This window comes from Dasypus novemcinctus, chromosome 12 (assembly GCF_030445035.2).
Source record: "Dasypus novemcinctus isolate mDasNov1 chromosome 12, mDasNov1.1.hap2, whole genome shotgun sequence".
Taxonomy (NCBI): Eukaryota; Metazoa; Chordata; class Mammalia; order Cingulata; family Dasypodidae; genus Dasypus; species Dasypus novemcinctus.
In genome coordinates, this window is record NC_080684.1 from 57,520,869 (window position 1) to 57,809,226 (window position 288,358).

Consider the following 288,358-nt stretch of genomic DNA (forward strand, 5'->3'; position numbering starts at 1 on the left):
ATGCAACATGTCATATCCCTTTCCTACTTTATTTTTCTTCTTAACAGTTAACACTATTTAATATAATATTATTATTTATCTTTTTATCATCTGTTTCTCCAAAATAATATAAGTTCCAAAACAGGAGTGTATTGCCTGTTTTGTTCACTGCTGTTCTAATTATCTAATGCTGCATAATAAATTTTCCCAAATCATAGTATCTTAAAACAACTATTTATTTTGTTCATGATGTTGGGGGTAATGATATTGGGAAGGCTTGGATGGGTGGTGACCGCTGGAGCAGGGGGTACTTACTTTCAGAATGGCTTCTACACTCACATGTCCAGCACCTCGATGCTCATTAGGCTCCCTCCCTCCCTATGATTTCTCCTCACTCAGGATCTCTCCATGTGGTTTGGCTTCTCATAGTATGGTGGTTTCAAGATAGTTGTATGTCTTACGTGGTAGCCAACTTCCGAAAGGAAGTATTTGACAAGTTAAGTGTTTCCCCAGTGTATTATTCAGATTTCTCCAGGGAAACAGAACCAACAAGATATATAGATATATAATATAAATACCATGAGATTTATTATAGGAATTGGCTCTTGCAACTGTGGAATTAGCACATCCAAATTCCATCGGGCAGGCCGCAAGCCTTGGATGCCAATAAAGGTTTTAATAAAATCCCAGGAGTATCTACCTGGCTGAAGTAGAGATAGAAATACTTCTTCCTGACTGCTTAAATCATCATTTCTCCCTTTCAGACCTTCAGTTGATTGGATGAGACTTCTTTCATTGCCAAAGAAAATCTCCTTTGTTGATAGCAGATGTAATCAATCATAGAGGCAATCTACTGACAATTTGAACCCATGAAATATCTTCACAGTAACAGTCAGTGAGAGATTGCTGGACTAAACAACTGGATGCCATAACCTTGCCAACTTGACATATGTCCTTAACTATCACACCCAGGTACTGCAACAGTGTCTCTTCTGCCATATCTTATTGGATAAAGTAGTCAGGAACTTGCTCAGATTCAACAGGATAAAAAAGAATAGGCACTCTCTTAATGAGAGAGTCCCAAGACCATATTATAGAGGTGTTTATGGATGAGATATATTGCTGCAGTATTTTTGGAAACACAATCTGTCAGAACTACTGTTACCTCTTGCCCTTAGAAGGGTAATTAACACATAGCAGAAACTCAAAATATTTTTTAAATGATTGAATGGATATATAGAATCTAGGGGGGAAACTAGTGATTAATTTTTTTTTAATTGAGATGCTCTTTTATTTGACCTACATAAAAATGAACCCTACTGAAATTAGGATTAATTCATTATCATCAGTCACTGAAATAACTTAAGTGATCTCTCTAGAGTCACTTTGTGTATCAACAGTAGTAATGATAAAATGGTGCAATTCCTAAACCAGGGTTCAATCCATTACATTCTCGACAAAAATTGACGAAGGCCTCCCCAGGGGATACTGATTGGTAGATCCTGAAGTTGGATTTGGGACATTTTCTTTTTCAGGAAAGCTACATGCTTTCAATAATCTGAGGCCAGGTTAAAATGAATAAGAAAGTCAAGCTGTATAGAATGGTTCTACCCATAGTGGTGTCCAAGCCGATATGAATTGAGTCTTTTTTTTAACATTGACACTGTTAATTGATCAAGCTGAGAATATAAATAACATATATCTGATGTTATCTTTAAAGTACATATTAACGTTATTCAAAATATTTGCAATGCATATGTGATTTTAAATATTGTTTGTCAAAATTTTAGAGCCTACATACTGACCAAGACAGATTATGAGAACTCTGAATTTTAGCCAACATTCAAGTTGCCTATCATATTATTATTTTAACAAGCCTTAAGTTATATTTAAGTTGTTATTTTGGAGATTCTACATGAATGCAATTTGATTTTTCCATAGAAATTTTGTTATTAGAGAAGTTGTAGGTTTACAGAAAAATCATACATAAAATACAGGATTCCCATGACAGACATTTTTATAATGATGCTATAGTCCATCATTTACAATAGGGTTCACTGTTTGTATTTTTTACTGTGTGTGATAAGAAAGGGTTGGCATATAATTGTTCTCAAAATCTTTTTCAAATGCTTAGAGCACACAGACACAGACATGTTTAACATTTGCCATTTTAAATACCTAGGATAGCAACCATCTTATCTAATAAAAAAAATGACTAAGGAGATAATGGAAAATTTTTGAGGAAAACTGGGAAAACAAGTTAATGAAAAGTCAAGAATAAGGTTATACTGATCCCATCAAATGCCATAAATCCTTGCTATTCTTAATTTCCATCCTAACTGGGATTTTTAAAAAAAGTTACAAATACAGAAACCAACCTGGACTTAACCTTATGCCTGAATTCTGGTCAATACCTGACTTTAGTCCCACATTATGCTTGTTAACAATTATAGGAGAGATTCTATCTCATCCTTGTGCTGTTTAATGAGTAAGTATCTAGGAGTCATTTTAAGTAATAAGTTTTCAGTTTCCCCCCAAACATAAATCTGGCCTAACAATTTATTTGCCACCTCAATATGCACTCACCAGCATGCCTCAGAGAGGAGTCTAGACCACTGGCAATGCTACAAAAAGGGCAAGAAGGGGGTGAGAATGTAGAAGAGGAAAGCCTCCTGAGCCTCTATGGCAGGAACCATTTTGACTGACGTATCTAGTAGTTCTGTCAAATTAAGTGCAGTGGGAGTGGATGTAGCTCAGGTGGTTGAGCGCCTGCTTCCCATGTGCCAGGTCACTGCTTTGATCTCTGGTACCTCCTTGAAAAAAAAGTGCAGTAATCTTTTTTTTATTTCCTGGAGTTTTGTTGTTGCTGTTTTTGTTAGTGAAGTTGTGGGTTTTGCGGTAACCATTTGTAGAACACTCAGTCTCCTCTCGCTTTTTGTATAGTTGCAGTTTTTGTTTATGCTTTCAGCAAATCCATATGGTCCAGAGAATGGATAGCTAATTGGATACTAATATTAGGTCCTGATCCCTTGGCAGCCAGACCATTACAAGTTAATGCAGCTGGTAAAATGGGTCTGGGAACATGTGAAATACCACCTTGAAACTCCCAGGAATCAACTGGGAAAACTTCCAGGTGAAATTACTATTTTTGAATAGGTGCCTGGCTAATAGCAACTGGAAATAAAATAAATGTGATCCATTTCTAATGACAGGTTGGAGGGGACTGCAAACAATCCACAACCATCCCCCCAAGCTCTTGCACCTACTGAATCTTATTTAAGCTCACCCATTTTCACTTTTGGCCCCATCTTGTCCCAAGCTACTTACTCATCCATCAGCACATCCTCTTTCTTATTTCCTTCTTTTTTATCTTCTTCTTGGTATTTTCATTAAGTAATTCCCATTTTATCCTTATAAATCCCTTTGCCTTATATTCTGTTTTGTCAGATATTTAGATTAATACGCTTTCTTTTGGTCATTTTTTGCATGGTGTATATTTCCTCATCACTCTCATGCAGTTTTAATCTAGGTATCCTTTGTCAACAGCATATTGTTAAGATTTTATTCTTTTTATCCAATCTGGTAAAACTTGTGTGGTGTGATTATCCTAATCATGTTTACTGTAACTGCTGATATATTCAGATTTAATTACAAACTTATTTTGCTTTTCTGTTTGTCACACTTCTTACATTCTTTTCCTATACCCTGTCTTCTGTTGGATAACTATTTTTATTTTTCCTTTTGTCTATGATGATTTCAAAGCTATATATCATATTTATATTTCATTAAAATTTTAAGATAAAGACCTAACTATAATTTTAACAAAATGTAATCATTTTTCTACCTTCACCCTAACCAATCACAAGGATTTAAATGCACATTAATCATCTTTAATAATCCTTTCCCACACCATATTACTGGTGTTAACTATTTTTAAATGCACAAAAGAAATAACTTTTTATTGTCAGCAGTTAATTTTTTTAATGTTTTGCTTGTTGTTTGCAAGTGTTTGGAGTAAAAACATGATCCATCTTGAGTGGAAACCACTTAAATCTATGAACATGCTCAGTTCGTTGTCCTAGAAGTGTTCTGATGCTGGCATTAGATTCTCAAAGGGAAACATTATCAAAAGGAGATTAAATAACCCACTCATCTTCAGCATAAAATCCAATTCCTTTTTGCATGGTCTGTAAGGCCATCCAGAACTTCTCCCCATCTCTATAGACTTCTGCCATCCCTAATGGGCTGTTCAAATGCCATCAAAACCCTAACTATGCACTTGATATGCATGTACATGTACACACATAAACACACACACAAACCACTGTGCGTCTGCTCGTACTGAACCCATCTAGAATGCCTTTCTCTTTCCCACTCCTCCCATTTTCATCCATAATATTCACTTGCTAACTCCTCCTCATCCCTTAGGAAGAATCTCTGACTTCAATTCCTAACAGACATTTTCCCCAGTCAGCTACCACTTTCACATTGCCAGTGGCTTCCACAGTTCCTTATGATTTATGATTACATAAGGATATGGCTATTTTCTACACTAGAGATTTTAGTTTCCTCACTGTTAAATCAAATAGTATGCAACGGGTTGGCTTAAACAATGGGACTTTATTGGCTTATGGTTTCAAGGCTAAGGGAAGTCTAAAATCAAGGCATCATTAAGGTAGTGCTTTCTCTCAGAAGACTGTGGTGTTCTAGGCCTGGCTGCCAGCCATCCTTGGTCATGGGCTTTTCTTTCTTATAGCAATACACATGGCAGCCTCTCCAGGCTTCTGAGTTCCATTGACTTCCAGCTTTTGGTTGCTCCCTGTGTCTTTCTCTTTGTTTTTCACTCATTTTATAAAAGACTCCAGTAATCCAAATTAAAGCCTAACATGACTCATTTGGCCATATGTTAACTGAAGAGGCAACCTGAAAACATCTTATTTATGATAGGTCAACACCCACAGGAAGAATTAAGTTTATGAATATGTTTTTCTGGTGTACATATCTCCAAACCACCATAGCAGACAAATAGTGACATGAGGGTAGTGACTGTTTCACTTGTGTTTCACTCTCAGTGCCTGGCACAGTGCCTGATGTATAGTAAGTACCCAATATAGATTTAAGGAAAGAATAAATAAGAAGAACCATGGGCTTGCATAAGGGTAGAAGCAATTAGGGCTAACTACTATCAATTAAGACTAGTTCCGATGTATAGCTTCAGATTCAGTCAACCATAAGGGACTGTTAATGAAGAAACTAAAATATTCAAGATTTTAACTGGAAAATAATGTTAAAATATAATCTGTATAAAGTAGAATGTTCCAGCTGTGTGTGTGCATATGTATATATACATACACACAACTATATATGTATGCATATTCTTTCGTTCAGTTTTTCTTCTCACTGGCTCCTGAGAAAGAAGTGCAATTCATAGGCTCGAATTTGAGGGTGGGAGAAGGAGCTTGCAGATGTAGCAGTTTGATATGGTTATGAATTCCAAAAATAGACATTGGATTATGTTTGTAAACTGGTCTGTACCTGGGCATGATTAAATTATGATTAGGGCTTTGATTGGGCCATATCAGTAGGGTGTGATAAAAAACATGACAAAGGGCAGAGTTGGGGCTGTTTGATGCTGCAAGTTTTTGATATTGAAGTGTTAAGCTGGAGCCCAAGGTAGTAAGCACACAGAGGAAAGAAAAGCAAGCCCCGGGAAGAGAGGAACCCAGGAAGCCTGAACCCTCACAGACATCAGCAGCCCTCTTGCGCCAACATGTGAAAATAGGCTTTGTTGAGGGAAGTAACTTAACGTTTTATGGCCTGGTATCTGTAAGCTACTACCCCAAATAAATAGCCTTTATGAGAGCCAATAGACTTCTGGTATTTAGCTAACTAAACACAGGGTAACACAGATAAACTGGAAAAAATCAATCTGACTCCACTTAGAAATAAGACCCTTTAAGAACAAGGAAAGAATGTGATGACTTATAAACACATACCATTTCAAAAACCAGAAAATTGATTCAGGAAAATACAGACAACAATAAAAATATAACATAAGAGAATATAAGGATGGATATATAGATCATACACCATTGAAAACTAATCTTCAAATTAGCTGTTTTTTTAAAATCTGAATGGAGCAAAATTGACATTATAATGTTAAAAGTTCCTGAGATTAAAAATAACAAAGACTAGAAACAGAAAAATTAGAAATATGTCTGGTGTCAAATTAACAAGTTGAAATCAATACTGTAATATGTCCTAAGAAAATGCTAACATTTCAAGGAAAAATATACAGATTTCTCTCCACTTCAGAAATGGGGGAAAGCAAACAGATTACTAACAAAGTATAAATTCAGAGGGATTCAGACTGCCAGAATGTGGAGTAACAGCCACAGAACTCTTAAAGTGAAAGTGTGTGATCCAAGACTGCTAGGGTATACTCAAGTTTTTCCTTTTAAGTGGTGGTTATGGCAGCATTCTGAGATATGCCAACTTCCAAAATTTTTTCCACTCATTTATCTTTTTCAGAGAAAGTAGAATATGGTGCCCAGAATACCAGTGGCTAAAGAATTATAGGAAAATCCTTTAAATAAAAGCTTAGGACTTCCAGGAAGATGGCAAACTAGAAAGACACAGGACTTTCTTCTCTCCCAGTAAAGTGTCTGGAGGACAGGCTGAAACAGCCTGAAAAAAAGGTCTTCTAGGTTTTGGAACACCTGGCGAAGGCTAACATTTCCCAGAAAAGAGAAGGACAAAAGAAAAAAATCACAAAGGCAAAACTGAGTTAAAACCAGCAGCTGCTGCTGCCAGCACCCTCCCCCAACTAAAGACACTTTACAATTCTCAGGCCTCTGGGCTGGCTGCAGACTGGATGGGCTCCAAGGATGTACCACTCCAAAAAAGGGAGAGAGAGGAACACAGGCTGACTCCATTTTTGACTCTCAAATTTGGTCTGCTGTGCCCCACCAGCCCACGTAGGCCGGGTGAGGCCAAACCATTTTTTGCCTTGGAAGTAAGCTTGGGACTGAGGAGATCCAGGACTAAAGATGTCCCGCCCTCCCAATCTCACTCTCTACTAGCCAGGACTGGTCTTTGAGAACACAGAATGGAGTGGAATTGTTTCCTACCTGGGAAAAGGGAGGGGGCTGCCAGTGAACGCTGGAGAACCGTCTCTGAGAAAGTTTGAATTACAAGACTTTTAGCCTCCAGGCAGGAAGCTCTATCACATTTATCCAGTCTGTGTTGCCGCAAACACTTTCCGACCAGGCATTGAATTGAAAGGGCAGCAAATCTCACCATCTGCTGGCAGACCAAGGACGTGCACTTTAAGTAAATAAGAGAAGCTTTTTCCGGCCTTTGCAGTCTCCCTTCCCAAGACCCAAGGAAGCAGTTCTGCAACCCGTTACGGGGTCCAGAGCCCAGTTTTGAGACACTAACAGGGACAATCCTAAAGAATCAGACTGAATCAAGAATAAAAAGTAGCAGTATCACACAGCCTCCTGCTACTAGAGCCCTACAAAAGAGAGAGAAATTGACCATCTGAGTAACTAACCATCCTAATCTGATGCCTAGACATCAGGAAACAATTAAAGCCATACTAAGAAAATGGAAGATGTGGCCCAAGAAAAGGAATATATCAAAGTCCCAGAAGAGATGCAGAATTTGAGAGAATTAATGAGATGATTAATTTCCAAAATCAATTAATGAGTTGGATAGGCTTATTGTCATTCTAGCAATGGAAGAGCTTTTATCATTGATGTGGAGGCAGGGAACACTGGAACTTCTGAGGGGAGGGAAAGGGAAAAATAGGCATAACATGGGGCATTTTTGGGACATTGGAATTGCCCTGCATGATGTTGCAATGAGATACAAGCCATTATATATTTTTGTCATAACTTACAAAATTGTGCAAGACAGTGTGTAAACTATATGTAAATTATATGTAAAATAATCCACAGTTAGTGGCAATGCTTCAATATGTGTTCATCAATTGTAACAAATGTACCACACTAATGAAGGATGTTGTTAATATAGGAAAGCGAAAGGAGAGATAGTGGGGCATAAAGGAATCCCCTATATTTTCTACATAACATTTATGCAATCTAAAGTTTATTTTAAATAAATAAATAGGACATTGAGCAAGCACAAAGAAGAATTTGAAATCCTGAATAGAAAAGTAACAGAGCTCATAGGAATGAAAGTCAATATAGGTGAGATCAAAAACACAGTAAAGGCATACAACAGCAGACTTGAAATTACAGAAGAAAGAATAAGTGATACTGATGACAGAACAGTTGGAATTGATGATGGAAAAGAACAGAAAGAGAAATGAATGGAAAAAACTGAGCAGGGACTTAGGGAGTTGAATGACAACATGAAGCACAACAACATACACATCATGGGAGTCCCAAAGGAGAAGAGAAGAGAAAAGGGCAGAGAGAGCATTTAAGGAAATAATAGCTGAAAATTTCCTGACTCTCATGAAAGAAATGAACTTACATGTTCAAGAAGTGCACCCACCCCAATCAGAATAAACCCAAATAAACCTCTCCAAGACACATATTACTTAGAACGTCAAATGTCAAAGATAAAGAGAAAATTCCAAGAGCAGCAAGGGAGAAGCAAACTATCACATACAAGGGACTGCCAGTAAGACTTAATGCAGATTTCTTATCAGAAACCATGGAGGGGAGAAGACAATGGTATGATACAATTAGGAAAATGAAAGAGAAAAACTGCCAGTCAAGAATTCTTTATCCAGCAAAAATTGTCCTTCAAATATGAAGGTGAGTATAAAATAGTCACAAACAGAAACTAAGAGAGTTCAGAAAAAAGAATCCACACTTGCAGGAAATATTAAAGGATATTTTAGAGCCTGAAAGAAAAAGACGGGAGAGAAAGGTCTGGAGGAAAGTATAGAAGAAAGAATAACAGACGGTATAACCAAAAGAGTGGAAAGACAAATATATGATATGACTTATGAAAACCAAAGAATAAAATGGTGGAAGTAAATTATGCATTTAAAGCCATATCATCGAATGTGAATGGATTAAACTCCCCAATCAAAAAATATAGACTGACAGAACAGATTAAGAAAACATGAACCATCCATATTCTGCTTAAAAGAGACACACCTTAGACCCAGGGATACAAACCAGCTTTTCAAAATGAAAGTTTGGAAAAAGATACTCCACACAAATAGTAACCAAAAAAGTGCAGGGGTAGCTATACTAATATCAGACAAAACAGACTTTAAATGCAAAAAAGTTAAGAGATACAGAAAGCCATTATATATTAATGAAAGGGACAATACACCAGTAAGATACAACAGTCATAAATATCTATGCACCTAACCAGGTGCCCCAAAATAAATGAGACAAACTCTGGCAAAACTGAAAGGAGAAAAAGATATCTTTACAATAATTTTGGAGACTTCAATACTCCACTCACATCATTTGATAGTACAGCTAGACAGAAGATCAACAAGGAAACAGAGAAATTGAGCAATAAATAAATGAGCTAGACCTAACAAACATATGTAGAATGTCCATCCAAACTCAGTGGGTTATATATTCTTCTCAAGTGCCCATGGATTTTTCTCCAGGGTAAACCACATGTTAGGGCACAACACAGCTCTCAATAAATATTAAAAGATTGAAATTATACAAAGCACCATCTCAGATCATATTGGGATGAAACTGGAAATCAGTAATGGACAGAAAGGAGATAAACTTGAAAATATGTGGCAACTAAACAAAACACTCCTAAATAATCAGTGGGTTAAAAAAGAAATTGCAAGTGAAATCAGTAAATGTATTGAGACAAATGAAAGCAAGAACACAGCTTATCAAAATTTATGGGAGATAGCAAATGCAGTATTGAGAAGAAAATTTATAACCCTAAACACCTATATTTAAAAAAGAGCTAAACTCAAAGATTTAACCAAACAACTCAAGAAACTAGAAAAATAAACAGCAAACCAATCCAAAATCAAGCAGAAGGAAAGAAATAATAAATATAAGAACAGAAGTAAATGAAATTAAGAAGAAAGATACAGCAGAGAAAACCAGGAAAACCAAAAGCTGGTTCTTTGGGAAGATCAATAAAACTGACAAACCGCTAGACAGACTAACAGAGAGAGAAGATAAAATAAATACAATCAGAAATGAAAGGGGAGAAGTTATGACTGATCCCACAGAAATAAAAAGGATCATAGGAGGATATTATGAGAATCTGTATGCCAACAAACTAGACAACCTAGATGAAATGGACAAATTAATGAACAAACAACTTACACTGACACTGCAAGAAATAGAAAAACTTAACAAATCAATCACAGTTGAAGAGATTAAATCAGTCATCAAAAATCTCCCAAAAAAGAAAAGCCCAGGACCATATGGCTTCACTAGTGAATTCTACCAAGCATTTCAAAAAGAATTAACAGCAATCCTGTTTAAATGCTTCCTAAAAATTGAAGAGGAGGGAAAATTACCCAACACATTTTATGAAGCCAACATCACCCTAATACCAAAGCCAGATAAATACACTACAAGAAAAGATAATTGCAAACCAATCTCTCTAATGAACATAGATGCAAAAATTCTCAACAAAATTCTTGCAAATCAAATCCAACAGCATATCAAAAGATTTATACATCATAACAAAGAGGGATTTAGTCCTGGTGTGCAAGGCTAGTTCAATATAAGAAAATCAATTAATGTAATACACATTAACAAATTGAAGGAAAAAACAACATGATCATCTCAATTGATGCAGAAAAGGCATTTGAAAAAATCCAAAATCCTTTCTTGATAAAAACACTTCAAAAGATAGGACTAGAAGGAAAATTCCTCAATATGATAAAAGGTATATACAAAAAAACCCACAGCCAGCATCATACTCAAAGGGGAGAGAATGAAAGCTTTCCTTTTAAGATAGCAACAAGACAAGGATGCCCATTGTCACCATTGTTATTCAACATTGTACTGGAAGTTCCAGCTAGAGCAATTAGACAAGAAAAAAAATTTAAAGGCATTCAAATAGGAAAAGTGGAAGGAAAGCTCTCACTATTTGCAGGTGACATGATCCTATATTTAGAAGATTCTGAAATGTCTTCCACAAAGCTACTTGAGCAAATAAATGAGTTCAGCAAAGTGGCAGGATACAATATCAGCATGCAAAAATCAGTAATGTTTCTGTACACTAGTACTGAACAATCTGAGGAGAAAATCAGGGGGGAAATTCCCTTTACAATAGGAACAAAAATATGTAAAATACCTAAGAATCAATTTAACCAAAGAAGCACAGGATTTGTATGCAGAAAACTACAAAATAATGCCAGAGAAAATCAGTGAACACCTAAACAAATGGAAAGACAGTCCATGTTCATAGATTGGCAGACTAAATATCATGACGATGTCACAATATTTACACAATCTGATTTAAAGATTCAATGCAATACCAATCAAACTTCCAACAGTCTTCTTTACAGAATTAGAAAAGGCAATTTCCAAATTCATTTGGAAGGGAAAATGTACCTGAATAGCCAGAAGCATTCTAAAAAAGAAGAGTGACGTGGGAGGAATTTTACTGCCTGACCTTGAAACATATTACAAAGCTAAAGTGGTCAAATCAGAATGGTACTGGCATAAGGATAGACACATCAATCAGTGGAATAGAATTGAGAGTACAGAAATAAACCTTCACCTCTATGGTCAACTGATTTTTGACAAATCTACCAAGTCCATGTTAAAGGGATAAAACAGTCTCTTGAACAAATGGTGCAGGGAGAACTGGATATCTATAACCAAAAGAATGAAAGAGGATCCCATCTCACTCCCTATACAAGAATCAACTCAAATGGATCAAAGAGCTATATATAAAAGCCAGGATCATAGAACTACTAGAAGAAAATATAGGGAAACATCTTAAAGATATTGTGGTAGATGGTGGTTTCTTGGACCTTACACCCAAAGCACACTCAGCAAAATAAAAAATAGATAAATGGGACTTCTTCAAGATTAGACACTTTTGCACCTCACAGGGCTTGGTCAAAAGGGTGAAAAGACAGCTGACTCAATGGGAGAAATATTTGGAAATCACATGTCCAGTAAGGATTTACTATCCATGACATACATATAAAGAAATGCTACAACTCAAAAATAAAAAACAAATGACCTAATTACAAAATGGGCAAAAGACTTGAATAGACATATTTCCAAAAAAGTATGAATGGTAAAAAAAAAAACAAAACATGAGGGAAGCAGCTGTGGCTCAATTGATTGGGCTCCTGTCTACCATATGGGAGGCCCTCGGTTCCCGTCCCAGGGTCTCCTTGTGAAGGCAGGCTCGCCCGCACCTGAGGAGAGCTGATGACCACACCCATGGAGAGCTGATGGCCCATGCCCACAGAGAGCTGGCACAGCAAGATGATGCAACAAAGGGAGACAAGCAGACACAGAAGAATGTGCAGCAAATGGACACAGAGAGCAGCAAGCAAGCAAGCTGCAAGGCGGGGAAACAAATAAATAAAACACATGAAAGACTGTTCAACATCACTAATGATTAGGGAAATTCAAATAAAAACTATGAGATATCATTTCACATGTATCAGAATGGTCACTATCAAAAAGACAGAACTACAAGTGTTGGAGAGGATGTGGGGAGATAGGAACACTTACTCACTGTTGGTGGGAATGAAGCCACTTTGGAGCACTGTTTGGAGTTCCTAAAGAAGTTGAATATAGATTTTCCATGTAATCCTACAATACCACTACTGGATGTATACCCAGAAGAACTGAGACCAGTGACATGAATAGACATATGCACACTAATGTTCACAGAAGCATTATTCACAATTGCTAAAAGTTGGAAACAACACAGATGTCCATCAACCAATGAATGGATAAACAAACTGTGGTGTATGAACCACAGTTGTATGAACATGCTGTATGAACACGATGGAATATTATGCAGCTATAAGAAGAAATGAAGTTGTAAAGCATATGACAACATGCATGAACCTGGAGGACATTATGTTTAGTGAAGCAAGGCAGACACAAAAAGACAAATACTGTATGATTGTATAACTATGAAATAAATATATTGTGTAACATATTGTATGAATCTACTTTTATAAAATATAAATATAAATCCATTTATAAGGGAAAAAAATATTTAGGAGGCTAACTACTCACCAAAGTGGAACACAAATAGTAACAAGGAGAAGATGAAAGAATAGTGATAATTAAGGGTAAAATGCAAGCAACAAGAAGGAAAAGTTGCTGTGGATTTCAAATAACTGAAATAATTCTTGGATCAAAAGTATTTTTGAAAAATGCCAGGTCTTCAAAAGGAAATCAAAAGAATGGGACAGGATAAAGACAGAAAAGATAAAAAGCATAAAATGTATATGACATTAAAAGGATCCAAAAACATTAAATTGTTTAGACAGACAAAATTTTATATATTAATGTCAGTCAACAAATATGTATTGTGGATTCATGTGCCAGAAACAAAGCCAGGAACAGCACTAGACAATGGGAATACATTGATAAATAAGAAAGAAAATGCCACCTAATGTGCCAAGGAAGATAATAATCGATATAAACAAATATTAGTGGCAAGTGATACATAAGAGGCACAGAACCTTATGGAAAGTATGAGGAGACCTAGTATTTCTGGCAGTACAGATGCTACCTGAAAGCATGTTTTAAATTGTTTACAAGAAATTTCAGAAACAGGATGTTAACTTCTCCCTGAGACTGAAATACAAAAAGAAAACACAACTATGACATGAATCAAAATCCTATGTTGCCTGTGCTTTCCAGATTTCATTCCCTTAGGTAACTCCTTTAAAACTTGCCACTAGCATCATCTTCCCTGTCTCTTCCCTCATTTTCATGACACACATACAAATACACTCAAACCCATATACACTTTCACCTAGTTTTATTTTTCTACTGTCCACACTGCCAATAACTTCCCACACATAGTATATTCGCTGACTATTGGTCATCTCCAGGACCAATAAAACTTTGTGAAGACAGTAAGCATGTTTTATTCTACTTTTTTACACCCCTAGAGTCTAGCATATTGCCTAGCTCATGGCAAACATTCATAAATGTTTGTTAAATCATTGGATGTTTGTATGAAAAAAGAAACGAGTGAGCACTCTTAAAGAAGAGATTCAGAATAACAGCCAAAGCCCTTACAATGACAACATGGCCTGATCACTAGCTCTCCACCTGCATTTTTGAGACAGTAGCATTTTTGCTACCTCACTTAGCCACACTGGCTGCTTCACTATTCCTCAAACACAACAGGCACACTCCTATTCTTAGGTCATGTGCACTGGCTAGTTGTTCATCATCCCCAGGTATCTATGGCTTACTCTCTCATATCTTTTATTTATTTATTTAAAGATTTATTTATTTATTTCTCTCCCCTCCCCCCACACCCCGGTTATCTGTTCTGTGTCTATTTGCTGCATCTTCTTTGTCCGCTTCTGTTGTCAGCGGCATGGGAATCTGTGTTTCTTTTCCTTGCATCATCTTGCTGTGTCTTTTCTCCATGTGTGCAGCACCATTCCTGGGCAGGCTGCACTTTCTTTGGCGCTGGGCGGCTCTCCTTTCGGGGCGCACTCCTTGCACGTGGGGCTTCCCTACGTGGGGACACCCCTGCGTGGCAGGGCACTCCTTGCGTGCATCAGCACTGCACATGGGCCAGCTCCACACGGGTCAAGGAGGCCCGGGGTTTGAACCGCAGACCTCCCATGTGGTAGACGGACGCCCTAACCACTGGGCCAAGTCCGCAGCCTCTCATATCTTTTACATCACCTTCTCAATAATGCCCAACTTGACAATTCTATTTATAGTTATACCCGTTTTCACTCCATATTCCTCTTATTCCACTCTATTTTTTTAACACATCACCATTTAACACACTATGTAACCCACTTATTTATTACGTTTATTATCTTTACCCCACTTTAGAATGTAAACTCCAAAAAGCTTACATTTCTTCACTGATGAACCTACAACAATACCTGGCACATAGTAGATATTCAATAAGGAAGCATAACAGAACCAAAAGAAAAAGAGTATTTTGAAAAAACCCTAGATATAGCAAACAATGATAATATTAAATGTAAATGGGGAAGCAGACTTGGCCCAGTGGTTGGGGCGTCCATCTACCACATGGGAGGTCCGCGGTTCAAACCCCGGGCCTCCTTGACCCATGTGGAGCTGGCCCATGCGCAGTGCTGATGAGCACAAGGAGTGCCATGCCACACAGGGGTGTCCCCTGCATAGGGGAGCCCCACGGGCAAGGAGTGCGTAAGGAGAGCCACCCAGCGCCAAAGAAAGTGCAGCCTGCCCAGGAATGGTGCCGCACACATGGAGAGCTGACACAACAAGATGACGCAACAAAAAGAAACCCAGATTCCCGTGCCGCTGACAACAACAGAAGCGGACAAAGAAGAACACGCAGCAAATAGACAGAGAGAAGGGACAACCAGGGCAGGGGGGTGGGAGGGAAGGGGAGATAAATAAAATAAATTAAAAAATCTTTTTTAAAAAATGTAAATGGTTCCATTACCTAGCAAAAAATATATAAAACTCATGCAGAATTTAAAAATTAAAATCTTAACTGCATGAATTTATTTTTTTTAAACTTAAGCCTGCATTTCAAATTCTTCTAAGACTTTTCAAGAATAACTTTCCCTCCACCGCTTATCAATTTTATAATACCTTCGGCATCCTATTTCTCTTCTCTTCTTAAAACAAATAGTGACTACTAAGATTTTTAAAAATGCACTAAACAATAATACTGCTAACATATCTCAAGGAAATATCTATGAAGGAAGATATTTATTAACAAACAATGCCTCTTACTTTTATGACAAGAACTTATCCCTGTGTCACCTAAGAGTCTTATGCAAAAAGGGAATGGTAGGAAGTTGGAAATGGATTTAAGGAATAAACAAGTTTGGAGATGAAACTCATTCAAATTTTGAATGGCCATGTTTATAGTAAAAAGAAAAAGAATGTATTTTCTCTGATGATAATTCATGTGTAATTAATAATAAAAATTTCATACCTCAGTAATAAATACTATTGAGTTGTGTGGAATGTGAGGGCAAGAAAGAAATAGCAGAAAGGGAGAGGTACTTAAAATCTTTTTGAGCACGTGTGATATTCCAGGAAATCTATGCTTTGTCTCATTTATCCCCTTACTTTTTAAGAGCAAGAACTTCTTGTTAAGAGAGATTTGGAGCTTATTACTGTGTCCTGTCAAGCATTACTTTCTGCATGATGATACACTTGGCCTCCCCTGAGTTTCCATGGTAGACACAGAAAATATTCCTAATAAAGTATTGGAAAACATACCTTAAAACAGCCTAACCACAAAACTTTCAATAAGAAATAAAATTTGATGATATGGTTTGAGATACTAAACTCAAGAATTTTAAGAACAAAAATTCTGAGGCTCATGATATACTCTTCCTATATTTACAAAAACATTTATATTCCTTTAATTCTCTGAATCAAATGCATTCTGCTGGGAACCCCCAGGCACGGGGCTGGCAGACAGGCCTGGGACTAGAAGGTGATCGAGGAACTCATATCAGATGCAAAATTGAAGGGAACAACAAAATTTCAGTGAGCAAGATAAATTTTATAGAGATGATAGAGAGAGAGAGAGAGAGAGAGAGAGAGAGAGAGAGAGAGAGAGAGAGAGAGAGAGAGAGAGAGATTTTTTAGGAGGTACCCAGGATTGAAACCAGGAATTTGTACATGGAAGCAGGTGCTCAACCACTGAGCTACATCCGCTCCTCCTTTTTTTATTTTAAGATACATTATATTTTAAAGTAATATTTTAAAAAGTAAAAATTAAAGCAAAAAAAATCCATGAAGAACAAAATATAACAATTTTGAAGGTAGACAAGATAAGTATTATTGATTTTTCCTTTTGCCTCAAGTTCCAATAGGCTAAGCATGGCATGCCTGCTGATCCTATCTTTATCTAAAAAAATGATACTTGTTCCTTGGTATCCTTTTGCATTTTTATTTCTTAAATTACTGCATTAAAATATTATGTATTGATTAGACTGCAAATCCATAGACTCAGAAACTAGAATACAGGTTACTAGGGGGTGGGGTGGGGAGAGGGAGTGGAGAGTCAGTACTTAAATGGTATAATTTTTGGTTTGGGGTGACAGAAAAGTTTTGTAATGGATGGTGGTGGTGGTGATATCACAACATTGTGAGTATAATTATCACCAGAATTGTATATATGAAAGTGGTTAAAATGAGAAATTTTAAGATGTTACTTGAATACAAGTTTTTAAAAGCCTTAGACCTAGACAACATAAATAGTGTACCTAATATAAACTCTGGACTACAATTAACAGTATAATAATAATAATATTGCTTTATCAATTGTAACTAAAGTACCACAAATGTAAAGCGTTAATAATAAGGAAAACTGTATTGGTGAGGGAGGGTATATGGAAATCCTATACTTTCTTCATGACATTTTTGCAAACTTCTCTAAATACATATATATTTGATTACTGAGTTTTGGTACTGCTTTAAGTTTTCATCCTGGGGCAGGTGCCTCACTCCCTTCAACTCTAGTCCCAACCCTGCTAGCTGGATCATCAGTCTCAGTCACTAGAGGCCTGGGCTTTCTCTACCAAAGATCACGCTAAAGGTCTGAGGGAATTTCACACAGTTCAAAACATTTGGTAGGGACCTCTGTTCTTCAATTCATACTGGTTGCTGTGATACACTATTGGCTTCACTATCAGCATAAAAACATTTTCAATTATTTGCTACCTCAAAATAAATAAAACCTTTTCTCAACCCTACATTCACCTCTAGTTACTGCTCCAGAGCTCTGCTTCCCTTCAAAATAAAACTCAACAAAAAAGATGCTAAACAATTGCTAAATCCATATTCTCATTTTTCATTCTCTCTTCAACCCACACCAATCTTGTTCCCACCACTTCATATTGCCAAATCTAATAGTCACTTTTTTTTTTTTTGCTTTCATCTCATTCAACATAGTAGTTCACATCTAATTCTTGATAGAGCTTGATTTCTTGACTTCTACAACAACACAATTCTTCTGACTTTTCTCTTCCCTAACTGGAAATCCCATTTCAATCTCTTTTGTAGGCCTCTCAGCTCTCACAGAGAGCTCTAGATTAGAGCTCTACATGTGACATATACCTCAGTCCTTGGCCTTCTTTTTTTGTCTGTTTACACTATGGCCCTAAGTGCCTCATAAAGCCCCAACACTTTAAATATACCACCTCTAAACTTGTGATTCCCTATCACCAACCCCTGACCTCTGCCCTGAGCTCTTGTTTTATAAATCTAATTACCTAGTGACATTTCTACATGGATGTTCAAAGAATTTTAAATCATGGCTATAACAAGTGTTTCATTGTTCCTCTCAAATCCCTTTCTCTCCTAGTCTTCTCATTCTTAATAAATGGCACCACCACCCATCTAGTTGCTCAGTCCAGTATGTCAGGCTTGCCTTACTCTCTTTCTCACCCTACACAGTCTAAGTATATGTAGTGCTAGCTCTACCTCCAAGATACATCACAAATCTAACCACTTCTTACCATCTCCAAAGCTAAAACCCTAGTCCAAGTATATGGGAGCAAGAGATTTCGTATATAGTTCATGGCTGTTATCTTTTGAATCTAGAATAGTAACCATGATGCTGCTTAATAGGTATGTTCTAAATAAATGATCAGATAGATTACTGGATGTATTAAATTAATTGTTCAAGTCCTCATGGTCCCTTCAAGATGGTACTTATTACACTTGGGAGTTTTCTCTGGGGCTATCAGCCTAGATGCTTAAGTTTCCCCATAGCCACAGCTCCCATGAGATATATCCTCTCTCCAGGATGTCATTGCTGGGGCAGTGCACAGGACTCCACTCCTCTCAGAACCAGTGAAAACTCTTTCCTTCTCTATTTCAGAGGAAGCTCTCAAGGCTGGCTTGTATCCTACTTAGACAAACTCCCACACACATGTATACCCACACAAACTCTCACACACCCAATAATTGGTAAGGTTCAGATTTTGAGTTGAATACTTGGCAATTTCAGCTTCCCCACCCTGAGACAACAAAAACCAAAGCTTGCCTGTCTTCTTGGAACACGATAGAGGGTTTTCCTGATTCTTTCCTGTATCTTAAGCAATAAGAACCAAACAAAAATTAATTTATGTACATAATTATCTGTACAAATTATCTTGCCATGTTTATTAGAGTCATCAGTGAAATTGCTGAAGAAATTGGGGAAATTTTTCAGGAAGAAAACTATGCAATACTTAATCTAAAATAGTAATAAATAAGCTCACTAATTACCAGAACTAAGGCAATATAATGAATACTGGCTGCACTGGTTAAATATATGTTTAACAAGCCTTTGGCATTATGATTCAATTTAGTTTATCATTAAGAAAGCATGGATTTTTGGATTCTGTACATCACACATTTCATCAAATCACTTTCCTCCTCATAACAGAGCTCATATAGACCTATAATGTCTAGTTTTATCTTTAATGTCTCAGAATTTTATAAACTGGGAGTTACATTAATTACATCCCCTGAATATCTGACAAGATTTTTAATACTCTTGCTTTTATTCAAATTTTAGTTAAGGATTTGTTCTAGTTACGAATGGCTTATAAAAAGTAACCCCAAAAATTAGCACCTTAATGCAACCATTTTATTTTCTTATTTTTTCTTCCCAAGTTAGGGAAGAGTTTGGCTGGATGTTTCTCTCTTGGAAACTCTCGTATGAAGGTAATGAGATATTGGCAGGGGCTGCAATCATCTGAAGGCACAGTAGGGCTGGATGTCCATGGTCGCTCACTCACAAGTTGGACAACTGATGCTAGCTAACAGCTAGCTCAGCTAACACTTCTGACCAGAGCACCTGCATGTGTCCTCTCTAGTTTGACAGTCCCAGGTAGTCTAACTTCTTACCTGGTGGCTTAAGTGTCCTAGTGAACAAGGCAGTTACACATTGCTTTTTCTGGCCTAATTTAGGAGTAACCCAGTATCACTTCAGCCACATTCTATTAATATTAGTTACAAACAAGTCAGAAAGTATCCAGAGTCAAGAAAAGGGATCATAAACCCCACCTCTCAGTGTGAGGTCAAGTCCATTATGTAAGAAGATAATGTGGTTTGAAAGACACTGCTGCAGCCATCTTTGGAAACCAAGTCTGTAACAGGATTCAAAATCATCAATGATATTAGTATGTGCATACCAGAGATATTGGGATTGTTATCTAGTCTACAGATATAAAATTAGTCTCCCATATGTATCATCTGCCAATTAATATTAATGAAAATACACTTCGTTACTAATCACTTTTGTAAACTGCCACTTGTTGCTTGCTTTGAAGGAAAAGTATTGATAACCTTAATGCAAGATTATTATTTTCTTTCATGTACTCTTATGGAGAAAGATGAGTGAAATAATAGGAAGTCTATTAGGTGTAGGAAGAAATGGTGATATGCAAATTATTCTTGTTTAAAAAAACATCTCTTTAAAAGAATGGCTCTTAAGACTGACATGTGGGGTAATCAGAAAAAAATAAGGGGAAGTAGATGTGGCTCAAGTATTTGGGCACCTGCCTACCACATGGGAGGTCCCAGGTGTGGTTCCTGGTGCCTCCTAAAGAGGAGTTGAGCAGACACAGAGAGTGCACAATGAGCACAAACAACAAGAGGGAGGGGGAGAGAAATAAATAAAATCAATCTTTAAAAAAAATTAGGAGCTTTTAATTTCTTTAAGTTTCAAGCAAGAAGAGGAAGGATATAAATGTATAACTGGGTAACACCTGTAGGCCAAGTAGTTTAAGTACTATATCTATAAATATCTACATTTACATCTATATCTATATGTAGATCTGTATCTGTATTTACATTTATTCCTCACATCAACCTACAGATGAAAAGGTAGAGACTAAGCAAGGTTAAATAGCTTCCCAAAGTCAGATAGCTAATTTGTGGGAAAGCTCAAGTTTGAAATCAGTATTCATTGGCTTTAAAGTCTTAGCTCTTTCCTTAACAGCATTTATATTAATATAAACACATACTTTTTCTTGGAGTGGTCACTTGAATATTTTCTCAAAATTATTTTTCCTTAAAAACACATATTTTCTTAAAAGTTCTTTAAGTGGCTCTTCAATTACTAGATAAGTGTGTAACTCTCATAAGTGGCACATAGTGATTTCCAAGAATTATGGTCATTTGTTCCATTTTGGCTTTCTCATCAGCTGAAAATACCAGGAAACTCAACATACAGTTGCAAAGGTAAGAATCTTTTCATTTATATCTAAACTCATTCAGCCACAACTCAGAAGTCCCATTCATATTTCCTTTCTACTTGGTAAAAGGAATACTTAAATACAACAGAGACCTTGATTGTTTTCTCCATACTTAAAATTTGTCACCAGATAGGCAATTTTTATGCAAATCCTTTCAAATATTTCACTGTGCTTGGGCATCCAAAAACTATACATATCAGTTTATATGGCTTATTAATGAGGGAAATTAGAAAACATGTGTCAGAAATACATTTTCATGTTTTATACAATCAAAGCTCCAAATCTTTTGCTGTCTCATTTTTTGTAAAGAACACTTTAGTTTCCATCTTAATAAATCTTTTTTTTTTTTAACAGATAGTGATTATTCCCTGGGGATGGCACAGGCAGTCCTTCCAAGCTCCACAGCACCTTGTTTATGTCCCTGTCATATCAACTATGAACTGGATGTTTGAATATTTAACTCAACTAGAGCAGGCACTTAGATTCTCTTTGCACTTGCTTGGCTTATGTTAGACAGACTCAGCCCATTCTATGTTTTGAAGCGCTTTCACTTTCTACTATATATGTGTGTCTTTGCTGGCAAATCTAGTAATAAATACAGTTTATCACAGTACATATTTCATTTCTGCAAGCACCATATGCTATTATATCGCAAATGTATACTTAAATAATTTAAATAATTTGTAGTATGCATAGCCTGTTGAACATAATTCTTTCCTGAGGTAATTATGAACAACTTAGACTCATGGAAATCAAAAGCAAGGAGTAAAATAAAATGTCTTAAAATTGTACCAAAATTATGAATTATTGTGATTCTTACTATGCAGAGAATCGTTGGTTCATTGAGCTCATATATTCATATTATTATAAAGCTTAAAAATATGTACATACAATTTATTAACTACACTGTACTTTAATTGTTCTATCATGCAAATGTATATTCTTTCCTAATTAAAAAAGAGTTAAAATAATCCTGTAATAGTTCTTCTTTTCCTAAGAAAATGGGAATTTTTCCTGAAAATTCTGTAAAACTTTAAAATAGAGATAGTAAGATAAATATATACAATTTAATAAATAATACGGTTAACTGGGAAGGTGATTCTATACCACAAACAAGTGACCAATTTCAAAGATACAGAGAACTATTAAATACACTTAACTATAAAATACAGTACAACATATAATTTCATATTTTTAAAGTTTTGAAAAGGCACTTTAGAATTTTGAAGACTATTAAGAATGGGATTTCAAAAATCAATTATTGGGAGCAGATGTGGCTCCAACAGTTGGGTGCCCACCTCCCACATGGGAGGTCCCAGGTTTGGTTCCTGGCACCTCCTAAAGAAGATGAGCAGATGCTGCAACCAGCAGGCACCACAGATGCTGCAACCAGCAGGGAGCGGAAGTGGATCAAGCAGCTGGGCACTTGCCTCCCACATGGCATTGGTTCCCGGTGCCTCCTAAAGAAGACGAGCAAACAGCAAGCAGACTGATGAGGGAGCCACTGGAGGGGGAATGGTGGGTGGTTAAAATAAATAAATAAAAATTTAAAAATACATAAAGATCAATTATTATGTGGTAGATATTTGAAAATGTCAATGCTCTTCTATTAAACTAAACACTAAATAATAACTTTACTGTACTAAAGTTAAAGAAGGCAGGCAGTGCAGGCAAAGTCAAAAACAATGATTTATTGAGAGTCACCAATTCTAATTTAACATAATACACTTAAAATGTTTTATAAATATGTACTTTCCAACAAAACATGAAAGCAACAAGGTAAAATGATAAGAAATTAACTACAAAAGACTTACATCTCATTAAGAGAGAAACTTCCTACAAATAACCACATTTGACTATGAGGGTGGAAGTTTATATTAAGAGTATGCTGTCATATTAACAGTGTTAAATTCCAGAAGTGTCCTTCACCACTCCCTTTTTTTACCATATGACAGCCTTTACATTTTCTGCTTATATTCACAGGAAAATGACAGACCAATATTGAAAAGAGATTTTGTTCATTAGAACTAAACAAAAATTTATTAATGACAGATACTACTTGTACATTGGGCATCCATAGTATTAGTCATTTTAACATGAGAACAATTTGGAGGGTTTATGATGACTGGTTGGAATAATTTTTTTAAGAAGAAAATGTGACTCAAAAATAGTTTTATAGACTTATTTCTGCTAAAACATCATCTACCATGTTGTTTTAAATTCAATAATCTAATTAGAAAAAAATACCAAGAAATAAAGAATTTAGCTAATGAAAATAGCAATAACAGCCCTGTACATATTTCCTTTCTGATTTTTTTAGTAATAAATTGTAGTACCTCTTAAGATTAAAAAGAACTACTTTGAATTTATTGGCTTCACGCGTATTAAAATTTAGACTAGTTCTCTTCTGATAACTTTGACAAAAGTCTAGATAGATAAACTGACATGCCTGAAATCATTTTCTCATTTTCAACCACGTCTTATTTTGCTTAGCCCTATTTTTTTCTAATTTATGTTATCTTAAGACATATATAATTTCAAATCATAAACTTGTAAACAATGTTATAAAGTTCTTTCTTCTCTCTGCACCCCCAGGGTATAGTGAGGAAGAAAGAAGAATTTAGAAAGAGACAATACAATACATTTAACAATTAAATAATATACATTCAGGAAAAATGTTTCAGTTGTTTAATATACTAAAAAAGATGTTTGGAATATATATTCATTTTATGGCACAAAATATCCATTAATATTCTTGTTAAGAACTACTGTTAGATTCATACATGCAAAAATGCACATATTAGAAATCTTTAATAATTCAGGAGAACATACTCCCTCATGTTTTGTATTGTTCCTAGCTAACTAATGATTCCAGATAGAGATTAAGGATTGCACTTAAAAAACAGAATAAAAGAAAGACTTGAACAATTGCTAGAATTATTACATTGTGCTGTATTGAATAAACAGCACATAATTTACAAGACAAGAATTGACAAGTCAGTTTTTAAATAAGCATTTTGGAAGTAAGCACCCATCAACCTAAACATTAATGTATAATCACACTGCAAGTATATTTTCCCTTGCATATCCTTTCATTCCTTTAACATTTTCAAATGTTTAATAGAACAACTTGAACTAGTTTAGTCCCATAGGCTTTCTTTCAGTGCTAAATTGCTCAAAACAGATACCATGAAATGTGTTAGCTTTAACAACAGAAGCTTATTAGCTTACAAACTTACAGTTTTTAGGCTGAGAAAAATGTCCATATCAAGGCATCATCAGGTGTCGCTTTCTTCCAAAAGACTGGCTGCTGGGGATCCTGGACTGTTCTGTCACATGACAAGGCACATGGAGGCATCTGCTGGTATCTCCCCTCTCTTCGGGGTTTTTTTTGTTTTCATCTTCTTGTTTCCATGGCTTTTTCTCTCTTTAAATTTCATTCTCTTATAAAGAACTCCAGTAAGAGGATTAAGACCCAGTCTAAGTCATATCTTAACTGAAGTAGCCTTATTGAAAAGTCCTACATACAATAGGTTTACATGCACAGGAATGGATTAGTTTTAAGAACATGATTTTCTGGGGTACGTACAGTTCTAAACCACCACACTCCAACCTCTAGACCCAAAAAGACATTGTTCTTCTCATATTCAAAAAACATTTATTCCATCACAATATCCCAAAAGCCTTATATCATTTCAGTTAGGATATTAAGTACAAAATCTCATCAAAATCAGATACATACATGGTCTGTTCTGGGGCACAATTCCCCTTCAGATGTAGACCTGTGAAATCCAGAGAACAAGTTATCTACTCCCAAGATACAATGGCAGGACAGTGATAGAATAAACATCCCCATTCCCGTAGAGACAAATTTTAAGGAAAACAGGAGCCATGAGTCCCAAGCAATTCCAAAACCCTGCAGGGCATACTCCATTAGATTTTAAGGTGTAAGTCGTCTATGGAAGGGTGGTTTGTTCTATGGGCATGTTGGAGTGGTAGCCCCACTTTTTCAAGTGTTTGCACAACAGCCAAAATCTCCCAAACACTGGGGTGAAGGCTCCAACATCTTCAAGCATTGGGGTGGCAGCCTGACTCTAGGCCCCATCCTCCTCAAACATAGGGATGATGGCCAGACTCTCTGCAATCCCCAGGCACCTGAGAAATTGTTGGAAACTGAGGCACAGTGGCCTCTCAAGGAGAGACATGCTGTCTCCATGCTCGTGCTGTCTCCATGACTACGCTTGCAACCTAAGGAATGCAGTGATTGGGAGTTCCCAGCAAATGGGCTGAAGCTGTTAAAGGCTGAAGGAAAAGATGAGCTCATAACTTTTGTAATGTATAGAACACTTAGACTTTGTACCTTGAGATAAGGTTTTTTTCTAAAATTCCTTAGACTATAGGTAATGCTGATAGTTAATACGAGTTGCTCCTTAATGTCACATAAGCTATGTTTCTACTAGGTCTGTGCTTATTGGCACGTAGGCTGTCGTGGTCCTGCTTGTAGACACGTACACTGTGGTATATAAAGAGTCCTTGTAATCAATAAAGTTGTCTGATGAGTCTCTGCTCGCAGATCCCCTGATCCCAGCTCTCTCGTTCTTTTTTTCTCTCTCGTTCTTTCTCCTTGTTTCCTTCCCCCTTTTCTCTTTCTTTCATTCCCGATACCCTTCGGGTCCATCGACTCCGACAAGAAACGTGGGGTTATAACACGTTTCCTGAAGAAAAGGTCGGAAGGCCTGCCCTCTCTAAGTACTGGGGCATACTTACCCTTTCCACACATATGGGTGAGTCTGCTTTCATGACCCAAGAAGATGTCTTCAGTCCAGACCTCAGTTTCAATGGTCCTGCCCTTGAAGTGACTTTGCTTTCCCTCTGTCCCTTTTCTGTCCCTTTTAGTTCAGACTGGCAGTGGTTGCTTTCATACAGGTCTCACCAAAAAACCTTGTCAGTTTTTCATGCAGTACACAGGGGTCCAAATTATCAGACAAAAAAAAAAAACTTTTCAAAATCCTTTCTGGATAACTACATTTCCAATCCTAACTTGCACTGACTGGATCCATGTTCAGTTAAACCCTCACACAGAACACTATTCTCTTAGGACTCACATTCCAGAAGCTCAGAAATTTCCAGACCATCAATTTCTGGTTTCTTTTTTCTCAGAAGTTCAGTTCTCAGCTTATCCCTTTCCTCTTGCATTTTACTATAAGTTGCAAGGTGGAACCAGGCAGCACTTTCACATTTAGCTTAGAAATCTCCTCAGCTAAATATCCAAACTCATCTCTTTCAAATTCTGCTTTCCATCCAACATCAGGAATCAATTTTGCCAAGCTCTCTGCCACTTTAAAACAACGGTCATCTTCCAGTTTTCATCAACACATTCATCATGTCTAAGACCTCATCAGAGTAACTTTAGCATCCATATTTCTACCAACAGTCTCTTCAAAGCAATCTAGGCCTTTCCATCAAGTATTTCAAAATTTTTTCCATCTCTACTCATTACTCAAGAAGTCTTTTTAACACATTTGGTGTTTGCAATAGCAGCACCCCACTCTTCTGGTACCAGTTTCAGTTTGCTAAACTGCTCAAAACATATACCATGAAATGTGTTGGCTTTAACAATGGGAATTTATTAGTTTACAAGCTTACAGTTTTTAGGCTAAGAAAAATGTCCAAACCAAGGCATCATCAGGCAATGCTTTCTTCCTGAAGACTGGTTGCTGGCAGGGCACATGGTGGCATCTGCTGGTCTTTCTCTTCTCTTCCAATTTCAATGCTTTCAACTTCTTGCTTCTGTTGCCTTTTCTCGCTTTGAATTTCATCCTTCTATAAAGTACTCCAGTACAAGGATTAAGACCCACCCTAGGTCATGCCTTAACTGAAGTAACTTTATTGAAAGGCCCTTTACAATAGTTTACACCCACAGGAATGGATTAGTTTTATGAACATGCATTCTGGAGTGCATACAGTTCCAAACCACCACAGGTTTTGGGGCAAATTTAAATTGGTCCAATAGAGAATGGTGGCAATTATATTTGGGGCAAGGGATAACAAAAGATCAATGTGAAAGACAGAAAACTTGGTTACTATATAGATGCTCCCATAAAATTTGACACAGATGTAACTTTCCAATTTAAAAATGACCTCTAAAATAGACTCAAGATAAGTAATAAATAAGAAAACATATATGTATAGACTTATAGATAGACCCTTACATACACATACATACACACACACAACCCTTTATCTCTCTTTCTGAATATTTCTCTTTCCATTCAGTCTTAAGAAGTAAAAAAGAATAAATAGAATCCCCAAAGAATATATTCCAGTATTGGAACACATTTTATATTCAATTTATCTCTCATATAAAATATTTAGTGCTGGTGACACATTTCTTAAAACTAAATCCCCCACGGAATCCGCAAGATATTAACAAAATCTTCATCATCTACTATCCCTATACTTAGGCCTTCATAGTAATCTTCAAATTCACAGTACGACACTTCATCAGACTTGCTGCAAGCGTCTTTTAATGTTTCTAGAAAAGATGACTTGATCTCCTCCTCTGTAGAATGACCTGTAAAAAAGTACTGGATAAGAAAGAGTCTCCTTAAAAGTTCAGTAAAATGACATAAGATGATAAAGGGATACTTAATCAGCTAACAAAATCTTTTCAACAAATTGAAATCTTATGCAAACTACCTCCAATTTACATAAAAATTTTCTTGTATGAACTAGCATTTAATGGTGAATGACTGTACTACATATTTAAGCTTCTGATAAGAGTTATCCTTAACGTGTAGGCAAATTATTAGTCACCACTGTATATATTCTTACATTGCTTAATGTTTTAGAAGACAAGGTTTCATTTCCATTAAAAATGAGGAAGGAAGAAAACAAGCCAGAAATTTTTCAGGCACTAGTTATCTTATGAATCAGTTACTTATATTGTCAGCTAAGAATTATGAGTGCAAATAGAAGAGTCTGATGCCTATGTACACCCTAGCTGAAAAACTTTCACGGGATTAACACTTCAATTTAATATCTGATGTTAAGTAGTCTATTTCCACTAGGCTCAATTAAATATGGTTAACTTATATCCTACAAGATGTTATTGAAAATCACATATGTAAAAAAATAATTCTTTAGCTTGTTACTTAACAAGAGAACATAAAATGTGATATATTTTTAATTTATTTGATTTTTTTAATTTAAAGAGAGGACAATAATCTATTTAATACGTAGCTTTGATTATATTATGGCCAGTAAATGGAGGGAGAGGTCTTAACTTAAACACCAATTCCTTGGGAATAACACAGGCTACTACAAAATGTGGGTCATCCACAAGAGAACTTATCTCATTAATTTGCCCCCCAATGCACAAATGGGGGGGAAGGCAGTTCTATTTCTCATGTGTACTACTCAACCCCAGGAACCTAGCATAGAAGATGAAAGAAAAAAAAAAAAAACACCCATCATTTTTTAAATAAGAATGAAGGAACTAAATATGAAAGGATGATATAGAAGATGGACAGAAAATATTCAAGAGAGAATAACCAAGGGCAAATAAGTGTCAGAATAATAATAATCTCCCAAAGAACAGTATCCCAATCTTTGTGACCCTCTAAAACCTTTAAAATCATGTGGCATTTTAAAATAGCAAGCTTAAATGAGCACACCACCCTAACTGGTTGTCAAATAGGATGGACAAAATTAGGGTAAGAGGTGGATATTTTTCTCCAATAGTCTTAAACAATAATGCATGTTTAAAGTGCTTTTCAAATTAAAAGAATTAAATCTGCCTTGGATATCAATTAGATTGAGGTATTTTAAAAACATATGAAAATAACAAAGAGAAGGATTTATTTTTAAAAAACACGTTGAATCAATGAGGATGGAGTAACTATGATATGCAGAGGTAGTAATATAAAAAATAAAATGAGTTTCTAATCAATGTGGTGGGCAAGGCCAAAAATTAATATATATAATCTATATAAAGACATACAATTCTTGACAGGAGAGATTTTTCCCTCTATTGACACCCATACTTTTAAAAAGATGAGTTTTAGCACTATTTTTCTAAAGACAATAATTTTTATTCATATTTATGTTTTCAAGAATCAAGAATTTTATACCTCCTTTTATTCACAACCCAGGAAATACCTTCCTTCCATCATCTATAACTAAAATTTCTTTTGTTCCCTAAACAAACATTGGATTTCTAATACAATTATACAGAAATACCTTTGGGAAATCCCATTTCTATAATCCTTGAAATATTTTTTCTGTAGGTTAAGCAGAGTAATATTATTTTCTACAGTTGAGATTAAATTATATGTTGTATAAGAGCCTAATTTGAAATTAATTGAATATTGTACACAATCTATAGCCCAGAGATGGGCATGTAAAAAGATTGTAATTTATAGTAATATATAACAAGAAAGGTTAAAAAACACATTAATAGGTTTTTCTCTTTTTAAGAAAGTCTAGCTTGTTAGCTAGTCTTTCTTAATGTAAATGCAAAGAATTCTTAAACTAATGAAGGCTTAACAACAACAACAAATCAAACAAAATCAACATCCACAATTCAATGGCTTAATAACCTGAAAACTACTTAAGATAATCAGGGGGGAGAAGACAATGAGAAAAAATACAAATTGCTGAAATCACCTAATTTTTAAATAATTAAACTCTTTTGTTCCTATATTTAGTATAACTAAAGGAAAAAAGACAAAAAATGTCATGGGCAAAAGGGAAAAAATAATACTAGAAATTTTCCTAGAGCAGCTATAGTTCATTTAAAGTCAGTGGTAGGCAAATTTAAGTATTTTGATCTGAAATAGAGATAATTAGAAATTGGAAAGCTAGTGACCATTAGCTTCAATCTTTGTAAAGAATTCTGGTTTTTTTACTTCACAATTAAAAGATTGTTTCATGGATTAAAATTGAAAGAACTCCAGAACATATTATTATGAAAAAAGCAGACTACATATCAATATGTATAGCACACCTTGCATGTCAGAAAAGAATCTTCCAAAAGTATTTGATATTTATAGGTAAGATATATATATTGAATATGTTCACTGAGAAATGACTGCTAGTATATATGTTAAACAATAGTAATAATTACTTCTACCAGGGAAACATAATGGAAAGAGGAGAGTTGGGTGGTCAAATACCTTCTTTATAATAACAATACATTTATAAATTAATTATATAAAAATAGTTAAACAAATATAGTACTAAACGAATCTCTAGGATTTCTTTGAGACATTTACTATATGCCTAAATTTTGATGCTTACATGTATGTTCATTATATCTACAGCTCCATACCTAAAAAAAGATTCTCCTGTATACTGTGCCTTAAATCCTTGACTATAGATAACTGTCTAAGCAGGTAAAGTAAAACTCAGAGAACTACAAATGTAATTATTTATTCTCTAAATCTAGTCTATTCTATTCTTTCTAATTCAAATCTCTCACAATCTCCTAAGCAGGAAATAAAAGTTCTATCTCAATAATAAACATAAAAGAAAAAAAATAAGCACACACAAGAGACCTTGGAATCTTTAAATGAGGGCAACTAGCCCTCCGATTGCTGGTTTAATAAAAGAATTGTTCATTTCCACACTTTAATTGTTTACTTCCACACTAAAAGTTAATATATTTTAAGGATATTACTTTTATTAACTAACATTTTAGAAATGTCATGCACACTGACTCACAATAATTACCTGAAATTACTTGTGGGTGCTTCTTTGCACAATAACATTTTCTTATGTCTATGATAGGCACACTGCCAGTTTTGTTGAAATCCAGTTTCATAAATGCCTAAAGAAAGAAATGGTTTTTTTTTCTATGAAAGCATTGGACATGAGAACCTAATTTTCTATTTTGTAGTAGGTTATATCTTAGCGTTACACAAGAACAGTTTAACAGTACTAAACATATATTGGAAGCATGAATATATGAAGAAAGATACTGGAGCAAGATATTAGCAAACCTTTACTCAAGTGTCAACTCTGCCACTTTCTAACATCCTGATCTTGAGAAAAAAACCTAAGCCCAATTCCCAAGCTTTCCTCTTCCATAAACTAAAAAATTAGGGTAAATGGCCTCTAAGTTAACTTCCAGCTTTCGGATTCATATGAAACCAATAACCAGCCAAGACAAAACTGCTAGGGGAACTATTTTGATAAAGAAGTAAACTTGCAAGTATTTCATCACTAAAATCAATGAGAAAGTGAAATACTTTTCAATGGTTACACCATTAGACCCAGCATGGGCATAAGTGCTTTCCCTTTACTCTGGATAGTTTTGTATGTGTAGGTGTTTGTATTTTACTACACCCAACATACATTATGTGTAAATAGTTTAAAATATCTTATATGGTAATTCATTAAGGCTTTGAAAAAATGAGTGTCACAATCTATTAAAAGTAACAATTAAAAAAATTATTTAACAAAGTTACCTTTCGAACAAATGACTTCCTAAATTCATTCATTTCACCAATAATGGCACGTGTAAATTCTCCATAATCAACCTTATCATTGTTATTGTCATTCAGAATTAGCCACAATGAATCAAAATCCTGGAAATAATCATAGATCACCATCACAACTTTAAGTTATATTGGACCACAACAAAAATTATCCTACTGGTATTTCACTACCTCTTTTGTAGGCCTCAAAAGGCAGCTCACTTAATAAGAAAGTTCTAAAAGGTCATATATAAAAATCTAATCAGGAAACAAATGTTGCTCAACCAATTGGGCTCCCATCTACCATATAGGAGGTCCAGGGTTCAATACCCAAGGTCTCCTGGTGAAGTCAAGCTGGCCCACATGGGAATGCTGCCCCGCAAACGAGTGCCTCTGTATTAGTCAGGGTTCTCTAGAGAAACAGAATCAACAAGAGATTATCTGTCAATAGTATGTGATTCTATAAGAGTCTCTCATGCAGCTGTGGGGATGTACTAGTCTAGGTTCTGCAGGCAGGCTGAAACCAGGGGCAGCAATGGAAGTCCAATGAAGGTTCTTGATGAGTTCTGGGAGATGCTGGCTGTCCAAAGATGAGCTGGGAAATTCTCTCTAAATGCTGGAATCAATTCTCCTTTTAAGGGATTCAACTGATTCGGTCAAGCATCACTCACTGCTGATGGCAATCTTCCTGACTGATGTAATTATAACCAGCTATCTATAATTTACCACTGCAGTAAAGTCAATGGTGACTAAAATCCATAAATGCCCTGGTATTACAGTTAGACCAGTGCTTGCTTGACCAAACAACTGGGCACAATTACCTGGCTGAGTTGACACAATAGCCTAACCATCTCAGCCACCCTGTGTGGGAATGCCGCTGCATGTGGGAAAACTGCTCTGCGTAGGAGTGCCAGCCGACACGGAGAGCTGGCACAGCAAGATGACACAATAAGAGGCACAGAGGCACAGAAAATAAGAAGACATAGCAGAACAGGGAGTTGAGGTGGCGCAAGAGAGTAATCGCCTCTCTCCCACTCCGGAAGGTCCCAGAGCTGCTAATGATGATACAAGCAGACACAGAAGAGCACACAGCAAATGGACACAGAGAGCAGACACTGGGGGACGCGGGGAGGTATAAATAAAATAAATCTTTAAAAAAAAAATCTAATCATGTCATAAAGGCACTATGTGCTATTTGAAAGAACTCTTTGTAAATAGTTCTTTAAAGTTTAGAACCATTAGGAGTGCCAGTAAGCCACAAATTTATCTTAAGTTCAAATCCTTTTCCATACAAAAAATATGCTTACCATTTATTCTGTATTGAACATTTATTTATTAGATCCGTGATAATTCAAGTTATTTCAGGTTCTGGAGTACCCCAAAGCCCCAAATATTTTGACTACTAATAGTATCTGTTAGCCTTTGTGCTTAAAAGTATAGAAACTCCAATATTCCATAATTTACACTGAAAAGTGTTAGTTTGCATATATCCAATATGCTGTCTGTTTACTTTACCATTTCCATTTACTTCTTTTGGCAAAATCCTGTTTAAATGAATATTCTATTCAAAATTACTTACAGCATGGAATTTTCTTAAAATCAGGAAATAAGTTCAATGCTTCATTCAATTTGTTAACTTCAAATGAGAATGTAAATAAAATACTTAGCAAGGTGCTTGGCAAATAATGGTTACTTAAAAAATATTCTCTCCCACTTCCTCCTATTTTTTCAAATAGTAAAACTAAATCTCAAGATGTGCTACCTCCTTCAAATTCTCAACAATCTATACATTTTTTTGGCTATTGTAAAACCCGTACATACCAATATAGATTTTAAGTGTCTGTGTAATTGAATTGAGCTTGAAATCTAAAATAATGAGAAATATGGATACAAGACAGATATGTTCACCCAACTCATGGAAGGAATGCTAGAATTAGAATATACTCTCTAAAGTTTATAAAAATTAAATAATTTAATATGTTATAACAAACCTATATAACTTAATTTTTCTAAGATATGGACAGAAAATGGTATCAGTTGAAAAATACTAAGGTAAATTCAATAATAACTATATATAAGTTAGCTTATTTAGAATGTATATCATTTTTTTAAATTTCAAATCAGGGAGAACAACTATGCCTTTCTACAAATATTCTTTGGTTACACCATTAGACCCAGCTTGGCAAATCATCTGCTCTTATTTAAGGGCTCTTTTTTGCTTACCATTGCATGGGGCATTTTCCAGTGATATTACAGGAATAAAAACAGAGACTATTAAAATACATGAGAGAAAGAAGCAGTTAACATATTTTTATAATATATGTTCTTCCTAGACTAGAAGTCTTATATAATTATTTTAGCTTTTATTTCTAAACCCAATCATAAAAACTTAGTCAATCAACCACTGCTGAAGAAAAAAGCACTTAGTGATTGAGCCAGATTACCTGGGTTCTAATTCTATCTTGGTTTCTATTTACCTGTGAGATTATGGGAAAAGACACAGGCTTTCTAATGTTCTACTGTTGTTTTTAACCCCTTAGGAAAAAAGGGTGATCCCTAGCGTATGTCACTAGATAGACAACAAGATTAAATATCACGGAAAACACTGAAGACAGGTAAGTCACAATAGTGATAGGCAGTATCATGCTGGCACAGAATTTTACAATTCGTAAGGCAAGTACCCATGTATTTTCACACTTGAGCTTCAAGCCAACTCTAACAATGGATGGTATTTCTGGCTTGTGCAGACAGACCCTAATCAATCAGAAAAGTTAAGATTCCTGGCCAAAATCACATGGTTCAAATAGTAAGTCTAGAGCTGGAAGTTGGATCTCATAATTTCAAGCTTCAGTGTTCCCTTCAAGAAAATACACTGCATATTGTGACAAGATCATTTGCAACAAAAGAGAAAAATGAAAGAGACTCCCTTATCAGAAATCCTTATTTCTAAAATAAAAGCCAAACTTCTTAGCAAAGCATGGAAGCCTTCAGTGTACTGGACCCAACTATCCTTCTAGGCTTATTTCTTTTCTGTTCTTCCCTCCCTCTCTCCCATCCTTCCTTCCTCCCTCCTTCCTTCCTTCTTTCTTTCCTTCTTTCCTTCCACCCATCCATCCACCCATTTCCATCCATTCAAATTAATCCATCAACTACACTTGCTGTGTGATACGTTCTGTTCTAGGATTGGAAATAGTACAGGAAACCAAAAGCTTAAGTTCTCTGCCCTTAATGGACTTACGATCTAGGATCAGGGAGAGCCTGGAAACACCTATAGAGAGTGGTGTGAAGAAAATAAAAACGGTATAGTAAATACCAGGGGAAAGAGGGATGTTCCTTTAGACTGCAATGTCAAGGCAGCTCTCTCAGTGGAGAAAGCTATGGCCTGAATGATGAGAAAACTCGGCCATAACAGAATCTAGTGGACGATTACTCATAGTGGAGGGAACCGTGAGTGTGAAAGTTCCACAGTGGGAAGTGAACCATTCATTCCGTTTCTGGAACAGGCCATACTCTCTCACCTCCAAGCCTTTACATGTCCTTCTCCTTCTCAGAGAATAGCCATTTTCTGGTCCATGCTCCTCCTCCTCCCTTGTCTGGTTAAGTCCTGCACATCCTTCAAAACTCAACTTGGATGTATCCTCCTCCAATAATCCTTCCATGATCTTCCTTCCTTCCCTTGCCCCCATTTCTGGAATTAGTTACTTATCAGGTGTCCCAAAAACATCCTCTATATAACATTATCATATTGTTTTATGATCATTCATATATTACTCTCCTTGGATAACTGGGACCTTCGAAGTACAGAGCGTGCGTTATCTCAGAGCTTATCACAATATCCCGTTAGTGAACTCATAATAAATGTTGAAATTTTTAAAATTAAAAGAACTTGTTAGTGGCTTATTATGTAAGTGGTTCATTATAACAATAATGAGAAAATGGGATAAAGAAAGAGGAGAAGACAGGGTAGACACTAAAATTTTAGTAGAAAAGTGAATAATGCCATGTAATAATATTCACTGTAGAAAATTATCTTTGGTACATACCTTTTCAGACACTTCTATGTGAAATATTTTTAGAGCTTGCTTAAAATCTGCCTTATCTAAAAGTCCATTTCCTTCCTCGTCCAATTGTTTAAAGTATTTTCCCAATCCAGTCAAAATACGAACACCTTTTTTATGTAGGTTTTCTTTTAGCACATCTGTTTAGCAAGAAGAGAAAAGGGAAATGAAATGTTCCTATGCACAAATGTATTAAACTGCTGTTGTCTCACTTGTATGAAAACTAGGATCAAGGTAACTAAAAGACAGAAGTGAATATTCTGCCAAATCATGTGAATGACTGACAAAATACTTTGGAAAATAGAATGCTTTTATTAAAGAAAATATACCAGAACTATAGCACCACCGTGTGGTGAAAGTATTGTATTTTAAACATCAGCAAAGAATTTGTTTCTCTTTATCACCATGAAAATAAACTACATGTTATAAATAAATCTCAGTTTTTATTTTCCAGGCTTCTTACTTACCTAACCAACCCCACATCTTTAATCCCTTTCCTCTCTATGTTTTTACTGACTAAATTACAAAACTGATGCCAGGCAAATTGCTCAAAAATTACCGATTTCAAATCTCTGAAATACTTAAAAACTGCAAAATTACAAATTCTCTATTAAATAGCATCAAGGCTTTGGAATCCTAACCTATACTCATACATTTAAAATAGCCCTTTAATAACTCATAAAGGTTACATTATTAGGGCCCTAACATTTTCTTTGTATCTCAGTGACTTCAGTTAACGCAGTTTGTACCATCTTTACTTCAGAAAATACAATGCTTCAATAAATCAGGCATTAGACAATACATTAGAGAAAAGAACAAATGTCACTGCCAAAGTTTGATCTATTATATTAACCATTATAAAATAAAGAATTATTTCCTAACAATGCAATCAAACATATTTGGGAATTCAAGTACCAGACAATTTTAAAATTCTTTCTAGCCTTTTCACTGTGCATCCTTTATCATCTTTACCTAATAAATTAGGATTGATTTTAAAAATTTAAAGTGTATGTTGAGTTCTATGATTACTTATTTAATTCCTTTCTCACTTCTAGATTATGAGATCCAAAAATGGCACAAAAATTGTCTATTTTGAGTCTAGTATATATAGTGGCTATAAGCGTGGACTCTAAAAACAGTCTGGGTTATATTTTCATTAGTCACACTAACTAATTTCATGACTTTTGGCAAGTTATGTAACTTCAGTCCTTAGTATCTTCCTCTGTGAACAGCAAATAATCACACAACCTTGTCTTAAGACATGTTAAGTAGTTGATTCTGGGTTTCCCACATAGTAAATGCACAACAAATATTAATCATCATGATAATAATCCTCATTACTGAACCCCCAGAGTTTAGCATAGTGTTTGGCACATAAGCTAAGTATAAAATTAGTAAACTGGTGTCATTAGCTAATGTGCATACTCAATGTGTTCAGGAATAATAACATCCTAGAAAGTAAGTAAAAAAATTCTCAGTGAAACATGACAAAACCTTGGAATAGTTTCACGTATTAGGGCTTCTAATGGGTATTCAAAGATTAGAAGGGGAATTACTTTCACCTGATTTACTGTTCTTGAACAGATTGAGTAGAAAAATTCAATTTAAAAAATATATATTATGTAATAAATACATATAATATTTAATCTACTCAATTATTAAGGCTGATTACTTCACAATGACAGTAACACTAAGTTTTATTCATATTATGACTGAGTCAAAATTTTATCCTAATATTGTAATGAAAGGCAATAGCTTTGTAAAAGGGGAGGAGGATTCAATATAAGCAGTATTGCTTCACACTCTGTGCTAACATCTTAACTTTGTTAAATGTTTTCATGTGCAAAGCCCACATATATTTCATTTATTTCCCAAAACAACCCTGGAAGCCAATAAACCAGGTAGTATTATCCTATTTTAGAGATGAAGGAGCAATATAAGGAATTTACTCAAAAGATCATATGCCTAATGATTGATAGAGCCAAACATGGATCTATTTCCCAGTCTATTGTTTTTTTCTTCTACCTTAGGCTATCACATATCTCTTTAGGATATCACCTAATGCATAAGACAAAATATCATAAAAATCACTTTTACATTTTATCCAGTTCATCTATAAAACGCACACTTTCTAGTGCTTTCTAAAATTCTTAGGTTCATAATTTGCATAATATTAGTTATTCAGTCAGACAGCATTGTTAAAGTAGAAAAACTTCTTTAAATTTTTAAGAATATATATTTTAATTTCTAAAAGATAAGAATATAGGAAAAATTAATCAAGTGTCACAAAATTTTAAAATATCTAGAAATTCTGCTTTACTTATTACAAAGAAAATGGTTGAAAAGTAAAACTACCTGAGATTGTAGTAATAATACATACCTTGAACAGCCTTGAAGATCAACTTATCATTGCACTCTTGACTGGTTACCTCATCCTCATGCTCCACTGAAGTAGTTCTACAATGGACATACATGTTCACAGTGATAAAAATATACTGTCTTACAATCTCTAGTGCTTAGACTCTAAACTTTTACCTGATTAGAAAACCTCAAAGTTTGGGAAAAGTGCTAAGAGATTAATCAGGTCCCACATTTGTCTGCTGTGTTACCCCCCAAAAGGATTAATTATGCTTTTAATTAATTTAGTTCTTAAATTAATTAAAATCCTAAAAACCATCTAAGAACTACCTTTAAATACTGTATTCATTTTTTGTAGGCATTCCAATGTTCTTTTAAAATACATAATAAAAACTAACTTACAGGGTTACTCTGCATGGCATGAAAGTGGAAAAATGTTATTTTTAAAAACCAAAAAAATTAAATTCATTTTTATTTATAGAGAAAATGACAAAGGAACAGAGGTTAAAGCAATGGGCTTCTAATGCACATACAGGATACCAATATTGTCATTTTCAATTATATTTAGGACCAAAAAAAACCCAAAACACTGTAAAAATAGGATATACTTTTACTGATTAAAAAAACTCAAATTAATTTAAAAGTATTTCTGATTTATAGTATTTTTTTATCATTATGCATAGCATCAATCAGTGAATACTTTTATCATTTGGGACCCAAGATTTTATTTTTAGGTTAAAAAGAGTATCACTCTAACAATGTGGGAAAATTTGTTTTAATATTGTATTGATACCCTACCTTGTAAAATTTCTTTATTCAATAACATATGATAAAAGTGTTATAGCAAAGACATAAAAATAAATTATCTTTAAATTAACATAAAATAGAATATTATTTAATCTTTAATTCATTGTAACCATTCTCATACAGAGTGTATATGAGTACAAGTTAGCATATAAAATAGACACATAAAGCTATGTGTCTAATAATCACAAGCCTTCACTAAAGTCAAAATGCTTTAGGCTAGATTCTCATTTTAAGATAAAATATAATGTTTTCACTTACTGTCAAAATGACAAATTCGTGTTGGACTTACTTAAGAGAATCCAAAGCTATCTGATCAATATTCGTGATTCGAAGTATAAATAATGTGTTTTCTTTTATGCTTTTTGGAAGGCTGGGATGATCAGAACTCAAAAATGTCAAGTTAGCACCCTAAAGAAATTGGCAGAGGATTACTTAAAGTTAGAAAGTATATAAGAAGTAAAATATGATTAACGTTATTTAAAATATTCAATTTTGATAATGTAACATATTTTATAATGATAAAAAAATATTTAAAGATTAATATTTAGAAACCACACAGGCTTTAGTTAATGCTGTAAGAAAGTAAAAGAACTAATTCCTCAATCAATTTCTCAATTAAAACAATCTGCAATTTAATGATCCATGTAAAAACTTAGAATGTGAAAAACTCAGATTACTTATGAAAATTAGAAGAACAATTTAACTCAAACACAATTATGACATTCCTAAATACAGAAATAGAGCTATTGATCCACAGGTTGATGAACTGTTATAGATTCTTCACACCCCTTCAACTGGTATTTTAAACCTAATTTTAACCTAATTAGAACATCAAGACTTCAATGAAAAAATTCCTATCAAAAACCCTTAATCCAAACTTGGAAAGAAGTTTCAATTGCTGAATTGCTCAACTAAATATGGCCAGACATGTCAGTAAGAACTTAAAAATTTTTTCAATTAAGATGGTAGTAAGCACTGAAAAGCGAAGGTTCCAGCTGAGTTCCAGATTTTCTGGGTGAGTTTAGGGGCAAGCAGAGCTTGTCTGTAGCTTCCACTTTTGAGCAGCTTCCTATTGCCATGGTGTGCTGCACAAATATTTTTGTTTTCTGCTAAAACAATTGGGAAAAAAGGTTGGAAGCACTGTATTGAAGATCTATTACCTTCTATTTTTAGTACTAGCAGCTTTCTAACAGTTTTTGAATTTTTGTATTTGTGAGAAGTCAAACTGCTGCCTTAATTAGCATCCAAAACTGAGATTATAAGTGAATCAAGGCAGAACCATTAAAGTAAATGCAAATAGTACATTTTATTTGGCCCAAAAGATTTGACACCTTGTATCTTAAAGTCTTTTTTGTTCCAAACAGAAACAGAGGTATATCATATATGTAAACATAAATTAATACCACTGAACAAATGAAAAATAAATTGATATGCAATTGAAAAACATATTTCTCCCCCAATAAAAGGTAGTTTTATATTTGTAATTATCATCAGATAATTACAAAGAAAAGGGTAAAATAGATTATCTCCACCAAGTATCTCTAGGATAAGAGGTTATTTTTAGGACATTTTAACATATCCATACATGATGGCTAATTTTACCTGACAATTTGATTAGGTTATGGTGTCTAGTTGTTTGGTCAAAATCTGGCCCAGTTGCTGCTATGGAGGTATTTCATTGAGATGAGATTAGCATTTATAATCAGTTGCGACAATCTGAAACTTTTTGTGGATCCCAGAAAAAAGTCATGTCCTGGGAATTAATCCATTCCTTTGGGTGTCAGTTGGGGGGGGCGGACCTTTGAGTGGATTGCTTCAATGAGGAATGACTCAGGGTGGGTCTTGATCCTCTTACTGGAGTCCTTTATAATCAGAGGAATAAACAAATAGACACACAGAGGAAAAGCAGCAGAGATGGAGAAACCTTGAGAGATTGAGAGAGAGGTCCCAGAGACAGGGGCTGGAATCTGCAGATCACAGAGGCATGTAAAGAGGCCCCCAAGAGGCTGAGAGGGATAAGGTCCAGAAGAGCCAGAAGAGAGTGGACAGACGAGTCATATGCGTGATCACCCACAGTGGAGCTCAAGGAGAACACAAGCCAGGAGTAGCAGCCTGGAATAGAGACCCAGACCAGAGAGCCACATACAAGGAGTCCAGGATCGCCTGCAGCCAACCTTCCATGAAACGGCATCTCTGATAATGCCTTGACTTAGACATTTTCACAGCTTCAGAACTGTAAGCTTTTAACCTAATAAATTCCTATTATAAAAGCCAATCCATTTCTGATATATTACTCCCAGCTAAATTAAATCCACTGTCTTTAAGTAAAGGAAATTGCCCTCAATAACATGGGAGCCTCAGCCAATACGTTGGAGGTCTTAAAAGGGAGAACTGAGGGTTTCAGGGATCAGAAGGCATTCTTCCTCAAGATTACACCCTCCACTCTTTCCAGTATTTCCAGTCTAAAGAATTTGGGCTCAACACTTTAATATCACTTTAATCAGAAATTTCAGCCTTGGACCTATCCTAAAGAATTCGGAGTTGACATCTGTTCCAACCCATCTCCTGAAGGGCATTGGTCGGTGAGGCTGCAAGACCAAAGAATACACTTGGCGCTGAATCAGACATGAGCTTTATTTGGACTTACAAACAGGAGAGGGTTTCCAAAGGCTGAAGTTGGGAGAATTAAGACAGCACTCCACAAAGAGGCGAGAAAATGAGGGCCAATATAATGGGTCTCATAACAAAGACATTTCATAACAGAGTTTCTGCTAGGGTCATATGAAGCACATAAATGGAATCTGGTGATGATACTATAGGAAGGAAGTGTATAGCCTGGAGAAAATTACAGTCTACTATATAATCTGTACATGGTTTCCCTGTGGGGAGGTCTGATACATTTTAACTTGTGTCCTGGGGCATGCAGGTGGCTACAGGCTGCTTGTGCTGCATCTAGACAATGGAAAGTAAGATTGAAAAGTTTCACAGTCTACTGTAAATAATTATTACGATGAGCATTTGAAGAAAGCCTTTAGATATCAATCATAGGTTTTTCAACTCCATTACTTATATCTGAATATATATATATATAATATCTATCCCTCTAGAGGTAGAGAGAATATGTAATATGTGTAGCTGAGATATACATAAAAGCATATGTGTGCATATCTATTTGAATATTTACATGTATAGCTATATGGACAAGAGTATATCTATGTGATTTGTGTAGTGCATCCAGAGGTATATGTGCATGCATATGAATGAATACATATGTGGATGCACTTTCATGCAGATATGTCTATGGGCACATGGCATGTTTATTTAAGCAGACACCAAAATGTCTTAGGGAGTGGAGTGTCTCTGTTTAAGAAAAAAACCTTAATATGGCTTTTGGAAATTAAAAGATAAGTTCCAGAGCAGTGTCTGAAAGTAAGAGAACAACAACAACAAAGGTGTATGTGAGGGTCAGGGGAGAAGAGCTGAATGTTCCTGCACTAAGAAATGGAAGATGTCTGTGGAGAGGCAAGAGGTGGAGGGGATCAAAAAATAGATAGGAAAACCTTTGCCATGGGAAATACCCAAGGAACGTACATTTTTAAGAATAGGAATGTCTAATAATTTCAAGTTGCTTATATTGGTGAAATATAAACCTCCTTCCATAATCCTTTCAAAATGTCTGTACATACACAAATCATTATATATGCACATGCACAGAGCTTCCCTCCTTCCCTCCCTCCCTCCATCTCTCCCTCCTTCCTTCCTTCCTCACTCCCTCCCTTCCTCCCTTGGAAATCAAAAAAGGAATAGAGTTCCATATGTGGTTTAAATTAATATAGAATGGAGATAGTGAGAATACACAATAAACTATACTAAATTATTGGAAGCAGTAGCTCAGACCTGGAGGTAACTTTAATCTTGGGGTAGAACTAAACATTTTTTTTACAAGTTGTGAAATGGGAATGAGAGCTGATATTCTCTACATCTCAAGAGGCATGCTTGTGTGAAACATTATGATGCATTTAATCTGAGATTAGGATGCAAAGCTTTTCCATACCCCTTCTCATCTAATTGGTCACCATGTCCTATTTATTGATTCTACCTACCAAAATTTTTTATTGTTTTAATTAGCTTCATAATCACAGTCAGTTGCTTAATCCAGGTTGACATAACCTCTCTCCTAGATTAACATAAGGCAGCACACTGTGGTACTTGTGCAACTAGTCTTGCACCCCTTCAATCCATTCCCTATGTTATAACCAGAGTGATTTTTCTAAATCACAAACCTGATCATACCACCTCTCCCTAGTCTATCCTCCCCCCTTATCCTTCAGTGACTTTCCAGTACATTTCAGATGGTAGGGAATGGGTCCTTAACATAAAGCTGCTCTTAATTAAGCCCCAGTTTACTTTCTTCACACTCCTCTCTTGCTAACCCCCATCCTGAACTCTATACTCCAACTGAATGAACTACTTTCAGTTCTCCAAATAAGTCACTTTCTTCCTTGTTTTTTTCCTTTGCACTTGCTGTCTCCTCAACATGTAAACAAATTTCCTACCCACAGCTATTTCCCTATCCCAGCCTATCTAACTCCTACTCATTTTCTAGGTCTTGTTTATTGGCACTTTTCCCACAAAACTGGATTTGTTGCTCCTCCTATATGGCTGCATAGTATATGTCCTTTCACAGAAAGTCACTTTGCCTCATAACTACCTATTTAAAAGCCTGAGTTTCCCATTAGAAGGTAAGCTCCACAAAGGTAGGGAAGGGGTCTAACTTATTCACTGTCACAACCCCAGTGCTTAGCCTATGAATATATATTTGGTGCATGAATGATTGCTGCAGATAATTGTAATATGCTACAGATAATTTTTTATCATGAGATAACACATCAATATAATGGTATAAGAGTTAAGAGAACTATATATAAACTGCAATAGACTCTGATTCATCTTTAAGAAATACCAGCAAGAAAAATGGAAGTAAGCAGCATTTGTCTGTGATCAACCCATTCTAGGGAATCCTTGTAAACCACCATTGCCAGGAGTTGCCCATGATGAGAAATGACAAGGAGAAAAGGTTATCAGAAACTTATATCACACATCCAGAGGCCAAGTGCCTCTGAATGGAGGAAACCATCCATCCTGAGAAGATAACCCTCTTTAGAGGGAGCAGGACTTCTGGTGCACTTAACGTAGCCTCTTATCCAATGGTACAGCCTTGTAGAGCCTTTAAAAGTATCAAGAGACAAGCTTTTCCAAGGACTACCTACATATCAGAATTGTGATGGGGGAGTCAGGATAAATGCTATGCTTAGATTCAAACCTTCTGGACCTAAGAAGCAAAACCTCTTGGGGATAGATCAACCATTAGCCATGCACTCAAGTGTCTCCACTCAGAATGGAGAAGAGGAAATAAATTGGAAACTAAAAACCCTGCTCCCCACAGGATCCTTCCAAAATCTAATATCTGATAGTAAAATATTAGTACATGTACACACACACACACTTAACTTACAATATAAAAATCGCCAAGTTGGTATTGGTTTCCTTTTCTTCGTCCACGCTGATGATGATAAACATTTTTTTGAATAAAAGGAAGCACATTTGTTCTAGAAGTTAAATGACAAAATAAGTAAAGTTATTCAGCTTCTCTCCAAAGTAATCATCTTGAGAGTTGTAACAATGTTTGACGGCATACCTATTTTTCCCAAATTGCCGATATTCATAAATAGTAAGTGACTGGTCGTGAGTAAAAAAGAACCCAATTAGCTCTCTACAAGCATCACGTCCATTTCTAGAGAAATAGAAAGATATCAAAGATACTTAAATAATAGAAACATTCCCAACTTAAATAAACCAAAACTGTACCTTGCAAAGTGGATTAGCATCACTCCCCTGAGTTTGTGCCAATGAGGAAGGATTATGGAAGCCACAGGAAAAAAATAGCAAGGCTCACTGAAGTATCAATGTATTAATAACTTAGATTTGGATGGGGAAAAAAATTTCTTATACTAATAATGAATATAAATATATTACAGTGTAGATATACCCATGCAACATAGACCTTTAAGATAAAGGGGAAAACTTTTTAAAAATGTTAAATTTGCAGCAAGCCACTGCAAGATATGCATTCATTGTCTCTTACTGTCATTGAAGTTTTAAAATTACTGACCAAATATGAAAATAAAAAAACATGTTTTCCTAGTAATAGGACACAAAGAACATCAAATATTGTTAAGTATTACTGGAAGTTTATAAGGTTGAAATAGGTTTAAGAATCACTTCCTTATCAATTTGCTGCCCTTATCAGTAATCTACTATTAATTTGAACCATTAAAATGAACTTAAATAGAGCAGCCTACATAAAGGATAACTTTAAATGATTTTGATTCTTCTAGTAGTCATGTATATCTCAATAAATTTCACTTCTAAGTTTCCTTTTTAAAGACATTTTAATTTCACTTTTTAATAACTTCTAATTAAAACTTTTTCTTAAAGATTCACCTTTCCTATAATTTTTATAACAGAAATTATCTATTAACTAAAATTATTCTCAATTTAAATTGTCATTTAACTGGGACAAATTTAACTAGTGTCATTATAATTATTTCTCTCTGAGAAGATAAAAAAATTTTATAATTATAGAATTTTAAAATTTCACAAAATCATAATTACCTTGATATGATTCTACCATCGAATTGTAATTTATGAGAAAGTACATTTTCAGTTAATGTAGAATGGGTTCTTATCCTGTTAAGAAATGTATTTGTCAATAATTTTTAATGTAATCATTTTTAAGCAATTTTTCTTCATTTGATTTAAAGGATAAAAGTACAAAAAAGTTATATTTATATTTTGTCTAAGAAATCAGTTACCTTTTGAAACAATGCACAAACTGGATAAAGGTGAAGATACAAACATTTGAGTTTTTTTCAGATTGCTATAGTAAAAGGCACAGAAGAAATAACCCTGAGATATAATATACAGTACATGGAAGATTTTTATGTTAGAATCTATAGTATTAAAGTGCTATAAAATAAATATTGAACAGCGATAATACTTTTGTGACTCACTCTGTTGCAGAGCTACCCGAAAGCCAAGTCTAAACCCCTTCCCTTTTCCCTCCTTTTCACCCTAGAACTTGCTTTCTCACCATCTCTTGCAACTAGTGGTGGCTAAGGTACACTGTTCTACCAATAAGCTTCTAGGAAAGATTTTTTTAATCCTGGTAAGAGAAAGGCATGGGAAGAGTTCCTGCCTGTGAATGTGGCAGGGATAGGATGCTGGGGAGCCCATGATCCATCATCGAGCAACCCTGAGGAAAGGCCAGTAAGATCTCAGGAAAGTCAGCGCAGAGCTGTGGCACCAGTGAGTCACTCAACCAAAACCAAAAACTGCCTACCTCCAGGCAACTAGTTATATAAGAAAAATAAATTCTAACTTGTTGAAGTCACTATCAGAGACATTTTCAGATATGTGTGGCTGCAAACATTCCTTACTGAAATAACAGAATAGTGAAAAAGAACGCTGGATGAGGTTCCAGCCTTGGCATAGACGGCAAACAGCTGGGAGACCTCATATACGTTATTTAATCTCTATGGCCTTCAGATAGCACCAAATGATCTCACAAAAGCTGGCAGCTCTAGAATTCTGTTTAACCATATGAGGCAAAACCCAAATATACTCACTTTGACAACCTACCACTAAAAATCATAGTAGGAGAACTGAAGATTCAATGGTGTACTTCTTCTCCTCTTTCCAACTAACTTTTTGATGTTCCTATAAAACCACAAGTAAAATGAAATTGCAAAAATGGTAATAGTAGGAAAGTGTGTGGGTCACTGGAATCTTGAAGCTCTATGTCACTGTATAATATAGGTCCCTAAGCAATTAGGAGACAGGGGAACCTGCTGAACAAATGCGCACATGTGAGCACAAAATGGAGTCTTCAAAGCATAGCTGTCCCAATTCAATGCAATCCACTGGTATTACTTTATTGTTTCATCCAAGCAATATTTTTTGAATGCCCACTATATGCCTGAAATGATTTTAAATGCTGAGAAAACAATGGCAACAATAATAGCTACCATTTATTGAGCAGTCCATAAAAGCAAGACATTATTTAAAGCACTTTATGTGCATTGGCTCATTTAATTTTGCAATACCTTTATGAAGTATGTACTATTATCCCCATTTTCTGAATAAATTTTACATAAATAACTTGCCCAAGGCTATACAGCTAGTAAGTAAGTGGCAGAACCAAGAAACACCATGCTCTTAACCATTACATTACATTGCTTCTCGGTGATGAACAGAACTCACAATAACAGTGATAATCTGAAGCTATAGCTTCAAGGAGCTTAGAGTCCTCTTGAAAATATAAAAGAGGCAAACAGTTTACATTTTAAAAATGACAGTGCCATGTTGGGTATTAGATGTCAACACTTCCCTGTACTCAAGTTCTTAATCAATACAGAAACAAGAATCAGAAGATGAAAACCAAAATATGAGCTTTAATATTGCTAAAGCTGCTGGAGAACATGGCTTAGGTGTATAGCAAAAATAATCTAAGTGCTTCACACTAGAATTATACAAACAAAGCCATTCATTCCCCTATAAAATGAATTGAGGGCCCCTATAAAAGCTTCATGCATAGAACAGAAAGGGTGCTGTTTCTACAGGCTGCTGTTTCTCATGAAAAAGGGAAAAGGAAGATCTGACCTACACATGCCAATTCCTACTTCCAACTTTATGAAGCAGAATTCTCTCCTCCTCCTCTGGGAAGAATGAATGAAGGGAATGAAATCAAATTGCTCTAATAATATTCCTACAGGATTTTTCATGGAAATAGAGCAGCTATATCTAAAATTTACATTGACGAGGAAAGGGTCTAGTATACTGAGACAATATTGAAAGCAAACAAGGTACAGGTATTTACTATATAGCAATACCAGTTAAGACTGGATAATCTTATTATGAGAATATATAACAGATAGAAGTGAACAAAGAGACTTGATGTATCACATAAGTGGCATTACAAGTTAGAGGAACAATGACTTTGTGGTAGGCAAAGATTTCTTAAAGAAGATAAAAAAGACACTAAGCATAGGGGGAAATCGGTTAAATTCATCTACATTAAAATTAGGAACTCCTATTCATCAAAAAGCACCATCAAGGGAGTGGATGTAGCTCAGTGTTTGAGGTCCTGCTTCCCATGTATGAGATCCTGGGTTCAGTTCCCTGGCACCTCCTAAAAAAAAAAAAAAAAAAAAAAAACCACACACACCATCAAGAGAATGAAAATGTGGCCACTGAGTGGGAAAAGATACATGTAACAAATATAGCTAACAAAGGACTCATATTCAGGGTATAAAAATAAGGTCCACAAATCAGTAAGAAAAACACAAATCAAAAGACTTGAATGGGTATTTCACAGAAGAGGTATCTAGATGGCCAATAAACTTATGGAAAAGTACCCAACTTTTTTAGTCACCAGTGAAATGCAAATTAAAATCTCAATGAAATGCCAATACATACTCAGAAGAAGAACTAAAAATGAAAAAAAAAATAGATAATACCAAGCTCTGGCAAAGATGGGGTGCAACTAAAACTCTCACACACTACTGGTGGGAATCTAAATTGATACAACTACTTTGGTAAACAACTTATCAGTATCTTTTAAAGATGAAAATATGCATACCAAATGACCTATCAATTCCACTTCTAAGCACATGCTCAGCTGAAATCAGTACATGGACTCATCAAAAGATATGCACAGGTATGTTCATGACATCACTACTTATAAGTAGCCAAATACTCATCAACATTGACCACAAATCATGGTATATTTATGCAATGAATATTGTACATCAATTAGAAAAAAAAGACAACTAAAAATAACAACATGTAATCTCAAAAACAATGTTGAACAAAGGAAGACAGACACAGAGAGTCCAAATTTTGTCATTTCATTTACAGTAAGTTCAAAATGAGGTTTTTGAAGATGGAAGAAGGGGCCACAAACCAAGGAATGCAGGTAGTCTCCAGAAACTGAAAAAGACAAGGAAACAGATTCTCCCACTGAAGCTTCCAGAAGGAACGCAGCCCTGCCAACATCTTAATTTCAGGCCTCTGATGGCCAGAACCGTAAGGAATAAATAAGCCAGTAAGTATGTGGTATTTATTACAGCAGCAATAGAAAACTAATACAAAATACCTTCAAATATTTAAAGGTAGGAAAACAAAGACTTTCAGAAAATAAGCATAATACCAAGAGATAAAAGCACTCAGAAAGTACTGTCTCACAATTACAATAATCTGAAATTTTTAAATGCTACTAAAGGAACTGGTAGAGTTTCTATCCCATCAACTGTCAATGAAGTAGTTGAGGAATTCAAGTGGAATAAACTAGAAAACTGTCAAAGTCCATTCCTATTCACACATTTTATAAGCTACAAACTAAAATGAAAAAATAATTATACATAGAATGAATTTTAACATGTTAGATCTAGTTATCCAATATATACTGTATACATATAAATTTGTCAATTAATGTATTATGCATTTTTTATATATTATTTCTTAAGGTTGTGGTCATTATTACTAAAAACCTTGAAGATAAAGAGAGTAATGTATTGTTCCAGTATCTTCAGGTGGCACAACTGAGATCTGAACCCTAAACTTCTACCTTCCTTTATATAGAAAAAGAAGCAAAAACAAAAGCTTTTCAATTAGTACATTTAAAAAATACATTTATAACATTCTTAGTGCATCCTCACTTTATATAATTAAAAATACCTTACTTTGTTTCATGTAGTGTTCTTTTCCTAACTCGTAAAGGTGCTATCTTCGGATCTGGAAGAATTTGAGCACTTTCTTGTTTCTCGGTGATTAAATTTTGTTCTGGATCACTAATTACAGCCCTATAATAGAAAATTCAAAGTTTGACAATTAAATGTGTATCATGTTATCATAACTTTGTGTGTTACCTCAGCATCCATCTCACTTCCACTAAGCTTCTTGTGGTAACACTGCCCTTTGGCCTAGTTTATGAACAGCTTTCCAGCCCTGGGGCATAAACTGTCCGAGAGTTTAATACCACCTACATGGCCACCACCCACACCACATATATTCCTTATCCAAAACCACAGAGCTGGTTCCAAATGATAAGCTAACCATCCCCACTGCCCTTGGACCTTAAGGCATTTGCTTTAAACTAACCAATCCTTGACTCCCATGGAAATCTGCTACACTCCATCCTTGAACCACAGTAACAGCACAAACCCATGGGTCTCGCTCATTCTTTTGTGTTGCACCTGACCTCCACCTGTACCCAAATTTAAAATCCAACTTAACCTTGGTTGGATTTTAAACAATGCAATAATGCATTGCTGTAGGATGCACATATTTACAAGTAGTTGGAAAATCTCATATACCAAGTATAAATTTATTACTGTCACATTTTAGGTCAGATCTTGTAGCAGTTTGATATTGTTTATGAATTCCAAAAATAGATACCGGATTATGGTTGCAAACTGGTTTGCTCCTCTGGGCATATTAGATTACATTGGATTCAGAGGTTTCACTTTTACTTGATTAAATAATGATTAAGGCCTTGACTGGGCCACATCAGTAGGACACAGAAATCACAGCACAGAGAAGGGAGGTTAGAGTTTTGAGCTGGAGCCCAGGAAGTAAACACACAGAAGAGAGCAGAGCAGCTGAGCCCAGAGAGAATCAAGCCCCAGGGACAGAGACAAAGTCTAGAGAGCCTGATAGTCTACAGCTCACCTTATGGAGAGAAAAGAGAAGCTAAGCCCAGAGAGGAATGAGCCTGGGAGAGAGATGAGATTTATCCCAGCCTTCAGCTGATATTGGAAGAAGCTGGGACCACTGAGCCAAGAGAGGAAGAGGGAACCTGAACCCTTGCAGACATCAGCAGCCATTTTGCTCTAACACACGGCAATAGATTTTGATGAGGGAAATAACTTACGCTTTATGGCCTGGTAACTGTAAGCTTCTACCCCAAATAAATACTCTTTATAAAAGCCAACAGATTTCTGCTATCTTGCATCAGCACCCCTTTGGCTGAGTAATACAGATATATTCTAGTCTCCAGAATTGAGATAATAAAGTCCTGTTGTTTTAAGCCATTCAGTCTTTAGTACTTTGTAATAGCAGCCTCAGCAAAACAAAACACCATGGTCAAACAAATCAGCACTCTGCAGATTTCTGATGATATAAGAAAAAACACAGAAAAAAGTAAATGAAAATATAAAGTAATAATAACTCCATGGAAAGGCAACGGGAGAACATAGAAGAGAATGCCAATCCTGGAAAAGAGTCATTCACTGAAGACATCTGAGAAGAAGTGACATTTGCAGTAATCTTGAAAGGTAAGTAGAAGTTAGCACGTGAAGAAGAGAGGAAGGGTATTCCAGGCAAAGGAATGTTATGGACAAGGGCACAGAAGTAGGACATATACTGCACACTTAAGAACTGTACACTCTGGTGGATGAGATAAGCTCTGGAACCAGACTACCTGGGTTCAAACCTTGCCTATGCCAATAATCAGCTGTGTGGCATACTGTAAATCACGTAACTCTAGGCCTGCTTCCTCATTTATGAAGGAGATAATAATGGGACTGCCCTCAAAAAATTATTGTGGAGATTAAATAAATTAGTTAATATATACATGTTGCTTAGAAGAGTTCCTATAATCTAATAAGTACCATCGAAGGGCTCAATATTTGAGCCTGTATCTCTCAATCTCTCTTTTACTACATTTTGTACTGAATATGAGTAAATCCAGAGGAAGCGCAGCCTATCAGAGGCACTGAAAGAAGCTCAAGAAAAGATAGTAAGAGTCTATACTAAGGTGACAGTAGAGGAAACAGATTCAAGAAATACCAGCAGGACTAGGAAATTAATTGGATTTTGAGGTCATCAGGTTGAAAGGTCCACCATAATGCCATAACGGGAAAGGAAACTCAATTAATAATATAAGGAATATGGGCACCATAGTGCATTTTTTGGCCTGTTGTTGCTGTTGTTGTTCTACAAGGAGTTGTAGGCTATCATCATATCCTCTCTTCCCTCCTCATCCAGCTTGATTCATAGAAATACAAACTGCCCACACATCTTTCAACAACCTTGCTCTCTGCCTTTTTTCCTACTTGCCTGAAAAAACCTCAAGTCTGAATGGATTTGTTGATTGTCTGAGTAAAAGAATACATGAATAGACAGTTTCAAAGGTGGTATCATGAGCCTTACAGTATGAAGGTGAAATAGCAATTGATAGCCAGAAGAATTTATTGAGTTACTTCAATTAATGGACTATTCAGGGAAAGTTTGGGGCATCTCTAATATGTCATAGCTCTTATTCACAGGAGTGTGAATTCATGAACCAAATTTTCTTTTTGAAATTGAACATTAATATATTTTTATTTCACTTTTAAAAAGCTGACATTTACCCCAAATTGAAATCTATTCTATTTTTATATTTTATCAGTTCTATTAAAATATAGTCATAGAGAATGTTAAGGTTGAAAAAAAAACTTAATGCTCATTTGGCAGAGGCAAAAAGCAAGACAAAAAGAAGGAAAATATGAAGGTTCAAAAAGTAATTAGTCTTTACTTCTAAAACACAAGTTATGAAAAAAAATAGATAAATGGGACCTCCTCAAAATTAAAAACTTTTGCACTTCAAAGGTGTTTGTCGAGAAAGTGAAAAGGCAGCCTATGCAATGGGAGAAAATATTTGGGAACCGCTTTTCCAAATAAGGACCTAATATCCAGCATATTTAAAGAAATCCTACATCTCGAAATTAAAAAGAAAAACCCATTTTAAAAATGGGCAAGAGATTTGAATAGACACTTTTCCAAAGAGGAAATACAAATGCTTAAAAAGCACATGAAAAGATGCTCAACATCACTAGCTATTAGAGAAATGCAAATCAAAACTACAATGACATATCATCTCACATCTTATTAGACTGGCAGCTACTTAAAATACAGAGAATTACAAGTGTTGGAAAGGATGTTTCTTGTCTGTATAGTTTTCTAAGGGTTATATGTAAGTATTGTTTACTCTGCTGGATTTTTAAATTCTTGACAGTCAGCACCACAGCTCTCCAACTGTGCCCCAAGTAAACCTGGGGTACCACAGTGACAGTTTTCATCTTGAAGGAAACACAGTGATACTTAATATCTGTTTAACACCATGAAAACTGCTAGATTAATGTAGTTTACAGTTTCAACAAGAGATTACCTTCCTTCAATAATATCCTATATTTACATAGATGAGTTTTCAGCAGTTGCCATGATTAAATTTTTTAAAATGCCAAATGAACATGGAAGTGGAACACAAAGTTAGGATGGCAAGATCCTAGATGATTCCAAGGCTAGAGAGAATGTATAGTGCCCAAAAGGTACATACATCTCTTTAATATGTAATTTTAGTTTTGTAGAATAAAATAAAAACATTTTTGTTTCACTTTATGTGTACTATATTTTTCAAATGGCCAGTAAGTTCTTAGAAAATAAATACTCTTTCAGTTGTTTACACCTAAATACTTAATAAACGGATGTTAGATATTTCTATTGGTCTAAGAGCCCCAAGAAAAAATTATTAAAACAATAATAACAAAAGTGAACAGAGAATATTTGGGAACTTCTGAGTACTCCATTTGACTCATCAAGGATATGAGAGTTGTGCATGAAAAAGAAACTTAATGAAAACCTTCTAAATGGATTTCTATTACCAGTCATTAACTCTCACCTAGATAGACAGTCTATCATCACTTGCTCTGTAACCATCTGTTTCTTCTTCTCTGCAGCCACAATTTCCTGAGAAAATAAAGAAAATTTCATCTTCCATAAAACAGAACAAGGAGCTGTAAAAACAAACATTTCCAATCTCCTTGAATATAGATTTCTATATTAATTATTAATAAATTTAAATTCTAATTATTTAACTTAAATTATATTTTATTTCCTGTAACATAATGCACTTATATTTTAGTACTCATCATGAGATTATTTCTACCAGCTGTCCTTTCCCTTTATGAAGTCAGAATAAAGGAGGAACAGACAATGATGTCCCATCCCTCAAGAGGTGCCTTGCAAAAGGTACTTTACTCCATCCCAAAAAGAATACCACCACTGGCGAGGTCAGTTTAATATTATTCACTAAAAGAGGCTGAAACAGAAATTTAATTACTCAGCCCTACATCAAAAATCTAAAAAAAAAAACAAAACCTTGTATTCTTAAAAGAAATTTAAAATTTTTATGTATATAACTCATTAATAATACCTGATCAAATTTTCTCAATTACTGGTTTAATTAAACTGACTTCATACTATTTTTGGCTTTTCCAACTCATCCTAATATATTTTTACCACTTTTTAGGTAGTCTCAAATGGAAAGATTTGTAAGCATTCAATTTCAGTCAGGCAACCATGCAACTATAGACACTGAAATGCGTCTTTTTGATAGCCAAGTAAAAATGGTTAAAAAATTTAGAAGTCAAAATAAAGCTTTTTCTCTTTTTAGAATGTAAATTATTGTCATGTGTATTAGTCACCTAAAGGGGTGCTGATGCAAAATACCAGAAATCTGTTGGCTTTTTACAAAGGGTATTTATTTGGGGTAGAAGCTTATAGTTACCAGGCCATAAGGCATGTTACTTCCCTCACCAAAGTCTTTTGCCACATGTTGGAGCAAGATGGCTGACATCTGCCAGGGTTCAGGCTTCCTGGGTTCCTCTTCTCCTGGGATTCATTTCCATTCAGACTCAGGTCCTCTTGTTTTCTTCACAAGGTCAGCTATAGACTATGAGGCTCTCCATGCTTTGCCTCTCTCCACAAGGCCAGCTGAGGACTATCAGGCAACGGGTTCTGTCTCTCTACCTGGGCTTCTGCCATGTCTAAGGAGCCATCTCTAATCCTCTGTGTTCTTCTCCTGTGTGTTCACTTCCCAGGGTCCAGCTCGAAACTCCAACATCAAAACTCCAACTCTGTCCTTTGCCATGTCTTTCATCTGTGAGTCCACCACCAAGGGGAGAGGATGCAACATCCTACTGATGTGGCCCAATCAAAGCCTTAATCATTATTTAATCAAGTAAAAGTAAAACCACTGAATCCAATACACTCTAATATACCCAGAGGAAAAGACAAGTTTACAAACATAATCCAGTATTTCTTTTTGGAATTCATTAATAATAGCAAACTGCTACATCATGCCTATTGATCATCAGTCCAACAAACAAAATCAAGAAGAATAATGTTGTTTAAGATAGAAGCTATGTAAAAGTGTTTCATTTAAAACTGTCACAAAGTATCTAATAAGAATGTCTGAGGGTACTAAAAGTAAATCTCTTAAGAAACCTGAAATATTTTGCATAATTATTTAATGTTTGCTTACAATCAAATTTAGTTTTTTGTATTGAAGAAATACCAAATGTAAAATTTAAATATCCAAATATGGTTCATTTCTAAAATTTATATTGTTTAGTATATAACTGCATCTTGTGTTGTTCTCTAAGCTCATGACACTACATAATGATTTTTTGGTTTAGTAATAAATTTAAAAGAGTAATTAAAAAGCTAGAAAAGGGAAACAGACTTGGCCCAGTGGTTAGGGCGTCTGTCTCCCACATGGGAGGTCCGCGGTTCAAACCCCAGGCCTCCTTGACCCGTGTGCAGCTGGCCCATGTGCAGTGCTGATGCGTGCAAAGTGCCGTGCCACACAGGGGTGTCCCCCGCGTAGAGGAGCCCCACGCGCAAGAAGTGCACCCTGTAAGGAGAGCTGCCCAGCGCGAAAGAAAGTGCAGCCTGCCTAAGAATAGCGCCATCCACATGGAGAGCTGACACAACAAGATGATGCAACAAAGAGAGACACAGATTCCCGTGCCGCTGACAACAACAGAACCGGACAAAGAAACAGGACACAGCAAATGGACAGAGAACAGACATCCGGGGTGGGGGGCGGGGGGGCAGGGAGGGAGAGAAATAAATAAATAAATAAATCTTTTTAAAAAAAAAAAAAAGCTAGAAAAATCAGTATAAAGCAAGCATATTTTATAGATATTTAAGGGTGATTTAGAGAGTGGGCAGTGACTAAAACCTGTTGAAATTATATACAGAAAGGATTCACTTATTTGAAGGCCAGACCTGGAATCAGCCACAGCCAGCACATAGATAGAAGCAAAGGAGATGAGGATAATGATTTTCATAGGACAATCCATATTATACCATGCAGAAAGCCCACACTGAATGCTGGAGATTATGGTGGCTTATACTTTGTAGGAAATGCTAGAACCACCTCTGGCACACTGATTTAGTAAACATCAAGCAGTTTAGAAGCAGAAGTCATACTGATGGAAAGGTTCTGATAACAATGAAAAAATGGCAAAAGAGCCTGACGTAAAAACCATAGATTCACTGCTTCCGTCATCCACTTAAGAAATTAAAAATTAAATAATTAAGCTTCAACCTACATTTTATAAAAAGATGATTTCAGATGCCTTGAAAGTTTATTTACATGAACATTTCCTTGAAAAATCCAAAGTAAGTACTACCTAAAAAAAAGTAAAACCTACTTGATGGTAAATTTAGGCATATTGCCATTAATCACGCAATTGTAAGAAAAAGAAGTCCACCCATGCTGATGGTTCTGGATTATACTAAGAACAATATTTAATGGGTCTTTTCTTTTTATGGCACCAGGGCCAGGGATTGAGCCCAGGACCTTATGTGTGGGAAGCCGGGCTCAACCACTGAGTCACATCAGCTCCCCTGAGTTAGCTTTTCATTTGTTTGCTTGTTGTTTGTGTTTGTTTTTAGGATGCACTGGTGACCAAACCCAGGTCCAGCTATGTGTGAGGTAGGCACTCAACCACCTGAGCCACATCTGTTATCCTCTGTTGGGTCTTAAGTATTAGTAACATCTACTTCAAGTACAATTGCAGGAATATATCCCCAAAAAGCTTTATTGGGATACTATTTCATTTTATAAAGTAATTAATTTATTTTTAAGATAATACTGGTAATACTTCTTACTCTATTAAGCATAAATACCTAAGAGTAATGGGCATAGGAAATAACCTGTGACTGGTTTTAGAAAAAGAAAAAGAACAAATGTAGCAACTGGAGACACCCATAGAAAATCAGTCTACCTCATTCAGAGATTGACTATCTATTTCTTCTATTTCAGAAGAGGTATGCTTGTAACCCAAAGAAAATATAATTTAATTTCCCCTTAATGACAATGATAATGCAAATATCCAAAACCATATTGTTCTACTATTATTTAGGTTATCAAATCAGAGTTTTCTCTACTTGTGGGTCTCCATATGCAGGTACATTAATCAGTTACAGGTGTGTCTGCAGAGCAATCACCCAGGAGTACCTAGGGTAGCTACTGGATTCCAACAACCCTTGACACCACAGATATTTTATAATTATCTCTTTGTACCAGAACTGGCTTAAGCAATAGTCATCAAACTTAATCTAAATGATTTTGTAAAAGATTTTTAAAAATTTAAAGTGCATATTGAAAGTTTAGAGTTTTACTTCTCTTTCTCCAAAAAAAAGACTATTTCTGGCCTTTTCAATAACTACCTGAATTTCTCCAGTTCCAGTAGCTTATTTCAGAAAATAATCAAGTTACTTTTTTTTGGAAGGTACCAAATAATCCCACTAATAGGAATAGCAACAAATTAACATTTTGAACAGTTTAAGCAAAATTTTTGCAGAACCCATTATGATTCTAAGTATTTCCACAGAACATATACTAAATGCAAGTCATTTATCAAAATGAAGATTCAAGTTGCAAATGAATCATTATACACCTCTACCCAAATTCAACTGTTGAGAATATTTACTTTAAAACTATAAAATCTCAAAAAGCAAATTATCCTAATGACTTATCAAATAAGTAAAAATGCTTAATTGTTGAGATCATGTATTCAATTATAACTCAAAAAGCAAATACCCTAAAATCAAATAACTAAGTAAAAATACTTATCAAATAACTAAGTAAAAATACTAAGGCTTACTGCTTCGAATTTTCTTGCACTTCGTTGTGAATGGTAAGGGTTGTCTGCATAACCTTGCTGTAGGAGGGCTTTCCTATCCAGAGTCGTAAGATCATCCACAATAGTTTCTTCACCTTGTGCACACTATTCATAAAATCAATAAATGAACCTTTATATACATACTTTAAAACTGTTATTTTAACAAAATAAGGCATTAAATAACCATTGTCCCTCAGTTTACTTATAGGTAAAATGAGGATTAGTAATAGTATCTACTTCACTAAAAAAGAATGAGATACTAATACATGTACAACACATGTAAAAGTATCTGACACACAGTGAGTATTCAATAAAAATAGCAACTATTGTAACTATTATTGTCCATGTGGATTCTTTGTAAAACTAAGATGTGCGGTCATGCCTACTCAATTATAAAAATAAATTTTACAATTATTATATCTAATAGCAAGGTATAGGAAGCAAAACATGCATCTATAATCTGCACTATTATTTTCAAATTCCATTGGAAGTTTTTAAAATCCCATACATTACCTTTTCATCTATCTTGTTTCTTAGAGACGGCTGACAGGTGACATTTGATTTTTTCTTCTCTGCATTTCTTTTACTATACTGATTATATCCCTCTTTCATTTCAGTCTTATATTGCTGATATTTTAGTTTATATTTGCCTGTTGGTGCTGGTAAATTTTCAGGTATTGTGTTTTGCTCCTACAGGTAAAAAGAGAAGTTATACTATCAACCAGAGAAAATAAAAGAATCAATATAGTTGTTAATTTTCCTTTTTTAACATTGACAGGTTTATTATTTCCCATAGCATTTACGCCTAAGAAATAAACCATTATAACCTATGCTCTAAGCAGGGGAATGTTTAAAACATTTATTTGGCACTATGGACCAATCCGAGCAGACAGAACTATACAGAATAAATACTGGTCTTAAATACAGAGTAAGACTGTGCCTTACTTACAGTAAGATCAGTACTGGTTCTAAAAGAATTTGGAAAACAAAAAACAAAAAAGCTTTACTCTCCTTATAGGGGTTTAGATACGCTTTCTTTTTCTACCTAAGAAGAACTCTGTTGTCAAGGCTTTCTTCCAGAATAGTTATAGGATTTGGAAATCACTAGTACTGAGGAATTGGAAATGATTAATACTAAGAAAAAGCATTGATTGCCATTTCTAGACAACTGAGATACCACCTTCTAATATAACTTGGTTTCCTGTCACACTTTCATGGGAGTAAAAGAGAAGAGAGCCAGGGATAAGAGAAACCTAAAAAGAGTACTAAGCAAACACAAAGGCCCAGAGAGGAACACACTCTAAAAGGAACATAGCAAAGCCAGTTCAATGCTAGAAAAGAGTTGAGAACATCTGATAAATCTAATTCTGAAAAGGATGAGGTAAAGCTTCATTGTGAAATCATTAGCAAGATACCATAAGCAAATTTATTAAAAATAAAGCCTGATGGGCGGCGGACTTGGCCCAGTGGTTAGGGTGTCCGTCTACCACATGGGAGGTCCGCGGTTCAAACCCCGGACCTCCTTGACCGGTGTGGAGCTGGCCCATGTGCAGGGCTGATGCGTGCAAGGAATGCCATGCCACAGGGGTGTCCCCCGCGTAGGGGAGCCCCATGCGCAAGGAGTGCCATGCCACAGGGGTGTCCCCTGCGTAGGGGAGCCCCATGCGCAAGGAATGCGCCCCGTAAGGAGAGCCACCCAGCGCGAAAGAAAGTGCAGCCTGCCCAGGAATGACGCCGCACATGGAGAGCTGACACAAAAAGATGAGGCAACAAAAAGAAACACAGATTCCTGAGCCGCTGACAACAGAAGCGGAAAAGAATATGCAGCAAACAGACACAGAGAACAGACAATCGGGGTGGGGGTGGGGTGAAGAGGAGAGAAATAAATAAATAAATCTTTAAAAAAAAATAATAAAGCCTGACGATAACATGAATAAAGTCGGCTATCAACAAATGACTAAGGCAAACAGAAAAGGCATTTAGGTTAGAATTTGCATTATAGTAGACAGGAGAGCAAGGACTGGAAAAATAATGTGAAATAAAACACTAGATTTTCTTTAAAGTATAAACATGTCCCAAGGAGATACCTTGGAATAAGCATGGTTACTTACTCCACAGTATTCTAGTAGTCTAAAGTATGAATCAATTCCAAGAGAACAATGTTACATGGTTAAACAAGCAAAATCAGATCTAATATTTTGCCATAATTGCAAAATTGCTGGATTCCATATTAGTATATGCTCATACTTTAACAATTGTGTAAGAAAATTTTAAAATGTCATTGCAATTGAGTTTACCATCTGTGAGATAAAAAAATGCAAAACAAAGTAAAATTATTTCATCAACATTATAGTTTCTGATTTTAATACATAAAATATTTAACTTGACAAAACATAGGGCTGAATATAATGAAATTTCTGGATTTAACACATTTCTAACAATGTACACTACAATTTTAAAAGTGGTAATAAACAAATAAATACTAACCAGTTCATTTAGCTGATTCTGTGTATACGGCATTTGAAATGGTGTGACCCGATCAGGAGAAGAAGATGAACTTGGTGGATTAAAATGAATATGAGCTGTACTAAGTGGAGCATAAGAAAAACCATCCTAAAAATAAAAATAAATGAGACTTATTATATTCTGTACATAATACTGTATTCAGATGTTTATTATGTTAAATAACAAGGAAAAATTACCTCATCATCAGAGTCAACAAGGCTTCCCAAATCAAGTCGTGGAACCCTGAAAGAAATACTCTATGAATCCCATAACTTTTAAAAATGAGACTTTAGTAATTACAAATCATATATGCCACATTTTATATAAAAAGATACACTGAAGCCAGTGGTGTAGCGAATCCAGCTCATACCTGCTTGTGAGAGGCTTTAATTCAATGTTCAGTAATTTTTCAAGCTGGTTGTTTAATAAGGCTATTTTTAATTAAATTATAAATTAATATATAATATGTATTATAAATTTAATAAATTACATTAAAAACAGAGGTGATAAGTACTCAAAACTCATCACTTCCTAATGATTTTACTGTATTTACTATTATCTGTGCTCTAGAGGTTATTTATTTATATCTATTGCACATGTAAAATAATATAATGATACATGTCTTCCTAATTCTATATTCAGTTATGTCACATAAGTATCTTGAAATCAGCCAAGATGGGAAGATTTACACAGGAATCAGCAAATGCTATGAATCAGAACTTAATTTATTATTTTGTTGATCAATAAGTCTTTAAAAAGTGGTAAAAGAGAAATATTAATAATGCAGATTAAACTTTAAAATGTATCATGTCTATAGTTGTTAAATTGAGCACAAAAAATAGAGGAAATAGTTTGCTGGCATTCAAAACTATTATTCAATTCAGCAAAGAAGTCACTCTTACATCACTCTAAGTAAATGAAAATAAGAACAAACATTCATGTTGGAACTGCATTGGTTCATGAAATGCACCCATGGCTTAGCTACATATATAATAGCTCAGTAAAAAAACAAAGAAAGCATGAGAATAAAGAGTTTTATATTACATTATACTAGTATTTGCAAATTATTTGCATCACATACTTTATATCAGCAAAATTTATAATATAGTTACAAATAAACCTAAGCTCATTTATAATAAATAAGTAAAATTTATATAAACTTTCAGACAACTAGTTGTTAAACATTTACCAGCACATCATTGATCGCAGCCAATGTTTCATACTCAGCATCTTATATCTAGCCCTTGTACTTAACTCTATTCTTTACGCTTAGATGAACATACAGATATCTATTATGTAGCACCACATGAAATTGCTTATATTTGATGTTTTTTCTTTCTTTAGGTTTTATTTTACAATTTTTAATCTACATAAACGTCAATTTCTTGTGGTTAATAGCCTAATAAGTTACTAAGATTTTTAATTTCTATTTTCTAAGAAGCCCTATAGTTTGAAATACTTGAAAATAATATAAAAAATATTGATTCCAAGTTTTAAAAGCCAAAAATAAGGTAAAATATAAAACATAAACTAATGTACTATAGTCCAAAAACAAAATCTTTTAATAAGATTGATAAAACTGCCATATTCCTCAAGATAAGATAAAGTATATATATTAGCATTAAATTCATTTTGACAATCTCAATCATAAAATACAAAATTTTAGTTTATTTCCTTAATAAATGCATTAAATTTTTCCAACTAAAGCAATATTTTAACTTTTTCAGTAAAACATTAGAATAAAATTAAAGAAAATGAAAAAAATAGGTATTACTCATAATCCTGCCATCCTATTACAAGAGCTATTTTAATTTTGGCATAGTGGTTTTCAGGATTACCATATGCATATAAATTTTCTGTGGTTCACAATTATAGCTACACATATAATTTTGCTTTGTTTTTTTTTTACTGGTCAGTACATCAGAAATAGTTGACTATTAAACAGTTCAAATGTGAAGAAATGTGACTTACACAGGTGGGCAAGGACTCTGGGTTGCCCATGATTCTGAAGTCCCTCCTTGCTTTAGTAAGAAAAAACAAAAAATGAGAGCTGCTATGCATATACCCTTTGTTTGTACTTCAAAAGATAAGCAATAAGTCAGTATGATAAAATAATTACAATTTTCCACAGTAAACTACATATAAGAAATATTTATTAACTCCCTCCCTACTATGCTTGAGATACAGAGGTGAAATGCTAAGCAAGATAAATAATCCCTTCCCTCAGCTCACTGCTAAGGAAGACACTCAATCAAACACATATACTACGAAAAAATAAGGTTAATGAAAGAGCAACTATTCAAAGCATGTGCACCCAGCCTACTTTAAGAGTTCAGGAAGCATTTTCAAAAGAAGCAACCTTCAAACTGAGCTCCGAAAGATAAACTGAAGTTAGCCAGATGAAAAGAGGAGGGAGAAAATTGTTTTAGGCAAAAGGAACAACTTGTGCTACACAGGTTAACAGCAGAATTAGCAGTTAGAAAGGGGTGAAATCCAGAGTGTGAAAAAGCAGAGCTCGAGCTTTTACAAGTTAAGGAGCTTGGACCTTGTCCTAAAGATCACAGAAAGGCATTGCAGTGTTTTAAGAGAGGAAATGACACAAAAACACATGTATGTGTTTGTAAATAGTCAATCTTATTACCAAAAAACTGTACAAAGACATGAAAATTACAGTGAGCTTTGCCACCATGGAATAAGAAATAGGTGTATGTCTTAGGAAAAGTTTAAGTTAATAGAAGAAGCAGGAAATACTTCACCCATCAGGACTTATACCTTACTTATGAAATGTCATCTAATTCATCATTATTTGTGTGGTATGGATAATAAGTACAGAAATTGCATAAGAGATTGAGTTTCATCACTCTAATTGAACATAAAAGCAAGAAAATAAAAATTCTGTTCAATATCAACTTTAATACAAGATTATTTTAAATGCAGTAATAAATAGTTAAGATATAGAAATGGTAAAAATCACAAAATGATCATTTAAATTGAAATATATATTAAATATCGCCTTAAAAAGCAACACACTTTCATCACACGTAAAAAGTTCTCTCAATTGTATCGGGGAAACATCACATCATCATCTAACTTTAGGATAAAACCCGAATAGAAAATCACTGTAGTTATAGCCATCATCATCATTATGTTTCAGAAAGTGTGTGAATAGTCCTACGGACAGTTTTCAGAAGTCAAAGGCATACCTGTTTTAGAACGGCAATTACTTCTTTTGTTTATTTCCAACAAAATTATGCTTGTCAATTGAAAATAAAGATAATTTATGGGGAGCAGATATACTACAAGGTCCTAGGTTCAACCCCAGTACCTTATTAAAAAAAAAAAAAAAAAGATAAATTATTGCTTATAAGTCCTGGGCCAAAGGTCAGCAAAATATGGCCCACAGTTCTGCTTTTGCAAATAAAGTTTTACTAGAATACAGCTATGCTCTATGCTCATTTGTTTATGAACTGTCTATAATTGTGTTTACACTACAATAGCAGAGTTGAGTGGTTACAACAGAGCCTGCATGACCCAAAATATTTGTTACCTGGCCCTTTACAAGAAAAGTTGGACATTTTTGTATCCTGTCTTCTTTACCTTTTATTATAAGCTATTTCTATGTTACTCTTTAAACCACCATTTTTATGTCTATATAATAATGCATCTTGAATAAGTACCATAATTACCTGATATTTTTACACTGCTACATATTTTCCAATATTTTTTCACTATTTAAAAAAAGCACATAAAGAATACCTTTATGAACTGTGCTTTTTTCTATACTTTAGATTATTTTCTTAGAATATATTGCCATGAGTGGAATTACTTGGATCAAATAATCTGAAAAATTTTGTAGCTCAATACATACTCACAATCACATTTCCAAATGTCTAATAATTTATATTGTTCCACCTCCAGTTCTACGTATTCTTAAGATTTCCCTTTTTCCTTCCAATTTAATAGAGGAATAAATATATATCATTATTTTAATTTGCATTCCTTTGATTATTATTTGGGCTGAACAGCTTTTATGGTTTTAGCTCATACATGTATTTATCAATTGTTGATGATCGTAATGCTGGTGACATTTGCAGTTTTAAGTACCATTTTTTAAAAAGTGTATTATTTCTAACTTTTAATTCTCTCTTAGAATGATCTGCAAATGAGAGCTGATAATTACTGAATTGACACTTCGCTGATACATTCTAAGAGACAATAATCTGCACATTTGGGATTTTCTTTTTTCCCTTAAGAAACAGCAATTCTAAGATAAGTGTAAACTTGTCTCCTAAATCCCACCAGTACCAGGACATTCCTAATAGAATAAATTATACAGAAAAAAAAAAAAGGTGGGTAATAATTTGGCAGAAAGTGAATAATATAGTAATCATTTGTTGAAGAACTTAACCTTTGAGCTTTTCCTAACAGGCCTGCAAAATATGATAATCCAATGATCAGTGGGAAAAGACATAATACTGCACTTGATGTTCTGGCTAACAAGAATGGCTTCTTAGATTCAAATCATCAAAGAAACTCAAATTTAACCCATAATATTGTGGCTCCTAAGAACCCCAAAGCACTACTTCATTCATACAGTGGAGATGGTTTAAGACAGGGTAAAGAGCACAGCATAGGTCTTAGAGTCAGAACTGGAGTCCAAAATCCAGGCTCGGCTATTTAAGGACATGACTTTGTCAAGTAGCTTAATCTCTAGAAGCCTCAGCTCTTCCATGTCTAAAAGCAGGCTGATAATAGTATCTACCTCTAAGGTTTGTTGTAAGAATTAACTGATAAAGTTATTAAAATATTTACCATGGTTCCTGATAAGCAACAAGCATTTGGGTTTTGGAATAATAAGAAAAACAAGAGGCTAAACCTAGCTTTTCTATATTTTTAAATTAAACTTGATATTTACCCAACACTGTCATGGGAACACGGACAAAGTAAGCTAAAATTGCATTTAATTAATCAATGAAATACACAACTGTAAAATCATGAAGGTTGAGAATAATAAAGATCCTAATAATAGAAATCCAGATTCTTGTCCATCCTAGCTAATGCAAAATATAATATTAGTTTGTCAAATATTTTAATTTTTTTAAAATATATTTTTAAAAGTTGGGTGATCTATGTTTCACACTTCTATATTTTTAAGCATGCAATCTGCTCTACCCTAGCTGCCTTCTCCACCTTTTTTGTCTACAAATATAAATATACTATATATTATCTATAATACTCCATAATACTATTATTAAAATGCATAATATCAAAATAATATATATTGTATGTATCTAGATAGCTGAACTTAACACTGTTCAAACTATAAATCTTACCTACAAGACTAGAAATTCCTTGAGAGGAGAGTCATCATCTCAGTTATTGTTGAGTCCTTAACACCTAGCATTGTGCTAAGCACATTATAGGTAAAAAATAAATCCAAAAGAATCCAGTCACTGAGATTCCATTTTTAAATAATCAAAATGTACATTTTAAAATGATTTGTTCATATTTCATGATTCTTCTGAATATAAACTATATCATGCATTACATAACAATAACCATTAAAATTACTTTAGAGTTTTTAATACCATAGAAAATGCTAATGCTGTTTGTTGTATGAAAAAGTAGGATTCAACATTATATATGTAGCTTATAATGGTGTGCCTGTTATGCCTAAGTCCATGGAAATGTTTATAACGTTTATCCTAATATTAGAGACACTGCTATTTTCTTACTACTATTTCTTAAAATATTTTCTGCCAACAAACACAGATGATTTTTAAAATAATAAGAGGAAAATAATAAGCTTAATTTTAAAAAAATAGAACCAAGTCAAGCAGTGGCCAATTTTTAAAACATTGTTTACACTGTAACCATATATACAATCTAATATTTCCCCTTTTCATCATATTCATATATATATATATATATATATATATATATATATATTTCAGTGCTGTTAATTATTTTCACAATGTTGTGTTACCATCACCATAATCCATTAGCAAAACATGTCTATCATTCCAGACAGGAACCCTGTATATTTTAAGCAGTGACCAATTTTTAAGTAATGATTATCTTCAGTTGTGGGGGTTCAATTCTTCAATCTTGGGAACATTAAAGCCTACAGATTTATGAGTATAAGCAGTCACAAAAACATAAGAAAAGGAGTCAGAAAATTATTTAATGTCATCCTACAAGAAGAAAATCATGTACCATACTTACGTGTAGTTGTTTCTTTCTTCGAGAGAAAGGCTGAGTTTTATTCCTAGGAGATGCAGCAACTCCTTTAATTTCTAAATCCATTCAAGTCCACTTATTTATCCCGCAGTATACTTTGAAAAACGTAATGAAAATATAAAATGATTATTCTTAATATTTAAAATAATTTATAAAAATTATATAATAGGGAAGCGGACTTGGCCCAGTGGTAAGGGCATCTGTCTACCACATGGGAGGTCTGCGGTTCAAATCCCGGGCCTCCCTGACCCATGTGGAGCTGGCCCATGCGCAGTGCTGATGTGCACAAGGAGTGCAGTGCCACGCAGGGGTGTCCCCTGCATAGGGGAGCCCCACAGGCAAGGACTGCGCCCCGTAAGGAGAGTCACCCAGCGCAAAAGAAAGTGCAGCCTGCCCAGGAATGCCGCCACCCACATGGAGAGCTGACACAAGATGAGGCAACAAAAAGAAACACAGATTCCTGAGCCGCTGACAACAACAGAAGCGGACAAAGAAGACGCAGCAAATAGACACAGAGAACAGACAACCAGGGCGGGGGTGAGGGGAAGGGGAGAGAAATAAATAAATAAATAAATCTTAAAAAAAAAAAATTATATAATAATCCTGCCTGGAAAGAGATCACATGGTTAACTGCTTTTTCTTCTTTTCCCAAAATCAACTTTTTTGTATGGCAATTATATTATGTCCTGTGTTAGGGTAAATAACAGCCCCTCAAAGACATTCATGACCTAATCCTCAGAACCTGTGAATGTTTCCTTACATGGTAAAAAGGACTTTGCAGAATGTGATCAAACTCAGGATCTTTACATGTAGAGATTATTCTGGATCATCTTGTGAGCCCAATGGAATCACCAAGCATCTCAGAAAAGGGAGCCAAAAGGATCAGAATGAGAGAGAGATGTAAAGAAGTGGATGTCAGAGAGGAAAGAAGATGCTACACAGCTGACTTTGACGATGAAGGAGGAGGGTATGAGCAGCCTCTAGAAGCTGAAAAAGTAAGGAACGGTTTCTCCCTGGGAGCCTCCAGAAGGAACCAATTCTGATGACACCTTGGTTTTAACACCATCAGGCTCCTTTTGAACTACTGGCATCCAGAATGGCAAAAGAATGAACTCGTGTTGCTTTAAGCACTAAGTTTGTGGTGATTTGTTATAGTAGCAATAAGAAATGAATGCATGCCCCTCTTCTCTACCACAATAAGATATATTTTTTTTACTCTTTTCCCAAATCTTTTTGATTTTGACAGTCAGATTGGTGAAATTAGTTTTTAGCAAATAATATTCTTTAATACAAAGAATAAAGGAGAGTAAAAAGTTAGATTGGTAATTATGTGACTACAGTTTAAAATGTTTGCAAGAGAATTTTGAAAATAATCAACTTATAAATACATATTAAACAGAAATCAGATGAACTACCTCTGCCACCAAAATGTTGCACATTTTAAGTTAAAATTCAACCTTAAATTACCAAGAATACATTTTTTGTCTAAAAATGTAGTCCTACTTTTTTCCTACTATTAGATGATTTCTTTTAATAATAAAAGTTTATTGGTTTGGTTTGTTTGTCTTATAAAGGAAGGATAGTATAATTTACTGCAGGATCAGAGTAAAAAAAATTTACATTAAAATTCTGATTTTTGCCAGTTTCCTACAATTTGAGCTTGGATAAGAATTTAATCTCTCTGAGCCAATGCTGCTAATGTGATAAATGAGTTTAATGCTCATACCTTTCTCAACCTATATCACCTGGAACATGGTAATGTTCAATTTTTGGTAACCATCATTATTATGATGAAAATGCACTTTTATTTCATGTCCAAAACCATCCCCTTACCTGGAATGTCCCAGTTCCTTACTAACCTATCTACATGGTTCCTTCACCTCATTCCATAGTCTTCTCTCCTAAAAAAAAAACAATGCCTTAAGCCTGGAATTCTATAAGAAAAAAGCCAGGAAGAGGGAGAACCAGCAAGATGGTGGCGGAGTAAGGAGCTCCTAGAGTCAGCTCCTGCTACAGAGCAGTTAGCAAACGCCCAGAGCTCTCTGGAGCTAGCTGAAGCACCTGTCTGGGGGCTCCGGGAGGCCAGAAGAGCATCATGCAACATACCTGAAGGAGTGGAAGGAGAAGATGCCCGTCTGCAGAGAAGACTCATAGGGAGAGTGCTCCACACCACAGAGGCCAGTGCTCATCCTCCACTGGAGGCACAAGCCACCTCAGGAGCTGTTCAGCAGCTGGAATCAAAAGCTCCACTTCCCCAAATGGGGGAGGAAGAGACGATTGGGCACCAATTTCAGCTATGATGAGGAAATTCACTGGGCTACAGTATCATCCGGAGAATAGCTAAGGTTTGAGCCTGTCCAGGTTAGAAAGAGGCTGGGAGCTGCCATCTTAACTCCGCACCTGGCATGAAGGGAAGCAGGGTGGACTGAGAATCCCAGTGCTGGTAGGGACCAGCTTCTTCCCATCCAGATCAGAATGCAGCTCTAGCCGAGGCCCCGGTGCCACCACCAGCAGGGAGGAAGCTTTGGGGACCTACGCCAGCCTCTCCAGGAAATTACCAGCCAAGCTGCGGAGGTCGGTGATTACCCTGCTCTGGCAGCACTAGGTGCCCCAGGAGCTGATCTGTGGCTGGAATTGAAAGCTCCGGTTTCCCAGAAACGAGGGGAGGAGGAGAGAGTTGACTGCCGATTTCAGCTACAGATTGGGAGAATTGGCTGGCTAAGAGATAACCCTGGGAACAGAGGGTTGTGAACCAGCCCAAGTCAGAAAGAGACCAGTAGCCAACATTCTGACTCTGCCCCCAGCCTGAGGGGCAGGCCGGCTGACTGAAACTCTCAGTGTCAGCAGGAACCAGTTTCTTTCATGCAGATCAGTCTGCAGCCCTAGCCTAGGCTTCAGCCCTGCCTCTGGCAGGGAGGAGGCTGAGGAGCCCTGCACCAGCCTATACAGATAACTGCAGAGAACTTTGGCTGGCATTGACTGAAAATCAGAACTCTACCAGGGCAACTGTGGTCATCTTAGACCCACACTGCATAGATTGCTGTCCACTCCTACAGCTCCAACCCTGCCCCAGGCAGGGGAAAAAGGGATGTGAGGCTTCATCTGTCTCTCTGGGCAACTACAGGCTGGGCCTGCATGTGGATTATTCCATATAGCTGTGACTTTGTCCCTACGTCTGGCAAAGGAGAAAGTTGGAAGAAGCTTCATTGGTCCCTGGTGCAATGAGGGCAGCTTGAGCCTCCACAGCTTAGAGCACCAACTACATACTTGGCTCCTACTGCATAATCAGCAAGGGAGAAACAATAGGAAGGCCCAAACTAGAGAGAAAAACTGCACCCAGAAAAAATACTCTAATAAGCCAGATATGAAGACACCAACAAAAAATTACAATCCACACCAAGAAACAGGAAGCTATGGCCTAGTTAAAGGAGCAAGGTAAGCCTGCAGATGACATAAAGGAGTTGAGACAACTGATAATAGATGTTCAAACAAATCTCCTTAATAAATTCAATGAGATGGCTAAAGAGATTAAGGATATTAAGAAGACACTGGATGAGCACAAAGAAGAATTTGAAAGCATACATAGAAAAATAGTAGATCTTATGGGAATGAAAGGTGCAATCAATGAAATTAAAAATATATTGGAATCATATAATAGCAGATTTGAGGAGGCAGAAGAAAGGATTGGTGAGCTTAAAGAAATGGCCTCTGAAAGTGAACATACAAAAGAAGAGATGAAGAAAAGAATGGAAAAAATTGAACAATGTCTCAGGGAACTAAATGACAGCAAAAGGCATGCAAACATACATGTCATGGGTGTCCCAAAAGGAGAAGAGAAGGGAAAAGGGGCAGAAGAATATTTAAAGAAATAATCGTAGAAAATTTCCCAACCCTATTGAAGGACATAGATATCCCTGTCCAAGAAGCACAACGTATTCCCATCCAAAAAAAATCCAAATAGACCAACTCCAAGACACATACTCATCAGAATGTCAAAGGCCAAAGACAAAGAGAGAATTTTGAGAGCAGCAAGAGAAAAGCAATGCATGACATATAAGGAATATCCAATAAGATTAAGTGCTGATTTCTCACCAGAAATCATGGAGGCAAGAAGACAGTGGTCTGATATATTTAAGACACTATAAGAGAAAAACTTCCAGCCAAGAATTTTATATCCAGCAAAAATGTCTTTCAAAAATGAGGGTGAAATAAGAATATTCACAGATAAACAGAAACTGAGAGAATTTCTAAGCAAGAGACAAGAATTTCAGGAAATACCAAAGGGTGTGCTAGAGCCTGTAAAGAAAAGACAGGAGAGAGGGCCTGGAAGAGAAGTGAGGATTATATCAATAAAAGTAACTAAAAGTGTCAAAAGAGTGGTGAAAATAAAATAGGACAGATAAAGTTCAAATAGGAATAAACTTAACTGATGATGTAAAGCACTTGTATTCAGAAAACTAAAACTCAATGTTAAAACAAATCAAAAAAGCCCTAAATAACTTGAAGAACATTCCATGCTCATGGTTTGGAAGACTAAATATCATTAAGATGTCAGTTCTACTCAAATTGATGTACGGATTTAATGCAATCCCAATAAAAATTCCACAAGCATTAAAGAAAAAACTGCAAACACAATTATTAAATTTATTTGGAAGGGTAAGGAGTCCTGAATAGCCAGAAACATCATAAAAAGGAAAAGTGGACCCTCATCTCCTGACTTTAAATTACAATACCTACCTATAGTGGTAAAAACAGCATGGTACTGGCATAAAGACAGACACAACAGACCAATGGAACCAAATCTATGGTTCAGAAACAGACCCTCACAGGTATGGTCAAGTCATTTTTGACTAGCCTGTCAAACTCACACAGCTCAGGCAGAACAACCCATTCAACAAATGGTGCTGAAAGAATTGGACATCCATAGGTGAAAGAAGGAAAGAGGACCCCTCTCTCACACCTTATTCAAAAATTAACTCAAAATGGATCAAAAAACTAAAAAAAAAAGAAGGAAGAACCATAAAACTTCTAGAAGAAATTTTTGGAAAATACCTTCAAGACCAGGTGGTAGGTGGTAGATTCTTAAAGGAGATAAGAGAAGGACTGAGTGGACTACTGATATTTAATGTATGTAGAAGTTTTAATTAGCTTTACTGTAAAATTGTGGAAATGTATAGAGTGGATGGTAACACACAGCGAGTAACAGCTAGTTTATAAATGGGGATGTGACTGAAAGTGATAGTCTAGTTATGTAAATGCCAATTGACAGAATGGTTGAGAATAATTCTAGGAACTGGATAGCACAGTAAAGCAAAAGGTGGGTAAGAATTGTGGTTGATGGTACAGATGCAAGAGTGTCCTTTGTGAGCTACAATACATGTATATCACTACTACAGGGTGTTGGGAATGTGGAGAAGCATGGGAAAAATATAGCTGAAGTGACCTATGGACTGTAGTTAGTAGTAATGTGATATTCCTGCATGTATGCAAAAGATGTACTATGTTGATACTGAGGCAGTATGGAAAAAGTGAGCCAAATGTATGCTATGAACATGGCAATAATCAGATGATATTATTTTATCTGTAGCAAATGACACATCACATGTGGTGTGTTGACGGAGGGGTGTTGTTTGGGAATTCTGCACATGTGCATGATTGTTTTATAAGTTTGCAACTTCTGTCATAAAAAATAATTTTAAAAAATAATAATAGGGTGGGTTGGGGGAAAAACAGACCAAATGTAAGAAAAGAACTATGATTAGTAGTAAGATTTTGACAGTGTTCTTTCATAGTTTGCAACAAACATCTCATGATAATACAAGGTGTTGGTGGAGGGTTGATGTATGAGACCCCTGTATGACGTTATGCATGTTTTTGCTTTGTAAGTTCACAACTTTTACTATACACTTAATTGTTTATGTATGTTCATATATAAATGATATAAAGATAATAATCGGATTGGTTTGGGGGAAAAATACTTTGTTTAGTAGTAATATTTTGACAATGCTCTTTAATCATTAGTTTAAAAAGTTTAAAAACAATGCAAGTTATTGGTGGTAGGGTGAGATGTCATATATGTTTGTTTGATGTTATATGTTTGTTTTTAAGTTCACAACTATTATACATGTATTGTTTATTTATGTTTATGTATGAGTAATATATTTCAATCAAAAAAAAAAAAAAAAAGAAAGAAACCTAAAAAAAAAAAGTCAGGAAGATTTACTGACCAGCAGACATCCTAAAAACATCACAAATTATCAGATTTGAAAAAGATTCCCATAGCACTAGCTTAAGGGTTTGGTTTCTTTTTTAAGTTATTTTTTGCAAAGAAGTGACTTTAAAATTATTGTTCGGTTGGGAAAAGTGGGTTGTTTGTTTTAAATCACATATCAAGAGTTATTATATTTGCCTTAATTATTATCTGCCAACAAAACCAAAGGATTCTGAGTAATTACCTAAGTGATTTTCTCCACACATCTATCTCAAAATTATTTATACCTTAGCCATTCAAATCACTAACAGTCACTTTAAATCACTATAGGTCACTTGCAATTAGTAAAAACAGCAAAGGTTAACCTGCTAAATATCGTGGTCCTCCTAGTCCCTGTACTTCCCCAGGCACTGCATTCATCAAACTTCATTCTTATTGGCTATTTTTCATCTAATTCACTGTCCACAAAGTCTGGTATCTCCTGCCTTCAATGCAGTACAGATGCTCAATAAATATCTATAAAGTCAATAAATAACTTAGTGCATTAAGTTATTCAAATTCCTCTACACATGTTTAACATAGATTAGTCTCACTTCTAAGTCTCACTTAGATTAGTCTCACTTCTCAAAACCTAAGGATGGGAAGCGGATTTGGCCCAACAGATGGGGCGTCTGCCTACCACATGGGAGGTCCAAGGTTCAAACCCCAGGCTTCCTTGACCCGTGTGGAGATGTCCCATGCGCAGTGCTGATGTGCACAAGGAGTGCCCTGTCACTCAGGGTGTCCCCCGCATAGGGGAGCCGCACACGCAATGAGTGTGCCCCATAAGGAGAGCCGCCCAGCGCGAAAAAAGTGCAGCCTGCCCAGGAATGGCGCTGCACACACGCAGAGCTGACACAACAAGATGACGCAACAGAAAGAAACAGATTCCGGCTGCCACTGACAAGAATACAAGCAGACACAGAGCACACAGCAAATGGACAGAGAGCAGAAAACTGGGGGGGGGGGGGGGGGGGAGGGGAGGGGAGGTAGGGGAGCGAAATAAATAAAAATTTTTTTAAAACCTAAGTATGACATGATCACAACAATGTTTACTCTTAAATTCTACCTTAAAATAACTAGAAAAGGCATGTAAAGTATTGAATGGTAGGTATTATTCTTCACCGATAGACTATAAGGTCCATGAGGACAAAGATCACATCAGTTTTGCTCACCACTATATATCTCAACACTTAGCACTGTTAAATAATGTGCATAGGCTCAAGGTGGAATGGTTCATGCTAAACACAATAAACCAAAACTTTAGTTACTGTCTTGTGGGCCCTCAGCTCTCCCCAAACCCAAAACCTAAGGCCAACCAAGCCATAGTCTGCTAGCTCCAATTGAGCTTGTGTGCCCCAGTCCCACTGGCTTGGCACTAGCCAAAAAAAAAAAAAAAAAAAGGACAATATCTTAATATAGCCAATGGAATAATTTATACTGCTAACTTCCTTCTTGGTTACATAAGCCTGTCTATATAAACCCTTGCCTTTCTATGACTTGACTCTTTGGAGTTCCCTTCTGTTTTCTGCATGGGAAGCAGCCCTATTCATGAATTGCTCAATAAAGCTATGAGATCCTACTTTTCACGTTGTTAAAAAGTTTTTCTTTGATCAGCGGAAAGCCTCAAAGATAGTAGAAGCATAATAAATAGGTGAATAAGTGAATTTGATCAATTCAGACATAAGTTAACTGAGAACAATGTCATACACAGATGGGTCATCCAGCTAAAGCAAGAGTTTTCCAAGAGCAATGCCCTCATATATGGAACACTTCAGGAATCTATAGAACTAGAGCAGTTAGACCAATGGCATATCTTTTCAAAGGCTCTTAACATCTGGACAAGACTTCAGAGTTAACAAAACACAACCTTCTTATTTTCAAAATTAGGACACCAAAATCCAAAAAAGTGAATTTTTCTTGGCAGTTATTGTAATGCCTGGATTCACAGGCAGGTTCAGAGATTTCAGGACAATACCTTTTAATTGATACTGGTAAAGAAGAAATTAGTTGAAGGGACTAGAGACCAGCAGGAACCTAAACTTGGTGGCACAAAAAACAGCATTCCAAACAGATGATCTGTGAGGCAGTCTCTGGCATGCATGCCAAGGGTTGTCCTTGTCCTAAATCATTAAATATTGAGTTAGGCTGTGCTGGGGGAAGGAGAGGTGGCAAGAGGAGCCAAGAGCACATATGAATATTCTGAATGGCATCAGTCTCCACCCAAACTGCTGCAAATCTTGAGATGGAACTTTTAGCAAATAACAAATATTAACTGACAGATCCAAGTCTTGCCATATTATCTATAGTGCAACTCAAAAATATTGAACTCGCCTTCCACTGCCCATATTTTTTAAGGATCAGTATTTCCAATTCCAATTAGCCTCACTTCTCTCTTGGTTAGTAATGGTTATTATGTCACTTATGCCAAATCAGAACGTAATGGAAGGGAGAGAATATCACAAATGGTTCAAACCCAGCCCAGAGATAAGGAGAAACACAATTTGGGATGTAAGCTCCCTGAAGGCAGAGATCAAGTCCACCTTGGAGCCCAGTCAATAATAGAATCAGGTTTCTGAGCTGATCCTAATTTTAAACAAAGCAGAGTAACCCTCTTTGCTCCCAGACCTCGCCCCCAAGAGTTGAGATGATACTTCAGGGCACCTGCAATATACCAGAATGAGTGCAGCCAAACTGACTTGACCTGAGGAGCTAAGACCAGCTGGCAGGCTAGAGAAGGTATGGAATAGGGCAAGGCCACCGTGAACCACCTCTGATGGGCGGGAAACCAGAGGGATATCCTGCTTGATCACTGTTTGAACATTTGGCACCGGGGTTTTTAGAGTTTGGGAAGAAGGTTGGAGCCCTAGGCCGGAGTTTGCAAGTTGCCTAGCAACAGACACCTCCACGCTGTGCCCTGCTTTTGCCCTCTCCCACCTCCAGCAAAAAGAAGTTCGTGGGCACAAGTCCCTCGCTCTTTCCACCCTCCACCCCAGAAACTTCGGCCTCCAATACCTCAGGCTGCCCCACCCGCATCACAAAAGATCCCCGGGATGCTGCCCCCGCAGAAGTACTCACAGAAAAGGAGAAAGTGGTGAAATCCTCCCGGTGGCAGCCTTAAGAGCTTTGTAGGAACCAGGTGCCGAGATGCCTCTAAATCCCGGCTGGGAACTGGAGCGGACTCATTCAGCGGCCCTTCTCCTGCTCAGGGAAAGTGCCAAAGTCCGGCCCGGATTGTGGCTCTCGTAGTGTAATTCTTTCGTTGAATTAAATTCTGTTTGACTTATCTACTGTGCGCTCAGCACTGTGATTGAATAGAAGGAAAAGAATTTAAGCATATTTGTAATATCTGCTCTCAAGGATCTTACAATTATTTTAAAAGACAAGATTGCTGCAATACGGTGCTTCACATTAAAAAAAATTATACACACACAAATGAAAATACTAAATCAGGGAACCTCCATTTTATTCTTTACTCTACCACAATTTTACACCTTTGTTGTGAACACAAACGCTTTAGGTGTCTGCACCTCATCTATAAAAGGAAAAGTCTGTATAGAGTTATTTTAAGGTTCCATGCCACTGTAATATGCAGTAACTTTCCTAAGTTACCTTTATTATTTTGCAGATCCCAAACACTTTGCATGTGAAGCTCAACTTTTACTTAAAATTTTTATTTGTTCATTCAATCATTCATGTATTCAACAAATATCCATTTAATACCCATTATGTGCCCATTTAACCAATGCTAGAAAAGTATATAAGCCTACTCAGTATTGCCTTTTAAATTATTGAATCAAAATACTTACTGTATCCTTCATATATACATATATATATATAAGATAAGGTTTCTTTTCTCAATAAGCTTATAACTGTATACAATATTATTATAAAATTAAAGAGGATGGTTCCTCCATTCAGGCATGGGGCCTATAGGTCCAGTACCTGTTCTAGGAGTTAAATACATAACTGGGAACAAAAGAAGGTTTCTGTTTCAGTGAAGCTTAAAATCTAGTAGTCATGTAAGAAATGAACAATGTAATGTCAGATAGTTGTAAGTGCAATAAAGAAAAATATAACAGATTAAAGGTATAGTCACTGACAGGTGGGGGATACAGAGTTATCAGGGAAGGCTTCTCTGAGGGAAACCCAATGAAAAGCAGTGCAGGCAAGTACAAAGGGCCTGAGGAGTGCATCTTTGTAAGGCTGCTGGATGCAACTGAAGCAGAGTGAGCTAGGGGAGGAGAGCAGGAAAGGCGCCAGAGAGTAGCTACAGATCAGACTATGTAGTACCTTGTTGGCTGTATCCAGGACTTTGGATTTTATATTAAATGTGCTAACAAGTCATTGGAAGGTTTGGATGAGAGGAGCAGCTTATGTTTCAAAAGGAATAATTGATCATTCTATGAAAAATAGACTGCAGTGAGGCAAGAATGGTTATGGAAACCAAGTAGGAGAATAGTACCTTGATTTAAGTAAGAGATGACGGTAACTGTGGTTAGGGTGTGAGCTGTTCACAGAATGGGAAGAAGTGTTTGGATTTGGGGTATATTTTTAAAGTAGAGCTAACAATTTGTAAACGATTGTGTTCAATATATGAGTGAAAGGGAAGAATAAAGTAATAGGCTGTGCTCATAACTTGTTTTGGGGGATTAAGAGGGATAAAATAGTGATATATGAACTCAAGTGTTTTAACGACAGGAGATTCCTTCTAATTGAAGAAGATCATAAAAGTAAGCAATAGTTGGTCAGAATCTTATTAATTTGTTCATCAAATATTGAACCCCATTTCAGAGGTGCTGGGAGTATAGTACAAAAATCTCTGCCTCACAGGGTTTACAGTCAAGTGAGGGGAAGAAATAATAACAACATATATAAGAAGTGATGGGTATAGGATGTTTTAAAATAAATTACCATCGTCAGGGAGGGCCTCCTTGAAAAGATGAAATTTGGGCAAACACTGAAGGTTACCAATGAGGCATCTATCTATCTGTAAGAATGGGTTCCAAGCAGGAAAAGAGAGAGAGAGAGAGAATATGAGAATGCTCGGAGACAAGAGCACCTTGACTTTTCCAAGGAACAGCAAGAGGGCCAGAGTGTTCGCAGGGGAAGAAAGGAAGGAGATTAAGTACTGAGACCAGACAAGGGCCACATTGTTTAGGGCCTTGAGGCTATTATAAAGACTTTAGGTTTTCCCTGAGTATAATGGATTGGCCTCCATGGATTGGAAGGGTTTTGTTTTGTCTTTGTGTGTTTTCTTCATTTGTTTGTTTTTCAAGGTACCAAGGCCCAGGAATGAACCCAGGACCTCGTATGTGGGAAGCCAGCACTCAACCACTGAACCACATCAGTTCCCCTGAGTTGATTTTTTCATTTATTTTTGTTTATTGTTTGTTTCTGTTGGAAGGGTTTTGTTTTGTCTTTGTGTGTTTTCTTCATTTGTTTGTTTTTCAAGGTACCAAGGCCCAGGAATGAACCCAGGACCTCGTATGTGGGAAGCCAGCACTCAACCACTGAACCACATCAGTTCCCCTGAGTTGATTTTTTCATTTATTTTTGTTTATTGTTTGTTTCTGTTTTAGGAGGCACCAAGAACCCTAACCAGGACCTCCTATTTGGGAAGGGGGCACTCAACTGCTTGAGTAGCATCTGCTCCCTAGAGTAGAAAGTTTTGAGCAGAGGAAAGACATGGATCTGATTTTTATTTAACAGGATCACTTTGGATGCTACATTGAATATTTGAATAAGAGGATAAATATATTGTATACAGAGGAAGTAGTATGAGGTCCTAGAAATACTCAGAAATACTCATTTTCTGTAATAGTCTTTTACATATTAATATCTTAATCAGTTTGGAATTTCTTTTTTGTGTAAGGAAAAGAGTTTAAATTTTAAAGTTTTTTCATAGGGATAAATAATTATATGAGGATATTTTTTGAAGAGTCCATGATTGCCTAACACATCAGAGATACACCTCTATTATATATCAGTTCTGGGATATATCTGTGGATACTTCTTAGGTCTCTATTCTCTTCAGTTTATCTATTTCTATATCCAATTTTGTTCCAATACCAAAGGCTTTATATCATATAGTTCATATTCTCTGACCAGAGATGGAATAAAATTTAATTAATAACAAAAGATGACTAAAATTCTCTTATGTAAAAATTTAGCAAAATGCTCATTAATAGATCCAAAAATAAGTCATAATGGAAATTATTAAATACATATAATTGAATAGTAATAAAAGCACTATATTATCAAACTTTGTGCATTGCAGCTAGAGTCTTGATTCAAGGAATATTAACAGCATTAAATACACTCTTTAGGAAACAAAATTTTTAAAATTCTTATTTCTTGGCTTCTGTTGGGTTGATTAAAACATGCTTCATTTGTTGTTTTCCTGCCACTTGTTTTTTGTATTTTTCTTTCTCTTAATAGTTATCTTTAAGTTTTTAGCATGCATACTTCACTTAAAGTCAAAAGACACTTAATACCTCTACCCTTCAGTACAAGTATCTTAAAATAGTTTAGCTATAATCATTAAGTTCTCTCATCTTTCACATTACTTTTGTCTGGTATTATAATAATTCCACCTTATATTTAAACTCCTTCAGCCTGGAACATTCTCCTTCCAGCATCCACATGGTTTACCTCTCATCCTCTTCAAGCACTTCCTCAAAAGTCACTTTCAAATGCACCCACTCTGACCACCCTATCTGAAATTGCAAACTGTTATCCCCCCTCCATACCCAACCCACTGTTTCCAAACTCCTTGCCCTGCTTTATTTTTCCCATAGATTTTATCATCTTTTATCACACTAAAGAATATATTTATTATGCTTACCATTTATTGTCTGTCTCTCTCCACTAAAATTCCACAAGTGCAGGGTTTAGGATAGGTTTGTTTTATTCATGGTTGTAATCCCAATCACTGAAAAGAGTGTCTGGTATTTGTTGAATGAGTGAGCAAATGAATGAATTTAGAAGGTTTTGAAGGGTTTTAAGCAAAGGAGTGACATTCTCTAACATTTAAAATAGTATCAATCTGACTGCTGTTTTGAGAAAAGACTATAGGAAGATAAGGATTGAGTACCCTAGAAAAAAAGCATGTTTTTAATCTGTTCCTGAGGGTGTGAACCCATTATAATTAGGACCTTTTGATGATGTTATTTTAGTTAAAGTGTGGCCCAACTGATAAGATGCGGGACTTAATCGTATTACTGGAGGCTTTATTAGAAAAAGCCACATGGAGGAGCAGAAGGTGGAAATCAGCTGAACCTATAAAGAGAAGTCCTCGCCATGTGCATTGCCTGTGGCAGAAAAGACAAGGACCAAGGATGCTGGCAGCCAGCCCAGAATGCCAGAGTCTTCTGGGGAAAAAAGCATCACCTTGAAGATGCCTAGATTTGGGCTTTCTCTAGCCTCAAAACTGAGCCAATAAATTCCTGTTGGTTAAGCCAATTTTGTAGTGCTTGCAATTGCAGCTGGGAAACTAAGACAGGAGGCTATTGTAACAGTCCACATAAGAAATAACTGGAATCAGGAGATGCCAGTTGGAAGAGTGAGCAGTGGTCAAATTGAGGAAATAAAAAGACAAAGACAACAGAATTTGCTAAGAGGTCTTCCAAGTTTGGGGCTTGAGCAACTAGAAGGATGGAGCAGTCGTTAATTGAAATAGGAAAGACTGTGGGGTATCGGAAACTCCATTTGGACTATGTATGTGATGCTAAAGTAGCATCTATAGCAAATTTCCACTGGCAGATAGTAGACTAGAAATATTTTCTCTATTGACCAGCAGAATTTCCATTAGGATGTCTCCATTTTCCCCATTTTATAGCCTGATTTTCTGCCTTATATTTTTAAAATGATGACTAGTCATAATCTGTATTAAATATTTAGTTAGGAAGAGTTTAACTGATTAAGTTTTTAATCATTGTCTAAATGGGGAACTCTAGTTTGTAAAATTCATGTTTTTTGATATTATAGTTATCTAAACAGAACGTGAATATTTAGCTCTTGTTAAGTGTTTAAAAACGAACACCACCAGGAAGCCAAGAGTGCCTACAACTGCAAGCAGGAGAATTGCATCCATCATCCATGTGGAATCTGAGTACCCTCTCCATATAGAGGTGGAGTGGACGTAACCATTCCAGGGTCCACAGGATGGAGGAATGAAGTATGGATTAGAGGGACTTACTGATATTCTATTCTGGAACTATCATGATTAGTAATGGAAGAAAATGTAGCACTGATGTGGAGAAAGTGGCCACGGCAGCTGCTGAGGGTAAGGAGAGGGAAGAAGAGTTGTGATGTGGGGGCATTTTCAGGACTTGGAGTTGTCCTGGGTGGTGCTGCAGGGACAGTTGCTGGACATTGTATGTCCTGCCATGGCCCACTGGGTGGACTGGAGGAAAGTATAAACTATAATGTAAATCATTATCTGTGTGGTGCAGCAGTGCTCAAAAATGTATTCACCAAATGCAATGAATGTCCCATGATTGTTGGTATGGGAGGAGTGTGGTGAGGGGTGGGGGGTAAATGGAGACCTCATATTTTTTTAATGTAACATTAAAAAAAATAAAGACAAAACAAAAAACAAAAAAAAAACAACACAAACACCAGCTGCTGAGATACATCACTAAGTCTAGACCAATGGTAACAGAGTGGAAATGATACATCCAACCTCTGAGTCACCTTAAAGCTATAGTCACTTGACCTTGATGCCTGCCCTTCGTGTGGGCTAGAATGAGAGCATGAAAATAAGATAGATTTTATTCTGCAGACAAGGATATAACCCTAGGGGATGACAGAGCAACAACAGAGAAAGCACTTGGTCTCTGGAGGAACTTACTGAATAGAACTGCTTCATACCTGCTTTGAACAATCCATTATTTTTGGACTGTTTCTTGACAGACTAATAAACTTTTATCCTACTGAGAAAAAAAAAAATTGACTAGTTTCACCAAAGAAAATTATCAATGGCAAGGTCAGTTGACTAGAACAGAACGTTCGGTAGATTTAAATACAGTTCATTTGTCAAGAGGAAACACTTGACTACTTTTTCATATGTCTCTACTTTTATTTTTCTATCAGTCTTTCAAATGAGAAAACAGAAACCAAGAGCTTATTTTTAAATGTTTGAAAAGAATGATTTTGGTTCACAGTGTGTATACAAATTGTCTGTTATTACTCTATTCCCAAGATCTGAGAAAAAGGGCAATGTGATGCTGTCATTTATTTAAAACAATTTTTTTAAACTATGTATGGAAGCTCAATCTATGCGATTAATACAGTAGTGCTTCGCACAAACCTGACTCATTATCAGCAACCAATATTGTCTTTTACATAACATTGATTGTCCTGCTTGCGAATTTCAATTTGAATTACAATCCAGGTGCATTTTGCAGGGATTACGGATTGGATACACAGGAACCACTTTAGATAGTTAAAAGCACTCCACCAGAGGGCGAGCCAAGGTGTTCTCCTGTGCCTGAGACTTTGTGGTGGGCGATTCCTGCTGCGTGTCCCGCCCCCCTGCAAAATCTGCCTGTGGGAGTGTCTTGGCATCCCCTCGCTCTGGAGCAGGCTCGAGCCTGCAGGCAGGAAGGTCGAGCCAGCGGAGAATGTGGACCCCAGGGGCGAAGACTCGAGCCTGGGCGGTTTACCGGTCCGCGCAGTTAAGGCATCCTTCGCTTCCCACCATGGCGCTGAGGAAGAAATTAAGTTGTTTATGGATCTTAGGTCTGTGTTTAGTAACCAGTAGATGTTCTCCTCAAGTCCCATCCATCTCAGACCAGAGCTTTATAGACGAGTGCGTCCAGACCCACAATGATCTCCGTAGCAAAGTCTCACCCACAGCCTCCGACATGAGATACATGGTGAGAAAGAACTGAGACTGGGCTCCTGTTTCTCTAGTTCATCCTCTGGTATCTGTTCTCTAAGTATGATGGACTCATTTGTATGAATTCAGTCCAGTTTAAGGAATATAGCTTTAAAAAAATCATACCTTTGCTGTCTCCTTCAGAAAAATGATGGGTAATGGATGAAAAAAAAGAAAAACACTTGAAGCAGTTCCTTGTCTAGATTTAGCTCTGTTTGGGGGTGGGGATAAGGTATAGGGGATGGTATTATATTTGCATATGTCTTGGTTTGCATCAATTAAGTTTACACCTACTTTTTACAACACCCCCCCCATCTTGGCTAACGTTTCCTATCTCATATAACCAATTGTTTTTATAAAAGAAATAGCACAGGGATGGAGACCTTTGTTCCACTACTTATTTTTACATCTTATTAAACCAAGGCTGAAACAACACATATATAGGATTAAAAATTCCAGAAGTATGTGAACAATGACATCAACATATGAACAGTATCAGATTAGTGTTTTCATGAAAAATGTGTGTAATTAAATTCCAAAAGCACTGAACTGTTTTTTTGTCTTTTGTAGACCTCCATCATTTTGTAGACAATAAGGCAAAAGAGCATTCTATTGAAGAATTAGCCTAACAAGCATAAAATTATTAATAATCTGTAAAATTTACATTTTTTAAAACTCTTAATTATAAATTGTTTTACTAGAAATTTCCCCTGCATTATAACTTTTTCTGGCATGTAAATATATCTTTAACATAAATGTTGATCACTTTAGCCTTTTTTTTTTCTTTTTTTAAAGATTTATTTATTTAATCCCCACCCCCCCACCCCCACCCCCCCCTTATCTGTTCTCTGTGTCTATTTGCTGCGCATTGTTTCTTTGTCCACTTCTGTTGTCGTCAGTCAGCGGCCCGGGAAATGTGGGCAGCGCCATTGCTGGGCAGGCTGCACTTTGTTTCCTGCTGGGGGGCTCTCCTTATGGGAGCACTCCTTGCGCATGGGGCTCCCCTACGCGGGGGGGGGACACCCCTGCGTGGCAGGGCACTCCTTGCGAATCAGCACTGCCCATGGGCCAGCTCCACACGGGTCAAGGAGGCCCGGGGTTTGAACCGCAGACCTCCCATGTGATAGACAGACGCCCTAACCACTGGGCCAAGTCCGTTTCCCGCTTTAGTCTTTCTTAAATGCTATACAGATATAGACATATTGTAATTCTTCTATGTATTCCAGCTTTCTTCCTTTCTATCCAACAGAAAATAAAATGGAAATAACTATGAAATCACAACTCAGGCACTAAGTTCAAAATAGCATTATTCTGCTGTTTGGGAAAAGGTTTTTTTAAGGGATAGGGTCTCAAATATGTTTTGAAAATACTCTATTAAACAAAATAAACTGATCTCATTAATGCAGAATTTTTAAAAAATACTTTAATATATACAATGTACTAATTTCCAACAGGTTAGAGCAATCAAGGGCATGGATTTGTTATGTGGTGACTTTGTAAACATATAAAAGTTTTACATAATTTTAAAAGCGTAAGAAAAAGGAAAAGTATCCCTTAAAAACAAATTTTTAAAAATAAGCCTGATAGTGTGTCAAGGTGGTATATGCTCCTTAAAAAATTATATGACTTTGAAATACAGTGTTTGAACTGTACACTTTTAATGCAATATACTCTGAAGTCAAAACTAACTAAAAATAAGTCTTAAAATGAATTCAGAAATGTTGATTTTAGTAGTGATGATGGTGATGTCCTTTGAATTTTATTTTATATAGAGTGATAAAGCAAAAAAGGTAATTAGGCCTATATTTAGGAATCAAGAATTTCAGCATAAAAGAAAAGTGAGAAAAGAATACAAAGAAATAAAAAATCTGCAATATGAAATTAAAGTTGAAGTATTAGTGTTGGGGTATATTAAGTCCCCCACAAAAGGCATGTTCAGGTATGAATTCATTTGTAAACTGTACCTTTGAAGATGTTATTAGTTAAGGTGTGCCCAAACTGAATGAGGATGAGCCTTAATCCATATGGCTTAAGTCCTTATAAGCAAAGAAAATTGGACACAGAAAGATAAACCACAGGGAGAAGCCAGAAATTGGAAGTCAATGGAACCCAGAGGAGAAAAGAGAAGATTCTATCACAAGCATTGCTGTATTATGAAAAAGCAAAGGACCAAGGATTGCCAGCAGCCAGCCCCAGAGTACCACAGTCTTTGGGAGAAAGCATCATGTTGCTGATGCCTCAATTTTGGACTTCTCTAGGCTCAAAGCCATGAACCAATTAATTCTTATGGTTTGAACCAACCCACAGTATGGTATTTGTTTTGTACTAAAATCATAGTTTTCTATAAACTAAGGATTTTTTTTTCTCTTAAATAGTATTATTTAAGAAACTATAGAGAACTATAGAAGCAATGATAACCCATTAGCAAGGAGGATTAATTTCACTCATGTTTTTTTCACAAAAAGAAATTAGATTCTTTGGAGAAATCAATGAATGCAGATCCTGGACAGAAAATCTGCAAGATGAATCTGAGATATTGTTGACATACCAGAAAGAAATGGACTACCTAAATGGGTTTAAATCACAAAGAAGACACTAAGTAGAATGTAGAAATTCACAAAGTGCTATTAACCCTGTGGTAACAATGAGAAAACACTTAAAAAACAAAAACTAAAAACTAAAAAGAAATCATCTTTTCTTTAAATTCATTGAATAAGTGAATGCAAAGTAATCTATATAAACTAGATTTCAGAGTGCACTGTTTCCATCACGGGGGAAGTTGTGGAGGTAGGAGGTATTGGAAAGCAGAAACACCAATTCTGTCATAGGCCAAGGAGTTTGTGAAGCTAAAGAAAAACAAGCCAACCTTCTATTGGTTGTGTGTGGGTAGCATGGAGGAAATACAAAAGCAGACTAATCCTCCTTGTTTGCCATTTTTCTTGGAAATTTTTCAGAGTTAAGTGCCAGTGTCAGGAAACTGGGATTAGGCCTGGAAAGCAGAGAGTGCCAGTGGCCACCATTTTGACTCCACCCCCAGGCTGAGTGAAAGCCAGACTGGCCAAAAATCACAGTGATGGTAGGAACCAGTTTCTTTCACCCAGATCAGCCTGTAGCCCTAGACTAGGCTTCCACCCTTCCTCTGGCAGGGAGGAGGCTGGTGGGCCCTGCACCAGCCTATCCAGGTAACTGCAGGTACCTTTGGCTGGCACAGCCTGAAAATCAGAAGTATACCAGGGCAACTATGGTTATCTTGGACCCGCACTGTATAGATTGCTGCCCACACCTGCAGTTCCATCTCCTCCCCAGGCAGGGGAAAAAGGGGTGTGAAGCTACATTAGTCTCTCTGGGCTGCTACAGTCTAGACCTGCATGACTTGGGTTTTTCCACACAGCTTTGACTCTGTTCCTTTGCCTGAAAAGGGTGAAAGTTGGGAAAAGCTTCATTAGTCCCTGGTGCAATGAGGACAGCTTGAGCCTCCACAGCTTATAGCAACAATTACATCCTTGGCTCCTACTGCACAGCCAACAAGGGAGAAAGGGCAGGAAGCCTTAAACTAAAGAGAAAAAACTGCACCCAGAATAAATATTCTAGTAATCCAGATGCCAAGACATAAACCAAAATTTACAATCTACACCAAGAAACAGGAAACTATGGCCCAGTTAAAGGAATATGGCCCAGTTAAAGGAATAAGATAAGCCTCCAGATGATAAAAAGGAGTTGAGAAAACTAATTATCGATGTTCAAACAAACCTCTTTAATAAATTCAATGAGACGGCTAAAGAGATTAAGGATATTAAGTAGACATTGGATGATCACAAAGAAGAATTTGAAAGCATACATAGAAAAATAGCGGATCTTATGGGAATGAAAGGTGCAATAGATTAAATTAAAAATACACTGGAGTCATATAATAGCAGATTTGAGGAAGCAGAAGAAAATATTGGTGAGCTCGAATTCATGGCCTCTGGATGTGAACACACAAAAGAATAGATGAAGAAAAGAATGGGAAAAATTGAACAAGTTCTTAGGAAACTAAATGACAGCAAAAGGCATACAAACATATGTGTCAGGGGTGTCCAAGAAGGAGAAGAGAAAGGAAAAGGGGCAGAAGGAATATTTGAAGAAATAATGGTAGAAAATTTTCCAACCCTATTGAAGGACATAGATATCCACGTCAAAAAATCACAACAAACTCCCATCCAAAAAAATCCAAATAGACCAACACTGAGACACATACTCATCAGAATGTCAAATGCCAAAGACAAAGAGAGAATTCTGAGAACAGCAAGAAAAAAGCAATGATACCATGTAAGGGATACCCAAAAAGAATTAGCGCTGATTTCTCACCAGAAACCATGGAGGCAAGAAGACAGTGGTCTCATATATTTAAGATATTATGAGAGAAAAACTTCCAGCCAAGAATCTTATATCTAGCAAAACTGTCCTTCAGAAATGAGGGTGAGATTAGAATATTCACAGATAAACAGAAACTGAGAGGATTTCTAAGCAAGAGACCAGATTTTCAGGAAATACTAAAGGATGTGCTAGAGCCTGAAAAGAAAAGACAAGAGAGAGGGGCCTGGAAGAGAGTCTACAAATGAAGATTATGTCAATAAAAGTAACTAAAAGTGTCAAAAGAGTGGTGGAAATAAAATATGATAGATAAAAGTCAAATAGTCAGGTATAAACTTAACCATCAATGTAAAGCACTTGTATTCAGAAAACTACAATTCAATGTTGGAAACATTGAACAATGTTCAAAAAGCTAAATAACTGGAAGAACATTACATGTTCAGGGATTGGAAGATTAAATATAATTAAGATGTCAATTCTACTCAAATTGATACACATATTCAATGCAATCATGATAAAAATTCCACCAGCATTAAAAAAATTGAAAACATAATCATCAAATTTATTTGGAAGGGTAAGGGGTCCTGAATAGCCAGAACCATCATAAAAAGGAAAAGTGAACCCTCATCTCCTGACTTTAAATCATATTACCTAGCTATAGTGGTAAAAACAGCATGGTACTGGCATAAAGACAGACACATAGACCAATGGAATCAAATTTATGGTTCAGAAGCAGACCCTCACAGGTATGGTCAAGTGATTTTTGACTAGCCTGTCAAACCCACACAGCTTGGTCAGAACAGTCCATTCAACAAATGGTGCTGAAAGAATTGGACATCCATAGTTGAAAGAAGGAAGGAGGACCCCTATCTCACACCTTATCAAAAAGTAACTCAAAATGGATCAAAAAACTAAAAAAAAAAAACAAACAAGAATCATAAAACTTGTAGAAGAAATTATTGGAAAATATCTTTAAGACCTGGTGGTAGGTGGTGGATTCTTAAAGGAGATAAGAGAAGGACTGAGTGGGCTACTATGTTTAATGTATGTAGAAATTTTAATTAGCTTTACTGTAAAAGTGTGGAAATACATAGAATGGATGGTAACACATAGTGAGTAACAGCTAGTTTATAAATGGGTATGTGGCTGAAAATGGTAGTCTAAGTATGTAAATGCCAATTGACAGAATGTTAGAGAATAATCTAGGAACTGAATAGCACAGTAAAGCAGGAAGTGGATGAGAATTGTGGTTGATGGTACAGATGCAAGAGTGTCCTTTGTGAGCTAGAGCAAATGTACATCACTACTGCAGGGTGTTGGGAATGTGGAGAAGCATGCAAAAAATACAGCTGGAGTGACATATGGACTGTGGTTAGTAGTAATAATATGATATTCTTCCATCTATGTGAAAGATGTACTGTGCTGGTAATGGGGCAGTATGGAAAATGTGAGCCAAATGTACACTATGGACATGGTAACAATCAGATGATATTATCTTATCTGTAGCAAATGTTCCACTACAGTGTGGTGTGTTGATGGAGGGGTGGTGTTTGAGAATTCTGCACATATGCATGATTTTTTATATGTTTACAACTTCTGTCATAATAAATATATTTAAAAAATAATAATAGGGTGGTTTGGGGGTAAAATATACCAAATGTAAGATAATGACTATGATTAGCAATAATATTTTGACAATATTCTTTCATAATTTGTAACAAATGTCTCATGACAATGCAAGGATTTGGTGGAGGGTTGATGTATGGGACCCCTGTATGATGTTATGCATGTTTGCTTTGTAAATTCACAACTTTTACTATACACTTAATTGTTCATGTATGTTCATATATAAATGATATAAAGATAATAATAATAGGGTTGGTTGGGGGGAAAATCCTTTGGTTAGTAGTATTTTGACAATGCGCTTTAATCGTTATTTAAAAAGGTTTAAAAACAATGCAAGTTATCGGTGGTAGGGTGAGTTATGAGAGTTCTGTATAATGTTATATATGTTTGTTTTGTAAGTTCACAACTATTATTATACACTTATTGTTTATGTATGTTTATATATGAAAGATATACTTCAATAAATTAATTTTTAAAAAAGCGGTAGGGGAGTGAATGTAGCTCAGTGGTTGAGCACCTGCTTTCCATGTATGAGGTCCTGGGTTCAATCCCTGGTACCTCCTTTTTAAAAAAGAGTGATAGGATGTTGTGGTGCCCTGAAAGGCCCCTCCCCCACCACTCATTGGCTCAGCATGGAGCTGGTTCATGCTCCCAGTTCAGAGATATGGTCCTGTTCTGGAGAGAGCAAAGAAACCCTTGTAGACATATTGGGAGCATGTATGTCTGGCCCAATCTGTCTGGTAGTGGCCTGAGGAACTAGCCCTGCATATAGATATCAGTTCACAGAGTGCTCCTACAGAATACTGTGAGAGAACAGACAAGTCTTACTAACCAGAACAAGGGATTGCTAGCTGTAGAACACAGAGTGCAGTGCCTGGGACTGTGAGGAAAGTTTCCTAGGGAAGAGGAAACATGCAGAACTATGTAAACAAGGGAATTCCTAGGGCCATATGTGCATGCCCAGGACAAAATGCAGGCACCAAAAGGATCAGGGAGGCTCCTTTGAGCTAGTCTCTCAACTCATTGTATGGAGAAACCCTGAAGACTCTTGCCTAGGTCGATCTGCAAAGACTAAGAAAGGTGTTTTTTTTTCCATAACACTAGCTGGATATAAACTTAAAGAGCATAAGCATCATAGTCTAAATTCCAGCAACAACACATCATTCAATTATGAGAATATCCAGGTTTCAACAAAAGACTACAAAACAAACAGGAAGTAATGGTCCAGGCAAAAGACAAAATTAAAGCATTAACCAGCAATGCAGAGGACTTGGAAAAACCAAAGACTTTTTTTAAAAATGGCCTTAAATATGCTCAAGGAGCTAAAAGGAAAACATGGACAAAGAACTAAAGGATATCAGGAAAAAATAGATGAAAATAAAGTAAATATCAATAGAGAGATGGAGATTACAAAAAGGAACCAAATAGAGCCAAAGACCACAGTAACAGAAATTATATATTCCCTAGAGGAATTCAACAGCTTGGAGCTGAAAGAATCAGTGCACTTGAAGATAAGACAATTGAAAACATCCTGTCTGAGGGGAAGGAACAAAGAATGAAGGAAAGTAAAGAGAGCCTGAGAAACCTGCGGGACACCATCAAGCATACCAATATACACATTGTGAGAATCCCAGAAGTAGATGAAAAAGGGACAGAGAGAATATTCAAAGAAATAATGGCTGAAAATTTACCAAATTTAATGAAAGACATGAATATTCATATCCAAGACATTCAGCCTACTCCAAACAGGATACACCACAAAATACCCAAACTGCAGCATATTATAATCAAACTGTCAAATGCCAGAGATAAAGAGAATTCTGCTGCAAGAGTGAATCAACATGTTAATGACAAGGAAGACTCAATAAGATTAAAAGTACTGAAAGCAAAAAACTGCCAGCCAAGAATTTTATCCTGACAAAACTGTCTTTCAAAAATGAGGGTGAGTTGAAGACATTCACAGATAAACAAAAGTTGAGGAAGTTCATCACCACTAAACTGGCCCTACAAGACATGCTTAAGAGAGCTCTGCAGGTTGAAAGAAAAGGACAATAGACAATATATTAAAGCCATATGAAGAAATACAGATCTCTGGTAAGGGTAATGACAGGGGTAATTATAAATGCCAGTACTCTTGTATTTTTTGGTTTGTAACTCCACTTTTTACTTCCTACAGAATCTAAAAGGCAAAGACATAGTTGTAATGATAAATTAGTGGGTAGTGACAAGAACTATATAAAGATGGGAGGAAAGAGGAATGTAAGAACATAGATTATATATACTATTGAAGTTAAGTTGGTATCAAAGCAAAGGAGATTTTTATAGATTTATAACATTAAATATAAGACCCAACTACAACTAAAATATCAGCTAATATGCAAGCTCATAGAGACAAATAAAAATACATATTGCCAGGGTCATGGGATAAGGGGAATGAGGTGCTAATATAAAATGGGTGTAGGGTTTCTCTATGGTAAGATAGGAAAGTTTAGTAAAGGTTGTGAAGATACTGCAACATAATAAATGTGATTGATCCGACTGAATGAAATGCTTGTGACTGGTTGAGATGGGAAAGTTTATGTTGTATTTATGTTCCCACAATTAAAAAACAAAGCAACTAAAGACAATACAATTAAATGCAATACATGATCCTGGGTGGAAACTAACAAGGGAGGAGAGAAGGCTCTAAGGGATATTATTGGGACATATGAAAAACAGACTATAGACTATAAGCTTTATATCAATACTAAATTTATTGAACTTGATAACTGTATTTAAGGTGCATCTGTAAGTGAATATCCTTGTTCCTGAATATGGCAGTATTAAGTGTACAAGGAATATGATGTAACCAGCCTACACTCAAGATTTCAGAAAATATATTGATAGATAAATAGATGGATTGGTAGGTTGATGGATACATAGATGAATGATACAGAAAATGTGGTAAATGTTAAAATTGATGGATCTGGTTATCTGGGGGGAAAGGGGAATATTGCAGTTCTATGTATGTAGTATGCTTTATCTTTGTAACTGTCCTGTAAGTGTGAAAGTATTTCAAAATAAGTTTAAAATTTAAAATTAAAAAAAAAAAACCTCAACCAGGATAAATACAAGAATGACCACATGTAGGCACATCAGGGTCAAACTGCTGGAGATTATAATATAAAATCCTAAAGGAGCCAGAGGAAGCAAAAATGATATACTTTATTGAGTAAAACATAAATATGAATGATGCTGAATTCTCATCAAACAAAATGGAAAAAAGGAGACAATGGAATGATAATTTTAAAGGGCTGAAGTGTTAAAACAAACAAACAAAAAAACAACAGTCATTAAAGGCATTTCTTTCTCAAATAATTAAAAACAGAGATTGCCAGATTGGAATAAAGCTTTTTGTAAGGCAATCACTTTAAATAGAAGGTCACAGACAGGATCAAGCCAAAAGAATGGAAAAATACATATCATATAAACCCTATATATAATTAAGGAGTTGTGGCTATATTAATAATATTTTTAAAAGTAGATTTTAAAACAAAAAGTGTATTTCAGAGATAAAAAAGTATCATTTAGATATGATAAAAGACACAATTCAATAAAAGACACAAAAATCCTTAATGTAAATATAATAACATTCTGAAAAATACAAAAATTGACTTAAGTAAAGGGAGAAATAGACAATCATAGATAATGATTTTAACCTCATAAGAGAACAAATAAGTTAAAATAATTAAGAATATGAAATGTCACTTCTCTCATTTCTGATGTTAAGAATTTGCATCTTTTCTCTTTTTTTCCTGACCAGTCTGGGTATAGGTTATTGTAGCAGTTTGGATTGTTTATGAATTCCAAAAATAGTTATTGGATTATGTTTGTAAACTGATCTCTCAGAGGTATCACTTTTAATTGATTTAACTATGATTAGGACTTAGATTGGGCAGGGCAGTAGGGCATTGCCCCACCAAGGGGCGGGGACTCACAGATAAAAACATGGCAAAGGACAGAGTGGGGAATTTTTGAGCTGGAGCCCAGGAAGTGAACACACAGGAAAAGAACACAGAGGGATAGAGACAGCTCCTTAGACATGGCAGAAGCCCCAGGGAAAGAGACAAAGCTGTTCACCTAATAGTCTACAGCTGACCATGTAGAAACAGCACAGCATCTGAGCTCAGAGAGAAATGGAGCCCTGAGAGGGGAAGAACACAAAAAGCCTGAACATTTGGCAAACTTTGGCAGCCATCTTGCCCCAACACAAGGCAATAGACTTTGGTGAGGGAGGTAACTTATGCTTTATGGCCTGATAACTATAAGCTTCTACCCCAAATAAATACCCTTTATAAAAGCCAACAGATTTCTGCTATTTTGTATCAGCACCTCTTTGGCTGATTAATATAGTTATCAATTTTATTAATCTTTTCAATGAATGAGTTTTTATTTCCATTGATTTTCTCTATTTTTTGTTAAATATTTCATTGATTACTGTCCTGTTTTCTTTAGGTTTAACCTGTTCTTCTTTTTCTTGGGTTTTGAGGTGGGAGCTAAAGTTATTGATTTGAGCCCTTCCTTCTCTCCTAATACAGGAATTGGTGCTATCAATTTTCCTCTAAGTACTCTTTGAGCAGCATACCACAAATTTTGTACTGGGTTTCATTTTCATTCAGGTCAAACTACTTTCTGATTTCCCTTTTGATATCTTATTTGACCCATATGTTATTTATCACCGTGTTATTTATTTTCCATATATTTAGAAATTATCCAGACACCTTTTTGTATTTGTTACTTAAATCCATGTTTGTCTGAGAGTATTCCTTGTATGACTTGAATTATTTTAAATGTATTGAGACATGTTATAGCCTAGAATATGGACCATCTTGATAAATGTTTCTTGTACATATGAAAAAATATATGTTCTGTTGTTTTAAGGTAGAATGTTCAATAAATGTGACATAGGTCAAATTGGGTGGTAGAGTTATTCAAGTCTTTTGTATCTGTGTTAGTTTCCTAGAATTACCATAAGAAATTACAACAACTTGGTGGCTTAAAACAATAGAACTTAATCCTTTCATAGTTTAGAGGCCAAAAGTCCAAAATCCAGGTGACAGCAGGGCTGAGTTCCCTCAGAAAGCTCTAGGGGGCAACCCATCCTGCCTCTTCCAACTTCTTTTGGCTTAATTCAGTATTTTTTTTATAATATCATTTTATATTTCTTTGTTGGTTTATTCACTATAATTCTTTGTTAAGGATTATAGTCTTCCTCTTCAACTTGTCAAAATATACCTTCAAGTGCTATTTCCAATTCATTGATGTAGATGCAAAAATCACCAACAAAATATTAGCAAGTTAAATCCAATAATATATAAAAATAATTATTCAGTTTTGAAAGTTCACAACTTTTGCTATACATTTATTACTTTTGTGTGTTCATGTATGGATGATATACTTTAATAAATTGTTTTCAAAATGAAAAAAGTGAATCAAATATATGGGCTATAATTAGAAATATTTTGACAGTGTTCTTTCAGCATTTGTAACAAATGTTTCACAACATTGCAAGGTGTTGGTGGTGGGGAGATGTATGTTAGCTTTTTATAATGATATACATGTTTGTTTTATATATCCACAAATTTTACTATATTCCTATTATGTATATTAATGCATGAATGATATACTTCAATAAAATTTTATTTTAAAAAATTATTCATCACAAACAGTTGAGGTTTAGGCTGGTACAATATTAGAAAAATCAATCAATGGAGTCAACCTTATATTAGCAAGTTAAAGAAGAAAACAGGAAGAGAATGTGGCTCAAGCAATTAAGCTCCTGCCTACCACATGGGAGGTCCCAGATTCAGTTCCAGTGCCTCCTAAAGAAAACCTGCAAGACAGCATGCCAATGCAATGGGCAGGCATGGTGAGCTAACACAGCAAGATGATGCAACAAGAGACATGAGGAAAAACATAATGAGAGACACGGCAAAGCAGGAAGCAGAGGAGGCTCAGGTGATAAAATGCCTCCCTCCCACATTGGAGGTTCCCAGTAACTCCTGAAGAGAAGACCAGCACACAATAAACAGACACAGCAAATGCAAACAATGAGGGGATGAGGGAAAATAAATAAAAATAGGTCTTAAAAAAAAAGAAAACACATATCATACTGATTGTTAGAGAAAAGGCATTTGACAAAGTTTGATGCCCATTCATGATAAAATAAAATAAAACTCTGAGCAGAGAAGGGAACATTATCAATTTGCTAAAGAACTTCTACAAAATACCTACAGGTAGCATAATAGTTAATGGCAAATGACTGAATCCTTTCTTCTAAGATGGGGAAGACTGTTTGAATATACACTTGAAGTGGTAGCCAGCACAATAAGGCCAGAAAGAAAGGAAAGGAAAGGCATACAGATTGTGAAGGAAGAAATACAACTGTCCCTATTGCAGATGACATGATAGTCTATGTAGAAAGTCCCAAGGAATATGTACAAAATTTCGTGGAACTAATACATGATTGCAGTAAATTCACAGGATACAAGGTCAACATGCAAAAATAGTAATTATTTTTTTCCCTTTTGCAGCCATCACCAAAGCAGCCAAAATGAAGTTCAATCCCTTTGTGGCTATTGATCAGAGCAAGGACCATGAAAGATATTTCAATGCATTTTCCCACACTCACTGGAAGGCTGTCTTCCCCTCTTTCCAAGGAGCTGAGATAGAAATACAATAGTCCATGACTATCCAAAAAGATGACAAAGTTCAAGTTGTGTTAGGACACTACGAGGTTCAGCTAATAGGCAAAGTAGTCCAGGTTTACATGAAGGAGTAAGTCATCTACACTGAACAGGTGCAACAGGAGAAAGTTAATGGCACAGCTGTACATGAGGGCATTGACCCCAGCAATTTGATTATCACCAAGCTAAAGCTGAACAAAGACTGCAAAGAGATCCTTGAACATAAAGCAAGATCTCACCAAGTAGGAAAGGAAAACAGCAGCTTAAAGGAAGAAACAATCGAGAAGATCAGGAATAAAAGAATCTTATTTACAACTTCCATTAAAAACTGCTAAAATGAAAAAAAACTAGTAGTGAGCACATAGAAAATAAATTAAAAACGCTATGTTATTTACTGTCACTAAAAAAGAAATTCTTAGATATAAAATGTAACAAAATATGTTCAGGAATTGTATGCTGAGAACTATAAAATACTGATGAAATATTCTTCAGTATTTTATCAGAATGGAGAAATGTGCTGTGTTCATGCATTAGAACACCAAGTAAAGATATCAGTTCTCTTCAATATTACCTATAGGTTTAATAAAATTACTATCAAAATTCCCACAAGGGTTTTTGTATATTAGACAAATTTGCTTTAACATTTATTTGAATGTGCAAATGAACTAGAATAGCTAAAGAATTTTGGAAAAGAATAAAATTTAGGAATCATTATCTAATTTTACAATTTATTTTATAGCTACAGTAATCAAGACAGTGCAGTATTGGTGAAGGGACTGACACATCGATCAGTGAAACAGTGAAAGGAACCAAGAAATAAACTCCCACAGATAAGCTCAAAGGATTATAACATTTATAACAGAGTTGCAAAATAGATGCAATGGAGAAAGGATCACCTACGTATGGTGCTAGGGCAATTTGACATCCTTAAGCAAAAAGATGAATTCCACCCTAAACCTTATAACTTATATGACAATTAAATCAAAATGAACCAAAGATTTAATTGTAAAATGTAAAACTATAAAACTTTTAGGAGAAAACAATGTAGAAAAATTTTCATGACCTAGGGGTAGATGAGGTATCCTACTAGGATAGGTTACTTTGATTAGACGTGACACCAAAAGCATGAGCCAAAAAAATGAAGTCAATAAATGGAACTTTACTTAATAAGGTCTGCAGATTGTACCAATGTAAATTTTTTATTTTTTAAAAAGTAAATTTTATTTCAACTTTTAAAATTAAAATAAAAATCTCTTGATTTTGGTATTGTACTTTAGTTGCATAAGACCTTATGGGTCTTATGGGTGAAGTTTATGCAACACCTCTATATACTATTTTTACAACTTCTTATGAATCTATAATGTTCAAAAAAAGATTAAAAATCATTTTGCCAATAATAGCTACATGAAGACATTGCCACTTTTGTAATAAATTAGGTGTTTCTGGACTCTTTATTCTGTTCCATTTAGTTATTCATCTAACCTTGAGCCAGTCCAGAAAGTCTTCATGTAGTTTTACAATGTCTCAATATCTGATAAAGTAAATCTTCTGGCTTTGTTTTACCTTTTAAAGATTATCTTAGCTATTTTTGGCCCTCTGCATTTCCATATTATCAATTACCACCAAAAATAAAGCTACTTGAATTTTGATTAGAAATGCGTTTAATATAAAGATCAAATATTCTTCACAATATTGAATCTTCCAGTTCATGAATCTTTTATATCCCTCCATTTATTTGTCTTTTACATTTTTCTTTCAATTTTGCTTTGTGTTTTCTATGTCAAGATCCATATAATCAGTTAGATTTATTGATGGGTCCTTGATATTTGTTTGTAGAGTGTATATGGAAATAAAACTGACTTTTTATAATGACCTTATATCTGGCAAATTTGATAAATTCACTTATTTCTCATTGTTTTATTTGTGGATTCATTTGGATTTTATATGTATTCAAGCATGTCATCACAATATTATACATTTTATAACTTTTGATTATATATATATATTTTTTTTTTAATTTATTTTTTATTTATTTCTCTCCCCTTTCCTGCCTCCCCCACAGTTGTCTGCTCTCTGTATCCATTCGCTGTGTGTTCTTCTGTGTCTGCTTGTATTCTTGTCAGCGGCACTGGGAATCTGTGTCTCATTTTGTTTCATCATCTTGCTGCATCAGCTCTGTGTGTGTGTGGCACCACTACTAGGCAGGCTGCACTTTTTTCCCACTGGGCGGCTGTCCTGACAGGGCACACCTCTGCATGGCAGGACACTCCTTATGTGCATCAGCACTGTGTGTGGACCAGCTCACCACACAGATCAGGAGGCCCTGAGTTTGAAACCTGGACCTCCCATGTGGTAGGCGGATGCTCCGTCCGTTGAGCCAAATCTGCTTCCCTGATTATATATTTAAATCTCACATACTTTGCTATACTATGTGACTTCAAGACAGTGATAAATAGAAATATGAGGGCAGCCATCTTGTTTCACTCCAGTCTAGGGGGAAAGCTTTTAATATTTTATCATTATATATTGATGATGATTATAGGGCATTTTTGTAGATACCTGAACAAATTAGGGAAATTCCATTGAATTATGAGATTGTTTTTTAATTTAAAATGAGCATTCATCCTTTAATTATATATTTGCATGACCTTCTGAATTACTAGACTCTGAACTCTGACTTATTTTTATCACAAACATATATTTGTTGAGTGCCTCTAATGGACCAGGACTTCTGTTAGGTACAGGAAATACAAAGGTGTATTCTTGTAGATTGGGACTAAATAAGTGTTTCTGAAACAGAACTAAAAAGAAATGAGTGTGGACATAATAAATAACAAAGAAAAGCTGTATATTATTAAAATAAGTTGAAACTAATTTAATATATTGAAATTATTAAAATAACTTTAAACTTTACATATATACAATTCAATTTAAAATATTTTTGTCTTTCAGACTTGGGATGAAGCTTTAGCAAAGACTGCTAAAGCATGGACAAAGAGCTGCAAATTCAAAAATAATCCCTGTTCAAGCAAACCAAATCTTTGCCATCCAAATTTTCACTATGTTGGAGAAAATATCTGGATTGGGGAAATAGGCACCTTTAAAGCAAGCATTCCCATTATTTCTTGGTATAATGAAAGTACATTTTATAATTTTAATAAAAATTCATGTTCCAGAGAGTGTAGCCATTATAAACAGGTAAATATTTGACATTTTATTTATAAGTTTTTATTTGTGCTCATTTTGATTGCAAGACAACTTTTATAGCATTAACTTTAATAGACAGGCAGCCTAAACTGATAGAAAACAATGGATTCATAGCCTTAGGACTCTTAAAAATTATGCAATGAATCAGTTAACATCTTTTATTTTGTTATTCGAATTCAAAATAAAGAGATGTCATTTCTTGGGTTATTTCCATCTCTAAGATGTTTTCCTTTGGTATATTTGACAGATAAAATGATATATGCCTAAAAACTCTTAAATTCAATCTGCAACAAATACATTTGATGTGGATATATCTAAAATTTGATAACCAAAATATTTCCATAAACATGAAAAATTTGTAATATGTGTTTAGATATCGCTATATTTTGGAGAGTAGATAATCAAATTTTTAGACTTTATACTTAAACTTCATTTCCAGAATATCATCTCTCAATTTTAAAATATGGTTTCTCTTATGTTTTTCACTCCAGATGGACCTAAGTTTCTTGTTGGTAGTTTATATAAGTGGTAATTGCTTATATAGCGACAACTTCCTATATCTCTCATCACCTCCAACAGAAACGATTCTAAAAAATACCTAATAAAATTATTTTTGCCTATACTGCTTTACTGTGGAAATTTCCACATTCCAGCAGACCAGGTTGCATCCAGACATAAGAAAAGGGTTTAAAGCCCTTGAAATTAAACCTCAAAATGATATAGGCTTCCTCATAAGGAACCAAGGATAGCAAGTTGAAATACTCTGAAAAGATGTTCTGTATACTATCTTTTCAAAAACTAGTACACTTTAAGCATTAAAAATTATTTTTGATTTATGAGAAAATTATTACCAGTGAGAAAAAACTAATTAGGCAACCTTCATGAGAGAATCATTATCAAAATAATTGTTTGAAACTAAATATTAGAAATTAGAAAAAGACTTTATAGACATTAAATATTTATGTACATTTATTTTTTGCTAGCATGAAAAATATGCCTGTTCCCATAATACTTTGCCTGCATGAGTTGTTTTGCAATTTTATTGTTTAAAAAATACATTTTCCTTATAGGTAGTTTGGGCCAAATCTTATAAAGTTGGTTGTGCAGTTACAATTTGTCCTACACTTGGGGGAGCAAATACTGGACTTTTTGCATGTGACTACGCACCACCGTAAGTTATTTTGTTATTACAAATATTTTAAATTTTTTAAATGTTTAAATGTTAACAATTATTTCCAAAATAGGATTTTATGCTAAAGAAACAGGTATATTTTTGATAAATGAAGACTACCTGTGCGATACTAATCATAAGGTCAGCCCTGTAATTGTTCCAGCTTACTGTCTTGAGGGAGTTTCAGTCCACAGCAGAGAGAGAAATGAGGTAGAAGTTGGCAGAGTCCTTGAGTTGAAGACCTAAACCTTTTCCTGAGATGCAGGGAGATCAGTACAGCTCAAGTTAATGGAACAGAGTACCAAAGAAAAAAAACACACATACACATAGTGAGAACCCTGGCAGTCTGTTCAGGGTCTCCTTAAACACTCAGTGGTGTATTAATGAGTGCATATATGTAAAGAAGCTAAATGAGACCTGGGGAAGAACCAACTGAAAGGATTAGAAGAAATAGTGCCTGGCACTCACACAGGGCCAGGAACAGTGCCTGATCCCACCAGCCTATGGGAGATAATTAGCCCTCAATTGTGCCAGACCCATATAACAATGCATAAAAGTAAAATCCAAAAGGATCGATATATCTCCAAGTAACTTAACAGAATCCCAGAAAAAAAGGTCAAGAAGATTGATGGGAATACAAAATATCCAGCACTTAAAATTTCCTATATCTGTCATTCAATCAATTACTATCATGCATGCAAAGAGCCAGGAAAATAAGACCTAGAATGAAAAGAATCATCAACCAATCAAAATTGACACAGGTGTTACAATTAGCAGAGAAAGAAATTGAAATAGTAATTATAACTGTATTCCCTATTTTCAAAAGTTAAGTAGAGATATGGAAGATATTAAAAGGACAAACCTACAATGTCAGGCTAAAGCTGGTAGGATTAATGGAAGACTAAATATCACAGAATAAAAGAATAACGAATTCAAATGCATGAAAATATAAATTATTCTCAATGAACAACATGGAAATAGAATCCTAAAAGATAGAAAGAGCATCAGTGAACTGTGAGACAATGTCAAGTGGGAATTGATATTCCTGAAAGGGAGAGTACAGCAAAAAATATTTGAAAATATATTGCCCTAAACTTTCCAAACTTAATGAGAATTATATCCACACTGATTGAAGAAGCTTAACAAACCTCAAAAGAAACAGGAATAAAACTACACCAGTGCATTTTATAATCAAAATTTCAAATTGATAACAAAGAGAAATCTTAAAAGCTGTCAAAGAACAAAGACATGTTTCATACAGAGGAACAAAGTTGAAGATTATAGCAGGTTTCTCACTGGAAATGATGCAGAGAAGACAGTGAAGCAGTATCTTTAAATACTGAAAGAAAAAAAAACTGCCAACCTAAAATCCCATACCCAATGAAAATATTTTTATAATAAAGGTGAAATAAAGACATTTTCAGAGCACCAGAAATTTTAACTACATGGGTAAACATATATGTGTTTTCTTGTTATTTAATTCTCTTTCAAAGGTAATTGTTTAAACATAATAGCAATGCACTACGAGGTTTAGATCATAGGTAAATTAAAATCCATGATAACTATAGCATAAATGCTGGAGGGAAAAATTGAAGTATACTACTTTAAAATTCATATATGCTTTGAGAAGGGGGATAATTTTACTTGTCTATGTAAAGTTAAGATATATACTATAAACCCTAAAATAGCCTCTAAAATAACAAAAGAGATAAAATAATTTTTTAAAATTTTCTTTTCATCCAAAGGGCAAAGGGGAATAAAGACTAGATGGCATGAATAGAATAGCTAAGAAGATACTCTCAAACCTAACCATATCAATAATAGCACAAAATGTAAATGGTATGAACATCCCAAAGACCGAGGTTGTGCAGTTAGAAAAGAAAGACTCAACTATATATTGGCTACAAGAAACACACTTTAAATATAAAGACCATATAGATTAAAAATAAAATAATGGAAAGTTTTGCTATGCTAACATGAGTTCAAAGAAAGCAGCTATATTAATATCAAAGTAGATTTCAGTGCAAAGAATATTACCAGGATTAAAGAGGGTCATTTAATAATAATAATAGGACCAGTTAATCAACATGACATAAAAGTCCTAAATGTTTATGCAGCTAATAAGAGGGCTTCAAATTACATGAAACAAAAATCAATAGAACTATGAGAAGAGGACAAATCCAATTATAGTCATAGATTTCAATACCCTGTCTCAATAATATAAATAACAAGTACACAGAAAGTCAGTACAGTTATAGAAAACTTGAACAACACTACCAATAAAATTTGACCTGATTGACATTTGTATAACACACCACCAAACAACAGAATATACATTCTTTTCAAATCCACATGGAATATTTGCAAAGATAAACCATATTGCAGGTCATAGCACAAGTCTTAATCAATTTAAAGGGACTAAAATCATACAAAGTATGCTCTATAACCACAATGGGATTAAATTAGAAATGAACAACAAAAAAAAACATTGGAAAATCCTCAGTATTTAGAACTGAATGAAAAAAGTATATATATCAGAATGTGTGGATGCCTCTAAAGCAGTACTTAGGGGAAATTTTATGGCACTTAAACCACAAGGTAGAAAAGGAGATTGGTCTCAAAATGATATCATCTCCCATCTTAATAAACTAGAAAAAGGAAAGAATATTAAACTGAAAGTAAGCAGGTTAAATAAAATAATAAAAATCAAACCAGAAATCAATTAAATAGGAAACTGAAAAATTATAGAGAAAATGAGTGAAACTGAAAATAATGATTTGATCATTAAAATTGATCATCTCAAATTAATTTTTTTAGGAAAAAAAGATACAAATCAACAATACTTGGAATTAGAGAGGTGATAGCACTACAGATACTACAGATATTAAAAGGAAAATAAGGGAATATTATAAACAGTATTATACCAATTAATTTGACAACTTAGATGAGATGTCCTAAAAAGATACAAATTACAAGGGAGAAATAGATAAGCTTAATAGAAAACTACAGAGCAATATCTCTGAAAAATATAGGGGCAAACGTTTTAAACAAGCTTTAGCAATTAAATTCAACAATGAATTAACAGCATAATAAAGCATAACCAAGTGGGCTTTATTTCAGGAATGCAGGACTGGTTTAACATACAAAAATCAATCAAAGTAATTTACCATATTAACAAATCTAAAAATAATGAACATACGGTCATCTCAATAGACTCAGAAAAAGTCCTGCATTCATTCCTCATAAAAGCTCTCATCAAACTAAGAATTTCTTCAATCTCCTAAAGGGCATCTATGAAATACCTTGCTAACACTACACCCAAAGGTAAAACTCTTTTTCTGTAATGTGCCAGACAGTAAATATTTTAGGCTTTGTGTGTCAGATACAGTCTTTTTCACATAGTCTTCTTTGTTTATTGTTTTGTTTATAATAACCTTTTAAAGATGTTTAAAAAAAACAAAACAATTCTTACCTGGGTGTCTGCACATAACAGTCAACAGGCCACATTTGGTCTTTGGGCCATGTCTTCCTTACTACCAAAATATATAGAAAATCCAATGGAATCTACAAAAATTCTTCTAGCACTAATAAGTACAGTTAGCAATTTTTCAGGTATGAATCAATATACAAAAATCAGTTGTATGGGGAGCTGTGTAGCTCAGTGGTTGAGTGCCTGCTTCCCATGTATGAGATCCTGGGTTCAAGCCCCAATACCTCCTAAAAATAAATCAATTGTATGTCCATATACTAGTTATGTACCTTCAGATAGTAAATTAAAACAATACCATTTACATCAATTTCAAGAAATATAAAATACTTAAGGATAAATATGGCAGAAGACCTATATACAGAAAACAAGGTAATATTCATGAGAGAAAATAACAAAGACATAAATAATTAGATGGATGTACATTGTTCATGATTTGGAAGAATCAGTATTGTTAGAACATCATTTCTTGCTGATTCCAGCTATAAATTTAACACATTTTTTCCAGACAATTTACCCTAGCCTCTGGCAGACACCTGGGCACTACTATGGAATGACTTTTAACTAAATCCTAGACTTGGAGTTTGAGACCAGAGAATGTTAATGTGGACTGCAACCTCATGTAAGAGTTGTTTTATAATTGCACTTTTTTATTGAAGGTTTCTTACCACTAAGCCAGGGGTTCATAACCTTTTTTTGTTCCACGGACCCTTTGCCAGTCAGGTGAAATGAATACTACTATAATTTATTGCATACATTCATGAGTGAAGGAAATGCTACATTTCAATTAGAGGTCAGAGAAAATAAAGATAATAGGTTGAATTTTCAATTTCAAACTCATGGACCCTCTGGTTAAGAACCTCTGTCCTGGAAATGGATGTGGATCAAGCAGCTGGGTTCCTGTCTACCATATGGGAGGTCCAGGGTTTGATACTCAGGGCCTCCTGGGGAGGGCAAGCTGGCCCACGCGGTGAGCTGGCCCACCTGGGAATGCCACCCGGCACGGGAGTGTCACCCTGTGTGGGAATGCTGCCCCAGACAGGAGTGCCAGCTGATGCAGAGAGCTGGTGCAGCAAGATGATGCAACAAGAGACACGGAGGAGAGAAAGTAAGAAGATGTAGCAGAACAGAAAGCTGAAGTGGTGCAAGAGAGTGATCGCTTCTCTCCACCCTGGAAGGTTCCAGGATCGGTACCCAGAGTCACCTAATGAGAATACAAGCAGACACAGAAGAACACACAGTGAATGGACACAGAGAGCAGACAACATGGAGGATAGAAATAAAATAATAAAATAAAATAAAAATAAAATAAAATAGAACCCCTGTACTAAGCGCTAGGGTTTGAAATACCATTTTTCCTTTAGTTTCTTCTCTGGATTACCACCTCCCTTTAGGTGTTAACCTAATATTCCTGATTCTCCTACCAACACATTTATGAATTTTTAAAAATATATTTTGTTCATTTTATTTTTTTTTATTTTTTTAAATTTTTTTAAATTTATTTATCCCCCCCCCCCGCCCACCCCAGTTGCTGCATGTTCTTCTTTGTCCGCTTCTGTTGTTGTCAGCTGCACGAGAATCTGTGTTTCTTTTTTTGCATCATCTTGTTGTGTCAGCTCTCTGTGTGTTTGGCGCCATTCTTGGGCAGGCTGCACTTTCTTTTGTGCTGGGCGGCTCTCCTTATGGGGCGCACTCCTTGAGCATGGGGCGCACTCCTTGAGCATGGGGCTCCCCAACGCCGGGGGGCACCCCTGCATGGCAGGGCACTCCTTGCGCGCATCAGCACTGCACATGGGCCAGCTCCACATGGGTCAAGGAGGCTTGGGGTTTGAACCACGGACCTCCCATGTGGTAGATGGACGCCCTAACCACTGGGCCAAGTCCACTTCCCATTGTTCATCATTTTAAAGTATGGTCAGTGGGAGAGTCAGTATAGCTGTTCTTCCATACTTCATTTCCAAGAGTCTCACACAATTTTGACTATACTAATTAAATATATATAGTCGATGCTTTCACTGATAAACTAAGGAGTGAAATTATTACTTTTAGTTACTGAAATAGTAAAATTCAGTATATATAAACTTGTCTTTATACAAATAACATTTTTAGGTATAACATTTTTCTTTTAGTTTGTATTGTTTTATCAAATCACTTATTCTCTTTTGAGCATATAGAAATATTTTGTTGTTGACAAAGTCTCACATCATTAATGTGTTTTTCTTTACATACTTTTTAATGTTTAAATATACACTTGTAAGTTTTCTGAAAACAAAAAAGATTTATTAAAATACATTGGTTTTTATTATTGAAAAACAGGCATCATAGCTGCTACGTCTTTTTGGTACATCATCAAATAATAATCCTTATTAAGTATATTACTTTTTAATTAAACAATAAAGTATATGTTGTGATTTGCAATTAAATTTTACTTATTCCTTTTACAAAAACAAGGATTAATCATAGTGTTTATGGTAAGCACTTTGTGGCTATCACGTGCATAATTACATTGGGTTCACATCTCACTGATGTTCTCTAAAATATTCAAGAATATAACTGCCACACAATTTAGGTACACCCTGAATAGAACAAATTTAATAGTTCTTTTTATGGAACAAGTGAACATAAAATTGAGACAAAAGTTGTCAGTAGTTTCCTTTTCAACATTCATGACTTAGTGAGTGACCTAAACAACTTGCATAAATGTATGTACATTTGGCTAATTATTCTTTTTCTTTTTTTACAGAGGAAATTATCCAAAAGCGTTGCCCTACAAAAGTGGAGTATCCTGCTCCGTGTGCACAGGAGAAAATTGCACACAGAACCTCTGCCGTAAGCAAAAAAAAAAAAGAGTGAAAAAGAAAAAAAAATCTGAACATTCCATTTGAAGAGTAAAGTTTCCATAAATTTATTTTAAAACTTGGTTTCTTTTGTTTATAGAGAACTTATAGACAAGAATTGGGTGCTACTATACGGTGATATGTCATTTTTCACGAATTATCATACTTAAACTCAGATGGTCCCGCCCTTCCTCACTGATTATTTTCCTTTTGAGCTAAAGAAGAGAAAGGAGTGAGGTAACAACTGCAATCCAGTTTCCTGCTACACTGAAAAAAGCTATTTGTTGAAATGTTTCTTATTTGTATTTACTTCCATTCACCTGCAATTACTAGCTACTATTAGAATAGAGATTCATTCAGAATTAATACATTAATCAGTGCCCAAATTAACTATAATTTGTACTTAACATGCTTCTCTTCCATCACCAGTCCTTCGGTTTTCAGAATAAAGTTGGTTGTTTTTTTTTTAAGAATGAAGTATAAATTGGTTGAGTGAAATGGGTGGAGAGAGGAGACGATTTGTATGTGATACCAACGAAGAAAACACACAAAAACAATGCATATTGAATCCATTTATATAAAGTTCAAAATGAGGCAAAACTTAAGTGTGCCTTGGAGTAATCAAGAAAACAGCTACCTTTGGAGAAGAAAGATGAGTTACTGATTGGAAGTGGACACCAAAAGGAATTTCTTAACCTACACTTTAACATGGGTGTGCTTGCACTGTAACAATTCATCAAAATGTCCAATTATGGCCTATACATTTAAATCAATTTAATAATGTGCTAAAAATATGGTAGCTTTGATTTCAGATTTCATTCAAGGTAGTTAGAAAATTGTGTATCTCTTATTTGCAAAACTTTTCTAGTCAGGGATATAAATACATCAATAATACATTCCTGCCACTTTCCCTTCCTACATTGAATGCAAGTAATTTCTTATCTGAACTAATGCAGTCTCCCCTCCAAACTGTTTTACATAAAATCAGATCAAATCACTCTTCTTAAAATGCTTCAATTTCTTCTTTTTTTGGTTTAAAGATTTATTTTTACTTCTCCCCTTTCCCCATTCTCCCATTGTTTGCTCTCTCTGTCCATTTGCTGTGTGTCCTTCTGTGTCTACTTGCATTCTCATTAGGTGGCTTTGGGTACCGATCCTGGGACCTTTGGAGTGGGAAAGAGGCGATCACTCTCTTGCGCCACCTCAGCTCCCTGTTCTGCTACACCTTCTTATTTTCTCTCCATGTCTCTTGTTGCATCATCTTCCTGTGCCAGCTCTCCCCGCTGGCCAGAACTCTTGTATGGGGCAGCTTTCCTGCATGCTCCGGCACTCCATGTGGGCCAGCTCCCATCATGGGCCAGCTTGCCCTTACCAGGTGGCCCTGGGCACCAAACCCCGAACCTCCTATATGGTAGATGGGAGCATAATTGGTTGAGCCACATCCATTTCCCTCAATTTCTTCTTACTGCACAGCCGGCATTTTGGAAATACTTGCTGACATGACATTGTTAGTAGGGGACATCATAAACATTTGTAAGGATTGTGGGATTTGGGGGGAAGCTTTCATTTTCTTAAGGTAAAAAGTCAAACATATTTTTCTAACTTTATTGTCTTATTTAAAAAGTCAGAAAATCAAGATATGCTTTGCTTTTCATTTTGTAATATTATTTTTTTTCTCTTTTAGGAAATCCAGAACGTGAAGTACTCAAAGGTACGTATCAAAATATTTCAGTATTGATTCAATTTCATTCTCCACTTGAAAATAAACTGAGTTCTTCTGTTTTATTGATAGACTATCCATACTGGAATCCGAAGGGGAAAACATCTCCACAAATAGCATGTAATCAATTTTGCCTAATATTTGTTCTTCTGAGAATCTTTTTTATAGTATTAATCATTTAATTGTCATTTTAATTCGAAAGAATTTTAAACCTTTGAAAAGTAATTTTATATCCTAAAAATTAAAATCACACTCTTAGGTAATTTTATTTTTAAATGTAACCTATATAAAATCATAGGAAACTGACAGTATATCTTTAAAAGATCTACAAAATTATCTGTAGTAGATATAACCTTTCTACAAACCAAAGGACTTGTCAATCCTGGCATTTCTTTTGTCTGAAGACAAAAAAAAAAAAAACAACCAGATTATTCAATTAATTCAGTTAAAAACCATATATGCTGAATTGTTAACTCCTGTGGGCTAAATTATTTTTATCTTTTTCTTGTCAACTAAGTCAACCAACCACCAGTTTTCTTCACTTATAAATATTAAAGTGTTCCATTTTAATGTATTTTAACAGACATTTAACATGAAAGTTGTTTTGTATGTAATGCCAAATACCTAGGAATTCCCATGAAGCTGGGTTATTGTTATTTTGAAAAAGAAGTGAAGTGATTTTATGTTTCAAATCTACTATTTTGACTTAAAAAATTTTGTGTAGAATATTCTTATTTTTATGTTATTATATTTATTTCATAAACTATTCATTCCTTTGTTAAAATTTGAATTCAGAATTAATCATTCCATAACCTGTGATCTGAGATAGGCTAAAGGTGAATGGACATGTATGTAGAGTGTAGTTTCTTCTACCTTTTGTACTTTTTATTGTGTTATCATAGATGTTTAGACCTTTTCATTAATAATTAAAAATATCCTCTGGTTGTTTATGTAATTACTCCTTTATTTCCCCCAGTCTTATTTTTTCATGAGAATAAAAGATTGTTTATCAAGATTAATTGAAATTTTACAGATCATATTCATAAAATGAAGTTTTACAGAACTATATTCCCTGCTTTCAAAGACACACTGCTAAAGGAACTTGCGAGAAATGACAGTTCTCAGAAGAAGAGTGTTTTGTATTTGTTTCTGGGTTTTTTGTTTTTGTTTTTGCTTTGTTTGGAGGGTTTTCTGTCCATGCTGAAGGTATGGTAGAGGGCATGAAGGCAGAGTGGCTCTGCTCTACTACAGGAAGCTGGGCTTGGGGGTCCCTAATTAGCATCATGAGCAAATTCTGGGTCAAGGAGATAAATTTTTCATTCCTTGTTATCTTAACTACCGACACTTGACAGGAACTTTTTAGATGCCTGGCATCACTTGTGATTCTTTTCCTATGAGCAGACCTATTATATTTAACTGGCTTCTATTATTCATATTCCATTATTTATTTCAACATTCATATCTGAACTCCTCTTCCATAATGCTAGCAAACTTAACCGCACTACTCTTTCTCACTGGCACCAACAGCCAAACATAAACCATACTTCAGGAGACCCAATTCGCAAAACTGGTAAGTTTGATGAAGAAAGTTACCCTATTCAGGACAAGTGAGATGTGGAGGAAGAGGAGGACCCATTGTCTTCCTATAGCATAGCAGGTTGATCCCAGGGGTCAGCGGTTAGAAGTTGACAGGTGGCTGTGCAGGGAGGTGGCTGTGCAGGGAGAGGGCTCAGAGGAGCGAGCAACCTAAACCCTCCATACTCTTTGCAATTCCTCCCTCCTTTAACCCAGGATCGAAAAAGGCTCAGATCACTTGTATGTGATGTAGGTGCATTTTCTTTTTACTCTAATAAAGGAAATAAAGTAAAAAAAAAAAAAAAAACAGAAAAATAATCTAATACATAACCCACCACTCTATCACAACTGTTATTTTGTGTTCTAGTCCAGTCTTGTCCCACATATTTTCTGGGTTTTACATTGTGTACACAGAAATTTATATTCCTTTTCCTCTCAGTAGCTCATGTTTTTAATACTGCAACACAATTATTTTAAACCAGTAGTTGTGGTGTAACGTAATTATTTCTTTTCTATTGTTAGATAAATTGGTTTGAAGTTTTCCATATACATAACACAGAATCAAATATCTCCGGATACCTAGATTTCCTTGCTTTTGTATTAGTTCCCTAGAGGAAAAAAGATAATATAAATAAATGTTTTCTTCTCCTTGAAAATATTAATTCCTCCCCCCTAAAATAAACAATCAAATTACATGTACATCAGCAATTTATTATAAAGTTTTCATAAGCTACTTCATCAGAATGAGTATTACCTACTTTGTGTTATATTTTCTAAAGTGTTTTCTCAACATTATAGTTTCAATCACATACCTGACAATCCCCCATGTTCAACAGTTCCCTGCAGTTCTCCCCCCAATTTCTTGGGCCATCGGATCCATCCTCCCAACCCTAGCCGCCTCAAGCCTACAAAGCCCTCCCCAAAGGTATCCCTATACCCCCGTCTTATCCCTTCCCGGTACAAATACTTACCTCCAGCTTATCATTGATTTCACCCATGTAGGCAACAGCTCACAACCTTCCTTTCGCCCCCCCACTTCCTGTAAGCCTATCATCCAGGCTCTAGCTCTCTGAGACCGCTTGATTTGCTTATTTCTTATCAGAAAGGTCATGTAGTATTTGTCATGCAATGCCTGGCTTGCTTCACTCAACATAAGGTCCTCAAAATTCATCCATGTTATACCATATGTTTGTACTGTATTCCTTCTTATAGCCGAGTAGTATTCCATTGTCTTTGTATATACCATATTTTATTTAACCATTCATCTGTTGATGGGCATTTGGGTTGATTACAACTTTTGGCAATAGTTAATAATGCTGCTATGAACATTGGTGTGCATAAATCGGTTTGTGTCCTTGTTTTCAGTTCTTCTGGGTACATACCCAGCAGTGGGATTGCTGGGTCATATGGCAAATCTACAGCTAGTTTTTTTGAGAAACCGCCAAACTGTCCTCCACAATGGCTGGATCCTATGAGCATATTAATATATCAATCCGTTATCATATTTACTGAAAACATCTTCCAAGCTTATTAACTTTTCATTTTTGCTATAAAATGATTGTAGCTGAAAATATTTTTAAGAAAGCACATCAAATGATTTTTTAAAAATCTTCGAGATTTGTTTTTTCTTTCTAGTCTTATAAGATTATTCTAGTCTTATTCCAGGGATGGTATAAAAGTACAATTGCACTTCCTTCAAGCTTGTATACTAAACATTTTACTAGAAAATATGTTGATATCTACTATGGGTTTGAGACTAAATCTGTTTAGTTCTACATTGCCAAGTGGTTATTTCAATACCATCTATTAAATTACACTACTTTTCTCCATCAAATTATATTTGACATCTATACCTAATAGAGATTATTTTATGGGTGATAACATTTTTCTCCAATGATCAAGTCCTGCTTGATCTGGTGCTAGTACCAAACATTTAAATATTGTTGCTTTATAAAAGATGTGAGAGAGGGTCTCCTCATTTTCCTTTTATGCAAAATGATTTTTCGTTCTGGCATACATATACTATTCCATATAAAATTTAGAATTATACTGTAAAGTTCCAAGAAAATTTTTATTATGATGGTAATTGGAAATTCATTTAAACTATACATTAATTTAAGAAAAAAAAATTTGATGGTATTAAGGCTTCACATCCCCAATATGTTTTAATTATATGCATCAATAAAGTTTGTATTTTTATTTCTGATGAGACTTGGGAGCTTCCTCCTGGGAAAGTCATGGTCACACTCAGCAGCCATCTCCCAGTCCTGGCCTATACCTCTTCCTTCCTTTTTTTTGGTGTGTAGTTTTATCAATATATTTCCATTTCGCAAGACTGGGAGAGACATTAGGTTTCATGGAAGGGCCTGACCATACCTTGAACCCCAAACTGGGAACAAACAGCCCCAGATGCTTCTCAGGGCAGGAATTCTACCCAAAGGTTGCTTGATACATGCTTTTTGCTAGGTAGCAGGGCCCTTTCTCCCTGGGGATATAAATACCCACTCTCAGGCAGCACAGGCATCTCTCTTTTTGGACTCGAAGTAGGGCGAGCAGTTGATCTCTGTAAGAGACAAGCCATGATGGGAACTTTTACCCTGTTCTTTTGGACCCTTTGTGCTGTGTAATTAATAAAGCAGTGCTGAACGTTTCTGTTGTGCCTGAGCCTGTGTTCCCATGATACACCACACAGCAACTCACTCCAGAGTTCACTGCTAAATTTTCCCCCTTCCTTTGCTATCATTTTTGGTGATCACAGGAGTTATGGGAAAAAAATACATTTGTAATCACTCTAATATTTTAAAGTAGATAGCAGGTTTGCGAAACTTTTTTCTCACAAATTTGATTAATTTGCACTCTCGCCATAGTCCTTAAGAACTACCACTTCACTCAACACTTCCTAGCTCTGATTAATCATAAGAATAATTCAATAAATATTCATCAAGTATGCCTAATGTCTGGCCCCATGCTAAATATTTAGAGAAAATTGTTCTTAGTCCTTATCAATATAAGTGAAAATGAGATAGTATTTTAATTAAATGATAGCAGTAATTAACATGTAAATATTTACAATGGAACAAGCATTGCTCTAAGTACTTTATTTGAAATAACTTATTTAATCCTTGCAATTATTCTGTGAGGTAGATATCTTTAATTTGCATGTCTTGAATTACTAATAGATTTAAACATACTTTCATAAACAGCACTCAGATTATATATATCTATATATATAAGATTATTAAGGTAGCCTAGGGAATGTCATCCTTTGATGAAAAGATCCCAAGGAGTGACTGCACACATATTTACCTTAGTAAATAGTGAACCTCACAAATACAGAGAGTAATGTATGTTTAGGAGTCAAAATTTCGTATAAACATTCCAAGATTTATACTCAATTTTATGACTTTGACTTTGGATAGAGGCACATTGCATTTTAGTTTCAGAGACCCAACTACTTATGTTGGAATCTGTTATAGGCAGTTCATCATATCTATATGTGAAAAGAATGGAAGCACAAATATTTCACTACTGTTTTTGTCTTGTCAGTTGCCTGTTCATCAACTTCATCCATTTACTAATGGTGCTTCTCAGTGTTCCCCCAAATTTTAATGTAGTGAAGTCTTCTTTCCTTTTGTAAATATATATATTTTTTTTATTAAAGAAGTTGTAAGTGTATAAAACAAATCATGCATAATGTGCAGAATTCCTATAATCACCGCCCCACCCCACCTTGCATTGTTGTGGAACATTTGTTACAGATTATGAAAAAATATGATCAGACTATTACCACTATGGTCCATAGCTTACACTTGGTATATTTTTTCCACATGCCCCCTTATTATTAACACCTTGTATCAGTATTGTACATTTGCTTAACTTTCCATTTTTTTAATGTTAGCTTTTTATGTAGTATTAGTTTCCTTTTCTCTTGTAGTGCTTCTCATGCACTATTATCAAAATCTAATATTTAAATTATAGACAAGACCTATTGAGTAAGGACTCTTGGGAAAGGGAAAAGGATAAGAAAAAGATTATAGTACATAATATATCTACCCAGTATGATCTGTAAAGAGAACAAAATAAGACTTTCCAGAGCCTTAAGCCTTATTCCACAACTAAAAATAAATAAAAATGCTAGCTTTTATAAAAATAAGATAGACTATGGAATTAGAGTATTCTTTTTCCTTAAATTTGCAAAGAAATCCCACAGAGGTTGTGCAGAATGATGATACAAAATTGAGGACTTCAAAAACTCCAAACTCATTGGGGAAAAGCAAGAAATAGTGTATTTCCTAAAATTGTCCTTATTTTCAAAGGAAAGAAATGTCTCTGTTGGAAACAGGTATTCAAAAAATACATCAAGAGAATTTTAGTGCAATAATTCTTAATTTAATGATTTATTTTCCACATCATGTGTGAAAAAATCAATAATTCTGTCAAAACCCTCTAGCAATTCCACTGCCTTCAGGAAAAATATTGATATATTCCACATTTCAAAATTAAAAACATTAAAATATCTTTGGGGGAAGCCAAAATTTCAAAGGTCAAAGTTACAAGCCATAGGAATTATCAACAGCCAAAAGGCAGAAATCAGTAGGTGAGTGGATGAACAAAGTGTGACATATGCATACAGTGGAATATTTTTCAGTCATTAAAAGAAAATTCTGATATTGCTACAACATGGATGTACCTTGAAAACATTATGCTAAGTGAAATAAGCCAGACACAAAAGAACAAATAGTATGACTCCACTTATATAAAATATCTAGAATAAGTAAATTCATAGAGACAAAGTAGATTAGAGGTTACCAGGGGATGAGAGAAGGGGCAATGGGGAGTTATTGCTTAATAGGTACAGAGTTTCTGTTTGGGGTAATGAAAAATTTTGGAAATAGTGGTGATGGTTGCACAACATTGTATATAAAATTAAATGCCACTGATTTGTACACTTAAAAAGGGTTAAATTGTTAAATTTTGCTATATATATTTAACCACAAATTTAAAAAATAACATTTAGGTAACACAACACCTGTTCTAGCTATTTGATCTAAGTGGAATCATATACAATTTGTCCTTTTGTGTCTGGCTTATTTCTTTTGTTTATCCATGCACCTATTGTTTTCTGCCTTTTGGCTGACAAGTTTCCATGTCTAGGTTGTTCAGCATTTTAGCTCTAGCACCTCACATGGGCTCTAACACATAATAGGTAATAAAGAAATATTTATTAAATTTATGAATGAGGTGTCTAACAATGGAATGGGCTACCCAGGAGGCAGTTACTTAGTGTAATTACGTAAGCAGAAGATAAAATTTCTTCCAAATCTAATATTGCATTATTCTATTGATGCTTGTCCTTTAACTTAGCAATTGCCATATCCTAACTACCAGAATAATAAAGGCATTTCCTCTTTCTGCACTTGCCATCTCCACCCCTAGTTCATTAAATAAATACTGAGCTTTCCACTCTTCCATGTATTTTGTTGTTTCAACAAAGGTTCATTAAAAACACGGAGGGAAAAAACTCAACTAATGAAGTCCTCATCAAAAAGGATATTCTTTTGTCCTACTGAAAATTGCGGACACGGCCTACATCAGAAAGTAAGGATGGTGCAGGGTGAGGCGGAGGCCGATGTGAACAGTTGAGCGCCTGCTTCCCATACTGGAGGTCGGGTTCTGGCTAGGTACCTCAAAAAATAGACAGACAGACATAGCAGATGAAAAATGAAAAAAGAAAATTGAATTTTATCAGTATTTCAGAAGAATCATTTCCCCTTGCGTAATTAGAAGGTTCCTAAGACAAGTTAATTACTCATAAATTAACATTTACTGATATCGTATTAATGAACAATGGCACATCATTTGGTATCAGAAATCAACTTGCATACTATTTGGCTACATTCGCTAACTGAAAACTCTGCACTCATTATTTAACTCAAAACTGTAGGTAGTTCAATAGACGTTTATAAACTTCCCCTTCCCTTAAGTTCCAGATTTGTCACAAGCCTCGCCTCCAACCCCAACTACTTTCGGAGTAGTGGAGGCGTGACTCGCCTGAGCCGCCCGGTAGATTGGCAGGTCACTGGGGCGGGCCGGCGCGTGCGCACTGACCAGTCCGCGACAGGCGGACCATGGAGACTTCGAGGCCCTCTTCCACAGAGTATCGCGCCGAGTCGCTTCTGCTGGCGCCAGGGGGCTTTTTGAAGCTGTGGCTTTGTGAGCTTTGGCTACTACTGCTAGGTTCTGGTTTGAACGCCAGATTTTTGCCCCTGGAAGAAGACGTAGACTTTATCAATGAGTACGTGAATCTCCACAATGAGCTCCGGGGCAACGTCATCCCTCGAGCGTCTAGTTTGCGCTTCATGGTAAGCCGCGAAGGCAGTTGCCTGAACCTCCAACAACCCTCGTCACTCTCCTGGGAAAGACTGGGCCACTGTTCTGAAGTTTAAGGATAGCTGACAATTTTTAAAGTTTGGGTTAAATATATATATATATACACCTACAGTTTCTAAACTCAAGAAACGAAATATTACCATGATTTTGCACAGGATCGGGGCTAGGACGAGTTCAGCGATGCATTCGCCTGGGTGCAAAATTTAAGGGTGTGCCAAAAAAACTGAGTAATCGAGAAAGTAATATTTTAATACAGTTTTTAAAAATAAAAATAAATGCAAAAATGAACAAAATAGCAAAATTTTAAAGACAGGATTCTTGAGCCTGCTCTAGGAGGAAGCAAGTGATGCATGCACTCTCATGATCATACTTTTATTTAAACGTTTGACTTTTTTTCATCATGGACTTTTTTTGCATTAGTTTCGGCTTCTTAAAATATTGCACTAAAATATTATTTAGCTTTATTATTGAGCTTTTTGGTGCTTCCCGTTACCTCCACATTTTCCTCGCGGAGGAATTCTTCCCTTGCTTCACCCAAGTCCTGACCAGGGTTTTGCATTACTTTACAATGTTGTTCCGGCCTCTGTCCCCATTCTTCCCCCTATTTCCATTCAACATTTCATCTGCTGTTTCTTTGTTGTTATGGATTTTTATAATTATCATTTAAGTTGACTGCAAAATTCATGGAATAACTGTCTTCTTAGGCAATTAGAAACTTCCTGATTACATTATAAATTATACTGCAATGGATAGCTTTCTAGACATATCGTGTTTTATTTCTTTTGGTTTAGTTCCTTAAGAACAATTCCAGAAATGGGATAAATCAATTAAGGGTATGATATTTTTATTCGTTTGATACATAACAATTGCTTTTCTAAAGAGCTGTGCCAAATTAAGCAATTAACAGCAATGTGTAAGTATTCTGTTTTGATCACAACCTCACTGACTTGGGCATTTTCAATCCTTTGCTAAAATTAATAATTTTTTGTTTCAGTGCTAATTTTTTATTGTAATTTTGATTGGATGCTTTCCATATATTTATGTTTTAGTTCTTTTGTGTTCATTTTCTTTGTCTTTTTTCTTGTCAGTATTTTCTCTTCAGTTCATATAAGTTCTTTTCTTGTAGAAATATACTATCTGTTAGTTCAATGTGCTGAAATTGTTTTTTTTCCGTGCCCATTTTTTTACCTTTTAAATTAAATTACAGAATGTGGGAATGTTTGAGAATTTCAGCTATATATTTTACATCCTTTGTGATTAATTCTATTTCTTCCAGCTTGAACAGTGGTCTCTCTCCTGAAAATTAATAAGCATACAATACTATTTAATACAACTTTGTATAGGTTTCATTTTTGTATTCTCTAAAAATGTAAAATATTTCAAACACATAGAAAAGTATAGAAAATAATATAACATACCTGTGTACCTACGGTCTATATTTTAAAACAGGAAGTTTTTTTTTTTAAAGGGATAGTATTTCGAGTATAGCATAAAGCCCCATTCTAATCATTTAGCATTCTCTTCCTTCTAAAGTCGGCATGTATTTTCCTATATATTTTACTTTTACTAATTTATTTTACTTATACTACTACATAAATAGTAACTGTATATAATATACTCTGTTGTAATAGTATGGTCTGTTTCAAACTATTTCTTGACGGATTTGGAAGTCATACATATTATTTTTATTATTTTGTTAGTCATTCTTAACATTTTTTTATATATTGCACATTAAAAAGTCAAAAATTAATCAGTGTCTTTAACCTCCTTCCAAATATTAAAAAGATCTTAGACTTAAATTCTGAATGTCTCCCTCCCCTAACCATGCTGTTGGTTGTCTCCTGCTTTAGTTCTATCTTGTCTTTAAACACCAAAAAAATTTAGTTTTTTTTATTTTATTATCTTTATTATTTATGCTTATTTAGATTTGTTGACACTACCAATTTCCTTGCATACCACTGCTTCTTGTATGCCACTTCTTTCTGGATTCAATTTCCTTCTTCCTTAAGCATATCTTTTAATAACTCTTCTATTGAAGATCTATGAATAATAAACTCAGACTTTCTATATCTAAAATAATATTATTTCACACTCTTCAATGATTTTGTCGTTTCTTTCAGTACTATCTTCTAGCTTCCTTTGTGGCTTTTGAGATTTCTGTTATGTGTTGAATTTAGAGGTCCTCCAAGAACGGTCCTTCAACCAAGAGCATCAGCATCGTGTGTAAAATTGTTACAAATAAAAAATTTTCAGGCCTTACTACAGACCTACTCAATCAGAAACCCTGGGTGTGGCACCCAGCAAGTCCTCCAAACAATTCTGCAGTACACTAAAGTTTGAGAGCCACTGTGTTATTATTGCTTTTTTAAAGAACAACATTTTTTACTTTCCAGTTTATTTTCTTTTTTGCTGTTCTCTAGTTTTACCATGCCAGACATATGTATGTTTATCTTTATTTCTTCTGTTCAAGACTTGTTCTTGAATCTATATATTCATGTCTGTTGGTCACTCAGATTCTTTTGCATTATTTCATAGAATGTTGTCTCTTCCTCATCCTCTCTAGTCACCCTTTCTTGAGCTCCTATAATATGTATGTTGGATATTCTCATTCTTCTTTACAGTTCTTACTCCCTCCCTCTTACATTCCATCTCATTGTCTCTCTGTTTTTTATTCTAAGTCATTGTTTGAGAATTGTCTTTCAGCCATTCATTTTCTTTTTAAGATTTTATAACATATTTAACCAACCCATTGTATTTTTAATTTCTGACAGAAAGTTCTGTATTTTAAATACCAGTACTTTATATTTTTATAAAATATATTTAGTGTTTCATTATTTCAGTTTCTTTAGGTGCTAAATCTCCTGTTTCTTTTACATACTGATTCTTTCATTTTTGTAATTTTTCAGCTTCTGATCCTCATTATCAGAGATTCTCTGTTTGTGGGAAAGAGAAAATCCCATGTTGTCCAAGTTGTAGAAGTATTGCTTTAGAGTGATTTTTCATTAGTTTTTCCCTGGTACTTTTAATAGAATCAGTTTTTATACTGAATATTCTTGGCCCAAGAGGATAGTGTAACTATGGTTTCCACTTGTATGCAAAATAAGGGTCTATGACTTAGATTTCTCAAATGACTTTTATGTTCCACCTACCTTTTTATCACTTGGGCCAGTGGGCAGAGTTTTCTAGTTTCCTTCATTTAGGATGGAGTCAGGGTCTCTTTTTTAAGAGATCTCATTCTTAGGACTTCCCTTATGTGTCTCTATGGCCACATCTTCTATTCCATATTGGTGGAGCTTATATCTGAACTGGTATCTCCTCTCTTCAAGTTGGCTCGTGAGTTTACCATTCTGACGTTTAATTTCCCTCTTAATTTCTGGCAACTGAGTATTACCTTTATTTCCAGTATTGGATTTTGTAATTTTTTATCCTATGTATGTTGAGTTAAATGAAATTAGTCATTCAACCATTTTTACTTAAGAAAGGAAAGCATTTTAAACCTAAACATTTTATTCAGCATTTCCATAAGTTTTCCATATTTGAAGATTATATCTTAGTTTAGTCCTCTATGTTCTTGAATCATCTTATCTTATTGGATATTAGGATCATAGAATCCATCCTTCTTTTTATGTGCTTTCCTGATAATGGGTGACCTGAGAGGTAGTACACGTAGAGGGCTCACGGCCTGGACCTTGGCTACCCTCATATACCAGAAAATGACTTATGGCTTAATATGTAATATAAATTTTTAATTTTAACATTACAGGCAATGTTACTTCCTTTGGTTTTTAACATTGCAGTTAAAGTTATCATCCCCTTTAATAACCACCTCAGTCATATACTTCCTCCCTTTCTCCAACCCCAGAAGCTACCTATTTCTTCAATATGATATGATTCATTCCAGTCTATTTTTCAAATTTTGAATACATTTTGATTACCTCTACCAAAAATATAGTATTATTGTTCAGGTTATTTTTTATACTTTCATAAGTGGCATCATATAGTATCATTCTTTTTTTTTTCATTCAAAACTATGCATTTCATATTTTTTGAAGTTGGTAAATTTAATCTAGTTCAGTCATTTAACTGCTGTTATTTTATCCCACAAAAATACCATCCTTTTTATTTTTTTTTTAAGATTTATTTTATTTATTTCTTGCCCGCTCCCCACATTGCTCTCTCTGTCCATTCACTGTGTATTCTTCTTTGTCTGCTTGTATTCTTGTCATGCAGCACTGGGAAACTGTGTTGCTTTTTGTTGTTGTTGTTGAGTCATCTTACTGCATTAGCTCTCCATGTGTGCGGTGCCACTCCTGGGCAGGCTGCGCTTTTTTCACGTGGGGAAGCTTTCCTTGCGGGGCACACTCCTTGTGCATAGGGCATCCCTACACAGGGGACACCCCTGCATGACATGGCACTCCTTGAACTCAGGCAGCACTGCGTGTGAGCCAGCTCACCATACAGGTCAGGAGACCCTGGGGATCGAACCTTGGACCCTCCATATGGTAGGCGGATGCTCTGTCTGTTGAGCCACAACTGCTTCCCAATATGTCATCCTTTTTAAATCCTTTCCCTTATTGATGGGAATTTTGGTTGCTTGAAATAAATAAATAAGCCAGAAAAATTCTGAAAAAATGAGGGTGACCAGATTTTATAGCATATAATATATAGCATATTATAAAAACAGTATAGTATTAGTGTGTTAAAAATCAAACCAGTAGAAAGATACAGAGAGTTCAGAAATAGCCCAACTATATAAGGAAATTTGATGTATGATAAAGGTAGCATCTTACAATGGGATAAAAGTTATACTTCTTAATAAATTAGTGTTGGAAAATCTAGGTATGCATATGAACAAGGTAATGCTAGATCCATTCCTCACCCCCATATACCAGTATAAAGTCCAAATCAGTCAGAGTCCACATAGCCTGTCCAATGAAATTACGGTTCAATTTTGGGGATTTTACTGGTTAGATAGGTGAAATACAGAAATCAAATGGTATTTTTAATTTTCCCCCTCTTACTTGAACAAGGTTGAGCATCATTTCTTGTAATTAAGGGTCTGTTTGTGTCCATTCTTTTTGTATTAGGTTTTTAGCCTTTTTCCCTCCTGTCTTTATGTATCAGAAACAGTACCCATTTATCTCTGATATGAATTGCAATATTATAGCCAGTTTGTCTCTTTTCATATTATCTACTTATTTTTTGTCATTCAAAATATAGGTGGTTGTTTTTTTTTCAAATGCTTCTAGAGTTTAAATAAAAAATTAGAAAGATCTGGCCTACTTCATACATTGCTGGTAAATGATTCAGTTCCTTTAGAAAGGAATTTGACAATACCTACTAAAATTACAGATCCATTTACCCTTTAGCCTTTTGATACCACTTCTGAATATCTATGCTACCAATATATCACACCACTTAAGAAATGCTATCAGTGTAAGGTTATTCACTGTAGTGCTGGTAAATAATTGCAGATGGATTCTAATCCCTCACATTAAGGGGCTGACTAAATTAACTGTGGTTCATCCACTCAAGGGAACACCATACATCTGTGGGGGAAAAAATGAGAATGTTCTCCATCCTACTAAAGAAACAAAGGTATATTACGGTATGTTTTGTATAAGAAAGAAAAGTGGATAAAACATGTATATTTACATAAAAAACACTGGATAGACAGACCCCCAATGAACCAGTTGGTTACTTACAGGCAGCCTGGGAGAAATGGAATTGTGGACAGGAGGATAATAATATGACATCTCAAACATTTTATGTGTATTTTATTTTGTGACAATTACATGTATTACCTGTTTTAAAAAGATAAAATATTTTTAAATGCATGGTAATGTCACTGGGAAATGGAATTAAGTGCTAAACAAATATTCTTGAAATAAAATATAAAGTAAGAAAAAATATAATAGCTAAAACTTAAAAATTCTGAACATTCTCAATAAAACCCAGAATTTAGGATACTGGGAGTAACATTCCTAAAGTACCATATTATTTGCCTTAGGAAATAGGCGAATAAAGCATTGAATTGAAGTTAGTATAGTTATATATTTTTGAAGTTTTAAAAAATGTATACCTTATAATTTTAAATATTATTGTTAAAGATGAGCTATTGGTGTCTAGCAGATAGGAAAAGCTAGTTGAATTTTCGAATTAAAAAAAAAAGGAGAAACAATGAATAAAAAGAAAATTGATCAAGCCTGCAATATAAAGTAAGTAGAAACAGGAAATAATAAAAATTAATAAATTATAAACATGAAATAAGAGAAAAATAAGCTAAGTATGTCAATTATGTAGCAAATATGGACAAAGTTCATTTACCTATCAAGAATTAGAAATTGATTAAACAAAAAAATCCAACTGGCACCTAATTTACAAAAATATATAGCTGAAACAAAAAAAGTATTGAAAATAAAAAGATGAGTAAAAATATATCACATAAATTCTAATTGAAAAAGAGCAATATTATAAAATAATGCAGAAATGAAAACAAAAGGCATTAAATAAGCAAAAAGGAATATTATGTTATGAAAAAAGGTATAATTAATAAAGGTAAAACAGCCAAAGATGTTTGTGCACTAAACAACACAGCAGAAAATACATACAGTGAAATTTCCTTAAAATATACGAAAATTTATTTGCCTGTTTAAAATAATCACTGTGAGATGTTTTCTTCACTTCTTTCCAAATTTGACAAAGTTTGAAAATTAAACTAATCTATAATACAATAAATAATATTGGACAAAACAAAAAATTATATATTCTTTCAATAGAGATATACATTCTTATGTCCATAGGACTTTTACAAAAAAGTCATTGTTTTCTTAATTATTAAGAAAAACTTAGGTAGAAATTTTGTAAGCTATATTTGGGGCCCAAGTTTAAGAAAACTAGAAAGTTAGAACAACAACAAAAATGGTTAGTGGCAACTTAACTATTTAGAAGTTAAGCAATGCTTTTTAAATTACCCTTGGAAGGTCCGCAGTTCAAACCCCGGGCCTCTTTGACCCGTGTGGAGCTGGCCCATGCGCAGTGCTGATGCCGCAAGGAGTGCCCTACCATGCAAGGGAGTACCCCGCGTAGGGGAGCCCCACGTGCAAGGAGTGCGCCCCGGAAGGAGAGGCGCCCAGGGTGAAAGAAAGTGCAGTCTGCCCAGGAATGGTGCCGCACACACGGAGAGCTGACACAACAAGATGACGCAACAAAAAGAAACACAGATTCCTTGTCGCTGACAACAACAGAAGCGGACAAAGAAGACACAGCAAATAGAAACAGAGAACAGACAACAGGGGTGGGGGGGAGGGGAGAGAAATAAATAAATAAATCTTTCAAAAAAAAATTACCCTTGGATTGAGAACAAAAGCCAAGTTTTCCCCAACTGGTAAGACACTTAATATCAAGACATATGAGATATTAAAAAAAAAAGTTTAAAAAAGATCATTAGTTCTATATGTTCTCCTTACATAAAAGACTGAAAATAAATGAACTAAGAAAATCAATTTAAAGAACAGAAAGAATGAGAGAATAAAGTTAAGAAGTGTAATGAAAGACAAGTTTTTAAAAAGCAACAGTATTCCTGCTTGAGAGGACTGGAAAAAAACAGACATACTCCTGATAAGCCTAAGGAAAAAACAAGTTACTTTATGAGAATGGAATTATAACCTCAGACACAGAAGGCTTACAGAAATTATAAGAAAATATTATGTTTGACTCTGTCAATAAATTTAGATATGTAGAGGAAATTATTTTTCTAGCAAAATATAAATTATAAAATGAACCCCAAAAAAGCTAGAAAACCTTAAGAGACCAATACTTTGGCAGAGTAGCAACGTTGTTGAAGATACATCATAAATACACCGCAGTCCCAGTTCACAATGTTGTTAGTTCTTTATGATTGAAGCCACTGCAGCAGGATTCATTATCTCGTACTCATTGTTGTAACGGGATACTTCCCTGACCTCCCTATGGCCTCCCTATAACCTTCTGCTCCAACCAGCTCTAACCATTTCTTGGGGACTCCCTAGACCATGCTTACACATGCCTTACTAACTGACTGAAAGTAACCTACCCAATGAAAAACCACCTTTTTTTTTACAGGCTTAGGCTGGCATTTTCTGATCATGTGATACATGATGTCCAACGAATAGCTTCTGCACATGCCCCATATGCTTAGGTTTAGTTCTTGTCCTATTAGACTCCGTTACGCCTCTTTACATGATATAAAACTCACTTAACCACGTGGGAGGGAAACAGATTTGAATTTTGCTCCTGTTTCCTTGCTGGTCAACGTTTCAATAAAAGCACTTTCTTCTCTCAAATTCCTGATGTTCTAATATTGGCTTCTGTGCACGTTGGGTAGTGAGCCCTGCTTGGTAACAATTTTGTAATCATGAAGGAACCCCAGTGATCTCTGAAACTACCTGCCTGAGATACCGTGGCCTGGTCAGTGTGCAGACCCTTCTTGCTGATCCTGAGTGATGCCACCTAGATCAGTTCATCTAGAGGCTCAGAGATTAGGAACCTCCCTTCCTGAACCAGGACCTTGAACCCCTTGGCACTGTTCAATTTTGAGGAAGGAAACAACACTAGGATCAGATGTCTTTTGGTTGAGTAACCTCTTATGAGTGCCTAAACTCAAGTCCAATATTTGTCTCTCTGTTGTCCTTTGGGGTTAAAACCCCTTTTGTTCTGAATGGTTTAATAATTTATTATACGGTAAGCCCATACTTCTCTGTCAAAATTAAGGGACACAGATTTGTTAATTGTCTAGGGGTTAAAATCCCCTATAGAAATTTTGCTCGCTTGTCTGATCTGTTTGGACAAGAAGGGATTCTAGCAGTGGAAGGTACTCACTGGGAACTTTATATCTGTTGGTTGGCTGAGAATTGCATTGTTGCATTTCCTTATTGAATTTTTGATTGTTTTAACTGTAAGCAGTAACTATAATTTGCCTAGGCTAAAACATAACTATAAGATCATCATAATTTGGGTAATGTTAATGGTATACCTGGCTGCAGTTCTTTGGGGCTATAGCTTACATAATTAATTGGTCTATTTTCAGGTTTGAACCCATGAAAAGAAAAAATATATTTACCTTTATAACATAGCATGGCCCCAATATAAAATAGATTCAGGGGAGATTTGGACTGAGAACAGATCTCTAAATGATAACACCATTCTACAACTAGATTAATTCATAAAAGAGAAGAAAATGGGATGAGATCGCATACGTTCAATCTTTGCCTCTATGTCAGAATAAAAACTTGCAAGAGATGTAAAATACAAAGGGGAGGCACTCGGACAAATTAAAGTATTTGCTGCCAGATACCCAACTGGAAGACAATTTAACTCTTCCATACCTAATGTCTCTGACTGCTCCTCTGCCCCCATCTGCACTGCCTTCATATTTGGGAGCAGCACAACAGGGTCAAGCAGGCTTTGGGAATTCCCAAATTCCCTCATGTTCCCAATCAGAAAAGAATGGTCTTCTCGTCTCATATCTGACAGGGTACCCAATTTGGACCGGGGACCACTTAACCCTTGGCAGGGCAATTCCTACTAAGACAGATACCAGCAGGACTAGATGATGAAGGAGAGGCTAGGGGATTTATTTATGTATATTCCACTTTTTCTGACTTATACTATTGGAAAAAATATTATGCCTTCCTATTGAAATGATCCTAAGAGAACGGAAAAATCCCTTTACCTCTATTTTTGCTATCAACAACCCCAATTGCACAGATATTCAAGCCCTTATGAACACCCTCCTCACTCCTGAGAAATGCAGGATGGTCTTAGACAAATCCCTCCAAGAAACTGATGGGCTTCATGAAATACAACCTAATAACCCAACTCAGCAACTGCAGTACTGACCTTCCCAAGGGCAGAGCTCAAATGGGATGCCAATGGACCCCAGGTACTGAGCCAAATTAAACCACTATGAAGAATGTATAATAGCAAGGATGCACAAGGGGGCTCCAAGACCAAAAGGCTTAAAGAAATTCAACAGGGGCTAAAATAAAACCCATCCCCCTTTCTTGACAACATATTCGAGGCATACAGGTTATACACTCATTTAGACCCTGAATTTCCATATAATATAATTCTAATTAATATGACCTTTATAGTCATAATGCCAAGATATGAGAAAAAAAGCGGCAAACATTTAAGAGGGGTGCTGGGGATGCCTGTGTCAAAATTGGTTGATATTGTCTTTAAGGTTTTTAATAAACCAGAGTCAGGAAAGACACGAACAGCAAGATATGTGACACCAAGTCACTCTCCTAGCGTTGCACTAGGCCACACTGACCCTCCAGAATGGAAGAAGACACCCACAAACAGAGGCCAACAACACAAGATAAGACCCCAAGGATCCCAAATCCCCAGAAGGAAAGGTTGCCCAAACTTAGGACCACAACAATATACCTACTGCAAAGAAGGACACAGGAAGCAGGATTGACCTAGGCACCATGGAAACAGAATCACATATGGTGCCCAACAGATAAAGACCCCAAATATTCCAAATCCTCCTTACAGATTCCTCAATTTGTTGAAAGCAAAAAGAACCAAGTCAGATGAAGCCCTGGGATACCCCTTGACCCAAATGGTCTCATTCACATTTTCTAGAAGAAGCTCCAGGAAACAGTGGTGATGGAATGGCATATAGACTGGAGCACCTACTCCATTTTTAATAAAAAATAGGGCCTTCTTTCCCCAAGGACCATGGCTGTCACTGGAGTATCAGGAAAGATGGTACTTAAGTCCTTTGTAATCCCTCAAATGCTAACTGGACAAAAATAATGTAAGTCACAGCTTTCTCTACATCCCAGAATACCCTATACCATTGCTGGGATTGGACATACTAAGCTAAATGCACAAGTTACTTTCTCCATAGAGAAAAGAAATGTTGATGTTCCTTCCAAACAAGCCTGCACCATCCACGTTGCTTTATTACAGCAAGATGAAAAAGTACCACTGAAAATTCCTAATGAACTCTTTAAAAAATACACAGCAAAAACCCATTCATTTCTGAATACAGATAATTGAAGAAGTCAGTTCCAACTGACTGGAACTCACAGACCAGCCCCTAAAGCATATCAATATTAAAATGTTCCTGAATGCAAGTAGCCTCATGGACGAGGGACTGCCAAGAGCTGGGTATGCTATGGTAGCCCTCTACAAAAGTCGTGGGAGCAAACACAGTTCCTTCAGCTGCAGGGAACAAGGCCATAGGTCCATCACTCTTGAGATAAATTATTTCCTCATGATCAAGAAGACACTCCCAAGCCCATCTACTGGGACTAAATGGGTGATAGCCTTCACAGACAGCAGATTACCTCTGTTCAGCAACATCCCAACACCAGATGGACACATTCCCCTACTAATAGTTATTCTTCTTTACATTTGGTCCTGCAAACCCATAACCAATCTTAAACTGATCTTTAAGAGGAACAAAAGACCCAAAAGCTAAGTTATAGGTTACTGTTGCTATGTTCTCTCTTCTTTTGCTCTTCACTGTCCTATATCATTATATAAACCCTACCCATTCTCAGTGGGCCCTTGCTGGTAATGTTTTCCTTCAGTGGTCTCACACTCTTATGCCTTCACTATGAATCAATCTAATTGCTATGTGGCCAGCTCCTACTTTTCAGCTTCAGGTCTACCCTGGTAAATCTTACCCCTCTAGGGAAAATACTGGTGAGCGCTAAGGTACTTAATTAAGGAAGAACAAAACCAATTGATGACCCTTAGCTCTGTAGACATAACTAATGCTGAGACAAATGACTGTCCCATTGATATTAAGTTTCCTGATCATAAGGTCAGTTTTTCCTGTAACATGGCTGTCAAAATGGCCACACAGGCAGAAAAAATCACCTAGGGATAAAAACTTAACTACTGGGGAGTAGGGAGGACACACACAACTCTAGGATGGCATGATATGGTTGACCTCTGTGTATGGCCACATGAGTCAAAATGCCCCCCTTCTTGGGAACAAGAAAATCATTCTAACGTCAGGATCCTTATAGTATCAGAAAAATGTGCTGGCTCCTCCCTGAACAAAGTCACCAAACCATTATATTACAAGAAAGTGAGTGGTTTGGGACTGAGTGATCAAGACATCTCGCATTTATTGGACTGCTCCATGTGGAATCCAGTGAACATGCAGCACCAAACTATGGACCAGTTGCCCAGAGGCTGGTTAGGACAGTGTACACTAGGCCTGCCATGGGCTCAAGGAACTATTTGTAACATTCTGACTCTTCAGCTAATTTACCCTTATTAAAAGCTAGATGGACATGGTTGGTGTCCACTGTAAGATACTGCAGCCCTATTTGTTCCATCCGTAGGCATTGAAGATATAATCATTCACATGGAAGCCCTTAATAGATTTACTCAACTGGCCCTAAATAATAGTCTCTATAGAATTTCCCTCCTAAGCACAGAGGTCATCCTCCAAAACCAATGACCTAGACATCCTCACTGCCTCCCAGGGTGGCACTTGTGCTATAATCAAACTGAACACTGAACTTTTTAAAATAAAATTTTGTTGAAGTATATCATTCATACATGAATGTACGTAAGTGTATAGTCAAAGTTGTGAATTTACAAAACAAAATGCATATCATCATACAAGGCTCCCATACATCTCCTCATGACCAATGCCTTGCTTTGTTGTAAAACATTTGTTACAAACTATAAAAGATCTTATCAAAATATTACTAACTATAACCCATTTCTTTCATTTGGTCTATTTTCTCCCAAACCACCTAATTATTAATGCCCTATACTAATATTTTATATTTGCTATCATTCATAAGAAAATATTTTCCTGTTTGTCCTGTTAACCAAAGCCCATCTTCCACCACTAGATTCCCTGTATTATGCAGTCCCCTTTGTAAAATCCATTCAGATGTACACTCAACGGCTTTCATTATCAACACAGAATTGTGCTGTCATCACCTCAGTGAATTTTAGAAAATTTTCATTACTCAAAAGGAAATATCCCATACCCCCAAATACCCCCCTATTGTTTCTTAGAATTGAAATAATATCTCCTTGCCATTGCTGCCAAATATTACTATATTACTTTTAACTATTGCCCATGAATTACATTAGTTTAGTTTTCCTGTGTCTAACCATATTCTTAGCACTTTTTAAAAGAAGAGAATTCTTATAATTATACTATTAACCACAATCTTCATCCACCACCAAAATCACTTTATGCTTTATACATTCCCATTCTCTAGTTTCCTTTCACTTAACATTTACGTCCACAGACTACTCTTTCCAGCTGCTCTCACATTTATAAATCAGCAGTGTTAGTTATACTCACTATGTGTTACCCTCAACTTTATTCATTCCCACACTTTTACAAGTAACCTTATATATAATGCTACATACATTGAATTTCCATTCTCAACTCACATTTCCATTTCCTAGTATCATATGCTCTAGAGTTTACCGCCATGAGTTTACTCATCATATTTATCTCATATTAGTGAAAACATACAATATTGTGCCTGACTTATTTCACTCAACATAGTATCTCTAGATTCATCCCTTTTGTCATATGCATCCACTTCATTTTCTCTTTGAGCTGAATAGTATTCTATTGTATGTATATACCATAATATCAGTTGATGAACACTTGGACTGGTTCCGTATTTTAGCAATTGTGAATAGTGCTGCTGTGAACATCAGTGTACAAATGTCAGTTCATCTGCTCAATTTCAGTTCTTCAAAATATATTCCTAGTAATATTGCTGGATCATACAGCAGTTCTATAGTCACCTTCATGAAGTTCTGCCAAGCTGTCTTCCACAGAGGCTGAACCATACTGCATTCCTACCAGCAGTGAAGGATTGTTCCTATTTCTCCACATCCTCTCCACCACTTATAGTTTTCTGTTTTTTTTAAAAAAATGGTCTTTCTATAAGGTGTTAAGTGATATCTCATTGTACTTTTGAATTGCATTTCCTTAATAACTAGTGATGTTGAACATTTTTTTTATGTGCTTTTTTGGTCATTTGTATTTCTTCTTTGGAAAAATGTCTATTCAAGTCTTTTGCCCATTTTTAAATTGGTTGCCCTTTTATCACTAAAGTTGTGTGATCTTTTTATATAACATGGATATCAAACCCTTATCAGACATGTGATTTCCAAATATTTTCTCCCATTGAGTAGACTGTCTTTTTACTTTCTTGACAAAGACTTTTGAAGAACAAAAGTTTAATTTTGAGGCTATCCGATATATCTGTTTTTCCTTTTATGCTCATTTAGGTATAAGCTTTGAGAAACTACCACTTACCATAAGATCTTGAAGAGAGTTTCCTACACTTTCTTCTAGAAGCTTTATGGTTGTAGATTTTATATTTAGGTCCTTGATCCATTTTTAGTTAATTTTTACATAAGATGTGAGATATGGGGTCTTATTTCTTTCTTTTGGATATGGATATCCAGTTCTCCTAGTACTATTTTTTGAATAGATCTTTCTGGGCCAACTGGGTGGGTATGACAGCCTTGTAAAGAATCTCTTGACCACTGGCACCACTGTTGTCCATTATAGTGCTAGAGGCTCTAGCTAGAGTAATGAAGCAAGAAAAATAAATAAATAAAAGACATCCAAATTAGAAAGGAAGAAGTAAAACTTTAGCTATTCACAAATGATATGATCCTATACCTATACAATCCCAAAAAATCTACAACAAAGCTGTTAGAGATAATACATGATTTCAGCAAAGTGGCAGGATACAAGATTAATATGCAAAAATCCTTTGTTTGCATCCATAGAGAGGATCAGAATGGACTAACAGAGCTGAATGCTCTCACAAAAACAATGGAGAAAGAACAAATAGCTATCCAAGGGAACTTCTTTGGGGGACAGCAGACCAAGACAGTGCTATACATCTCCCAGGAGGGTCAGGGACAGACAGAGAGACAAAGAAGCTGAAACAAGAAATGTGAGTTGGCAAGCCCCTGTGGCAGCTGGAAAAGGCTCTTCTTCTCCACCCCCAATATATTAAGCTGGGATAAAATACCTTGCTCACTGCAGCTGACTGAGAGTGGAGCAGACATCTTCCTTCCTTTCAGCTGTTTCAAAAAAAAGGGAGGAGAGGTCAGGATGCTTTCCTTCAGTGAATTTGGCCAGCAGAGCCCACTCTGAATTTCCAATCTGGAGATAAAACACAGGAGCACAGGAAAGATGAGACTGAAACACCTCCATAGAAAGGTGTGCTGTCTAGCACACTTGCTGCCTGGTCTGGAAATTGCATGGACAAAAACTGTTCTCCACTGAGGGCGCATGGGGGACAGCGGGCGGTGTCAAGGGCGGACGTACAGCGGCGCGAGGAATGCTGCGGAGACGGAGAGTGGTGGCAACGCGTCTGCTTTATTGAGGAAGACAAGCGTTTATATAGGCTAGGGCGCTGGTGGTAGCAAGGCTAAGCCAAATAAGGCAATGTATGTGAGGGGAGGCCGCTAATTGGCTGGGGGACGGTTGGGGGTGAGGTACGAGGGTAAGGGGCGACGTGTGCGGTGCGGATTGGCTTAAGCTGAAGGCGACCTCCGATTGGTTGTTGGAGGCTGTTGCTAGGTAAAGGGGCAGAGGTGAGGTTATCATTCTGGCGGGGGGTATATGGGGGCTGGGGCAGAAGATAAGGGGAAGTTGTGGGTTGGGTTCTGGTGAGGCACGGGAGAGGCAGGCCGATTACCCTAGGGCGGCCCCTATGGAGACCGGATGCTGGATGGAGATAGAGGAGGCAGCCGTTACGGGCAAGAGTAGCAGGGGGGCGACAATCTACCCGTGCCAAGCACTCACCCAGCAGGAGACGAGGCCTCATCTCAACTGCTGGGCCTGCCCAACAATGGTAGCATGCTTGTTACCTCATCTCACCCTTGTTTTTTAGTTTAGAAGAAAAGGGGGCTGCCATGGCAATGGGCAGACAGCCTCTGCTGGCTGGTAGGCGGGAGGAGCAGGGTAAGGGGTAGCGGGATAGGGCAAGGGCTGACAGGGGGACAGAATCAAATCGGTGGCACGGTCCTCTTAGGCTGCGGGCGATGGGCCGGTTTTTGGCGTTTTGGTCATGGTTTTAGTAGGGGAGCGTGGAGGAGTAACAGAGCCAGCAGCCTTGGGTGAGGTTGGGGTTGGAGGAGTTGAGGGAGTAAAATGAGGCATTGATAAGGGATACAAGCGGGTGGCTTAGTCCAGGGAGGGTAGGCGGTCAGGAGTAACGGGTGTGCTGTTGCTAAGTGTGCCGTTGCTAGAAGGAACCGGTGTGCCGTGCGAAGCGGGTGCAGGGTTAGGCTGAGGGGGAGGGTTTAGAACCTTATTTGGGCCAACTGGGACTGAAGGTGATGGGGAGGAGACTGGTGCTTTCCGGATTATAAAAAAGGAGACCAATTGAAAGGTTGGTGTTGTGGATTGGAGAGCACCATTGGGGTTGTGAGGAGGAGCGAGAGCATGGAGAGGAGAAGAGCAGAGAGGTTTGGGCGAGGGGCGGGGTGAGTGCGTTTAGCTGCGCGGTATAGACGAAGTAGATTCCTCGTTTCCTCTGGATCCATCACACCCAGGGAGAGCTGGTTCATCTGGTGTTGCAGGGCCCTCAGGCGGCGGCGCTCCCTCCTTGTTGGCCTCGGCTGCAGTGGCGGGAGCGTTGGCCTCCTCCTCCTCTGTAAAATAGGTCTGGGGGGGCGAGCCCCCTGGAGGCAGGACTGGAGTGTAATGAGGGCGGGAATAAGGCCCGGGGGAAAGTGTTTATTCTCGTGCTGTATAGCCACAGCGACGCGGTCGACGAGAATTCGGTAGGTGTCAGGGTCCCAGAGGTTAGCGGTAGCAAGCCAGGGATTAAAGGGAAGAAGGAGGTCCCAAAAGGACTGCAGCTGTCGGACGGAGACCTTGCATTGATGGAAGTCAAGCAGGGCCGCCAGGGCGCGGACCTGGGGTGCTTGCTTGCGAGAGAGAGAGGTCCCCATGGCGAGAGAGAGGGAGGGGAAAAAAGGGAAAGACCATTTGAGGAACAGGATGATAAGGGAGACCAGAGCGAGGATGAGAAGGAGAAAGGCAACGGCTAAGAGGATTTTTTGGCCAGGGTTCCAGTCCCTAGGAGCCGTGTTGGCAAGGCAGAAAGCAGAGAGGAGGACGACAAACAGAAAGGTGATGAGGAGGAAGTAACAAAGGAATGGCTGCGGTGGGAGGGGAACAGGCATGGGGTCCGCCAAATTATGGAGCGAGGCGGGGGTAAGGTGGAGGGACAGCAGGGACTTTATCGGATGCCTCTAGGGCGGCTGGGCCTGAGTGGCCCGAGCTGCAGTGCACCAGAGCCCTCCTGAGGGGGAGGTGATGAGGGGCCCGCGCAGAGTGCCGGGCGGAAGAGACCGAGCCTGTACGGGGCTGGTCGAGGGGTCCGCTAAGGGCGGACGGAAGAGCCCTCTCCGGCGGGCTGTTAGGCCCGGGAGGGGACGGGGGTCCTTACCTGCCCCACATTTGGGCGCCAATTGAGGGCGCACGGCGGACAGCGGGAGGTGTCAAGGGCGGACACACAGTGGCGCAAAGAATGCTGCGGAGATGGAGAGTGGTGGCAACGCGTCTGCTTTATTGAGGAAGACAAGCGTTTATATAGGCTAGGGCGCTGGCGGTAGCAAGGCTAAGCCAAATAAGGCAATGTATGTGAGGGGAGGCCGCTAATTGGCTGGGGGACGGTTGGGGGTGAGGTACGAGGGTAAGGGGTGACGTGTGGGGTGCGGATTGGCTTAAGCTGAAGGCGACCTCCGATTGGTTGTTGGAGGCTGTTGCTAGGTAAAGGGGCAGAGGTGAGGTTATCATTCTGGCGGGGGGTATATGGGGGCTGGGGCAGAAGATAAGGGGAAGTTGTGGGTTGGGTTCTGGTGAGGCGCGGGAGAGGCAGGCCCTATGGAGACCGGATGCTGGGTGGAGATAGAGGAGGCAGCCATTACGGGCAAGAGTAGCAGGGGGGCGACAATCTACCTGCGCCAAGCACTCACCCAGCAGGAGACGAGGCCTCATCTCAACGTGCTGGGCCTGCCCAACGATGGTAGCATGCTTGTTACCTCACTCCACACTCTCTGTTTCTAATGCCTCAAGAAAATCTGGACGCCACTAGTAAGTCCCTGGCCCGATTTATTTTTATCCCCCCCTTTGTAGCTTTTTGCATGCTGTCTGCTCTCTGTGTCCTTTTTCTGTGTGTTCTTCTGTGTCTGTATTTATTTAATTTCCCCTCCCTCCTTGCGGCTTGCTTGCTGTCTGCTCTCTGTGTCCATTTGCTGCGGGCTCTTCTGTGTTCTCTCTTATCTCCCTTCTTTGATGCGTCACCTTGCTGAGTTGGCTCTCCATGGTATCTGTGGGCTGGGCAGCTCTCCGTGGCATCTGTGGGGCCTGGTGGTGCTCCTTAGCATGCAGACAAGCCTGCCTTCATAAGGAGACCCTGGGACATGAACCCAGGGCCTCCCATATGGTAGATAGGAGCTCATCTGATGGAGCCACGGCCATTTTCCCTGGCCCAATTTTGAAAATTAAGCTGGGCAATTTTAAAGACTGAGAATAAGTTGAACCAAATATCAAAGAAGAGCTCTGAAAAAAAATAGACAAGAGAGAAATTAGCCATCAGAGTAAATTCACCAGCTTATTCAGATGCCTAGATATCAGCAAAAAATTACAAGGCATACTAGGAAACAGAAAGAGATGGCCCAGCCGAAAGAACAAACCATGTATCTTGAATAAATACATGATTTAATACAATTAATCAGTGATAATCACACTAATCTCCAAAATCACTTCAACCAGGCATAGGGCTTGTCTCTTTCCAGGTCTTCTATATCAATCTCAGCTGTTCTGCTGCCTTCCCAAGTTCATCTGTAAGCTATCAGGCATATAGCAATGCTTGTCTCCTCTTGAGCTGATCCATGGGCCCATCTTCTTGGGGGCTTCATGACTAAGCAATCCTCTCTCTTGCATTGCAGAATAAATTATACTGGCTTCCTTTTTCCTCTGTTTGCCCATGTGAGTCCATTATATCAGACCCAGCAAGGGGGTGGGGACACAACCTGAGTCACGCCTCACTGACCTAGTAAAATCAAAGTCCTAAAACAATCTTATCAAGTAAACTAATCAAAGGCCCCTCAATTGAAGTTAATAAAATCAAAGGGTATCGCAGTCAGAGGAATAGATTAGTTTACAAACATAAACTTTCTCTACTTGGGATTCATAAAATAATCTCCAACTACCCGCAGTATGTTACCAAAAGACCATATCTACGAGAGATACTAAAGAAAGTGCTGCAGGCTGAAAAGAAAAAACAAGGGCAAGTGAGTTGGTGAAGAGTGTAGAAATGAAGATTATTAAGAAGGGTAAATTAAAGGGTAAAAAGACATTCAGTAGCAAAATATGACAATGAAAAGCCAAAGGATAAAATGGATGGAGTAAGTAATAACTTTACAGCAATAACATTGTTTTAAATGGAAAACTGTTGTAAGGGATCAAGAAGGTCATTATATATAAATAAAAGGGGCAGTGCACCAAGAAGAAATAGCTATAATAAATATCTATGCACTTAAACCAGGTACCCCAATACATGAGGCACATACTGGCAAAATTTAAGGGAGACATAGACACCTCTGCAATAATAGTTGGAGACTTCAATATACCACTCTCAGTATTGAATAGAACATCTGGACAGAAGATACATAAGGAAACAGAAATTTTGAATAATATAAATGAACTAGACCTAACACATTTTTAGAGCATACACCCCTAAACAGCAGGATATGCATTCTTTTCAAACACTCATAGATCCTTCTCCAGGATAGACCATGTGTTGGGTCACAAGACCAGTCTCAATAAATTGAAAAAGATTGAAATTATACAAAATACTTTCTCTTATCATAATGGAATGAAGCTGGAAATCAATAATAGAAAAAGGGAAAATTCACATGTATGTGGAGATCAAATAACACTTTTAATAATCAGTGAGTCAAAGAAGAAATTGCAAGAGAATTTTGTAAATATCTAGAAATGAAGGAAAATCAGAGCATAATGTATCAAAACCTATGGGACACAGCAAAGGTAGTGTTGAGAGGTGAATTTATAGCCCTCAGTGCTTACATTAAAAAAGGAGAAAGAGCTAAAACAGAAGCTCTAACTGCACACCTGGAGGAACTAGAAAAAGAATAGCAAACTAATCCCAAACCAAGCAAGAGGAAAGAAATAGTAAAGATCAGAGCAGAAATAAATGAAATTGTGGACAGAATAATAGAATCAACAAAACCAAAAGTTAGTTCTTTGAGAAAATAAAAAATAATCGGCAAATGCTTAGCTAGACCAAGAAAAAAAAAGAGAAGATGCAAATAATATCAGAAGTGAGAGGGGGAATATTACCAATGACTCTGCAGAAATAAGAGAGATCATAAGAGGATACTATGAACAACTAGATGCCAAAAAAGTAGACAATGTAGACAAACTGGACAAATTCCTAGACACATGCAAACAACCTACACTGAGCCTGGAAGAAAAAGAAGACCTCAACAAGGCAGTCACACATAAGGAGATTGAAAGAGTCATCAAAGACCTCCCAAAGATGAAATGCCCAGGACCAGATGGCTTCAAAGGTGAAGTCTTCAAATCATCCAAAGATGTTTTAATACCAGTCTTGCTCAAGCTCTTCCAAAAAATTGAACAGGAATGTTACCAAACTCATTCTATAGAGCCAACATCAGTCTCATACCCAAACTAGATAAAGACACTACAGAAAAAAGAAAAGAAAATTCCCAATATCTTTATTGAATATATGTAGAAATCCTCGACAAAATACTTGCAAACTTAATTCAAAAGCTCATTAAAATAATTATACACCACTATCAAGTGGGTTTTATCCTAGGTATGAAGGGTTTTCAACACAAGGAAATCCTTTAGTGTAATGAATCATATAAATAAATTGAAGAAGAAAAAAATCACATGATCCTCTTTTTTTAAACAAATCAATTTTACTGATACATATTAATAATGCATACAATTTATCCAAAATGTACAGTCAGTGGTATTTGGTACAATCACGTAATTGTGCATTCATCACTACAATCATTATTAAAGCATTTCCATTATTTCAATAATAATAACAATAAACAAGCAAGAAAATTCCGTACCTCTCAGTCTCCGTATTTCCCCTACTGTACATAGCTGTTGTTTCTGGCTGTTCTTGCACAATTATTTATTTGTTTATTAAGCAGTTTTATTAAGATATATTCACATACCCTGTGATCTATCCAAAGTGTATAATCAATGGATTCTTTTTAGCTCTTAAAAAGTCCTTTATTGTAAAATTGTAAAATAAATTGAAAAATAGATTAAAAGAAAGTAAAGAAAAAAAAAGGAAATTAGAAATTTTACATGAGAGTACAAGGCCAGGTTACATTTAATATAATCAGTTATAAAAAATAAATAGCATAGCAACATTTATAAATGTAAATAATATTTCAAATATAATAGAAATTAATTATAATTCTAGTTTTTATACTATAGCTCTATTGGGCATAATAATCTTTAAGAGTGAAAGAAATTATTGCTTTTGTTATTTAATTTCCATTTAGGCCAAAAACCTTTCTAGATAATCACATTCCTATTTGGGAATTCTTCAGATCTTATTGGAATGAATTACAGCAGATAACAATTTGCCAACTCATAATTTGAGGCAGAAAAACTCAAAATCTTGTTCAACAGTAGTCATACTACATCATTACTGATCCAGATAGATTATTTTAATTAAAGAATATGAGTAAGAAAGAGTTAAAGAATAATAAAGTATCCAAAATATCTCTTCTCCAGCCCTCCTCAGTTAAAGCAAGTGTTTATTTTGTGTGAAAAAAATTGTAGAATATTGATCACAGGAAATATTTGCCAGTTGCACTGAGCAATTATTGTTCCTATACTTTAATGTTATTTTACATTTATCTGGTCTACTCCAGCTCTTTTTTGGTGACTGTTTGCATGGAATACCTTTTTCCACCCTTTCACTTTTAACCAGGTTGTAGCCTTACATCTGAGGTGGTTCTCTTGTAGACAACATATAGACAGCTCATATTTTTTTATCCATTCTATCAATCTATGTCTTTTGATTGTGGAGTTCAATCCATTAACATTCAGTTCTGTTGCTGTAAAGGCATTACTTCATCCATTTTGTCCTTCAGCTCTCTGTTGTTGTTTTTTTAATTAATTATTTTGAGGTTCCAGGGCCAGGTATTGAACCCCGTATGTGGGAAACCAGCACTCAATCACTGAGCCGTATGGGCTCCCCTTGGCTCTCTGTTGTCATATTGTTCTGTTGTCTGTCTTCTTATACTTTCCTTTTACCCTTCTTAATAATCTTCATCTCTACACTCTTCTCCAAATTTCTTACCCTTGTTTTTTCCTTTCAGGCTGCAGAACCCCCTTTAGTATCCCTTGCAAATCTTGTTCTTTGGTAACATATTCTATCAATTTTTGTTTGTCTATGAAAACTTTGAACTCACCTTCATTTTTGAAGGGCAGCTTTGCTAGATACAGAATTCTCAGCTGACAGTTTTTCTCTTTCAGTACCTTAAATGCAGCATGCCACTTTCTTCTCTCCTCCATGGTTTCTGATGAGAGGTCGGCACTTAATCTTAAATTTCCCTTGTATGTGATGCTTTGCTTTTCTCTTGCTGCTTTCAGAATCCTCTTATCGCTGACATTTGTTATTCTGAATAGTAGGTGTCTCAGAGTAGGTCTATTCAGACTTATTCTGTTTGGGGTGCATTGTCCTTCTTGGATATTGTTATTTGTGTCCTTCAAATAGTTGGAAAGTTTTCAGTCATTCTTTCCTCAAATATTCTTTCTGCTCCTTTTTCGTTCTCTTCTTCTGGAACAAGAATAGCTCCTTCTGGGACAAACACAAATGTTTGTGTGTTTTGCCTTGTCATTCAATTCTCTGAGATTCTTTTCCATTTTTTCCCACTTCTCTTTCTGTTCTCCTCTCTTTTCCAGTTCACATGGTCTGTCTTCAAAATCACTAATTCTGTCTTCAAGCAATTCAAATCTGCTCTTATGTGCCTCTAATGTATTTTTAACCTCATCCATCATGCCTCTCTTTCCCATAAGATCTGTTACTTGTCTTTGCATGCTTTCACACTGTTCTTTATGCTCTCCCTTATTTCTTTAGTTATATTTTCCTTTAACTCATTGAATTAATTTAGGAAATGTGTGTAATTATAATTGATTAGTTCTCAAATCCTGTGTCTCATTAGGATATTTGATTTGTTCCTTTGCTGGGCCACTTCTTCCTGTTTCTTAGTATGGTTTGTAATTTTTTGCTGATGTTTAGGCATCTAAATATATTGGTGAATTTACTCTGATGGTCAATATCTCTCTCTTGACTACTGATGTTTTTTCATTGTTCTTCTTTGATTTTTTGGTTTGACTTATTCTGAGTCTTTAAAATTGCCCAGCTTAAGTTGTCAAAATCAGGCCAGGGACTCACTAATGGGGCACAGATGTTCTCCCAGGGGTTCAGGTACAAGAGAGACCTAAAAATGGTTTTTCTCCTTAAAGTTTCCTTACTGGCCAGCAGATGATGCTCGTCAGCAAATCTTTCCACAGAGGTATCTTTTTCAACCTCTGCTTGCCTATGATTCTGGTCTAACCAGAACTAAGATTCAAAGTGAGCTCAGCTGGCCAAATTGACTGAAGAGAAACCACTGTTTGCCACACCCTCCCTCTCCCCAGGGAAAAAAACATCTGTTCTCCTGTCCGTCAGCTGCAGTGAGCCATGAGTTTTATCCAGGCTGCACACCTTGAGTGTGTGGGATGAATGCCATTCTTGGCCCCCATGGGGGTTTAGTAAATAACAGTTGTCATTTCAGATTCTTCATCTCTCTGTCCCTCATTGTCCTGGGGGTTGTACATCACTGTCCTGGTCTCTTGACCAGTTCTCTCAAACAGCTTTTTGCCCTTTCTCTATTGTTTTGTTTTGTTTTGTTTTGTTTTAGAGATTTGAACCAGGCCTGGCTATTTCAATACTATATTCCCAGATGTTGCCAGCTCCATCAAATGCTGAAATTTTATACCTAACAAATCTGCTGTTACAACAATATTATTTCATGTGAAAAAACAAATTAATGTTGTGAAAAGAAGTTTTCTCTGATTTGACTTGTTTAGCTGGCTTCCTTTGGGAATTGGGTCTTGATTCTCAACCATATTAAAGAGAGGACAATCTGCTCTGATTCTAATTATTATCTTTTTTCTCCCCTTTAAGCTTTGTTTCTATGTCTTATCCCAACTCTGCCAGAAGAGGACAAACAACAAGATAATGAAAATAACTCAGCCAAGTATTAGAAGCATTGAATACCTTCAACTGCAAGCAAAACAACGCCATTCCTTTACCCCATTATATCTATTTCCCCCCACAGCCTGAATCAACCAGAACAGTTGTCACCCCAAATCCCTCAAGACTAAAGAATAAACAAAAATAAGGGGGACTGAAGCCTTTGCAACAGGACTAATTAACTCATACTTATTGTTGTAGTTGGATACTTCCTTGACCTCCCTATGGCCTACCTGTAACCTGAACCACTTATGGTCAGTCTTCCCCAGCCCCAACTAGCTCTAACCAGTTCTCAGGGATTCACTGAAACCACACTTGCACAGTTCCTACTAACTGTGACTGAAAGTAACATACCCAAGGTAAAACCACCTTTTTTACATGCTTAGGCTGCCATTTTCTGAGCTACTACACATGCCCCATATGCTTAGGTTTAGTGCTTCTGTTTTAAGACTCCCTCACTCCTCTTTATACCAAATAAAACTCACATGACCACATGAGAGGGAGACAGATTTGAACTTTGCTCCTGTATTGTTGCTGGTCAACTTTCCATAAAAACCCATTCTTTTCTCAGAATCCTGATGTCATAATATTAGTTTCAGTGCACACTGAGCAATGAGCTCTTGCTTAGTAATGTAATCTTCAAAGAATAGATATTTTCAGTGATATTAAAATTATTTATAAGTCTTTAAAAAATGAGAGAAGGGAAATTCCAGAATTCATTTTACAGGTCTAGAATAACCTTACTTAATCTCCAAATCTGATAAACTGAGCAAAAACAAAAACATAGAATATGAACAACTTCTTTTATGACTATGTCTGCAAACTTCAAAATAAAATTACAAACCAAAGCCAGCAATTCTATAGTCTCTAAATAATATTTTACCTTTACTCTGCCTCAGTCATACTCTATACATTTTTGTTATTAGTTAAGGTGTGGTAGAAACACAATTCTGCCAAGTCCTCTGCCACTTTATAACAGGGATAATCTCTCCTCCAGCTTCCAGTAACACATTCATCATCCTTCTAAAGCCTTACTAGAATTGCCTTTAATGTCCATAGGTCTACCAACAGTTTCTTCAACACAACCTGGCTTTTACTATCAAATACCTCAGAATTCTTTCAGCCTCTACCCATTATCCAATTCCAAAAATTCAATCCATAATAATATATGTATTTAGCGTTGTTGTTTGACAGCCATTTTATAAATTTTTCTATGTGTATTGTTTTTGTGCTGGTCCTTAACTGAACAATGAACTTAATGAGCCTTTAAATGATGACACAAGTACACATTTCTGCTGTTGTGTGGATCTCCTCTCACCAAGACAGCACCCCATAAATACTTGAACATGTTCATATGTTATAGAGGTATGCCCTAGGTGCAGCCTTCCCATACATTCCCCCATTACAGACACCTTGGGCCAGTGATCCTCCCCTGCCACCATTGTGACACTTCTGTGACTCAGACTCCCCAAAAACAAAGCAAAAGAAGTAATAAAATAATAATAATAAAATAACAAATAAAATTTTAAAATTACAAATTTTTTTAAAATTGCATTTTATCACTAAGATATGATATCTTTTATGACAGTGACAGTTTCTTCTGTATGTTCCCACAGTGCCTTATTGAATTCCCATCCTGGGAAATCCTGCTACATTCTCTAATAGAGTGCCAAGACCCCTTGATTACATGGGCAGTGCCTAGTAAAGGAGGACAGACCATTGTGCCAAGTCCCTTAATGATGATGGTTGTACTGATGAATCTTGTTTTTGTGAAATTTAAATTTAACTTAGTTTTTTATATGTATATGCACTACCTTCCCCTTCCACCACCACCAGCATGGGACATGACGTCCTGGGGATGAGCTTCCCTGGCACTGAGAGATTATTATGAAGTGCCAACTAATGATGCATTTGGAAATAGACCTTGATCAAAAGGGGGAACTATTAAATGAAATGAGTTTTAATGACTAAGAGATTTCAGAGTGAGCTGGGAGATCATTCCAGAGGTTACACATATATACAACTCAGCAGCATCTCATTGACTGCCACAGTAAACAGTGCCTCAAAAAGTGGGGCTCCTGAGGGCTCTAAAGACATCTAGACAGTATAGGCAGGGAAGCCAATGTCAGGAATTCAGCATCCTGCCTTACTTGGGAATATATGTTCCCCAGTGTAACAGTTAGACTCAATTATAATTTCCCTATACATGGCTCTTACACCCCTTTTATTTTAACTTATAATTAGCACTATACTCATTAAATATATGTCCCAGAGACTTAAATCTTCAATCTATTCATATGTCAGTTAAGCTCTGAATCTCAGAAGAGTTGCAACGCCTACTCTCCGGTTTATTGAACTCACCCAAGACAACTAACAGAAGGAGGACGATGGACAATGCCCATCCCAAAAAAACAGAGTATCCACAACTGTAAGCAAGACAGTTCCATCCATCTGCCCCATGGGATCTAAGCCCCCTCTCAATGAGAAACATGGTGGGCATCACGATCCCAAAATCCTAAAGATTGAGGAATGAACAAACATAAAGGAGGAATAAAACTATAAACTAAAGTAGACTTATTATTATTCTAGCAATGGAAGACCTTGTATCATTGATATAAAGGTAGTGGCCCCCAGAGGTTCTGAGAGGAGGAAGAGGGAAGAATAGGTACAGCATGGGGTCATTTTTAGGACATTGGAATTGTCCTTCATGACATCGCAATGATGGATACAGGCCATTATACATTTTGTCAAAATCTATAAAATTGTGTAGGGCAAAGTGTAAACTATTCTGTAAACTATAGTCCCTAGTTAGTAACAATACTTCAATATGTGTTCCTCAATTTTAGTAAATGTACCACATTAATGAAAAGATGTTAATATGGGAAAGTGTGGGAGGGGCAGGGGCTATGTGGAAATCCCCTATATTTCTGCTGTAACATTTATGTAATCTAAAGTTTCTTTAAAAATAAAAAAAATTTTTAAACAGTACACATTTCTGGATATTTCCAGATAGCTAGCCAAGGAGAAGCTTCTTGTGATATTTTCTAAAATTTTGAATTCCATAGAATTTTATATGTGCCTCTTTTATAACATTTACCAAGCACCACAATATGTTGTTAGAGTTTTTTATGTATGAAATTTTCCAGATTATTCTTCTAACTATAAACCTGTAGGACAAAATTTATGGGTGGCTTCTCTTTGTATTCATTTTTTTTTCTTTTTAATTTAATTTAATTTAATTTTTTTCAGTACCAGGGCTGGGAGTTGAACTTGGGTGCTTATATGTGGGAAGCCAGCACTCAACCACCAAACCATATCGCCACCCCCCGCTTTGTATTCCTTACAATGCAATATTTTGCATATAACTGATGCTCAATAAATAGTGCTTAAATGAATAATCTTTTAAGTTGTATCACTACATACAAAAAGGCAGTGGATTAAAAATATATAGTTCTGAACAGATTACATGTAGGAATATTTTAATAATTTGCACCATCTAACATTTAGATATTTTAGCTACAAAAGATTTCCATGATTTCTTTTTGTTTTTAAACTTTTTATTTTGAAATAATTTTACACTTACAGGACAATTGCAAAAACCATACAGAGAACTACATTATACTCCTTATCCAGATATCCAGATTTACCATCTTTTTTTTGCCTCAAGAAATCATCATTTCACTTATGGTTATCTCAAAATTTTTCTTCCATGTAAATTCCACAAAGAAGACTGATAAATGCAAAGTTAGAATTATGTTTTTCTTAAAAATATTATGAGAAAGTAAGTAAAATAATTTAGAGCACAAGAAAAACATTATTAGTATATTGTTTTCATTGCTTTTTGCATTCTTTTTTTTTTTTTTTCAGACTTGGGATGTAGCTTTATCACGGACTGCTAGAGCATGGGGGAAAAAATGTGTGTATTCACCTAATATTTATTTGGAAGATATACAAATGTCCCATCCTATATTTCATGGTATTGGTGAAAATATGTGGATTGGCCCTGAAAATGAATTTACTGCAAGTATTGCGATCAGAAGTTGGTATGAAGAGGGGCAGTTCTATGTTTATGAAAATAACACTTGTACTGGAGATTGTTCTCGTTATATTCAGGTATCTAATTTTTTAAATTTTGTTAATTCAATAGACTCAATTACTTTTCTGCCTGGTTTTTATTGTTTAGGTTTCAAATTTATTAAGAAACTCAAGTGGTAAAATGACTACATCTAATAGAATAAAAATTCCTGTCAGAGATCTTCAAAATGCCTGTAATTCCATTTATGATGTAAGCCATACAATTAAAGCACTTTTAAATATAGTAAACTTAGTCTCCATACACAGAGATAATAGACACTCTTCTCACCCTAGAAAATGAAATAACAAAATTATTTTTAAATTATTGACCATAAACATAACTAAAATACTTATTTTTTTGCATAGATTTAGGCATATACTACTTTCTACCTGATTGATGAAAACACTTTAAATGCAGTTTAATTATATTATTTCCCTGCCTCATGTTCTAACAATCTACCCTCATACTTCATACACCAGGAATACTAAACCACTTGTTATTTCATATATCACATTGTTTTATAGCCATCTTTTAATATATCTAATACTACATTGATTGCAGGTACCTTATGTTCTCATCCATATGTTCTTAGCACAGCAACATGACAATATTTAGGTTTTCAACAAATATTTGTACAAAGAAACAAATTATTGAGTGAAATTCCAAATTTATTTAAAAGATGACTGTTTCTCAGTCAGTAAACCTAATATCATATTTTATTGTAGAACTTAAAATTTATTGATTTTGAACTCATGTCTTTCTGTTCCTTCCAACAATTCATGCTTCAAAAATGTGTTGATAATTCTTTCCTCTCCTAGAAAGTTATAGTGATACTGCATTGTCTTACTCATATCAAAGCTAGACTTCAATATGACTTCAAGACCTCAGTAAACTCTCTGATCTACTCCTGTATTTTTCATTCCTTAATTCTAGTCTTAGACTGGACATTCTTGTTTCCTGCATTTAGCCTGCTTGATTCTGTTTCAACTCTTGCAGAATTCTATTCAGTATGCTTTAAGGCATCACTATTTCTTTAAAAATCACTTTCACAACCACTAAGGCATGAGATAAAGAAAAAAAGGAAAATAAAAATGATTTCTCTCCCTTCCATGGAGAATTAACAAAACAAAACAAAATACATTTTTAGTCACTTGGAAACTGTATTAGTCAGGGTTCTCTAGGGAAACAGAATCAACAAGGGATATCTCGATAGTAAGAGATTTATCAGAGTCTCTCACACAGCCGTGGGGATGTACAAGGCCAGGTTCCACAGTCAGGCTGCAACCAGGAGTTCCCAAGAAAGTCCAATGAAGATTCTTGATGAGTTCTGGGAGATGTTGGCTGTCCAAGGAGGAGCTGGGAAACTCTCCCTCTATGCTAGAATCACTTCCCCTTTTAAGGGATTCAACTGATTGGGTTAAGCGTCACTCACTGCTGATGACAATCTCCCTGATTGCTGTAATTATAACCAGTATCTATTACTTACCACTGCCGTAAAGTCAATGGTGACTAAAGTCCATAAATGCCCTTCTATTACAGTTAGCCCAGAGCTTGCTTGACCAAACAACTGGGCACAATTACCTGGCCAAGTTGACACAATAGCCTAACCATCACAGGAGTATTAGAAATATTAAAGCCAAACAGACAATTTCTGAAATGTCTTTAATTAGTGCCATCTTTTCACTCCAATTCAAGACCTTTTATCCCTTTTATAAGAAGCAAACTCTCTTTATTCCCTTTTCTTCAAAACCCAGAATCTGTTGTTCTTTAATAATGGAATTTCCTCCAAAAGTGAAGATAAATGCTGATCGCATTCAATTTCTCTCTACTCTTGTATCTCTTTTCTTCCCTTCATACTTCTACCATACCTTTTTCCTCTCCCCTCCCTCCACAGCTTACATTCTTCCAAAATATTTTCTTCTCTCCCTTTTCCCTTTTCCTCTATGCCTAGAACTTTCAGATTCAACCAGAGGTTCAAAATTGATTCACCATTTGTGACTTTCTTTGGCTTTGAAGCATAACTCTGTAACGGTGTCTTTCAAACTGTTTTTCCTTTGAATATAGTGTTGGTAGAACCTACCGAAGTTTTTTAGTGCAGTCTTGGAAGTGCTTCCCGAAATTCATAACTCTCTGCCTGAATCCAAATAAAGAATAGTTCATAATCCTTGAATTTCTCAGATAAAGATTCTATGTGAATGGAATATATTACTATTTCTAATATGACAGGGTAAATGTTTAGAATTAAATTTTATGTTTTCTTTGAAAATTTTATTTTAGATTGTTTGGGACACCTCTTACAAAATTGGTTGTGCTGTCACTCCATGTGCAAAAATTGGATATATTAGAAATGCAGCACTTTTCATATGCAACTATGCACCAGGGTAAGTTACTTCATTTTTTAAAAAACATAGGGAAGCAGACTTGGTCCAATGGATATGGCGTCCACCTCACATGGGAGGTCTGCGGTTCAAACCCTGGGCCTCCTTGACCTGTGTGGAGCTGGCCCATGAGTGCTGATGCATGCAAGGAGTGCCCTGCCACGCAGGGGTGTCCCCCGCGTAGGGGAGTCCCATGCGCAAGGAGTGCACCCTGTAAGGAGAGCTGCCCAGTGCAAAAGAAAGTGCAGCCTGCCCAAGAATGGCGCCGCACACACAGAGAGCTGACACAGCAAGATGATGCAACAAAAAGAAACACAGATTCCCTGTGCAGCTGATAAAGATAGAAGTAGTCACAGAAGAACACACAGCAAATGGACACAGAGAGCAGATAACTGGTGGTGGGGGGAAGGGGAGAGAAATAAATAAAAAATAAATCTTAAAAAAAAATATATATGTAAAACTAAATTTGGGGTTTGCGGATATAGCTCAAATGGCTGAGAGCCTGCTTCCCATGTATGAGGTCCCAGGTTCAATCTCAGTACCTCCTAAAAAAAGAAAGAAATGAAAAAAACCAGCTCTCATTGGGAAGTAGATGTAGCTCAATGGTTGAGTGCCTGTTTCCCATGAATGAGTTCTGGACTCAATCCCTAGCACCTCCTTAAAAAAAAAAAAAGAAACTGGGAATTTTTTAAGGTTTGAGTTGTCCTAATTTTCAATATATTCTTCTAACTCTTTTGTAGACTGTGAAAGTTAAGGTATTGATTAAAGAATTCATATTGGAATATTTTTAAATTCCTTAATAAAATAAGTCATAACTTGGACATATTGATTATACTTATGGAATATCCAACTATTACCTTCTGGAAGAATCTTAACTTTAGTAAATTATTTTACAATATTTTAACACAGGATTTATATTATTTTCCAAAGTAGTTTATTCACGTATTTATAAAAATAGTCAATGGAAAATAAGATTAGACATGTTAAATTTATGTTATAAGAATTGTCTCAGGAGTGCATTAGTTTTTTAACATGAAGGACACTTTTAATTGACCACCTCTTGGAGGTTACATTATTATTTGGGGATGAGCTTTAGATGGAAGGAGAAGAAATTATTCAGTTTATAAGAAAAGAAAGACAGTTGGGGTAGAAATGCTTGTCATATTTGGTGACAGAAAATTTCTCAAGCTCCAATCTAGTCTTTTATTTTTCTTTGTGAAGTAGGACAGATTATGTCCAGAGAATAAAAGGGAAGGCAGTCAGTCTATAATTTTGATGATTGGGGAAGGTCTTAAATAGTTTTTGTGGAAAGTGAGAAAGTTGACTAGGGAACTACAGAAGGATTATCTACCTAGTTTAATGATTTTTCTCCAGTAGCGCTCAGCAGTAAGGGAGTAAATGTAGAACATGTAGATAGTTGGAGTCCTCCAATTTTCTCAACACTGACATTTTGACAGGTGAATGTGAAAGAAAATAGTGCAAGAGAGTTTCAGGTTTTGACTAGAGAATGTGTGAAACAAAGGACCTATGCTAGATAAGAGAAGAAAGAACAGGATGGATAGGGAGAAAATAGGAGATTAAATAGATTTGAGGTACCAATGAATTTAATGAGCAAGTGTAGCAGGAGTAAATAAGAAAATAACCTGGAAGGATAGGAAGTTATAATCAGAGTAGAATGTCTGATTTTGTGAGTTCACAGGTAGAGCAGTTTTAGAGGATGGTGAGATACTTAGTGGCTTCAAGAATTGTTAATGATTATGGAGTATTGGGAAGTTTTTTGATGATTAGGACATCCAATAACAGAGAGGATAGGTTATTGGATGAATCATCCATATGAATTTTGTAATCATCTAGGTCCTAGATTCTAAGAAAATGGAAAATTTTGGACTGGAAAGAGTGACAGTGAGCCAGGTGCCAAAATCTTCAGTGAATAAGGAGTGTGATCAGGACATAGATGGCTATTTTAAGGAAGGTTAGAGGTTGGTACAGCTAAATTGTATAGATCTCAAAGGAGCTTTATCAGCTTTTATCTGTGGTCCCAGACCTTTAGGAAAAGGATGTGAAAGTGAAGGGAGGAGGCCAATAAAGATTTATAGAAAGCATGCAGATGTGGCTCAAGCAGTTGGGTACCCACTTCCCACATGGGAAGTCCTGGGTTCAGTTCCTCATGCCTCCTAAAGAAGACAAGCAAGACAGTGAGCTGACATGAAGCACTGGCACAGCAAGCTGATGCAATGAGATGATACAATGCAATGACACAATGAGATGTCACAACATGATGTCAAAATGAGATGACACAACGAGATGTCACAACAAGGTGATGCAATGAGGAGAGACAAGAGACACAACAAACAGGGAGTGGATGTGGCTCAAGCAATTAGGCACCTCCCTCCCACATGGGAGGTCCCCGGTTTGGTTCCTGGTGCCTCCTAAAAAGAAGATGAGCACACAACAAAAAGACACAGAGAACAGTGAGCACAAAACAGCGAGGGGTGGGGGAGGGAAATAAATAGATAAAAATTAACTTTAAAAAAAGTTACAATACTTTGCTTTAAGAACAAAGGTATTTGTTTCCGAAGAGACTGTCTTGGGGGGGAAGGAGTACATTATTGAGTCCATTTCCTTAACTAAATCACCTTTATGAAAAATCAGTAAATATATTATTTAAATCCCATATAAAAGTTGAGACATTTTTCTTACTAAATGTTTTCTGCTTTTTTGTAGAAAATCTCTGACGAGAAGGCCTTATAAACAAGGAACATTTTGTACTGAATGTGGCAGAGATGACACTTGCACAGATTTTCTATGCAGTAAGATGTAGAAAATAACTTAAACTTGAAAAGAAAAAATCTATGATGCACTGAAGGACAAGAAAAATGAAGTGATTGAACATTCGTTTTTCATTGTCATGTTCATATTGTTCCTTTGCATATAATATTATTATATTTTTAAAGGAAGGTTGAAACAGAATACTCTCTAGGTTTTTCTAAGTTGCAATCTCTTTTACCCTCCCTTACCCCTTTTCCTGCCCTTAAAGGTATATAAGGATGTCAGAAAGAGGAAATGAGAACTAAGGGTTGTACTCTGAAATCCTGCACAGTAAATTACTGAAAGAGTAGCCTGTTTGAGAATGACTATTTTAAGGATAGGATATCCCAGACTATTTATGAAGAGAAAAGAATTAATGTAGCAAATGTTTAATAGCCTTTTCATTTACCTTCCCCCCAAACCCAAAATCCCCAAAATTTTCAGAAGGAGAAAAGTGGGAAATATGTGTGATTATAATTTTCTTTTAGCTGTTCTAAACATAAGAGCATATAACTCAAAAGTGTAACTATCCTCAGAATATCCAGTGCTTAGAGGAATGTGGTAAGGGATAAAGTCAGACAGTAGGTAAGGGGCAAATTATATTTTTGTGCTAAAGAAACAAGTGGATAGTTTCATCATAAACCACTGCTGGAGTGAATCCATCTTAACATTTCTGCCCTTTCTCACTTGAATCAAGATGCAGGCTTGCTCTTCTTCTTTCTGAAAATCTAGTCCTAAAGCCACTAAGTAGGTCAGAGCAATGTAGGCAATATACAAAGAGGCAGACAGGTTGCTATGACAAATACCACACAGTGGGTTGGCTTAAGCAACAAGAATTTATCAGCTCGTGATTTTAGATGCCAGAAGTCCCAAATGAAGGCGTTAGCAAGTCAATGCTTCTTCTCAGAGTCGTAGCATTTTGGTGATGGCTTATTGCAACCCTTGACTTGCATCTCTTCCTCCATCAACGATGATGCCCTTAGTCTTCAATGGCTTTTTCTGACTTCACCTGAATTTTCTCTTTATACAGCCTACAGTAATACAGATTAGGGTGTTTGGCCACACCCTAACTAATAAAAACATCTTTGAAAGATCCTATTTACAAATGGGTTCATACCTACAAGAACATGTAAAAATGAAAACATGTCTTTTGTAGGGAACATGATTCAAGCCCCAAAAATTATTAAGCAGAAAAGAATAACTTCACATTAGAGCATCCTGGCCAAAACAACCTTAATCAAGTAATCATAGTAAGATCCTCAGCAATGGGAGAAACCAAACCCATGTGCCTCTTGAGAGGTTACAGTGAGATAATTCACTTCCGTAGAATTATCTTCTTTTTAAAGATTGTTTTAACTATTCAAGGGCCTGTACCTTTCCATATAGGTTTTAGAATAAGTTTGTCTATGTCTACAAAGTCTTGCCAGAGTTTTGATGGGAATTGCATTAAATTGCATTAAATTGTCATTATTACCATACTGACTCTTCCAATCCATATAGTTTGTGTCTTCATTCACTGGAGAATGAATGATCCTTCCATTAGTGTTTTATAGTTTTCACCATATCAATCTGACATGTTTTGTCAGATTTACCCCTAAGTATTTCATTTTTGTGAACCTTTTGTAAATACTATTTTTCAGTTATCTTTCTATTATTGATCTTTAGTTTGATCTGTGATCAGAGAGCACATTCTGTATTATTTCATTTCTTTTACATTTGTTGAGATTTGGTACTGGGCCCTGCATGTGGTTACCTTGGTATATGTTCCGTAGGTGCTTGAAAAAAAATGTGATTCTGCTGTTATTAAGTCCTTTTATATTCTTGATAATTTTCTGTCTGGTTGTTCTACCAATTGTTGAGAAAGGGATGTTAAAAGCTTCAACTATAATTATGTGTGTATGTATCTACTTCTGCTTTAAGTTCCGTTAATTTTTCTTCACATATGTTGAAATTTTTGAAAGAGACATACAACTAGAATATTATGCTTCTTGATTAACTACCATTTTATCAATATGTTATGTCCCTCTCTATACCTGGTAATTTTCTTTGCCCTGAAGCCGACTTTGTTTAATATTAATACAGCTACTTCAGCTTTCTTTTTATTTGTGTTTACTTTTAACATACCTGTATCATTATATTTGAGGTGAGTGTCTTAGAGACAGCATTTAGTCAGGCCATGGTTTTTTAAATCCACCCTGACAATCTCTATCTTAATTGGTGAATTGATAACCATTCACCTCTAAGGTACTGGTTAATATATTTGGATTTAGGAGTACCATTTTGTTATTTGTTTTAGTTTTTCCCCTCTATTTGTATTGTTCTGTTTCCCTTTTTCTGACTTCCTTTGAGTTTTTTGAAAATTTTTATATGACATTTAATTTGTCTGTTGTGATATTTTACTATATCTCCTTGTATAATAGATACATTGTACAACCTTTTTTAATGGTTGATCCAAAGGTAACAACATGCATACATCACTTCAAACAGTATTTAGAATCAACATTTTACCACTTCAGTTGAAATATAGCAACCTTACCACTATGTCGATGTCCTTCTTTAGTGCACCTGAGTCATTCTCCAGAATGTACCACATGTTAGGGCATAAAGCAAGTTTTGATAATTTCAATAACATTAAAATAATGCCATGTATCTTCTCTGACCACAGTGGAATGAAACTAGAAATCAATAACAAAGGGAGAACTAGAAAACTCACCAATATGTGGAAATTATACAACAACCTCATAAACAATGAATGGGTCAAGAAGAAATCACAAGGAAAATTAGGAAATATCTTTAGGTGAATGAAAAACGGAAAGAAAACTGTGGTGGTTTGAAACCATGTGTACCCCCAGAAAATCATGTCTTAAAATCATGTCCATTCCTGTGGGTGTAAACCTATTGTAAGTAGCACCTTTTGAATAAGTTACTTCAATTAAGGCATGACCCAGAGTAGGTTTTAATCTTCTTACTGGAGTCCTTTTTTAATGGGATGAATATAGAGCAAGAAAGAGAGAAAGCCATGAAAGCAAGAAGCTGAAAGCAATGAAACCCAGAAGAGAAGAGGGAGACCAGCAGGTGCCGCCATGTGACTTGCCATGTGACAGGAGTCCAGAATTTCCAGAATCTGGTCTTTCAGAAGAAAGCATTGCCTGATGATTCCTTGACTTGGACATTTTTCTCAGCCTCAATACTATATATATATAAGCTTCTAAGCTAATAAATTCCCATTGTTAAAAAACTAACCCATTTTGCGGTAACTGCTTTGAGCTGCTTAGCAAACTAGAAAAATAGCATAGCAAAATTTATAGGATACAGAAAAGGCAATGCTGAGAGGGAAATTTACAGCTCTAATCCTTCCATTAAATAAGAAGAAAGATCTAAAATCAGAGTGTTAACCTCATAACTGGAAGAATTCGTACAAGAAAAGCAAACTAAACACAAAATGAGCAGAAGGAAGGGAAAAACAAAGATTAGAGCAGGGACAAATGAAATACAGGGGGAAAAATAGTCAACAAAACAAAAGTTAATTATTTGAAAAGATGAATAAATTTGACAAAACTTCAGCTCTATAAAGAAGAAAAGAAAGAGGATGCAAATAACCAAATAAGAAATGAAAGTGGGGGCATTATTAACAAACCCACAGAAGTTAAAAGGATTATAAGAGGATAGTATAAATAATTGTATTCCAACAATTAGATACCTAGATGAAATGGACAGAGTCCTAGACATACAGACTACCTATGCTGACTCAAGAGAAAGCAGAATATCTCAACAGACCAATCTCAAGTAAAGATATTGAATCAGTAATCAAAAACCTTCCAACACAGAATAGCCCAGGACCAGATGACTTCACTGTTAAATTTTACCAAGCATTCTGTTTTAGTTTCCTAGCTGCTAAAAGTTGCTTCCTCCAGGATTGGTATCTTCTGGTTGGCCAGCAATTTTGGGGGTTCTTTCACTTTTCCACCACATGGCAATGCACATAGAGGCATCTTCTCCTTTCTCTTCTGGATTCTGTTGACTTCCAGCAGCTTTCAGCTGCTCTCTGTATTTCTGTCTCTCTGGTCTTCTTTATAAAGCTCCTAGTTACAAGGTTAAGACTCATATTGCTTCATTTGAGGCACATCTTAACTGAAGTACCTATTCAAAAGGTCCTATTTACAGTGGGTTCGCACCCACAGAATAAATTAAGATTAAGAACATTTTTCTGAGGTTCCTAACTCCAGGCCCCCACAATCTGTCTTCTGGACTCCAAAAAGACATGGTCTTTTCACATTCAAAATACATTAATTCCATCACAACATCCCAAAAGTCTTAAACCATTTTAGAACAATGCTAAGAAAAAAGTTTCATCAAAATTGGTTAGGGATCCAAGTGCAGGGTGGACCCACCCTTTCCACACATATGGGTGGACTTGTTCTAGACCTCTGCTTGCTTCCATTTTCCTGCCCTTGATGTCATTCTTCTTCAGTTCATTCCTTCTCTGTCCCTTTCATTCCAGGCTGGCAGTGGTTTGGCTAACACGAATTTTGCAAAACTCTTGGTGGCTTTCCATGCAGTTCAAGTGGGTCTGAACCTTCAGACAATAGAACTTTCCACCATTCCTTCCTGGATAACTGCATTTCAAATCCTGGCTTTTATTGAAATGGCTGACTGGATCCATGCTGAGCCACATCTTCTTTTGCAGATGGTTGTTTAGTTAGCCTTCAGGTATAATCCTGTCCTCTGGAGATTCACAGCCTGGAAACTCAGGAAGTTTACTAAAAGAGCCACTTCTGACCTTAGTCTCAGAGCCTACAATTTTCATAGGTCAAGAAATTTCCAAGTTATTAATTGCTGGTTTCCTCAGTTTATACCTTTCCTTTCTCATTTCACTATACCCTGTAAAGACAAATGAGGCTGCTGCTTCCACAATTAGGTTAGAAATCTCCTCAGCTAAATATCCAAGTTCATTGCTTACAAGTTCCATTTCCAATCAGACGTTAAACCTGAATTTTCCCAAATACTCTACCATTTTATAACAAGGATACAGCCATCATTTCCTTATAGGGCCTCACCAGAAGTACCTTTAATATCCATATTTCTACCAACATTCTGTTCATGATGATTTATGTATTATTTAAGACAATAATGACTTTCTTTACAACTCTCACTCATTTTTGAGACCTCACAATTCTTCCAGCCTCTACTATAACCTAATTCCAAAGCTGTTTCCACATTTTTAGGTATTTGCAATAATAGTACCCTGCTTTCCAGTAACAAACTGTTTTAGAATCCTATTTGCTAAAATAAATTCCATAAAAAGAAAATTGAGACTAGAAGACTTGCTTCTCCCAGGATTTTGTATCTTCTGGCTGGCCAGCAGTCTTTGGAGTTCCTTAGCTTTTCCATCATATGGCAATACACATGAAGGCATCTTCTCCTTTTTCTTTTGGATTCCATTGACTTCTATCTTCCAGCTATTTCTTCTGCCTTCTCTGTCTGTGGCCTTCTCTATAAGGACTATAGTGATATAATTAAGACCTATCCTGATTCAGTTGAGCCACACTTTAACTGAAGTAATCTTACCAAAAGGTCCTATTTACAATGGCGTCACACCCACAGAAATGGACTAAGATTAAGAACATATTTTTCTGGAGTCTAACTCCAAGCCACCATGCATTCAAGAAGAGTTAATGCCAATCCTCCTCAAACTCTTCCAGAACATCTAAGAGGAGGGAACACTTTCTAACTCTATGAGGCCTGCCTCACCCTAATACCAAGGTGGATAATGATATTTTAAGTAAAGAAAATTACAACATCCCTAATGACTATAGAAGCCAAAATCCTTAACAAAATACTAGCAAACTGAATACAACAGCACACTGAAAGAACCATTATCAAGTGAGACTTATCACAGGTATACAACAGTATTCTAGCAATAACATAGTTTAATATAAGAAATGCAGCTTAACTGAATGTTGTAAATGTTAGGGAGCAAAGGTCAGGGAAGTTTCCTTGAAAAGGCAGAGAAACTAGTTAGAAGGTCAGGGAAGTAGACATTGCCGATCTCTCAGTCTGAAGAACCAAAATAACTGGTTCTCAAAAGCTTACTAGGAAATTGCTGCAATACTCAAGAATCTTTGAGAAGCTCCTACCAACTGCCTCAGTGCATTGCAGCAAAATGTGAATGTAACAAATTGCTGGAAATATAAAAATGATATAATTAATAAAATTTGAGAAGAGAAGGAAGAGTTATAAAATATACTTATATCTTTGTCTTTTATAGCCAGGAGCCAAAAGGTCTTATTTAAAGCTTATAGATCAAATAATAAAGATATAAGTAAATTTAAATGTTTAATCAAATACAGAAGTAAAAGAACAAGAATGGAATCAATGAAAATTGACACTAATTATATCATTGCTCATACAGAGAAGGAAGTAGAGAAAATACAGATTATATGGTGAAAGAATTTTTTAAAAGAAGCCCTAAAATAGAAAGCAGTACATAAGATATAAAGTTAGAAATAACACTAAGAAAAGGCTAAAATAACCTCAAAGATGAGGTTCATCTCCTAGGTCTCTCAGGAGTAAGTCTTGCTATGATACTACCTTTAAGTGCAAGACAAAGACCATGGTTGCCACCGGATGTGTAAAACCTCATTCACCCTTCAACTTTCCTTCCTTGTGGAAGCCAGGAGTGGTTGTACTGACCTTCTCTGACCTAGTGGGCAGAATACAGCGAATCTTTTCCAGAAAAGTATTATGATCCTTTTGGGCTAGATAGCTAAACACAGTGAATGCCATTCTGTATAGTTAATGAGAAATGAAAAGCAACTGAAAGTTCTGAAAATTAGAATTAAATGAGGAAAGGGACCCGATTCAGAAGATTAATTTGGAGTTACCTGGGATAAAGAAAGAGATGTTGTAGAATCCTAAAATGATGGAGCTGGAACAAATTTTAAAGGGCTAAAGGGAAATGACATACAAGGGTAACAATGATTTAGAGACAGAATTAGTACTATGCACACCTCTTCATTCCTATGCTTCCATGCTGTCTCTAAAAGGCTAGGCTGACGTTTACTAAGAGAATATATTATACTTTACAACTCATGACAGGTTGGAGGGGTGACATCAAAGATGACTGCATGATGCTGGAGAACTAGGATAATGGTTGGAAAACATTCTGGAGAAAAAAAATTATGTAATTCTTTAAGAACTTTCTTTTTCTTTCTAGGTAATGCAGATCGTGACGAAGCCATATGTATGTATTTTTGTCCTTTATTTCTTGAAAGATTTAACTACTTTGCATGAAATACAACTTTCAATTGCTTCTTTATTTACAGATTACCCATTTTGGTACCCAAGGTGGGAAGTTCCCCGGCCAGTTGTGTGTGATCCATTGTGTATATTTACTTTCATACTGAGAGTACTTTGTTTTATACTAAGTACCATATGTGTTCTGATAATACAGCACCAATTTCCAAATATCTTACTGGAACAAGCAATGGTATTTACTCCTGATGAATCTGAAACAGATGAAGAAAAGAAGGAGGAGAATGTTAAAGAGCAAGAAGAGGAACAGGAAGGGGGCAAGGAAGAGGAGGAGAAAAAGGAGGAGGAAGAGGAGGAAAAGGAGGAGGAGGAAGAGGAGGAGGAGGAGGAGGAGGAGGAGGAGGAAGAGGAAAAGGAAGGATAAAATTTACCAACAACATAAGGTGAAAGTATAATACAAATAAAGTCCCCTAAAATAATAAAAATACAATGCTGAGCTTTAACAAAAAAGAAAATATACAAACCACTGTTGCAATACCTTTTATTCTCTTTATCATATGTATTTGACATATTTAAATTTTAAAAGCAAACAAAAACCATGTATTATACGGTAAATATTGTAAGACAAGTTCTTGGACACTTCAAATAGATAAAGATGTGATGATAGAAACACTAAAAAAGATTTCACCAGTCTAATGAATCTTCAGACCTCACAATGGTATCCTGTTAAAGAAGGAAATTTCAGTTTTCACATATGTTCATATCTATGTGTTTTAAATATTTTAAAATAAGCTCATAAGATTCTCTAGTATTAAATGAGATTATACATGTCATGTACTTAGGAAAATTCTGGGTTCAAAATAACCATTTAATAGATAGTGGTTGGGTAGTTTTGCTAATATTATCATATTTGTTAGTGGTGGTAGTGGTATTTTTCATGTGATATCAAGGCATCTAGTATCATTTATATATGTGGTATATGTGTTTGGAATGGTTTAAGTGGTACCTATATATCCTGTTAGGAAAGCGTGTGTCATTTCTACTTCATTAAAGCCTTGCTGTAATTCTTAACTGGACTATATAATTTGTTGCCGCCAAGAGATAGTAAGTGCCAAAAATTTAATTAGTTGTGGTTGTGCAAACTGGCTGCTTCCAAATTTATGTGATAAAATGTTTTAAAATAGTTATTTACTTGTAGTTATTCAGTATGTATAGTTAGAGTTCATAAATTAGTAAGATAACTACTTATCACCTGTAATACTAATAAATGAATGGAATAAAAATACTTAACAGCAAAATACACCAAATGGTGTAAAGTATATCTTTATTTATTAACTCTATTGTTCTTTAATTGCAAAAAAAAGCCCTGGCACTTGAGAGTTTCGATGTTGTTATTTTCAGTTTCTTTTTTTTTTTAAGAGCTCTGCTTTTTAGACATAAATTTTTTGGTTTCTATGAAGTCAGTCATTTTTTCCACTGAGGCTCCTGAGAAGATGACTTAGGTAGAGAAAAGGGCTGGTTCTCTATAGTGATTTATTAGTATCACACATTTGTATTCCACTCCATAGCTTCCAAAATGTTTTCACAAAATTATTCGCTCTGTGTGGTTGGTATTGCCTCCATTTTAAAATGAGAAACTTACCTTGGATTTGTGAAATGATTCAACTTAGGACTGAGAACAATTAAATTCTCCACATTCTGATGCATCTATAAATTCTTCATGATTCGATGTTTAATCCCCATGTGTGACTAACTTGTTTTATGTCTTCTGATCTCCTACATCTAATCTTCTACATATTCTACAGGTAATTTGATGGAACATGATTACTTTAGACCAGTGGTTCTTAACTAGGGGTGATTTTTCATTATTCTGAAATAGCATGAACAATAGTAGCACTAAAACCCCAATCGTCTTAACTTTTATTTCCCAAGTCTTTGTTCTATATATCATTTCCAACTCTCCAAGAATCTACACATAACCCTGTGTGCTCATAACTTTGGTTTTTTTATTTTAATCTTAATTTTTATTCCACAAATTACAGGTTGACCCTTTCAACTAGCCCAAGAGCTTGTTAGCATGAATCCCTTGGCACCTTATTCTCCTTCCATGGCACAAAGTTAAGAAATGTACTTTGACCAGGTGTCTTGGCCTAGATAATCTTGTGTGATAGATGAGCATTTGTTTCATGCCTTAAGATACTGTGTATTTTATCCCATATTATAAAACTCTGAGATTGTTGAGATATACCTGGCCCTGTTGTGGTAGTCTCCAGCATAAGTCTATACCAGATTATAGGCAGGAATGTGCCAGCACATGACTGATCCTAGAGGAAGACAGGTTTCTTTAACTCTGCAACCAAAAATCTGCTCATAAGGTTTAGTTTCAGGATGGTGTACTCCCTTGGCCCTGGAGAATGTTGCTAATCTCTCTGCCCTATATCATGATATCATTTTGTATCCTTTATATGAGGAAAAAGTGTTCTATGCTCTTGAGCGTCCTTTGTCTTTCCATCAGTCCATTTACATTGTCAATATAGCAATTGTGCAGATTGGTGGCAGCCAGTGGAAATGACACAAAGACTCCAAATCCAATCTAGATAAATCTCTGTAGGAAAGCTCGGGGTAATTAAGAGGACAAACTTGATACTGTAATGACATATTTTGTTTTTTATGCTTGCCTTTGGTTTAGCTAAGGTCTTGGGATGAGTAACGAGATACAAAAACATCAATAGAATATAGAAATGATATCCTAGAACTGGGTTAAAAATTACGAGTAAATGGTGAAGCTAACAGTGCCTTGGCTATGATTCCTGTCCACATAAAAATCATGGAGCCATCAGAGGGCCCCAACTACTCACAGTTAATACTGATGCAAGAGTAGCATTTTATATAAACTTATTATTCTAACAATGGTAGAACTCATCATTGATATCAACGCAGTGGCCACCAGAGGTTCTGAGGGATGGGAGAGGGAAGAATAGGTGTAATATGGGGAAATTTTTTGGAGTTGTCCTGCATGACATTGCAGTAATGGATACAGGCCATTGTATGTTTTGTCATGACTTACAAAATTGTGCAGCCAGACTATAAACTATAATGTAAACTGTAATCCATAGTTAGTAGCAATGCTTCAATATGTGTTCATCAATTGTAACATATGTACTATACTAATGAGGGATGTTGTTGATGTGGGAAAGTGTGAGAGGGGGGAGGGAGTGGGTCATATAGGAATCCCTTATATTTTTATGTAACATTTATGTAATCTAAAGCTTCTTTAAAAAGAAGAAGAAAAAGAAAAAAGAAAAAAAAACATAGCAAGTTAAAAACCCAAAAAGTGAAAGTAAATGATCTATAACAACCTAAGAGTAAAACACCTTTTCATTGAAACGCATTGCCTATGTTTGTTTGTGACTGCTAATGACCCTCTGCAGAGAAAATGATAACTATAGAAAGTGAAGTGTAAAAGAACAAGGACAGGATATTTAGCCAATAAATACTAACAAAATGTTAGTGACCCAGTGCTATCCTGAGTCCTCCATTTAAATAGTCAAGGGTGGGGAAGCGGACTTGGCCCAGTGGATAGGGCATCCGTCTACCACATGGGAGGTCCATGGTTCAAACCCCGGGCCTCCTTGACCTGTGTGGAGCTGGCCCACGCGCAGTGCTGATGTGCTCAAGGAGTGCCGTGCCACGCAGGGGTGTCCCTGCATAGGGGAGCCCCATGTTCAGTGAGTGCCCCCCGTAAGGAGAGCTGCCCAGCACAAAAGAAAGTGCAGCCTGCCCAAGAATGGCACCGCACACACGGAGAGCTGACACAATGAGATGATGCAACAAAAAGAAACACAGATCCCCATGCTGCTGACAACAACAGAAGTGGACAAAGAACACGCAGCAAATGGACACAGAGACCAGACAACTGGGGCGAGGGGTGGAGGGGGTGGGGAGAGGAGAGAAAAGGAAAATAAATCTTAAAATAAATAAATAAATAGTCAAGGGTGAAATGTTATTCCTTAAAATGAGATAAAGATGAAGGTTGTTGGGTTTGCTGTGCCCTCATCGGTTTCCCATAGCAATGACCTACAGTGCTGAGTGGTAATAAACACTACACAAAGAGAGGCTGGGGAAGAACAGGAATGAGTGAAGAATGTTTACAAAGAACACAGAGCAATGGGAGGAACTTAATAGATAAGTGCTTGGTGACTCTAGAGGAGGTAGGGCCTGTAATCATTTAGTACAGCCATGAGCTTCATCTATAGCATTCAATGTAATGTTGCTGGTAAACCAGTTTAGTCAGCAGTGGAAAACTAGGCTGGGGTGGAGGACAATGGACAGTACCTTTTCCTAAAGTAGGTTTGTCCTGAAAGAAAGAATTGTCAAAAGCACATGCCCACTAACAAACTGAAAATACTACCTGAGTGATCATAGGCAGTATTGGATAGGATCTCTAAAAATATTTAAAATATGAGGAATCCTAATGACATTCCTCTTGTACACATTTGATAGACCTCATAATTAAAGAAAACCACAATTGCTAACCTTCTGATTCAGATAAGTTGGGAAAGTGTAGCATTGGTGACTAGACTGCCTCACAATGCACTTACCAGTGCAGGGGGGAAAAAAGCTATCAATAACTTAAAGTTTAAAGGGAACCTTACTATATCTCCAGGCAAGGATATGTCAACTTTGGCAAGCACCACTACTAAGCATAAAGTCACCCAGTGAGTCACTGAAAGTGATGGTAATTCAGTCACTCTTCTTCTACCCCTTGATTCCTGGTCCCATGCATTCTTATTTGGCATATATCCTTGCATATGTTGCTCCTAGTCTGGAAGTTCAGTTGCAGCTTCAAGAGACTATACAAATGTTTTATCAGGCCAGCAGTTTCTGCACAGTGTGATATGTGATACAACCAGTGGATTTTAGTTGGAGGACCCCCTCCTGAAACTGCTTCACTTTGAAGTGAGAGCTCTGATGGATGCTATGTTGTGTGGGATTTTTAAAGGTAGGTATCTATTCCGATAAGAACCATTGGATTTTCCAGGATAGAAGGGCCCAATGTAGTCAATGTGCCACCAACGGCCAACTGGTCTTCTCAAAGTGCCATGTCAAGGACTCATTATCCATCTCTGTTGTTGATAGATTGTATATACAGATACTTAATTGGCCTTAATATAAGAGGAGATCCATGCAATTGGACTTTTGCGTAGCCTCTAAGCACTCCATTTGTCTACCCCATTGTGTAAATTCTCTGTTGCCAAAGAACAAAGTTTGGCTAAAGTCAACTGGTTGAGTCTTTTTGTCTACTTGGTTGTGCAGTATCTCTTTTGTGGTAGGTATTCTCTGGTGGGTATTAGCCTGTAAAAAAATCTTCGCACTCCATGTCTGCTTTCACGTCCAACCACAAGTAAATCTGCACCAGAACCCCTTGTTACTGATATTCCAATCCTTTTCCTTCTAGACCTCTGACCTCTTCCTTCTAGACCTCTGACCAGACCATTTGCCACTGTCCTGTATTCTCACCACAGGCCGCTTCTGTCCATACAAAGTAGATGACAACTCACAGCTCCACCTTGAAAATACTCCCTCACCACTGTCTTTCAAGGTCACGCCTGAGTGCGGCTGTAATGCAGTTGTTTCCAATTAGTTAAGTTCTATTTAAAATTTGGTTCCTGGTGGAGGTCAGAGGCTACATAACAGGAAATCAAGGCCATAATGCAAGAGAGGCCTATGCAAGAGGCCTATGCAAGAGGCCTATGAGAGAGGAGTGCCATGAATGGTCAACCGGAAGTGAGATAGGCTTGAGTGGCTCAACCAGCAGGCAGAGAGCACACAAGGAGAGCAAGAAGGACCCATGAGCTTGTGCCTTTAGTATGGGCCAGGGGTAGAGGTTAGTAGATTTCCAGTGGGAGTCAAGGATTGGTTAATTTAGAGAAAACGAGTGCAAAGACGGAAAGGGGGGGGGGTGTCCAAAGGTAGTGGGGAGGGTTAGCTTATTTTTTGGGATGAGCTGTGGGTTTTAAGTAAGGTATGTGGTGTGGGTGGTGGCTATAGATGTGGGTTTAGGTTTTGGGGGAGTTGATGCCTCAGGCCTGGAAAGCTGCTTATAAACTAGGCAAAAGGTGAGTGTTGAGTCAAGTGGCTTAGCCAATGTAAAATGGATGCCGAGGCAGTACACAAAAACAAAAAGTTTTGATCATTATCACAAACTATCCTTTGGTGTCTTGGCATCTTTTATAGGGAGGATTGTTGCATTTGAGGGGCTGATATATTTACTTGCAGGGACTTATCAATATCTAAGAAGTATAAGGTATTTGAGGATACTGTTTATTAGAAATATGTCAATAAAGATTAAAACCAAGAACTGGACACCTTTTAGCCATTTCCCTTACCCTTCAGAGGATAGCTAGGAGGAAGTGTCAGATGTTTTTTATGGTCTGAAGTATTTATTGAAAAACCTTGGTTAGATTATGAAATGCCTTGATCTCTTTAACCATCCTTTGCAAATGGATTTTGACCTGTTCCGAATTATTAATAGATGGGGAGCAGAAGGCATTTTTTATGTCACAAACACCCCCTTTTTTGGCCAAGAGGTAGTCCAAGACTACCTGGACTAGGGAATCTATTTGTTATTATATGTGTCCTTATTAGCATATAGAGGGAAGGGAGCTTAGGCAAAGGACCTGAGGGCAATCACATAGGCTTCTAGATATTGGAAGCTTGTCCTTGCTGTGAAATAGCAGAGATATATGATTTACCTTGCCAGTAGGGGCATGGCAGAGTACAAGGCATCCTTACAATTGTATGTGGAACAATGCCCTGTCACAAGCATCACGTAAGGAAAAGAGGCCCATGGTTAGGCAATCTGTTATTTAACCAAGTAGTATTTTGATGGTTTTTCTTTTCATTTCTTAAGGCAACATCTGCTTGAGATCATTGGGTGACTTGAGTGTAGGGGTGGCTCTGGTTCATCTGGATGACAGAAGCAACCATACATGAACTTCAGTGATGATCTTGGGCAGTGTCATCTTTACTGGTGAACTCATGGGCTGGGGCAATGGCATATGAAGTGAGGTGATGAATGCTGGAGCCAACCCAAGGGTGAGTATCCCTCCCACACAGTAACACATAAAGAATGGAGGATTTTATCCTGGGCTTTTAAATACCTTTGGACAGCTTTAGTCATGACATTTCTGTAGGTTTTATAAAATGGTTGCCATCACAGAGCACTGTGACTTTCAGTGGGTGGTCTAGTATACACCTTGCAAAGGTTTTGGCTGTGTGTTCCCATGTGACCCCCTACACTTTCCTCCAGAGAAAGAATATGTTTTGTCCACACTTACATGCCAATTGTGAGTTAATTTTTTGTAGGTCCTCTTTGAAATCTAATTTCTTATTTTTGAATAGTATGTCCAGCAGCCTGGGGTGGAGAACAATTAGCCATGCAAGTTTGATTTGATTATTCCCATGAGGCGTTCCAGGAAGATGGTGTTAGAATAGGTCAAGCAGGGCACAGCTCTCTTACAGAACAGGGGAGAAAGGGCAGAAGTTGTCCTAGGGACACACTTTGGAGATCTGCAGACTAGGAGAGTGCTACACATTGTCCAGGAGAGATTGGGAGCAGAGAGACAAGGCCAAAAGGTAAACTGTGAATTGCTAGCCCCCATGGCTGGGAACACTGCCCATCTCCCACCCTTGAGGCAAATAACCTCTGTAAAACCTGAGGCTGAGCAGCCAACCAAAAGGGGAAAAGACATATTCCTCCCTGGGAAGAGGGAGGGTGTGGCAAATGGTCACGTGTGGTTTCTCTTCAGTCAATTTAGCATAGCCTGGCTTTGAATCACTGGCTCAGAAAATCCAGTCAGTGGAAAGAGAAAGATCCATCTTTATGGAAAAAGCACCATCTACTTAACCAACCTGGAGAGTGACGGAAGACAAGACTTGTCCCATTCCTTTCTGAGGCCCTTTTGAGCTTCTAGTCTGCACCCCGTTAGTTTTAATAACTTAAACAGGGCAATCTTAAAATTTTAGGAAAAATTGAACCAAAAATCAAAAAAGAGCTGTGAAACAAAACCACTAGGCAAGAAAGAGAAATTGACCAACAGAATAAAATTACCAACATAATCAGCAAAGAAATTATAAGCCATACTAAGAAATAGGAAGATATGGCCCAGCCAATATCATAAATCCTGACAAGGCACAAGATTTAAGACAACTAATCAATAATGTTCATACAAATCTAGCTAAATCAATTCAAACAATTGAAGGAAAATATGATTAAAAAGGTAAAGGATATTAAGAAGACCTGGGTGAGCATAAATAACACTTTGAAAGCCTGCAAAGAAAAATAACAGATCTTACGGGAATGATTATACTCATGAGGCCATTGGTGCCATTTGAGAATATTATTTAGGTTATGCCTCGGTTGAAGATCATTTATGCATTGGTGCCGTGGACCCATTTGATACTTAGGCTGGATAACTTTGGGTCATTAGCCATGCTTGGTGGCAAATCCTTGAGATGGTTGAAGAGCAACAGCCAGCAGTCTCTGTCTCATTCCCAGGTTCAATTTTAGGATTAGTAGAGTATTGTTTGAGAATTTCTGAGTATGCATGGTGAGGCCCTTGTGGTTTGGTAAATAAGTCTATGACTTATGCAGCCAGCAAAACTATTGAGCCAGGGTGCACACTGACATTGCACCAGTCAGTGAGGACCAGCTTCTAGGGCTACTACTTGTGTCACGACAGTCGCACTTGGTGGTGTTTCTCCCTTTGCTGAGAAATTGCATAATGCTTTCTCTCCAGGCTTGATCTATGTAATGCATGTTTGCTAACACAGGTGTTTTGCCTTAGATGGGTAATACGCATTTATGGTAGGGTAAAAGTAGGTCAGCTTTGATGTGACTGGCATCTACCAGATGTAGCTTTCCTTTACCTCTAAGGGTGACCTCTAAGGTGTTCCACTGCTTGACTTGGGAGTGATAATCTCCATTTTTGGTTGCTCTGGCAGTAATGGGAAGTGGTCCTATGTAATTAATATGGCAGTGGGAGAAGGCTTATTCCCTTGCACACTGTGAAACATGACTCTGTTTATGAGATGCTAATTTTGGTTTTGGAGCACAACGCACAGCCTTTAGTAACTATTTCGACCAGTAATTGGCCTAGACTCAGTCATTTTTTATGTGCCCAATTCTCCAGGGCAGTGTAACCTCTGATGCCTAAAATGCTATTGGCCCAGACTGTTGGGAGGAAGTTTGGAGGCCCTGAGTGGGCAGTCTCTGAAGGACCTGCCAGATATGCTGTGTAGGAAGGAAGTTTAGGTGGTGTATGGGTGGTTTACCCTGGGTGGTGAGTCAAGCATGTGTGGAAATGGGTGAGGCTGAGTTGTTTCCAAATGTGAAGTCCCCCTCAGGGACCTTTCTTGTATGAGAAAACAATTTTGTTTCCATTGGCCTGACACCCCTGTCATCCTTTTGGCATTGCCCAAGAATCAGTGAAGATTTGGAGACTGGGCAACTGGAGGCTCAGAGCATCCTAGAGGGTTAATAGATCCCTTCCACCTCTGTCATCTGTGCAGACCCCAAACAGCCTTACTGAGTAAGCATGGTATTTGAGGCCCAGTAATATGCTATAGCCCCCCACCCCAATGAGTTACACTACATATGATAACATTATTATACATGAAATATATTGACTCCTTTTCCATGTCAGACAAGGGGACATCACTTGGCTAGAAGAGGGGGAAATGGAGGGGTCATTGCCACTGTCTCAAGATCTGTGGGCAAGGGGCTAGTTACATCATCCTATGAGGGAAGTTACATCATCCTATAATTTGGAAAGCCTTCTCTTGTAGATACCATTTCCATTTTACCAGTGTGGCTTCAATAGCCATGCTGAGCTCCTGCTGGGAAATACCTCTCACCCATTGCATTATGGGAATCCACATGCACAGGCTGACTGGTGTCCCTGTAAGCACCTCCAATTTTAGAAAATTTTAGGATTTGCCATGCTGTGTTCAAGGACTCCAAGAGGCATATTCAGAGGTAAGCAAGTCCTCTAACTTAAAATCCATTCCTGGTGGGACAAAGGGCATGGCTTGGGAAATGATCTATTGTGCCAATAATAAGGCACTATTGTTGGGGCTCTCCGCAGTGGAAAGCAGCAGATGTATGTATGATTTTTGTGTATGGACCATAATGAGAGTAAAAGGCATGGGATGTTTACCTCCATAACACAAATAAGCCTAGTAGGTATTATGCATGTCTTAGAATCTGAGGTAAGCTTGTGTTTGATGGTGATGGGAATTCTCTGCCCTCAGAGGACCAGATGCTGACCAGGAATCTGACAGATTTTGATGGTCATTGTATTTTATGGAGTGCTAGTATCCAGTCTCATTTTTGTAAGTAATTTGTGAGTGTGGCTAGGTTTTCTCCAAGGCCCTCCTTATAGTCACCTCTTAATTGGATGTCTGCTATATAGATCCAGTATGAAGTGATTTTTAAAAGACAAATTGTTATGTCTTTGGCAACAGGGGTTAGGAAATTTTTTTAGGTACTGTCACTGAAAAAAAACATGTCGACCAAATTAATCACAGCAAAGCAATTATCACACTCCAGTGTATATCTTTTATTAATTAGATGATGTTAGGAGCAGAAGCTTTGATGAGCAGGATATGTGCACTGAGGTTGGTGTGGTTGATGGTTAATCACCCTTCATTGCTGGTGGCTTTAAGAACTGACAAATGAAGAGATTTTAGATCATAGACCAGAGTCCCACAGTACCTTGTTTCAGGTAACATTGCTGCTTTTATTGCCTTGTCAGGGCAGTTCCATGGGGATCCCATTTGGCATGGCCCACAAACAGAGCCAAAGATTTGATCTTATTCCAGACGATGTATTAAAGTATCCATACCTATAGTAGGGAAAGTAAGAGCAAAAGGTGCCACCACTGGGGGTAGCTGTTTAATAAAAATTGTTCCAATAGTCACAACTCTCAGGAAGGTGGGGCACTGGGCCTTTGGTATGCAGGTGAGGGCAGGCCTCCAGGGTAGGGGCCATGTGGCACCCAGTAGGGTGGCTGCCTGGGCCTGAGCAACCAGCATCTGTGACTCTGATGTAAGTCACCCTCAAGTCCTGCCAATAGCACCACCCCATCCATAGCCTGACTGATAGTATGAGCCATGCCCATAGGGTTGAGCAAGACTGTCCAGTAATTTGGAAGGAGAGGAAGCTCCCTGTGAGAAAATTTTCCATGACTCTGTGTCAAAGAGGGCCTCCTTAGGGATAGAGATGAACTTCAGATCTCCTTTTTTCCTGAATGCTCAAATGAATCCTATGTTCAGGCCATCATCTCAATTGTTCTTTTTAATTTTTTTTAAGAAGGTACCAGGGATTGAGCCCAGAAACTCAAACATGGGAAGCAGGCACTGAAACCACTGAGCTATACCCACTCCCCAATGAGAGCTGGTCTTCTCGTTAGTTGTTTGTTTTTAGGAGACACCAGAGATTGAACCTGGTACCTCATATATGGGAAGCAGGTGCTCAACCACTTGAGCTACATCCATTCCCTCTGTACTCATTTCTTCATGAACTATATTTAGCTTCTAGATGATCATTTTGAGGACATTCTTATTTTAAGACTGAAATTGTAACCTACAATATTGGACTATGGCTATAGATAATTCTTCACATTGCATTCATACTCCTCTGCTGGTTGTCATGCAACCACACTGTCCTTTCAGAGTACAGTCATTGGGTAGTCATCTTAAGTGTAAAAATTCTATCAATTTTATTCTTCTTTATGACCCAACATATGGTCTATCCTCAAGGATCCAGGAGCACTTGAAAAAAATGTATATTCTATAATTTGGGGGTATAATGCTCTATAAATATCTGTTAGATCGCGTTCATTTATGTTATTCAAGCTCTCTCTTTCCTTATATATTTTCTGTCCAGTTGTTCTATCCAATACTGAGAGTGGTGTATTGAAGTCTCCAACTATTATTGCAGAGACATCTATTTCTCCCTTAGTTTCTGCCAAAGTGTGCCTCATGTATCTTGGGGCACCCAGGTTAGGTGCATAAATATTTAGTATATTTATTTCTTCTTGGTACACTGCCCCTTTTATTAATATATAATAAAAGTTTTGCATTTAAAATCTATTTTGTCCAATATTAGTATCGCTACTCCAGATTTTTTTTGGTTACTATTTGTGTGGAATATCTTTCTCCAACCTTTCACTCTGAACCTGCTGAACCTTACATCTGAGGTGAGACTTTTGTAAACAGCATATAGATGGCTCATACTTTTTATCCATTCTGTCAGAATGGAGTGTTCAAGCCATTAACATTCAATGTTGGGGAGCAGGTGTAGCTCTGAGGTTGAGTACCTGCTTCCCATTATGAGATCCCAGGTTGAATCCCCAGAAACTCCTGAAAAAAATAATTCAGAAGGCCATGTGCCTCCCTGGTTAAGGTGGTGTGCAACCAGACACCTTCTATGCCAGTATGAGTATTCTCCAGGGTAAGGATGACATATTTTTGGACCTCAAACAGAAATTCTGGAATACTTATAAGAGTGATCCTATGTACTGGCCTTTTGTATGGCTGACCAAGTTCAATCTTGCTCCTCTTCACTGGAGAACAGCTTACACGGGACTCTGTGGTTTTCTCTGAATCACCTTCCTTTCCTTTTCACAGCAAAATAGTGATGGCACACTGAAGTCGGCTTTCACTCTCTGTATTAGTCAGCCAAAGGGGTGCTGATGCAAAATGCTAGAAATTGGTTGGTTTTTATAAAGGGTATTTATTTGGGGTAGAAGCTTACAGTTACCAGGTCATAAAGCATAAGTTACTTCCCTCACCAGTCTTTTGCCATGTGTTGGAGCAAAATGGCTGCCAACATCTGTGAAGGTTCAAACTTCCTGGATTCCTCTCTTCCCAGAGTTCATTTCTCTCCAGGTTCAGTTCCTCTGTTTTTTCCATAAGGTCAGCTGCAGGCTATGAGGCTCTCTAGGCCTTGCCTCTCTCCATAAGGTCAGCTGTAGACTATCAGGCAAACAGCTCTGTCTCTCTCCCAGGGCTTCTGTCATGTCTACAGAGCTGTTCTATTCTTCTGTGTTCTCCTGTGTGTTCACTTCTCAGGCTCCAGCTCAAAACTCTAATGCCAAAACTCCAACTCTCTTCTTTTGCCATGTCTTATCTGTGAGTCCCCACCCACAAAGGGTTGTAGACTTAATGCCCTAGTGATGTGGCTCAATCTAAGCCCTAATCTTAATTTAATTAAGTAAATGTGAAGCTTCAGACAGACCAGTTTACAAACATAATCCAATATCTATTTTTGGAATCTGTAGCTATATCAAACTGCTACACCTTCTTTCATAGAAAGGAGGCCAATGCAGCTGAAAGGCCCTCAGAGAAATGTCAAAGACTCCTCCCATAAAGTAACTAACTTTTCTTAAAATGTAGTGGATTCCCTACATATAAAATACTTTGTTATTTACCAGTTTTCAATTTTATTTGTACCACTTTTTTTTTTCATTGCAGTCTGAAAGTATAAAAAGCATAGGGCTTCTCTTACTTCTCTAATATTTTCACTTCTCTAATAATTTGGTTAATAATAATAACAGTGACATCATGCCTTTCTGTAATTATTATTCTTTCTGTTCTAATATTTTAATACCAGTTGATTTAAGGAATCCCAGTTTTGATTGTTTATATTTCTATTCTAAAATCTCAAGGTTTTCTCCTAAACACTTGTGGATCAGATTACCTTTTGTACTAAAAATAGTGCTTACAACAAATGCCCCTTTACATAGAATTCAATCAAGGAGAAGATAGAATAATCAAAATCTGCCCCCCCCATATACTGCATAATAATTTGTTGCCATGATGATATTAAAGCTCTGCAAGTACATTTTGTATCATCAAAGAAAGAATAGTTTATCAAATGTATTTTGATTTCCTCTACTTTTGTAATTTCTAAGTTAAATACCTTTAATGATTTTTTAGTGTTTTCAGTCTCTCAGAGCATCCCATTTCGTAGATGTACTAAATCAAAAAACATCTGGCTTCTTAAAAAAAAAAAAGTTAATCCCAATTGTACCTTTAGGACCTAGAGAAAGAGCCATGCCGTGTGCCGTAGTTTGTGAGGTTGTTATGACAAATACCACAAAATGGGTACATTTATACAATAGGTATTTAGTGACTCAGGGTTTTGAAGCTTAGGGAAGTACAAAATTGAGGGGTCAGCAAGGCAATACTTTTTCCCTAATTCTGTAATATTCTGGTGCTGGCTGCCAGTAATCCTTGAAGTTCCTTAGTTTGTATTCTTCCATCACCATCACATGTGTATGTCTTCCCCTTTATCTTCCTGGTTATGTTAATTTCAAGCTTCCAATTCCTCCCTGTGGCTTTCTCTGATTCTAGTTTCTTTCTCTATATATGACCTCTAGTATTCTGGATTAAACCCAACCTCATTCAGTTGGGCCAGACCTTAACTAAAAATAACATCTTCAAGAAATCCTATTTATAATTGTTCACACCTACAGGAATATGAATCAAGAACATGTCTAAACTGGGGGGTGTAATTCAATCTTTGACAAGTAGTTCTGCAGACCGAGGGAATCCACTGTAAGCAAGACTTTAGCCAGTAATCTGTTCCCTGGCCTCAGATGTCCCCTTCTAACAGAGGCCCATGATGGATGCCTTGTGTCTCTAGATATCAATGCCAACTCAAATCCAGTCTGAGTTGTACATGTCCGTATATTTCCCTTCTCTAGTGTCTTACCCAAATAAATAGTCAAAAATTGCTTTTGAGAAGGACTGGAGAAAATCTATGAAATACATACTGGCCTTTAAAGTACATGGAGGGGAGCAGGTTAACTCAGTGATTGAGCTGCTCCGCATGTAGGAGATCCCAAGATCAATCCCCAGTACCTCCTACAAAGAAAGAGAAAGAGAGAGAGAGAGAAAAGGAAGGAACAAATGAATGAATGAACAAACGAAGACAGGGAAGGAAGAAAGGAAGATAGAGAAGGGAAGGACTAGGGAAATCTTTATATCTTCAAAGTACATACTAGGTAGTTTTCTCCTGGGAACTCAGCCACCTCTTTCAGGTCTGAAATCAGGCTCAGGTCAAATAACAAAACAAAGGATTTTTCTTTTTTTAGCTTGAACAACCACTCTCAACCTCCTTTATCTACTTTCTTGCCCTTCTTTTGAGTATAGATATTAAGCAGTATTCTCATTGGCTGCCTGTCTATTTTTCCTCTAGTGCCTTCATGTTCTGTTATCCATTCTATACAACTCTCAGTGAGCTAAGCCTGCTAGGCTGTTTTAGACCTGTCCTTACAGTAATTTCTGCCTCCTGACTGCTGGATGTTAAGCATCTGGCTATTGCTTCAGGGCCCAACATTCCCATCACTATTTTAACAAGCCAAGTTCTATGAAAGCCTCCCTTACCCTCCTGCAGAGAGGAACTACTATTAACTTCTTAGTGCTGCTAGTGACCTGCTACTGTCCTCAGAGCTCTCCTATGGAACACAGTCCTCCAGCGACCTTCTGACTCTATTCCAGCATTCTCACTTCCTTGTGCTTATCAGTCCTTTCTTCTCTGTCTGCCATAGCAGCCAACACATTTCCACTTCCCTGTGTGAGCCAGCACCTTTTTCCAGATTGCTAAGAACCATCCTGGCAGCAAGCAAGTTTGTCCCATCTACTATGCTTACCAGGTTACTTTCCAGGGTATTAAATCCTCTCTCCTGAAAAGACAATCTTAAGTCACCAAATTCTTGTTTATCCAGTCTTATGTTTCTTTTCCCTAGATCAGGTAACCTCAGTACAATCCAACAGGCACTCCCTTGGTTCCTAGAGATTTACATGGCCAGCTAATTTTTTAAACTCCTTTGCAATATAATCTTTCTTTGGCCAGAAGAGGAAGTGGGAGCAGCACTTGGGAAGTTTTTGACATGTGGGAATGGGTCTCTGCACTACTTTCCACATAGAGGAAATGCCCATTCCTTTTTTTAATTTTATTTTTAATTTTATTTTTTAGCTCATTCTTAATAGGGAAAAGTAGGCCACTTTTGCAGGTTCTGAGAGTCCAGGGAAGTCTTCAGAGTCACAGTCCTTGGTCACATCTATCTTAATATCCATGCAATATTTCAGGATTCCAGGTTTTCCCAACAGACCCCTGACTTTAACATAGCAGACCTGCCCTGGCTGAACATTTGAACATTCAGTTGTCCTTAAAATTTGGTAACTCTATCACACCTTAAATTTGCTCCTTTTCTGTGCAGGTGATAAGGGCCTCTTTGTAAGATAACAAACTAACCTCTTGCTCTACTTAGTTGTGTGTATTTTCTTTTTTATTTGTTTTTAGCAGCTACTGGGGATTGAACACAGGACCTTGTACAGAGAAAGCAGGTGCTCAACCACTGAGCTACATCTACTCACCTCTAGTACTTAGTTTTTAATTGTTAACCACATTCAGTTTCTTATTATCCCTCTCTAATGCAATTTAGTGATAACAATCCAATTTCATTATCCTTATACTCATTTTCCCCCTCATATATATGAAAATGCCTGAATCATTGCTCCAGCCTGGGCATTCTCTTTCACTGGGGCATTATGTCCAGTCACCATTAGTGAATTATTTAGCAATTGAGCCAACATCTTATGACAGGGACTATCCATGTCCCACAAAAGTCTTGAGATGGCATCCCCTTTGCCAGCAATGCAAGTGATCTCATCCAAAAACTTCATCTTAACATTTGCTTCCTTGGACAGCTATTGAAACCAACTGAGCCAGTTCAGGACCTCCAAAAGGCAAATGCTAAGACAGAGTTATGTGTGCAAGAGGTTTATTAGGGGTGATATCTGTAAAAATTAAAGGGAAGTCTTTCCAAAGAGTACAGTATGGAATTGTGGGGTAGGGTTGAGGGGAGGAGAATAACTATACAGTGGAAAATCCTGACAAACACTGCCTCAGCCAGGGGATCAAAGTCAACACAAACAGTGATAATTCATACTAATTGTATGTATCCTTGATATGATGTGACGAAAATGGTACTTTAATTCTATGGTCTTCCTCCCAAGAACACATAATCCCAGTCACATGAGAAATTCATCAAACCAATCCCAACTAAGAGTCATTCTACAAAATATTGACCAGTACTCCTTGAAACTGTCAAAGTCATCAAAAATAAGGAAAATCTGAGAAACCAGCACAGCAAAGAGGAGCCTAAGGAAATATGACAACTAAATGAATATGGTATCCTAATTGTGATCCTGGATCAGAAAAAGAACATTCGGAAAACCCTAAAGAAATCTGAATAAAGTATGGACTTTATTTAATGCTATCATATCACCATTGGTTCATGAAATGTGACAAATGTACTCTGTTATGTAAGGTGTTAATAGAGGAAACTGGGCATCAGGGCATGGGAACTTTCTGTACAGACTTCACAATTATTCCCTAAATTTAAATCTGTTCTAAAATTTAAAAAAAAAATTTTTAAAGCAAAAGAAGAATAATATTTTGTGACATGTGAAAATTATATAAAATTCAAATTTAAGTGTCTGTAAGCAAAGTTTTATTGGAACACACACACACAAAAGGGGGAAAGAGAGCAAGAGTAAGTAAGGAAAGACTTCAGACCATGATGCATGTCTGATACCTTTGCAAAGAGAGGGGAAGGGACAGAAGATTGGGTAGAAAGAGGCTCAGACTGAAGTGCAACTATACAATCTCAACCCAAACAACAGGGAACTCTGGCACAAAGACTAACCATGGTCTCTGTGCCAGAGCCAGCCGGTACTGGCAATTGAAACCAGGACCTCATATGTGGGAAGCCAGTGCTCAACCACTGAGCCACATTGGCTCCCTTGAGTTGGTTTTTTCATTTGTTTGCTTGTTGTTTGTTTTTAGAAGGCCCCGGGAACCAAACCCGGGACTTTCCATGTGGGAAGCAGGCACTCAACTTCTTGAGCCACATCTGCTCCCAAAGGGGAGAGTCTTGTGTTGGGCGAAATGACTCTAATACTGCCATCATACTCAGTCATTGGCTGAGGCTGCCCAGGAAAAGTGTGACCCTGGCTGAAATGCTGTGGCAGATTCTGAAGGTGTTGCAGTTAGAGGCTATCAGCTAACTGTACTCATTGTATCGGTTCTCTCTTGAAGGGAAATCTGAGTGGTGAGTCTCCATGTTGCTACAAGGGGTTAAGAGGATTCTCCTGCAGTAACTGACACTTCACAAGGGTCAAAGTGCATGGGCAGCATATCTTGCAGCTTTAAAAGTTTCAGGGAGAAGATGGGGGGTGGTGGTGGAAATAATTTTTTTTTAAAAAGAGTCTGACTGAAGTGTACAATGTTATACTCTCCTCCATGAGGAAAATAATTTCTGGAAGATGAGATGAAATTTCCAATTGACAGGCAAGACAATAAGATCTTAAAGCTCTATGATAAGGTCATGTTATAATGTCTGAGGATATGTAGGCGGACTTTCCTGGACCTCTGGGTACTGGACTCCATGCGCATGAATAGCCAGATGTTAGGGAAAAGGCTATATGTCAATAATAAGGGGAAGAGAAATGCAGTGGTTAAAGTGAAAGGTTTTGGACTAGCAATTCTGTTCTGAGGAATACTGTAGCACAGTGCAGGTAGGGATGTTCTGAGTGGGAAACGCTATTGCTGCCACCAGGAGAATAAGGATTTACTATATGGGAAGCTTGGAGTAATCTAAACTGTAAAACATGGACAATTTTAACAATACAGACTCCCTGGGGCACAGTAGGAAATGGTGCTTCTGAAAGAAAGGCTGGTGTAATATTTTGGGGAAGAACTTGGGGTTTTAGACCTAATGATCCCTGATGCAGGTACTCACCAATTTCTATTTGAATTATAATCATAAGCTGTCTTCTGGATACTGTTTGAAACTGTACCTACCACTGAAGGAGTCCAGTAATTATAAAATTAAAGATAAGAACCCTGGTGTTGTCAGGAAAGCATTTAAATAAAAAACAGGCCTGTCTAAATGGAAATTATGTGTTTTCATTCATGGTAGAGGTGGAGTAAAAGAGCCAGGATTAATATGAGGAATTTGAGCCCATAATAGAAGCCAATTTGCCCATTCTTGAATCAGTAAGATTCTTTTCTGTTATTATTATTATAGTAATAGTGTATATTATCTCATCTGTTGTTGAGAAATCTTTCCTTGTTTCTTCTTTTTCCAAACATTTTTTGCTATTCCCATTTGCTCTTCTGAATGAACTCTAGGGTCATTTTATCAATTTATAAAACAAATTTCATTCATATTTTTATTGGGATTATTATAATTAGGATTGTGTTCCATTTATTTTTAAAATTAGAAAGAACTTAGGCTACTCAATGCAATTTGTAAATTCAGAAATATCATACAGCTCCATATGTTTTTTTACTATTTCTTAGTTCCTTTCATATATGGGACACTATTTCTTCTGTCACTCAGCTTTTTCTTTTCTTCCATTATTTTTCCTATTTCTTTCTTGAGGCCTTCTTCCCCATCTTCCTCACTCTTTTCCCTCCTCTCCTGCTATAACTCATCCTTGAATTGCAACTAGATAGCATAGACATGAATATATTTTTTTCTCCATCATAATAAGTACCTAATGTATATGTACTTATTCAGATTTGGATAAATGTTTATTGGTAACAATTAGTAGACTCTCCAATGTCAAAGGGGCTTTTGTGCATGAATGTTACTCTCTATACCTATTCTAAAGTTAAACTTATTAATTATAGTTAACAAAACTTTGAAATCAATTTTTCTTAATGATTTAAAACTTTTTAATTACTCTCCCTTATAAAATAAACTATAAATATCACTTTTTAATGATTTAATTTATTGAACTGTTTAAATAACTTAAATAGCAAGAAAACAGTTTTTTGTAAATAAAATGATTAAAAACCATTGTCCTGAGAGCTGATGTGGCTCAGTGGTTGAGTACCAGCTTCCCACATACAAGGTCCAGGGTTCAATCCCCTGCCCTGGTACCACAAACAAACAAACAAACAAACAAACAGTGTCCTATTCTAAAAACTTAATATTTTGGGTTAAATTATGTCTTTACTCTTTCTACTTCTAATTCCTTTATTGCTTATTTTGTTATCCTCCTAGAATGACACCCAAGAAAATCTTCCTCTAAACATGCTTTGTTTTACTATCCCCTTAAATTCTGGCACTCAGAAATTAACATCCCTAAAGTCTGGGTTAGGTGCCTCAGCTGGGAATTCTGATATCTCTCCGACATCGCTTCCCCTTACATAATTTCTATTGTCTGTCCCTACAGAAGGCAGACGGTAACTCTCTCCAGTGTACTCCTAGTCTGATATAGTGCCATCTCTTCCCTCCTCCTTCATGTTTGGAATATGGATAGGAAGCCATAGATGGAACAGCATGAGTGGAGGGGAGTAAATGCAGCTCAGTGGTTGAGTGCCTTCTTCCCATGTATGAGGTCCTGGGTTCAGTCCTTTAGTACCTCCTTGAAAAAAAAAAAGCATGTGTGGGAAAGCCACATGCTAAGGATGTTGGAACAGGAATAAAAAAGGCTTTAGATGTTGATGGCTGATATAATTTTGCTGCTACACCAGCCCTGAACTTCCTACCTTTCTATACTTTATTACTTAAGTATAGTACTTTCTATACTTTATTACATTGTAGTTGTCACTGTAGATGGGTTTTTGTGCAACAAATATACCTCCTCTGCCTTCAAAAACAACCTTAAAACAGTTAAATGCAAAATTAAACAGTTCATGTTTAATTGGCCTCCTTCTCAATGCTTACTCTACTGCTCATGCAAACCTATCAAAGTAAATCCTATTTACTAGTGAATATTGGCATTTCTTAGTAGCTCAACACAAGCAGGTGGCATCCTTTAAAAATAGAAGTTAGAATATATTTTAGTTCCATTTCACTTGTTCTTTTTGTTTTCAATCAAACTGTACCCTTCTGCATTTCCACACATTAGTGAAGTTGTATATTTGGTAATAGATATCCTTTCACAAAAGTACCATCAGTAACAACTCACTTGTTCCTAGTGACAAACAAACATTGTTTATTTGGCTTTGCCCTAGCTGACTTTCATTTTCGATCTCAAATGGTTTCAGACACTGCCCAATGCTAAGTTTCCTGTTTAGTTTCTGACCTGGCTACCTGTTTCTCAATCCTCTTTCTGCCTGGTTCAGGTTTCCTAGCACTGGCTTTACCCAAGCTATTAATCTCCTTGCAAGTGGCAGCCCCACAGTATCCTGTCCAATCCTACCCACATTGGATTCATAAAACTGGCAGAACTAATCAAGAAAAACAGAGAGAAAGCAAAAACGATCAATATCAGGAATAAAATAAGGGGCAATACTAGAGATGCTAGAGAAATTAGAAAACTAGTAAGTGACCATAATGATAAATTTTGCCAATAGATTCAACAATTGAGATGAAATGGATAAATCCTTGAAGGATAACCACTTCCAAAACTTACTTGAAATAGAGAATAGTCAAGAAATGTGAAGGTACTGATAACAACATGGGTAAATATAAATGCCAGTACTATTGTTTTTTGGGTTTGTAACCCCACTTCTTTCTCCAGGATATAAAAGACAAATGCATAAAATGTAATGATAAGTCAGGAGTTTTTGACTCATAATATATAAACATGCAATTTGTGGAAAGAACTACATAAAGGTGGGGAGATGGAGGAGTACAGGAATATAGTTTGTGTATACTATTGTGGTAATTAGGTGTCAAAGCAAATGAAATTGTTATAGATTTAGGATGTTAAATTTAAGCCCCACAGTAACCACAAAGAAAATATCTGAGCCTGCAAGCTCCTACAGACCAAAATTAGAGTACAGGTTGCCAGGGGTGAGAGGAAGGAAGAATGGGAAGTTAACGCATAATGAATGAGTATAGGCTTTCTGCTTGGGGAGATAGAGAAGGTGTAGTAATGGAAGGTGCTGAGGGTATCTCAATAGTGTGAATGTGATTAATCCCAATGAATGGTATGCTTGGGAGTGACTGAGATGGTAAAGTTTATGTTGTATATATGTTCCCACAATGAAAAAAAAAAAAAAGAAAGAGCAACTAAAGAGATAATGACAATTAAATGCAACATATGATCCTCAACAAGATCTAAAAAGGGAGGAGAAAAGACCCAAAAGGACATTATTGGGACATAGAAAATATTGGAATACAGACTGTAAGCTTATATTAATGTTAAATTTCTTGAACTGGATGACTTCACTTAATGTGATTACATAAATGAATATCCATCTTAGGAAATGTACATGGCAGTATTAAGTTCAAGGAACGTGATGATACAACTCACACTCAAGTGTTCAGAAAATGGATAATTGCTATATAGACAGATTTATAGATAGATGGATTGATAAGCAGCTGTATAGATAGAATGATAGGGCAAATGTGGCAAAATTTTAAAATTAATGAATCTGGTTATCTGGTATAGGTAGGGGAATTTGGGAGTTCTCTGTATGGGTTTTGCATTATTTTGTAACTGTCCTATATGTTTGAAAGTATTTCAAAATAGTAGTTTTTCTTAAAAATGCATACTATTTTTTTTTAAGATTTTTATTTTATTTTATTTATTTCTCTCCCCTTCCCCACCCCCCAGTTGTCTGTTCTCTGTGTCATTTGCTGTGTGTTCTTTGTCTGCTTCTGTTGTTGTCAGCGGCACAGGAATCTGTGTTTCTTTTTGTTGCATCATGTTGTTGTGTCAGCTCTCCATGTGGGCGGTGCCATTCCTGGGCAGGCTGCACTTTCTTTCACGCTGCGCGGCTCTCCTTACAGGGTGCACTCCTTGCACATGGGGTCCCCTATGCAGGGACACCCCTGCGTGGCACAGCACTCGTGCACGCATCAGCACTGCGCATGGGCCAGCTCCACACAGGTCAAGGAGGCCCGGGGTTTGAACCGCGGACCTCCCATGTGGTAGATGGATGCCCTAACCACTGGGCCAAGTCCACTTCCCTGCATACTATTTTAATACAAAAATGTAGCTGAAAAAAAATTTTTGAAGCAGCTGAGGTTTTACCCTACTTGTAAGCTAACAAGTTAGCGTGATACTCAGCAAAAAAGCTGGTTCTTTTCTTCCATTGTATCTTTAAAGCCAATTCCTGATATACTAGGGTTTCAAAGAGAGAGAGAGAGTTTATTTGGTTGCACAAGCTAGGGAGTACAGTGGCCTCATGGTCCCAAACTGCCTCCCTGATCTTCAGAAATCCTAATATTTTGTAACATCAGGGTGCTGATGAAATATTGGTGTGGAACTGGACATAGGTTCCTTCATTAGTAAACATTAAGGGGTCGAACAAGATGGGGGTGAATCCCAAACCAGGGAAGTTACAAAGTTACAATCATTTTCAGAGATCAAGGTTCTGAGATAGGAAAGTACTGAGTAGAGGTCAGCCACAAGGTTTTCCACATGAGTATTAAACAAAGGAGAGTGGAATATTTACCTCAACCATAAATGTGGGTAAATTCGATCTAGAATTACCCTTACAAAGGTAAGCATACACAAGGGTGAGGTTAAGTCTAGAGTAACCATAAATAGGGGTGAGACCACTCTAGCTATCCTCAGTATTTTCAGGTATTAATGTTTTGCTATTTTATAATATAAAGGCATCTATATAATGATTTAATAATCATAATTGTTTGTTAATTCTTAACCCTCAGTTTCAAGCCCATCATAGTTTCAAGGATACTGAAAGAAGATACAATCCTGGGTGAGAGTCTCCTATTTTCCACAAGACAATAGCAAAAAAAAAAGAATACTTAAAAAATTAATATTATTTTTTTCTTAAATTTTATTTTTATTAAATATATTCAGGTACATAATTTAAGTAATTAAATCATTCTCTAAGGCCTGCCAAAAAATCCTGTTTGTGCCTGGAGCCACAGTTAACACTTTAGAAGGTGTTTTAGCAAAGAAGCTGCTAAAAGGTGGGGGAGGGGGCCAAAAAAGTTGAGAATTAAAACGATAAAAGGAAACAGCAAAATTGTGTTTGAAACCACCATTTCCTTTCTGTTGAGTAAATTCAAAATAATTTCCTCCTCAGAAGTGAGAATTTAACTAGGCTAAAATGGGTAGCTAGTTAAATAGTGCAAGCATTACTTGGATAAGTCTCAATGCTATCAAATTATATTGGGTATATTTTCTGTTACTAGTTATATTTTTCATTCCTCCCTGTAATATAAATACTTGAATTATGTTCAATTGCTTAAAAAATTTAACTTAGGAATATCCAGCAGCACTATTAAGCATGATATAAGTATTTCATAAACACAGGGATTAACCTACTAATATTTAGTCATGGGAATGTTCATTTATTGAGAGATACCATTACCTTGCTTGAGAAAACTTATAATTATTTTTAAAATTTAGCCATCCAATTATCTGAGGATAATTATCTGAGGATAATTGGTACCAGAAAAAACCATTTAAAACAAATCTACTTTAAGTGGGGCCAGAAATTCCAACATAAATTGTGGAAAAAGTAATTTAAATGGGATTTTATTTAGAAAACTGAAAGCAAAAATTTGAAACTTGGTTTCATTTTCTTTTCGTAGTTATCAAATGCTTACATGAGAATTCAACTATGTCTAATTCTTAGAAATAAAAAAGAATAAAGAGAGTTCTGAATGAAGAACTCAGCATCATTATTTGGCAAAGTCATGTGGTAACACAGAACAGCATTATCATATTTCACATTTTACTTTCAATGTAAAGAGAGTCAGTTAAAAACAATATACCAAAGGTCTTCACTAATTTCTCTAAGAACTCTCATTATCCTTTGACATTTAAATCACTCTCTTATTAAGGCCCAATAGAATTATTTCGTTGATTTTTTTCTCTTTCAAACGTGACCTGGTTTAACTCTAGCAAGCTCATTGTAAATGGCTTCCCTACAAGTTCCTGAAATCCTGAATCTTTTGCAAGCATTGCATTTGCACTTTGCAATAGATTTATATTGCATTTGCTTTGTATTTGGAATGTTGAAGGCACTGCACAATTATTAAGAAGCCTAAAAAGATATTGGCTCCTCCTGCTAAGATTAGACAGTAATAAGGGGGCAGGAATGTTCAAATAATAAGTGATTATATAGGTTATTAGTGGCTTTTTGTGTTTTAACTGCTTAGCTGCCCCATTCCACCATCAACTGTGGGAACTTGAATAAGAAAACTTGGATAAGAGGGTATCTATATGGCAAATATTCATGTATATATTAGGGCAGAATTATGTAGACTCTTCTGATAACTGTCATCTAATTCTGATTTTAATCTCACATTGAAAAGAAATGAATTTTCTAGATTTGGAGAATTATTAAAATTGGATATTCTTTTAAATACAGAATTATCCAAAATGTTGCTAGTTGAAAAATCTTTCTAAACAGTATCTGTTCATACTTCCATGTTAGTCACCATATCATTACTGAACATCATGAATTCTTTATGCAAACATTACTGCTTAATAGAAATATTAGCCGCATGTAATTTAAAATTTTTCTAGTAGACACTTTAAGAAAACAAAAAGTAACAGGTGAAATTAATTTTAATAATTTATTTAACCCAATGTGTTCAAAATAGGATCATTTCAACCTGTAATCAAGTTAAAAAAATATATTAATGAGATATTTTACATTCTTTTGAACATTCCAAATATTTGAAATCTGGAATGCATTTTATACTTTCTGTACATCTCAGTTTATACTAACCACATTTAAAGTGCTCAATAGCTACATGTGGTTAATGGCTACAGTATTAGATAGTGAAGATTTAAAGATGAAACGCTTACAAGTGCCTCAGCTCTAGAACACACCCGTCTCACACAATATCCAAGTATACTTCCATTAGTTGATATGATTTGAATTGGGGAGGCATTATGAATCAGCATGACAGTAGAGAGGTACTGTAATCATGAGGAGCGCCTGCTTCTGCCTCATCGTGACACAGAGCAAAAGCAGGTTCTTGCCCAATGCACTTCAAAGACCAATTCCTGAGACACCAGGATTTCACAGAGAGAGAAAAAGTTTTATGGCCAGCACAGAGCAAGAACAGATGACCTAAGGGCCTAAAAGTTTGTCTCCCAAACAGCAGTAATTCTGATAGTTTTATAATATACAGGTTTAGAGAGTTTATGCTAATGAATAATTGAGGTGGGGCTAGTTCAGATTTCTTCATTAATAAACATTAAGAGGCTGTCTAGGGACCTTAAGACTTTAAAGTTGCAAAACAGGGGTGAGTACAAAACAAGGATTACAGTCACAAGATAAAGGTTATATAGTTTTATAACCATTTTCTGACATCAAGACATCTAGATTCTAGTTCGGCAAGTTTCAGTAATTTCAGTTATTTACTTTTATAATGTACAAATGATGTGGGCTATGGGTGGCAGGCTCTTTGTCTCTTCAGAGGTAACCTAAACTATCTGTGACTTGTGGGTGTGGGATGATGAAAGGTTGCAGTCCTGCCCTTGGTGAGCAGGAGACAGTTTAACAATGCAAGGTCTATAAACTTTAAGTATTCAGGGGAAATGCAAAGCAAATATGCTAAAAGCTTATCCAATGCCTGAGGTCCATGCTAAAAGCTTACTAAGATGTGGAAATATATGCTAATTCAAACCTATTGAGAACTGAAACAAAAGGACCATTTGGCCTTTCCTCTCTGTATAAAAGGGACTAAAAAATCTTGTTCGGGGCTCGGGATTCAAACAGAAAGTTCCCGAGTCCCGCTGGCAGTCAATAAGCCATTTTTCCTCCTCAAAATCATTCCTGAGTCCTGGCCTCTCTATATTCAAGTAATTGAAGTTCTCTCAAATTCTACAACACAAAGGCTTCTATGTAATGAGTCAGAAATCATAATTTTGTTAGTTCTTAACCCTTGGTTACAGTGGTTTAGTGGAAAAGGAAGATGTATAAAAGAAATAAGGAAGCACAGAGAAAAGGAAATGTTGGGGTGCATTCAGAAAACACTTATAGAAGAAGTAACAGCTGAGTGAGACCTTAAAGGATGAGTAGCAGTTTGACAGAGAAAGAAGTAAGAAAAGTGCTCTCCATCAGAAGGAACAAAAGCACTGAGTTATGGAAGAGCAGGGCATTTGGTGTATGGTGAGAAGCTTAATGTAGCTGAACTACAGGGTAAGTAGGGGACCAGAGGACCGCAGAAAAGTCTGGAGCATGCACTGTTCAAAATAAAAAATGAATCTGATTTTAAATGTTGCTGAGCAACAACAAACTGTGATGATACTGGTGAGCACAGTTTTCCTTTTTCCTTTTCTGTTATTCTACGTAGTAGAAACTAAGGTGATAAATGGTTTTTGATTGGTTGGTTGGTTGGTTGGTTGGTTGGGGTATTGTTTGTTTGTTTGTTTTGAGTTAGGCCAGTACTTATTCAGGTAGGGAGGGAAGAGAAATGGGAGAAAATAATAGATCATGGGTCCTGGGTGAAGAGGAAGGGGCTGAAAAGTGATAAAGAGGGCTGATTTATAAACTACAATTTCCCATTATAGATTATAAATGATAAACATTTTTTGAACAAGCTTTATCTGAACTAGTTCACTGGCAGGTCATAGGACAAAGACCACTGAAGATATTGTTCCAAATATGGTGTGATTATTGATTATTGATGCCCAAACTAGAGAAAAGAAATAAAAACAGGTTGGTGTGGGGGATGATGAGCTGAGAGTATAAGAAGTATGAGAAGCTTATGAACCACAATAAAAATGGAGAGAAGATTTAGTAGCAGATACAGAGCGAGGGTTAGATATGAGAGGGCAGGTGGTTGTGACCTGTGGAGGTAAGGCAATTCCAGTTGGTGAGGCCTGGAATATGTGTGTGTAATGCATGTGCATGATTGTGCAAATCAATGGAGTGGAACTGGTTAGAGAAGTTTGTGGGCAGAGTGTAGAGTGTTGGAAAATTCAAATGGAGACAAGGGTTGTGGGGTGAGGCCCAAGACCTCAGGGATCGTAGAAGCAGCGTGAGGATAATGGTGATGAGAATGGAATTTGGTATGAATGAATGCCTTGCACCTCAAAGAACATTACTGAGGGAAGGCTGAGCAGCCATGGATGGAAGCAGAAGTGGAAAGCTGGGAGAATTTTGGTTCCACAGTCCCAAGACAGAGTGAACGAATATGTGGGAAACAGGATGTCAGCAGGGCAAAGAGAGGCAGCATTGCATAAAATGTTTCTCAAACTTTGAAAATATCCCAGAAACACTGAGGAGAGCTGATTAAGAGCACGAGTGGGTTGTTATGGTGTGGACTTTCTAATGCACACCATGGTTTATGAGTCACTGTTATAAAGAAGAGAAAGAGAGAAAGCTCTAGGTTTTTTAAAATTTCCACTTCTGTGGAAATAAATCACGTGCAACTGAATAACTTAATTTTGGCCTTTGGTTTCCTCACCAAAAATGTTGATAAAAAAATACAATGACTGAGAACACGTCAAACCATGTTATACCAATGCACCATGAAAAGTATAGAATTGTTGGCCGTGGATCTCTGCCTGGTGAATGAACCACAGTTAATGGCAGAATATAGCTATCATCTTTGAGCAAGCGGAATAGTTTTGCATGCAACCGCTAGGCTTCCCCAGCCTAGCAGGGCAGAAGCTAAAGAGCAGAAGAGGAAAGCGTGTTGTTATGGTAACTCTGCACACCAGCTCTCTCAGTTCCTTCCCACAAAATCTGTTTGTCCTGCATACAATTACCGTTTGTACAGAGGCCTTTGCTCAGCTCTAAGAAGCTGCAGTCTAACTGCTGAATCATGTGAACCATTCTCTTAGGTTACCCTGGCGGGAAGATCCTGGGAAACTTGAGAGTGTACAGGGAGCATTTCCTTGCCTGACACAGATCTGAACAGCATAGCACAGAGCCAAACAGACAAGGGAGCACTGGGCAGATTTTTATGCTGAAAGTGAGTTAACTCATGTTTGTACCTCAAAGCACCCTTACACCCTTACTAAGAAATCCAACAAGAGGATGTGAACACTGGGTAAATGTTTTTTCTGAGGCACACCTATGCTAAGGAAAGTTTTTAAAAATATTTATAGAAAAGACAAGTGAGGCAAGGTTAAAAAGTTTAGAATTGCATGTTACTCACTTTTCACCTTAACTTCATCTTTAAATCCATAGTTTAAAAAGTGATTGCTCTGTTTAATTAGGAAAAATAGTTCATTTTGGTGTTTGCATTGTAGGTTTTTATACCACACACTGAGTCAAAGGCAAAATGTAGAAGTTCTGCTGTGGCTTCTTGCTTGGACAAACTGCCTTCAGGTCCAGATAAAGGGAGAGATAAACTAAATCTAGCCTGCAAAGAGGAGAAAACAGGAAGTACTTAAATGTGTATATTGTGTAACCAGATGGATCTATACATACAGTCTGAATGTCTTTAAGAACATTTAAGGTAGGGAAACGGACTTTGGCCCAGTGGTTAGGGCGTCCGTCTATCACATGGGAGGCCTTGACCCGTGTGCAGCTGGCCCATGCGCAGTGCTGATGCGCGCAAGGAGTGCCCTGCCACACAGGAGTGTCCCCCGCGTAGGGGAGCCCCACGCCCAAGGAGTGCACCCAAACGGAGAGCCGCCCAGCGGGAAGGAGGGAGCAGCCTGCCGAGGAATGGCGCCGCCCACACTTTCCGTGCCGCTGACGACAACAGAAGCGGACAAAGAAACAAGACGCAGCAAAAAGACACAGAAAACAAACAACCGGGGGAGGGGAGGGGAATTAAATAAATAAAAATAAATCTTTAAAAAAAAAAAAACATTTAAGGTAACATATAGTCCCAACACACATATGCTGATGGTGGAGTATAAAGTAGTACAAGTTCTCAGAGAGTAATGTGGCACTGTAGATGTGAAATCTTCATAAAGATTTTTTTAAAACACTCATACCCTTTAACACAGTGTGAGAGGTTTGCAATAATTAACAAGCTGTACCTCAGTTTCCCCTGACATGCATTGGGAAAAAGGTAAACCCCCTCCCCGGTGTCTAAGGGCAGGCACTTTCCCACAGGTTAAACAAAGGAACCCCATAGAGACAGGAGTAAACGGAGATAGAGATCTTCACCATCTGCATATCAGAGAGAGATGGAGATCTTTACTACCTCTACCTGCATATCATAGGGAAACGGAAATCTTCATATTTACATATTGGAGGAAATAAAGAAGCCCTTTAAAACCCTACAGATCAAAAGAAACATTTGCTCCTGCAGCATTCCAAGAGACCGTAAACTCCCTAATTGTTCTCAGAAAAATGTTCTCACCTCTAAAGCTTCCTATTGGTCTCTGCACCTCACTCAGACCCTCAACCCCCTCCCACTAACTATCATTTCCCTGCCTAAGAATGTACTGTATAAATTCAAATTCCCCCTTTCCAGGAGAGGGCTGAAGTCTCTCTTCACCATGCTGGTGGGAGGACCGAAGTCTGTTCCTCAGATCCCCTCCATTGGGAGAGTTTCTCAATAAATAAATTCTTTACTTATGGTCAGTCAGTCTCTGTGTCCCAGTAGGAACCGTATTTTCTCAAACACACAGTAATTCTATTTCTAGAAATCCTAATAAAGAGAGAATACACCTTATGTATAAAGATATCTACATCAGCAACACTTATAACAAAAATTTGAATCAAACTGAATATCCAACAATAGAGAATATTATGGAAATTATGATAAATTCTTTTGAGGAAACAGAGTTTGTTAGAGAAAACCAGTGCTCACTGGGACACGAAGACTGATGATGGCAGGCAGAAAGTTTATTGGGAAGCTCTCACAACAGAGGGGCTCTGAAGAATAGACTTCTGTCCACCTCTGGCAAAGGCAGTTATGAGTTTATGCAGTACATCTACAGGCAGGAAAATGCTTAGTCAGTGGAAGGGGTTTGGGGCTTGGGTAAAACCCAAGGGCCAATAGGATGGCTAGGGGCTGGTGGGCAAGGGGTAGTGAATTCTAGGGATGTGGGAAGGGTTGGTGGTGTCATGTGGCTCCTTTGTCTATTCTTGTGAGGAAATGAGCTGTATCTGAACACGTAGGCTCTGGATGGGGGCTGATCTATGTCACAAGAATGCAAGTCACTGTTTGTTAACCATTGTAAACCTTGTGATCAGTTAATCATTATAAACCTTGTAAGGGTTGTAATAACTAAATCACACTAATGGAATACTTACGAGGTTAATTAGAGAGAAAAAGCAAGATACAAAATTTTATAAAATTATGCCCTCAATAAAAACTGTGCATTTGTATATATTTGTGTATATATATATACATGCATATATTTACATATAGATGAATAAAAAAGACTCTGAGAAGATCACCAAAATGTTAAGAGAGGGAATCTTTCAAGGCAGATTCATAGATTTGTTTGTTTTTCTTCCTTCTCAAAAAGTCAGGATTCTTAGTTGCAAACAAAAGATGACATTCTGGTCAAGGAAGCAGAAAAGGCATTCGTTAAGAGAAATTAGGTCACTGACTGTCTTAGTTTACCATTTGCTAAAACTAATACCATACATGGGTTGGTGTCAGAAGGAGAAAAAGCACCTAAAGAAATGCCAACTCACTCCAACAGAGGTGTCAGTTCACCAGGAAAAACACAGCTCATACAGATGCTGATGGAAAGGTGTTTTTCTCACAGAGAAGAGACAGAGCAGGGTCAGCTTCACTAGTGAGCAACAATTCCCATAGCCAGCAGGTCTCCATCCGTGGCACATCACCCCTCTCTTGTGCACCTGTGCTGCCACAGTACAGGAACCCTGCTCCTTCAGGGACGGATACTCCACCTGGGTGTGAGCTGAGGTCCTAAAACACGCCCAGAGTCAGTCTCTAGTGAATGTTTACATATGCTCAGGACAATAGGGGAAGGAATGTAGGGGCAGTTCCCTTACCTAGAGGGCTGGCACACCTAGTTCTGAGCACAAAGTGTATTTGTAGATCCCAGGGAAAGGCAGCACTAGGACTTTCCCTATCTCAGTTGGCTTAAACAACAGGAACTTCTTGGCTCGCAGTTTTGAGGCTAGGTGTCACCAAGGAGATGCTTTCTCCCTGAAGACTCGTGTTCCCGGCTGGCTATCGACAATTCTCAGGCTTCCTGGGCTTTTCTGCACACACGGTGAGTTTCTCTCCTTTCTCTTCCAGTTTCTTGTTGACTTTCAGCTTCAACTCCTCCCTGGTGGCTGACTCCCTGTGGCCTTCTCTATAAACCCACCAATCATAGGATTGAGATCCATCCTGATTCAGTTGGCCACTCCTTAATTAAAAATAACATCTTCAAAAAGTCCTATTTCAGATGAATTTACACCCATAGGCATGGTTTAAGATTAAGAACATGCTTTCCTGGGGCACGTAATTCAATCTACCATACTGACAGAATGATTGAGGGGGCTGGAAAAGTATCCTCCAGACTAAGTTTCCTGGCTGATAAGAAAACCATCACCACTGCTGCTGCTGATGAATCAATTCCAACTGCCTGACTTTTCAGCAATTGGTGGCTTCCAACTCTTCTGGAAAATTGTCACCCCTTAAGCTGCAAATCCCCAGAGCTGTATGTGCCTGCTGCCATCCACCTAGCGAAAATGGAACCTTCATACAAAGGCTGTTTCCTCAGGTTCCTCATCTCCAAATCATAGTCTTGGAGGGTTTTAGCAGAGGAGTGACATAACTGACATATTGCAAACGGATAATTCTGGCTGCTTGAAGGAAAATATAATAGGGGCCAGGGAAGGATGCAAGGAGACACCTTGCAATAATCAAGGCAAGAAACAAAGGTAAATTGGTTGGGGAGCTGAAGTGAAAAGTGGTTAAATTCTGGATGTACTTCAAAAAGAGACTTAATAGGATCTGCTCATAGGTTACATGTGGGAGTGAGGGGAAGAAAGGTGAAGGATGACTCCTAGATTTTGGCCTGATAATCTGGAAGTTTGGGTAGCACAGTAGGAGGGGAAGATCATGGTGGAGTGGGTAACAAGCAGTTGAATAAGTGAAGCTGAGGATAGAATAATGGAAGGGGCCTTGCAAAATATGAAAAGGGATTTCCTGTTTGAGACTAAGCACAAATCTGGGCATTCCTGGGCTTGTCTGATCAAAAGCCTATTTTCATGAATACTAAAGAGCCTCCTAGGAAGGAATGATGCTGAATTTGGCTCAATAGACCTTGACAGAGAAGAGAGATTCTAAACAAAATGGGAACTGACTCTCAGATTTATCTCCTAGTCCAAACCCTGTTGGAGAGTGTAGTAAAAACAGAAAAGGACCTGGGCTTGGAGCGCTGTGTTGGGACCCACCCTGATGGCCTGAATCTTTGAGGCTTCCTAGTGGATGAGTGGCCACACAAGAGAAGGGTCCAGAGCCTGGACAAGTAGCACACGGTCTTGGTGGAAGTGGGGTTATTCACCAAGTAATGTGAAACACATCCTTGGACAACCTTTTGTGGGTGATTGTACTGGACTCTAAGGTCCTTTGTGAGGCAATTGGGGGCAAGAACCAATGAGGTATATGTTACTATCTCAATTCAATTTGTTTGGCACTGCTTGGGGAAGAAAGCTCTAGTTATTGTGTGTCTCACCACCAATAAAAGGATTGAGGAGGGGAAAATAGTAAGAGTACAAAATAATCCATCACTTTTTTCCTTTAGTCTAAGAAATTGAAGTGAAAAACCATATAGCAGAATCCTCAATAATCAGAAAAGAATCAACATAGTAGTTATACTTGAATATACAAATATAATTAACATAATTGTGCAGAACATCTAGAAATTACATATAACCAAAATCATCCAAGCGGTGCAAAAGACATTAACATAAAATTTAGTTTTATAAAGTTATGTATTTTAAAAGGGTAATTGTTTTTTGAAAATATATCAAATCCTAGGCAGAGAAAAGAAATATCAGATCTAAAAATTTCAGAGCATGGCAGTGTAAAAATGTTTCAATTTAAATTTTTAAATACCACTATGTCTTAGTTTTATAGATTATTTTAAAAGAAATAAATCTCTTTATAAGAAGGGGCATTTCTCTGGCACAGCATCTTTGTATACAATGTAGCTTTAAATGAAAAGTAGTATTTTCTTACCATTTTCCATCTAAATCTCCAAAACTATTTAAAAACTAATCATAAAATATCATTAGGGATAATTCAGTCCGTCCATTTCTAAATTAGGGAAATAAATAATTTGTTTAGATTATCCAAATAAAGACCAAATAGTATGAAAAAAAAAATCACAAGATAGTTCTGTTAAGAAACATATTTCTTTTTTTTAAAAGATTTATTTTTATTATTTATTTCTCTCCCCTCCCCTCTCCCCACCCTAGTTGTCTGTTCTCTGTATCTTTTTGCTGTGTGAAGAAACATTTCTTTAACACCGTTCTGAATATTTTATATCCAAACCCATTGTGCATCTATAGCAATGATTTTTAGTGTCAAATTATCTTTTTCTAGCAATTCGCCTGATTTCATTTTTATCTAAATAATACACTAAAAATATGTTCTAGGTTAAATGCGGTCTCAGTTTTACCTGTGGGATGCACATAATCGTTGAAAGGGTAGTAAAGGGAAAGTAATAATAATAGCTAGCAGGTGGTGGTTTAGAGCCATGTACTGTGGAGAAGTAGGAGCCTGTGACCACCCCACCCGAGAGGAAAATTCCACAGTCCCCTAACTGCATATATCTTGATTCTGTAGCAAGCTTGCTCAACTATAAAACCTTATCTCAAAGTCTCCTCCTGTAGAGTCTCGTCAGCCCCTGCCAAAAGACCAACCTGACCTAGACCCTTGTAAATAACAAGAACTCCCCAACCGCTTGTCTCCCGATAGAATCCCCTGTGCTTAATTAACTGCAAACATCTGCTTTTGTACTACTTGCTTGCTGAGCTTTTGCCCCGCCCCTCACCCTGAACCTAAAGGCCTATAAAAGCAAACTTCTCTCGCGACCGGGGGCTGCTCTCTCCTCTGCGTAGGATGGGGCAGTCGCAGCACGGCTAATAAAGCTCTCAATTGGAACTCTATTCAAAGTCTGAGTCTGGTCAGTATCACTGGTCTATAACAGTACCCTGAAACACTTGTTCTTAAACTTAATCCATTCTGTAATGTGGACCCATTATAACTAAAATCTCTTCAAGATGTGCCCCAAATGAATTAGGTTGGGCTATAATCCAGATTATTGGAGCCCTTTCCAAGCAGATTGAAAGTCAGACAAAAAGAAGGGAGCAACCAGAAGCTGAAAGTCAATGGAACAGAGAAGCCAGGAGAGGACACCATGTACACTGCTCTCCAGAGTATGGGAAGGAGCCGTGTAAAAATCACAACTCCCCACTGAACTGAGGTGGATACGTCAGACCAAAGAAAGACTTGGACAAGTCCATGGTGGCCAGTAATGAGCATTTATTTAGGGGGCGTCCTCATCCGCGGCGGCGGGAGGAGAGACAGCATTTTCCAAGCTCCATCAGCCATGCTGACCGCCAGAGGAGAGGGATCTTTGATGGGGTGTGCCTAAGTGCAGCTGACAGGGACCTGCCTTCTAGGGAACACTTGCCAAAGGAGCATGACTTGAAAATAATTATCAAGGCATGTGGGAGATGCACATGACCTTTATAGGAAACAGATCCTAAAGAAACAGATATTTTAGGCCAGGTAGAAGTGATACATTGGTGGAAAGGTTTATAGATATAGGGTAATCAGGCCCTTTGGGGAAAACATACCATGGCAGACTTCTGGAAAAACAGGTTATGCACTCTCAGTACAAGATCTGCTGATGAGTCATGAGTTATGAAAGGTTGCTGTTTTAGCTACTTCAGCTAATATAATATTTGATGTGGGGTATGAACTGGAAGGGTTGGGGGAAAATATGCAAAATCATATATACCATAATTACCATGTGACAGAAAAGCCAAGGGCCAAACATCGCCCACAGCCAGCCCCAGAACACCACAGTCTTACAGGAAAAAGCATCCCTTTGATGATAACTTGATTTTGGACTTCTCCTAGCTTCAAAACCGTGAGCCAAAGAATTCCCATTGTTTAAGCCAACCTATTGTACTGCTTCAGCAGAAACTAAAACACATGTATACTACCTCCTATTGCTTGGCACTCTCTAAGCTCTTTTCACAAATATTTTCTTATTTAAATTCTCTTATCAATCCCATGAGGATGTATTACTATTATCTCCTCTTTGTAGATAATGAAACCAAGGCATAGAGAGGTAAAATATTCAAAGTCATACAGCCAGTAAGTAGGACTTGATCTGAAACCAGATAGTCTAACGAACTTATACAAACTGGCCTAAGCAATAGGAATTTACTCTTTCACATTTTTGGAGGCTAAAAGTCCAACATTAAGGAATTGGCAGGGCTTGCTTCCTTCTGGAGTCTGTAGCGTTTGGCGATCCTCTGTCACAAAGCAAGCTCCTTCTCCTTGTGTCTGCTCCTCTGGTTTCTGCCAACTTCTGACTTCTACTGGTTTCTGGCTTCTTCTAACTTCGGGCTTCTGCTTTTGTGTCCACTGTGCTTTGCTTATGAGGACTTCAGCCACATTGAGGGGATGCCCACCCTCGTTCAGTTGGGCCATACCTTAACTAGCAATAACTTCTTCAAAGGTACTGTTCACAAATAAGTTCACACCCACAGGAATGCAGACTAAGACTTGACCATGTCTTTTGTGGGGGATATGATTCAAACTATCACACAGACCCTGTGTTAACATTTTACTAGTATATGCTCTTGTCTCAATATTCCCATAGAAATAATCATACATATCTCAAGCAGTTACTGTCAGAACACAGTGAAATAATGAATATGGGGTAACTGTCCTGGCTTGGTGCTTGTCACCCTGCTGCCAACTGACTTAAGCCAACATGGCCTCAAGTATCAGGGGCTTTCGCTAAATGTGGGTATCCTCCTGCAATTCTAGCTAAGTGAGGCTATTTTCCCTTCCCCCATAACCTCAATACCTGATGATTCACTACGTTGAAAGCAAGTCTTATACCAAACTCTGCCAAATGTCTAAATATAACAAGCAGTTTAAAAATAGTCATATCACCTCTTCTGCAGCTTGAAGGGGTTCTGCTCTCTGGCAAACTTAAGCTTGCATGAAGGCCCAGACAACGGACATTCTAAGGTCAGGAGCAGCCAGCTTCGGAGTCAGAGAAGGGGCAGGAGCCTGCAGGAGGTGCCAATGTCCTTGAACACTGCACTAATCGTATTAGAATGCTGCACTTGGCCATTCTATACACCTCATTCATGCAATCTTCCCACAAACTGCTAATCTTGAACACTATTCATTTCACCAGTGAAAACTGATTTCTAATACCTCCTATTCTAATTAGTGCCCTCATGTTGATTTCCATAACCATATCTGAAGTACTAAGATCACCTTTGCAGTGGGGATTCCTGACTAAAGTATTCAGTGATAATTAACTGCTCCAAGTATATGTGTTGGAGTTAACTTGTACGCACTGGAATTCAAAAAACTTATTCCAAGTATGGGTAATGTATTATTACACAGACTGCGTAATAGTGACGTGCTTGATTAATATTAGAATCCTTCCACCTTTCTGGACACTTTACCCTTGATCATCCCACTTCCTACCCCCATCCCCAGTAGACCACATGACTAAAACCTTTTGGAGCCTAAATGTTTACAGAGCCTAATCAGAGAGGGTGGTGGGAGTATATGGAATTCTGACATCATTTCTTCAGAAATAAAAAAGCATATATATCTAAATGGATGTATTTCAAACATATAACAAGGGTAAGATTTTTCCATATAATAAACACAATTATTTTCAGCTCGATGCACAATCTGTTGCTTTTGAAGATTCCTTAGTAAAACTTATTGAGATATAGAGGATATATTCCGTCATGCAAAGAAAACCATAATCAATATTGGTATATACTAGTATCCCTTTAATCTTTAATTTATTTTATTTTATTTTATTACTCTCCCCTTCTCCGCTCCCCACCCCCAACCGAGTTGTTTACTCTCTCTGTCCATTCGCTGCACGTTCTTCTGTGTCTGCCTGTATTCTTGTCAGCAGCACCTGGAATCTGTGTCTCTTTTTGTTGTGTCATCTTGCTGCATCAGCTCTCCGTGTGTGTGGCGCCATTCCTGGGTGGCCTGCACTTTTTTCGTGCTGGGCAGTTCTCCTTATGGGGCGCACTCCCTGTACCTGGGGCTCCCCGATGCGGGGGACACCCCTGTGTGGCAGGGCACTCCTTGCACACGTCAGCACTGCACGTGGCCAGCTCATCACACGGGTCAGGAGGCCCTGGGTTTGAACCTTGGACCTCCTGTGTGGTAGGCAGACGCCCTACCCGTTGAGCCAAATCCTCTTCCCCCTCTAATTTTTTATCTATGCATGGGCTTATCAGGCTAAATATATATGTTACTTTGTATATGATTTAGGAAGATCGCATGGTTCCCCCAAATAATAGTTTTAATATAGTTTCTGATTATAAAAAATAGTACATGCTCACTGTAATAAAATTTAAACAATACAGAAGAGAATAAATATAAGTGTAAAAAAGCTCTTAAAATGCCAAAATTCACTAAAAACATTTCTTTCTTAACACACACACATACTTATCCAGAAACCATGATGAAGACCCCAGTCAATGAGTGAAAAAACTTAAAGAAGTAGTAAATCTTCTAAAAAGTGCAGTCTTGCATTTGCTATCAGGTAAAAGTTCCTGTTGTTCTAGGACAAACCACTTCTATTGGCTTTTATTTTGGAATTGCAGTGTGAATTAAGAAATTGATGGTTTGTGGCTTTGAGGAGCCAAACTCTTCTGCATAATGATGCAAAAATGGTCTCTGTGGAGGGTGGACTTTCCCTTTTACTCATGAAATTAGAGAAGACATTATTTAATTCTGTTCAATATCAAGATAGTTTGTCTTGGGAGTTGTTTGTGTACAACTGGGATTGTTCAAGCTACCAAAAAATGTTACCTTGCTTGCTTGGGAGGTTCCATTTTTCCTTAGTGTACAAAACTCACAGTCTAGCTCACAGTGACCCAGAGACAATGGAAAGCAAGCCCAGTACCTGGTTATCATCTTCAGCTAGAGGAGGTCTCACTATTGACTACCCTCAGACAAGTCAATGCATATCCTAGGTCTATAGGATAGAAAGGAATGTTAGTAGAAATTAGGGAGCCTGGGCAAAATTTGAAATTTATATGTGAGGACTTGGTGAGGTTAATTTTTTAGTGTGACAACAATAATAATTCTGCCATGTGATTCTGTAATATTTCTTTACTTGTTGAAAGAGTTTCCGTCAGAAATATTTCCTCTGCCCCATTCCATTTTCCGTATCTCTTGATTTTCCCTCCATATCTCTTGCTTTCTAAAACCAGATCATATCACACCCATTGATAAGGATCCTCTTAAATTTCCCACCACCATGGTGATAAAATCCAAATCATTGGCAGAGTCCAGAAGCACTCGCTGATCTGACTCTTCCTCCCTCCCATGAGAACAAGTATGTTTCTTACATCAATCATCAATACTTGAAGATCATATTTATAGAGAAAGACAATGGCGCCATGGTTCCTTCTCTAGTCTTGCCATCATACCACATTTTCTACTTCACAACTAGATATGTACTTATTTCCCTTCCCCCTAGTTCCCTTCATTTCTTCATCCCTTTTCCACTTGATCAACATCTACCTTATTCGAGCAACAGCCAAGTCCTCATCTGCTTTAAGAAGTTATCCCTCCCCTTCTCAGAATGGGCTAAGCACCCTCTTCTGTGATTCCTTACCTCCTTGTTCTTTTCCCCATCCACAGCTTCAACTCACAGTGTTGTAATTGCCCTTTCCACCATCTTACAGCCCTCTTCACTGTGAGCTCCTTGAGAAGAGGGACTATGTTTTTTGGGGGTTTTGGTTTTGGTTGTTGTTGTTGTTGTTGTTGCTGTTTCTGAGGTACCAGGGGTGGGGATTAAACCCAGGACCCCATATGAAGGAAGCCGGTGTTCAACCATTAAGCCACATCAGCTCCACTGAGTTGGTTTTTTCATTTTTTTCCGCTTGCTGTTTGTTTTTGGGTTTTTTTGGAGGCACTTGGAACTGCCCCTGGGACCTCCCATGTGAGAAGCAGGCACTCAAACACTTGAGCCACATCTGCTCCCTGGTTTTTATCTATATTATTAAGTTTAATATGCAGAGCAAGAATTTAATATCTGTTGCATTAATTTAATAGCTAGCTCACTTTATCCTCCCAAATCCTCTGTGGTTAAAGAGGTAGAAATAAGGAAACTGATGTGGCTCAAGAGACTGGGCTCCCATCTACCATATGGGAGATCCAGGGTTCAATTCCTGGGGCCTCCTGGTGAAAAGTAAGCTGGCCCGCATGGTAAACTGGCCCAAGTGGAGAGCTGGCTCATGCAGAGTTCTGGCCCATGCAGACTGCTGGCCTGTTCAGGAGTACTAGCCCAAATGGAGTGCTGGCCTGCGCAGACAGCAATGAAAAGAGACACAGAGTGAGACAATAAGAAACGCAGCAGAAGAGGCTGCTGAGGTGGCACAAGAGATTGATTGCCTCTCTCTACTCCAGAAGGTACCAGGATCGGTTCCCAGTACCAATAAAGAGAAGACAGACACAGAAGAACACAAAGAGAGCAGACAGTGAGCACAAAACAATGGGGTGGGGGTGGGGGGTGGGGCATAAATAAATACATAAAATTTTTAAAAAAGAAATGATCCTGAATAGAGCACCAAGCTGACTCTTGCTGAGATGGAAATTACAGGTTCCTCATCATCCTGTGGTGTGTGTGTATGTGATAAATGTTGGTTAATGTGGTTAATTGAAAATGTTAAAATAAAAGCCTCTCTCTTTACTCTCTGGCAGTGTTTCCAGGCTGAACTTCCCCAATAACTTTGTCCATTTTCTCCAACTCTGTAGTCGCCTTCTTGCATTCTTCTTCCCTTAGTTCCTCCTTCTCGTGGTTCTCCCTCAGTACCTCCTCTTTGCCTGGTTCACAGTCCCTGAGTGGATTCTGATCATAGTGTATCCTATCCTATGGAAAATAGCCAATGTCCACCCAGTCATAATGATTTCAGAGGACCAGTGGCCAGAAACCCAGGTCTTCATTCTCCCCTCCTTTCACACACTCATCTTTTGACTGTGTGACAAAATGACACCTGACTAACAAGATTATTATGAAATATCTATCTGGTTTCTGTACGTGGAGGACAACTCCAAAGCCATAGTCCACAGAATGGATTCTACCTGGAGGTGGCTCTTGACCCTGGCATCTAGAAGATATGAACCTCAGCTGTGTAATCTTTTGTGTAGTCAGTAATTGAGTGCTGTGCTTGGGGTGGGGGCAGGAGGGTCAACATAAAGACACTCATCTGGCCTGAAGACTGCAAGTGTAGATCCAAGATTTCTACCCTGTTTCTTTGACTCCATGTCTTCTGTTTTCCACCAGACCTTGATGTCCTCTTCTATAAAGGGTTGTTATGAAAGTGTTATTTATACATTGTAAGTAAAGGGATTCATGCTGTACATCTTAAGCTTTTCAAAATATCATAAAACCTGTTATTTAAATGAGGAAGCTCAATATATAAAATGAATAAGTACAAAGTTGCTTAAAGAATGCCATGATTTCCATTATCCTCCTACCTCCCATACCTACTGCCATGGAATGCCTGCAGAGAAGCATAGTTCAACAACATTGATTTAATGTAATCATACATGGGCATCCATTTAGTTCAAAAGAAAGGCCCAAAAAAGGTGTGCAGTGAGAGTTCCCCTCTCTGGAAGAAATGGGACTACACTTGCATGTTCATCTTCCAGTGCCTATGTTTCAAGTAAGTGCATAGCTCTTCTTTTTTTTTCTTTGTCCACTTTGCCAACCATCCTCAGGAATCCCCAAAACTGAAACAACATTTTTGTTAAGGTGTTTTGAAAGGCACCTTAAGTTAGGCTGGGACTGAGAGGTTTCCTGGGCTGTGGGACTTTCAGTGCTAAAACTGTGAGAGTCCTATGCAAAGTGGAACAGTTGATCACGGACCTTTGAGGTAGTGAGAATAGATACTTGTTCAGGATTCATTTGGGCTACAGCTCAGATGGGAGAAACTGCTTGATACATAAGACAGCGTTTGTTAGTTTGCTTTGCTGTAATGGGACTTCCTCAATTTCTAAAAACAGATAATACTCCTACTTACACCAGTATCTCCCTTAAAAGACTTCTTGATAGGGGTATTTCACATTTTACAGGACCTCCTTATAACCCCCAAGGGCAAGTTATTGTCAATCGAGCAACTCAAACCCTTAAACTCATGATACAAACACAAAAAGGGAGAGACAGGGAGACTCTGCAGGTGCAGTTACATAGACCATTATTCATTCTCAATTTTCTTAACTGTGGAACCACCCTAGAAGGGACAGCAGCTGAAAGGCATTTCCAAAATGATTTTAAAACTCAAACCCAAAGTCTGTCTGAAAATCCTTTAATTTGGTGGAATGACCCACTGTAGGAAGACCTCCAGTAGGCTGCTAAAAATTTTTTTTAAAAAAGGGAGAAAGTAGACATTGACTTAGCCTTTGAATTGGATGTGGCCAGCACTAATACTGGCTTTGGGTGGGGTTTGTGGCAAATGCAACATTCTAAATATGTACCCCTTGGGTTTTAGTCACAATTGTGAGAAGGGACCAAAAGTACAATATAAAAATTGTATGCAGCATAGAAAGACTATTGAAAGTGAAGGATTTAACCCACTAGTGTCTAGTCACTGAAGACTGCCATCCCTATCCAGGGGTGGATTGCAAATACTAAAAGCAAAACAGAAAAAAATGGACTGTTGTGAATCACCCTCTCTGGGGGAGAGGTCTGTGGAAGAACATCTGGGACACCTGCCAGCAGAGACAGGTGACTGTCATGTCCCTGCCCACTCCTCTAACATCCTTCTCAGGAATATTGAGGCAGATGCCTTTATGAAGATCTAGGGCCATATAATCGAGACCTGAGCAGAAGCAGAGTGGCTTCACCGAGAAGGTGAACATGAGTACGAGACCTTGTGGTGCCTAGCCCAGTAGTTCCGGCTGCCTGTTATTCCCCAACAGCTTGTGGATATCACCTATGAGCCCTTTAATGCTCACTTCAATGACTGTGACATCAGCCCCCTCCTGTTCTTGGAGGGGGCAAGGTATGCTTTCATGGCTATAGACACTGCATTGGGACTCTTATAACAAGCCATCTATTATTTTCTGCCTAAAAAATGAATCTTCACAACAGTATATTAAGTTTAAATTCAACAGTGAGTTGTGGCCACAGGTCCAGTGAAGAGCAGGACCAACAAAAGCATTGAAATTATGTGATAAACTTCCAGCTGTCCCACAGCCCCAAATGGGGGAGTAACAATAATTTGTCATTGCCTGTGCCTCAAACTATACAAATTGGAGAAAATGAGGCCATTTTTGATCGAGTGCTAGCCTACATAGCCTTGCTTAAGCCCATGAGAAATGAAAGTTTATTAAATGTCTGCTAGTTGGAAGTTTTATTGTTTGTTGTTGTACAATCTACAGCAGTTATGGATTATGTATAAAATGCTTGAATACTAATCAGAACTTTAATAATGCAACACATTATGTACTTAAGTGATTTGATGAATTGTAAGTGATATATAAATGTACCTTGTTGAATGTATATGTAAATCTCTTGTTTTAAGCTTGAACAATCCTGGGACTGAATGTATTGAGACAAACTTTAATAGGTATTGTTCAAACCTAAAAGTGAAAGTATCATGCAGGAAGCTTCCTTAATCAGTGAACCAATGCCTTACGGGTCAGCATTTTTCATATTTCAGGAGCAGTGAGGAGAACTAGAACAGTGGGCACATTGGGCATGTTTTAAATAAGAACATATAGGGTGCATTCAGGGGAGTATTGTGGTCCTTCCTGGGAAGGCTGGCCACTTTCTCAGGGATTGATGCAGTACTTCCAAGTTGGCATCTCTAGTATCAAGTTCATTGATTATGAGCTCAATAAAAGGGACAGTCTCTGGTCAGGCTAGTTGAAGTCCCATCCTGGGAGAGGGTGATCTGCAGTTATTATTTTTAATCACGACTCTGGTATCGGCCGCTGGTTCAGGGATTCCTAGTCATGAGCTAGATGTTGCAAAACATTAGAAAAGCATTTTATCTAGCAGAGCATTTATTGAAGACTAAGAGTTGGGGAGGGGGTCTCTTCTAGGAAGTATATTAATTATTTGTTCTGTCTGTTTTGTATGTAGTTCTCAGATGCACGCTACAAACCCTCCGGGGATTAATACAACAAGAAACCACCTGAGCTGTATTCCTTATTTAGCAAAAACAAAAAGGGGGAAATGTGGGAAAATAGTTTAATTGCATTTGAACTTTGTGTGACCTCTTCCCTATTAGTAGATGTTGCACCTGTTCCCTATTATAGATGTTGCAGTTCTGATAATGAACAGCTGTTTGTTAGTTCCCAATAAATGTGGTGTAGAAACTAGGATCGAGGCTCTCAGTTTCAGAAGCTGTGAGTCCCCTGGTCCCATCCTTATTTCCTCTCTTGTGTGTCTCTTTCTGTCCTTTTATTTCATAAGTTCTGTGTCGCCTTCTCTTCTAGCCAACCTATTGTTGAGCTGGTCTCAGCAGAGGAGGGTGTGTTTCCAAGTGTTTCAACCTTTTGAGAGGATATTATGCCTTTCATAAAAACTAGGAAAGGGGAAAAAAAGTTGACAAATTCTAAGGAAAAAAAATATATAAGAAAAGAAATAGAAACCACTACATGGTGGGGCAGTGAATAAATCTTACATAATCATAATAATGTAATACTGAATATTGAGTTAATCCAAAAAAATTATTTTAGGGGAATGAGTGGAGAAGCCAGAGTTGTGTGTTTATATATGTTTGAGTGTTGAATTGTAAGAAAGCTAATTTCTCATCTTTAATAGCATGGAATCAATAGATAATATCTAAGCTGAAAAAAACTCAAAACTAGCAGTATGTTGTTGTTCGATTGTTGTTGTTTTTTGTCATGTGCAAATAAAGTGAGGTCATATTTGTTGGCCTCATGATTGTATTCTTTCCAAAATTAAGTAGTCAAATGGGTAATAGAAATACGTTATAGTAGAGAAATTATTCATGGCACATTAAGTGAGGAGGATAAAACATGGCAAGATTTCAGCTCTTGTCAGTTTGCATATCCATTGAAATCAAAAGTTTTGTGTAATTTCTCTCCTGATGCTTTCTGGAGACAGTAAAGCATGGATTGGTAACTTCAGTCTTTTCCTCTGGAATTCTTATGTGGAAACGTCCATCTGGTTCTGTCTTTGTGGTAGCCAGCTACCAGCCTCAGGAATGTAGAGTCATGCTACAGGAGCCTGATTTGGGTAGAACTAAAGTCAGAAGCAATTCATGGTATGTGATTAAGAATTATGTTTTATATTTCACAAAAATGTATTACTTTATTTAAAATCTTATTTTACTGGATATGTTTGACACATGTGCCTTTTATTGCTCTCTTAAAATTTGATGCTCTTTGAAATTTAGGTTTGGGATAAATTTTTTATATAGCACTTATTCAATAAAAGGACAATAGGATTCTAAAAAAAAAGAACTAGCAGTATAAGCATACTATTGAGAAATGTGGATGTAAGAAGGAGCAATAAGAATTGAAAGTAATGTCCTCAGGAAGTAGGAAACAAGAATGTAACTTTGATAATTGACATTTTTAATTGACTTTATTTTATACATTTAACAATTGAAAATAAAACTAAAAAGAAAACATAGTTAATAAAAACATACATTTCTCATTTACATATACTGGATACATATATATATTTTTTTAATCATACAATATGTTAATACATTTGGTTCATAGTAAATCATACAGTATTTGTCCTTTTGTGTCTGGTTTGCTTCGCTCAACATAATGTCCTCTAGGCTCATCCATGTTATGTTTTAAAACTTCATTTGTTCTTACAGCTGCATAATATTCCATCATGTGAATAGGCCACAGTTTGTTTATCCATTCATCTGTTGATGGACACATGGGTTGTTTCCAGCTTTTGGCAATCATCAGTAATGTCACTATGAACATCAGTGTGCAGATGTCCATTCATGTCACTGCTCTCAGTTCTTCTGGGAACATACCCAGTATGGTATTGCAGGGTCATGTGGCAAGTCTATATTCAACTTCTTTAGGAACTGCCAAACAGTCCTCCACAGTGACTGTACCATTCTGCAGATAATTGAAATTTTAAAATTAACCAAATATTTTTCCCAAGTCTTTTCAGCAAATTTTATCCCTTAAATTAAAACATTTCCTGAGGAAAATAGATGAACAGGAAAGTCATTTTTATATCACTAACTAAAAGATAGTGCACAGACATCTCAAAAGTGATTCTGGTAGGAGGAGAAAGGACTGGGAAATTACTTTCTCAATATGTTACTTTTCTTCTGGAGGCTGTTCAATATTTCAGTCTATAAAAAGTTACTTCACAAGATCCCAAGAACCTGAGCATGTATAGTCAGCGTGCAGAATAGTGGCCAACAATCATTCTTTGACTTTGATCCCACCAGCTGCCTCCATTGAATTATAGCTGCTCTAACTGCACCTACCACCACCCCCAACTAGAGAGGTTGCTGGAGTGGATTTAATTACTTCCACACATCTTCCTGAATTCTAGATTGTTGTAGTGACCACCATCCTTGGCCATGCCTGAGTAACTATGGGCAACACAGAATCATTCTTGCTGCTTTCTGTGATCTCTTCCTATCACAGGGCTGGAAGCCTAGGAGCTACATTTCCAGAATCCCTTGACAATAGTGTTCACAATTAGATTCTGTTAGTGGGAGCACTTATGAGAAATATGGAGGCAGAAGAGAGGCAGAAGTGTTAAATATTGTTCCTCCAGCAGTGGGGGCTAAACATATAGGCTTTACCAGATGTGAGGTTTTACAGCAACCTCTAGGTAATCTCCTGAGCATATGTTGTGGTACTGCAGGCAGTTGTAATCATTGGTAGCAGTTACCTGGGACTCGGACAACTTCTTTGTGTGTGTGTGTGTTTTATATTTTTAAATAAAGTTTGTAATCTAATGGACACACAAAACAAAACTGCACTGAGAAAAACAATTTCATAAATTAATAAATGTTCAGAAGTTGACGGAGAGGTCCAGGTAACAGAAGGAAGAACTTAGCCAGTATTTCTATATAAGCGCTGTGTGACACTTCCACATTATGGGGGCAAGGCCCATGTCATAACAAAGCACAATTATACAAATGAGTGATGATACAAAGTCTGAGTATGAAAATAAGATTTTCTCTGAAAATACATTTTTGGCACAGATTTTAAAAAAGTATGTTGGGGGAATTTGATTTTTTAAGTCAGTATTATATATTTTTAAATATATATTTATATATACACACATCCCAAGTTCTGCATATCCCATCAAGAAAGAAAATTAACTTTTTTTTTTCTGTAAACTGTACATTCCAGGTGAATCAGATGGTGGCAGCAGGAGAATTAAGAAAAGTGACACATCCAAGTGAACAAGGGGGAAGGGAGGGGACAGGGACAAAAAGCTCAATGAAATGTTCCTCAACCCCAAGATTTCAGCAGAATTCCAAGTCCTGCATTAGAGTCCACATATGTGTTCATATACACCAAGACATCCAGAGTTTCACGAGACATCTTGATTCTCTGAAAGCATTGACAAACCTGAGAACTAGTGATATTTCCCCCGAAACCTTGGATTCAGAAAGACCTAGATTTGAATCCTAACTCTTCCTCCTATTAACTGTGTAGTCCTGAGCTAGGTTTTAAATTCTTGGTTTTTTTCTAACTGTACAAAAAGAGTAACACTGCTTACCTTAGAAGTTTTTGAAGAATGAATATGAAAATACATGTAAAAATGCCTAGTAGAAGACAAGTCCTCACAGTAGATACTCAACAAGTGGTAGCTATTACTGTTATTTTTATTCTGTTTGCCACCTGTCCCTTTTTGTTATTTATGTTATAGCTGCTGTGCAATTGCTAGGCAAGAAACCCAAGTGCAGGGTGCTAGATTGAGCAGCTGGGATAGCTTGTCCACCCCTCCTTCCATAGGCTTCTGCTTTTACTGCCATGGAACTCCCCATATCATCCCTAATCCCTGCGCCAATGAAGAAGCCTGAGACTATTAGAAGCCTGTCTGGTGTGTGTCAACCTGGACTGGGTGTGTCAACCTGGACTGCTGTGGCTTTGGCACATGTGTAACTTGCTTCTTTAGTTCAGCTGGTCCCCATCTTTTTCTCCATGTGATAAGCTGACATTTGAGTCATAGCTCTGGCTCTGCTTTTCTGGGGGGCCAATCACTCCCTTCTACTTTCAGGGGTCCCGAGGTCTCCATGCTCAAGAGAGATTCATTCTTATGTCTTTTGCGGCTATCGCAACAAACCTCACTGCGTGGCTGACCCCTTTCTAAGCGAAGTTGTAGAATTCCTGATTGACTACTTCTTTCCCATCCCCCTATTTATATGAAAAACACCAGATGTTCTAGCCGATGAGCCCTGAGTGATTTTTCCCTCTCATTGATTTAAAAAAATTGTATCCTTTCTTTATTTGACACATGATCAAGCACTTAAAAATACATAATTAAAGTGTTTACTGCAACTGACAGGCAGGCAAAATAAATGTAAATAAAGTAGGCAAGCTATAGAATTAGCCTAGGGACAACCGTCTCTGCTTGGGCTGGCATGCAGAATGCCCTGAAGTCTAAGAAACCGTGGTCTTTGCAAATCAAGGAGGTAGCCAGTCCAGAGATGGAGGTCTCCACATTGAGAAGTCTCTACTTCCCTCATGCTTGAATTGTGGGTTCTTAGCAGAACCCCTGGCCTCTCTCTATTGTCAAGGAAAATGGGAGAGCAAGGAGGGAGAGATAAAATATGAACATGAACTTAGAGGGTTGACAGTTGTCATATCATTGCTCTATTCTGTTTCTTTCCCTATTTCTAGTTTCTTCCAGTCTCCTACATTTCCCATGTGGGACAGGGCGTAGAGAAGACAAGGGAGGAAAGGGCACCAAACCCCAGGTCTTTTCTTTCTCCTTTGCCAGAAACCTTAGAACGAGGATGATGGCATGTGCTGCTATAATGAGCAGAGTCAGCTCTTTCCTGCCCTCTGTAACTAAAAACAAAACAAAACACCTTTATTAAGGGTTACTTTTTTTCTTGAATGAAAAATATAAATATTCCTTACTTTAAGAGCTAGAATCTGGGCATGAACTTAAATTAAAGCTACAAGTAATCAAATGCATATTTCCGTTTTAGGATAAGAGTGATGATAAGGAAGGAAGGGGAGAGTTAGATATAGGGCCTCAGATTCAGTGGTCATTGGGCACGTTAGTTTGCTTTGATAGTTCACTTTAGTTCATTTTGGATTGGATAGCAGTTCTGCACTAATTTACCACTGTTCACAGTCTTCTGTGACTTTTTAAAAGCTTCAGATAGTCCTGGTCAGGCTGGGGCAGTGGATTGAGCTAGCAGAACACCAGCCCAGGATGGGTGAGATGTCAGTTTTTGTCGGCGTGAGGGGTTGTGGAGGTAGGCAACTACAGTCTATTGGCCAAATCCGGGTCTCCATCTGTTTTTGTAGATTCCATTTTCGTGGAATACAGCCATGCCCATCCATTTACATATCCTCTATGGCTGCTTTTGTGCAACAATGGCCAGTTGAGTAGTTGTGCCAGAGATCCACAAATATCTCTACTACCTGATCCTTTACAGAAAGTTTTCAACCTTTCATGGAGGATGAGGTTGTTGTTATAGTGAGGATCCTCTTACCTGGTGAATGACTTGGTGGTCAAGGCAATGGGGAACAGAATTAAATGAGGAGCTAAATTAGATCCTTGATTTGCCTCACAATACTATGTAGTAATTAAAAGCTATGGATTGCTTAAGAACTGTCATGGCATTGGTTTCATTTAGACAAATCATTCAGGGTGGTTTAGGCAAGCATCTGCATTACCATCACCTGGTATGGTGCTTGGTACAGAGTGGGCACTCACTGTTAATTGAAGTGAATGGATTACCTCTGCTAGCATCTAAATGACAAGCAAATGAACCTGAAAACTGAATTCCTTTTCTCCTTCCAGGATGGAAGGGAAATATTTTAGGAAGGCTGAAGAACTTTTATGATTTGTGAGAAAGACGGATCCCAGGGTAGAGGATTACTTTTACTATAATTATGTAAATTTACATTATCAAATAAAAATGTAAATTTTTAGAAGCATCTCTATGCATATATCTCCCCAACTCTTCCTCTAAGAGAAGGATTTCTAGAGTAGTGGTTAAGATAAATAAAGGCTCAGGAATCAGACAGACCTCGATTTGAATACCGGCTCTGCCATGACCAGCTGTGTGATCTTGGCCAAGTTACTTATGCTCTCTGTGCCTCAGTCTCCCTGCTTTAAAAATGGGGTTGAAAAAACAGTGGGGTTAATAATAGTATTTAAGCCATGGGATTGTCATGAGGATTAAGTGAGATGAGGCAGGCAAAGTTATAACGCTGTGATGGTGTCATGGGAGTTATATTTATATTCCCTTAGAAAATCTAATCAGATCTAGCAGAATCTTAATTTTCTATACTTGCTTCTCAAAATTCTTCCTTACTTTGCCTGAGATATCAAAAACAAGGAGCTTTTTGGTTGAAAACCCTCCTTTAATTAGGGAGAGATGTGATAAATAAATAAATCCAAAAAAAAAAAAAAAAGAGGTAGAAATAGTCCTGTTAGCCTCATTCAAGAGGTAACTGAGGCTCAGAGAGTTTGATGACTTGTCCAACGTCTTCCAGCTGGTTTGGAACAGAACTTAAACTAAAATCTGACTTTGAAACTGGTGTTCTTTCTACTGTTCTATGTCTCTTTGCCCCCTCTTCCCACGCATGCACACATACACACACACACCTGTACACATATATGCTTCCAACATCTGCAATGAATTCTAGGTAAAGTATAATGTTAACCCCATATGTCTATCACTGTGTGTTGATATAACTCTAAAGAAAAGTAAAAAGAAAAAACATTTTGCAAGATATTTATAGAAGTATGTTTTTCTTTAATCACCATAACCCTCCATAAAAAATTGAAGACTGTTATTTCTGGAGCCTCCAGAATTCCCTTTGGAAAGATCCCCTACCTCAAAAGAAAGTCTGATGCAGCCTCCTAAATATCTGTGTTGCAATAGGTGCTGAGTCACACGGACACACTGAAAAGACAGGGTTAAGAGCACAAATGAGCTGTAAACCATATATGGAGAAACTCATTTCTTCAGACTTGTATGAACTCATGTTCTGTTTTCCTTTACTCAAAGCTGAAGTCGACTGTGCTTTGTAAAACCGCAGGCTGAGCCCTTCAGGAGGGGCACGCTCTCAGAACCTGGCACCAACTCGATTCCAGCTTCCTGAGACTCAGTGTCAGACAGACGAGCATGCGGGTCGCACTTGCTGCGGCAGCCTGGATGGTTTCTTTAGTCACCAGTTATTCATATTCATCAAATACTTTGCCAGATATCGACAATGAAGATTTCAGGAAAGACTGTGCTCGAATTCATAACAACTACCGATCAGAAGTGAATCCAACAGCCAGTGATATGCTCTACATGGTAAGAAAGATATCAATTTTTGTGGGATAGTCAAAAACAACTAATGCATGTTGATTTGGGGAGGTAAATTCTTGATAATCCTGAATGACTTTTTTGTTGCGATCAATGTGTGTAGTAAATTTGCAGTCTGTGATCAAAATATAACCAGCTAACCTCTATTTACTCCTTGTTACAAGCAAGCCCCATAAGTATATTTTACTTCTCTCTTTGGAAATTTCATTTCCTCTGTAGACTTTACTTCCCTTTTTACACTTCCTTTACTGTTTTTTGTTTGTTTGTTTTTTTGAGGTACTCAAGGCCAGGGGTTGAACTCGGGACCTTGTTTGTGGGAAGCCTGTGCTCAACCACTGAGCCACATCGGCTTCCTTGAGTTGTTCTGTTTTGTTTGTTTTGCTTGTTGCTTGGTTTTGATTTTTTTGGGAGGGACTAAACCCAGGACCTCCCATGTGAAAGGCGGGCACTCAACCACGTGCTCCCTACTGTTAATTATTTTTTAAGGGTTTATTTTATTTATTCCCCCCACACACACTGATTGTTTGTGTTGACTGTCTGCTTTCTGTGTCCATTTGTTGTCTGTTCATCTTCTCTTTAGGAGGCATCAGGAATAAAGCCCAGGACCTCCCATGTGTGAGAGAGGGACTCAATTGCTTGAGTCACCTTCACACCCTGCTTTCTTGTGTCTCTCATTGTGTTTCCTCTATGTGTCTCCTTGTCGCATCATCTTGTTGTGTCAGCTTGCCATCCCAGCCCATCATGCCAGCCTATCGGGTTAGCTCGCTGTATTGCTCATCTTCTCTAGGAGGAACCAGGAACCAAACCTGGGACCTCTTGTGGGGTAGGCGGTTGCCCAAATGGAGCCACATCCACTTCCCCTTACTGTTAATTTTTGTAAGGATTTTTGTCTCTAAATTTACTTATTTTGGTTGCTGGCAGAGTATTGGCTTTCTCAGGAAGGCAGCATGGTATCCTGAGGAAAGGATGGGGTTTCGATTCAGTCAGGCTTGTGTTTGAAGCCCAGCTCTGTGGCTTTATGCTGGTTTTTAACCTTTCTAAGCTTTCTGGCACATAGGTTATTGTGGTTATTAAATTATGAAAAATATGCAAAATACAACACACAATATTTTACACATAATAGGCCTTCAGTGAAACGCTGGTCCATTTGCTTCACTTACATTCTAAATTCCACAAAACCAGATTATAATGTTTCCCACCAGTCCTAGTCAATACCTGAAGACCAAATTTACACAGAGTACTCTTGTAGTGGTTCCTTCCCTATTTTTATAGCACACCTTGTTTTCCATTCAGATTCCCACTTTGCTCACCCCATCAACCCCGTTACATTGTTGACTAACAGGTTCCATCCTTAATCCCCTTATTGTACAATATTTATTTTTGCAGACTTGGGACCCAGTACTAGCCCAAATTGCAAAAGCATGGGCAAAAACTTGTCAATTTAAACATAACAACAGACTGAAACTACCCAACAAGTTACACCCCAATTTCACTTCACTGGGAGAAAATATCTGGACCGGATCTCTAAACTCCTTTTCCGTGACTTCAGCTGTCAACCGCTGGTACAATGAAACCCATCACTATGACTTCGAGACTCGGACATGCCAAGCTGTATGTGGCCATTATACTCAGGTAAGTATCTTTCAAGAGTGAGGACAAAACTGGAATCTGGCATTAAGAAAATGTATAGTAAGCTGGTGCACCTCTAAGGATGAAGGAGTATGGGTTACAGGCTTACTTAAAAAAACTTTTAAAAATGTAACAGACTCTAATACCAGGAGGAGATAGTGCTTCAAGAGTCTAGTTAAGTGGCATGGGTAAGACTGAGGTCCACCAATCTAGACAGGCTTAAGCAATTCTGATAACAAGCAATCCCTGTATGTGGCTTTATTCCATTTGTGAGCAATCAAAGGACTGTGACTGAATGGACTTCCAGGTTCCAGCTGGCATAAATCATCAATGAAATTTTAGGTAGTTGTTTTGGGACTATAAAATTGGGAGAAACAAGTGCCTCAGACAGCGGTTACAGCTGATGATTCCACAATCTTTCATTCTTTCAAACTCCGCTAAGAATCTACTACGTGGCAGGCACTGTGCTACGCAAGGAGGAAAAAACAACAGTCCCAACCCCAATGGGAAGGTGACATGGAAATTGAACCATACTGTGCTTTTGCTGCCCCCCAAACCTATTGTTTTGATCCCAATAGCCACATTCGGGACTGAATTTTTTTTACTCAAGTTGTTTTGGATTCCCTGAATCCTAACTCATGTTTGCAGCATGATGGAAACAAATCCCTAGCCTTCTTCTCCTTTCTGTTCTGGCCGCATTTTTCTTAATTACTTTTATTTCCCTGCAGTCCATTGTCAAACTAAAAACTAAAAACAAAAACAAACAAACAAAAAAACTGAACCTAGATTCGACTAGTTTCTGTTTATAAAAATCTGTTGAAATGAGGTCTGAAGGCAAAAACATTTCTAACAAAACAGTTAAAGTGGAACATTCGAGGGTTTTGGGAGCAAAATTTTGTTAGAAAAATTCATTCCAGCTCAGCCTCATAAAACCTCTGATCTCATTGGTGGTGTTACACATACAAACAAGTTTAACATAGATACATGAGATTATTACCATGAGAGGGAAAAAGCTTAATTTCTATGCAATTTCCATCTTGAAGATTATTGTAAGCAAAAAGGGCTATCAAATCATCAGTAGCATTGGTCTCTTTCTTAGAAATGTAAATAAAGTTTTTCCCTAAGGTTTAATCCCATAAACCAATAATTTGGTTCCTGTTTACAAATACATTTAGCAATAACAACAACAAAAATCCTTTGGATTCCCACAAGTCCTCAAGGGAAAGAAAGTTAGGTCTAGGTTGCCTACAGGTGGTCCTTGGTACCATTTTCCATTGTAATATTTAAGTCTCCAGAGATAATCATCAATTTGGGAGTGCTGACTCTCATTTATTCAGTCAGTGGTTAAGTCTTGACTCTACCCCAGGCACTTTTAGGCAAAGGTAATGTGGCTTAGTACTAATTCCTAAGAAACAGAGCCTGAGACAATAGCTTATGTGCTAATACTTTACTGGGGAGTAGAACCTCAGGGAAGCAGGAGTAAGGGGAAATGGAAAGTAAGGCTGCGACAGAGGGCTATAGCTGAGGTTGGTCCCCCGCCCTTAGGAGTAGACCCTCTTTTGGGAGAGACAGAGGTGTAAATAGATACATCACATTTTCCATCCTGCCTCAGTATCAATACAGTACATCTTTTGCCCAGATGGAAGAGTATTACAGTATTACTACTAGCCACAGGCCATAGATCACTCAAACAGGGAAGCCCTTATGCTGTTATGTGTGCTTGCTTCATAAGTTCACAAGTTTTACTATACACTTAATTGTTTGTGTATGTTCATATAGAAATGGTACAAAGATAATAACAATTGGATTGGTTAGGGGAAAACTACTTTGTTTCGTAGTAATAGTTTGACAGGGCTCTTTAATCATTAGTTAAAAAGTTTTAAAAACAATTCAAGTTATTGGTGGTAGGGTGAGGTGTTATATATGTTTGTTTGATGTTATATATGTTTGTTTTGTAAGTTCACAACTATTATACATTTGTTGTTTATGTTTATGTATGAGTGATATATTTCAATAAATTTTAAAACAATAAAGAGACAACAACAAAAAAAATAGGTACATCACAGGACATGGTAAATGTATTTCTGAGAAACTAGCATAGCGAGAATTATGAATTGGTTCTTGAAAACTGAGTCAAAGTGTCAAATGAAAAGGAAAGAGTCCAGGCAAAGTTAACAAATGGTGCAAGGTATACAATAGATACGAATGAGCCTGGTAAGCAGCTTCAGATGAATGGCAAGTAGCTCAACCTGCCAAATATAGAGATCCAAAGACTGTTAAATAGACAACTGACTCCTAAACCGTACTCATATATAAAAGTTGAGCCATCCCATGTTCATCTTTCCAGGGTGTCAAAACACAGGAAGAAACTCGAGTTTATGTTACGTGGGACTGTTCAGAGATAGCCTTCCAGAAATTATCTGAGCTTACTTATAAAACTCCCCCTTACATCCAGGGTCAAAAAGAAGGGTTAGTATTTGGATATGAGGAAAACCATTTTCTAAAACCCAGATTCCTTGCACACAGATATTAGAGCCCAAATTGAGTGATTCTGACCTTTTCTCTAAGAGATAATTACATCCTACACCCACTTACGCGGAGGATATCCACCATCCTCTAGGTCTGGAAGATGCAGCAGCAGCAGCAGCAACCACTTTTTGAGTGTGGTGCTTAGCTTTTCACGTTTAAAACCTCACTTAATCCTTACCATAAACTTATAAGGAAGGTGCTATTATCCACTGATGAGCAAACAGGCTCCAGGCCTAAGAAGGCCTGGGAGAGCAGAGATCACGTGGGTTTGGTGGTGCTTCTCTTTCCACTAGATGGCACTATTGACCTTATTTTTGTTTTTATTCCCCACCCCTCCCCCCCCACTGCCAGAAATTTTTATTTTTATTCACAGAACCAGTGGAAATGTGACAAATTTCACATTTTCTCTAGCCAGTTTTGATTATGTTGCAATGTTATCATACTCTTGATAATAAGTCACATGGGCTCATGCAGAGAATTTAAAGGAGTAAGAAAACATCAGGAAAGGAGAAACATGTACCCTCTGGATTCCCCAGTTGCAGTGCCCTTGTTGCAAAGGTTGAGTCATTCCTGGGTCTCGAGGACTTGCTTAATGGGAAAACCCTCTGAAAGTGTCTTACTTAGGGCAGGGACTGTTCTCACAAAACTTTGTGGTCTGGCAGAATAAGTTCCAATCTCTCATGTATAAAAATAAGGACAATAGCACCTATTTATTGAACTGCAAGGGTTAAACTTGATGTATGTGACATGCTTAAACCAGTACCTGGCAATATGTTCTCAGTAATTAGTAGCTCTTATTTGTTTAAATTATGCTTACTGCTTACTATATTAAAATATATTAAAAATACAACAAATCTACCAGATAAAAAGAGTTAAAAAAAAAAAAACTTGAAAGGGGAAGAAAATTGGAGATAAGAAAATGAAACATGAGCGCTTATAACTAACTTTTGCTTAGACTTCGCAATATTCTGGAAACTCTTCTAAGTACTTTATTATTAGCTCATTTAAAACTTCCCCCCAAGAAGTTGGTACTGTTATTATCCTTATGCAATAGATGAGGAAGCTCATGCCAAGATCATACAATAAGTGGCAGAGGTTTTCTGACTCCAGAGACCACAATTTGAACCCAGAATCCTAATGCCAATGAAGCTAAAAAGACGAACTTGAATGGATAAACTATGCTACATTCATGAAATAAAATATTGCTCAGCAATGAAAATGAATGACTACTAGTGAATGTAACGACATGAATAAATCGCACATGCACTATGCTAAGTGAAAGAAGCTGGATTGAAAAAGCTATCTTTCAACGATTCCATTTGTACAACATTCTGAACAAGCCAAATCTATAGGGAGAGAAAACAGAGCAGTGATTGCCAGGGCCTGGAAGTGGGGTAGGGGTTGACCACAAATGGGCACAAGGAAATTTTTCAGGGTGATAAAAATGTTCTGTTTCTTGTTCTTTATCTTGAATGTGGTGATCATTACAAAGCTGTATGGTTTTGTTAAGATTTACAGAACTTTACACTGCAAAAGGGAGAATTGTACTTGCTTTATAAATTATAATTAATAAACCTGACCTCTAAACACTTGGTTGTATCTCACAACCAAGTCCATCTTCAACGGGGTGTCTAATAGACATCTCAGAATTAGCTTGTCCTGACAGAACTCCTTTCCCAAACTCCCACCCACCTTCCTTTTTCCCTAGTTTTACCCCTCAGTAAAAGTTACTCAGGTCGAAAACTTGAGTCATAATTTACTTTCAGCTTATTCTCCCCATTCCCCTCCCCACCATCACCACCACAAAAGCAAATCTTTCAGCTTTACCTCTAAATTATATCTTGGCAGAGACCATTTTAGGGTCTGTGTCCCCAGTATTCCATCTGTAAGAAGTGGTCTCTCTTGTCATTCAGGTCTCAGCTCAAATGCCTCCTCCTCAGAGAGGTCTTTGATGAACACTCAAGTTAAAGTAGCCCGTCCTTCCCATCAGTCACTGTCTATTGGGATACCCAGTTTCATTTCTTCACTGGTTATATGTTTATTTCATGCACTGCTCCCCCTCCCCCCCCAACTGCCACACACACAATAATAACTCCAGGTCTTGTTTCCCCCTGAATTCCAAACACCTAAAGAACTTCTCTGGTAGTGAATGTTCTAACTGGCTGGAACGAAAACAGCAATGTCCCTTCTGTGTTAGGTAGACCTAAGCATGCTCAAGTGTGTATTATTTTCTCTCTGTTAAACTCCCTTGTTCTCTTTCAGGTTGTTTGGGCAAATACTTACAAAGTTGGCTGTGCAGTACAATTTTGCCCTACAGTTTTGGGCTTTGCAGGGATTTCTAATGCAGCACATTTCATCTGTAACTACGGACCAGCGTAAGTGCCTAAATCAACCTCTTTTTTTAAAAATCCTATTATAGAAAGGTTTTCTTAACTATTAAAAATCTGTATATTAAAGGAAAATGTAAAGAAAAAATTGATGTCATCTTGATTCCTTTACCCAGAGATATGGATTTTATCAATATTCTGATACATTTGTGCGTGGATGTGAGTGTGTTTCCCTTATACACATTACATAAATATTCACCCACATTTTTTAAGAGTAGCATAACTAAAACTTGGCAATTTTTAGATGATTTTCAAAACAAAAAACTATAAATTGAATTCCTCAATTTGCATAACATTTTATTTGCTTTTGACAGTTCTATGTTTCTGAAATAGTGATAATTTTTCCCTCTTTGGGAAATGGGAGAGATTCATGACCTCCCACATACTTTCACACTTATGTATGTATGCATACTCATCATAGACATATTTACAAAACTGATATCATACTGGAAATACATGCATTCTATTTTTTACTTAAAATTACACCAGGAGCATTTTCCATGTCATTAAAATTTTAAACATAATTTCAATGATAGTGCTTATATAATGTTCACTATGTGTCAAGCACTGTTCTTAGTGATATTCATATATAAACTTACTTAATTTTCACTAAAAATCTATGAGATAGGTTCTGTTATTACCCCTGTATTGCAGATGAGAAAACTGAGGCACAGAAGGGGCAAGTAAACTGCCCAACATCCACAGTTAGTATCATAGCTGGGCTTTGATAACTGTCTGACTCCAGAGTTTTTGTCTTAATGGTAACACAACAGTCCATCCCATTCAAGAATACATGTTTTCTGTATATTTTCTTTTAATAATACGATGAACAAACTTGTATGTAAATCTCTGCTTACATCTACTTCCCTACAATTCCTAGAAGTGGTATTACCAGGTAAAGGGTATGATTATTTAGGGTTTTTTTTCTTAATGCATTTTGCCAAAATACACTCTAGCATTATTCTATCAATTTATACTTCCTCATCAGTATGGGCTCTTATAAATGTTAAGCATATTCTAACTTGATACAAAGTGATATTTCAATTATTTTCTTTTGCATCTCTTTGATTATAGAGATTATTAACATTTTCTCACCTGAATAACTGTTTACCTTTCTTACTGAGGAAGAGCTGGAAAAAACTTCTCTCTCTTTCCCTGAAGTAATATTCAGGACAGATGTTTGATACTGTGATTGAGTAGAGGTGGGAAGAAAGGAAGGAAACTCAGGTGTCATTTAGAAGATAACAGATTCGACTTAAAATCCCAGAGTCAGAAAATAAGGGAAATCTAGGAAAAAAAATAGCCAAAGCCATAATTCAATTAATAATAACTTTCCGTATAATATGTATATAGCATAATGGTTAAGATACAGATTTTTGAGACCTACTCTCTTATTTTACCTCCTATGTGACTTTGAACAAGTTATTTAACCTCTCTGAATTTGTTTCCTCTCCAAATGATCAGGATAATTGTAATAACTACCATACAGGATGGCTATGAAAATTAACATGAGAAGGCCATGTAAAGCACCAAATACATACAGTGCCTAGCAATGAAGATTGTTTGATAAGTAATTATTATTATTATTGCTGTTATAATGAGGGGCAAATGTGAATTCTCTTAGTTTAAAATGACTTTACTTATCTTCAATATAAACAATATTAAATTGTAAAACATAAAAATAATGCTTCTAAAAAGACTGAGTAACTCCATTCATTCATTCATTCATCATTCATTTATTCATTCAACAGATATTTATTGTTTACTGAGCTTCAAAGAAGAACAAGTCAGACAGTCCATGCCCTTGTGGAATTTTATTGATGACAATTAAAACAAATAAAATATTAAAATGGGGCAATGAAGAAAATGTAAATAAACTATAGTAGAGACTATCAATAGGCAGACCCCCTACTTAAGGTAGAATGGTCAAGGAATGGCTTTCTGTAATATATTTATGCATCGGCCTGAAGAACGAGAAGGAGCCCGACATGCAAAGATCAGGGACCTGCTATCTGGTGGAGAATGCAGCACAAAAGTCTTGTGGAGAGGAGTTTGGCAAGTTTAAAGAACGGACAGAGGACCAGAATGCTTGGGCCATTAAACGAGATGGAGTTTAAGAACATGGGGGGCTGGTTAGCTCAGATATTGCAGGTCCTTGTAGGTCATGACAAAGTTAAAATATACTCAGATCATAATGGGAGCCATTCAGATATTTCAAGCTGGGGAGTGAAGAGACCTGCTTTAAATGTGGAGATCAATAGGGTAAAGTGTGGAGGATCAGGTGAAGTGTGGAATGCATAAAGGCGGATGCACAGAAATTAGAAGGAATGCCTCACTAATTTGTTTTATCTTTTGAGGCTATTTTTTTCCCCTTCTGTATACAAAGAAAGAGTCACATGCCTCCATTCCATATAAACATAGGAAGGCCAGTATCCTTCCCAATATTTCTGAGAATTACTGGGCTGTGGGGTGCATAATTCTCCAGTCACCTGTCACTCAAGCGCTGAAGTCTGGAACTCAGCTCAAGTTTCCATTATCCGAGGCAGTTTTGGCATCTCTCCTCCTGGTTGCACCAGGTCTCTCTGATCTGCATGACCCAAAAACACTGACACAATTCTCTCTTCACTAAGCAAGGCTAAAGGAGTGTTAACAGACCTTCACTCAGTGGACTGGTGGAGGAGAGGATTACAGCTCAGAACAGGGAATAACAACCTTGACTCAGTGCAGTGCCTGGTATGCTCTGACCATCGGGGACCTTATACCCATCTTCTTCTTTAAAAGATCTGTCCTCTCTCCCCCCTGGGCCCCAGAGTCTCTACTCCATATCTCTCAGGCCACCAGGGGAAACCTTGGCAGGATACTTTAGGAAAATTTGTCTTAATCACTCCCATCTAGGTAAATCCAGGTCTTTCCAGGAACCTGTTTCTCCCAAAATGAATTCTGTGTTTTGCCAAGAACTCACACCTGCCTTGGCTTTTGGTTTGTTCTCGAAGAATTTTTTCCCTCTCCCTTACGGTTTGGAATGCACAATTAGAGAATGAAATAGCATTTAATGATTTTTTAACAAGCATTCTAGAACTTAGACCACTTAATGAGTGTTGTGCTTTTTAACAATGAAGATATTCCAATGATTAATATCTGTTTTGGAACTCAACTCTCGTAATTGCTATCAGAATCTCTATGATATTCCCTTACTGATTTTCCATGATGTAGGGTACACATAAGATAAATTTAATTTCTGAAACAACCTCAATTATAAATTGGAATCAAACAAGATCAGAAAATATTTGGGGGGCTTGGAAATGAGTTGTTAATATAAAGTAATACCTCTAAGGGTGTTCTTTCTTTCTTTTTTCTTTTTTTGACTGAAAAATCACACATTATCTTATAGTTCTATAAGTCAGAAGTCAAGACATGGATCTCACTGGGCTAAAATCAAGGTGTTGGTAGGGCTGTGTTCCTTTCTGAATGGTCTAGGGCAGAATAGAGCAGGGGTTCTTAACCAGGGATCCAAGGACCCCCAGGGGATCTGTGGAAAGATTTCAGGAACTCCGTGAGCTTGAATTAATCTTGAGTAATTTTAATTTTAATTTAAAGGCATGCCAATGTTTAGCGTCATAAAACTATCTGCTGCTACATTCTGAGAAGTTCGTGGTTTTCACCTTACTAGCAAGGGGTTCGTGGAACAAAAAAAGGTGAAGAACCCCTGTTCAGAAGGCTGAAAAGGGGGTGTTCTGAACTTTGGAGATAAATGTGTGGTATTAGGGCTGGGAGATCACGAACTTGGATTAGAAAAACATTTTAAATTTTCACTAACCTTTATTGAAAATAACATTGCCTTCCATTCTGAATGAAGGCAACACTCTACGGTCATATTAGCAATACTTGTGATTTTGTATTAAAAGTGCCAGTGTCTTTGTAAATACCACATATATTTTCATATTGCATTCCAATTGCATCAGTGCCATAAAATAAGTTTATATCCATCACTACTTCGAAATTACTATAATTATTGGACCCCCTGCTTGATTTTGCTTATATTTAATAGAGAAGCACACATTATTATATGACAAATGATTAACATTTTGATAACTGTTTTTTTATTTAATAGATTTCCTTTATAATTCTATGCATTTTATTTTAATTGTTTAAACAAATTATTCTGAGAAAGAGTTCACAGATTTCATCAGACTGTTAAAGGATACTGTGATATAAAAAAACCAAGAACTACTTTCCAAAAGTGAAGTTCCTTAAAGGATTAGTGCACAGGCAGGGTCATTGACATAAATGAACAGCCTCCCATCATCAATTCTCTGAAGTTTCTCATGGAGATAGAAAACTTTTGGATATTATCTTTCTAGTCTGTGATTTTGGACAAGCATTTATACTCTACGCCTCAGCCTCATTATCTCTATAATGAGAATACAAAATAGTATTTTCCTCATAGGATTGTTGTGAGGAATAATATGTCGTCCAAAGATAGCTTAGAACAGCATCTACTACATGATGAGTTCTTAGTATTGTAATAGCTATTATTCAAAGCACATCTTGTATGTGAAAACATTGCACTGTATAAATTCCCCCTTATCTATTTTCTTTTGGAAGGTACTTAACCCAGCCGAATGGCTTCTATCCATTTGAACCTATGGAGGTTTGCTAGACTGGGGAGAGTTATGTGGGTCATGGGAGCTTTTCTAAGATGGGCAGGTGTTTGGATAGCAATAACTGTACAGACCAAAGGGTAAGTAAAGGGAGCGTGGTCCTGGAGACAACTCTTTAGGTTTCTGATTCTGGTATCTAGAGATTGTGATCTTGGGCAAGTTAATCTCTGAGAGCTTTAGTTTCCTTATCTGTTAAATAGTAATAAAACATAACTTTCTCTCATTTAGCTCACAGAATGAACTTTGCAAATATTAGCACCCTTCCATTTGTTTCCCTCTCTTCATTTCTCTTACTAACCCTTAGTAAGATCTTTAGACTTCCTTTCTACTATTCTTCTAAATTTAGTCAAGGATTCATAGTACATTGAAATTGGAAAACCAACCAAAACACCCTCTCCTAATGGACAGCCTTCTATTTTTACAGAGGAAATTACCCAACTTTGCCATATAAGAGAGGAGCCACTTGCAGTGCCTGCCCCAATAATGACAACTGTTTGGACAAACTCTGCAGTAAGTAAAAAGCCAGTCTACCAAAAATACAGTGTATTATAACTGAAGCTATTGTAACTTTCTGTGGAGTTAAGAATGCCAACATTTGCTTTATTCTAATAGCTATTTTCAAGGAAACTGGTATAAGGTAGCAATCAAACCACTTACTTATTGTCCTAGGTATTTGGGTTTAAGATAAATTTAAGGAAACAAACTGTACCCTTTTTATTTAGTTATAGTTAGCTCAACAAAAAATCAATATGGCATTGGAAACTGTAGACCCAAGATTTACTAATTTCAGCAAGATCAAAAATATGTGCATCAAGATCATTCAAAATAACAGAATTCTGCACTTTGGGTTCTCATATGTCCAAGGCACTCTGAAGCCTTGCACCTTCATGTGTGGAATTAAATAAATGAAATAAAGTTTCAACACAGTGCTTTTTATGAGCTAGACAGCATTTAATGAGGGACACTGTAGAAGTCAATAAAGAAGGACATTCCAAAGATGTTTTACTGAACTTCCTTGCAAAATTTTGCCTTGTAATTTTGAAATAATATAGTTAAGAGCTTATGGTTCCTCCTAGAAACATGCCTTTCCATCTCAGTATTATTTCATTTTTTCCCATGATGTAAAGAAGAGACCTGTCAAGTAAATGGCTACAATTGTGCAAATCCTGTGTAACCGTGTGTCTACATCTGTGACAAAATTTTGTTTGGAGAAAATGTTACATTGCTCAGACATTATCTAAGTTGCCTTACAGCTCTAATATTTAAAAATTCTATTAAACTGCTTTGTTCCCTTCCTCCCATTTGTAAACACTGAATTCTCATCTTTACTTCATATACCGTATCTACTTCCCAATCCAGCTTTCTGTGCCAGTCACTTTTCACCAACTTCATTCTTTCAGTCGTATCAGTCTTATTAAGAGATATTGGTGACATGTAGCCACAATGCAACTACTCTTTTCAATCAGCATATTGATTGAATTTTTCCTTTTATGTTCCTACAACACTACAAAGTATATTATTATTTTTACATGTCAGGCAATATAACACAGGATTTAAAAGCAACAATTCTGGAACCAACATGTCTGCGTTCAATTATTAGCCCCACCACTGTGAACTTGGTTTCTGGACTTGCTTCCCTGACAGCAAAATGTGGGTGACAGAATCTTTCACTAGTTTAGTGAAACAATTCAATGAAAAAAAAAAAAAATTCATGCATCTAACAAACTGACATACAGTAATGCTCTAAAAATTAGCTATTATCTACAAATCCATCCTCCCTGTAATGCCATTGAATTTACTCATGATGTTTTCTTTATGCACAAATTTTGGTGATGTGTGTTTAACGCCCACTCATGCCACTTTAATACTCATGATGAAAACAGACATTTAAAGTTATTTAAAGAATAATTTGTTGCCACTAATTAGTTGTCTGTCTTCCCCACAAGAAAATGGGAATTATGTCTATCTTACTCACCTTTGTATACAAGGTGCCTAGTCCAGTGACTAGCAAATGAGCACTTAATATTTTGAGTGTTTCCTTTAAAAATCTGATATTTCCTTTAAAAATCTAGATAACACTTTTGGGATAACATTAAAAATAGGGCCGTAGTCCAATTATAAAAAGTCCCTGGACTCTTAAGAAAGATAAAGACAGAACTTGCTAACTTGGATATATGAAAGGTGCTCTGAAACACATTACCCATTTATTTTATATGGCTTTTCAATGTCCTCCAGATTGGTCCTGTCACTAATTTCCTATTCACAAAACTAGATTTAGTTTCTGTTTCATAAAATGTAAGCTTAAAGTATTCTATTTTTTGCACCAATATTGAATAGGATTTGCAACTAAAAAAAATCTTACGAATAGCCACTCTTGTCTTTTGTCATGAACTTTAATGGGGGTAAAAGTTAGAGGATAAAAACTTTTACTTAAAATATTCCATCTCTGACAAATTATGGCATCACTGGAAGAAACTCCTTTGGTCTTCTAGATACTACTGTTAGTTCAAAAATACCCACAGAGGCCAAATCAGGACTGTTTCTCAAAATGTGTTGCGCACACCAATGGTACATCAGGTAATTTTAGGTAATACATAGATGTATATTTGCGTCAAAATTTGAATACTTAATGTTTTAAAAATATACATATCAGAAAAAAATATAACTAGCACATCAAACCCTTGATTTCATGGATATTATTATTGCTAAGAAAAGTTAGAGTAACAGCTTCATGGTAATTCACCATAGACAAAGCCCAATCACAGGCTTTATGTTCAGGGATTCTCACAAGTGCCCAGAGGGCCAGCTCTTTGATGGGTTCTACCACAGGCATCCAATAGCAGCTGGCATAAAATTGGTGTGGAACAAGGGGGATGACTAGTAAAAGCCAAGAAAGCTAAAGGTAGGTACAGAAATTATTTCTTCCCAGAACTGTGCATGTCAAAACTTGAATTATGTTCAGGTAAAGGAAAGGAGTAATTATGACTTTAAAATAGTCAAATGAACTTTTTTTTTTTGAGGTACCAAAGATTGAACCCAGGACCTCATACATGGGAAGCAGGCACTCAACCACTTAAACTACATCCACTCCCCTCAAATGGGCTTTTATTTCTTATTTTGTGAAGATTTTTCTCTCCCCTTGCCCCCACCCCATCCCCGTTGTCTGCTGTGTCCATTCACTGTGTTCTTGTGTCCACTTGCATTCTTGTCAGCAGCACTGGGAATCTGTATCTCTTTGTTGCGTCATCTTGCTGTGTGAGCTCTCTCTGTGTGTGGTGCTACTACTGGGCAAGCTGCGCTTTTTTCGCTCCTTGTGGGGGCACACTCCTTGCATGTGGGGCTCCCCTATGCGGGGGACACCCCTGCATGGCATGGCACTCCTTGTGCACATCAGCACTGCGTGTGGGCCTGCTCACTACACAGGTCATGAGGCCCTGGGTTTGAACACTGGACCTCCCATATGGGAGGCGGATGCTCTATCAGTTGAGCCAAGTCTGCTTCCTTAAATGGACTTTTAATGTTTAATTATACATTGGGATGGAAAAGAGATTCTATTATCTCTTTACTACTGACAGATCATAAATTTTATCAATCTCAGTGAGGGGAACTTATTTTCTGGTCAACATTTTAAGTAATTGTTCACAAATTATTAAAAGTATTTGCTTTTATTTTTTAGGAGGTACCAGGGATTGAGCCCAGAACCTCAAACATGTCAAGTAGATGCTCAATCACTGAGCTACACCCCTCCCCTTAATTGCTTTTATTTTTTAATTTTAGTATTTTCATTTTTAATTTCATGTTTTAATTGTATTTACTATCTTCTAGTTATGGTATGCAAAGTGATTTCCTATTTATAGTACTGATACAGTTTTTTTAATATAAAAAACAATTTGATTGAAAATATCAAGCAAGTACAGCTAGCATAAAAAGTCATGAATTAACCTTTGAAATCACTGCAGCAAAGCCAAAGAAGCAGTTATAATTAGACTTGGCTTTTTAAAATAAAACAAAATGCTTACCGTATTCATATTTTCTTTCTTCTCTGACTTTCCAGTTAACCCACAGCGAGACAAACTCACACGTATGTATATAAATCTTGTTTCATTAAGAGCTATGTGAATTATGTCACTGCATTATGAGAAAAAATGTCTAACAGGACATGCTATGTTTGTTTCATAGGTTACTATTCTCTTCAGTATCCAGACTGGCCGATATACTTACGTAATAGATCTGCATCTCTCTTTTTCATCATTTGTCCATTGATTCTATTACTGATTGTTATAATTACCATTTTGGTCAAGCACAAATATCCTCATTTAGTTCTTTGGAAATAATACAATCCAGAAAAAAAAAAATCACTTTTATGGCTTTTCTTTTTTAATAACAATAATAATTGGGTATATTTCAAATTTAAAAATATTTCAGAAAAAAACAAGTTAGAGTAAGCCCTTACTCAAAAGAAGAAACTGTTCAACCTCCTAACCCTACGGGATAGTTCATCCATCCTTGCTTTCAACTTTTCTATGAGTGTTATTTTCAGGTTGCCACACAGCTATGATCTCTGGTAAGTAACCTAAATTCTGTATGTCTCAGTTTCAAATTTTTGAAATAAGCATTACATGGAGGTGATTCTAAGTAACTACAGTGGTCCTTATTATTTTAAAAATATTTCTCTGTTACTTGTCACATGCTGCCTCAACTCAAGATCTGATTTCTCCCACTTTCTTGCAACTTGTTATCTTTCTGGTTTAGCCCTTTCCCAGATGCAGGCCTTGCTTTTTCTGCCTTTAGGTTGTATAATCTTGGAATATAACATTTTTTACCACAATGAGATGTAAAAAAAGGATAAGCCTAAATGTTTATTTATTATCATTAGAGAGAAAAGAGGGAGCACTGAAAAATTTGCATTTATTTTCCTCAAAACCAAATGCTGGGACATGATTATATTTAAAGACTAACCAGTGCATAAGACATTGGATGTGATGAATAGTTACAAAAGTCAAACAATCGTTCATCCCAAAAATCTTGATATAAACAACCTAAAGAACCACTCTTAAAATCATGCTTAGGCAAAATCTGCCTGGAACACATTGGGTACAACATATACAAAGACATATAGTACTTTCAAGTATAAAACTTGTCAGAAAACACTTGGTGAAATTCCATAATTTATATTTAAAAAGAATGTTGTTTTATAAACAAAAGAAACGCAGAGTAAAAAGTGACCAGAGTATTTCTTACAGATAAGGCAACTAATGTCCTCATATCTCAAAATCCTTTACAAAAGGAAGTAAGTTCTAGTTCAGGACTTTTTTTTTTATCTGTTACTTCTTTTTTTTCTTTTTCTTTTCATCTGTGTCCATCTTAAGCTTAACTTCTTCAGCTGTAAGTGCTCCCAGTTTCTTATTCTTTGCTTTATTAACCTTTTCCTTGATAGCAGCCACATCAATTTTAATTTCAGTAGAACCTAGGCAAATTAAAATATATGTAAATCCTTTACAATTTACCAAATAAACAAAGAATGTGTGTTTAGGGAAATCATTTCAAAGTACTGCTATAATTAAAAGATAAAGTTATAAAATATAAAATACCTCCCTAATACAGGAAATTTTGAATTACCATCTTAAAACTTTCTTCAAAATAAGAAAAAGCAATAAATCAAAATCAAGCACTATAAATATACATTGGTAAAAGTATACATGAAAATAGCATTATAGTTTAGCAAACTGAACCAATTACTGGATTCAGCTATATTAAAACTATTTTTCCTTAAATATAGTGGATATAAGATTTTTTACTCATATTTTTCATATTTTTTAAAACTTTAGAATACTCATCAATATGCCAATTTTCCATCTGTACATTAATTTAAAATTACATTTCATGAAGACTATGACATGCAACCCTTCTAGCCTTGATAAATTTAGTCAGTCATGAAGCAATAGGTCAAAATCTACTTCATCTAACACCACAACAAAAACATCAAAAACATTCAATGAATAACAAGTAGTATTTTATTTAACAAAATCTTGTTAATAGTAATTTAGATAAGTTTCATAGGGCTGCCTAACAAAACTCCACCATCTCATCAATGCCAAAAATGTGAACAAAATAGGGAAAGGAAGCAGCAAAACAATGTACTTTTTCTTAGCATTTAAAATAAAGAATAAAATCATCATATAAACTCTACAGCAACTTAAGGAACATAGAGATTTAAAGCCTCTACTACATGAAATAGCTAGTTTTAATCATTATAGGATGAGATTATATAGTTAATACTTTCAGAGTGCATAACTTTCAGTGTACAAATTGGAAATTATGGTGCATATGACATCTTTAACTTTTACATAACCAATGATCTGTAAGAGTAGAATGCACTATTTTTAAAGCTGTTAACACTGATACAACTTAAGATACTAAAACAGTAATGTGTTATAGTTGTTTTTGACCAATAGGTCATGTACAATCTTGCTAGTCCCCCTCCTCCCACATTGTGACCACTGTTTGCTCTGAAGAGTTACTTTAGGAAGAGTACAGATGTTACCAGAGGGAAAGAAAATGAGGCTGTGAATGGAAAAGAAAGGGCATGCTTGTTTTCTTTTAGTTTTTTTTATTAGTCCCTGAATGAGACCTTCTTGTCATTATTCTACTGGCATCCTTAAGCCCAAGGTGATGAGAAATTCCTGCTAAAAATATAGGAACTAAACTTTAAGCCACAGATTACATAAATAAAAGGAAGAAAAGTACAACTTTTGATAAGCCCTTTAGGAGATGCATGATGACAGAGCTCAGAGACTACTGCTTTAGTTACTTTTATCTCCACAGAGGATGCACTGCTCTGGTTTCTAGCTTTCACAACAGAGTTCTTCCCAAGGACAGGTGAGAGGTCAGAAGAGGATTGCCAATCTGGGATACTCTGAAATAGGCCTTAGGACCGACTAAATTAAAAATTACCCAGTCATCTCTTGTCCCCAGAATTAGTGATTAATGAAATGCTAAGAAAATTAATGAAAGATATGGTTATTTTTTTTACTTGACAATCAGACTCACACAAATTCACTACAGATTTTCTTTTTACAAATAACAGAACTTTAACATCGTAACAGGGTTGAAAAATAAACATTACCTTTCTTAAGTTTCGCAACTGGTTTTTCTTTTGGTGGAATAAAAGCTTTGTTTCTTTCCTCTTGTCTCTTACTGAGAGCTTCTGCTTGTTTAGCCTATATTATTAGAAGAAAAAGTACATTAGTTAAATGCAATTGACAGTTAAGTAAGAATTCAAATTTCTATGAACTTTGCTATTAATGCTGAGTTATATATAAAGTCTTACCTTTATTGTTTCCATTTTCTGTCGCTTTTTCTGACTTGCCTTCAAAAAGTATTCACCACTAGCCAATTCTTTATCAATCTGTGGAAAATGGTATTTACAATTACTTTAGAAATAAAGTAGATGAGAAGTCATTGCCTAAGACAAAAACATGGGACTAGATTTTTACTCTTGCAACTTTGGCAAAAGAACCATAAGAATAAAGAGAGCTTTGGACTTCTTTTTTTTTTTTTTTGCAAGCTGTAAATTCAACCACTGTATTAAGACCCTAGAATGGGTAAAAACAAGGATAAGACAGTATCCCTGAACTCCAGGAACCTATCAACTATCAGAGAAAGTAAAACAGGTATCCAAATCACTTTTCCTGAACTAGCAGTTATCTTATGGCTTCACTTTCTACCCTTTCCAGAGTAGTCCCTATGATCCAACACTTCCATTATTATTTCACCACAATCATCATCATTCCTTTTCTGCTTTTGACCTTCCATCAAACCTTTCCTGAAAAACCCCAAACACAGAGTTATGGAAGAAAAAAGATGATACACAGAAAGGGATGGATTTACATGCTAAGCAGAAGGAACAAGTAGAGGGAAAACTTTAAGATACTGCAAAGGGAGGGGTTAATAAAGCAAGATCCCTTAGAAAGTTGGTAAAGATAGAATTCCAAGAACAGGTAGAAAGAAAGGGTTGATGCAGACAGAAAAAAAAATTGTGGGTGAGAGAAGTTGTTAAGGGAGCTCTTGTCTAATGGTCTCAGTTATGTCAGTAAGTAAAATACGAAGTCATCCACTGGGAGTGGGAGGGAAAGTACTGAGAAAATTAAGGTCACACAGAAGAAATGCCAGGCAATACTGAGGACCTACATGAATTTATACCAGATTTAATCCAAAGATAAGATTTTCTCTACCTAGGTTTGGTAGCCACAGTATGGGAAAGAAGTAAAGTTTATGGAATAATCCAAGTTTTAAGGTTTTGCTTGTCAGGTGCGATAGGATATAAAGGGTACAAGAAAGAAAACAGTTGGGAAACGGACTTGGCCTAGTGGTTAGGGCGTCCGTCTACCACATGGGAGGTCCGCGGTTCAAACCCCGGGCCTCCTTGACCCGTGTGGAGCTGGCCCACGCGCAGTGCTGATGTGCGGAAGGAGTGCCCTGCCACGCAGGGGTGTCCCCCCCATAGGGGAGCCCCACACGCAAGGAGTGCACCCCATAAGGAGAGCCACCCAGCGCAAAAGAAAGTGCAGCCTGCCCAGGAATGGTGCCGCCCACACTTCCCATGCCACTGACGACAACAGAAGCACACAAAGAAACAAGACGCAGCAAACAGACACAGAGAACAGACAACCGGGGGAGGGGGGTAATTAAATAAATCTTAAAAAAAAAAAAGAAAACAGTAACGGGAAGAGAGAAAAGGAAATTTTAGTCATGGTAGGAAAGGAAACAACATTTAGATGAAACGTTGGATATTAGAATTTAAGATTTTAGAACTGGAGCAGGCATATAGTACATGGTCATGGAAATGTTGCTGAAGCATACTAATAAGCTAGTTTGTAGCACTAAACTGCAGGGGAGTGGATATGGCTCAGACCATTGGGCACTTGCCTCCCATGTGGGAGTTCCCAGGTTCAGTTCCCAGTGTCTCCAGGAGGAGGCAAGCAGACAGACAAGAGAACCTTCTGGGGGAGGAGGCAATAAATAAAGCAAATAAAACAGATCTTAAAAAAAAAAAGGGAGGCAGACTTGGCGCAATGGATAGGGCATCTGCCTACCACATGGGAGGTCCGCGGTTCAAATCCCGGGCCTCCTTGACCCGTGTGGAGCTGGCCCATGCGCAGTGCTGATGCACGCAAGGAGTGCTCTGCCACGCAGGGATGTCCCCCGCATAGGGGAGCCCCACGCACAAGGAGTGCGCCCCGAAGGAGAGACGCCCAGTGTGAAAGAAAGTGCAGCCTGCCCAAGAATGGCACTGCACACACGGAGAGCTGACACAACAAGATCATGCAACAAAAAGAAACACGGATTCCCGGTGCTGCTGATAAGAAGTGGTTGCAGAAGAATATACAGAGAATGGATACAGAGAGCAGACAACTGGTGGGCGGGGTGGGGGGGGGATAAATAAAAAATAAATCTTTAAAAAAAAAGAAAAAGAATGAAAGCAGCACTAAACTGTTGAATTTTTCATTCACAGAACATTTACAGTGGCTTCGGATATAACTGATACCAATCCCCTTAATGCAATTTATATGTGAGGCCCCTAGCCCATTTATATTCACCTTCAGTTTCTTATATCTCTCTATACCCAAACGTACACAGAAATTCCACCTAAAATATCCTCAATAAAGTTTCTGATAAAATAGGTTAAAAGTTTCTCCTTATATAAAGAAATTTGAGATTTAATACTAACCTGACTTTCTGGTTGTGGTGGTGGGAATGGTGTATACTCTTTTTTAACAGTTTTTTTCTTTGGTTCCTTCCGTTTATTCACATTTTTGTGTTTGAACTGTGGCAAAAATCTTTCCCAACTTTGTGATCTTAATTCAGAATCTTTTGCCAACTCTCGTTTAATCATTAAGGTCTTAATCATGGTAACATATGAAGAAAATAAAAATTTTTAATTTCAAAAGTTATATATTTACCAAATAAGACACTGTATATATTGTTCTACATATGACAAAATTTAAAAAGATAAAGAATAGTTTCTAGTCTCTTCGGTGAGATTAAACCAATTCCATAAAGGATAAAAATAATCTTAAACATGTTTAATTACTCAAGTATCAGAAAACCACTAGAAATTTTGATTAAGAAATACAGAGCTATTAAAATAAATGAAAATGAAAATGAAATTGTAATTCAACTTATTTCATTAAAACCTTTAAAATTCAAGTTGCTAATGGTGGGTACTTAATTAGCCCTATGTTTCCTGGGAACAGGAAGCTTTCAGTAGCAACTAAGATATCCTAGGGAAAGAAAAAAAAGCTTTCTCCTGATTAGTCTAGGTTAATAGTCTCAAATTTCGCCATCATTTTGAATTTTACAGACAAAGGAACATCAAAGGATATAAACTAGGCAATAGATGGACCAATAGTTCTTTTTATTTGTAATGCCCTAATCTAAGTTTTTGACTTAACTTCATTAAATTTAAGGTTACAAAAAACTTATCATAAATAAAACAGCTCATTATAACATGGTTACAATTCCATGTATAATCAAAAACTTTGTTCACACAGTGACACAAAATATATCTTTCTCAAATTTGAGTTTTAAATTCCAAGAGATTTTTATGTGATGTGAGATATTCCAGACTTTAATAGAAAAAGCCAGGCTCTTCCTGATATATCATATCTTGAAACATAATACAAGGGCTTATAATCTAAGAAAAATTGGATTGCAATCATCTACTACAAATTCTGTCAAGCTTATTTTCATTGTATTAGAACTACAGAATACATTACAGTTTCTCCTTCAGTAATTCCAAATTGCTCTAAGTTTTACAAGGTGGTAATTCAAGGTCTGGGGTAGAGTACGGGCAAGGTTGAGTGGGTTATGCTCTACCTCTAATTTACTCAAAATAGCTCTGCTTCAGTTTTTTACATATAACTTTCATAAAAGATTTAATTTCAAGCTAAAAGAAGTTTGACAATCACTGATACAATATATAATTAACTCACTTTAATGTTATAAATTGGATGAATATTCTTCATAGTATCTAAGACTACTTTTCGAACCTGAAATTTACAAAGAAAAATGAATTATTCACAAAGATTTTAATGGCCTGGATAGGAGAAGATTAATATATTGTAAAATATCCTATGACTCATGCAACAGTTATCAAATTTAATATAGTAATTCTGTCAACTGCTCTGGATGGTTTCTAGACCTTTCATATCCAACCTTCACTGGGCACAATGAAGTTTCTCAACCTTTCTGTTAAAATGTGGTACCTAGAATTAATACCCTGGAGCTTTACAATGTATGGGGAAGACAGCTAGTAATAGAGTCAGAAAACTTGGGTTCAAATAATGGAACTGCTATTATACATTGTAAAGTCACTTTATTTTCCTGTTCCAGCATTCTCATTTGTAATATGGAAATAAAACTATCTACCTCAAGAGTCTATTATAAGAAATTAAATATATATTTTAAAGACTTTACAAAATTATGAAGTAACCAATATATTTAAATTAATATTGCCCCATGAGGAAGGGCAGATAATTTCTGAGAACAAGATTCAAAGAGAATTACTATTATGGGACATGGAAAAGGAAGCAAAATCTCTCAGATACATATGCGCAGCAATTGCATCCAAAGTAGTTAAAAGAAACAGTTTCTGCTCCACAGATTTTCTCATATTAATTTGACAAATTAACAAAAATATTCATGGACATATTTAATGAGAATTCTACTAAACTTAAAACATTTCTTGAAGGAAAAACATTTACAGAGTATGACCTCTGTTTGCTACATACATTACTGCAAATCAGGAGATCTCTTCAATACTGAAATCATTTGCGGAAGTGTAACCAGATCAAGTTTTTTGTATGTGCTACACACAAGCTCTTAAATGCCCATTTAAAATTTGTAGTGGGAAGTGTGCTGATTAATAGACCTTCTAATTCAGAAATGGACTTCTCCATAGCTGCTAGAGGTTGGCCATAATATGCTACATTCCAGGAGTGATGATTCCCTCAAATTACACGAAGTATAAATTATTTACTAATGAGAAAAAAAAGGAAATCTAATAAAATAAAATATAAAGCAATATATTATCCAATGAACTATGGCTTTATTAAAAAATTATTTAATTTGTTCTCTGCTGAAAATTTATAGAAGATAATAAATAGCTCACTTACCTCTTTTAAGCCACTAAAAGGTCCAATGGCTGAAACTGTGTTTCCCTGAACCATAATGTAACAGTTTGTCAAAAGTTCCAAAGCCTAGGTGAAAAGAATAAGCTGAAATGTGGTACACCAAAAAAACTGATAGAGGAAGATACTCAAGTGTTATACTGATAAAAAGTTTTTCATTGACAAAAATGTACCTTTAGTGTAGATCCTTTGGGACCAATAAGCCGTTGTCTTCTTTTTACAAACCTTTCTTTATTTCGTACTAAAGAACCTATTTTGATGATGTCACATGCAACATCATCCTGAAGAATTCGGACTGCCTTTTGGAAAAATAAAGATTACACTCCTTATTTTTACAAATACAAATATTCTTTACAAATACATTTCTATTCCAAGCCCAGGTTACTAATATCTAAGCATAAATATGAGAACTGCATGGCAAAAGAAAGAATGAAAGATAAAATGAAACATAGATGCAGGTATTACTAATTAAATAGTTAGGTGTTACCTCCAATGTTAATGCAGCTAAAGCAGCTTTGTAATTTTAAATTTACCTGTTCAAATGAAACACTCCTTGCTAAAAGTTTTATTAGGTCTCTGGCCCTAATGATGACGTATGGATCAAAAGTCTTCTTTGTTGTACAAACAGTCATGCTGCCCTCGATCAGGTCCAAGGTTGCATTAATGTGCTATGAAAAGATGGAAAGCACAAATGGTTGCCTAAAAATGAATTCAATTTTAGATAATTACAGAGCTTATCCTAACCAAACCATTAACTGCTTCTTGTTCCATTAAGCTGTCTTTCAAATTTTTTCAACTCTCTCTTCGAAGAAGCTGGGAAAATAAACCTCAGTGGAAAGAAACAGATTTAAACAAAGCAAATAAAAATGCCTTTTTCCCACTAGTGAGCATAATCTGAGGACTACAATATAGTGAACGATAAACAACCCAACATAAAGTTGGCTCTACCTACCAAAATAGAGTCTAATCCGATATAAAGGACTGCAACATCACAGCCTACAGTTTGCTGTGCAACTCTCAGCCCAATGGACGCAACTCTAAGGTAAAAACACATTTTATAACAAACCTAGTACACCACACACACACGCGCACGCCTGACACTGAAACAATAGCTTCATAAAATATATTTCCCCTTACTACATGTGATACATTTAATTTTTTAATGCTCATTCCGTCACTAAATTAAGTTCTTGATCCACTTATGGGTTTCAGTCCACACTTTGAAAAAAAAACAAATACACTGCTCTAGAATTATTAGCAGCAACAAATAGAGTTAAGATGGCCATATCTATATCATCTTTCATTTAAAATGGAAAGCTAAAGCATGAATCAGGAACATATCCCAGTTCATAATGGAGAGGCCTATAACAAGTATAATGCCTAGAATAAGCATTCTGAAATTGAGAGTTCAGGGGTAGTTTCAGACAGTCCACAAAACCCCTAAAATTTTAAAGGTATGTGAATTTTTCAGAGCAATCTGTTACCCACAAACTTATTAACTAAGGAACTCTAAAGTTTAAGCTGTTAAAAATATCAAAGGAATCAAATTAACCAGGTATGTGAAAACCTTTTTAAAAAATTCTATCAGTACACATAACACTTACTTAAAATAAAGGTAGATGCAAGAGAAAAAATTTCTAATTAATAAAATATGCATACATGTTCATTCAAGGCTTTCTGCACCAATGGCCAGCATTCTTTCAGGTAAGCCTCCCTATATTTTGGGAACAAAGTTGCAAAACTGCTTTCTTCCAAGAGTCCTCTGGGATTATCCTCTTTGGAAAAGGCTGGTTCCTTCCAACCATCAGGAACAGTGAGGAGTTCTGATTCATCTACAGAGGAAAAAAAATTTACACATCACAAGTGTTATTTGGACAATTTTTGAACACTTGTGCGCACACGCACAAGATTCCCGATACTCCTTGCATTTCATTTCCCTCTATATTATTCAACAAAGGACATGCTTTTGTGCGATCAACACACAATTAAAAGTATCTGTATACATTTCAGCTACCTCCTAAAACAACGTTCCTTTTTTTTTTTCAAGATTTATGTTTATTTTATTCCCCACCCCACCCCCCCGTCTCAGTTGTCTGTTCTCTGTGTCTATTTGCTGCATCGTCTTCTTTGTCTGCTTCTGTTGTCAGCAGCACTGGAATCTGTGTTTCTTTTTTGTTGTGTCATCTTATGTGTCAGCTCTCCATTGTGTGCAGCGCCATTCCTGGGCAGGCTGAACTTTCTTTCACGCGGGGCGGCTCTCCTTATGGGGCACACTCCTTGCGCATGGAGCTCCCCTATGCAGGGACACCCCTGCGTGGCAGGGCACTCCTTGTGCCCATCAGCACTGCACGTGGGTCTGCTCCACACGGGTCAAGGAGGCCCGGGGTTTGAACCGCGGACCTCCCATGTGGTAGACGGATGCCCTAACCACTGAGCCAAGTCCACTTCCCCAAAGTTCCTTGTATCCATATTGTTTGGTATATGCCTGGTAGTGAGTACTCAAGAAACTTTTATTGCACAAAACTATTGTGGAAATGAAGATTCAAATACCATTTTGTTTACATAACTATTTTAAATATAAGTAACATTTCTGGCTCTTCTGGAATGGTGCCTGGGTATGCGCGTGTAATATATATTTGTATTGTGTATATGAACATTTAAAAAGCGGTATCTGATACACGCTTTCAGTTAATAATCATTGGTATAGGGCTTTAGGTGTTCCAAAGAGCTTTCATGTGCCTTATATCACAACAACAATAAAAGGTAGAAAAGCCATCATCATTATTCCCATTTTATAGGTAAAGACATTCAGTCCAAAAAGGTCAAGCGACTTGCTTAAGTGAATGCAAAACTGACTCATTGTAGTGTAGGACTCCATTCATTTAAACAAAATGCCTCTAAAGGCCATAAATTATCTTCCATATCATTTGGTAAAGTTCCTGGTCCTGGATTTTAAGAACTCCTTAAATCCAATAACTATACTCTATCCAGTACTACTTAAAGGTATCAATTGGGAACTTGTTAGAAATACAATTCTTGTACCCCACCTAGGCTACTGTATCAGAATCTCTAGGGTGAGACCCAGGAATCTGTGTTTTAACATTCTGGTCAGGAGCTTCTTATGTACAGGAAAGTCTGAGAAGCAGGTCTGTAGCCTATGTTATCTACTCTAGGTCAAGTAAACTTAATTTCTCTTTCTTGTACTCACATCCATTTTCTTTTTCTGGTTCAAATGACAGAAAATTAGCCAGTCTACATACATAACTAACTACCCAATGTCCTAAAAACTTCAATATTCAATGACAGCAAATACTTAAAATACATATCTGACCAAGTCCCTACCCAATTTAAACACTTGAATGGTTATGTATCAATAAGAAAAATATACATCACCTACACCACTCCCTAAAAAATTGGTGAAAGAGTAATTTCACAATAGAAAAAGCTTAAACAGCCTAGAACACATGAAAAGATGTGCAGTCTCATTAGTAATCAAGAAAATTAACATTTTCTGCCCAGCATCTTTTCTCTAGAAATTATATATCCCCTCTTATCCTCATGATTGTAACAGAAGCAGTCGTGTGGATTCAGCATGAGTCTTAAGCCCTCTTTAGATTGGAAAAAAGTAATCACAACTTAGAAACAGTTTAGTATTAAATCTTTTGATAAACTGAAGAGCCTTTTATAGTGCAAATATTCCTAACAAAATTAAAGCATTTTGTAAGATTAAACAATGTTTGTATATGTTTGAACTTTCTCAAAATATGTTCATTTCAAGCTAGCTGAATGCACGTTTTTTGAGTCATAAACATTATTTTCATAAGCAAAAATATATATATTCACATTAAATCACAACCAGAAGCCATTTCGTACTTAGGAAAATGACAGGACACAAAATTCTGATAATATCAAGTGCTACTGAGGATGTGAAGCAATGAGAATTCTCACCATTGCTAGGGGAAGTGTAAATTCGTACAAATCCTTTGGAAAAGATTTAGCATCACTTGCACATACCCTACACTCCAGATATTCCACTCCTAGGTATATAATCTAGAGAAACCCTTGAATATCTGTACTAGGAGACAGACACAACAATGTTTATAGCAGCATTGTTTATAATAGCAAAAAGCAGAAACAATCTAAATGTCCAATAATGGAATGAAAATATTGGCATATAGTCACAGAAGGGAACTACCAAATAGCAGGGAAAAGCATAAGCTACAGTTACACTTTCCTGGTCTAACAGCAAAAACTAAGTTAAGCCTAAGAAACAAGTCACAGAAGAAAGCATAAAATCTGCTTTCATTCATATAAAATTTTAACACAGGCAAAGAAAACCATTTTTTTTTTTAACACATGTTAAAAATTACGAAGACAAGCAAGAGAATGACCGACACGATTCAGACGGTTACTCCTGGTCCTGGAATGGAAAACAATGTGATCTGAGGGGTGCACATAGGGTGCTTTTTAGGATATGGTAATACTCAATAGTGTTCTACTTAATGGACTAGATGCCAGTTTCTCACGTGTTTTACTCTTTCACAAATATATATATATTGAATTCTCTGCCATGGACGTTATAATTAAAAAGCAAAACAAAACAAGACAGCAACAACAAAACAAAATCTTTACTATGTTTCCAACATCCCTAGAATGAGAGGTCACGGTCGTTAACCCTTCCTATAAGCCTGCTAGGGCCCGATCCCGGCTACTTCTCTAGCGCCTCCTCCTGTCATACAGAGGAAAAAAAAGTGGTGGAGGGAGGGAACAAGACTACAGGTAAGAGAGCAATTAAAATAGCGAGGCGGTCTTAAGAGTAGAAATTGTGTGTCGAATGTTTGAGCAAGTGGAATAATGGAATGATTAATGTTCCAAAAGCTGCACTAGCCGATAAATTAGCGCTAAGAGCTCGCCAGACATTTCCTTCCCCTATCCCTAAGTCTGCCTCACTCCTTCAATTCTCATCGCTCACTTTCTCACATAAGGACCCTATCCAACCCCACCACACCCCTCATGCTGTCAACGACTATCAGTCACCGTCGGGCTGTAAAGTCTCGCGACGTCCTCCGCAGTTTCTTAATCCTGACCCTTTTACAGGAAGATGGGCTCCTCAACCCCTTTCCTATCGACAGTCGCCTGCAAAAGCAATAGGTACATATGGAAAGCTCTATAGCGGCCATTTCAGTGGTTTCTGTGGGCCCAGCCAATTCCCCAATCGCCAGTAATTACAGTTCTCGATTCCATGGGACAGACTCAAGGTGGCGCTATAGTTTAAACCCAGCAAAAGGGGGGTGGAAATCGCATCTCAATGCCCACAAACTCTAGGCTTCGATTCTCACACTACCTCACCTCGGCTCTCCGGCTTCATCTTCTGGTTTCGAAACTCAGATTTCCCAGACGCTGTGCCTGACCCGTTTACTGAGGAAAACGCCATCTTTAAACTGCTTCCTGGAATCCCGGAAGTGGACTTACTCCTAAATCCTACCGGCTGAAATGCCCACTACTCAAAATGAGTTCCGCGGAACTTCAGTGAGGAGAAGATCTGCGCAGTCTCCGTGCATGCTGTCTCTAAAGCCAGAGCATTTGCGCAAACTCCAGAGCGCCTCTTAACTTGGCCAATGTAAAGCCGGAGACTTCTTTCCCAAGATGCACTACAACAACGGGGTTTGTATGCTGGGAATTGTAGTTTAATACTGTGAGCTAGTTCTTGTCAGTCTTACTGGAAGTTTTCTTTTTGGCTCAGACCTGTCTGAGAGGTGGATCTCCAGGGTGTGTCCCTAGATTACAAGAGGTCATGCATGCGTTCATTCATTCATTCATTCAATAATTATTTATATGAATCCCAAATATGTGGTAGGCCTTTGGAGAGTTATGAAATATGAGTCTTCACCCTCAAGAAGTGACAGTAATAGCTATTTGTAGGACTACTTTGTGCCAGGCAATTTATTTACATTATTTCTAGTCTTTAAAACAAAAAACTAAATTAGAACAAAACCTTGTGGAAGATAAGAGTTCAAAATATTTATTTCTGATGGTAATTTTCTAGATTCTTGATATTTATTTTCCCTAAAGCAGAAGGACTAGTAATTAAAACTGCACTTTTGAAGTACTTCAACCAGCCTAAGAGTTGCCCAAAATGACTACCTATTCTCTATCCCAACTGTATTAGTCAGCCAAAGGGGTGCTGATGCAAAATACCAGAAATTGGTTGGTTTTTATAAAGGGTATTCATTTAGGGCAGGAGCTTACAGATACCAGGCCATAGAACCACAAGTTTTTTCCCTCACCCAAGTCTATTTGGAGCAAGATGGCTGCCAACATCTGTGAGGGTTCAGACTTCCTGGGTTCCTACATTCCTGGGGATTGCTTTTGTCTGGGTTCAAGGTTCATTTTTTTTCCTGGGATTGACTTCTCATTCCTCTGTGTGCTGACATCTCAGGGCTCCATCTTAAGTCCTCAGCATCAAACTCCAGCATCAAAACTCCAACATTAGAAACCTCCAACTCTGTTCCTTGCCATGCTTTTTATCATAACTCAATCATGCCCAGGTACAGACCAGATTATAAGCATAATTCAATATTTCTCTTTGGAATTCATCAATTATATCAAACTGCTACACCAACTATGCATATGACTGACTTGAAAATGTTTGGAGAGGTTCATAAATCTCCACACTTCTAGTAATCTAAAAGTTCTTAGACAAGCTAAAATTATTTAGGGACAGAAGATCCCAAGACACTTGATTATGCTGAAAGTTTTGCTTTTACCCTGTATATGGTAAATTACAGTCAGGGATTTCATTCCTATGTTCTTCCAATTTACTCAAAAACAATGACAAATCCCTCCAATACAGCAAATAACAATTGGTGAAAGTGATGCCGCGAGGAGTAATTCCTTCAGTGTTCCCAGAAACTCTATGAAACTGGTTTTCATGATTCTAATTTTCAGTAACTCACCCTCAATCACTAATAAGTAGAAGTTCAGTCTTCAACTCTAAGCAATCTTCCCAGTATTAACTTCGGATAATGTACTATGAATGTGCAAATGTGTAATGGTAGATAGGGGTGGGTGGGGGTGGGGCACTGGCCTTGAAGTTGTATTTGCATAAGTACACTTTTTATTTAAAAGCAAAATATTCTACAGAGTCTTTATTATCACTTACATATATATTGTATTAGTCAGCCAAAGGGTTGCTGGTGCGAAGTACCAGTAATCTGTTGGTTTTGTAAAAGGTATTTATTCGGGGTAAAAGCTTAGAGTCACAAGGCCCTAAAGAGTTAAGGTACCATTAGAGGTACTTTCTCACCAAAGGGTCAGTTGCCCTGTGTTGAAGCAAGATCACTGCCTGGTCTCTCAGCCCTTCTTCCACTTAAGGCTCCATAGGCCCAGCTTCTTCCAATCTCAGCTGTAGGCTGGCATAGGGCTTGTCTCTGAGGGTGCCAATACGGGTCTGGCATAGGGCTTGTTTCTTTACAGGCCTTATCAGCTGCTCAGCTGCTCAGCTGCTCCGTTCTCTTCAGCTGCAAACTATCAAGTGAATGGCTCTTCTCTCCCGGGAACCACAGCATCAAAGTTCTCTCCGGAGATCAAAGTTCCCTCTATGGAGCTCTCTCTCTTCTGTGTGTCTTCTTGAATGAGAGTCTGTTTATCTCAGCCCAGCAAGGAGCGGGGACCCAACCCTGAGTCCTGCCCTACTGACCTGGTTGACTCAAAGCCTTTTGATCAAATAAACTTAAAACCTTTGAATTCTATACAATTAAAGGGTGTCACACCCAGAGGAAGAGACCAGTTTACAAACATAATTTTTCTCTTTTTTTGGAATTTGTACATGATATCAAACTGCCACATATATATAAATTTACAAATGAAATTTACAAATTTTACTCATTTCAATGTAAGCACTATTTGTGTTATTGGAGGAGGCTTGGGAAGCTAATGGAGAGTTGGTGAGAGGGGAGCTAAAACCAGCTCTCCCTTTGTTGCCACACTCTATTACTAACACTACACTGAGTCCAGGGTACATTAGTCCGCCCCCCTTCTTTTTAGTCCTTTCAAATAATTAATGAATAATGTATAAAAATATGGGTAATTATAATTGAGAGCTAAGATTCCTTAGTCCCGCTAGGTCTCCTGTTACAGATGCGACCACACCTAAACTATCTTCTCAGATAGCCAAGGAAAATATTTCACAGGTTCCTACAGCTCATTATTCCAGTATTAAATGATTCTTTCTCTTGCCTAACTTAAAGCGTCATGTTGTTAACCAACCAACCATCCAACCAAAACACGCAATACAAAAACCTGTATGCATATGGCTGAAAGGTAAATGAATTATAAAAAAAAGATCTGTCTCTTGCCTTCCAGGAATGGAAATTCTAATACCAGGTGATGTCAAAATTAGGAGTAATGAGTAAATTTATATATGGGAAATAATATAAATTTATTTATATTAAAAAAATCCAGCAATAAAAAACTTATAAATTAATATGAAAATAGTGTTTTAACCTTCACTGGCGGGCATGTAAAATTGTAAGATATCTGTATTTTTCTTCAGTGAAAATATGAAATTGACAATATAGCAAGATACTAAATTGAAACTAGTAGTTATGGTAATAAGTGATATAAAATTAAATGAAATGAAAACTTTATGTGAATCTGAGGGGCTGAAGCTTTTCCTCGATATCCATTCATAATCTTTTCTGGTGCTTAAAGACTGTTATTTCTTTACCGAATTTTCTTATTACATTAAATTATATATTATTTAATTAAAGAACGGGTATTCATACTAAATACATTCTATAAATGAAAATTAAAAATCAAATAAGTTGAATGAGAACAATGTTTCTACAATTTGGTCACGAGTATGTTTTTGTTTTCTAAACTTTTTATTTTGAAATACTTTCAAACTTATGAAAATAATAAAACCCCATACAGAGAATGCCAACATACTCTTACTCCCCTCTATACCATATCCACAAATTTCAATATTTTGCCACATTTTCGATATCATTCTGCCCTAACTGTCTATTTACCTATCCATTCATCTATCAATCCATTTTCTGAACACTTGAGTATAAATTTTATGTATCATGCTCCTTGAACACCTAATTCTGGTATGTGCATATCTTAAGAACAAGGACATTCACGTATGTAAACACCTTGTAAAAAAGAAATTTCTGGAAGAAAATAAGACACACCCAATTATGAAGAAGAAAAGAATTTCTTTTCAATCTTGCAAGAAGGGGCGCACAACCAGAACATGAAATGACACAACTTATATCCCTAAGCCTAGGAGGTAAGCCTTTCCTCTGTTTCTCCATAGACTGGATACTTCTGAGGTTACAGCCTACCAAGAGGTCTAACTTTCCTGCACAATTCCTCCAGTTTAAGATTAACAGTTCCCCCCATCACACTCCAACCATTTTGGTTTTTACCTGCTCCTTTTGCCAAATAAGGAATGGAATTTAGTGATGAATTGGTATTGATTTAGCTCTTCTTGTGCATCCTTTTTTTCTGGCTATAGGACTGACTTAAGCTGGTATCCTTTGTTCCTGCTTGACCTGGGAGCTGAGGCAGTAGGCTGCCAGGTTATATTAATTAATATTTTCTTCCTTCCTGCTTTATATTACCTTTTTGTGACACCTGAACTGATGATCCCCATCTCTTATAACATTAGGTGCAGATATCCAGTTCAAAAAATTTAATATTGATATAATGCCTACTGTCTGTATTCCAGTTTTTCATATATCATAACAGTGTCCTTTTGAGCCTCCTAACCTCCCTTCTCAGATCCCATTCAGGATTCAGCACCACACACTGCATTTGATTATCATTGTCTCATGAGTATGTTTTCAACAATTTTGAGGGAAAACTTTAAAAACACTAATTTATTTTAATGTTGTTATAAAGTTAATAAATTCTGAAATCCACTCACCTAGTTCTTCTAAGAATTAAATATCATAGCCAATATGACATTAGAATATTTATACACTTTAAAACTTCTAAGCAGTATTTTCCATATGTCAGAGCTATTTACTCTAATTTTCTTTCTTGGGAAAAGGCAGCTAATCTAATTTCAATTCCTCCAAAATTTTTTTGGAGTTGAAAAAATGAGTTGATTTTAAATAATTATTGAAAAGTCTCCTAACATCAACTTAGAAGACTAAAAACTCAAAAGTAACTATCAAAATCATGGTGTCCACATTCATTGTACAAATTTTATCTAAATTTCAATGACTAAAGTTCACTTATAAGGTATTCAAAGTAATAGTTAAAAATGTAAAACCTTTATTTGAAAAGAAAAAGCATAAGAAAATCAAAGGACATAGATTTTGGAAAATATCTGCCACATATATGTCAGATAAAATATTTACAGCATTTATATTATTTAATGAGTGAATATCAATTCAAGATGATAAGAAAAACATAACTCAAAAGAAAAATAAGGAAAAGATAACAGGCAATTTATATAGAACAAATCTAAGTGGCCAATAAACATATGATGCTCAACTTCTCTACTGTCAGAGAAAAGTATATAATTTTAAAATGATAATACTGCTATGTGAGAGAGCACTCTCATACTCTACTGGTGGGCAAGTAAAATGTTACTGCTGTTTGGCAAAGCAATTTAGCCATATAAAACATATACATATTCTTTCACAGTAATCCCACTCCTGGGAAATATCAAATAGAAATAAAAGCACCAGTCCACTAGGATGTTTGTACACTGGAGTTGAAATAGTAACAGGAAATGTACTTTAGGTTTAAAAGTGGTTTAGGGAAATATACTTTGGAGCCTCACTAACTAGTTTGCTTCCTACTGGCTATATAGCCTTGGGTGCATTTCTTAGGCACTCCTGCTCACTATTCTAAAATGAGAAAAATAACTGTATGTGATGGTTAGGTTAATGAGTTGACTCAGCCAGGTAATTGTGCCCAGGTGTTTGGTCAAGCAATGAGTGACCTTTTATCCAATCAGTCAAATGCCTTACAAGAGGAAATGATTTCAACATTCAGAGAGAATTTCCCAGCTCATCTTCCAACAGCCAACATCTCCCAGAAACTCATCAAGGACCTTCATTGGACTTTCATCAGAGCCCCTGGTTCGCAGCCTGCCTGCGGAACCTGGACTTTTTCATCCCCATAGTCATGTGACTTATAAGATCTCATACTACTTACATATATCTCCTGTGGATTCTGTTTCCTAGAGAACCCTGACTAGTACAGCTTGGTACCAGATGTGGTTCTTGAGGAACAGAACCTTAAACATGGAATATCTGAGGTGGTTCTGGGAGTTTTACAATTGGCTCTCTACTCTAATTAGACTCAAGGGTAATAATGACTCCCTTTCTGTGGCAGTTTGATATTGTTTATGAATTCCAAAAGTAGATATTGGATTATGTTTGTGAATTGGTCTGTTCCTCTGGGCATGATTAAATTATGATTAGGGCTTTGATTGGGCCACATCAATAGGATGTTGAGTCTCCACCCATCCCATCCTTGGTGGGCAGGGACTCACAGAGAAGAGAGGTTGAAGTTTTGGACACTGGAACCTGGGAAGTAAACACTCAGGAGAGAACAGAGTAGCTGGGCCCAGAGAGAATTGGGCCCCGGGAAAGAGACAAAGCCTAGAGAGCCTAGTAGTCTACAGCTGACTTTGTGGAGAGAACAGAGCAGCTGAGCCTGGAAAGAAACAAGTCCTGGGAGAGAGACTAGATTTATTCCAGCATACAGCTGATATTGGAAGAACCTGGGACCATGGAACCTTAAGATGAAGAGGAAAGCTGTACATTGGCAGCCATCTTGCTCCAACACATGGCAATAGACTTGGGTGAGGGAAGTAACTTACACATTATGACCTGTTAACTGTAAGCTTCTACTCCAAATAAATACCCTTTATAAAAGCAAACAGACTTCTATTATTTTGCATCAGCACCCCTTTGGCTGACTAATATACTTTCCAATAATGAAGAGGTCACTAATAGTCCATGGTGTGAGTTGGCAATGAAAATACACAAAATATCACCACTGGATTCCCATACTTCCACACTTATTATAAGAGGCAAGGATCTGGGTGAGAGTGTTTTCAACACCTTAAGAGAGTTTTGTGGAGTCAAAAGTTATAATGATGTTGGCTGGCTCCTCATAGATACTTTGGATACAGTTATGTTACTGGATTTCATTTAGGTTCTTTGACTATGCTGCAGAAATGATTTTCAAGAGCATGTTGGGTGAGTTAGGCTAGTAATTTATTCAGGTAGGGAGAGAAGAGAAACGGGAGAAAATAACAGAGCAGGGGTCCCAGGTAGAAAGGAAGGGGCTGAAAAGTGATAAAGAGGGCTGATTTACAGGCTACAATTTGCCATTATAGGTTATAAATGCCCAGGTTTTACTTGCATGGCCACATGGCAGAGGAAAAATGGTGAAAGTGGTGCACAGAAGGCAAACACAGGTGAGAGAGCACATGAGAGACAGCTCAAGCCCTGTGCCTACCTTTTTGAACTGTTGATTATCTACCCCTTTGCTGATGGCAGGGGAGGAGTTCCAGCTGTTTACCGTTTTGATTGCTTATTTTTCTTATCAATTTCCCAGGAGGACCCGATGATAAAGTCCTTGAGGAATATCCAGGGCTTCTCCTGGCTTCCAGAGGAAGTCTTTTTCTGAGTAGCAGGATCTAGGGAAGGGTCTTCCAGCAGCTATCTTGGGATTATTGATGTCCACGTGGACTTCTTGCCAGGTTCCAGATCTATCTATTGGTTCCCTATTTTACTAGCCTGCTTCATTCCCCTCTTAGAGAGTTTACACCTTTAACCTACAGGGGTACTGATATGAGATGAGCATTCTTCTGTAGCTACTTCCTGACGGTTAGGGACAGTAGGCCCTACCTGACGAGGTGTAAAATCCTCCTGCTATTCTATCTTGGTTGGAGGAAGATGGATCTGGCATCCTGGGTGAAGCTGGATGAAGTTCCCATATGGCTAACAAGATGTTGATTCTGGAAGAAATAGACTTGATTAGAATTTTAAAATTATGGACCCACTAAGAGGATACTGGGCCACAGAAGTAGAAAAGGCTAGATGCCTGCAAAGTCTGCATTTTCCCAAAGTTGGTGGGAAATGGTATTTTTCCTTCAGTTATTTTATGCTGTTGGTTAATTCTAGCAAGAAGTTACAATAGGCAATAGGATTAGGTATAAATTGCTAATTACAGTTCCTATGGTAGGAGAAAGGAATGGGAAGAGGCATTGCCTTTTTAGTTAAGTTAAAGGAGATGAAAACAGTTAAGGTCTTTTAAAGGGATGTCTGGTTTGCATGCCCTCTAGCAATAGGCATTTGGACTAGAGTTAGAAGGAACAGCTGACTTTGACAGAGACACTACTTAGCTTTGTGTCTTGAAGAGGTATTTCAAGCTGTCTAATGACTGGTATTTGTACATTTTGTCAGGTGCTTCTGGTGAGCTGGCACTTTCTTGGGCAGCTGGCTTCACTCAGGATTAGTGTACCAAGCTAGAAATTCCTTTAACTTTATTTTTATTTTTACTTTTTTTTCCAGATTTATTATTTATTTATTTCTCTCCCTTTCCCTGCCCCCCCTCTCCCCCCCCCCCCCCCAGTTGTCTGCTCTCTGTGTCTAGTCACAGTGTGTTCTTCTGTGTCTGCTTGTATTCTTGTCAGCGGCACCCGGAATCTGTGTCTCATTTTGTTGCGTCATCTTGCTGCATCTGCTCTCCGTGTGTGTTGTGCCACTCCTGGGCAGGCTGCATTTTTTTCACGCTGGGCGGCTCTCCTTACGGGGCACACTCCTTGTGCATGGGGCTCCCCTAACGCGGGGGACACCTCTGTGTGGCACAGCACTCCCTGCGCGCATCAGCACTGTGCGTGGGCCAGCTCACCACATGGGTCAGGAGGCCCTGGGTTTGAACACTAGACCTCCCATGTGATAGCAGACACCCTATCTGTTGGGCCAAATCTGCTTCCATCCTTTAATAGTTGTGGGAGTGATCAGAACTATAGAGTAAAGTTCTTTACATTTTGGCTCTAATTGAGAATGAGACTTGTTTTCTTGCCAAATTTTGATCAAAACCTGGTTTGCAGGTCCTGGGTGAGAAAAGATTGCTCATGGACTATCTCAAAGAGGCTAAGTTGAAGTGGGTCTTAGCCACCTCATTTGCCATTTCCCTTCTGGTGGGAAAACACTTAGCCTTGGTAGGATGGCATGTGGACTTGCCAGTCCTCTCCAGGGTATGATCCTCACCTCTGGATAGCGGTGTTTAAAGGGGGAGAAGAATTAAGCCTCCCATTGTCTGAGTTATTAACTGTACACAGGGGAAACTCCTGGTAATTTCTTTGACTGTCTTCACCAAGCGTTGTCCTTTGAAAATCTGTTTGGCTAAGTTGGTTAGGGTATTCTGCTCCAGATGAGTGGCTTGGTGAAATCCATGAAGGACTTTCCATTACTGGCAGGTAGACTTGAGTATCCTTAACAAGCCATCAGCCTCCATGGTGAACCCCAAGCTAGTTGCCCTGGTTTGTTCATCCTGGGTATACTGTGGAACTTCAAGTATTGGTATAGGTGCTGGAATAAGGGGTAGGAGGGAAACCTAGGTTTGTGCTGTCGCTTTAGCAGCTGCATCAGCTCAAGCATTTCCCTTTGCTATAACAGTGTCTGTCTTTTGATGCCCTGGACAATGCATAACTGCTATTTCTTGAGATAACAGTACAGCTTCCAATAAATGTAGGATTTCTTGCCTGTGCTTAATAGGTGACCCACTGCTAGTAAGTAAGCCTCGTTTTTGCCACATGGCAGAGTGAGCATAATGGACAAGGAAAGAATACTTAGAGTCTGTAAATATTAGCCTGTTTCCCAGCTGGTAGATTTAAACTTTGGGTAAGGGCAATCAGCTCTGCCTTCTGGGCTTAAGTCCTAGGGGGAAGAGCTTTGGCCACTATGGTTTCAAATTGAGAATCCACTGTATAGCCTGCCTTTTAAATTCCTTCCTTAATAAAACTGCTTCACCTGCGAACCATTCAAAATTTGGGTTCACAAGAGGCTCATCTTTTAAATCTGGCCTGCTTGAGTAGTTTTGGTTAAGAGTCTCAAGGCAGGAGTAGAGAAGGGGCCCCTCAGGATCTGACTTTGGGCCCTTTACTGGTAGTAGGGTGGCTGAGTTGTGAGTCTGACACATCTTTATCTGTACCTCGGGGGTCTCTAGTAATTGAGCCTCATATTTAATTAACTGGCTACTTGTAAGTCACTGGTGGCCCCTGGCTTCAAGTATATCCTTCACCTGGTGTGGGGTGAAGACTGTGAGAGGTTGCCCCAAGTTAATTTGGTGGCTTTCTCAATTAAAAGGGCTACTGGCCTCACTGTTCTCTGGCAAGGTGGCCATTCCTTTATGTTATAGACATGTTCATTAACTACTCAGAAAATGAAGTTTAACAGGACTTTTAATATGTTCAATGCCCTTCTGCATGTGATCTAATAGAAATATCACCATAATAATCAGGCATATATCTAGAATAGGATATAGGGACAGAACTTAATACTAATTAATGTACTTCCCAATGCATAAGTTTTTCTTTGAATTGCAATTAATAGATTAAAGTTTCAGGTTTGTAATACCTTACATGTTATCTCTCCATGGGAGCAGGCCATAATGCCAATTGTGTTTAAGTTCTACTCACAGTATTCTGGTGATCATTGCTCTGCTTAGTATGTCTTTATACACACCCAGCATGCTGAAGCACCCTTGACCCTAGAGAGGAGCTAGGAAAGTAGTTTCCAGTATTCCACCAGCCTTGTGCATAGTACCTTTTGGCACTATGAGGCAGTGCCAGTCTGGAGGTGATATCTATTGTACATTTGGCTGTATTGAGCCATCATTGGTTGCTGCAGGAATTTGAAACTGCAACATAGCTTCCATCGACTTCAGAAGCACAACCAGAGATGTAATAGATATTTTTATTGTTTTAGGGGTCAGTAACCAACCTAGCCAATAACTCAAATGGAGAAGCAACCTGCAGTGTATTGAAGGCTTGGTTTGAATCTAGAAGAGAGTTTGACAATGCTTAAGTCTATCTTTTTATTTTTATACACCTTTTAAACACTTCCAATGCAATGTTCATATCAAATGAATGTTTTAGTACTTTGCTTTTTACTTCTACACTTTTACCATGAATACATTAGCAAGTATTTTGATTTAGCAGTAGAGGAAAACCTATCTTTTTTCCATTTTTTAAATGAAAAATGAAGATTCCCAGTGGAATCAAGGTAACTTTTCATTACTACCACTTATCTATGCAGATTGAGGTGGCCTCCAGAAAGGTTTTACTGCTATGAAGGTATGCCATCAATACCTTTATTAACTAAGCCATAAGAATCTTATTAGTAAAAACTTTGTGAAGTTTCTCTGCTTTTCTAGTAGTTGAATTAATTCCATTTGTGATTTATGCATTAAATCCACTAGCAAGACAGTATTGATATTTAAAGACTTATTTTTAGGTTGTCTTTCACCATTATCTAATTTGTAACAGGTGAACCCCAAATCTGATTTCCTAGGCACAAGCAAACTGACAAAATTAAACAGATTTCAAAGTTGAACACAAAGTTAAGCACAGATTAAAACGGAAGAGAGATTTTTGTACCTTTAGCATTTCTGGGAACTCTTTGATCTTAATTGATGGCACATGAGGTGTCTTCATCTTGATCACTTACATCTTTTATAGGCACAACTGAGTTTAAACTAATGGAAGTTTGAGGTTTACTTCATTATTTCTTTAAGGAGACATGACATGAGGTGTCTGGGCCTCAGATTTATCTGTTCTCTTTTCTTACACTGGTTTAACTGGAATTCAGGGTCCTGTACAGAGGCTGCTCTCTGCTATACCATGGCCATGTGGACCAGTAGTCAGCAGAATTTCCTGATTCCTGAGAAGAGACTCCTGTGAGGAGTTTACTGGCAGTCTAGAGGCCATGCTCATTATTCTAGGAGGAATGAAGAAGCACCTTTTTAGTCGACCAATCTGGTGTCCCAGAGTCCTAGTCTGACTAACGTTCACCACTCCACATAATTTGGAGCTGATTCTCTGTCCCAGTGTCCTGAGAATTTCAATATTCAGAGCCTGCCAAGCCCACAGGCATCCCTGGGTGGGTGACCTAGGTCCTGGGGGATATCTGATGCTTCCTCCAGTGATCAGATCAATGCACCCAAGCCAAATTGGTGGGAGACTGAGCAGTGGCACCAAATCAAAGCACCTGAGACACCTGTCTGTCAGGGGATATTTGGCTGTTCTATGAATGGATGGGCACAAGGAATGGGGGCCTTTCAGTTTACTGCTCTGGTTCTTGGCATCCTTGACCATTACAGGGTCTGAGGCCGACTGCACTATTACCCGAACAGAAGTTCTTGACTTAAATCTCAGGAAATGTTTGGCTGCTCTCTGATTCCTGCCACTCCAGGGAATCATAGAGCCCCTGCTGCCGGGTGTTCCCAGGGCCACCTGGACTTGGGAGACACACTGAATAGATTTCATTAACACATAACTTTATACAAATCATATATGTAAATTGTCAGTTAAGTGAAAATTCCAAAAAATAAGTCACCCAAATAACTTCCAACACACTAGTGATCACTCACACCACCAAATAAATTTGAGAGAGACCAGCATTCCCAAATTGCAATGCTATCCAATTATTTTGTGGAAAAGCAAAAAATGGACACCCAGTTGAATTATCTTGAGTCTTTATTTTTCAAGTTTAAAGAATACCTCATAAAAGCGTGACCAGAAAACTCTCAAGTTACTGTTAACTGTACTTATTAAGGTCTAAATAAAGAACTACTGGCTATAAATTCTGAGTTCTACCAAAAAAAAAACAAACAAACTTAGCTACTTGAAGTGTTGCTAAATATAGGTGAAATTCACAAAACTGCTGGAGTCTCACATTAACATTTCTGATTAACATCTTTACTTTGACGACCCTAGTGAAATAAAAAATTATGTTGGTGATCAGAAACTGAAAAAAGGAAATTAACAGATCTCCTCTGCTCAAAGTAAGGGAATCTACTTGAAGGAATTAGAGAAGTGTAATTGGGTTAGAAAATTTTGCAAAGCTGGTTTACACGAAGATATTTTGTCCCAAATTCAGACAAATCCTCCAACACACACTCTTTTAGTACAATATTGGTTGACTAATATTGAACGAAACAAAAGCACATTAAGAATTCCCCAAAATGGAGAATTTGGACACCATCCGACCTAAGAGCAAGAAAACCTCAGTTACTATACAATAGTCTTTAGGAGTCAGATTGTTTCTCTAGCATCAGGTTTCACTACTTCTTACATTATCTACTTTATTAAGCTCTTTGCTTAAGTTCCTGTTAGGCAACTCTGTGGTCCCTTGGGGTTAACGGAGCAACATCATTAATGTGACAAGATCTGTTAATTCCAACTTCAAATAACTCTTAATTTAGGAGCTATTATGATACATTCTTGCTATATGGGGAACTTAAGATGAGATCATCTTACCCAGACCAGTAAAGGTAAATTGCAACTTTCAAATTTCCCTGAGACCATGGCCAAGTGTATGTATAGAACAGTTAATGATGTTCAAGACTTAACCAAGACCATTAACTTTGTATTTCTGTAGGAATGTGGTTAACGACAATTCAGGAATTGGACTCCAAAGTTTACCAAGTTGATAAGTATTAATACTGAACACAAATAAAAAATCTAATTAGAAACATTTTTATTTAAATGTACCAAATAAAAACCCATGTTTTCAGACCATAGGATGTTAATACATTCAACAAAAAATCTATCTTATTGCTGTGAATTTACAAAGTGTAATAATCCACATCCATTTTGATTAGATGGTTGAAATACCATTCCTAGGTTATACCTTACATACAGCAGAAATCCCTTATAATAATGTAAACAAAATAACTTTCTCCTAAAAGATGAACTTGAGAACTTCAGCCTGTTCTTTCAGGTCTTGCACTTCTGCGTGGACTTCCTTCTGGGAGATGGTGATCTGGATTTTGATGGGCTGCTCCTTGTTCGTGAAATAGACCTGGATCTTGACCTAGACTTTGACCGGGATTGGAAATATCCCGATGCTTTTATAGAACCAGGCCCAGAGCTTCTGAGTGAAGCAGAACTCGATCTACGAGGAGACACAGATCTTGATAGTTGAGTTGATGCTGATCTTGCCCTGCATCCTCTGCTCCTGTGACAGTATGGCCCTCCTCTGGATCTCGAATGCACTCTAGACCATGGCCAGCTCCTTCACAGCCGGCTCTAGCGATGACAATCATAAGCATAATGTCCCTTTCACTACACTCATAGCATCTATCATTAGCATCAAAGGGACATCAGGCAGGTGGAAGACTGACACATTTTTATTTTTCTAAAATACATTAGCTGCTTACTATCTCACTCAACCTCACAGAAAGGTGTAAAATCTTAACTTGACACTCAACGATGTTAATAACAGTAATAATAACTGTGACTGTGAAAATAATGGCTTTTCTAACTCCAAGGTATTGTATAATAAAGTTGGTATCTAGTGAAAACAGAAAGAAAAATACAAAATAAAGCAGCCTAACTGAAAAATGAATCGTATTAGCCTTTTTTTAGGAAAAAAAAAATATGTATCATTAAATATGAGGTGTCTCACATGGAAGCATAGGAAACCTAAGAATCTAGGGGTAAGATCAAATTTGAGATACATAACCAGCCAATTTTAGAATGTTTTCTGCTGTGCTGCCGGACATTTCATGTGTCATTACTGTGGTGTTATGTCTGGATGAAATATCTTTGCAGAATATCCACCTCTCCCTCCAAGGCCAGGCTTAGCAAACTCTGTAGATAAGGAGATATGGTGTACTGCTTTGGCTGCTAACCAACTATTTGATCTTGGGTAAGCATTTAACCAAACTTTTTTCAATTGTAAAATGAAGAAGTTGGGTTAGATTATTGTTTCTCAAGCTTTAGTTAACCTCAGAATCACTGGAGAGGTTATTAAAACACAATTTCCCTGACCCAATGCCCTGGGTCTGGTTCAGTATGTCTAGGGTAGGGCCCAAGAATCTATATTTCTAACACGTTTCCAGGAGATGCTAACACCGCTGCTATGGAGACCACACTTTGAGAATCACTGAACTGGGTGGTCTATAAGGTCTACAGAAGTCATTCTCAGCAGAGAGCAATTATGTTTCCCAGGGTCATTAGACAACGTCTGGAGATATTTTTGGCCCTCATAACTGGGGGAAGGAGTGCTACCGGCATCTGGTGGATAGAGGCTGAGGATGTTGCTAAACATCCTACAAGATACTGGACAGCCGCCCACAACAGTTATCTGACCCGAAAAGCCAATGTAGAGAAACTCATCTATAGGAGTTCTGAATTTAAGTAATTCTACTTCAAAGGGCCATTAAGTGCTTTACTCCTAACTAGGCATGCCATAAAAGCAAAGCTATTTTCTGCTCTTCTTACCTTCCTAGGGCAGAATTTGCCTGGTGTCAGCCAAGGTTTCCAGATGGCTTTTCATTATTATCTCAGTCTCCTTGGTGGGGCAATCCTGCTCTATTTCCCTCAGCTCTGTCCCTGTCATTCTGGAATTCTTTTGCCTCATCACCCAAATAAACAATGAAACTTTTATATACAGTGAATGCTTAGGGTCTAAAGGCACTCATTACTGCTTGAATATTAGTCTCTCCAGGCCCCAGGCCCATATAATATTAATATTTTGTTGGAAATCTAATCTAGCCTCTCCTATTCACAGGACACTCTTTCCTCTTTCTGATTGTTTCCATTGATAAGCAACAGCTTTGATTTAATTTTCAGTATAATATTTTTCTCCATAGAGAAAAACTGGAGCACATTTCATGTTACTGGGTTCTACCAGAGCAACAGAAGGCTTTTAAATGCATGCATGAATATTCAAGATTTAATCAGCAGCTTGTGAAATGTATTGATACTGCTGAGAATTATTATTTCATGGAAAAGAACAAGCAAACTACAGTCTTTTATTTGTTACGTGACACTGGAGGACTATTTGAACCTTTCTGGGAAGCCTATCTTTAGTCTTTAGTCATTTGTTAAATCTTTCCCAGCTTTCAGATAGTGGTAACTGCTGATGGGTTGTGATAAATGAAATTTTTAGGTGAAGTATTTTAAACGTTTAGTGGGCTTATATTTAAACAAGTCATTTCATGATGCTAATGAGATTGCGACATTACCTCTTCATTGTTTCAAATTGTCTAATTAATATGTTTAGCACCTTGACATACTTGGGAACATGAATATTCAAGCTTTAATACTATACTTCTTCTGACTTAGAACGCCTAAAGCTGTTTTTTAAAAAGAGTTATTTTATTTATTTACTTCTCCCCATCCCGCTGCCCCCTCACCATTGTTTGGTCCTGCTGTCTGCTCTGTGTCTGTTTGTTGTATGCTCGTCTTCTTTTTAGAAGGCACTGGGAACCAAACCCGGGAGGTGCCCACTTGCTTGAGCCACATCCACTCCCTGCTTGTTGTATCTCTCATTGTGTTCCTCATTCGTCATCTCACTACATCATTCTTGTGTCAGCTTACCGCGCCATTAAAGGTAATTTTAATCTTTTTGGATTTACTAGTCCCTTTACAAATGTGTTGAAATCTATAAACCCTTTTCCCAGAAAAATACAAATATTTGGATACACGTACAATTTTATATGCATTTTAGTGGAACATTGACATATCCCATGAATTTCTACCACAGAAACCTTAGAGTATCAGGCTGTCTGTTTAAAATGTCCCTTGTCTACAAGCAACACGGAAAAAGTGTCTGAGAAGCCTGGATAAGATCTTGAGTCTCAGAGATCCCTGTTCTTAGAGCTTCCCAGGAGACGCAGAGGGGATGGAAGGCATCCTTAACCTTAATAAATACATACATTACTCCTACAAGTAGAGTTTCAGTACAATTTAGGTCTACTTCTCAGGACTCCCTTGACTGCAAATCATAGAAACTCACCTAAAAGTAACTTAAGTAAGCTTTGTTATATGATATACCTGGGAACTGCATCTAGGAACTCAACAATGTAATAAAGCCATTCATGTTCTCAATTGCTTTAATTCTCTCCTCACTTCTTCTATATTTTGCCTCTGGTTTCCTCCGAGAAAAAGTCTATCAGCAGCTTCAGAATTTACATTCTCAACAGAAGAAAAGTTTCTTTCTCCTAAGAGTTCCATTAAAAGTCCCAGGAAGACTCCCATTAACCACTCCTGGGTCACATGCTAGAGCCAGAGGTGGACCACATGCCCATAAACCACGTGGACTGAGAGTGGGAAAGGGATGAGTCCTCAGGGAAAATTGAGAGCTGTTACCAAAAGAAGTAAATTATGCCATCATTTCATTAAAATAAGCCATATACTTGAAGAATTACTGAGGGCCAGTCATAAGATACATGGATATGTTATTTGTTAAAAGGTTTTGTTTTTTGGATGGGACATAATAATTCATTATATTTGCTGTGAGGTTTTTGAAAGTGTGTTAATTTGCCTAATAAGTTGCTTTATGTTTGGTCAGGTTCAAGTGGCAATACTGAAAAGGTGCTGTAATTGTGGTGACTTGGTGTAACCTGATTTACAATGACCCCCAAGCATATTGTTCCCAGAGGAAGTACCTGTCATTTTTCTTTTAATTTTGAAAAGAAAAAAAAAGAAAATATGGGGAATGATACAACCATCATCTAAGATCTCTTTTCCCAGAATTAATAAATGGTACCATTTTATAATTTTTTGCTCCAGATTTACATAAATTTGGAGTATAATAAAATCTTACATACATGGAAAATTGAAGTCATTCTCCCCACAATCCCCTTTCCCTACTTTCTTTTCCAGAGGCAATAACTACATTATTTGATTATTATAAACTATTTCTTGCTTACAAAAAGTCAAATAGACTAATATAAAAATGCATTTTTAGTCATAATTCAGCTTCAGACATGAAATTTGCCAGTTGAAACCCCTGTGCATACTTCCCTAGTTTTATTCCTTTCCTTCCATCAGGAGTGACCGCTAGGCAGACTTTAGAGTTTATCACTTCATTCATATCTTTGTACTTCTACTACATATTTATGTGTCCTTAAATAAGATAAAGTGAGTTTTGCATGTTACATATATATCATTCTATATACATTGCATATGAATATATATTTATACAATATAGTAGGCATAATTATGATATATTAGTTACATATGCATTTAATATATTTTATATTATATGTTATATATATATAAAGACATTATATATGTGTGATGTGCTATATCCTGCTATATGTGGTCTTGTGAACTGGCTCCTCTTCTTGCTTAATATTTCATTTTGAAATTTATTCATGTTGAATCCTTGTAATTCTAGTTCAATTTTCTATGATGAATTGAATTATGCCCCCCACAGATGTCATGTTTAGGTCCCAACCCCTGATCCCGTGCGTGTGAATCCATTTGTGAATAGAACCTTTGAAGATGCTATTAAGTGTGCCCAAAATGAATGAGGGTGAGTCTTAATCCAATATGGCCGAAGTCCTTACTTTATAAGTAAAGAAAATTGCAAGAGAAAGAGAAAGCCATGGGGAGAAGCCAGAAATAAATCAGTGGAACCTGGAGAAGAAAGAAGACACCGCCATGTGCATTGTCGTGTGACTAGAAAGCTAAAGGCCAAGTATCTCCCGCAGCCAGCCCTAGAACACCATGTCTGTGGGGAGATAGAATTGCCCTGCTTGATTGCACCTTCTTGAGAGACCCTGAGCTGGAACCATCCAGTGAAATTGCTCATGAATTTGTGACCCTCAGAAATGGATAAAATGTTGTTTTAAACTGGTAATTATGGAGGTAATTTATTACTTACTGATTAACTAGCACAATATTGAAGCAAGGCTAAGCATTCATCAAAACATTTTCAAAATAAACATTTTCAGATTTTGATGGAGTGTGAGCATGAAACTTTTCTCAGTAGGACTGTTTTTCCTTGCTTGTTGCCACTAGAGGGCAAAATGGTCACAAAAGATGGCTTGAGTAAAGAATGAATGTTTTTTCTAGTTCCTTGGAACCTTGGAGGTCAGAGAGGCCAAAAACCCAAGTGATCATCTTGTTTGGCTCCATTAAGGTACAGACGAGGAAACTAATGTCCAGACTGGTGCACGGTTACACAGACTTAGGTCTAAATGTACAAACTCAGCTGCATTTAATAACTTACAGACCAGGTAACTATTAATCAATTCTGTTGTTTTTAAAAATCACTAGGTATAGACTAAAGAGAGAAGGCTTATAAATTTTTTAATCCTCCCTACTTAAATTAACATTAAAATACTGAGGACTACAAAATATATAATAACAACCATTCCCATATATTGGGTACTACTATGTGCCACTTACCTAGGTATAGGTTACATGTATTTTCATTTAATCTGCAACAAACCTTTGAATGTTATAGCCATTGATGCATAAGAGTCAGTATGTTGTCCAAGGACATAAGAGTCAGTATGTTGTCCAAGGACATAAGCCAGAAAGTAGCAAAGCAGAAATTCGAATCTGATACAGCTTGTTTTAGTTTCCTAGGCTGCTCAAAATAATGCCATGAAATAGTTCCGTTTAAACAATAGGAATGTATTTGCTTAGAGTTTTGAGGCTGAGAAAACGTCCAAACCAAGCATCATCAAGATGATGGTTTCTTCCAAAAGACCATCAGCCAGAGACCTTTGACTCCTCTGCCACATGTCGAGGCACATAGAGATGTCTGATGGTCTCTTTCTTCCCTTGTAGATTACATTGTTTTTAACTTCTGTGGCTTTCTCTCTGTTGTCGTTCTGTTTATTAAAAACTCCAGCAATAGGATTAATACTCATCCTGAATGAGGTGGGTCACACCTTAACTGAAATAGTCTCATCAGGAGATTCTACTTCCAATGGGTCCAAACCCACAGGAATGGATTAAATTTAAGAACCTGTTTTTCTGAGGTACATATAGATTCCAAAAACACCACACAGCATAAATCTTGTTACAATGCTTTTTTAAAAGTTTTATCTTTAGTGGACAGGTCACAGTCTTTGATTACAACAGAACTTTGTTGCTTCTGGAAATCTTTTAGTATGTTGATATTTTCATATTATTGGTTGCCATATGGCATTGAGAGAGGAAAGAAAAAAAATAATTTTAATGACTCTTCTTTCTTTTCTTCCCAGAGGACTCCCCTCTCTGTTTCTCTTATACACATCCACCTACATACCCATATACCCATACTGGCCTTACCTCTCGCTAGCTGTATGATCTTGATCTTCCTAGTGTTTCACTCTGTTATTCCTTCTTCATTTTTAAAATGAGGATTCACCCACCTCCTCCAAACTCTCAACAGGGATGTTGTGCTGATTAATGAGAAAGTCTTTATGTATCTCATTTGATTCAGCAGAAGACAGGTGTTTAATAAAGTTGAAGAATCATTATAATGATCATTAGCCATATTTTAGGACAGATGGGCATGTGTATGGCAGTAGATTCTTGGCTGGAACTTCTGCTATACTACAGCAATGAGGTGATGTCAGTAGCATCGAGTCAGGCGCAAGGAGATGTAATATCAGGCTACTTCACACAATGCTGCCAAACAACAGCCTTGTCAGCTGAAAACTGTTCTTCTTGTCAATGGAATAAGATATTGAGAAAAAGGGTTTTGCTCATCATCACTGCTGGACACAGACTAGTCCACAGTCACAGCATTTTCGAGGCAGACAAGCAGGCAGCCTCGGAAGAACCACCTCACAATTGTGGTACATTGTCTCCAAAAAGAGCTTCCATTGATGCTTTCCCTCCTTTTATATGCATGTCTTTCCTCACACCAAGAGACTGAGTCTATTTCTTCTCATCTTGAATCTGGAATGGCCCTGGGATTTGCTTAGAAGAAGAGAATGCTGTGGGCATGACTTTCTTCTAACTACCTTTAGGAAGACTGGCAGCTTCTACTTCCTTTCTTTCTTTCGGAAGAGAGCTGCAATATAAGTTCAACTACCCTGCGACAACCTCTTTGAAGAAGCCCAGACTAACCATATGAAGAGGAATGTGGAGAGGGATATGGAGAGAGAGAGATTGAGGGACGTGTCAGGTTAGCAGCTGAACGTTCCAGACATTCTAGCTTTGGTGCTGAGCCTGTGAGTGAAAAGAAATCTTAGACATTTTAACCCAAAAGACACCACATGAAGCAAAAAACTGCCTACACCCACATGGCAGAACCAGAAGAATTAATAGGTTCTTGTTGTTTTAAGCCGTTAAATACTGGGGATGCCTGCTATATGGCAAAAGATATTTGAACTACCTATCAACATTTGAAAGAGGGTCATATATCTCTTGATTCTCTCTCTTTGTGACATGAAATAGAAGGATCCTTCAGAGAAATAAAATGGGGAAAATGAGTAGCAGTTAGGTAAAATGAAGAGGGGTTCCTTTTTAAAGGATACAGTTTTGAGCCTTTTTTTTTTTTTTTTTTTTGAGGTACCAGGTGCCGGGGATTGAAACTGGGACCTCATGTGGTCCCAGTTTGTCCCGGTCTTCGTTCAATCACTGAGCCATATTGACTCCCCTGAGTTGGTTTTGTCATTTGTTGTGCTTGTTGTTTTTGTTTTTAAGGAGCTGAACCTGGGAATGCCCATGTGGGAAGCAGGCACTCCACCCCTTGAGCCACATCAGCTCCCCAAAATCTTTTAAAGTAGAACATTTATTCCTTCCTTCCTTTATTCACTCATTCATGTTCAATGAGTTTGTATTGAATACATTTATCTCCATAGCTCTAGGCATGAAGCATACAGTGCAATAGGACAGATAAGGTCCCTCATCATGGTGCTTACATCCTAATTGGGAAAGACAAATAACACCAATAACCACAAAAAGATTATTTCAGCTTGTGATAATGCAATTGAGGAAGGGGGTAACGTGATAGCATTATTACAGTTTTTCCAAGGGTTGCTCCCTGACTCATCAGCAATAAACTAATAGGCAGAAAAAAGAAAGAAAAGGTCCCCCTGAGCTTGTAACACAGCTTAATGATCTGCAAGCTAATTAGCAATTTCTTGGAATGAATATATCCTCACAATTGATGGTGGGGCAGGGCCTTTCCAGTTTAGATGTGCTAGAATTGGGCAAACAGATAGTATTCTTTCCATGCCCCATCTGTTATCACACATCCTGAGACATGGCATTGCTGTACTTAAAGAAAATAAGTTTGAATTACGAAAGAGGAACAAAGGAACTTATTTTTTACAATCTTAAATTTCTTAGGAGGCTTCTATTACTCATTTTCTTCTGAATTAAGGGCAATTTTTATAAGAAAATTCCTTCAAGGGAAAAAAAAACCCTCTTTTTTCAGACATTAGCATGATTCTCTATGAGTCTTCTGTCAAGGCATTTCAACATTGTTTCAACAGTGACTTCCATGAAAGAGAGAACTCTGACTTACTTTCTTCACTTATTCATGCTCTCATACAATATTTCACCAATAGAACATACTTACTGAATGTTGTTGAACTTGTGAATATTGGATGAAAAGCCCAAGTCTGCCCTTGAATCCTAGCTCTGCCACCTGCTCTCAGTACGACCTTGGCCAAGTTACTTAACTTTCCTACATTTCCATTTTCTTCATTGTAAAGTAATAATAACAATACTTTCCATGATTGGCTGTAATAAAAGTTAACATGTATATATTCTATATATATAGAATATATAAATGCTTATATATATAAAACAATGAACAGCCTGCACGTGATTGAAAATAGTTAAATGAAATTCCTCCCCAATAGAGGATATTTGCATTTAGATAAAATCTGGGAAAAGTAAAGATCATTAGTGTTTGAGTTCATTTTGAGTCCCTTTTTATTTAAATGGAAACTTGACAAACTGCTTTCTTCTATGACATTTTTCTTATTTGGCAAGAATCAACTGGCAATAGCTGAGCATCTGTTATAATTTTGCAATAGTCACCATTCTTGGAAACTTAACGTTAATTTTAAGTCAGTGATGTAGTTGTCAAAGCTTACCAGGGGAAAAGAGTCAGAAGGACAGAGAAAAGGAACAACAAACTTGACTCAATTTACAGCTTTGGTTGAGGATGGTCCTATAAAGAGAATCAGCTCTAGACTGCTTTATTTCCACTGAACAGGAATGGGTTAGAGTGGGTGGTGACAGAAAATAAGAGTGGCATTGAGTCTGCAACAGAGGTATGGATCAGAATGGAGAGCCCTGTTTCTCCCTTTGTTCTGAGGTGAGTCAAGAATGAATTTGCTCTGTGGTTTAGAGTAATATAGAAATTATATTCCAACTATAGAGAAAATGTAGAAGATGATTCCATTTTTTTGCATAAACGTACCCTCAATTTGCACTTCAGAGATCATAGAAAATGAATCTACATAGCTTTTTTCTTCTGGAAAGAAATTTTCATTTCCATCAAAGCATCCTTCTCGCTCTTGCTACCAGGCATTAGAACTCTGTTGCCTCTACCTGGAACACACACTCCCTCTCTCCTCCTCTCCTTCCTTTCAGCTTTTCTCCTATTTATCTTTCAGGTCTCTGCCAGGAGTCACATCCCCCAAGGCTTCCTTTGCTGCTCTCACCCCCAGTGTCAAATTGGGGGCTGTGCTTCCCTTATACTTTTCCCTTCATCGTGCTCTATTCTATTGGCCCATCTATTTACCTGTACTTGCACTAGATGTTGGGCTGTGAAGCCAGGGACCATGTCTGTGTGGTTTGTAAGTGTATTCCCAATGACAGTGGAGTGCCTACATGGAGTAGGTACACAGTAAGAGTTGTTATTGTTGTTGTTTTACTTTTTAATTAAATGAATAAAGGCATTTAAAACTATTTCGTTCCATGGGTTCTTTCATCATCGTGGCATATCTGTGAGCTAGAGAAAAGTCAGACATCATGGGATTAGCAAATACATTTGTTGTACTTTTCCAGGTTGTTAGGAAGAGACTTTTTAGATTATCTAAGGTGACTTGAGCTTGTTGTAAAGATTCAAGGGGCAATAAGAAAAGACTGGACTGTTCAACAGGCACATGTAACTTCCATGACTGAGAAATCAGACATTCTCTCTAGGATAAATAAAAAATTTTCTTAACTCAGTCACTTTATTGTTAGTCAAAAGCAGGAATCTTGTCCTCTCTCAGTGCATCTTGATCAATTCCTTATTTTATATTTCCTGAACAATTGTCTATCAAAATCTGCCTGCTAGGGATTTTGTGGATGTGGACAACTAGACTATCAGATCCTGAAAGGCTAGGAGAGGTCATCTTCTTTTGAATCTAATATGGTGCTAAATAGAGAGCAACTGCTCAGTCAATGGCTATTTGGATTAATTAAACAGTGACTAAAAAGAGACTCATTAGCTCAGTGCATAGCACGCTTCACATGTCTTTCTAATCAATCTGGCTTCATTCTAATCGGATTCACCTATAGGTCTAATGCCAGAAGAGCAAATCCCAGCATATCTGTGCTCATGGAAAACTCATTGTGAAGTCCCATGATGTGAATCATGATATTGCCTGAAAAGAACATGGTAGACATTTTGAAAAAATTGTCTTTGATGAATAAAGGTAATAGGGTCGAGAGAAAAAAACACACAAATTGTTTTTGTCATTTTTATGCTTATCATATATCTGTGGAATAAGTGGATGAAGAGTTACTGATACAGGCGGTGGACTTGGCCCAGTGGTTAGGGCGTCCGTCTACCACATGGGAGGTCTGCGGTTCAAGCCCCGGGCTTCCTTGACCCGTGTGGAGCTGGCCCATGAGCAGTGCTGAGATGTGCAAGGAGTGCTATGCTACGCAGGGGTATACCCCACATGGCAGGGAGTGTGCCCCATAGGGAGAGCTGCCCAGCGTGAAAGAAAGTGCCGCCTGCTTAAGAATGGCGCCATCCATACGGAGAGCTGACACAACAAGATGACACAACAAAAAGAACCACAGATTCCTGTGCCACTGACAACAACAGAAGTGGACAAAGAAGACACAACAAATAGACACAGAGAACAGACAATGGGGGTTGGGGGAGAGAAGGGGAGAGAAATAAATAAATAAATAAATCTTTTAAAAAAGGTTACTGATATAGAATATTGACAAAATTCAAGTGAAATGATCATTGCAATTTTTAGAGTATAAGTTTCCCTTAGCCAGATGAGAACATGTTAATAGTAAGATTCACCAAGATTTTAAAATGAATACTAATGAGATAAATTTAGGATTAGAACAATCAGCTTAACTCCAAAAGACATCTGTTTAAGACTGTCATTCAATAGGAAACAAAACAATAATATTCAATTTATAGAGTAATCTCTTAAGTAGAAGAAACCATAGCCTTTAAAAGGATAATTTTTCTCCTTTAACTACTAGTGAGCTACCTCATTAGTGAGCGTCCCAAGAAGCTCTGAAAACTACCATTACCTCTTATAAAATCTGTATCTTCTTAATTCCATGGGGCCTACAGTGGACAAAGGTTTATAAATAGATTTGGATATAGTAGTAACAAGTGATTTCGCTTTCTGTAATGCAGTTTCACCTTGGATAACAAATGACTGAAAGATTTCCGACTACTCACATGCTTTTCGACTAGGCAATCCGTGCAGTCTGGGGTATTCTCTACCCCCTGTAATCTAAACAGTATTTCTGATTGGATTTATCCAACTGTTTGTTACAGTAAAAAAAAGCTGAGACCCGCCTCCAAAAGTAAGCTAATGGTAACATAAGATAAACAGCAGTCCAAGATATGGCAAAAATAAAATGAGGTGTTTTGTCACTGGGTTTGAGCTAGTATAGGGTATAGGGTTGAAGAATATGTGTGCTTTAAACATTTCATTCCACCCGGAACTGCTCAATGAAGATTCCTTAGGATTTACTAGGGCACACTCCGCACTCAAAATTTCTGAGTTTGCATCTGTTAGGTAACAGCCGTCTTTTCAAAGTCGAGCACCTTACTGAAAATCTCTCTATTTTCCTTCACCTACAGATTCACAAACAGAGGGGACTTAGTCCTGAGAAAGTGGGTAATGAGAGGTCAGAAGTGGAAAAGGTAGGAAAACCATCTCTAGCCACATATGTTAAGTATCTACTCTATATCCCAAATTGTGCTGGGTCTGAGAAATACTGCAACTGAGACAGATATAGTTCATACCTTCATTTGAGCTTACATTGTAGTGGTGAAAGCAGACATTAAATAAATATTTATAGAACACTTTAAAATGGTGAATTTTATGTTATGCAAATTATATCTTAATTTAAATCTAAAAAAGAATAAAAAATGAAATTCATTCTTTTATTTAATAAATATTTGTTTGTCATTTTCTGTTAACAAATATGTTTACCGGAATGAATGTGTGTGTACATGTGTGTGTTTATGTGTGTGTGTCCAAGAATGTCTAAATAACAGAGACTTTTATATGTAAGCCCTATAATTTCTTTTCTAGCATCCTTATAGTAACCTTCCAACAGGTATGTTTTTCCACAAACATTATTAATCTATAATGTGCAAATCACCTGTATATTCTTTAAGACATAGTTCATTTCAGTTAGGAGTTTCAAATCCACGAATAGAGAATTACAAAAAGGCATACTATGTTCTAAGTATCGGGTGCTGTCATGGAAGTAAACGTGAGATGCAGGAGCGAGTGGGACAGGAGTAAGATCCTGGTAGTTTTGGCAACTGGTGTGAGGCTGGGATTGCAAAGGAGAGCATCTCGCATGGCCACATAGTCTTTGCCCAATGGCAGAAAGCCATTCTGGCCATAAATTTTATTCAGCCAGACCACAGCTTTAATTTTAGCTGGGCCAGCAGTACCTTTGAGGCAGTGCTGCCACCCCATAAAAAGAAGCCCCTAAATCTGGCTTATGGTGAGAGGAAAAGCCCATCAGGATTTAGCTGCCAGACATCTCTTTAGCATGTATTGAAGGCTGTCGGCCTCAGTGCCAAACAAGGGGCAGCAGGGCATGACCAAGAGAGAAAACTCTCTGGAATGTCCTTGTTCTTCATGCCCTCTTCTGCACCCTCATTTAAAAGAAAAATGTAAACGAAAATCTCTCCAAACATAAATTTGGCTCAGCCATGCAGAGCTCAGTGCTTTCTGCTAAATTTGCTGATATCAATCAGTTATGTCTGTGCCATTGGACAGTTCAGTAATTCGATTCATTAGGAAACCAGATTTACTCCACCACCAGCTCTTATCCAGACCACCTTTTGTACCCTCATCATCTTCAGAGAGAAAATCATGCAGGGATACAGATGTCAAACCAGACCTGAAAACACAATTTGTTTTTGTGCTTTTAGGGAACAAAGTCATATATCAAAGATACTCTTAACTCTTGGGTATTGTATATAATGTGTCCGGATTAAGACATTAGACTTCTTATAAGAAGAATAATCTTCCCATTGCTTCTTTCAAAAATTTTTTAAAATTATGAAATATTTTAAGCCCACAGAAAAGTACAGAAAAAAAAATTTAATTGCCTATGACCTAAAGTAACATTTTGCCATATTTATTTTCAGAATTCCTAACCCTTCATACCAATAATTATCAGTATCGTAAGGTGGGTGAGTGTCCTTTCCGTGCACATTTTTACACTTTTACAACATATGCCTGCCCTCAGAATGCTGTAGAGTATTATTTGTGTGGTTTTAATTTATAGAAGCATTATATTGAACATATTTTGTAACATGCTTTCTTACTAAATATTATTGTTCTTGAGATTTATACAAGTTAGTACAGTTAGTTCTTCATTTCTTTTAACTTTTACTATTATATGAATATTCTGTGATTTATTTTTCCATTGTATTTTTAGACACTTTTAATTTTAATTTTTGCTATTACAATTAAAGCCACCGTAAACATTTCTATACATGCCTATTTTTTTAATGTACAATAAATTTTCTGGGGAATACACTTAGGAATAAAATAGTTTGGTCATAAGCAATGTTCAAGTTAAACTTTAATAAATATTGCCAAATTACTCTCCAGATGGGGTGTATCAACTTAAACTCCATCAGCTGTGAATAATTATTCCCTTTTCTACACATCCTCCACAACACTTGGTATTCAGCCTTCAATTTTTACCAATTTGATCATCACAAAATGGTATCACATGGTGTTGCAAACAATTTCTCCCAATATGTCGTTTTCTTTTCACTTTTCTATGTTGTCTTTTGATGTATAGACATTTTAAACTTAATGTAATTTAAATTAACAATCTCTTCCTTTGTGATTTGAGATTTTTGTCTTGTTTTAGAAATATTTTTCTTCATGAAATATCCTAATATTTTTTTCTAAAGGTGTTCAGTATATTCTTTTTACATTTTTTTCTTAATTGACCTGGAACTGATTTTTGTTTGTGGTGTGAAGTGGGAATCAGGATTGAACTATCTGTTCCTTTTTATTGCTTTGCAATGCCTCCTCTGTCACATATCGGGTTTTCAATTATGGCTTGGGCTAGCCCCTGGTTTACTTATCTATCCCTACACTAACAGTACAATATTTTTATAATAATTATTGATATCTAGTAACAAAATTGCTTGCACCTTGCTGTTCTTTAAAAAAAACAAAACAACTGTCTGAACTATCCTTGCCCCTTAGCTCATTAATTAAATGTTTGGAATCAGTTTTCAAGTTACACATAAAAAGCTATAGGGATTTGACTGATTACAATTTATAAATCAATTTGGTAAAAACTGACATCACAATGATATTGAATTTTGTATCCATAAACACGGTAGAATCTCCCCACTTCTTCAAGTTCTTTCCATAATATTTCATACACTTCTGGATATTTATTAGACATATTCTTAGGTACCTGGGAATATATTTTTATTTGAAATGATATCTTTTAAAATTATATTTTCTGTTATTGTTGATTATTAGCAATGCAATTGATTTTTTCTATATTGATATTATATGTATGTTCTGAACACGTTAATTTTACTTATGTGTAGCTTCTCATGTCTTAATAATGATTGTATCTACTAACTTTCCTTGTATAGTTTGTCATTTTTTTCTTGTGAGATCATTTTCAGTGGAGGTTTTTGTTTTGTCTTGTTTTGTTTTTGCTGTGGGAGTCCCATGTACCCTGTTTTTTGAACTGTTGCTACAAAGCAGCTTTATATTTGTTTATACCAGATGCCTTGAGGTATTCCCTGGTCCAGAATCACACTGTTGGTTATTTCTCAACCTAAGAAATCCTACACAAAGCTGATTACATACATTTAGATTCCATGTCTCTGTATGAAACAGACTTTTAGATTTTCCAATGGAGGATTTTTTTTTTTTTTCACTCAGAGCCTTTTGGCTCTAGGCTAAGATAAACTTTCTGGTCAATCTACTAGCATAAGCAGCCTTTCCTATATATATATACAAGGATCTCAAGTACAGAATCTTAGTTCGCAGCCAAAGACCAAATTTGTTTTCTTATAGGGGACCTTAACAAGCCCAACTTGCCAGGTAGGGTAGCACTGAAATATCAGCTTACTTACAAAGCTGACACTTTACTTAGGAAATTTCTCTTCCTTTCTGATTTCCCTCTCAGTTCTTTTTTAAAAAAAAATCAGCTATTTATTTATTCATTAATTTATTTACGTGTATGTTTGTGTCCAACAGATTTTTCTTATGCATGTATTATATTTTGGCTAGCATTTGTACCTATATATAACAGAAAATGTTAGATTACGGACACTAGATTGTCCGCATTGTTAACAGAACTAAAAGGCTTGACTACTTGAATAGTGAGACTTGGATTACATGGACCATTCAGTTTTGTGAAGTTTTTGTCTTTCCCCCATAGTTCTAACAACTTATACAAGCAAGGAGATTCTCAACCACGGCTCATTAATGACTGTGTCCAGAGCCATAGATTCATCTCTAAATCCTGATTTCTCAGCTAAGAAAGATTCAAAAAAGATACTTCATAAATAAATGTGTTTATAAAGTTATTTATATTTTAACAATATATTTATTGATGATGCATTATAAGAGTTGTTCATCTTATGAAGATACTTGAAATATAAGCCTTAGATCACTCTAGGAAAGTGAATTAAACCAAGAAGAAGGGCTTACAACATGTTATTATTTTACAAGAGAAAAAAATGGTTTTACTAAGGCTTGTAAGGCTTGTAAATAAAAGACAAAGTATTTTCCTGCTTTCACTAATAAAGTGTCCATCTCATTCAAATGTAAGTAATGGACATGTTTTAATTATTCTGATTTCCACAATTTTCTATTTCAATATTAAGGTTTGGAAGAAAACTGATATAATTTTGTTGTTTAGAGTCCTTTTTTGCTAAATCCTAAAACATTTATTAAGTTACACATGTCAGTCACTGCAGATATAGGAGAATGAATAAGACATGGTTTTTTTTAAGATTTATTTATTTATTTTTTTATTTATCTCCCCCCGCCCCCCCCATTGTCTGCTCATCTTCTTTTTAGGAGGCACCAGGAACCAGGAACCAAACCTGGGGCCTCCCATGTATGAGGGAGGCACATAATCGCTTGAGCCACCGCCCCTCCCAAGATAGGGTTCTTGATCAAAGAATGGCCCAATTGCAGAGAGACAAAAATGTAAGCAAATGATTATAATATATTTTGATGGATGCTACATTAGAGGTACATGATTAAGAGGCATGGACTACTAAAGGGGGAAAACCTTGCCCACTCCTGGAGGGTATGAAGAGTGCTTCTGTGGAAAGCTTCGTCAGAAGGTCACTTTTAAGCGACATTTTCAAGGGATGATGAATGAAGAACTGCAAGTCAGTACCACTAAGCACGAAGTATGAAGTGGGGAGCTACACAGAAGTAAGGGGGGCCAAGACATGGAAGGTCTTGTATTCCATGCTAAAAACCCGAACTTTATCCTGGAGACGGTGGGAAGCCACTGGAAGCTATTAAGCAGGGGAATGTGGTGATTAGATTTCATTTTACGCAAATGACAAATCTGAGTGGCCAAATCTAGAGAAAGGGAGATCAGTTAGGAGGGTATTTTAATATTCTAGGTCAGAATGTTTCCAGTCCAGTTAAAGGGCTGAGGTCATTGAGATGAAGGTGGAGGGAACAAAATTAAGACATATTTAGGAACTAAAATCATGAAGGTTTGGAAACTGGTAAAATGTAGTCAAGAGCAGATGTGGGGAAATTGTTATAGTTTTCAATACCTTCTGGGATCCCAATACAAAAGACTGCTACTTGGAGAAAAAGGCAGGACTTGAGAAAAAGGTTTTTGTATCATTAATATCCAGATCATGATTAAAACCATGAAAGAGACTGAGCATGCAAATTAGAAGTGAACTGGGAAGTGTCCTTAGAGAGCAAATGGATGATGAGATGAAAAGGGAACTGTCATCAGTGGGAGGATAGTCCTACTAATCAAAAGGGCAGAATTTTAGTAAAAAAATAATTCATTGGGTGTGCATGTGTTATATTTCTAATGTGCATTCCATTTAGATATTCTATTTACTATTTTCCCTCTCTGTGAGAATTCCTGATGGATACCTGGGACCTTTTATCTAGAAATACAAGTAGTAAAAACAAATAGACCAAACTTTGAAATTCTTATGTGCACGTGGTTCTAGAAAAGGAGCATTTCATCATGCAGTTCATTTTCCTATTAGCCAGCAGGATTCAGCCATTATTGTTAATAGTCATTGATAATAGAAGGTTAAAAAGCTCTTCTTGAAGAGAAAGAGTTCCCTTTACCCCTAAAGTAACTAACTTAAAATCTCTGTTATTACCCAAATTGAAAACCAGGAGGCACATTTTAATTAAAAATATTTATAGCAAGCTGAATAACAGCTGCCAGTTCCTCTCACCACTCATGAATGCATTTTGCAGCTGGTCATGATTCTCTCTTCTTTCAGTCAGCTTAACCAATAATAACAGCTGTTCATTAGACAGGGTACGTTTTATTAGCACCCATGTGATATGTAGTAACTGGTTAAAAAGTCTTTAATTCAAATCATTTTTGAGAGAACCATACTTTTACTTGATGGATCGTTGTCTAAAGGACTTTTGTTTCCATAAATAAGAAAACATTTGTTTGACGTCAAGTGTCTCCATATTCCATATGGCTCAAACATTTCTATGAACTTCCTAATCTATTTATTTAAAACTATAAAAACTTGTTAGATCACATAAGCAAAACTATGAAAAACTCAACAGGAAGGGGAACTGGGAGGAGCTCTAGATTATGTATCCACACACACACACACACAGAAGAATTTAATTCAACATTGTCTTTTTTAAAAGACCATGTTCTTAGAGATATTAACAGTCTCCATGCTGAATGCAAATGAGCACTAAATCAGGACTGATCAGAGCTTTTTGTTTGTTTTGTTTTGTTTACTAAGTTGCCGGAGTTTCTTTGTTTAGTAAGATATTCTGTTCCAGGAAGTAAAAAGTGGGAGAGTCAGACAAGAATTCAATGAAAAGAACTGAAGTTGCTAAACCAATGGCACACATTTTAATAAGGAATTTAGCGAATTTATGACATGCATTAAGAGAGGAAATTGATTATTCGTTTGAAGTGTATCCATAGCAGAACCTGCTGCTCAGAGCATTTTGGATGAAGGCTGTTTTGCTCCTGTTACATACTTAGGTGGAACAAAACAGATCTGGTTAGCACAGCTGAATTATGGCAGAAAAAAAGTTTTGTCCAAGAAAAAAATAGAAAATAAGCTCTTAAAGAAAATCCTAACAATCCATACTCCTGCTGGCAGGGAAGACAGTATGAAAAGGCTCAATGAAAACTTTGTTTTCACAAACAGATCAGAGGAATCCATAAACTGGGTACTGTATTTCAATGTATTTGGAATTCCTTTGGTATACTCCTTTCTAAAAATATTTCCAGCTTCTGCTTTAGAGAAAACTATTATTTATGGAATTCAACTAGATAGCAGAGGTTGACTTACTAATTAGTTTTGTTACCCAAATATCCTATGAATTAAACTTTTTTCACTTGAAGCACCTTTTTAATAAAGATTTACTTTATTTATTTATTTCTCCCCACCCCCTCATTGTTTGCATTTGCTGTGTCTGTTTGTTGCATGCTCATCTTCCTTTTAGGAGGCGCTGGAAACAGAACCCAGGACCTCCTGTGTGAGAGGGAGGTGCCCAATTGCTTCAGCTTCCTCCGCTCCCTACTTTGCTGTATCTCTTATTATGTTTTCCTCTTTGTGTCTCTTGTTGTGTCATCTCATTGAGTGAGCTCACTGCTCCAGCCTATTGCATCAGCTCGCTGTCTTGCCAGTCTTCTTTAGGAGGTACTGGGAACCGAAAACAGGACCTCCCATGTGGTAGGCAGGAGCTCAATCACTTGAGCCACATACACTTCCCAACTTGAAGCATTTATTGAGTTATATAGAAAGATGATGCTAAAGACAATGAAGGGTCTTTTAGATTGCTTTCTTTTCTTTGGGATTTAAGTGTGATGGTTTGGAGCAGTCTTTGTCTTTTTAGGGTAGGCAACGGAGTAAAGAGTATTAAAAAATAAGAAAATGAGAAAAGTACATGCTCAGAGGGATGAACTGTTGGCATGCTGCAGAGTGGGATGCACCAGCGATCATTTTTTAAAACAAATGAAATTAGGTTCTGAAATTGTATATAAGGACTAGCTAGAGCAAGAGTCAAGCAACCTCAAGCTAAACCAATAGATTGCTTAATAGATGCTCTTGTAACTGCACAAAGACCTGCCTCAAAATTTGAAATCATCAGTTCTAAGAATCTGATTTCATTTGTAGGCAACAGTCTTCCCCTTTACCAGAATCTATTTCAGGGGAGAGTCAAGGGAGTTGCTTCATTTTTTCCAAGAAAAGTGAAGGGCTATGGTGACTTTAATGGGCTCTTCTTACTCTAATTTTCTTCTAAAACTCTTAGTGCCTTTGAGTTGCTTTACTAAATCTGTATGATATGCACAGAAATATTAAGTCAGTAAGTCAAATTTACTTCTAAGTAGGCCAGAAAGTTCATTTTAAAAGAGACATGAATTGGCAGGAAATGTTGGAATGGGGCCAAGGCAATTCATCAAGGGAAGGAGAATCTAATTTTTTTTTTAAAGGTGAAAGTAGAAAAACAAAATTAGGGGGAATGAGACAGAGACTTGTAACAATGGGATGGTTTTGTTATTTTATTTATATGCTTGGTGTAACTGACTTATTTGAAGCAAGTTGATTTAGTCTGTTTTCAGTACAAAGCAAAAAAAATACAAACAGGGCTTTGAGATGGTAACTTAACATGCAGAAATCATAACAGACTCTTTTATTCTTTCTATTACATATGACTGGACATTCCCATTGAGACTACTTACTGGCTGCTGTGTAATCCTTTTGTTTATCAAAGGACATGGTCACAATTTTCTAATCAGTTCAGGACAGAATAATTAAAGGCTGCAAAGTGCAAGTGGTTATCCTGCATCTAATTACATAAATACCAGGAAGATTATCAATTAAAGATACACTTTCAATCTGCTATGAAAAATTTCCATGTAGGAAACCAGTTGAAGTTTGATTATACCAAATTCCCTGTTTCCTTCCCTCTCCTGCACAATGTTTTTCAATCTTGAATAAACTTTGATGAATGTGATATACCTCTTGAATCATGAAGTTGTGAGCAAACCATATTACATGGAGCAAAGAGGAATGTGGTTGAACTGTAATGTGTTATCACATCAAAGTTGTGTGACATTAAAGATCAGTTTTTTCCTTTCTCTTTACCTGTTATTTTCTTCCAAATTTACATGAATGTGCATGCCTTTAGCGCCATTACATTTATTCTTTATTAACTGCATTCTTAGCAAATGCAAGCCGTATTTATAAAAGGGTACACATAGCACTTCTGTAAGGATTATTTTAATGGCTTAGTAGAGAGGAGAGAGAAGGGAAAAAGAAATGGGGGCAGCTAGAAAGAAAATTTCAAAACATTCCTTTGTTTTCCTTTTTGCCCTACTCTACATTCTGGTTCCATCTGGATACGGGGTATAGGGGATGGGCTGCAAGGGGAAGGAATTCTAAGTAACCTAAAACAGAATCCGTAGGGCTTGAAAAATAAATCAACTAGAAAGAAAGAGAATGAATGTAATCAAATAGAAGTTGATGTAAGTTAATTAACTCTCCATCACAGTACTCTCTAATTTATTACGAGGAATTGAGTAGAAAAAAACCTGAGATTTAAATTCTTCTGTTTACCAGAGATATATTCCTTTACTTCCTCAAATGAAAACTGAGACAAGACTCAATTTCAAAGTTTCTGAATAAATGAAGAATATGTAAATTTTTTGCTAAGCGAGTCAAATGAATAGCTATAAAATAACAAATTTACTTCTCAATTTTGGCCTTATGTTATTTGTTTTTCATTTAACTCATTCTTTATAAGAAAAACAAATTACTCACTTGTAGGATTTTAAAAATCTTGTTTCATGTACTCTCTTGAGGTATTTTGTGACCTCATGTTATATTTATCTACTGAGCAGCCAGAGGTTCATTTTTTCCTTTTACATCAAATGAAAACCAAATATTTCTGGAACTCTGAACTACCAGACTGCAAGTTTCCTTTCAAATCTATAAAAAAGTAAAGGAGGGAAAAAGTACATGGATGAAAACAAACAAACAAACAAAAAAACCTCAGTAACCAGACACATAGTTTCCACCATTTACTGAGCATTCACTGTTTGTACAGGATGGATATAGACACTGAATGATAAGGAGAGAGTTATGGAAAATCAGAACTGTCAAGGAGTTTATGGTCTAGATAGTGAGAGAAATATATGTATATTGATTAGCTGAAAAATTAATGTATGAATGATACTGTTAATAGGGACTTTGGGAATTCAAGGGTTGAGGAAGTGAAGGGTGAGCCCTGATGGCATAAGAAGACTACCAAGAAGTTTTGGGAAAGGAAGAATTAATTGTGACTGAACAGATTATCATTATTTTCCCATGTGGAAAAGTGGAGAGAATGACATTTAGGGGATAGAAATGAGGAAGTCATGAACATGGCTGAATCAGAGAGTAAGAGAAACCTGGTTAGGTAGAGTGGGCAGTTGTACTGGTAAAAAGAGTAGATAAGGAAAAATGAGGTGCAGAAGGGTCTTGGAAGACTTTGAAGACTTTGAAGGTCAGGCAGAAGAGTCTAGAGAGAATAAACTCTAAAACTTACTTTCCTAGTTAGTGGTGAGTTACAGAGGAGAAAAAATACATCGGGAAATATCAGATCATAGGCAACCATTGTTGTTTTGTTTAGTTTTGCTTTGTTTTGTTTTAGGAGGTACCAGGGATTGAACCCAGGACCTTTTACTTGGGAAGCAGGCGCTCAACCATTTGAGCTACATCTGCTCCCCAATGAGAGTTGGTTTTTTCATTTGTTTGGTTTTTTTTGCTTGGTTTTGTTTTGTTTTTAGAAAGTACTGGGGATTGAACCCAAGACCTCATACTTGGGAAGCAGACTCTCAAACACTTGAGCTACATCTACTCCATCAACCAATGTTTTTATTCAAACAAAATTAAATGACTTACTCTGAAGAAACTTAGTCTTCTAGATTTCTTCCTTTGCATATCTGAGACTCTTTAATAATCACTTGATCCAGATTTATTTAACCAATAAGGGCTAACTGAATATCATAGTAAATTAGCATGTATTGAAATCTACCAGACTCTCTCATATAATCCTCATAAGAACCTATGGAATATTAGCCTACCCATGTTTTGCTAAGTTTACAATTTTTTAATTAAATTTCTGGCCCAAGATGACAGCATTTAAGTGATGAGCAGCACTTGTACCCAAGTTTTCCAATTATAAATCCTATTTTCTTTCCACTGTTTCATTCCACTTCCAATCTGTTCAAGGTCCTAGGTTGAATAATTCTTTATTTTAAAAGCAAAGCAGTGGGGAGTGGGTGTTGTTCAGTGGTTGAGTGCCTGCTTTTCATGTATGAGGTGCTGGGTTCAATCCCCAGATACCTCCTAAAAATAGATAGATAGATAGATAGATAGATAGATAGATAGATAGATAGATAGATAAAAGCAAAGCAGCATTCTTATACACCAGTGTTCATAGTACTAGTCACAGTAGCCAAAAGGTAGAATGAACTCAAATGTCCATCAGCAGATGAATGGGTAAACAAAATGTGGTATATACATACAATGGAATATTATTCATCAGTAAAAGGAATGAAATTCTGATACGTGCTTCAAAATGGATGAACCCCGAAATTATTGAATGAAGTAACCCAGACACAAAAGGACAAATATTGTATGATTCCATTGATGGAAAATATCTGGAATAAGCAAATTTAAAAAGACAGAAAGTTGATTAGAGGTTACCAGGGGCTAGTGGGAGAAGGTAATGTGAAGTTTTTACTTAATAAGTGCAGAGTTTCTGTTGGGAGTCATGAAAAAGTCTTGGTAATGGATGGTGGTGATGTTACCATATCAATGTGAATGCATTAATACCTCTAAAGTTGTACTTAAAAATGAAAAATTTTGTGTTATATATGTTCCCAACAATAAAAAGGAAGGAAGAAAGGAAGGGAGGGAGGGAGGGAGGGAGGAAGGGAAATCTGGGGGGAAAAACAAGGAGCATTGGTGCACAGTGGCATATTCATATTTAAAAACTAACCTTTCTATAATTAGATATAGTATTAATTTTAGGATTTTTAGCAATTCCCTGAAATCAAGAATAGAGAGATTTTCAGGTAATTAAAAATAACCAATGAGAAATCAAAATGTTTGGTAAGTGAATATCCATTTATTTTTTTTTTATTTTTATTTTTTAAGATTTATTTTTATTTATTTAATTCCCCTCCCCTCCCCCGGTTGTCTGTTTTCTGTGTCTTTTTGCTGCGTCTTGTTTCTTTGTCCGCTTCTGTTGTCGTCAGCGGCACGGAAGTGTGGGCGGCGCCATTCCTCGGCAGGCTGCTCCCTCCTTCGCACTGGGTGGCTCTCCTTATGGGTGCACTCCTTGCGTGTGGGGCTCCCCTATGCAGGGACACCCCTGCATGGCAGGGCACTCCTTGCGCGCATCAGCACTGCGCATGGGCCAGCTCCACACGGGTCAAGGAGGCCCGGGGCTTGAACCACGGACCTCCCATGTGGTAGACGGACGCCCTAACCACTGGGCCAAAGTCCGTTTCCCGAATATCCATTTAAAAGCCTATTAGGTGCGATAGATATTTTATAGAAATTATATTTTCACTAAGAATGGAAAATTTGCTGTTTGATACATTTTTTACTTCATGAAAGAATTATATTTGCCAATGCATTATGTTTGGCTTATTCTTGAAAGTTCTAAGTAGTATACAAATCTTATTAGAAAAAAATTTTATATGTTCTCACATGAAAGGAATCCAATCTTTCTGTGTGTATAATTAGCAAAGATCAGATTGCCCTGATATGAATTTATCCATTCAACAATATTTATTAGATGTCTAATATGTTAGAGCTATGGTGCTGGGCTCTAAAGAAAAATAAATATTTTAAGAATTTGGAGATGGTTTCACAGAGAGTGATAAAACGGGTCAAAATCTTAAATGTATATAAGACTCATAATATAACAGAGTGAAACAGGCCTCATATATGACAAGAGGTAGTAATCGATTCAATTCAGGTTCTATATACCCAAACATCTCATTTTGAAAACAACTGATTGTAAAAGTGCCCATTGAAGTTAATGGTTAATATTTTTTTAAAACTGGTTTGTGTATTTAGATAGAGACAGTTATGTGCTGGTAAAGATTTAATAATTGACTTTTCAGGAAAAAAAGCCTTAAATTTTAGCATTTGTCGCTTTCCATGGGGCAACCACGGCCATTTTCAAATTACTAATGGGGAGGAAGTCATTGCACACAAAGTAAAGAAGGGATACACAGCAGCATTCCACTATGCAGTATTCCCACCATATATAATGCAATAATTAGGAAGAACTGAGTTTTGAGTATTTAACAACTTTGCTTTAAATATAATTTATTTCATTTTATATATTCTTTCATTTATTTCTTTATTATTGACTGTATTTAAAAACCAGCTTACAAAATTCCCAAACACTTAACAATGGGCTCTTTTAAGCCAGTGCAATCTGTCCTCATCACATCACTGGAAGATCAGAAAAGAGAAAACGATAAAAAGCTACAGGAATATTTAGGTTAAACAAAGAGAAAAACATGTAACTTATGTGAGTCATGTGTATACTGGATCAATCAGATAATCATGAATATTTATTGAGAATTTATTAAATGCCAGGTAGCTCTTTTATGTCTAATTTCCTATTTATTCCTAGCAATAATCTTATGAAATTTTATTACAAATATTCCTTTTTAACAGGTGAGGAAACGGGCACAGAGGAGAAAAGCAACCTCTCCTGTGGGAGAGCCAGGGATTGAATCCAGTTTTTTTTTATTCACAAGCCCATACCCTTAATAAAGTATATACCATCTCCAAGGGAGTTTATTTGGTATAATCTTGCAACCCTTAAAACCACTTGCATTTCCAACCTAAAAGAGCAGAGTGTAGTTAAAAGAGGACATTTTAGGTTGTATATGTGCTACTAGAATAAAAATTTAAAAAACAAATATAGGACTGTACAACACAAAAAGTAAACCCCATTGTAAACGATGGAAACTATATATAGTAGTACAATTATAAAAATGTTCTTTTATTAATTGTAGCAAATACACCTCTCTAATGCTATAATGATAATAATAGGGTGGTGTATGGGAACTCTATTTTATGCATGAGTTTTCTATAACCTGACAACTTCTCTAATAATTTTAAAAAGAGCAGTGGGTTTGCTTCTGCATCAGAAAGGTCAAAGTTAGTAAACTTCACATGGACTATGTAAATTACACAGATCAAGGCATTAAGGCAAACTTCATATCGACCCTCTTCCTTCTAAGTTCTAAGAAAAGGCCCACACACTCTTCAGATGATCTCATGCTTCACTTTCCATGCACTGATTTTTGTCTGGGCTTTCTGATTTCTTAAGAAGTACATACAATTTGGTAGGGCTAAATGCTTTTTTTCCCCCTTCCTATTGCCTAGCTTTCCAATAATTATAGTAAGCTCAACTGGGGTTCGACTTGTTGGTGATTAATTAGATTTGATTTCATGCTATCTCGGCCACCATCCTCTTCCTACCCCCAATGACTAATAGCTCTTCTGCAAAGTCCAAACAAATGGCTATGGTATCTAGTTTTTATTTTTGGAAGTCTCTGCAGCCAAAATCATAGAACCTCTTCACAGACAGCAGCTTAGAAATTCCTCGTTAGGATTCCTGCCCTTAACAGCCGCCCTTGATATGGCTAGATGGCCCGTTGACTCATACCCTGAGTGGCATCGTGCCAGCTCACAAGTTGTCAAGCTATTTGAATCAAGAATTGGCACTGCACAGTGATAAATATAGATGGGCAGCTTGCAAAACAACTCTACAAGGGACCATATCTTCTTCAGGAAGTACCTGTGTGCCAGCACTAAAGCATTAATACCACGTGTCTTTTCCACACTTGACATCTGTGGACACTTAAGAGCGTGTGACAGAAGGAGGAACAGAATGAGAGTGGGAAGGAAATCAAGAGAGTTTATAGGCTAGGCTAGCAAACCAGAGAAGGATGAATTACAGCTGGGGCCCAGGAGTCCCATTAAGAATCCTGCCTCTGACGCTTTAGCATGTGAGCCTATCTACAGGCTCCTCATTTCAAGGCAAGCACTAGCACAGAATAATGGAAGGAAGAGGTCAGAAAGAGGCGACTCAAACCACTGTTTCTAGCAGTGCCATAGAACCCCCAAAAGGCTCCATCAGTTGACATGCCACAAAGTCACCGTGTAAAAGCTCAGGATAAGAAACAGCCTCTTCCCTAGACACAGGTGTAAAGAACTGAGCTAAATCATGTCATGAGCCCACATCACTGTCATCCTGAGGGGGCGAGAAAATGCGGCTGTTCGGATAGTTCCAGACATCCCGACAAGCTTGACATAGCTTTAATAAATTCGTCAGTGAAATGAAGATGTCTAGAGGTCTAAATATGTGTGTGAGTATGGGAGGACTTCAGATTCGGGATTTGTAGGACTGAAATTCTGCCCTGTGGCTAATTTAAGGCTCAAGAAGGTTAACAACTGGCCGAGTATCATTTTACAGATAATCCTCAATTTCCTCATCTGTAAACTGAGAATAAAATTAAAATATACCTCGCAGTGTTGTTAGAGGCTCAAATGAGATCATTGCTGCACGGTGCTTTGTAAACAGTAAAAATGTCTATACAAATGTAGCATTGAGTTTTTTTGGAGCAGCTCACTCCTTTGTAAAAATGAGTTACAACATAATCCCCATCATAAGTAATTAAAACACACACACATATAAAGCACACTTTATAAACCATGACTCTAATAGAATGATGCTATTGTTTTTAGACCAGTAATTTTTTTTACTTTTTATTTTGAAATACTTTCAAACTTACAGGAGAGTTACAAAAATAATACAAACTCCATACAGAGAATTCCAAAATACCCGTATCTCCCAGATACTCCCAGATCTACCAGTTTTAACATTTTTGCCACATTTTCCTTATCACTCTATCTATCCCTCTATTATGTATTGCCTGACTGTCTATCTAATCAATCCATTTTCTGAACACTTGAGTATAGGCCATATACATCATATAATACTGCCACGTATGTTTCTTAAGAACAAGGATATTCACTTAAGTACCCACCTTACGTGCATTTATCAAGTTCAAGAAATGTAACATTGATACAAAGCTTACAGTCTATATTCCAATTTTTTTTCATATATTCTTGTATTGCATTCACTTGTCATCCCCTTAGCTGATCTTTTTTTTTTTAATTATAGGAACACATATACAACATAAACTTTTTCATCTCAAACACTCCTAAGCATACCATTTAATGGGATTAATTACATTCACAATATTGCAGTACATTCGTCATCTTCCATTACTAAAACTTTTCCATCTCCCCAAATAGAAACCCTGCAATGATTATGCATTAATTCCCCAATCCCCCTGCCTCACCTTACCCCCAGCAACCTTTACTCTGATTTCTGACTCTATGAGCTTACACATTCTCTGATATTTTCTTTTTAGTTACTACGGGGCTTAAATTTAATATCCTAAATCTATATCGTAGTTTGCAAAGGAAGTTTTCAGTAATTATTACTTTGGATAGTTTCTCTGCTCCTTTCTCTCTTTCTTCTCCTTCTAAGACTCCCACAATGAGTATATCAGTACACTTTTCTTCAATATTTCTTTTTTCTGCTCCTCAGACTGAATGATTTAAATTGTCTTATCTTTAAATTCTCTGATTCTTTCATCTGCTGCTCCAATCTGTGGCTGAACCCCTTAGGGTATTTTTAATTTCTGTTACTGTGGCCTTCAGCTCTATTTGGTTTCTTTTCATAATTTCCACCTCTTTTTATATTCTCTTTATATTCATCTATTGTTTTCCTGATATCCTTTAGTTCTTTGCCCATGTTTTCCTTTAGCTCTTTGAGAGTATATAAGACCATTAAAAAATACCTTTTATCAATTTATTTTTTTTTAAGATTTATTTATTTCTCTCTCCCTTCACCCCCCATTGTCTGCTGTCTGTGTCCATTCTCTGTATGTTCTTTTATGTCTGCTTGTATTCTCATTAGGCAGTTCCTGGGACCTTCTGGAGTGGGAAGGAGGTAATCGTTCTCTTGCGCCACCTTGGCTCCCTGTTCTGCTATGTCTCTTATTGTTTCTCCTCTGTGTCTCTTGTTGTGTCATCTTGCTGCACCAGCTCTCCACGTTGGCTGGCACTCCTGTGTGGGGTAGCACTTCGCGTGGGCCAGCACTCCCCATGGGCCAGCTCGCTATGCGGTCCAGCTTGTCTTCACCAGGAAGCCCTGGACATCTTAGATATGGTCCCCTTCATTGAGTTTTCTAATCTCTTCCTTTGCCTAGGTCACTGGTTCCTGTTTCTTTGTATGCTTTATAACCTCTTGCTGAAACTGGGGCATTTTTATATTTTAATGTGTTATTGCCGGAATTTAGGCTCTAAGGTGTCTGTTCCTTAGCTTGTATCCAGTTATTATTATGAAAGCTTTCCTTGAATGCCTGGAGCTAATAAAGAAGAAGATGAGGGGGGGGGGAGGAGGAAAAGGAGGGGGAGGGGGAGGGGGAAAAGAGGAGGGCAGGGGGAGAGGGAGGAGGAAAAGAAAAAGAAAAGGAAGGAAGGAAGGAGGAAGGGAGGGAGGACAGAAACCCCTTCCCCAGTCTTTGCAGATTAACCTGTGCAAGTGCTCTCCTTTGGGGCTTATCCATATAATGAATTTAGAGAATAGTTCCAGGCCAAAGCATAGGGGGCCACCCTGATCTTTTTTCTGTGCGTGTGTTTTATCTTGGACATGTGCCTGTGACCCTAGGAATCTCCCATTTACACAGTTCTGAATGTCCTCTTTTCCCTAGGAAACAGTTTTCTCACCAGCCAGGGCACTGCATTCTATGTTCTATAGCCAGCAATCTCTTGCCCCAGCAGTACAATTTTATTTCTCTCCCACAGCACTCTGTAGGAGAGTTCCATGAGTTGTCTTTTCTACGCAGAGCAAGTTCTGGGATGGCAAGTCCCTTAGACCACCACAAGAATGATTGGGCCAGACAGCTCTCAGTATGCACACAAGGGTTACTCTATGCCCTCTGAAGTGTGGGCTGGCTTCCTGCTCAGCCAGTGAGGGGGAGGGAGGGCAGAGGCCAGCCAGAGTACTTGGATTCCCACTACTTTTTAAAAAAAGATTTATTTATTTATTTCCCCCCACCCCACCCCAGTTTTCTGTTCTCTGTGTCTATTTACTGCGTGTTCCTCTTTATCCGCTTCTGTTGTTGTCAGCGGCTCAGGAATCTGTGTTTCTTTTTGGTGCGTCATCTTGTTGTGTCAGCTCTCTGTGTATGTGGCGCCATTCCTGGGCAGGCTGCACTTTCTTTTGCGCTGGGCGGCTCTCCTTACAGGGTGCACTCCTTGTGCATGGGGCTCTCCTACGTGGGGACACCCCTGCGTGGCATGGCACTCCCTGTGCGCATCAGCACTGCACATGGGCCAGCTCCACATAGGTCAAGGAGGCCCGGGGTTTGAACCGCAGACCTCCCATGTGGTAGACGGAGGCCTTAACCACGGGGCCAAGTCCGCCGCCCTTGTTTCTTATTCTCTCATTTTGCAGAAGAAACAGACTCAGAAGGTTGATGGGACTCAGAATATCCATGATGCTTGGGAGAATTGCCAAGATCACACTGCTTGTCAATACCAAACCCAGAAAGAAAGGCACAATGAATCCAGAATGGCTTTTCAGAAAGTAAAAATAATATAGTGGCAAAATATAATGCCCTTATGTATACAACATTATCAGTGTAGGATTATGGGTTATTTTCATATTTTAGACGTAATTTTCCGATCTAGAAATTGACTCCATATTGATTATATTTTTTCTTTACATGCAAAAATTAACTCCTAGCAACTCAGTGTTAATCCTTCAGTGAAGCTCTCTTCTTTCCTCCAACCAGGCTATAAACTGTTTCCTATTGTGTGTTCCACTAACACATGGATTTTGCCTTGGTTTTAGCAGTGAGTTCATTGTTCTAATTGTTTATTTGTATCCATCTTCAGTTTGTAGACGATGAATTCCTTGAGAGCAGGGGCCCTTTCTGATTGCTCTTTTATAGCACCTAGTATGTTCCCAGGAACACAATAAATAAAATGAATGTTTGATGAATGAATAAATGCAGAAAATGTAAACTATGAGACAATGAATAAAAAAAAAGGGGTTTACTACACGTGAGCACATATCCAGCCTGATCAAATTCTTGTTTATTTTACTATCTTCCCTTTATTTAACATAAAGGTGTCAGGCATTTTGACTTTGAGTATTCTGAACAGTATGCAGTTATAGCAACCTCAAAAGGATTAGAATTGTAGCACTACATGAGGATTATTGTTGTTAACAGAATTATTTTTAGTACATTATTTAGTTGAACGCATTCCTTTTCAGGGAATTTCAAGTGCATCATTTACATGTCCTCTTAATTGTCACAATTCTGTAAGCTGTGTAGGGACAGGATTATCAATTTATTTCGTGAATGAGAAAGTGTGGGAAGTTTGACTCATTCAAGGCCATGAAGGTAGCTTCTAGGAGAGAGAAAACTGGAAATCCTTTCCTATTCTTGGTGTTTCTATTGTGTGGCGCTGTAATCAAAGCTTGACTGCTGCTGAAAGACCCAAACACTGTCTTCGATTCTCCAACTTGAGGGTCCCGTGGCTGTACAATTCAAAGTTGCCTCAGTCAAGAACCAACTATGTCAGTTCCGTTTGACCTTCTGACACCATTACTGCTTATGTCTCCTCAGCTCATAAATTGCACAGTGTTACCTTCACCACATTCTACTGGTCAAAACAAGTCACAAGGTCAGCCCAGAGTCAAGTGGCTGGACAAATGGATTTTACCTTTTGATGGATGGAACAGCAGCAGCGCATTGCAAAGCAGCACACCTCCAGGGTTGAGAGGAAGTTGTGGCCATATTTGCAATCTACCACACCTTGCTATGTGTCTTGCATGACTTGACATTTATTGATATCTCCTTCCTTGTCTTTCATTACTCCCCCAGAGAACACTCTAGCCTTGATGATGATTATAATGGTAATAATAGTAAAAACAATAACAGATACATACTTTAAGTACTTTTTCTGTGTCAGGCACTGCAGCTGATGTTGTGCACATATTATAGCACCTAATCATCCAATTTCCCTATAATGGAGGTATTTTTATCCCCATTTTAAAGATGAGAAATTTCAAAGTAGAGGAGCTTAACCAGATATCACGACATTGAAAACCCTGAATTGGAGTTCAAATTCAAGTCTGCTTGATTCCAAAGTTCATTAAATTTTTATTATGCCACACAGTCATAGCAATGTGTTTGCCCTATTTTACATGCATTTCCATGCTCTTTGACTGTTACAAGCTGTTCCCTTTGACTGACAAATGCTCTACCTGCTTCTTCTCTTGTTCCCTTTTTTCCTTCCATTCTCCTCTCTACACACAATGGAAAAATATATACACAAATCTTCATGAAAATTTTCTGATTCCCCAAGGCAGAGTTAGGTAATGCAAAAGTTTTTTTTGTAGGCTCAAAAAGTCAAAGAAATGAATCACACCAGCCCTATATATTTTGTGAAATCTTATGCTCACTTGATTATAATATTGCTAAGGCCAGTGTAAAAGTATAGATACCAAGGAAGAGAAATTTTTAGAGAGCTACATTACTTATCTGGGCTCACCTGTGGCCTGACTCTAAGTGCCCAAATCCCTCAGTCTAACTCTCAAACTGGTTGCAATCTGGTAAGGAGGTTGGCCTCAAGCACCACAATGTGGTCATAAAATTTGCCAATCCTCACCACAGTGTATCAAAAGTGGTGTAGTGGAGATTCATGAGGAACAGCAGTGCTAGTCGTTGAACTTCGGGTTTTAGTATGCTTTGACAGGTATTTCTGCTGCCTTTCCCATCCAGCCCAATAGTCCAGAAGCATCATACAGCATTTGGATCAATTCTCATGATTCCTCCAACTATCAAAGAGATTTTTTAAAGGAGAATTCTTCCTACTACTTGTCCACTTTAACACGAACATCTTGCTTTATTTTTAGCACTCAGTATGCCTGTATAAAAATACCTGTTGCATGTGCAATTAATTTTAAGCTGTTGGTGTGAAGAAAATAATGCTGATAGTAATCTAGACAACTGGGAATGAAGTTCGCTGTTCAGTCAACAATTACCTTATCACCCTCTGAAAAGTATTATAGGGATTACTTTTTAAAGATTTTTAATGAAAGTTTCATTCTGATTATTTAAAACAAATTACAATTTTTGTAATTACTTTGACCCTACAGAAACCAATACCAAATAAATGAATTTTTGTGCTAGAATGGTTTTGTACATTCTTCCTCTCTGGAGAATAGTCTAAGCTAGGGCAATAATTTTCTTGAGAAAACTTTTAAAATAAAAGACTGTTTTCACTTTGTTATTAAAAATAGAAACCTGTGGTAGTATGAGTTTGGTGTACATGAGCATGCCACAGTCCAGTTAGAAGACATAAAGTCCTTAATTTTTTCACAGAATTAGTGCAATTTTAGGAAAACCTTTTAGTTCTCCATTTCCCTACTCTTTCAGGGTCTCATGAACTTAGGGCTAAGTTTTGGCATCTCTCTAAATTGGATGAGGATGTTCATTATGAGAAGCATATTTGGAAGTTGTTTGCCTCATTTTCACATTCCTTTTTTTTTCCACACAGGATTTCCCCAACCATATGCACAAGCCACTATACATATCTTTGGAGAATTTGCTTTTGCTTCTGCAGAAGAATGGTTGTATTCCTCCAGGGATTTTTGACTGGCTCTGTTCCTACCTCAACCATCACCCCTTCTCCTGCCCAAGGCAGATCTGAGCTTTGTTTATAAGGCAAAAAGAGGGGAAAAATAACTGGGAGGTCAGGGAAAAGCCATAATGAAATAGTAGGATCAAGTGGTAGCAGCTTCAGCTCCTTTCACAGAACACCGAGCAAGCATGAAAACTCGAGGGCACCTTTCAGAGCAAAGCAGAGGTGAGGATTGTGTCAAGGATTTGGCTGAGCTGACATCTCCTTTGGTCATTGTTGTCTTGCCAAAACATTCCCAGCTGTGCAGCTGGCCTTGTTGATGGAAGGATGGAATAGTTTAGGGTTGAATTGCACTACAAATTCCTTTATAACCTTGAAGGGCATTAGACGTACTTCATGAAACAATGAAAATATTTCAGATTATCTCCCAAATTTAGCTTCCTAGGATTATGTACTCGTTGTACAAGTTTGTGTTATGTTCCTTTGGGAGTGGAAGTCGGAGCACTATTTTGAGAACCAAGAGCGAGAACAGTCCACTTGGCTGGGTTCATGCTCTTGAGTGTATATAAGCGGCCACAAAATTTGGCTTCTTAACATGAAATGACACCTGATAGGGAACTGTCCCCTAAGAATTTGTCAAACACAAACATTCAACGGGAGCCTCAGAAGCATGAATCCAGTTAAACATACACACTGAACAAAGACATATTTATATGTTATAAAAAGAAGGAAAAAAGTCAACTTTGTAATGAATTTTTAATGCTTTCCAATATGCTTTGTTGGGAGAGGCTTGGTGAGAGGTAGGGAGCACTCTAGAGGCCAAGGCAAAAAATAAAATAGAAAAGATACATTAAGGGTGGCTAACATTTATTTAGTGTTTTTGAAGAGCCAGATACTATGTTAAGTTCTTTTTTTTAGCATCATCTCATCGGTTCATGTTTAAACCATTTGAGGAAGGCCTTCTTATGATCCCCATTTTACAGTTGAGGAAACTGGGGTTTAGAAAGCCCAATCAACTAATGAATGATGAACCAGAACTATCCAAGTCTAGTGCCCAGAACCTTAACTGACAGATCCTGTTGAGCATTCATCCATAATTTCAAAGTCAGGCATTACACTAAATAAAATCGAGAAAAAATAATCTGGAAAATGTGGATAATCCCTGGACTCCAAAGAGAAATATGTAAAGGAGAATCCCTAAACTATCGTAGATAGGCAGGCAGGCATAAGTCACCTCTGGATTCAAAGAAATCTTCATGTTCGCCCCAATAACTATTAATTTAAGAATAGCAAGATTGTGAAAATGACAGCCCTTCCTTTGAAATGCTCATTTTTAAAAGCACAGGCACTGTGCCTGCTCTTTTTATTGTTTTGTATTTTACCACGATTGCTCATGGAAACTTTGCTTTACTACAGGCCCTCTCTCCCCTTCTATTCAGTGGTTTCTGAAGACCTAACACTGTTAGGTAAAAGTATACGTGCTGTCGGGACTTTTTGTACTAAAAATTACTTTAACTCTCATGATTAAAAGGGTCAAAACGTCGCCAGGTAAAGCCCTCGGGTGGGCTGGCAGAAAGCCCTTTCTAAGGGCTACTAGGGCTTGAGCAACGAAGCTCGCTCTAAAGCGGGCTAATGTTTATTCTCCCCACGAGGGGGCAGTGCTTGACTCGGAGAGGAGGCTGCACCGAGGCCTGAGAGGATCACTGCATTGTTAACTCTCCTAAGCCACGTGAGAAGTACATAAGGATTTTCTTTCTTTGGAGGAAGGAGGAATAAATATCCTTGCTCTAACATGAGGCAAAAATCAATGATCATGCTATCCTAACTTGCTGAGCACAGAGAAAGAGAAATGCCAGTAACGTTTAAACTTCAGAATTGTCAAAAAATAAATGAAAGCAGACATCCTTCTAGATGCAGGTGGAATCCTTTCACAATGAATTCTTAAAGAGAGGACAGTTGTTGAAGCTGTGACCAAATGCTAGAAAAATAATCTCTGGCGTTTGGATTTGATCATTGTTAGAATTTACTACGGCGAATAACTCATTGCAATACTTGTCTTTTCCCCCTCTCTTCAGTATAATACACATGTATAGTAAAAAATATAAGATAAAAAAATTGACATATGCCACGTTACGCTGTGGTTAAGGTTGGCCCTTTGAGGAAGAGGATGAGTTTTGCGGGGAGAGTGGGGTTAACTCTTTGCAGATGGATGTGCAGGCTGTGGAAGCCTGTGGGAAACCCTCCCTTGGTTATTGACTCAATTCTTCCACTCAGAGTAACGCTAATTAGACAGCCAAAGTGAGGGCATTGTTTCCCTATGCCGTAATTAAAGCCAACAGTCCTCGGGTTTCAGTAAGGACAACGGGACCTTGAGGATGAGATGAGGGTTCATGAGCGGCTAGTGGAGGTCCGGGAGGAATACGAGTGTGACACTAAATTCAGAGCTTATCAAAGGGTATCGAATCCAAAACTTCTCATTTTTCCTGGACTCAGCCCAGGTGAGTTGCCCATGAGCGAGACTTTATTGATCGCCTAGAGAATCCCAGAATTGGAAAGTATCGGACACCCTGGCACCGGGCGGAGCGCTAGAGGAGGTTACAAAAATACCCTGCCCCATCGGACTGAACGAGCACACGCCTCACTACAACGTGTAAATGAGGGGTACAGCGAAGGTGGGAAGAATTCAGATACGAGGATGCGTAAAGAGCACACTGCTCCCATCTCCGTTCAAGAGAGCAGGCTCCCTTCGCTCGCAGAGACTCTCCACAGTCTAGTGGAGAAGAGAACGCAGCACCCTATTAACCAGCTGCTGCCCCAGTTGGAGAGCAGCCTATCTGAGGAGGCTTGACTGTTCACTCTAATTTATTTTCTCCCCTGGACTTGAGAAAAATCGTCCTGGGGGTCCCCAATGCCAGAGTCCCCGCCCCGCTCCCAGGACAGCTAACCACTCTTGAGCACCACCGTTTTCCTCTTTGTAGGGTGAAATTAGATTCCAACTTCACTGGATTTGCTTGTATGGAAGTAAGAGTAGAGACCGCTCTGATGCTCTCACAGAGTTCTTTCTGTTATGATCTAATCATGATCTCATAAATTTCACTAATTTCAAAGGAATAGGCTTTATTAAGCGGTTCATTTTGAACTTTCCAAAATTTAGCCACAGATAAATGGAGACCCGATTATTTGCATTTCAAAGGATCTTTAACTATAAAAAGCCTTGAAGCAGGATTTGGTTTTGCAAATAAATTAGCTGCAATTGTAGAATGCTGGAGTTGGAAGAGAGTTTAGAGAACTTTTAACCACCACCCCCTGCCCCCCCCCCCCACTGCCTCAATTTAGAGATAAGGAAACAGCACTTAGGCTGAAGAGTTTGTTCTAAATCCGTGTCTTCTGATTCTCAGCCCCATAGGTTGCTCAGCTGAGAACTAAAAATCAAGATTAGAATCAGACATAGACACAGTGACTTGAAAATCATCATTTAGTCAATGGGAAGATTTGTTTTTTTAAAGAATTCTATATTTTATACCTTTTCAGAAATACTTTTGTAAGAAATATTGATGTACCAATATCAAGAGTAACAGCAAATATGTATTCAAATGCTATTTATTAGATGCAGTCATGAGCAGGTTATTTCTAGTCTTATTAAATCAACATGGCAATAAAATGTCTCCTTGCCCTTCCAACTTTCTTATTAAAATGTGTTAAATTTGTTTTTCTCATACTTGAAGAGATAAGCATTATTAATTACAGGAATTGTTTATCAACAAAATGTAGAATAACAGGAGAGTCATCTGATGGTTTAGCTAGGAGGAAAAAGGGATGGGAGAGAAGGAAGAAATTCAGAATAAAGGAAAAGTTAGGAAATGAATGTGAAATCCTTATTCATAAATGATTTGATCATTGTAAATTGAAATCTTGACTGGAAATATTTGCATGTTTTTAAAGA

General features: G+C 37.0%; 5 protein-coding genes and 1 long non-coding RNA gene across 8 annotated transcripts; 4 read left to right on the forward strand and 2 right to left on the reverse strand.

Annotated features, from left to right (window-relative positions):
* Positions 1 to 23,025: 23,025 nt before the first annotated feature.
* CAPS2 (calcyphosine 2) lies at positions 23,026 to 76,294 on the reverse strand. The gene is made up of 18 exons (XM_004472971.4): positions 76,200 to 76,294; positions 66,857 to 66,966; positions 62,603 to 62,652; positions 60,829 to 60,874; positions 60,614 to 60,739; positions 58,640 to 58,816; positions 58,109 to 58,231; positions 53,830 to 53,897; positions 49,853 to 49,972; positions 45,726 to 45,800; positions 44,749 to 44,844; positions 44,566 to 44,659; positions 39,340 to 39,458; positions 38,266 to 38,342; positions 35,871 to 36,025; positions 31,819 to 31,938; positions 31,082 to 31,178; positions 23,026 to 27,923 (listed from the first exon to the last, which is right to left on the reverse strand). Exons 2-18 carry the CDS (start codon positions 66,935 to 66,937, stop codon positions 27,748 to 27,750), a joined length of 1,800 nt encoding a protein of 599 aa, XP_004473028.1. The 5' UTR covers positions 66,938 to 66,966; positions 76,200 to 76,294; the 3' UTR covers positions 23,026 to 27,747.
* Positions 76,295 to 82,810: 6,516 nt separating this feature from the next.
* Positions 82,811 to 109,149, forward strand: GLIPR1L1 (GLIPR1 like 1). Of its 2 annotated transcripts, XM_058309238.2 has the most exons (6): positions 82,811 to 83,002; positions 98,661 to 98,906; positions 99,986 to 100,086; positions 106,317 to 106,402; positions 108,095 to 108,121; positions 108,203 to 109,149. In XM_058309238.2, exons 1-6 carry the CDS (start codon positions 82,826 to 82,828, stop codon positions 108,310 to 108,312), a joined length of 747 nt encoding a protein of 248 aa, XP_058165221.1. In that variant the 5' UTR covers positions 82,811 to 82,825; the 3' UTR covers positions 108,313 to 109,149. The 2 variants fall into 2 exon arrangements, with proteins under 2 accessions (XP_058165221.1, XP_058165222.1); XM_058309239.2 differs by lacking the exons at positions 108,095 to 108,121; positions 108,203 to 109,149 and adding an exon at positions 106,511 to 106,598.
* Positions 109,150 to 115,833: 6,684 nt separating this feature from the next.
* On the forward strand, positions 115,834 to 157,384 carry GLIPR1L2 (GLIPR1 like 2). The gene is made up of 5 exons (XM_058309240.2): positions 115,834 to 116,067; positions 144,313 to 144,558; positions 146,798 to 146,901; positions 149,623 to 149,708; positions 157,032 to 157,384. Exons 1-5 carry the CDS (start codon positions 115,834 to 115,836, stop codon positions 157,382 to 157,384), a joined length of 1,023 nt encoding a protein of 340 aa, XP_058165223.2.
* A 50,917-nt stretch (positions 157,385 to 208,301) lies between these two features.
* GLIPR1 (GLI pathogenesis related 1) lies at positions 208,302 to 226,949 on the forward strand. 2 transcript variants are annotated; one of them, XR_001119526.4, is made up of 7 exons: positions 208,302 to 208,591; positions 209,990 to 210,235; positions 215,024 to 215,136; positions 220,234 to 220,319; positions 222,588 to 222,711; positions 223,864 to 223,890; positions 223,989 to 224,167. XR_001119526.4 is itself a non-coding variant. In XM_004472968.5 (6 exons), the coding sequence occupies exons 1-6, from the start codon at positions 208,418 to 208,420 to the stop codon at positions 224,141 to 224,143; spliced, it is 801 nt and encodes a 266-aa protein (XP_004473025.1). In that variant the 5' UTR covers positions 208,302 to 208,417; the 3' UTR covers positions 224,144 to 226,949. The 2 variants fall into 2 exon arrangements, 1 of the variants encoding a protein (XP_004473025.1); XM_004472968.5 differs by lacking the exon at positions 222,588 to 222,711 and having other exon boundaries at positions 223,989 to 226,949.
* Positions 224,155 to 237,476, reverse strand: KRR1 (KRR1 small subunit processome component homolog). The gene is made up of 10 exons (XM_004485196.5): positions 237,350 to 237,476; positions 233,660 to 233,832; positions 232,534 to 232,668; positions 232,174 to 232,299; positions 231,986 to 232,069; positions 230,804 to 230,860; positions 229,540 to 229,710; positions 227,140 to 227,217; positions 226,936 to 227,029; positions 224,155 to 225,276 (listed from the first exon to the last, which is right to left on the reverse strand). The coding sequence occupies exons 1-10, from the start codon at positions 237,432 to 237,434 to the stop codon at positions 225,134 to 225,136; spliced, it is 1,146 nt and encodes a 381-aa protein (XP_004485253.2). The 5' UTR covers positions 237,435 to 237,476; the 3' UTR covers positions 224,155 to 225,133.
* Positions 237,477 to 260,127: 22,651 nt separating this feature from the next.
* On the forward strand, positions 260,128 to 282,534 carry LOC139440124 (uncharacterized). Its single transcript, XR_011650183.1, has 3 exons — positions 260,128 to 260,277; positions 263,017 to 263,079; positions 282,396 to 282,534. It is a non-coding gene; the product is annotated as an uncharacterized lncRNA (long non-coding RNA).
* The last annotated feature ends 5,824 nt before the right edge of the window (positions 282,535 to 288,358 follow it).

Coding starts and splice junctions, on each gene's coding strand:
- CAPS2 (XM_004472971.4), bottom strand. CDS start 66,937: ATGGATTTAGAAATTAAAGGAGTTGCTGCATCTCCTAGGAATAAAACT. Junction 53,898..58,108: donor GTGCAAGAAAATTCGAAGCA/GTAAGCCTTAGT, acceptor TTATTTTCTCAG/GAAATTGTGGCTGCAGAGAA. Junction 31,939..35,870: donor ACATAGAAGTGTCTGAAAAG/GTATGTACCAAA, acceptor GATTATTTCCAG/GATTTTGATTCATTGTGGCT.
- GLIPR1L1 (XM_058309238.2), top strand. CDS start 82,826: ATGGCGCTGAGGAAGAAATTAAGTTGTTTATGGATCTTAGGTCTGTGT. Junction 106,403..108,094: donor TTGCACACAGAACCTCTGCC/GTAAGCAAAAAA, acceptor TTTCTCTTTTAG/GAAATCCAGAACGTGAAGTA. Junction 108,122..108,202: donor AGAACGTGAAGTACTCAAAG/GTACGTATCAAA, acceptor TTTTATTGATAG/ACTATCCATACTGGAATCCG.
- GLIPR1L2 (XM_058309240.2), top strand. CDS start 115,834: ATGGAGACTTCGAGGCCCTCTTCCACAGAGTATCGCGCCGAGTCGCTT. Junction 144,559..146,797: donor ATTGTTCTCGTTATATTCAG/GTATCTAATTTT, acceptor ATTTTATTTTAG/ATTGTTTGGGACACCTCTTA. Junction 149,709..157,031: donor TTGCACAGATTTTCTATGCA/GTAAGATGTAGA, acceptor CTTTATTTACAG/ATTACCCATTTTGGTACCCA.
- GLIPR1 (XM_004472968.5), top strand. CDS start 208,418: ATGCGGGTCGCACTTGCTGCGGCAGCCTGGATGGTTTCTTTAGTCACC. Junction 215,137..220,233: donor ATCTGTAACTACGGACCAGC/GTAAGTGCCTAA, acceptor CTATTTTTACAG/AGGAAATTACCCAACTTTGC. Junction 223,891..223,988: donor ACAGCGAGACAAACTCACAC/GTATGTATATAA, acceptor TTTGTTTCATAG/GTTACTATTCTCTTCAGTAT.
- KRR1 (XM_004485196.5), bottom strand. CDS start 237,434: ATGGCGTTTTCCTCAGTAAACGGGTCAGGCACAGCGTCTGGGAAATCT. Junction 232,070..232,173: donor CCAAAGGATCTACACTAAAG/GTACATTTTTGT, acceptor CTTTTCACCTAG/GCTTTGGAACTTTTGACAAA. Junction 227,030..227,139: donor AGAAAATGGAAACAATAAAG/GTAAGACTTTAT, acceptor CTAATAATATAG/GCTAAACAAGCAGAAGCTCT.